The sequence below is a fragment of the Prionailurus bengalensis genome, chromosome D4, assembly GCF_016509475.1.
Source record: "Prionailurus bengalensis isolate Pbe53 chromosome D4, Fcat_Pben_1.1_paternal_pri, whole genome shotgun sequence".
Classification (NCBI taxonomy): Eukaryota; Metazoa; Chordata; class Mammalia; order Carnivora; family Felidae; genus Prionailurus; species Prionailurus bengalensis.
Window position 1 is genome coordinate 32,037,635 of NC_057359.1, and position 288,358 is coordinate 32,325,992.

At 39.2% G+C, this 288,358-nt stretch overlaps 2 protein-coding genes and 1 pseudogene across 3 annotated transcripts; 1 reads left to right on the top strand and 2 right to left on the bottom strand.

Annotated features, from left to right (window-relative positions):
- The first annotated feature begins 5,116 nt into the window (after nucleotides 1-5,116).
- Nucleotides 5,117-88,002, top strand: UHRF2 (ubiquitin like with PHD and ring finger domains 2). 2 transcript variants are annotated; one of them, XM_043565677.1, is made up of 16 exons: nucleotides 5,117-6,224; nucleotides 12,500-12,733; nucleotides 24,801-25,060; nucleotides 41,936-42,154; nucleotides 53,923-54,032; nucleotides 57,494-57,680; nucleotides 61,920-62,043; nucleotides 62,338-62,445; nucleotides 65,861-65,965; nucleotides 71,392-71,498; nucleotides 74,795-74,957; nucleotides 75,644-75,784; nucleotides 77,484-77,580; nucleotides 77,914-78,071; nucleotides 82,128-82,226; nucleotides 83,460-88,002. In XM_043565677.1, the coding sequence occupies exons 1-16, from the start codon at nucleotides 6,072-6,074 to the stop codon at nucleotides 83,604-83,606; spliced, it is 2,412 nt and encodes an 803-aa protein (XP_043421612.1). In that variant the 5' UTR covers nucleotides 5,117-6,071; the 3' UTR covers nucleotides 83,607-88,002. The 2 variants fall into 2 exon arrangements, with proteins under 2 accessions (XP_043421612.1, XP_043421613.1); XM_043565678.1 differs by lacking the exons at nucleotides 77,484-77,580; nucleotides 77,914-78,071; nucleotides 82,128-82,226; nucleotides 83,460-88,002 and adding an exon at nucleotides 76,240-76,646 and having other exon boundaries at nucleotides 5,681-6,224.
- A 12,559-nt stretch (nucleotides 88,003-100,561) lies between these two features.
- GLDC (glycine decarboxylase) lies at nucleotides 100,562-199,361 on the bottom strand. Its single transcript, XM_043565679.1, has 25 exons — nucleotides 198,859-199,361; nucleotides 198,239-198,317; nucleotides 178,210-178,345; nucleotides 167,795-167,959; nucleotides 162,455-162,532; nucleotides 160,622-160,769; nucleotides 160,102-160,298; nucleotides 158,188-158,284; nucleotides 149,303-149,408; nucleotides 147,967-148,106; nucleotides 147,289-147,369; nucleotides 145,563-145,660; nucleotides 144,977-145,061; nucleotides 144,773-144,814; nucleotides 143,519-143,661; nucleotides 128,759-128,834; nucleotides 122,612-122,737; nucleotides 121,043-121,192; nucleotides 119,701-119,813; nucleotides 118,277-118,418; nucleotides 115,752-115,863; nucleotides 108,640-108,735; nucleotides 103,974-104,146; nucleotides 102,402-102,482; nucleotides 100,562-101,254 (listed from the first exon to the last, which is right to left on the bottom strand). The coding sequence occupies exons 1-25, from the start codon at nucleotides 199,108-199,110 to the stop codon at nucleotides 101,111-101,113; spliced, it is 3,060 nt and encodes a 1,019-aa protein (XP_043421614.1). The 5' UTR covers nucleotides 199,111-199,361; the 3' UTR covers nucleotides 100,562-101,110.
- A 66,641-nt stretch (nucleotides 199,362-266,002) lies between these two features.
- Nucleotides 266,003-266,854, bottom strand: LOC122474668 (annotated as a pseudogene).
- Between the last annotated feature and the right edge of the window lie 21,504 nt (nucleotides 266,855-288,358).

Consider the following 288,358-nt stretch of genomic DNA (forward strand, 5'->3'; position numbering starts at 1 on the left):
ATGTATTTTTTTTACACTTGTTTATTTTTGATAGAGACAGAGCACAAATGGGGGAGGGGCAGAGAGACACAGAATCTGAAGCAGGCCCAGGGTCTGAGCCGTCATGTACATGTATTAAAAGCATAAAGACAGGCCTAATAATAATAAATGTCCAATTCAAGACAATGTTTATCTGTTTGAAAAAGGAAGAGAATGTAAGCAGAGAGGGTTTTAACTACTTGAAATATTTTATTTTCAAAGCAAGGTGGTGAATACAAGAGTGTTTATTATATTATTCTCTGTATCTTTTTTGTATTACTGATGTATTTCATAATTTATTTTTGTTAAAATTTTTTTCTAATGTTTATTTAATTTTTGAGACAGACAGACAGACAGTGTGAGCAGGGGAGGGGCACAGAGAAAAGGTGACACAGAATCTGAAGCAGGCTCCGGGCTCTGAGCCATCAGCACAGGCTCTGAGCCATCAGCACAGCTCCCGACACGGAGCTCGAACCCACGAACGGTGAGATCATGACGTGAGCCTAAATCGGATGCTTAATTGACTGAGTCATCCAGGTGCCCCTGTATGTCATAATTTAAAAACTCTTTGGTTATACAAAAAATTAGATGGAGAAGTTATGCTACCGTTCTATGTCCTCAAAATGGCTGCAACAATATCTTCCATCCCATATGTTCTTCTTACATGATTTTGATACCCCTCCCATCAAGAGGTGGGGTATCTATCCTGTCCCCCTGACATTGAGTGGGCTTTTGTGAATGTTTTAGTCAAAAGAGTATGGTAGAATGATGCTATATGTCTTTCAAACAAAGCCATAAAAAGTGATACAGCTTATACTTTGCTGAGTGCAATTCTCACCCTTGAAGTCTTCAACTACCATGTAAGAAGCCTACGTACTCCAAGGCAGCCATGCTGTGAGAAAGCCCAAACTAGCCCAAAGAGAGAGATCACATGGAGAAGTCTGAGGGAAAGTCTCCTAGGGAGAGATGCCTAGCTAATCCCTAACTGCTCTAGTCCTCATTGTTCCAGTTTGAGCTGCATCTGATTATAATAGCTTAATGAATTCTGAGCCAGAACTCAGGCTCTCCAACTGAGCCAATTCAGAACTCCTATGTCACAGAAGCTGTGTAGTCACTAGTGCTATTTTAAACCTCTAAAATTTGTTTCACAGAGCAAGTTGTAACTAGCACTGACCCCGTAATCAGAAAGTTGAGCCCTAACTGCCTTCAGTGGGGGAATCTCAGCTGAATTGATCCAAAGACCATCAGAAAGGTTCAACAATAGGAGGACCAATTTTATAGGGCAGGAAGGGTGCCTGGTTGGCTCAGTCTGTAGCCCATGCTATTCTTGATCTCAAGGTTGTGAATTTGAGCCCCACGTTGAGTGTAGAGATTACTTAAAAATAAAATCTTAAGAAAAAAATTTTTTGGAAGTCAAGAGAAAACATGTGACTGAAAACATGGATAAATTTTAAGTCTTTAGTGAGAATCCCAGGTCCCCACTTCTATGTGAGCCATCAAAGAACCAGAGACACTATAGGAAGGATAAGGATTATTCTCTGAACAAAGTGAATGGAGAAGCCTTGACAGAAACAAAAGAGGGATGGCTGAAGAGTAAAGAACTCTGGCAAAAGAGGAAGAACACAGTGGGTCACATGTCCGTGTCCAAATCACTTTCTCATTTGTGAAAGACAAGGTAGACCGGAATGATCTCTAAAGCAGATGTCCACAGTAAAAATCTGTGATTCTATCAAAAAGAAAGAGCATACCCTTTAAAATATAGCTAATTTAAGTAATAAGCCACAATATGAAGTGTTTTTTAGTCAATGGAAATTCTAGTTCACTTCTCATAACGTGTAGTTCTTTTAAAAATAGCACTAGAGATTATAACAAAATCTTCAATTAAAAGGGTATGGATGGGCCATGGTATAAATCTAGGGCTGTAGAGCTGTTACAGTCTGTAGACCCAAAGCAACAAGAGAAAGGAAAGATTATCAGAACATGCAAAAGTGAGTCATGTAGAGTAAGCCACTGTGAGAAGAATAGTGACTTCCCAGGAAGGCCACAGACAGCTAGAGGTGAACTTTCAGAGGGGGAAGCCAGAAGAATAAATATGCTGACCTTATTCTTCCAGTTTACTGTCTGTGCTTCCTCCCTACTGGCTAGATTCAATTGGAAACCTGAGAGCACTGATTCCATTGATGTATTCCTTGCCCTTAGACTCCAGGAGAGCAAGCAGATAGCTCTGGTGGAACAAAAGGAAGACCACCAACATAGAGATGCTGATGAAAAGATGATAATCCCACCTTCAAAGAGGAAATTGAAATTCATTTTTAATGTTTATGAAAGTTCTTGAGTTTGAACAGTAGGTGAGAAAACTGGAGATATTCTGTGGTATGAGGAGTCTAGAATAATTAGTTCAAAAACCAATCTTTTTCTGTTTTGCCTGTTTTGACTTGCAGAAATATTGAGTCATGACTGATGGCATAAATTTTAGTATTTACTCTTTATCCGTGAAAATAATTCCTCTTCTCTTTGATTATTCACATCCAAGTTGTGTCAGCTATACATGTGATAATAAGGTATGTTTATGTCAGAACTGTCTCATATTTTGTTTTTTGTCAGAGAACTTCTATCTTGCTTTTGCAACTTAAGAATTTTCCTAAGCAGGAAAAAGCACTGTAGGGAAAGAGGTAAAACCTTAGTTACGATATGTACTGTGCGATGAAATACAGAAACACATTTTGTTACATACAGAATGTATTTTGTTACATACAGAATGTATTTTGTTACATACAGAATCACTATTTGCAATTACTTATTTATATCCTAAGTAACTTACTACACACATAAGCTTGTTTCCAGAAGTAATTAATTTGTTCTCCACATGACAAATATATCTTTTCTGGGTCTCACACCTCTAAGTCCTGTCCTACCAATCCTTTAGGATCTATATTGACTAAATTAACATAAATCCCATACATTCCAAGTAGATACCACTCTTGACAGTTGTCTTTTCCCCCCAAGAGTTCTCCACTACGTTAACAAGGATAAATCCCCTCATGGGGGTGAGTACAGAGGTCTTGACTAGTTCCTCTGTCAGAACTTTTCTACTTCCCTTAAAAACTTTGGACTTATTTTTCCAATGGTCAGTTACATATCTCCATCTAGTTCAGTTTAAGAGCATCACCATTTACCCAAGCCAACTCATTTTTCTCCTAAACTAGAAACTCGGGAATTAGTCTCAGCATTTCACATTTCCACAACCCTCATATTCACACATTTTACAAGTGTGAATGAACAAGGGTTCATTTTCTAGAATATTCTGGAATCTACCCTTTCTTCTCTTAGCCACTGCCACAAAATTTCACTGAAAATGACACAATTGCTTCTTCACTAAACTTTCTGACTTCATTTCCCTTTCCTTTCCCTGTCCCTTAGTTTTTCCCTAAGACATCCTACAACAAACCTTCTACTGTCTTTCCAGATGCATATTTAATCACATTGGTGGGCTCCCTAAAATTTTAGTTTCTCCATGGGGCCCACAAAACCTACTGCTTTGAATGCTTATCTTCACACTCTGCCCTTCTCTATTTAGTCAACCTTTCTCTGATATGCGATCTCTTCTGACTTGTAAAAATTCATACCCTCAGTCTGTGCTTATGCACTCTCCCCTCTTTGGGCATTGTCTGCTTATCTAAATCCTCTCCATAATAATAGCATGAAAATAATTTATTGTGTACTACCAATGAATGGGTACTACATTAAACACTATATATTCATTAAATGTTGTAAGCACTATTTTACACTGAGGAAATTAAATAATTTGTCCAAGATCACATTTGAAATAAATGTCAACACTAGGATTATAATTCAGATCTATCTCAACCCATGAGTTGAACATTTAAATTCTGTCCCCATTACAATATAACATCTAACTCAGGTCAAGCTGTACCCCATCCTTACACTCTAGTGTAAGTGTAGTCCTCCTTCTCTCATTGCTAATTACTGCTTAAACTGACAGCAAACTATTTTATGCTAAATGATTCTTTAGTATTTTCATTTTTCTAAATCTTACCTAAACTAGGCTGTAAATTCTCTGTACACAGAGAATTAAAGAAACTCTTAACATGCCTCCACAAGGGTATAGCATATTCTTTTTAAAAAAAAAAAATTAATGTTTATTTTTGAGAGTCAGAGTGTGAGCAGGAGAAGGGCAGAGAGGGAGTAGGACACAGAATCTGAAGCAGGCTCCAGGCTCTAAGCTGTCAGCACAGAGCCTGACACCTGCCCAAATCCTACAAACCATGGGATCATGACTTGAGCCATGCAGGTGCCCCTAGCGTATTCTTTTCATAGCAAATAGCTATCCCTTATTGAGGCAGGTTAGAAGTGTGCTTTACATATCTCCATCATCTCATTTACACATAGAATGAATATTCAATATTTGCTTTACTTAAATCAGGAGCAGACAAGATGAATTATATTTAGAGGATATAAGTGAATGTAAAATTTTCAGCAAGAGCAGACACCCAAAATATGTGTATGTATTCCATTTTTTGTGTCTCTTCTATGTTGGGTCATCCTTTTTTAATGTTACTTCTGGACTTCTCTGTACTTGTAATTATTTGAATTGGTTATTACAAAAATGCTGCTCTGCCTTTATGGTAATAATTAGCATCAGACTGAATATTCAAGTTACGGATTTTGGCAAATATAAAGTCCAAATCTTGTTTTTATATATATATATATATATATATATATATATATATATATACACACACATACATATATTATTTTATACCTATATCTCTAAAGTATTTCTGCTTTCATATGCTCTTTTCCTTCTTATGAAAGCATTTTCGTTTTAAATAAACCCACTGTTAAGCAATGCTGCGATAGGCCTATTCCTGAGAATTTACTCCTGGTAGGATCTTGGGAGTTTTTTCCTCTGAGGGGTGTAGTTCCTCATCCTTTGTTAAGTGTTTTCCATGACCCCTCCATCCCTTAGGTCAAAAGCGCACCAATAAGGAAGGTTCACAAACAACGTCCTGGAGAGCGGCCCACCGGGCGGCGACACCAACACGTCTGTGGCCAGAGGTCCAGGTGTGAGCTCATTGGATGGGAGAGATAGCAGCTGGACCAGCGGCCTGCGGAACTGAAGCCGCCACCTCTGCCCAGCTGTGGAAAACCCAGGAAGCAGGTTTCCACGCGAAGGCAGCATTCGGGCCCGGCGGGAAGTTAGCGAAGCAGGATCCTGGGTCCTTTCCTGGGCAGCGGGCCCCGCCAGGCCCCATTGGGGGCAGTGTCCCGCCGAGCGCGGTGGGACAGGCTCACTTCCTTGTGTGCTTTCTCAGAAATCTAGGCCGTGCCCGCCCGCACCCCCATTTTCATGATCATACAAGTGGACGCCAGAGTTTATTTTGGACATGTTTTTGAGATCACAGAAGCCGTATCCACTAGACCTGAGGAATTGCTCAGTCCCAAAACCGGTACTAAGCCGGGAACCCCTGTGGTAGGCTTTGTAACGGCCCGAAACCTAAAGGCTAGAGGGCGTGTTCAGGGCCCAGGTGCAGGCTTAGAGACAAGTAACTGCTCTCGGTAGCCCCGCCCCTCAGCCCGCCCTCCCCGCACCCGCCCATCTTAGTTCTCTCTGGTCTGTAGCTTCTTCCCTCGCTGCTTCCTCTTTAAGGCGGAACCGGGCGTCGATCTCGCGAGATCCGGGTTGGCGCCGTGACCTCCATGTGGGAGCTAGAGCTCTCTATAAGTAAACACTCCGCGCGGCGCAGACAAGGCTTCTTCCTATTTGTGAGGCGGCGGTTGCGGTAGTGGCGTACCCTGCGACTGGTTCCGGTTTCCTTTCCTTCTCGGCTCCGCTGGGCGGGCGTGAGGTCTAGCAGTCACCGCCGCCAGTGGGGCCCAGCGTCTGGTCGGTTTCCTTCGTTTGTGCGCGCGCTCGCCCGCCACCCGCAGAGAGCCGGAGCCTCTGGGGAAGCCGCACGGGCCGGGCGGGGCGCGGCGTCCGAAGAGCAGGGGGAGACAAAGCCGAGCCAGCCCCCTTTCCCGGAGCCAAGATGTGGATCCAGGTTCGCACCATCGACGGCTCCCAGACGCGCACCATTGAGGACGTGTCTCGCAAAGCCACAATTGAGGAGCTGCGCGAACGGGTGTGGGCGCTCTTCGACGTGCGGCCCGAGTGCCAGCGCCTGTTCTACCGGGGCAAGCAGGTGAGGCGTGCCCACCGCACCCTCTCGGGAAGCCCGGGGTGAGGGCTGCAGGGCGCCTCCAAAACGCGTGGGCTCGGCGGGCCGGAGGGCTTGGTTCGCAGCGCGTGTAGAGAGCACCTGGCTCCTCCTGGGTTGGGCAACTCGTGAGGCTCATAGCGCATGCCCAGGGCCCGCCGAGGGGGTGCAGCGGGTCCCTACCAGCTCGTTGTGGAAGTGCGCCCGGAGGGGTGAGAGGAGGGGACGCCCAGAGCGCAGAGACCTCACCCCTCTTTCTCAGCTGGGCAAGAGCAGCTCGCAGCAGAGCCCGCTAGAGCGTCTGGGTTCCCTCGCTTCCCGCGCTCAGTGGGGTCCGGCGCCCCTGGAGGCGGGGAGGGCAGCTGGCTCTGGCGGCCATGCCACGGTGCGGGTGGGGAGGGCTGAGCCGGCTAACGGCTCGCAGTGCTTCCGCGGCTCGCAGATAGGAGACGGGAAACTTAAAAATCGCTTCCTCTTTGGCACAAGATCCCTAGTTCTGCCTCCTCGCTGTGAAGGGTTTTGAACACACTGAAGATTCGAAGGTTTTCCAAAACTTCTGGCTCCCTTCCTTCACCTTCTCTTCTAAAATTGAAATCTTGTCTTGAAGATTGGAGACTTGGCCTGAAGGAGCGAGCTCTTGATGTAATTCGGAATCGGTTTTAAGCTGCCAGGTATAGGCAAGGGGGATTATTTTCAGAGTGGAAAAGAGTACGAAAGGCTGTTTTATTCTTCCTGTTCTCACCTTCTAATGTCCCCCTCACCCAAGCTTTTAACACTGCAACTGGAGCATAACCAGCGGTACGTACAAGGCTGAAAGTGGTATTGGCAGTGAGTGAGGGTGTTTGTGGGTGTCTCTAGTAGTTACATGCATGGTATGGCCCTGCCCTGACCTATTGAATATTTTACCTATACCAGAGGTCTCTCATGGTCTATACCTAGAGGCAGGTCTCTATTTTGTCTTTGCCTTATTATTATTTTTTAATTCACTAAAAAAGGTGGCATTCTCCAGTTGGGTAGACCACAGTTTGGCTCCAGTTCTGTGGTTTGGAATAAATGTAGCTTGTTGATTTGGTGGAAGTAACGTTTTTTTTGTTTTGTTTTGTTTTGTTTTTATTTTTTTATTATTTTTTTTTATTTTTGAGAGAGACAGAATGCGAGTGGGTTGGGGCAGAGAGAGAGGGAGGCACAGACTCCGAAGCAGGCTCCAGATTCTGAGCTGTCAGCACAGACCCTGACACGGGGCTCGAACTCTGGAGCTGTGAGATCAGGACCTGAGGTGAAGTCGGCCACCCAACCTTCTGAGCCACCCAGGCACCCCAACGTTTTCCTATAGCCACAAAGGATTTGAAAGGAATATTTTTCTTCTCTTCATAGGTTTAGCTTCAAAAACTACCCAGAAATTTCAGAGTAACAAGATTATGCTCAGAGAAAGTGCCAAGGTTATTTTAATTTGTTTTTATTTTTAATTTATTTTAATTTTTTTTTAATGTCTACTTATTATTGAAAGAGCATGAGCAGGGGAGGGGCAGAGAAGGGGAAGCACAGAATCTGAAGCAGGCTCCAGGCCCTGAGTTGTCCGCACACAGCCGGATGAGGGCTCGAACTCACAAAACCGCGAGATGGTGACCTGTGCCACCCAGGCGCCCCTATTTTGTTTCCAAATAAGTGGTAGCATCTTTCATATGTGTTTGCAGCTCTTTTACGTCGATCATTTACTGTTTGACTTGTAAAACACATGTTCAATTTTTAGTTGTAAATCTTGCTTTTGAAATCGTGTATGTTAAACCCCATGTAGCTTTATATTTCTGTACCTCCAGTGATCCCTTTTTTATCTTTTGGTCAAAGATGAAAATTAGGTTATCAAGTCTTCTGAGTTTTATTTTCTAGGTAGGGATAATAGTACATGAATTCTGGGATACTTAGGTGACTTCAGCACAAGAGAGAAATGAAGCATGAGAATATATTCCTGGGCAACACACCTAAAGTCTAATTATCAAATATGCAAAAAGAGAACCTGCACATGGCTGCCTTGAGGAAAAAGTAGAAATAGAGTTACATTTAGGTCAACAAAGTAGACTTCCAGTAAACCAGGAAGTCAGTTCCAGGTTTAGGGAAAAACTGTTCAGGGTAATTATCCTTTTGTACTTCTTCCCCCAGGACTCTTAACTCACTACTTTGATTTCTTCAGCTCGGTGATAAAGCAGTAGGGATGAGGAATGGACCTTCGGTGCCCCATTGAGTTGAAGACAGAAGGATGACACTGCTCTGTTTTGTTTACTTCTCTGTGAGCTAAGTAGCCATGGCAGTGATTATTATCTCTTTGGAGTTCACAGTGCATGGAGAGAGTAGTATGTCTATAGCAGACAACTACTGGATTGGCATCACAGGGCTTTCTCTCACTTGTAAACTGCCTTTGTGCTTATCAGAAAAAGGCACCCCTTACTACATAGTGAGAAAAAAAGTCATAGATAAATTTATGGTGTCTGTGATGTAAGTGGTACCCTTTCTCCCTTATTCCCCACCCCTTTTTGTTAGGATTGTTACTTATAGTCTTTGGTATATATCACTTGTGGATATTTATTATAGATGCTCAGCTCACCCCAGAATTGCAAGTGGTTGAATATAACAAGACCGCATGGGAGATTCTCATGACCACCAGAGTTGAAAAATAGTCGGTCTCCTAATTTCTTACTCTTCAAAGTATGGTCCCTGAATCAGCAGGACCTGCAGCCTTAGCTTCACCTGGGAGCCTCACGCTACACCTATCGAAGTAGAATCCATATTTTTAACAAGGTCCCGGGTGATCTCTATGCAAATTAAATTTGAGAAGCAGAGTAATTGATTCCACTTTTGTGGGTCAAAATAGCAATTCTGGGCTGTGAGTTCTGGTTAGAGTAGGGTAACCTCACTTGGACATTATTCTGGGAGTTTGAGTGTGCATCCTGGGGATTGGGTCTTTAGGGAAGAGTTAGGTTGATGGATCTCTAAATATTTTGAAAATCCGGAGCTTTCCTACTTTTAAAGGAATTTGTTCCCTCCTCTTTTTTTCATTTGTATCACTGTAGATGGGACATGAACCAAAGCTGAAGAAAAACGGAGTAGTTGCTTTTGCCCCTAGATTCTGTTTTCACATGGATTACAAAGTAAAAGTTTTTGCCTATTTAAAGGGGAAAGAGAATGTGTATGTCATATTTATATTATATATGTGATGGGAAAGATACATAAAAGTTGTCAACCTCATGCCCTCTGCCTGCATTCTTTATCAGTAACCCCTTTGGAATGAATTCTCCTCCCCTGACTTCTCAGCAATTGTCAGTTGGTGTTTGCTTCCTAGTTTTCCCTTGCATCACTTTTCTAGTTCTTACTGTTACCTAGAATTTCTGACTTCAACCCAATACAAATTGAAGACTGCAGTCTGGCAAAAAAACACAAAAAACAATAATAAAAAAATTCTAGGGCCATTCCTGCCTTTCTAGTATTCTAAGACTGTGCCCCTGTCTTCTAGGATGGCAGTTGGAAACATTTTCAGCTATGAGACATTGATGGACTGTAGTTACATGCCTGAAACGCATAGGTGTTTATAATTTCTAAGTGACTCAATCTCTTTCTTACAGTATAATATAAATGACAGTGATTCCAGTCTGCACTTTCATTAATTTGGGGGCACTTCACTACTTTTCAAGTAACATTCATTCCAACATTATTCACAATAGCCTAGCTGTGTGGAAGTTACTATGCAATGGCTGGTAATCACTTTTTTTTGAAAACTGAATACCTGTGAATTAGGGAAGGAGTAGATAATGTGGGTAAAAGTGACTCTCCTAGCAAGCATGAATAATTGAAGGAAAAGTTACATGTTAATGTAAACCTAACTTCTCTTATAGGGCCTCATTCCTTGATATGCTTCGTGTTTTACTACACACATTGCTTTTCCTTTCAAACGAAATCCCATTTGAAGCAGCTTATGTTATTTGGACCAATCACTTGGTAGAAACTAGTCAGAGGTATTGAATATGAGAATGTCCCCACTATCGCTCTGACTCTTGTGCCTCAGATTTCAATGGAAAAATGTTTATGGAAGCACTTTGGATTTCCAGTTATTTTACTGCCTTCACAGCTCTCTTCATTTTAGGAAATGTCCTTCCAGTTAATTTGCATGTACTGTACTGTTTTGGTTTGGTTTGCATGCCCTATAAATGTTAACAGAGTTTTTATTTTCTGCTTTGAACACTGTCATAATGTGCAATAGTTGTATGTTTGATCACATTGTACTTACTTAACTATTCCAGAACTAGTATGTTCTCACCTTTTTTGGGGGAAAGGAGTATTGGAGAATGTCAAATGAAGGTGTGAATGTATAGTTCTTTTGCCCCTTGAGTTTGTTTTCTCCAGGAATTCAGGATTAGAGGAAGTTGTTGTTTGCTAATGTTGCTTACCTTATTTATTTTTTATTTTTTTATTTTTTCAATATATGAAGTTTATTGTCAAATTGGTTTCCATACAACACCCAGTGCTCATCCCAAAAGGTGCCCTCCTCAATACCCATCACCCACCCTCCCCTCCCTCCCACCCCCCATCAACCCTCAGTTCTCAGTTTTTAAGTCTCTTATGCTTTGGCTCTCTCCCACTCTAACCTCTTTTTTTTTTTTTTTTCCCCCTTCCCCTCCCCCATGGGTTTCTGTTAAGTTTCTCAGGGTCCACATAAGAGTGAAAACATATGGTATCTGTCTTTCTCTGTATGGCTTATTTCACTTAGCATCACACTGTCCAGTTCCATCCACGTTGCTACAAAGGGCCATATTTCATTCTTTCTCATTGCCACGTAGTACTCCATTGTGTATATAAACCACAATTTCTTTATCCATTCATCAGTTGATGGACATTTAGGCTCTTTCCATAATTTGGCTATTGTTGAGAGGGCTGCTATAAACATTGGGGTACAAGTGCCCCTATGCATCAGTACTCCTTTGCTTACCTTATTTAAAAGCAAAACAATCTCTAATCCCTATAAGGACTTATCTGCTTATTGACCTGAGAGACTCCTTAGGCTTATTTGGAATAAGCATGTTAACTAACCTGTGAGATGGTGTCTAATTCCCCCCTGGGAAATTTGTGAATTTTTTGATCCCATATTGTAGTTAAAACTGTGAACATCTGTAATGTGCAGGATTGTGCTAGATGTGTTTTGGGACCACTTGAATTAAAATTACTCATCTAGTACATTTAGTAAGTCTATCAATATTTATGGACAAACTTTCATTCTTTGGTGGATTTTGGAAATACGGCTTTATTGTGTTAGGGAGTTGAGGATTGGTGACAGGAATGATATACAAAGAGGGGGAAATGAATAGTGATTAAATTAGTAATGTTTCTGGGGAAATGTTATTACTGTATCATGGTGAAATAGCCGATTGATTTTATAAAGAAACAAAATGGAGACTTTTAGTTTTCGAGGGTTTCTGTAACAAAGTACTAAAACTTACGTGGCTTAAAACGATAGAAATTTATTGTCTTCTATTTCCAGAGGCTATGAGTCTGAAATCAAAATATCATCAGGGTCATGTTCCCTGGTTCTAATAGAGAATCCTTGTTTCCTTCAGCTTCTAGTGTTTGCCAGCAATCCATTGTTAAGTTCCTTGGCTTGTAGGTGCATTGCTCCATTCAGGTGGCTGCCTCCACATCTTCCTTCTGTGTTTGTTTCTGTGTTCCAAATTTAAACTTTTTATGAGGATGTCAATTACAGTGGTTTAGGGCCCACTCATGTGACCTAATTTTAATTGATTACTTCTGTAAAGATCCTGTTTCCAAATAAAGTCACATACTGAGATATTTGGGATTAGGACTTCCGCAACTTAATGTCTTTATGAACACAAGATCATAAAACCTCTTACTTTCAAAATTCACCTTCCTTTCTTACAGTGGATTCAGATACTGTAAATTAAAATAAATAAGACCTGGTGAGAAATCTAGAGTTTTTCTGCCTGGGTGTTGAAGTCACAGAAGCAATGGTACATTCTTGGTTTCAGTGGCTATCTGTCTTCCTGATAGGTAATACAGAATGATTCTTAAGAATTTATTGAGGTCCTGAGAAGATGCTGACATCAGAGGCCATAAAGTAGTAGGAATGGTTTTAAGTTCACTAAATTTCATTGCTATGAATTTTGTTTTAATAATTTGGCTAGGACATTTGAGAAACTAAAGATGTAGAAAGATCAAATTTTGAGAGAAGCATTTTAATCTTTTTTATTCTTTTTTTCTAGTTGGAAAATGGATATACTTTATTTGACTATGATGTTGGACTGAATGACATAATTCAGCTACTAGTTCGCCCAGACCCTGATCTTCCTAGCACATCTAAACAGACTGATGTACAGGCCAAACCCTGTTCTAATAGCCCACCTAAAGTAAAGAAAACCCCAAGGGTGGGACTTTCTGGTCAGCCGTCTACATCAACTTGTGATTTTCTTATTGATCCTGGCATTGGGCTATATAAGGTATGTTGTCTTCTTTAGACTTCATAGTTGTGAGAATACAGATGTCTGTTCTCTTTAGAATGTTTCAAATGGCAATCAATCTTCACTTATTTGCAAGTAAAGACTGAGCTGTTGATACTTTAACTTTTAAAAGTAGTCTTTAAAAATTGTGAAGTATATAGATAAATGTATATAAAATGTATAAGTACAGTTTAAAGAATATAAAACAAAAACCTGTGTAATTGCAGTGAGGTTAAGTAGAATAATGCCAGTTCCTTTTTAAAGCCTTCTGTGTGCCTCTCCCAGAACATATCTCCCTCTTATCTGAAGAGGTAAACTATCATGATCATTTTGTATTGTTTTTCTTTAGTGTTACTACTTATGTTATCTCTAAAAAAAATGATTTGCTTTGCCTATATTTGAAGTCTGTCTAATGGAATTCTACTTTTTCACAGCTTTGATTCTCATGCATATAGTTGTATTTTACTTTTCATGATTACATTATTCTATTAACATGCTACAGTATATTTAATCCATGATTAATAGATACATTTGGGCTTTTCCCAGTTTCAGCTATTTTGAACTTTTGTGTATCTAGGTGCACATGTTCTAGAATTTCATTAGGAATTTTTGTCTAGAAATAGTGCTCGTTCACTCACAGGATGCTGCATAACTGCTGTCTACTGTGTTCCATTGGTCTGCTTGTGTATTTCTGTGCTTATACTATTCTAAGTACTAGTAGCCTAGTAGACTGTTACCTCCCTACCCCCCATCTCCCAGATCTATTCCTATTCAAGGGTGTCTTGCTTAACACTTGCGTGTAAGAATTTTAAAATTAGTTTGCCAAAACTCTGCAGATAAATAATATGGGATTTTGATGGGAACTGAATCTTTAGAGTAACTTGGAGAATTGACCTTCATTCTTGAACACAATGTCTCCATCAACTTCGATCTTTACCTCATTATCAGTTTTCTCTATATATCTTATTCTAGTAGCAGCATTTTTAAATGCTATTATAAATGGTTATCTTTTAAAATTGTGATTTGTTTGCATACATATGGAAGTGCAATTGATAATATTTATTGACCCTTGTATCTACCAACTTTTTCAAATTCTAATAAATTTTGTAGAAATAATTGACAGTTTTGCTTCATCCTTTTCTATCCTTAAAACTATTTTTCTTCATTCATACTGGTTGGGACAAATTGGGACCTAGACTCAATTTTTTAGAGCATTTTTAAGGCGAAAATTTAAAAAATTGGTAGCTGAAATAAATTATTTAAGAAAATGCAAATAGAGATAATTTTTGATCTAAGGAGAAATGCAGAAAGTCCATATGTATATAGAATCAAGAAAACCCACCAAGACCTGTATCTCCAAAGTACCTGGTCTAGATGGCTACACTGATAAATTACCTTAAACCTCTATTGTATTATCTAAATTGACCCACATCTTAAAAAAAAGGAAAGCTGGGGCGCCTGGGTGGCACAGTCGGTTAAGCGTCCGACTTCAGCCAGGTCACGATCTCGCGGTCTGTGAGTTCGAGCCCCGCGTCAGGCTCTGGGCTGATGGCTCAGAGCCTGGAGCCTGTTTCCGATTCTGTGTCTCCCTCTCTCTCTGCCCCTGCCCCGTTCATGCTCTGTCTCTCTCTGTCCCAAAAATAAATAAACGTTGAAAAAAAAAAATTTAAAAAAAAAAAAAAAAAGGAAAGCTTCCAGTTGCTTTTTTAAATTTAATATAATACTGATTCTAAAACATGACAAAAAGGACACCAGTATCACTACATATTGATGTAAAACCTAAGTTATATTTAGCAAATAAAATTATGATTACATGTTAAAAGAACATAATACCTTGACCAAGTATGGTTTGTCAAGAAGTGGGATAGTTCGTTATTTGGATTTTTTTTTTTTAATAGAAGTTTCAAGTATATAGCTTTATAGTTTGCCACCTAAAATTCAAGTGTACAGCTTTATAATTTGATAACACTACAAGGTGATCACCACGAGTCTAGTTACCTTCTGTTACCACACAGTTGACCCCCTTCACCCATTTCACCCAACCCGCAATATAGTAATAAAATTCATCATATTAATAAATAAGTGATCTAATCTTAAAAGGGGGGGTCCATTTCTAAATTTTAAAAAGTCCTTGGTAAGTGAAACAAGGGGAGTGGATGAATATTTTAAACCATACTTCATATAATAGTGGGGAAAAGCCAAAAGCCTTCCCATTAAAGACAGGAGCCACAGAAGTCAGTTAATGCTGTTACTTAACGTCTTTCTAGATGATGCAGATAGGCAGGAGAACAACAAAGTGTAAATTTTGGAGAAGGCAAAGTTATTTGTGGATATATGGAAAGACTAAGATAAACCTATTAGAATGATGTGAACAGTCAGTAAGGTGGCTCTTTAAATACCAATAGCTTTCCTTGTTACCATCATTTAGTAAAAGAAAAAAAACTTACAATAAGAAAATGTAAAGTCTGGGAATATTAACATGATATGAGCAAGACATATCAATTAAAACTTTTATGGGGGTGCCTGGGTGGCTCAGTCGGTTAAGCATCCAACTTCAGCTCAGGTCATGATCTCACAGCTTGTGAGTTCAAGCCCCGCGTCAGGCTCTGTGCTGACAGCTCAGAGCCTGGAGCCTGCTTCGGATTCTGTGTCCCTCTCGTTCAGCCCCTCACCTGCTTATGCTCTGTCTCTCTCTTTCTAAAAATAAATAAAACATTAAAATAAATAAATTAAAAAAACTTTTATGTAGTACTCAAAATTTAGACAGAATTATTAATATTGAAAGTCCCCTTTTGGAGATTTCATCCCTCTGAGTAACCAGTATTTTCTATGTTTTTTTCTAAATAAATTTGTTATTTTAGGACAATTTTAGATTTGTAGCATAATTGGGAAGATACTAGAATTTTCCATATATTACACACCTGGTTTGCCCTGTTAACTTTAGCATTTTACATTAATGATACTATGGTACATTAGTTATAATTAATGAACCCTGTCTCCTTAGCTTTTATCTAATGTCCTTTTTCTATTCCAGAATCCCATCTAGGGTAGCATATTTACATTAGTGCAATAGAAAATGGTTGTTGAATTTCCTTAGGTTCCTCTTGGCTGTGACAGTTTTTCAGACTTTTCTTTTTGATGACCTTGACAGTTTTGAGGAGTACTGGTCAGATACTTTGTAAAATACCCTTCTATTAGTATTCATCTTGTTTTCCTCATCATTAGACTGGATTTACATATTTTTGGAGGAAGACCACAGAAGTATAGTGCTATTTTCATCACATCCTATGTAGGGCACAAGCTATCAGCATTCCATTTGCTAATTATAGCTTGGGTTTTTACATCAGTAGTTAAGTTATCCCTGTTGCTATGAACCTTAATTACCTGGCTGAGGTAACATTTGTCAAATTTCTTCACTGTGAAGTTATTCTTCCCCTACCCCTTTTTCCATGCTGTAGTCTTTGAGATGAAGTCCCTACCTGTAGCCCAAATTTAAGGAGGGAGTTATGAACTCTACTTCATGAAGGGTAGATTACCTACAAAATGTATTGGGAATTCTACATGAGAGACTGATCTCTTTTCCCCCATTTATTTTTTCTTAGTCATTTATTCACATCAGTAGGGATATTTTTTTCCACATATCCCTTCAGTATACCTCCATTTTTGTGGGGTTTTTTGTTTTTGTTAAAGCACCTTCTTTCTGGCCCTAGAAGTTGCTCCAGGCTCATCTTAGTTATTTCTGCCCCAGCCCTGGAATCAACCATTTCCTTAAGGAGCCTTGATTCTTTAATTGGGGAATGGTATTAGAAACCAAGATCTGGGGACTAGGTATGCTTCTTGCTACTGGAGTATCATTGCTCTTATTACCCTTAGATGCCAGACTAAGGAGGTTTGTGTATGTATGTATAATTCCTGTATATCCATATATCCGTAAATATGTATGTAGCCATCTGTATCTATGTTAAGTTTACATTTTGACTCTTTGGCTAAGGTAACAGTTGAGAAGCTGCTACATTTCACTTGATAGATTTTGGGCAGTGAAGGTATAGAATTTATTTTCATAGGAGGGCCAACTTATGTATTGTCCAGGTTAAGCTGTCTAGTCAACTTAAATTCTTTCTGTTTAGCATATTTCTCAGTACCCTTCCATGTCTCCAACCAAATTCAGAAGACCATTATGAGAAACTGCTTTTCTCAGCAGATCTGTGCATTTCATTTTCAGTATTACTACTTTGCCCACTATTTCTAGCACCTAACTTTTTTTAATACATTTTTTTTCTTTTTCTTCTTTTTTTTTCTTTTTAAAGAGGATTTTATGCACAGGACACAGGAGTATTTTTTGTCTGTTTTTTTTTTTTTTTTTTTTTTTTTTTTTAAAGCTTTACATCCAGTGTGGGGCTTGAGTAATGGCCCTGAGATCAAGAGTCATATGCTCTACTGACTTGAGCTGGTCAATCACCCCTCATGTACCTAACTTTTTAAACAACTCTTATATTTCATGTTAATATATAGCGTAGAGGTTAAGGTATTCAGTTTTGTCATCAGACTTGCTTTCAAATTCCAGTTCAGCTGCTTCCCAGTGGTACAAATGTGGCAAGTTTTACATGGTCTCCCTTTCCTCATTTAGGAAACACATGAAACACACATGCAAGCTGGAACTTAAACTCTCAAAAGGCTGTTATTTGTAATGTTTAGTCAAAGCTGCATTTAACTTACTAGTTGAAGAGAGTAACAGATTTATTTGCTTTTTTCATTAAGCTTAGTAATTGTCATAGGTATTTGAAATTTTCACTGATTTTTTTTTTTTTTTTGACGTAGAAGTGCTTATTTCTGGGTAATTCATTCATCGAATAAATGGTTATCTAGTATATATTTGTACTAGATACTAGAGATGCAAGGATAAACAAATGATATTGCCCCCTGTTTTCATGGAATGTTGTTAGCTATTAAAACTTATCTTTGGCTAACCTGAAAACTCTTAGAAGCTGCTACCTTTAAATTGGTTTGTTTTGAATATTTTCCTTTAAGCAAGTCTCATCAAAATTAAATTGTTCCTAGCTCAGTAAAATTGGGAGGGTTTTTTTGCCATTATCTTGAATTACTGCTTATGTCACTTTTGCTTTGCAAAGATTTTCCTTTCATAGACATAGGACTGTCTGTATTTAAAATTGCTTTATGGATGAGCAAACAGATTTGGGGCTTTCCTTCTTGCCTAAACTTTTCTTTGGACCTCAAGTAGATACAAAAAAATGCATTTTCAAGTTAGTATCTCAAAAGTGGCATATGTAAACATTTAAACTTAATACATGAAGATAAAATTTTAATCTGAAATTCTTACCCACCGTCATTCTTGTTTCGCCCTATTTGGTAACTGAGCAACATTTGGTCAGTTTCAGACATCTTTTCATAATGAAACTAGATATCATTATCACACTCAGCCTGTGGAAGATTGTGCAGAGGCTGGGTCCATCCGTTCCCATTGTTTCTGAGAGGTGATTTTCTCAAACAAAGTGGGCTTTTGATACCTAAATAGAGTTTAATTCTGGTTTTTGGATGCAGAAGCTTTGAATGACTCATAGTAGATCCTACTGTTGAAATGACTGTCATCTTGGCCTAAATAACTCTGGAATGATGATGATAATAAGCCCTTTAGAGTTTAGTTAAGTGTGTGGCACTGTTAAATTTTACATATATTCTAATGCTCATTATAGGAAATAAAAGAAAGAGGAAACTTCACAATAATTAGTAAAATTCCTGGATACTTTAGTATTTTCTTTTACATATAGTGCAGCTCTTCTTGATTTTTAACCTTTTGATTATGAAGCGTAATAGACAATACAAAAAAGTAGAGCTTAGTGAAATATTATGAAGTCAATGTCTGTAAATACCACCAAATTAGGAAATATAAAGCAGTCCCCCAGGAACTTCCCAGGGGCCCCCTCTTGATTCTTACTCCCTCCTCCCTAGTTGTAACTAATACCCAAACTTCTAAAAAATTTTTTTTAAATGTTTGTTTATTATTGAGGGACAGAGAGAGACAGAGCATGAACATGGGAGAGACAGAGAAAGGGGGGAGACACAGAATCTGAAGCAGGCTCCAGGCTCTGAGCTGTCAGCACAGAGCCTGACGTGGGGGTCGAACTCACAAACCACAAGGTCCTGACCTGAGCTGAAGTTGGACACTTAACTGACTGAGCCACCCAGGCGCCCCACTAATAACCCAAATTTCTATGGTAATTATTTCTTCACTTTTTATTAACTTTATCCTATTGTTACCCTTTAATAACCTCTTAATAACCTTTAACCTATATTTGCATCCCTTATTTTCTTTCTGAACTCTGTGTAAATGGAACCACATTGTACTCTGATTTGTAAATTTTAGAAAACAACATGATATAATGAGAGAGTCCCAGAGTCAGAGAAACCTGTGTCAGCTTTATCACAGTTCCCACTTCTAGCTGTGTATCTTCTGAGGACTAGTGTATTTACTTCTGTACCTCGTTGGAAAATAAGAATGACTTTGTATTATAGTTATTAAAGGAGTTAATGAGCATAATTATAAACTGCTAATATCTTTACTAAGAAGACTGTGGTATTAAGACTATACTGAGGTTTAATGAGTCTTATAATTGGACATACTGATACTTAGCAGAAGGAGGCAAAGTTGTTTCATTTGTGTCTATGCTAGCTAGGTTGGCACATCGTGTGGATTTTGTCACCCAATCTCTTAATACACAGCAAAGTATATAAAGATGCTGAAGTGAGGGAGGTTAAGTAATTTGTTCTAGGTTATATCTAGTATATGTTAGAGACAAACTTAAACCTAGGTTTATCTGCAGAGCTGGTGTGTTTTAAACAGAACATATAAAGTGCTTAGGAGTACACCTGGCATATAGTAAATTTTCTAGTATTTGTTGATATTTCATTTTTTAATGATTTCTCCTTGCCTCCCATACTTCCTTTTTTCTTTTTTTATATCACCTACTTGGATGTGGTAGATTCTTCTCTGAATGTGGCTATGGTTTTTATATTTACATAATTTGTATAATTGGGTTTGTTTTGTTTTTAACTTTATCTCATGACTTTAGCTCAAACACCTCTCCCCCATTAATTTGTTTTCCTGTATCTTTACAAGTTTTGATGTTTTGACCTCTTTGGGGGAGGTACTTGCTGGCTGAGGATAGATTACCTCTTTCTAGATAGACCATAAACAACTTGTCAGTGAGCCCACCTTCCCCTCCCACCCACACCATGGTGATAGGAAGATTTTTATGTAAGAATTCCGTTTATTTATTCAGGGTAGAGGTGTTTAGATTTTGTATTTCTTTTTATTTTATTGCAGGATAGTTAACACAGTTATATCAGCTTCACATGTGCAGTATAGTGATTCAACATTCTGTATATTAGTGCTCATCATGATGAGTGTACTCTTTAATCCCCATCACCTGTTTCCCTTTTTTTTTTAAAGTTTATTTATTTATTTTGAGAGTGCGTGCAGAGGGTGGGATGAGAGAAGGCACCATGCTTGATCTCATGAACCCACAAATGAGATCATGACCTGAGTTGAAATCAAGAGTCTGATGCTTAACCCAGGCACCCCAACCCATCACCTATTTCATCCATCCCCCGCTCACTTCCGGTTTGATAACCACCAGGCTGTTCTCTGTAGTTCAGTCTGTTTCATGGTTTGTCTCTCTTTTTTTTTTTTATTCTTTTGTTCATTTGTTTTCTTAAATTCCACATGAGTGAAATCATGGAATTTGCCTTTCTCTGACTGGCATTTAGCATTGTACTCTCTAGCTCCATCCATGTTATTGCAAATAAGTAATAATAAATAAAGGAATGCAAAGATTTCATTCCTTTTTAATGGCTGAATAATACTACATGTGTGTGTCTGTGTCTGTGTGTGTATACACCATGTCTTTATTCATTTATCTATGGATACTTGGGCTACTTCTATAATTTCGCTATTGTAAATAATGGTGGAACATGGGTGAATATAGCCTTTCAAATTAGTGTTTTTGTATCCTTTATAAACACCCAGTAGTGTGCTTTACTGAATAATAAGGTAGTTTTATTTTTAACTTTTTGAGGAACCTCTATACTGTTATCTACAATGGCTGCATCAGTTTGTACTCCCACCAACAGTGCAGGAGGGTTCCCCTTTCTCCACATCCTCACCCACATTGGGTGCTTTTTGTGTTTTTGATTTTAGCCATTTTGACAGGTGTAAGGTAATATCTCCTTGTAGTTTTGATTTGCATTTCCCTGATGATGAGTGACGTTGAGCATCTTTTCACATGTTTGTTGGCCATCTGTATGTCTTCTTTGGAGACATGTCTATTCATGTCATCTGCCCATCTTTTAATTGGATTGTTTGTTTTTTGAGTATTAAATTTGATCAGTTCTTTATATATTTTGGACACTAACCCTTTATTGGATATGTCATTTGCCAATATCTTTTCCCATTCATTAGGTTGCCTTTGAGTTTTGTTGATTGTTTCCTTCACTATGCAGAAGTTTTTTTATTTTAATGTAGTCGCAGTTGTTTATTTTTCCTTTTGTTTCCCTTCCCTGAGTATAGTGATTTATGACAAATCATATGGCCATACTGAGGAGATACTATGGCCAGTGTCGGAGACATTACTGCCTGTGCTCCCTTCTAGGATTTTGATGATTTTAGGTCTCACATTAGAATTTATTTTGTGTTTGGTGTAAGAAAGTTGTCCAGTGTCATTCTTTTGTATGTGGCTGTCCAGTTCTTCCAACACCATTTGTTGAAGAGACTTTTTCCCATTGGATCTTTATTCTTCCTTTGTCAACAATTAAATGACCATATAATTATGGGTTTATTTCTGGGTTTTCTGTTCTGTTCCATTGACCCATATGTCTGTTTTTGTGTCAGCACCATACTAGGTGTTTTTGGGTTTTTTGTTTTTATTTTTTGATTTGAGAGAGAGTGCAAGCAGGAGAAAGGAGTAGAGGGAGAGACAGCAGATCTTAAGCAGGCTCCATGCTCAGCACAGAGCCTGATGCAGGGCTTGATCCCACGACCCTGGGATCATGACCTAAACTGAAAGTAAGAGTTGAACGTGCAACTCACCGAGCTACCCAGGTGCCCCAGTATCATACTGCTTTAATTATTATCGCTTTTTGTAGTATAACTTGAAATCTGGAATTGTGATACTTCCAGCTTTGTTTTTCTTTTTTCAACATTGCTTTGGCTACTCGAGGTCTTTTTTTGGTTCCATAGACATTTTAAGATTTTTTTTTCTAGTTCTATGGAAAATGCTGTTGGTATTTTGATAGGGATTGTGTTGAATCTGTAGATTGCTTTGGATAGTCTAGACGTTTTAACAGTATTTGTTCTTCTAATTCATGAGCATGGAATGTCTTTCTGTCTTTGTGTCTTGAATTTTTTTCATCAGTGTTTTATAGTTTTCAGAGTACAGGTCTTTCACCTGTTTGGTTAAGTTTATTCCTGGATAATTTTATTGTTTGTGGTGCAACTGTAAATGAGATTATTTTCTTTTCTGCTATTTCCTTATTAGTGTATAGAAATGCAATAACAACAAAAAGAAATGCAACAGAGTTCTGTACATTGATTTTGTATCCTATGACTTTACTGAATTCATTTATCACTAACAGTTATTTGGTGGAGTCTTTCAAGTTTTCTGTGTATAGTATGTCATCTGCAAATAATGAGAGCTTGACTTCTTCCTTGCCATTTGGATGCCTTTTTTTTTTAAATTTTTTTTTTTTAACATTTATTTATTTTTGAGACAGAGAGAGACAGAGCATGAACAGGGGAGGGTCAGAGAGAGGGAGACACAGAATCTGAAACAGGCTCCAGGCTCTGAGCTGTCAGCACAGAGCCCAACGCGGGGCTCGAACCCACGGACCGTGAGATCATGACCTGAGCCGAAGTCGGTCGCTTAACCGACTGAGCCACCCAGGCGCCCCCATTTGGATGCTTTTTATTTATTTGTCTAATTGCTGTAGCTAGGGCTTCCAGTGCTAATTTGAATAAAAGTGTTGAGAGTGAACATCCTTGTCTCGTTCTTGACCTCGGGAACAACTCTGTTTTTCACCATTGAGTGTGTTAGCTGTGGGTTTTTCACATAAGGCCATTATTACTGAAATATGTTTCATCTAGACCTACTTTACAAAGGGTTTTTTATCATAACATACCTAACTTTTTATCAATCAGTTCTGAATTTGAACTGGATTACCATGAAATCCAAGAAATTACCATGGCAGTATCCTATTTTCATGTTAATCATATTAAGTACCGTCTTCTATACTATATTCAAAACCTGGGCTTTACCTTTAACTTCTTGCATGCATTTTGACACGTTCAAATTTGACCTAGTTTAGTATGTCCACATAATGTGCAAAAACCTTACTTTTTAATTAAAAGGCATTTTTTTCCCCACCCAGGTTATATACATTGTCATATGCTTAATGAAAATTTGTAGATCTTGTTTACAATTATAAGTCTCAGGTTGCTGTACTCAAAGGATGTCCTACCTCTTTGAGATAGTAAGTTCTCTTATGTGTGATGTATAAGCAATGGGAGTATTTTTAGATTTCCTTATGTTTCCTGTTACTATTTCAGTATCCATTGCATGCCACATTTTCTTCTATAATTATGTAGTGCTACATACAATCTTATATTTTGATTTGCTGTGAAAGAATAGTCTCAGTTTATTCTCCCAAGTATGATAGACCTTAACTTTAGTTTTTGTTTTACCTAATGTTGCCTGTAAGAAAGTAAATGTCTTTAAATTTGTCAGTGACTATTGAGGAAGAAAAGCATTTGTGTCCAAATGAATTAATTTATGTAAAATATATCGTGTTTCAGCTCTGATTCTTTCTTATGTCTAGACTGGTTTACCCTTACATCTTTTTCTGTCCTCCTAAACTCTTTGTTCTCATATTATGTCAGATGTTATTATGTCTTTGAAACTTTTCATTTGCTGTTGTATTCATTATTTACAGTACTTTTGGTCAGATACCTCTAATGGCAATGATTGTTAATATTTTTTGGTTTTGTCTATAGTCTACCTTGTATGTTAGCTTGGTAGTTTGAAACCTTTATATATATACGTATGTATTTTATTTATATGTACATATACATGTATATTTTATTTATTTATTTATTATTTACTTATTTTGAGAGAGAGAGCGACCATGAGCCAGGGAGGTACAGAGAGAGAGGGAGAGAATCCCCAGTAGGCTTCATGCTGTCAGCGTGGAGCCTGATACGGGCTGGAACTCAACGACTCGTGAGATTGTGACCGGAGCCAAAGTCGGACGCTTAACTGACTGAGCCACCCAGGCGCCCCTGATAGTCATATTTTCTAATGTACAGTTTTCCTTTTGTCAGATTGCATGGTTTAGTTCTGAATCATCCACTAGACTTGAGTTACATCTATTTTGCATCTTATACATCTGTTCTCTTTTTTATTTTCTTTGTTCTTTGAAATACTAAATAATGCATTTGTTAGTGAATTATTAACAGGTAGTGGAACTTACCCCATTTTATATATATAGGTTCACTAGATTCTTCTCTTTATTCATGTGTGTAATTTCCCCCATTTTCAAGTTTCTTCTGTTTAATACTTAACTGTTTTCTGTTGAACTGACTATATAAGTTATCGCTAGGATTCTGAAGAAATTAATGGAGCAAATCAATAACAGGCACAATACTATGAAGTCCCTGCTTTTCACTAAGTGACATACTTATTTAATGACTTGCTAGAACAACTCTTGGGAACACAAGAATGATATTTTTAAAAGTCTAATGTAGACCCAGGCAAGGAGTAAAAGAAAACATCTATTTCATTGAACGAAATTGGAAGGAAAGTTAATTTTCATATTAGTAAATAACAGATTTCACAGTATAGTCCAAAAAGAATAGTTCTGATCTAATCTTTGAAATTAAACATGAATAGCTGCAAATGTTATTAACCTTGATAATTCTCACAGTAACTTGAGTTATAGTATGGTTTTTGAAGCAATAGATGAAATTAAGCTTCATTAACTAATTTTAAACTTTTTTTAGGTAAATGAATTGGTGGATGCCAGAGATGTCGGCCTTGGTGCTTGGTTTGAAGCCCGTATACGTAGTGTTACTAGAGCTTCTGATGGACATTCACGTGGCAAAACTCCACTGAAGAATGGCAGTTCTTGTAAAAGGACTAATGGAAATGTAAATCATAATTCCAAAGAGAACACAAATAAATTGGACAGTGTACCCTCTACGTCTAATTCAGACTCTGTTGCTGCTGATGAAGACGTTATTTATCATATCGAGTATGATGAGTAAGTGCTCATGCTATTGAGGACTTCGTTCATATTTTTGTTTATAGAAGCAAAGCCTTCCATCCAAGATTGTTTTCAAATAATAGTCTCTCTGAAGAAATCTTTTAGGGGTCATGTTCAGTCTGTTATCCTTTGTTTAATGGTTGTAATAAGGGCTTCTTAATGCTTAGTCATCTCTGGCTTCTAAGTGGTTTGTTGTTTTTGGTGTCTTAATACCTGGCTTAATTTAGCATGTAATAGTTTCTCTTTGTCTCTTCCTCTGTGATATTAGTGGTTTTTTTTTTTTTTATATGTATTCAGTAATGTTTTAGAAAGCATGTAATAACATGTAGAGTAGTAGCTTTTAGGATGAGGTTAAGAATGTTGAGTAGCTTACTGAGAAAATTCACATACACAGTTTACCCATTTAAAGGGTACAGTTCAGTGTTTTTAGTGTATTCACAGGATTGTTCATGACCACAAACTAATTTTTGAAGATTTTTATTCCTTCCCCACAAAAACCCCCATACCCAGCAGTCACTCCCTTCTCCCCCTCTCCCAATGAAATGTTTTTAAATGTTTATTTGAAAACTGTTAAGAACTTGCCTTGAGGGTCAAGATTCTAAAACTGAATTTTTTTTTTTTTTTTTTAATTACGTATTTTCAGAATCCTGTAAAAGTTACCATTGGGGCAGATTTAGTATTTATTCAACACACTAAATGAACTTGAGTCATCATGATAACCTTAATGTGTGGAAATATTAGACTGCCAAATCTTTATCTAGTGTAAGAGTTCAATATCCAAAACTAGTTGTGATTTTTCTTGCCATAAAATGGTATAAAATACTTTGCTGTTAACCCAGAGTTCCAGGATACCTGGAAAGGGGTCAAAAGTAGATCACTTTAATCTACTTTTCTGATATTTCTTATGGTTTTGTCTAACTTGCCAACGTTGCTTATTTCAAATGAGACTTCCTACAACAAATAGGACATCATATAACCAACAACTAGAATGAATATTAAGATCTAGAATTGGCCAGAACTGGCATTATTGGTAAATCAAGGCTGAGATAGAAAGGGTTTGGAGTTGGTGTGTTGGTTGTAATCAGTTTATGAGTTTATGAATGATGTAACAAAGAGTCAAGATACTGTATAGGGAACTTAAGCTCTCTGTATATTTGCTATCAATAATTAGAGTTCCTGATTTGCTTTGAGTTTTATTTCTTAGAGAATAGAAGAAATAATCCAGTAAAGCATCTAGTATTGGCAAAATATATTGTACAGAATGGCATGGCAAAGAAATAGGGTATTAAGCTTTAAACACTAAGCAAACCAAGGCTTATTAAATTTTCAACAGTTTTAGGGGCTCTTGCTATTGGAGTAGGACTTTTCCAGGGATAGGCCTGAGTTTGGTGTAATTAGGGCACAAATCACTGTACCTCAGCATTGATTTGGCTGGGGTTTTTTTGTTGTTGTTGTTTTGTTTTGTTTTTTGTTTTTTTAAAGAAGGAGGTATTTGTCTTCATTAGAATAAATGTTAGTCTTCTCATGCTTATTGGGTTTAGACTCTCTTTTACTAAAATTAATTTGTCCTAAATACTTTTATGTGTTACAATTAAATGTGTCACTGTTGGCAACTTAAAAGATATAATAGTTGAACTATCTTTAAGAGATAAAAGATGACAGAAGCTTAGTGGTAGGTAAATGTCATTTACATCTTTAAAAAGAGAAAAAGACTATATAAAACAAAGTATAAAATAGATGAGCTTCTGGATAAGAATCTCAAATAACAGAAGGTTGGTATAGACATGACCCAATAAAGATGGATAACAAATCTTGTTAAAGTCTTGTTTCCCATGGTTACTGGAAAAGTAAGTTAAAAACTATAGTAAACTACATAATGATCTCACTAAGCTAATAAAAAAGTTCTTGATTCCTTGGATGGAGGATACATTGTGTAGTGCTTTTGGAGTGTATGGTTTAGCAGCAGTAATAGAATTTTATTGAGTAGTAAGTTCCAAGTGAATCAGTAGAATATGGCTATTAGATACTTAAACTGGGGGCACCTGGGTGGCTCAGTCAGTTAAGCGTTCAACCCTTGGTTTCTGCTCAGTTTGTGATTTACAGTTTCGTGAGTTCGAGCCCTGTATCGGCTGTCAGTGCAGAGCCTGCTTGGGGTTCTCTCTCCCTGTCTTCCCCCACTCCCACTGTCTCTCTCAAAATAAATAAACTTAATTTAAAAATGCACTGTAAGGATGTTTTATCATCCTTAGATACCTAGAAAATATCTAGAATAAGCCCAGTAATGTTACTGTTGTGCTGAACTGGTTATTCCCTCCTTGGAATATTATTTTCCATCTCTCATGCTTTAAGAATACCAACAGGACCAGGGCGCCAGGGTGGCTCAGTCAGTTAAGTGTCCGAGTTGGGCTCAGGACATGATCTCGCAGTCCCTGAGTTGGAGCCCCCTGTCTGGCTCTGTGCTAACAGCTCCGAGCCTGGAGCCTGCTTCAGGTTCTGTGTCTCCTTCCCTCCCTCCCTCCCACCCTCCCTCTCTCTCTCTCTCTGCCCTTCCCCTACTCACACTCTGTCTCTTAAAAATAAATAAACATTAAAAAATTTTTTTTAAAAATTCATACAGCTCATAAAATCTCTTATGGTTTGCTTCTCTCTGTTTTTATCTTATTTTTCCTTCCCTTCCCCTATGTTCATCTGTTTTGTTTCTTAAATTCCACATGAGTGGAATCATATGTATTTGTCTTTCTCTGACTGACTTATTTCGCTTCGTATAATACATTCTAGTTCCATCCACATTGTTGTAAATAGCAAGATTTCATTCTTTTTGATCACTGAGTAATATTCCGTTTGTTTGTGTGTGTGTGTGTGTGTGTGTGTGTGTGTGTACATATGTATGTATATACACACCACATCTTTATCCATTGTCAGTTTTTAGACATTTGGGCTCTTTCCATAATTTGGCTATTGGTAGTGCTGATATAAACATTGGGTGCACGTGCCCCTTCAAATCAGCATTTTGTATCCTTTGGGTAAATACCTAATAGCGCAATTGCTGCGTTGTAGGGTAGCTCTGTTTTTAGTTTTTTGAGGAAATTCCATACTCTTTTCCAGAGTGGCTGCTCCAGTTTGCATTCCCACCAATAGTGCAAGAGCGTTCCCCTTTTAGAGATCTTGATTTCTAAATTTTACCTGATTTCTATGAAGAGAAATCTAGAAAACACCTAGTAGTTTGAATAAGGAAGTATATATGTAAACATGGAAAATGTTTATGGAAGTTATTTTTTTAAAGATTTTATTTTTAAGTAATTTCTACACCCAATATGGGGCTCAAACTCGCAACCCCGAGATCAAGGGTTGCATGCTCCACTGACTGAGCAAGCCAGGAGCCCCTTCTATACCATACGTTAAGAAAGAGTAATTATTCAGCAAAGTTCAAATCCTTAAACATTGTTAAGAGTTTTCATAATCACATGAAAACTGTGTGGTCTTCCATGCTCTTACAGTGTACCCTCACTCACTCTCGCTCTCCCTCTCTCTCTTCCTCTCCCACTTAAAATAGCAATGTCAGTTTACCTCAGAAACCAAGGTTCTTTTTGTTTTGATTTTTTAGTAAATTATTTTGAAGTATTCTTTTTAAAGTATACTAGCTTAATTTAATAATTATCTTTTTTTAAAAAAAATTTTTTTTAACCTTTTATTTATTTTTGAGACAGGGAGAGACAGAGCATGAACAGGGGAGGGTCAGAGAGAGGGAGACACAGAATCCGAAACAGGCTTCAGGCTCTGAGCTGTCAGCACAGAGCCCGACCCGGGGTTTGAACTCAGACCGCGAGATCATGACCTGAGCCGAAGTCGGCCGCTCAACCGACTGAGCCACCCAGGCGCCCCATAATTATCTTGTACAGTGCCTGACACAGTATTATTCTAACAAGTACTCTACCTGGATTGTTTTATATAATCCTTATAAAAACTCAGTGATGTAGATACTTTTTTATGTGTTAAGTGGAAATAACTGAAATTTAAGAGTAACTTGCCTAATGTTGGACTGCTAGTAAGTGGTAGATCCCAATTCAGGAAAGCACATACTTGGCAACCACTCTACCATACTGTAATTTTGAGAGAAGCATTCTTATAAAATATCTATATATTGCATATAGGGTTGTTAACATAATTAAAATGTTTTCTGTCAATCTCTCCAATTATGATTGCTTTTTGCAGAACAGATACCTTGAACCAAAGTTCTTTACCTGTCCATGAATGCCTTTGTGCCCTTTTTCTCTGGGGATAATCCATAGCTCATTAGTGTTACACGACATTTAAATAGGTTAAACTGCTTTTAACAGTGTCAAGGCTCTACCGTGGGATTGAAATCAGATGGCAATTCCATAGCATCACTTGGGACTTGCAGGGTAACTTATGCTAGGCTGTAATTAAAAGCTCATCTGGGAAGTGTCCTAGGATAATGTCATTGCTTTCAGCATTCTTTAAGATTTTTCAAGCTATTCCTACCCTGTGGTGCATGCCTTTGAGTACCTTTGCGTAGCCTCCATTATTGCACAGAATCACTGAGCCAGTTCTAAATAAAATCAAGTGGTATTTTAGATAAAAGTAGTTTTTCTATAAGGGAGCAGCACTGATTTTCTTAACTGTATTGATATAGTGATCTATTTCTGAAGGAGTCCCAAAAATATTTTAAGCAGTTTCAAGATGTAATGGTTTCTGGGTTTTGATGAGAGAGAGTAGGAGATTTTTAATCAAGTCAGTGTCCTGTTGGTATTGAGTATAGGGAGCAGCAATGAGAGGTCCAAACTGTCCTATTGTTATGTGTATTTACCAAAGACTTAGACTATTTCCTTCCAGCTTTCTCTGACATGCCATTTTCTGAATGGATTATAATCAGAAGGAGGCAGAAGAAGTTAGGGCTGTAACTTTATCATTGCTCTTCTGCTTACTGCTTAGAAGAATGACTTTACATATTGATTTCACCTTTTCCTTTTTTTTTTTTTTTTTGTTGTTTTTTTAGAGTGTGTGTGGTAACAGGGGAGGAGCAGAGGGAGACAGAGAATCTCAAGCAGGCTCCGTGCTCAGCACAGAGCCCGATGCAGGGCTTGATCCCACAACCCTGGGATCATGACCTGAGCCAAAATCAAGAGGCTCAACCAACTGAGCCACCGAGGCACCCTCACCTTTTTAAGTTTATACATTGTCCCTTTACATTAGTGTTTCTCAAAAGGCTGGTCAGCAGCACTTCAGATTCATGGAGGAAAGTTGTTTAAAATGTAGATTCCAGAGAGACACTAAATTCACCCCCACTCCTGTATAGGGTGGACCTGGGGTAGGACCCAGGAATCTGCTTTTCAAATAGATACCCCAGAGACCTGTTAAGTTTTCAGAGTGGTAGTTCTTTCATAGTTCAGGCATTAGAATCAGAATTTGGTTTGAATTCTAGGTCTTTGGTTTATTGGTAAGTTTTTGTTTTGTTTGAACTCTTGCAGCTTTAATTTATCTTCAAGTAAATATCTACTTGACCTATGCTTTTTTCCCTAATAACGTTGAAAAGTACCCAGTAATAATAGAATCAAACTTTCTACATTTCATTTATTAAAGCCAGGTTGGTAGATACTCTTAAATAATAGAGTTTTATCTTTAACATAGGTATTTAGCATAATTATGTTGTTTATATTATTAAAATATAACGGTAGTTATCTACCATTGTTAATGTCTTATACAAATGATATTATTACCATGTAATATGTAAAGCCCTACTATAAGCAATTATAAGTTATTCTTAATTGTCTGAGTATGCTTTGCATTTAAGGTGTGTCATTTTATTAAGCTGTTACATTAAGGTGTAACATTTTAGTAATGTTATCAATTAGAATAAGAAATGCTTTTTGCATGCAGTATGACGTTAAAGACGTGCTAAACTAGAACATGCCTCCAGGTGAATGATGTTCTTATTTAAGCACGCTGTCTCCAGGAAGCCACGTTTTGAAGGAAAGTTTCAGTGATACCACTTTGTTAATACAGTTTGAGTCTAAAATTAGCATTAGCCTACAAGCCACATAAGGAAATGTAGTAATAAATCTATTTTTGAAGAATAATACTCAATTTCCCTTAAATTTAACTCCCCTGTCTTTACTCAGTGGTTGTTTTGTGAGTTGAAAACAGACTTGGCTTTGCTAAACAGAGTTTAGAATAATCAAAAGCATGTACTCTGAAGGATAGCTCTAAAAGATATCCAAATATTTGGAGCAGTGCGAATGTTACTGAAGAAACTTAAGCTTAGGGATTTTTAAAAATTTTAATTTAAGTATAGTTAACATACAATGTTATATTAGTTTCAGGTGTACAACATAGTGATTCAACAATAAACAGGGATTTTTTTTTATAATTTTTTTTCTCAATATTTATTTTTGAGAGAGAAGGGGGTGGGGCAGAGAGAAAGAGAAGGAGACTGAGGATCCGAAGGATCTGTGCTGACAACCCAGAACCTAATGAAGAGCGAACTGACAAACCGTGAGATCATGACCTGAGCTGAAGTTGGGCACTTAACCGACTGAGCCACCCAGGCACCCCTAAGCTTACAGATTTTTAAGCTTATCTAAGTAGTCTAAACTCTAAAGAATGCAAGTAGCTAACTAGAACGATTTATCTTACATTAGAGTAAAACCTTGACTTCAGGTTCTGAGAACAGGAAGTCATGTAATATAAGAGAAAGAAGGACCCTAGTTTCATACTTTGGTACGTTATAGAGTTGGCCCTCATCACCATGTAGGTAAAGTTGACCTTGATAGATTCCTATCTCTCTGTGTTTCAGTCTTTGAGGATGTCTTGAGCCCTGTTTTAGAAGTTGTTCAGGCATCCAACATTTTGTAAAATATTTCAGTTGCCTACAGTTTTTCCCTGTGCAAATGCTGAAAAAAGTCCGCAGCTTGGGCCGATTTGCAGAGGTTGTGTTCAACCATACACTGGACCTCAAGGGATGGGGAGAATGGTGTTTTGGGGACTGCCTATAGCTGTCTTGAGTACTGGCGTAATTAACAGTTGAACTGACTACAGGTTTTTTGTTTTTAATTTTTTTTTTTAACGTTTGTTTATTTTTGAGACAGAAAGAGACAGAGCATGAATGGGGGGAGGGTCAGAGAGAGGGAGACACAGAATCCGAAGGAGTGTCCAGGCTCCGAGCTGTCAGCACAGAGCCCGACGCGGGGCTCGAACTCGTGAACCACGAGATCATGACCTGAGCCCAAGTCGGACACTTAACCAACTGAGCCACCCAGGCGCCCCAGGGTTTTTGTTTTTAAGAACATCAAAAACAGTCTTTAAAAAGCCAGTATTAGCTCTTCATAGAATTCTGTGGTCCTGCTTAACTATCTAGCTCAAGGAAGGAGACTCAGAAGGATCTTTTCGAAATATAATGGTCATAGTTTATTACAGTTGATTAAGAGCCTTAGTTATATAAAAGTAGACTTTGTTATTTAATGCGTTACATCTTTCCAAACATTTGTAGACCTGGTATATCCCAAACACACTTAAGTTTGAACATGGTACCTGCTCCTCAATGAAAAGTCGTAAGTACTGTGATAGAAATATGCACCCCTAGCTTTTAGAGTACCTAGGGCTCTAAGAGTACAAGGTAGAGGAGATAACTTTTGTATTCCTGAAGGAGAATAGCAGGGTACCAAGGATAAGTAGGAAACATAACAGGGTTACCTGAGGGTAGATTACTGTAGCTGGAGTGTAGGAGGTATATGGTGAGTAGTAAGCAGTAAAACTAAAGGTGAGTAAAGACTTTTCATTTAAACATGGCAGATTAAGATGGCTGTTTGTCTCCACTTCTTAAACCCTCCTAGAAGACAGTAAAAGAATAGATGCAAAAACCCCAAGGATAACAAATGAAATAGGAATAAAGTACACAGAAAAGAAAGCAGCTAACTTTTGGAAGGTACGAAGCTAATAGGTAAATGATACCTAACTTAGCAGGCTGGAGAAAACTGGAACCTAAAGGATGAGAAGCCAACAACAAGCAACTAAATTGGCATTGAAGAACCTTTGGAAGGCTCAGGCCTTGGATTTACGAGCTACTTTGGAGGTAGGCATATGGAACAAAACTGAGAACAAGAGGACTGGTTAATTTATATGAAAGAGCATTTTAACTACTCCCACCCTGCTCAGAGTTTAAACCAAGGAAGAGGGAGACTGTGTTAGGAAAATAAGAAGTAATGAAAGGAGATCCCAGCATGAAGCTGTGGAACAGGTATAGGCTTACAGAGCACAGAGCACACTAGTCCAGGTTAGACTAGGGTGAGGTCTCTAAAAAAGATGTTTTAAAGCCTGAAAGATTGGTTGAGTGCCTGAAATGTCTGAATGTACAGGAGTTTTAACAACAGGGGCAGAATGGAGGTAAAGTAATGATAAATACAGAACAGTTAAGCATTCAACAGAAAACAAAGCTGTGGAAGAAAGGACAGGTATTAAAGCATACTTTATTTTCTTGTGATTACTATTTAATCAACATGTTTTAAAAATCATAAAAAACATAGTTTTACAAAGTTTGTATAATATTCTTAAGAGCAACAAAAAGTTTGGGGTGCCTAGGTGGCTCAGTTGGTGAAGCATCTGACTCGATTTCAGCTCAGGTCATGATCTCACAGTTGGGAAGTTCAAGCCCTACGTGAGGCTCTGCACTTACAGCTCCAAGCCTGCTTTGGATTCTCCCATCTTTCTTTCTCTCTGCCTCTCCGCTGCTCTCTCATTCTCTCTCTCTGTCTCTCAAAAACAAACAAACATTAAAAAAAAAAAAAACAAGAAAAAGTTTGTTGAAGGAGAATGGGATTTAGATCATCAGAGTTGGAATCATATCTCTGCTTCCTGCTCCTGTCCAGAAAACCTCTGTGCCTCATCTGTAAAATGGGGCTTAGAATAGCATACCTCTGTTCCAAGGATTGTAAATATATGTGCACACTTAAAGCAGCACTATGTGTTAGCAATTATAAAGAAGAGGAGAATGGGGACAAATGAACTATACATGCGGACTGGGTAGAATAATAGTTTAAAGTAAAAAATCAAAGTTCAAGCATGTTATTAAAAAATACAGATGTAAATAAAAGAAATAGCTAAGAATTGAAAATGGTTGCATCTGGGGAATATGAGCCAGGAATATGGTGGGCTAGGGCAGGCTGTTTATCCTCACAGTAAGCCATGAGTGTTAACTTTTTGGATTTTGTACATATATGGGAAAACTGAAAAAGCAGGATAAGCCTTTTGTTTGGATTTTAACCTGAACCACAAAGCATTGTATTATTTATTATAGAAATCTTTAAATTTATTCAGAGATTGAGAGAAAAGTATAACAAACCCATGCCCTAGCTTCAACCATTATGAACTCCTAGCCAGTGTTGTTTAATCTAAACCAGCATCCTCAGGCACCACTGGATTATTTTGAAGCAAGTCTCAAACCTTACCTCATCTCAACCAGTAAATGGTCTTATAGATGGCCTTAGTAGCTGTGGTGGGTGCACTGCTCCCTTCAGAAAAAAAACAAAAACAAAAAAATGACTAGCTGCAAGGAATGAATGCAGTTAGCTGATAACTTTTAGCAACAGCACTTAGATAGCTGCCGCAGTGTTTGAGCCAAGATCACGCTCTCCAGGCATCCTCCAATGAGTTAGTGTGTGTGACCTGGCAGTTTCTGCTCACTATGGGACCATGTAGTCAGTTTCTGTACAGGGCTCACTGTTGGACTGGTCAGCTTTGTCAGAGTTGTACCACATTCTGATGCTTTTCTTGCCCAACTCTCCTTTCAAAGTGATGGATCAACATGGTCTAAGGGCTTTTGCTATCTAGTCCAACTCTTTCTCCATAGCTTTTAAAGGTTCACCTTCATCTTAACATCTCGGGGCATTCAGCTGGCAGAATAGCTGACAGGATTCTTTTTAAAGTGCATAAGAGAAGAACTAGCATATCAGATCTCAGGCTGATATTCTTTAAAAGGTCTGTTTGTACGGTGGACCTTTGGCTGGTGTTTGAGAAATTCACTTTCAGGAGGATTCTTACCATTCCCTGACTTAAAAAAACAAACCCACTGTGTCTAAACTGCAGACAGTATGGTTTATACTGAACACCTGCTTCTGGGAGTCTGGAATTTTGGTACATGCTAGGAATTGAGTGCTTATGTGACCGGCCCCTAATAAAAATCTTGAGTATTCTTTACTACACATCCCTGGTACATAATACTTCACACGTGTTGTCATAATTTGTTGCTGGAGGAATTAAGCATATTTTGTGTGATTCCACTGGGAGAGGATTCTGAGCTTGTACCTGATTTCTTCTGATTTCACCGCGTGTGCCTTTTTTCCTTTGCTGATTTTGCTTTGTATCCTTTCACTGCAGTAAATCATAGCCATGGAAACAACCTTGTGAAAAAGAGTCCTGTGAGTTTCCGTAGTAAATCACTGAATCTTGGGGACCCTAGCAAGCCAACAAATCCCACATGAAATTTGTAATGATTCATGAATAGCAAATGACCAGTCAATAGGCTGGTCTTTTCAAAAAGTATATTTAGGTTGTCCAAATAGGGATCAAAAGCAAAATAAATCTACCCATTGCATTTAATTGATAGGTTAAGTTTCAACCTACAGATTTCACCCATTTTTCTCCCTTGCTAATTTATTTGCACAAGGCAAGTGACAGTTTATTCAGTTTTCAAAGTCTGGGCTTTCCTGATTACAACCCTGTAGTGGTATTTAACTTTTTTTTTCTGTTAATGTTAGTTTCCTGAAAGCTTATTAAAATTCCTTATTTGATAAGACTAGTTGAGAGATGATGTTTACTTGCCTTTTGTAAGATACGGGGAGGCACATAATACCTGCTTCTTTCTCTTTTTTTATCTTAAGATTTCGGTGTTGTCATCCTGATCCATTTATTGTGAAATTTGCTATTAGCTTTTTTTTTTTAATTTTTTAAATGTTTTCGCTTATTTTTGGAGGAGAGCGAGACAGCATGAGCGGGGGAAGCGGAGAGAGAGAGGGAGACGCAGAATTTGAAGCAGGCTCCAGGCTCTGAGCTGTCAGCACAGAGCCCCATGTGGGGCTCAAACTCACGAACTGTGAGATCATGACCTGAGCCAAAGTCAGATGCTTAACCGACTAAGCCACCTAGGCACCCTACTATTAGCTTTTAATGGTTCCACAGCTATTTATCTTTACCTGTATCTACTATTTTGTTGTCTTGCAAAAAGGATGATACCTCATTCTATCTTTCCCTCATTTACTAGCTATAATTCTTTCATAAAGAACTTTAACAAGCAATTGGTTCATATATAAAAGGATAAACTATTGATTCCTGAACTTTTTGAGTGTTAAGAGTAAGTTCTTTATCATCCTCCAAAGGTTGGTCAACAAGATTAAAAATCTTAAGTGTCATTATGAATAGATTTTAACACCTGATTTAAAGCTCTTGGTGCCCAAATTGTCCCCTCTCTGGCCTGGGGAGGCTCCTTTGGGTTGATTTTCACACAACAGTTCTTGAGGGCTTTTTGCAAATAGGTACAGCAGGAGTCCCCAGCTCTTCTATTTCCTTCACAGGCCTGGATTCAGCCATTTCTTCGTGGAGTTCTAGTTCTTTTTAGAGATGGTATTTAGAGTACATAGTCTGGGCTGCTCCATACTTGTTTAATCATATTTTTAGGTTTTCTGACTGGACACAGCTGGGAAATACTAAATATACCATAGTTTTATATTGATATTATTTCTAGTTAAATTTAAAGGGTTATACTTTAATCTCTTTAATCTTCCATTTATTATTTTTTCTCTTGAAAAGCATGGTTCCTAATAACACCATTGATTTGCTTTATCCTATTCATTGTAGTTTCAGAATAGGCAGTAGTAATATTGCAAACAATATGATTATTGGAAAGTTGGTGCTTTTGTTTTTTATTTTATGTCCTTGGGAAACAACCCTGTATGGGATGTGTACTGTTAATTTAGTGTTTTTAAAGTGATTCCTGTCTATGTATTTAAGCCACCATGCTTTTGATTTTAAGGAATTTCTTACATTTTTTTTATATTTTGCTTTTATAAAACATTACATGATCTATAGGTAAATCTCCAAAACAAGATATATGAATAGAAGTGTCCATCCCAGTTTCTTCTATTTCTTACCTCTTTTTATAGTAACTATGTTTATTAGTTTTGGTTTATCCTTCTGTTTCAAAATAAACATATATGCATATATATACACATACATACACTCACATCTATTTTTATATGTATACAAGTGTATTTTTATGTTTGTATTTCCACACACTTATTAGGTATAAAGTAGCACACTATAAACTTGTTTGCATCTTGCTTTTTTTTTTTTTTTTTTAAGTTACTATAGAGCTCTCCATATATATTATTTCACTGTAGACAATTCTGTTCCTTTTTATAGGAACATAATATTCCGTTATGTAATTGTATCATGTTATTTCAAGTGGTTTTCTACTATGGACATTTGATTGTTTCTAGTCTTGCTATTATAGATAGTACATATACAAATAGGCTTGTGTATGTGTCCTTTTTTCTTTTTAATGTTTATTTCTGAAAGAGTGGGAATGGTGGAGGGGCAGAGATAGAGGGGACAGAGGATCCAAAGCAGGCTCTGCACTGACTGCAGAGAGCCTGATGTAGGGCTCAGACTCACAAACCATGAATGAGATCATGACCTGAGCCAAAGTCAGATGCTCAACTGACTGAGCCACCAGGGCGTCCACCAATGGGTCCTTTCACAAGGATCTATGTTTGGGATGGATTCCTAGAAGTAGAATTCTGGATCAAAAGGTAAACATAGGCAATTTTGCTGGTTATTGCTAAATTTCTCTTTACAAGGGGACAATACTACTTTGTATTCCCATCAGCAATGTTTGAGAATACTTGTTTTCCCTCAACCTGTGAACAGACCATTATCAAACTTCACAAAATATTTTGAGGTATGATCATAAAGACAGGGAGCTATGTTGGGCTTTGACAATAGTCTTAGAGAAATGCAGGTCTTCACTAAGGAGGTACAATTACATTAAAGTAGTGTCAAAGGTATAGCATAAGGAGGACTTATTAACTGGATGAAGGCATTATAAGAGGAATCAGGGGTAATTCCTGAGTTTCTGGGAATATGAATAGTTTGCTCAGAGAATACCAAACATCAGATTATAGGATGGGAAATTCCATCTTGGTTGCCTTGAATTTGAAGTGCTTCTGAGATATCTGTTAGAAATGTAGTTGGATATGTGAGTCTGAAGAAAATTGGGATTATAGTAGAGTTTATGTGTTCCCATTCGGTTTACGCTGTCTGTAGATGAAGATGCTCAGGTAAATAGTAAGTGTTGAGTTGAGTGTTTGGCATGCTCTTGATTTTGGTAAGGGTAGTTTTATGTGCCCGTTCTATGTTTGTGTTTATACACAGCATTGACTTAGCATCTTTTTGTGGCTGGAATTAGAAGAAGTATACTTAGTTTTCATGATTTACCTTCTATAGACTAGTAGTATATACATATAGAGTATATGCATGTATAATTCTGTTATGAAATTGTACAAATTTATTCCCTGGCAAATATAGCTTATATTCCCTTGCTGTGGTGTATGGGATGATTTATTTTGCCTTGTCTCTGATAAACATGATTTTATATACAAATTTGAAACTTTGGTCAAGTTTTCTACTTTAAAATATTTCCTTAGTATCTACTTTTGACAAACTTAGGCAAATGGAGAATTGTTTTGCCATTGAAATATGCTTTCTTCCTGTATTAAACATACAGAGATACATGATAATGTCATGATGTCAAAGTATAATTTTCACATTACAGCTGAAAAAGGAATCTCATCTAAAAGAATAGTTTTCTATTCTTATATGGTCTTAAGAATATTGAAGCAGGAAACAAGTTCACAAACTTCAAAATTAGAGAAGTCCTTAAAAAAATCTAGTTTAACTTCATTTTACAGGTTAGGAGAAATGTTGGTTATTTTTGTGACCAAACCATTGTGAAACAACATGAGTGTATAAGCCCCAAGTGTTAGAGACTTCTAAATTTACATTTGACCATTAAAACTTTTTTAAATGTTTGTTTATTTTTGAGAGAGAGAGACAGAGCACAAGCAGGGGAGGGCAGAGAGAGAGACACACAGAATCCAAAGCAGGCTCCAGGCTCTGGGCTGTTTGCACAGAGCCCAACACGGGGCTTGAACTCATGAACCATGAGATCATGACCTGAGCCAGAGTCTGACGCTTAACTGACTGAGCCACTCAGATGCCCCAAGATTTGACCATTAAAAAATGGGATTGAAATAGAAGAGCAGAACCATAAACCTGATGTTGTAATTGTCAGTTTCTTTCTTTATGATTATTTCTGTGGGATAATAACAATATCTTAACTAACATTTACTTAGCCTATTATGTACTATTTTAAGCACTTTACAAGTCTTCTCATTTTAGTTCTCAAAACAACCACATGACGTACAGTTAGTTATCATTAAGCTACATTTTACACATGACAGAGTATTAGTAAGGGTACAGAATTTTCCCAGGGAGTCCCAATAGCAGGAAGCTAAAATGGGAATTTAAACTCAGCCAGTGAAGACACCGGGATGATAAAGGACTCAAAACCTTTTTCTGTAAGTTGAAGATATTTTTACTTAGAAGAGAAGTTTGAGGGTGGTGGGGACATTGAGACCATCAAATATTAAGTCTTCTGTGGATAGAGTATATGGATTCCTTCATGGAATTTGGGCATAGAATGAGTTCCAAAGCTTATGTTGGATCCAGTATCAAGTATGTTCTCCTTTTTATGTCAGAGCTATGTGAAGATAGAATGGCTTTTCTTAGGGTTAAAATTTACCCCCTTGGGGCACCTGGGTGGCTTGGTCAGTGAAGCAGTGGTCTCTTGGTTTCAGCTCAGGCCGTGACCTCACTATTCACAGGTTAGAGCCCTGCATCAGGCTTCACACTGAAGGTGCAGGGCCTGCTTGGGATTCTCTTTCTGTGCCTCCCCTGCTTGCACTCTCTCCAATAAATTTGAAAAAACAACAACAAAAAAAACTGCCCTCTCATCACAGTCCAAGCAGAGGTTACGTGATTTTTTGGAAGACTTGTGGTAGAAGGGAATTAAGGCAATAAGAAGGTAAATAGACGAGATCCACTTTGAGGCCCTTTGCTAATCCTGAGATTTTTGGATGATTAACTAAAGATCCCACCTAGAATTAATACCCATTTACTCTAAATGAGTTAAATATACTGTGAGAGTCATAGGCTTTCATAGTACTTGGTTTCTTCAGAAGAACCAAGGCTTTTTGCTAGAGATGCTTCCAATTTCAGACCCACTTACATTTTGAGCAGGCCACTCAGTTGGTTAAGGGTTCATGGTCTTTACTCTTAGTTTCTACCTTCTTAATATTGTCACAGTAGGCTATGCTACTTATTCTTGTATTCTTAGAGCACACTAGGTTATCAGACTCGAGCATGCTTTTCAGTTACTAAGAGGATTTGTGAAATCAATTGCTAGGCCTTATTCCCAGATTATCTGACTCATTAGATCCAAAGTAGAGCCCAAGAATTTGCATTTGTAGCATATTCCCAGATGATGTTGATTCTGTTGATCATACTTTGAGAAACACCATTATATTACAGTAGTTTGGCCTACCCAAAAGACTGAGCTTTACAGGAGTAGGAACCAGACATTACTCATTTCTTTGCCCCCTACTCCCCAGCAATACATAGGGGCAACCGGTCTTAATTTTATAGAAACCACTACATACTGTTACATTGCTGTCTTTGGCCTTGTTGATACCAGAAGTTAGGACTGAAAATTTAGAAAACTTCTAAAGCTTTAGGTTCAGATCAGTTTTGTTTTTTATGTTAAGCTTACCATTAGAAGCACAAAATCAAGATTCTGCTAGAATTATTTCGCACAGTTCCACTCTCTGATATATACAAGTTTCTTTTTCTTTTTTTATTGCCATTACTAGACTACATGGCTACATGTAAGAACTAGAATTTTACCTCTCTCTTCCTGGAAAAATGGAGGCTATTGAAATGTGCTAAGTTGTGTAAAGCAAACAGCAGATCTCAAACTGATTTCAAGTTCAGGAAGAGGTCCACATCTAGTCCCGTTAAAATAATTTTTTTTTAACATTTATTTATTTTTGAGAGAGACACACAGAGCATGAGTGGAGGAGGGACAGAGAGAGAGAGACAGAGACAGAATCTGAAACAGGCTCCAGGCTCTGAGTTCTCAGCACAGAGCCTAAGGCAGGGCTCAAACTCACAAACCGTGAGATCATGACCTGAGCCAAAGTCAGACACTTAACTGACTGAGCCACCCAGGCACCCACTATTAAAGTAATTCTTAAGTTTAGGTTAAAAAAATGGAATAAGAAGAACTTGTGTTTTTTACCTACCCCTACCCACACCCCTCAAGCTAGCAAAGAATGTCTTACTAAAATTTTAGCAAGAACTTTATTCTGGCAATTAAAATCATGAAAAGATGTCATTTAAGTTAAATTAAGAATGATTTGATTCTTTATATGTTGCATATAGTTTTCGTCTTTGGTAGTAATCATAAGCATCATTCTTTTTTTTTTTGTTTAATGTTTTTAATGTTTTTTTATTTATTTTTGAGAGCAAGGGAGAGACAGAGTGTGAGTGGGGAGGGGCAGAGAGAGGGAGACAGAATCTGTAGCAGGCCCCAGGCTCTGAGCTCTCAGCACAGAGCCTGACGTGGAGCTTGAACCCACGAACTGTGAGATCATGACCTGAGCCCAAGTCTGAAGCTTAACTGACGAACCACCCAGGCCCCCCCATAAGCAACATTCTTATGTGATTCTTCTCTTTTTCTCTCCTCAGATATCCAGAAAGTGGTACTGTAGAAATAAATGTCAAGGATCTTCGGCCACGAGCTAGAACGAATTTGAAATGGAATGAACTAAATATTGGTGATGTGGTAATGGTTAATTACTCTGTAGAAAATCCTAGTAACAGAGGATTTTGGTTTGATGCAGAAATTACTGCACTGAAGACCATCTCAAGAACCAAAAAAGAACTTCGTGTGAATATTATCTTAGGGTAAGATGCTCTACACTGATACCCTATAATTACTGAAGTAATCAAGGAATGTAATTCTTAGGTATTACTCACATGTTCCTCAGTAAAAAAGATGTAATCTATGAAAGATAAAAATTTACATACTAAAAGAGAACTATTTTATACAAATTCTTGAGATTTTTTTCTTTCCTTTTTTTTTTTTTTTTTTTTTATAAGAATGGCCCTTAAATGTCTATCACTGCTTTAAGACTGGAGATACTATTTGAAAGCATCTTGGAAATAACTGAGTATTAGAGAAATCCTTGCTTACCTCACAGAGGATGTATGTTGATGTAGTAGCAGTGACTATCAGCCTAATCAGCTATCTGCAGTACTTGTAAGACTAGCTGAAATTTTCCTTCATAGTAATTTTCTTAAGTTTACAGAATTTAACAAGCTTAACGAAGAGAATTCAAAATGTAAAACGTCACCCAAAATGCCAAATTACTTAACCGCTATTTCCATCATTAATTCACTAATTTACTTTTTGAAAAGTCTCTTAAACTGTTTCTAGTTCTTATAATGTTTAAGTAAACAATCTTGGATTATGTATTTTGTGCTCTGCTTTTTTTGTAGAATGAGTTCTTAGAAGAACATTTTTGTTGAGCAGTGGGGATTCTAGAATGACCCTGGCAGTTGTGCGTGTGTGTGTGTGTGTATATAAATATGTATGTATTTATATATGAAGCAGCCACACTAATGCTTGTCAAATTCTGATTAACAGAATTATTATATATAATATATATTGGATAGATAATAATTTATATGTTAAATATAATGGCTGTGTTCTATCTTGTAACAAATCTGAGGTTAAGCATCTGCTTATGATTAGTAATACAAAGTAGGAGTCTATAAACTATAGCCTACTGGCTTCCTGATTTTAGGAAAATAGTTCTTGGAATGCCTATCCATTTGCACATGATCTATGGCTGTTTTTGTATTGAAAAACATTGTTCAATGATTGCAATGCATACCATTACAGTAATGTGTACTGAAAATATAAGACTCCCTGGCTTGCAAAATTTAAAGTACTTACTTTCTGACTCTTGATGAAAAAGTTTGCTGACTCTTACCATAAAGAAAAATAATGTGAGGTGCTGATAATAACTTACACTTTAGAAAATGGTTTCTGAACTTTCTACAAACAGAATCACACTTCCAGGTAAAGATGTAACTCACAGACTTCCAAGCAGCTTGAAATTCTGATAAGGATATAAATCATGAAGAACAAGAAAAGGCATCTATATAAATTGGTTATATAGGGAGCCTTATAATGTACTTGAGTACAGGAAGTACAAAAACAGCATGTATACGTAATAGGAAGAGGTAACAGTACTCATAGTATAGAGTAAGAAAAAAAAAAAAAAAAAAAACCAGCTCACTATTTAAAAAGTTTTCCCTTAGTGATTCTGAAGTACAGTTAGAGTGGAGCACCCTGGCTTTAGGGACTAGAACTACAATTGAGTGGAAATTATAGATAGGCAAACAATTAGAACAATTATGTGATGCCTCTCCCAGTAGTGCAACATGCTGTCCTGTAACACGTTATGTTCTGTCATTTAAGGTTTTTTTAAAAAAAATTTTTATTTAAAATTTATTTTATTACATTTACTTATTTTTGAGAGACAGTGAGAGCATGAGCAGGGGAGGGGCAGAGAGAGTGGGAGACACAGAATCTGAAGCAGGCTCCAAGCTCTGAGGAAGCATTCAGCACAGAACCCGACGCAGGGCTCAAACCCACGAACCATGAGATCATGACCTGAGCCAAAGTCAGACACTTAACTGACTGAGCCACCCAGGCGCCCCTGTCATTTAAGTATTTACTAGATGTGTTAGGAACATGAGGGCCAAAAAGGAGCCAGTGTGGTATGTGGCTTGTGGATAGAATTTTTTTTTCCCCATGTTTAAAAGTCTTTTCTCATTACTAGAAAGAGTGGATAAAAAATCAGAATGAAGGTATAAATGTATTCTGACGTTGATAGTTTGGAGCTGTTCCAAACTTTGCTGTTGTGACATTATCCCCGTGTTCTGGTGCTTATGTGCATTAATTTCTGTGGGACGCATCTTGTCTAGAAGTAGAATTGCTGGATTGTAAAACCTGTACATCTTTAATAGGTAGGACCAAATATTTAAGGGGCTGTATCACATTACACTTCTACAGCAGTATTAGAGGTCTCATTGGTCTGCATTCTCATCCACACTTAATTTTGTTAGACTTGAATTTTTGCTAATCAGGTGGGTGTAGAATAAAACAGTATATCATTATGGTTTTGATTTGTATTTCCTTGACTACTAAGGAGATTGATAACCTTATGTTTATTGTCAATTTAGATATCTTTTGTGAGGACTCTGTTCCAAACATAAATGTTTTGTTGATACTAGGCAGTCTGTTATTAGGTAGTCTGTATTACCGATTTTTTTTATATTACTAATTTTTTAGGAGTTCTAATTGGGGGGCTTGGCCATTTCAGTTATGTGTAGAGAAAATATCTTTTATAGCTTTTTTCATGTTATGAATAATATTCTTAACCTTAAAACTATCTGAGGTGATGGAAGTTAACTTTTTGTGGTAATCATTTGTCAGTATATGTATCTATCAAATCATTATGGTGTATAGTTACACAGTATATGTCAATTACATCTCAATAAAACATGGCATTGGCAGGGGAAAAACTTTTTCTGCCCAGAATGCATTATTATTTTAAGCAGCTTTGTGGTTTTATCTTTCTTTAGTAGGCCTTTAATCCATTTGAAGTAGGTTTTTGTGTACAGTGTGAGGGTTTGACTTACCTTGATATATATGGATAATCATTTTTCCTCGCATCATTTATTAAAAAACCCATTTTGGGGGGCACCTGGGCGGCTCAGTTGTTGGGTGTCTGACTTCAGCTCAGGACATGATCTTACAGTTCGTGGGTTTGAGCCCTGCATGGGGTTCTGTGCTGACAGCTCAGAGCCTGTAACCTGCTTTGGATTCTGTCTCCCTCTCTCTGCCCCTCCCCCACTTGCATTCTGTCTCTGTCTCTCAAAAAATGAATAAACATTAAAAAAAAAATGAAGGGGTGTCTGGGTGGCTCAGTCAGTTGGGCATCTGACTTCAGCTTAGGTCATGATCTCACCGTTTGTGAGTTTGAGCTCTGCTGACAGCTCAGAGCCTGCTTCAGATCCTGTGTCTCCCTCTCTCTCTGCCCCTCCTCTGCTTGTTCTCTCTATCAGTAATGGAAAAAAAATTTTTTTGACAATTAAAAAAAAATTAAAAGCCCATTTTTGAGGGAGAGAGGCTAAAATAAAACCCACTTTTCCCTCACTGATTTCAGTATCCCCTCATATCAAGTGACTATATTTGATGCATCCATCTGATGTCTGTTCTATACCATGGGTCTATGTTGTGTGTCCTGATAGCAGTTCCACACTTTAATGATATGATACAACAGAGCTTCCTACCTTGCTCTTCAGTAGTTCTCTATTTTCTTAGGTCTGTGTGCTTTTATTTGAATTTTCCAAGTCATCTTGGGAATTTAAACATAAAAACCATTGGGAATTTAATACGTATTGTGTTGACTCTAATCCATGAATGTGCCTGTTCTCCATTTATTTAGGTCTTTAATGTGTTTTTCTCATGTTTTTATTAGGTTGAACCACATAAAATGTCTTTGTAGGTTCAAAATAATTGAATGTTGGCAATTATATGGTAGATCCTGATTTAATGCCGTCCAGAGATCTGATCTTATGTGGGTGTCTGTTATCCTTATTTAACTTCAGGTACTACTTGTTATTCCTGTAAATGGTATTTTTATTTCCTTTTCCTTTATTAGTGGTATACAAGTAACCTTTGATCTTGGATCTAGTAGCCTTACTAGATTTATTAGTTTTAATTTACATGTCGATTTTTTGGGGAATCTTTATTATTATCATCATGTGTGAATTATGACATTTTTGTCTTTTGATTTCTTTTATTCACCAACTGCATTTTAGTATGTTGTTGAAAGGAAGTGATGACAGCAGGCATCTTTTTTCTCCTTTATCTCTATAAAAAAAACTTTCAAAATCTCACCAATATCTATAGTGTTTGACATAAGTATTTTGTGGATACTTTGTGTGGGATTTTTGCATTGTGTTAATGACTAAAATTTGCATGTTAGTTTTCCTATTTAGCTGTCCTTCACAAATTATTCAGATTTTATAAAATAATGAGAATATTCTTTATCTTATGGTGGAGTTTTGTTTCCTTTTCTTGAATGGCATAACTTCTCACTAAAGCCTTCTTTGTGGGAAGGATTTTTATAATTGGTTAATTTCTATAATGATCATAGGGCAATCCAGATTTTCTACTTCTTGAAATAGAATTTTTTTTTTTTTTAAGGAACTTGATTTTATCTAAGTTTTATTTAAACTTCAGCTTTGATACTCTCTATTGTATTGAAGGTGCAAAGGAAGTAGTAAATATAGGACATGATTTTTAATCTGCCTTGGATATTTGATAAGGGAACTCGGAGTTAAAGTTCATGCTTGTTTCTATTTTTAATCTGTGACTACTAAAAAGTGAATATGCTTAAACTGTCTAGCGATCAAATTCTATTTTTAGCTTATCATTTTCTGTTTATATTTTAGCTTTGAAAAAAATTCAGAACAAAAGTTTAGGAGTTTTAAGTCCATTTTTCAAAATACTTTGTTCAGTTTCTATTGTGATGCATATTCATTTAATACCACATGAAGTTATATTAGTTTAGATATTTATAAGTAGAATTTGAGGGGCACCTGGGTGGCTCAGACTGTTAAGTGTCCAACACTTGGTTTTGGCTCAGATCCTGATCTCAGAGTTTGTAAGATTGAGCCCAGAGATAGGCTTGTGCCCTGACAGCACCGAGCCTGCTTGGGATTCTCTCTCTCTCCCTACCCCTATACCCCTCCCCTGCCCCTCCTCCACTCATGTGTGCATGTGTGCTCTCTCTCAAATTTTTTTAACAAAAACTTAGCCTTTAAAGACAAAAAAGTAGAATTTGAATCCTATAGGAAGAAAATCCTTTATCTAAAGCTAAAGTAAGCTATGGATGTACTTTATTTTCAGTGTCCTTTTTCTAGGGCTTTTTACTTACTAAATTTTATCCAACTCGTTTATCATCACATCTCTTTAGTGATATTCTTATTATTGTACCATTCTTATACACTACAATTTTGGTGTCCATATCAAGTTATAAATCAAAGTTTACTGTATTTTAACCATATTGGCCTCTTTGTGGTGCTTAATCATATAAACATGCTTCTGCTTCAGAGCCCTTGCCATTTGCTGTTCCTCTGCCTGGTCTGCTCCACGCATATCCTTATTTGGCTTGTTCTGTGTCTTGTCTTGGTTGTTTGTTCAGACATCACTTCAAAAGAAGTCTTTAATGTTGTATAACATTACATATGTACATGCAGGGCATTGAATTGTTTCCTTACGCTTTCTTTGTGGTATTATCACCTGAGATTTCTCTCTCTTGCCCTACTTGTAGTAGTTTCCTGTTGTTGCTGCAACAAATTCATAAAATTAATGGCTTAAATAGTAAAACTTACCATTTTATAGTTCTGTAAGTCAGAAGTCTTATATGGATTTCACTGGACTAAAAGTGTCAGCAGAGATGTGTCACTTTTTGGAGAATCTAAGGGAGAATCTGTTTCCTTGCCTTTTCCAGATTTTACAGGCCTCCCAATGCCTTGGCCCATGGCCTACTTCTCCCATTTTAACGTTGCATATCTCTGACTCACTTCCCTCTTCTACTTTTAAGTTCCCCTGTAATTACCTTGGGCCTACCTGGTTAATCCTATTTCAAGGTAATTAACTTCATCATGTCTACAAAATTCTCTTTTGCCATGTAGTATAATATTTACGTGTTCCCGTACTTAGGGCATAGATATCTTTGGCACCCATTATTCTGCCTGTCATACCACTGAAATGTTAGTGCCTTGACTTTTGTTGGCTACTGTGTGCCAGGCCCTGTTCTAGGCATTAGTTATAATGAATATTAAGTAAATAGAGTATTTCATAGAATTGGAGATTAACGGTTTTCTTTATTTTACCATCTCAAATTAAAATATCTTGCTATTGGACCAAAGTTGGGTTCTTTAAGAGATTGAGTTTGAGTTTGCATCTACAAACCTGCATGAATCCTACCTTGTGGTTCAGTTCCTGGGATACTTTTTCTCCTTATACCCACTGATAACATTGAAATAGTCATGTTTATTTTTTTTTTTAATTTTTTTTTTCAACGTTTATTTATTTTTGGGACAGAGAGAGACCGGGCATGAACGGGGGAGGGGCAGAGACAGAGGGAGACACAGAATCGGAAACAGGCTCCAGGCTCCAAGCCATCAGCCCAGAGCCTGACGCGGGGCTCAAACTCACGGACCGCGAGATCGTGACCTGGCTGAAGTCGGACGCTTAACCGACTGCGCCACCCAGGCGCCCCGTCATGTTTATTTTTTATCTCTACCTGCTAGGTGGTTTATTTACCATTTTATCTTAAACTGTGAGAAGAGCCGTTTGGTGTCCTAGCTTTATTTGAGGGTGTTTCTCAGACATCTCATCTCAAATTTTTTTCTTTTTTATGATGTCATAAAATAGTGTGCCTTATAGTTGTCTTCCATTTAGAGTCCTAACTTTGGGAGTTCTTCTTAGACTACCCCATTGCAGGCCAGTTCTTTTTTGGTAGTACATAAAATAATGTATTTTATAATTGGTGGTTTATTAGATTCAGTTTTGGCTTCATCAGTTTTGTTCAGAGGAAATCGGTATGGTAAGCCTTCAACTGAAATGATAGATAAATGAAAAGGTGATTCTAGTTTTGAATCTGTTTTTGTGATATTTATTGTACCACCTAATGAAGTACATGGAAGGTTTCTGTTTCCAGGTAGGATGGAATAGCTGGCAGTAGATTAGCATTTTTACCTAAAACTAGAAGAGCCAGCTCAAATAACATTATCATCTGTTATGTTAATGACAGCAGAGAGGTAAGGAGAACTACCAGAGCCTATGACTCTGGAATGGGAAGAACCTTAGAAAGCAGTTGGTTTTTGTAGTTGCTTTTTGCCCTGGGAGCCCTTGCTAATAATTATGGATGTAGAGCAGATCTAGTTGAAAGCAGCTGGGGGCAGGGTGGAGACTGAGCTTTTGGCAGATGTTGGGGATGTTTCACGCATATGGCCTGTTTTCCTCACATGACTTTTGCTAAATACTGGGGTTTTGCTGGGCAGGAGGCTAAAAATGTAAGTAAAAAGCACAGTGGAGTTTTCAGTAGTCTTCGAAGGCAAACAGATTTTGTGATCACTGGGTGAAATGGTCCCACAGAGTATACAAAAGGCTCTTAGTTGAAAACTGGATGGCTAAGACAAATATGTAGACTACATTTTGTAAACAGGCCTTGCCTCAGCATAGTTGCTGAATAAAATGTTAAATCACCAGAGTATCTTCCCAGCACGAGGAAGATTGGTCTGAAGCCTCCTCTAATGTTTTATACTTATATTGTTGAATATTTTTGTTTGGTTTGATAACATCTTTATCTCGGCTTCATTTTTTATAATATGTTTTCATTAGAACTGTATTTCTAAGTTGAGAAATTTTTTGTCTGTGTTTTCGGATGCTGTTCCATTATGTTCTAGCTTACATTGTTTCTGATGAAACTTGGCTCATATTCCTTTTGTTTTTATCTTTAGTTTTCAGCAGCATTATTGCAATATGCGATTGTATTTTCTTTATATTTATCTTGCCATAGAACCAAAAGTATGCTACCAAAAGATAGGGCCACATAATCAAAAACCAGAAGAAAAATCAATAATAAAAATGGACTCATAGGTGATACTGATAATTCAGGTTATCAAATAGGATTTTAGAATAATTATGATTAATATGCTCAAGAAAATGAAGATGGAGAATTTCAACTGAGAATTGGAATCTATAAAAAAATCAGTGGGAATCTATAAGATAATTACTCTAGAACTGAAAAATACAGTATCTGAAACTAAGACTTCATTAGATTGGCTTAATAGCAGAAGATAGGAGTAGTGATAGGCAAGTCAGTGAAAAATATCAAAACTGAAACATGGAAAAAAATTATGAGAAACAACACAGAAAAGACTGTCGGACACATGGGACCTGGCAAAATGTATGCATTACATCTATTTGTTGTTCCCAAAGAAGAGAAGGGTGAAAACAATATTTGAAATAATAACTAGAATTTCCAGAAATGGGAGAAGATAGTCCAAATTGAAGCCCTGTGAACCCTAACCCGGATAAATACAAAGAACACACTGTGGCATATTGCAATAATGCTGCTGAAAACTAAAGATAAAAACGAATATGAGCTGAGTTTTCATCAGAAACCGATGTAAGCTAGAACACAATGGAACAACATATGAGAACACTGATAAAAAATGTTAGAAATACATTTCTAATGAAAATAGATTACAAAAATGAAGCAAGATAAAGATGTTATCAAACCAAACCTAAGAATCCAAACCCTTTTGCACTGCTGGTGGGAATGCAAAATGGTGCAGCCGTTCTGGAAAACAGATGGAGGTTCCTCAAAAAATTAAAAATAGAACTACTCTACGACCCAGCAATCGCACTACTATGTATTTATCCAAAGGATACAGGTGTGCTGTTTCAGAGGAGCACATGCCACCCCAAGGTTTATAGCAGCGCTGTCAACAATAGCCAAAATATGAAAAGAGTACAAATGTCCATTGACAGATGAATGGATAAAGAAGATGTGGTACATATTACTCAGCAATCAAAAAGAATGAAATCTTGCCATTTGCAACAACATGGATGGAACTAGAGTATATTATCCTAAGTGAAATTAGTCAGAGAAAGACAAATATCATACGACTTTATGCATATGAGGACTTCAAGATACAAAACAGATGAACATAGGGGAAGGGAAGCAAAAATAATATAAAAACAGGGAGGGGGACAAAACATAAAAGATTCTTAAATACAGAGAACAAACTGAGGGTTGCTGGAGGGGTTGTGGGTGGGGGGATGGGCTAAATGACAAGGGGCATTAAGGAGACACTTGTTGGGATGAGCACTGGGTGTTATATATAGTGGATGAATCATTGGATTCTACTCCTGAAATCATTATTGCACTATATGCTAACTAACTTGAATGTAAATTTTAAAATAAATTTAAAAAAAAATCCTAGGAAAAAAAAAAGACATTAAAAAAAAAACAAAACCGGGACGCCTGGGTGGCGCAGTCGGTTAAGTGTCCGACTTCAGCCAGGTCACGATCTTGCGGTCCGTGAGTTCGAGCCCCGCGTCAGGCTCTGGGCTGATGGCTCAGAGCCTGGAGCCTGTTTCCGATTCTGTGTCTCCCTCTGTCTCTGCCCCTCCCCCGTTCATGCTCTGTCTCTCTCTGTCCCAAAAATAAATAAAACGTTGAAAAAAAAAATTAAAAAAAAAAAAACCCTAAGAATCCAATACCAACATACTACACTAAAAGAAATACTAAAGAGACATGAAATACAGGAAAGAAAAAACATAGGAAGGTTAACTGTATGAGTAAGTTCAAATAAACTATTCACAACACACAATAATAGTGAAGTTTAAAATATGTGTAAAATAAAATGCATGACAACCACAAAAGATGGAAGTTGGTAAATGAAGCTATGAAATTCTTATATGATCAGAGAAGTAGTGAGAACTTAAAAGTAGATTGATTTTTACCTGGTATGTTCTCTAAGAGCCACCACATTAAAGAAATATTTTAATACATAATTAAATATTAAAATATTAACAAATAGGGTAAAATGGAATAATTATTAGAATAATTCAAAAGAAAGCAATCAAGAAGAGTAAAAGAAACAAAAAGGTAGAGAAAATAGAGAACATATAGTAAAATGGTAGAAACAAACCCAGGTATGTCAGCCATTATATTAACTATATGTGAGCTAAATATTAAAGTTCAACAGGAGATAAAAACAAAACCCATATGCTGCTTATAAGAAAGACTCCTTAAATATGAAGTCACACAAGTTGAAATTACAAGGATAGATGAAATTCTAGAAAGATGACAACAGCATAGATTTTTAATCTCCCTAGATATTCTTATACAAACATAGAACAACTAAAATATCTAACCCGAAAGTCATGGGCAACATTTATAACCATTCAGGGAATTGTGGTATCCCCTACAAACACCAAAATAGCTGGTAGGATAAATAACTGATAGCTATGAGACCTGTGTGGTATCAGCAGCCGTACAAGAGGTAGGAGAAGGTAACTATAGCATATGTGATGAACCCAAGCACACTGAAATAATAAACTAGTTCAGCAAGCTGTTTTGAGAATAACAGTTATGGTGTTCATCTTTCAAAATAACCTGCAGTGATTCCTGCTTCCTGGTATACCACTTCCAAGAACTATTAACAGTTTTACCAAAAAATGAACTGGATTTGATTAAGCATTTCTAAATGCAAGGGTTGGCCATTGTTTTGTGCAAAGGGCCAGATGGTAGCTTTAACCTTTGGCGGCCAAGTGGTCTCCACCATCACAACTATTCTGCCACTATAGTATGAAATGAACTATAGAGAATGCATAAATGAGTAGTTTTTCCAGTAGAACTTTATTTATAAAAATAGGCAGCAGACTAGGGTTTTTTGACCTCTACTCTGGATCCAACTATTAACTTACTAGAGATACAAATGATGGGGAAAAAACCTATTTAAACTACACTTTGGGAATGCACATATCAAAATCAAGTCTGCGGGGAAACTCTATAGGACAAATGATAGCAGTTCTTCAACAAATTGTAAACAAGAAAAAGATTGCATGGAAATTGATAGGTTAGAATCTTTAAAGCACAGGTAGAACTATATATATCATATGCTTAGGCAGATAGGTGATAAGACTAAGAAAATTAAGGTAAATAAAACTCTTGAAAGGGAATAATGAGATTGGGAGGGAGCATGTCAAGTGCTTCTGAGGTAAACAGTTCTATTTCCTGTCATGATTGATGACTGCAAGAATGTATACCTTATAATTGGCTATACTACACATTTGTCTATGCAGTTTTCTGCATTTGTGAATATTTGACATTAACAGTTTTAAAAGGTGAACGAATAGAAAAAGTTACCAAGCAAATTGTAACCAAAAAAAGTACACTTTTGATATAGAATGCGTTACAGAGATACAGAGCCATTTTATGACAGTTTAAGAATCCTAAATCTCTGTGTACCCAATAACAAAACTTCAAAAATATAAACCAAAGTTGACATGTTAAAAGGAGAAATCCACATATAAATCCATAGTCACAGCCAGAAAGTTTGAAGAAGCTTATGCAAACAGGTATAAACTGTGTCTATGAGGAGTATGGCTTGGTATCTGAAGGACTTTTCTTTTTAATAAGAGGTCAACTTTTTACCCAGAAACTTACTGTATTTACTGGAAATATATTTAAATCTTTTATTTTGATTGATAGAGTATCATTTTATCTAGTATTTAATTTATAAGAAAACTGTCTTGTTCCTAGATAATCTAGGTGAAGTCTATAAATTTTTTTCCTAATATTACACTAAAGTTACACTTAATTTTGAATAGTAACTAGTCACTATTTGACTTTTCCTGCCATTGGAAAGCTCAAAGTGATTGGAATAGCTATAGTCCCAATTTGTAAATAGACAAAGTTCAGTGGGTTTCCTAAATGACTCTTAATTATTTGTATATGATTTAGATTTTGCTGGCAGAAGTTAACTTTTCTTCTTTTTTTAAACAGGGGTTCTGAAGGAAAATTAAATGACTGCCAGATAAGATTCGTAAATGAAATCTTTAAGATCGAGAAACCTGGAGCACATCCCCTCTCACTGGCAGATGGAAAGTTTTTAAGTATGAATTTTTCTTATGGATTTAGATTACATATACTGTACTTGATTGGTATTTTAACCACCCAGGGAATAACTTTCGAGAAAGTATAAAGCTGCTGCAGATCATACAAATTTATTTTCATGACCATAGTTTTGATCTAAGATCCTTTCTGGTTTAGTGAATTTTTCTCAAATGATAAGATTTGTTTTTAAAAAAACAAAATTTTTTTCTCACCTTGGCATTTTATTGCCATTTTCTTGTTTCGTTTATTATAAATCTGTCCAAATAACATTTCAGTAATTTTGTGGCTACCTAGATTGATTTTTAATAATGAGACTTATTTTCATATGAGTAGAGCCTGACAGTAATGATGGTTAAACTTTGAATTTCTGGGAGGTAATAAATGAGGTTTAAATAATCATGAGAATATTAGGACGTAGCCCTACCTTTTCACTGTGCATATTGTATTTGCTTAATATCATACAGCTGGTTGGTAACAAAGGTAGGGCAAGATTTTAGGTCTTTTAATTCATGATTGAATTGCTATCTTTCCAAATAGATTACTGTTTCATACTTTCTTAATTCTGAATTTTTTTGTGGGAAGCAATTTATTGGCTTTATGCCACATGTCAATGTCTAGTATTTTTTGTTTGTTTTTTAAGATTTAAGTAATCTCTACACCTAACGTGGGGCTCAAACTTACAACCCTGAGATCAAGAGTTGAATGCTGTATCTACTGAGCCAGGTGCCCCCAATTTCTAGTATATTTTAGAAAAATAAAGTTTTTAGGCAGACTAAAACGTTCTGCCTAACCTCTTCTTACCACAATTGTGCAAGATTACAGCAAGACAAGACCTTTAACAGATCAGTAAATAGACTTTCATGTTACCAGTCTAAGCCATTCTCATTTTTTGAGACTGCAATGTTGATGTATCTAGATTTGAATTAAGAACCTTTAGCAGTACTCTGTCAGGCTCTGTGCTGACAGCTGGAGCTGCTTCAGATTCTGTCTCTCCCTCTCTGGCCCCTCCCTTGCTCATGGTCTGTCTGTCTGTCTGTCTGTCTCTCAAAAATAAATACACATAAATTTTTTTTTTTTTTTAAAGAACCTTTAGGTGTACTCTGTAAGAGTACTTGTGTGGTTATATCCTAGGATTACAGGTAACTTGAGTAATTTGAGTAAACCTCTTTAATATAACTTAGTCATTCTCAATAAAACAGTGCAAAACCAAGATAGATAAGGTTTTTGTCATCTTTCTATTCTCAGTACCTCTGCATGTATTCTGTTCCCTCTCATTCTCCATATATCTCTTCTCTGCCTAATACTACTCACATTATAGCTACAACTTGTATGTGAAGAAATCATTTCAGAGCCACAGCCAGACTGCCACTGATCATATCACTCTTCATACCAAAAATCTAAGCATGCCAAAGGCATGTTTTTAGGTCTGTCATGCATCCATTATTTGTATGTTGTCATAGTTCCCTTAGTGAAAGTAAAACAAAATTGTAATCTGCCATTCATTAGCAACAATAGAGTCGAAATCGACTCTTGATTTCAGCTCAGATCATGATTCACGGGGTCGTGAGATTGAGCCCCATATTGTGAAGCCTGTTTAAGATTCATTCTCTCTCCCTCCCTCCCTCTTTCTCTTTCCCTCTCTCTCTCCCCTTCCCTCCCTCCCTCCCTCCCTTCCTCCACTTCCTTCACTTGTACTCTCTCTCTCTCAAAAATAAAATAAAATAAAATAAAATAAAATAAAATAAGGCAGTCACCAGTTAGAAAGATAGTGCTGAAATCAGTGCCTTTTCTCTTCCCCCTCTCTTATTTTTCAGATATGGCTTCCCATTTCCCTTATATTGCTAGATCAGTTCTGATATGGTAAATTTCCTCACAAATATGTTGTGTACATTTGTCAGAAATTCAAAATATAAAACTATTAATTTAAAAATAGAACTCCCAAGAAGTAATCAGTCAAACTATGTATATCATCCTAGACCTCTTCCTCTATCTACATAATTCATCTGCAAAATTCTGCAGTGGGTGCCTGGGTGGCTCAGGTCGTGATCTCACAGGTTCGTGAATTTAAGCCCTGCATCAAGCTGGCTGCTCTCAGCATGGAACTTGCTTTCAGATCCTCTGTCCTCTCTCTTCTGCCCTCACTTGTGTTTTCTCTCTCTCTCTCTCTCTCTCTCTCTCTCTCTCTCTCTCTCTCTCAAAGATTAATAAACATTAAAAAAAAATTCTGTAGTCCTTTTTGAATTTTATATAAATTTACCTTAGTTTTCATAAAATCTTCCCAACCATTTCTCTTGACATTTTAATTTTTGGTATTGTGAACATAAAGATTTTTTAGTATATATACTGTATATTTTAAAATTTCAAGGGAACAGTTGGGTAGAAGGTGTTTGGATTTTAGTAGGTTGCCAGAGTTCTGAACCAATTGACAAATAAGATAAAAAATCAACTGGGTTAGAAATGCTATTTCTAGGGGTGCCTGGGTGTTTTAGTCGGTTAAACGTCCAACTCTTGATTTTGACTCAGGTTATGATCTCAACATTTGTAACATCAGCTCTACGCTGACTATGGAGCCTGCTTGGGATTCTCTCTCCCTCTCCCTCTGCCCTTCCCTGGCTCATGCGTGCATGTGCTCTCTTTCTCAAATAAATTTTAAAGACAAATAAAGAAATGCTATTTCTATTATGTTAAAAAGTATGTTGGGGGCATAACTTGAACGAGAACCAGAATGGGCTTGCTAACTCTTAACAGCCCTCCCCTTCCTACTTTAGCATATTCAAGGAAAGGTTTGGGTCTGCAGAGTACATGGTATTTAATAGTTCCACTTATTAAGTAGTTAGATCCAAATGACTTTAACAGAATATAGTATTCCCTTGACATTTATTTTTTTATTATGAATATCATTGTCAAATTGGCTTACATACAACATCCAGTGCACATCCCAACAAGTGTCCTTCTCCATGCCCATCACCCATTTTCCCCTCTCCCCTACTCCCCCACCCCATCCACCCTCAGTTTGTTCTCTGTATTTAAGAGTCTCTTGTGGTTTGCCTCCCTCCCTCTCTGTTTGTAACTATTTTTTCCCCTCCCCTTCCCTCATGGTCTTTCCTTGAAAGTTAAAGATACCTTATGATGCCCTGGTGAGTTCACTGTATTGCCCCTGGACATTTGGGGAACTTCCAGCTAGCCAGTACAAATTTTTAAGGCAAAAGTATACATTATCCCCATGGTTGCAGGTAGTGATGCCTGCTGTGCCTGTGCTTTATCCCTGTAATTTTGGTAAGTATAGAATGAAGCTCAGGCATTTATTCTTAAAGTCCCACACTTGATTATTCTTTGTGATTTTTTTCTGTTCATTAAGAAAAGCTGTATGCTATCTATTTTCATGCATTTTTCTTTATAAGATTCATAGATAATAAAAATTATTTTAAGACTGAGCTTGTTATAATTTTGTTCTTACTAGGGAAAAATGATCCTGAGTGTGATATTTGTGGTGGAGATCCAAGTAAGAAGTGCCGTTCTTGCTCCTGTCATATATGTGGTGGGAAACAGGAACCCAACATGCAGCTTCTGTGTGATGAATGTAACATGGCCTATCATATTTACTGCCTGAATCCACCTTTGGATAAGGTCCCTGAAGAGGAATACTGGTATGATTATCAGGGTTTTTTTGTTTTTACTGTGTTAAGAATTGAATGTGAAATATGTATTTAAACCACAAAAAGATTTCTTAAGATATGTAATGTGTATTAAAGCACTTAAAATTTTATAGCCAGTGGTTTATTGGCATTGATAACTTTGATTATTATCACAGTTTGTGAACCAGTCTCTAGCTGTTTTTAATCCTTGCAGTCCTTCCTCTAATATGGAGTCTGTGTTCTTTCAAAAATGCAAATCTGATTGTGTTAATTCCTTTGCTTCTCAGGTTTTATGTTGCCGTGCAAGGCCTTGCACAATATTTTTTTAGTTGATTTCTCCAGGTGCATTTCTTACCATTTTCCTCTTCGTTTTCCCAAATACTCTACAGTCTAGCCAGATTAAATATCTTTCAGCTCCTTAAGTAAGTCCAGTTCTTTCTCTCCTCTGGGTTTTTATACTTGACACATTTTCTCTTTGAAACCTATTCGTGTTTGCTTAACTTTAGGATATTTATCCTTCAGGTTTTCACTTAACTGTGATTCCATCTGGGAAGCCTTTTTGGGTGGCCTCTCTATCCCTCAGCTATTTTAGATGTGCCTGTTATAGTACTTAATAGTTATTTAAGTGCTTAATATATGCTAGATGCTAACAAAGTGTTTTACATGGATTATTGTATTTAATCCTATGAGGTTAATAAGTGGAACCAGGCACTAAGGTTAAATATACCAGCCAAAATCTCTGCTAAGTAGTCTTAGCTACAAAACAAAATCATTAGAAAAGAGACTGGGAAGAACATGCTCAAAGTAATAATGAACTTTTTCATGTCATAATAAGTTTTTTCTTCCTAAGCTTTGGACTGTTGCTGGCGTGGAGGGTTAAGTTAAGGAATGACATACTCAGAAGTACGGGCATTCCTCAGCGATAGTACAGGTTCCAGAACAGTCTGGTAAAGTAAATATCACAATAAGGCAAGTCAGATGAGCTTTTTTGTTTCTCAGTGCATATAAAATTTATGTTTACACATGATGCTGTAGCCTATTAAGTGTGCAAAATACTTTATTGCTAAAAATGCTAGCCATCATCTGAGTTTTCAGCAGGTCTTAATCACTGATCACAGATCACCCTGACAACATAATAATATTGAAAAAGTTTGAAATATTGTGAGAATTACCCAAATGTGACACAGACAGAAAGTGAGCAAATGCTATTGGAAAAATCACACCAATAGACTTGCTCGATGCGGTGTTGCCACAAAGCTTCAGTTTGTAAAAAATAAACAAAAAACCACACAGTATCTGCAAAGTGCAATAAAATGAAGTGTGCTTGTACTAACATTACAATTGGGTAGCTGGTGTTACTGTAAAGAATAGATTGTTTTCTTCCCTTTGGCCTATCCCCATCTGTTGGGAAGGTTGTTACTGTATTACCACAGAGGCTGTAAGGGTGGGTGGAGGGAAGGGATGTAACTTCTTCCTTTCACCCCCTTCCTCTGCCTTGCGTGGTCACAGCCTGAATTTTACCATCTGTAAACATATTTCCTCTAAAATCTCATATATTTTTCTTCCCTTTTGTTTCTGTGGACAGTATGTTCCTGCTTCTCTAAAATGTGAACCCTTCTGTCTGCTCTCACAGTTCCGTATCCCTTTGCCTTTTCAGGAACTTCATTCCTACGGTGAATTCCTCTCCCAGATTGCCATTGCTGGGTTATTCTCAGTATCCTATAATCTGTTCAATCACACACACCCTTCCCTTGATCCCATTTCTTTGCTTCCTTTATGGCAAAGCTTCTCAAGAACTGTCTGCATTGGTAATTTCCATTTCCTCTCCACCTGTTCATACTTCAGCTCTCCAATTGGACTTGCCTTCTCACAACTCCACTATATTTGTTTAAGTTAGGCTCACAGACACATTCTGTGTTGCCAAATCCATTGGTCCTGTCTAAGCCCTCTCTTACTTATACTTATCAGCTCTCTGTCTTTATAGATTTTATGATACCATATGACCTAATTTTCATCCTACTCCACTGGCCTTTCCTTCTTAATCTCTTGTTGGTTTTCTCATATCTACCAGATTTTGGAGTTTTCCAGAGCATTATTCACTTGCTTTTTGTTCTTCATGCTTGCTCCCTAGATGACCTCATCCTATCATGAGACTTTAAATATGAAGCTAATGGTTCTAAATTTTTGATAGCTTCATAGCTAATCTTCCCTGGGCCCTGTATTCCTGTATTCATTCAATTGCTTACTTGACAAGTATCACAAAAGTATTCCAGCTGGAGATCTTGATTTCCATAAACATACCCCCTAAAACCTTCCTCCTCCCTTAGTCCTCAGTAAATACTACAGTCATCCTGTCTACTTGCTCAGGCTTAAAAGCTAAACTTCATCTTTGATTCTCTCTTTGCCCTCCTTACATAGTCCACATCCAATTATACATGAGCAGATCTTGTCAGTCCTGCATAATCTTTCTCCACTCTCACCCTTCAGTCCAAACCAACAACTCTTCCCTGAACTGTATAATAAACACCCAACTTGTGTCCTTGCTTTCACAATGCTTACCAGGTGTCCTTTCTCCCATAGCAGTAGAATGATCTTACTAAGTCCGAATCTGTTCAAAGCCCCCTAGTGTCTTCCTTTTGCACTTAGAATAAAACTAAGCCCAATGCCATCAATGACCTGACCCCTGCCTGTTCTATAACCTCATTGCTTATCTCTGTGCAGTTCAGAGTTGACCTAAACTTCAGCTTCCCAACCTTCATGTTTTTCAAGGCATACCACTCCTTCTTATGCCTCGGGACTTTTATACTTAATGTCTTTTTGCCTGGAATGCCTTCCCTGGCTTCTTCTCATAGGAGACCAACTGACTCCTTTGGTCTCAGCTGGAATATCACTTCAGAAACTACTCTATCTAAAGATACGTGCCATGTTTAATCATTCTTAACATCCACATAACCCTGATGTATTTCCTTTATAGAACTTGTCACTTCCTGAAATTGTTTCATTATATGTACTAGTTTTCCTTAACTACTCTGTACAAACATTTTGATCACATTTATCCCCAGTATCAAAATAGTGCCTGACATAGGAGGTTCTGAGCAAACCTGATGAAGGAATGAAGGTTTGACCATCTTTTCTATGTCTCCAAATCATTTCACCTCTGAACTCATTTTCTCATCAGAAATAGTACCTGCTTTGCCCCTAAGATCTCTGATAAAATTAGTTTTAAAAGTTAGCACATCAGGTAAAATTAATTTTGGGAAACCTCCTGATTTCTCAGTTAGAAGGGATTCTACTTGGTATTATCTGTTGACTTCTACATTTTAATTTTTGCCTTGATTTTGCATCTGTATATCACAACTTAACTGATTTTCTCAGAATCAGTGACTGACTTACATTTTTCTTTCCTGTAGTACTAAACAAGATATCTCATAATTAGGTAATTAGAATTAACTGGTGGGTATCGGTGTCTTTTTTTCACTATAGACCATATGGATAATTATGAAATGGAAAGTATAGGCACATTTAAGATTAATTAATGCAGGGAGAGGCCAGTTGATCTTTGTTAGGGTATTCCTCAAGTTTCCATTTCTTGCTGACATAGGAATAGCCCCATCTGATTCTATAGACATATTTATTTATACTTTGCTTTTTAGAAATGATTTAAGGTAGCTTATAATGATATATAAGTTATAGTAGGGTAACCAACTACAAATAGGCTAAAGAAAAAACAAGTATAGGGAATTAAAAAGAGCTAGGGATAAGGCTAATTAACATAAACAAGCATCCTTGAATCCTCTGTATTTGCTGTGATAGACTATACGTTTTGACTTGGAGAGTTCTAATAACTAATTTAGATGGGAAGAGGTATCAGTTGTATAGTTGAACTGTCTAGGATCATCTATTCTTGCTACTTTTGTTTTAATAATAGGAACTTCAAATGAGTAAATTCCATTCTCCAGGTTAGTGATAAGATCAGAGCGCATGCTGCCATTTGAATTGGACAGCTCTGGCTTTTGAACTGAATTTGAGATTCTGTGATATTATAATCTTTCACATTCTTTAAAGGAATGATAAGGGTTTTTTTTCTGCTACCTTAACCATATAAATATTTTGAAAAGTTTAATACTAAAATGCCAGCTGAACATCTATATTATACACCAAGTATTACATCTTAAAACATTTTCTGACCTAGAAAGGCCATTCTGTTACTGGCTTTAATATGGTATATTAAAATTCCTTTCTCTTTTAAAGGTATTGCCCTTCCTGTAAAACTGATTCCAGTGAAGTTGTAAAGGCTGGTGAAAGACTCAAGATGAGTAAAAAGAAAGCAAAGATGCCATCAGCTAGTACTGAAAGCCGGAGAGACTGGGGCAGGGTAAGGAAGAAAGTCATCTTTCCTTCTTAGCTATAATGTTTTAACTGTAATGCAAGTTATAACTGTTTGATACCAACAGTAGTAGTGACATAAATTACATTTGCCGTATCAGAAATATTAAATAATTTTATTGTTTATTTGCTATAACTTAATTATGTGTTAATTAAATCATATAAATTATGTATTAATTATGCAATTAGGTTTCTGTTTTGTTCTCATTTTATTTGACTTTAAGATTTGGCTTTAAGGGTTGACATAACCAATTTGTCAAACAATTTGTTCTATAACTTGTAGGGGATGGCCTGTGTTGGTCGCACTAGAGAATGTACTATTGTTCCTTCTAATCATTATGGACCTATTCCTGGGATTCCTGTTGGGTCAACATGGAGATTTAGAGTTCAGGTATGTTTTAAATTGACTTTGTTGAAAGGGTAAAGTTGTAAAAAATTGTAGCAGTGTCAGTATCTATTGATTATAAGTGGGCTAATCTAGGTTGTATCGCATGGCATTCAGTTGTTACAATGAAAGATTCTCTATAGGATGGGTAGACTCTTCCACATAGTTTAACAGGTCCATACATCATGGAATTAGGCATCAGCTGTGCTTTTTTAAATCATTTTTACTGTTTTCTAGATATGATAGTTAACATTATTAAACTTTCTAGAGAATTTTTCTTGCTGAGAATTTAATATTTGAAATATTAGGGGTTTCTTTCTTTAAAATTTGTGGTAAGTTCTCATTTAATGTTATTGAAGTCCAAGAAAGCTCATTCCGGGTGTTTTGTTTGTTAGCTTATCCTCCGGAATGAATGTTAAGTTGTTGGTCAAAGGAAGTGCCAGGTGATCCAATGATAAAATCACTTGTCACATCTTTTCCTGTTGTATTCATTTCTAATTTCTTTATTATAAAGGTAATTTTATCATTATAGAGATTTTAAAAGTTTTTTGTCCTCATTTTCTGTTTCTCAGGCACCACCACTTTGAAGTTTTAGCTGTTTCTTCTAGATTTACCTCCTTATTTCTAAGTAGCATGTTTATACTGCTTTTGTCTTTGTATTTTAGTTTTATTAACTTCTTTCTATGGTTGATGAGCATTAAGTTTAACACACTGTGTGTCTTCCCATGTTTGCAATGGTTATATTACAATTTTGGCTAAATACATATGCATGTTGTATAGTATGACTCAAATCTTTAAATACACTAAAAAATACTACAAATAAATACAATATAATATAAACACAATAAAAAGTACACTTAGCATATTTTTAATTGCCTTGGGTTTTTGTTTGCTTCATTCTTTTTTTATATACCTGTTACTAATTCATTCGCAAACTTTAAAAGCCCCCATTAATACTGTCTCAGATGCGTTTGCAGTTGTTAGCCTGAGCAGTTAGAAGAATGGATTTGCCATTTAGGAAGTGGGGAAGAATCAGAAGAGATTTATTGTCATCAGGATTGATGAGGTTGAGAATCAGGTGGTCCCATCTTCTGAAGTACCTGGTGTTTTCAAGGCTTACACTCAGGTTCTGAGGCTTTTATTAGCTTCTCACTGGCTTCTAATGTGTGTCTTTCCCTGCCCCACTCTGCACCGTCCAGGGAATTTGAGGAACGCAAAGTAACGCTGTTTTAGTGAGCCAAAATTGAAGATCTATGGGGAGAAGCAGTAGGCCATTGAAGTAGTAGAATAGCATGATTAAACTGACGAATTGGGTAGCATGTTTGGGTAACATTGAGTAGTTTTGGTTCAAACATTTGCTCTATGAAGGAGAAGCTGGAGAAGATAAGAGTTAAGGCTGGGAACATGCAGAAGAATGAAACTGGACCACTTTCTTACACCACACACAAACATAAATTAAAAATGGATGAAAGATCTAAATGTGAGACAGGAAACCATCAAAATCCTAGAAGAGAAAACAGGCAGCAACCTCTTTGACCTCAGCCATAGCAACTTCTTACTTGACATGTCTCCGGAGGCAAGGGAAATAAAAGCAAAAAATGAACTGTTGAGACCTCATCAAGATAAAAAGCTTCTACACAGCAAGGGACACAGTCAACAAAAGTAAAAGGCAAGCAACAGAATGGGAGAAGATAGTTTTAAATGACACATCAGTTAAAGGGTTAGTATCCAAAATCTATAAAGAACTTACCAAACTCAGGACCCAAAAAAGAAATTATCCAGTGAAGAAATGGGCAGAAGACATGAATAGACCCTTTTCCAAAGAAGACATCCAGGTGGCCAACAGACACATGAAAGATGCTCAACATCACTCATCATGAGGGAAATACAAACCAAAACCACATTGAGATACCACCTCATACCAGTTAGAGTGGCTAAATTTAACAACTCAGACAGCAACAGATGTTGGCAAGGATATAGAGAAAGGGGAACTTTCTTGCTCTGTTGGTCGGAATGCAAACTGGTACAGTCACTCTGGAAAACAGTGTGGAGGTTCCTCAAAAAATTAAAAATAGAAGTACCCTGCGACTCAGCAGTAGCTCTACTAGCAATTTATCCTGAGGGTACAAGAGTGCTGATTCATAAGGGCACACGTACCCCAATGTTTATAACAGTGCTATCAACAATAGCCAAATTATGGAAAGAGCCCAAATCAACTGATGAATGGATTAAGAAGATGTGTATGTATGTGTGTGTGTATATATATACACACACACACACACACACACACACACACAATAGAATACTACTCAGCAATTTAAAAGAATGAAATCTTGCCATTTGCAACAATATGGATGGAACTGGAGGGTATTATGCTAAGTGAAATAAGTCAGTCAGAAATAGATATCATATGATTTTCACTCATGTGGAATTTGAGAAACAGAAGAACATAGAGGAAGGGAAGAAAAATAAGTTACAGAGATAGAGGCAAACCATAAAAGACTCTTCAATACAGAGAACAAACTGAGGGTTGATGGGGTGGGGGGTTGAGGGGGCAGGAAAAATGGGAGATGGGCATTGAGGAGGGCACTTGTTGGGATGAGCACTGGGTGTTGTATGTAAGTGATCAATCACGGGAATCTAATCCTGAAGCCAAGACTACACTGTATACAGTGTTAGCTAACGTTGTGATAAATTACTTTAAAAAAAAAAAAGTTAAGGCTGGGAAAGCAGATAGGAGCCAGATAGAGAGTAATGTGTAATACTTAATTTGGGCTTGGTATACAATAAGACCATTTAATATATTTTAAGCAGTTGAATATTAAAAGCAGAATTGTTCTTAAAAGTATTTTCTGTTTGTGATCGGTAGAATGGGGTTTGAAGGGAAAAAACTGGAGGCAGTGAAAAAGGGGGGTTAATGACATTCATGACTCAAACTAAGATTATAGCAGAAGTAGAAAAGTAAAGACTTGAGAGATTTAGGAGATTGAATCAGCAGTATTTGTGACCAAATGTGTTTTAAGAATAGAGAAGAATGATGCAAAAATGACTCTTGCCTTTCTCATGTGGCTAGGGAGCAGTGCCATAATTAAAGACAAGAAATAAGGTGGGGAGGGATCTGGGCCACTGATAGCAAATTCTGTTTGACCCAAGTTGAGCTGGAATGACCAGTAGACATAAAATGATGATTATTTAATAATTATTTTGAAACTTGGAATTCTAGATCTGAGCAGTTTTAAGAGTCATCAGCTTAGTACCTAAGGGATATGTAGTTAGAAAGAAGTAAAGTCGGAGAGGAAAGATAGAACTCTGGGTGACATTCAGTTCTTAGTTGGAGGGTTTTAGGATCCAATAATATATACGAAAGCATTTTGTAAACATAACTGTTCAAAGGTATTTTGAGACTCTCTTTATTTCATAGGTGAGCGAAGCGGGTGTCCATAGGCCCCATGTTGGTGGAATTCATGGTCGAAGTAATGATGGGGCTTATTCTCTTGTCCTTGCTGGTGGATTTGCGGATGAAGTAGTAAGTCATAATACAACCTTGTTCTTTAGAACCATTCTTAATCGTTCAGTAAAATACAGAAGTTTTGTGTAGGGTGTATAAAACCCCATCTTTTTTTAGCATAGTTTTTATGTTGAAGTGGTCACTTCTATATAAGTTATAAGAAAAGTCAATTGACAGTCTTCAATCTTTACAAGTGTTGATTTATGTCTACATGTGGTTGCTGATTATTGCAATGAAAACATACTTTACAGAGCTCATTTTTTTAATTAAACTTTTTATTTTGGGATATTGCAGATTGACATGTAGCATTAGAAATACTACAGAGATCTCTGTGCTCTTTACGCATTTTCCTCCCAATGGTAACATCTTGCAAAACTGTAGTACAGTATCACAACCAGGATATTGACATATTGATACATTCAGGTCACTGAACATTTCCCTTAACCACAAGTATCCCTCATTGTGCCCTTTGATAACCACACATACTGTATCTGCTCTCCCTCAACCCATCCCTAACCCCTGACAACCACTAATCTGTTCTCCATTCCTGTAATTTTGTTGCTTCAAAGATTTTTATAATTGGGGTCATCTGGGCGTCTCAGTCCATTATGTGTTTGACTCTTGATTTTGGCTCAGGTTATGATCTCACAGTTGTGAGGCTGGGCTCCACACTGATCATGGAGCCTGCTTAAGATTCTCTCTTACTCTCCCTCTGCCCCTCCGCCATTTACATACTCTCACTCTCTCTCAAAAAAATAAATAAATAAATAATTTTTATGAGTGGAATCATACAGTATGTGACCTTTGGGAATGGTACTTTTTGCCCAGCATAATTCTCAAATTGTGGCATGTATTAATATTTTATTCCTTTTTTATTGCTGAGTAGTATTCCATGATATAGGTATAACACAGTTTGTTTAACCATTCACTCATTGAAGAACATTCAAGTTGTTATAGTTTTTGACTTTACAGATGACTGTGATAAATGTTTGAGTACAGGCTTTTGTTGTTTTTTGTTTTTTATAAACGTAACTCTTCATTTCTCTGTGATGAATGCCCAGAAGTGTACTGTTGGGTTATATGGTAGTTGAACATTTAGTTTTTTAGGAAGCTGCCAAATTGTTTTCCCGAGGGATTATACTACTTTACATTCCTATTATCAGTGTGTAAGTGATTCAGTTTCTCTGCATTCTTACCAGCATTCAGTGTTGTTGCTTTATTTTACTTTAGCCATTCTGATACATATGTAGTGAGATCTCATTGTGGTTTTAGTTGACAGTTCCCAAATGACTGATGATGTTAGGCATGATTTATTTGCTTTTTTGCTGTGTGTATAGCCTCCTTGGTGGTATATCTTCAGGTCGTTTGCCCATTTTTCTAATTGGGTCACGTTTGGTTTGCTGTTCATTAAATGTGTACTTTACATGTATTTTCTCCCATTCTGTTTCATTGGTTTGTTTTCATGGTATATTATAATGATGAATTAGAGTAGCTATGGAGAAGCCAAGATGTAGTATGCTTTCAGACAAAGGTAGAAAAGTTTGCCATTTTTCTGACTGGCAGATTTGGCAGTACATTTGCATTAGCATGGCAAAGGAAACTGAAAATGGAAATATTCAAGTTAAGTCTTTGAGTACTCCTTTAACATGTATATTTTGAAGTTGTATTTTTCAGAAATACAAAGGGTGTTGTATAGTTTATCACAGTAGGCACTTATTTTTTTTTAAGACTCTGTAAGAAAACAAGCCAAGAGTAGAAACTCTTTAACATGTTTTTAGCATCAATCAACCCAGTTGTGTTTGATCTGGAGTCTCACATTTGTGTGTGAGACTTGCCTAATTATTTTACCCCAGTGAACCTCAGTTTCCCCATGTGCAAAATAGAGAAAATAGTATCACCATTTTATATCAAAATAATTGATGTTAAATGAGGTAATTTATGTAATCTTGGAACATAACAAGAATTCAAATAATTGTATTGTCTATAGCAGATTATCTTAAATATATGAAACATAAACATGTAAAGTTGAAAATGAGTGCTAATTGAATTCAGGTGGGTATTATTACTTCCCTTTTTCCCCATCTTTTGAATATAGTTACTAATCAAACATTAAACATTTGCAGTACTGATGAGCTCTCAATGATGTGTATTAAGCAGTTAAAGAATGTTAAATAATGTAAGAATATTTTAAGGCTAAAACACATAGGCTTAGTTCACCAACTAAGATGTATCTGGAGATGTTAATATATTTTATAAGCATTTTCAATCTTTTCCTCTTTTATCATAGGCAGATCATATGTACAGAAATAGGTGGAGGAAACCTGAATAAGCTCTTTTTTTTTTTTTTTTTGGTTAGAAAATGATTTGTTTTGAAACCTTTAATTTAGTATAACATCCATGGAACCAGTGATCTTTGTTCTGTCCAGATGAATGGACATGAAACTACTGAATACCTGTTGATAAACTGGTTAATATTTTAGTCCAGTAACTTGACAATCAAATGCTAGTTTTAGTGCCCTTTGTGACCTCGCTTAAGGAATGAGGATCCACAAAGCTGGTCTGCCTTTTAGTTGTCTTGAGAAGTAGTTTGCTTAGTGATAGGAACAGATTCTGGAACTAAACAGTTAGGGTTTGTGTCCTGGTGCCATCTCTTACTAGCTAAGTGACTTTAGGGAAGTTAATGAACCTCTTCCTCATCTATAAAATAAGGCTTTATGATACTTTACATCACAGGGTTGATGTGAGGGTAAAAAGAATCCATGTAAAATCTTAGCCTAACCACACACACGCGCGCGCGCGCGCACACACACACACACACACACACAGTAAGTGGAAGTGTTACCAGCAGTAGTGGTAGTATCCAGTTTTGCAAACATGTAAGGAGTATTAGAAGAGAGAAACTCACAGAAATTGCAACTGTATTCTATCTAAATAGCCTTGAATTAAGGAATCATCAAAGGTGTCTGAGAAAAGTTTAATGACGTTAACTATGCTTTAGGATATTTATCTGATAGTCTTTGGCGGGGGGTGTTGAGAAGATTTGAGATGAACTCCTTTTGCTTGAAAAAGGTGATGGCAGGAATGGGAACATCCAACTTATTGTGTTAGACAGCTGCTTTACAACTTGAAAAAAGAGTAGAGACTGGGAAATTGAGTCACTGTGGGGCAGTGGTATGTCCCCTCTATAAATGATGACTTCTTATGTGAGGGGTTCTCAGACAGCAGTCTTTAGGCTACTGGCTCACAGGGGTACATGGACTTAAAGATGTAATAAATTTGGGCTGATCATTTTTCCTTAGGAAAATTAGTCTGAACTAATACCGACTGAGCTCTGACAGTCTGACAATTCTTTTTTCCCCAGTGACAATTAAAGTTTCTATTGGTGTGACGATTAAAGTAAGGATGAGTTAATGACATAGAATACAATATGAGGTAGAATAACTATTTTTACTTATTTGCTGCTTGAAAAATAATCAGAAATGTTTTTGTTCTTTAGTTTTAAACAGTACTGAGCTTAGATTGTCCCTATTATTCTCTCCTAGTCCCCACTCCCTTTTCCTTTATAGCACTGCCACAATTCTAACTTCAAAAGTTGACAGAGTTGGGGTGCCTGGGTGGCTCAGTCAGTTCAGTGTCCAACTCCTGATTTTGGTTCAGGTCATGAGCCTTAGTCTTTAAGATATAGTCCTCAGTATTGGATCAACAAAAACTGAAGTCAAGGTTTTTAGACAGATAAGAACACTTACTAGACCATGAGATTTTGGGGGCACCTGGGTGGCTCAGTCAGTTAAGCATCCGACTTTAGCTCAGGTCATGATCTCACAGTTCATGAGTTAGAGCCCCGGGTCATGACTTAGAGCCCCGTGCAGGGCTCTGTGCTGACAGCTCAGAGCCTGGAGCCTGTTTCAAATTCTGTGTCTCCCTCTCTCTCTGCCCCTCCCCAGCTCACACTCTGTCTCTCTCCATCTCTCAAAAGTGAATAAACATTTAAAAAAAATTTTTTTAAAACATGAAATTTTAGTTTTGACTTTATCCAAAGGAAAAACAAGATGCAAAATAATTGACCTTTATTACAGACAAGGATTTAATAGAGAACACTTCATTATCTTGAGTTCAGTCTAAACTAATTAAAATCTTGCAATAAAGAAGTAACACTAATGGGTGGGGGAATGGGCAAGATGAGTGAAAAGGAGTAAGAGATAGAAGTCTTCTAGTTATGGAATTACTAAGTCATGGGAATATAAAAGACAGCATAAATAATATAGTCAATGGTTATATTAGCATTGTATGGTGATAGATGGTAGCTACGCTTGTGGTTAGCATAGAGTGATGTGTAATTTTGTTGAATCACTATGTTGGATGCCTGAGACTTATGTTATATTGTGTGTCAACTATAACAATAATAAAAAAAAAAGAACCACTATTTTGATAGTGCTAATAGAATTAATTTGTATACTGATACTCTTCTCAATTGATTTTGAGTACTGATTCAGATAGAAACTTAGTAATATCAATATAGATTTATAGCTGTTACAGAGATATTTGTGGAGCTAGTTTATGTAATACCTACTTCCTTTGGCATGTTTTTTTCACATTTACTAGATACTTTATACAGATTTTAGTTTTCAAATTCTTTTCCAATGTTCTTTTTAATGCTAGGTGATTTTTTTTTTATCTCAGTGTGATTTGAGTGAACCTGTACAGCGTGAAATGTGGAGAACTTAGTATTCTGTAAGGATTTTAATTTTGAAATTTAACAGCAAACTTGGGTATGACATCGATTGCTGATGGGAAATCACATACAGAGTATTTACTGAAATGATACTCTGTAAAAACCTACAAGCTAATATTGATGTTTATTTTAATACCGTTGAATTAAATGAAATAATATTCCCAGTCCATAAGACCTTATTTTCTAGCATTATTTTTTTTAATTTTTTTAAATGTTTGTTTGTTTATAATGTTTATTTGTTTTTGAGAGAGACAGACAGAACAAAAGCAGGGAAGGGGCAGAGAGAGAGGGAGACACAGAATCCGAAGCAGGCTCCAGGCTCTGAGTTGTCAGCACAGAGCCTGACCTGGGGCTCAAACTCACGAACCGCAGGATCACAACCTGAGCCAAAGCTGGCCGCTTACCCGACTGAGCCACCCAGGAGCCCCTGTTTTCTAACATTCTGTAAATTATTGGCTTATATGTATAGCATGAGAATAGCCACATTTAGAAGTATTGGAAGCTATAACTTTAAAATGATCAACTCGATAACTTGATATAACTTGAAGGTATACTACATACACTGCATTTAAATTTTGTCTGATTTTGGTATATACCTTGAGAGAACGTGTAAATTCATAACATCCTAACCAAGTGCTCTGACTGTAAAACAAGAATTAGTGAAATTATATTTGGGCTTAGGTATCTTAATGTTGAAATTTTTCTCCTGTAGGACCGAGGTGATGAATTCACATACACTGGGAGTGGTGGTAAAAATCTTGCTGGTAATAAAAGAATTGGTGCACCATCAGCTGATCAAACATTAACAAACATGAACAGGTATTCTTTACTGTTAGAGTTTGTAAAGTCTATTTATTTGGGCTTTGTATAAAAGTTTGATTATATTAATATAATTTGTAAGTTATTCTGTAGGGCAGAATCTTAAATTGAGAGTTAAAAATCTAAATTTAAAATCCCATTATCTGATTATATAATTGTTTATAAGTATTGTAACTTATTTCTTTATATTTTGTAAATAACATAATTCCCAGTCTTAATACATGTGCTTTACATTTTAAAACATGTTGAAACCTTTGAAGGAAGGGAATCTAATATAAGTGATATTGAGAACAAGGTGGCTTATCTACTACCTCATGGATCAAAGTTATGTTTTACCCAACACAGATTTGTCTTTTAAAGTAACAAACTTCTTTTTAGAGGAAACTCACCAATATGAAGTAGGTTTAAGATTGGGAGCCCACATTTGTGGGCATAAGTGAAATATCAGATAAACTTAAAGCTATACTCAAGGTGCTTTTAGGATTTATAATGTCTTTTAAGTGTTAGAATGTTTAGTTATAAAAGTGACCTTTTCTAACTAAATGCTTATAAAGCATTACAAAAGAGCCACCTTGTGCTGACCTTTGTTCTATAGAGGTATTAATGATATGCCAGCTTCCATGGGAGCAGAAAACTTGACGACTTCAAAATGTTTTAGTTCATAAATGCATGCTAATAGCAATAATAATAAAGTGACCCAGATCATCAGATAGCAACAACCACATTATAACTTGTCATAATTTTTAGATCAATTTCATAAAGTCAAAATTTTTATATCCTATTGTTACGAGTGTTTTATGGATTATTGAGTAAAAATGAGTATTTTTCTTTGAATCTGAATCACTCGGTTTTAAGTAGTGTGCCCTTAATATCTGATTACCGTGTGAAGTAAAGAATATACCAGTATGATTTCAAGAATTTGTTGCATACCAAATTACATAGTCTGTTTTTATGTCTTCCTTCTCTATTATTTCTGACAGTAGGATTATTTAACTGAACCAGCAGAGGAGACAGGTCAGATTTGCTGGTGAAAACATTCCTGAAGTAGGAGTCCAGTCCCTAGTTAGTCTTTTTCTAGCGAGAAAGCAGCTCTTTAGGAGGAATGATCTTAAAAGGAGTTAGAAATATTTTGATGTGTTTTTGTCAGTGAAAGTATATCTTGAATTTTTAAAAGTGCTTTTTTAAGTTGTCTCATCTGAAGATTATATTTACCCTTTAATAATAATGAGTTATTTTGCTTGAATGAGATTTGTTTCCTAACTACCTGCACTTGTAATGTAAATGGTAAATATTTTTCAAGCTTTTAAAGAATCTAAGTATAACCCTGTTTACCATTATGTTACAATCTCAGAAAATAATTGACAAGTTGTAAAAATGTTTGTATTTAAGAGAAGGTAGTGAAAATAAAATTCTGACTGAAAACAATTTAGGATTGACTTACCATAGGGACTCTGACATCCATTCAGTTAATTTATACATTAAGTTTTGAGTACACATTGTGATTATAAAGACCTCTTGAGCAAAGATACATATATGTTTCATAAACATGAAAACCAAGGTCAAAGACCCTTAGCTCTGACCCATATTACACTTTTTCCTGACTAGTGTATGGTCCAGTTTATTTTTCCTTCTCCACTAAGAGGGAGTTTGACCCTTGCTTCTTGCTTTGAGAAGGTTGTTCCTATTTCTTCTCAGCTCTTTCACTTTATGAAACTGAAGTGGGCAGCAAGGTATCCTGGCCTTCCTTTATCAGGGCAGTTAGAAACAACCAATTGAGCTGCAGACTAATGGTAAAGCCTTGTTTTGCATAGTTTGATCTTCTTGGAATCTCTTCACATACTCGAACAACCTACATACTTAATGTGAAAATAGAAGTGAGTTATTAATGCCAGTTAGTGGTGGCAGTTCTGACTAAAGGTCCTTGTAAGTACCAAACCATTCTGTTCATTAATGTGAAAATAGTACTTATTCTTTTCCTTGCTCTTTAAGAAGATGAAGTATGTATATCTCAATAGGCATTCCATAAATAAGATACAATACTAACACTAGAAGATTGGATACATTTTCTTCTACCTCCCAGAGATTTAATGCATCTCCCTTTGAGATTAAAAAAAAAATAACTTGGTAAACTCCAACTATTTGACCACATTTATGAAAGTGTTTTTTGTTTTTTTTTTTGTTGTTTTTTTTTTTAACAAAACACTGTATTTACTTTAACAATATAACTGTGATGAAGAGATTTGGGTAGATTAGACATTTCATCTTACGGTGAATTTCATTTGAAGCTGCATAAAAAGAATTATGCCCTGAAAAAGTATTTTGTATCATATCTGAATTTACCAAATTGGGTGTGTGTGTTTTTAACCTTACATGTTGTGGTGTCTTGTCACTTAAGTTAGGAAGTAGGTACCTCAGAGGAAGAATACTAATTTTAAATAGTTTCTGATTTGGTGGGAACTTTGGGGTTTTTTGGTTTGGTTTGGTTTTTTTTGTTGTTTTTGTTTTTTTGGCAGGACTAAGTTCTCCCAAGAAAGGTCTTCTAACATAACCTTACTGATTAATTACTACTAAGTGAGTACACATACTAAGGAAGCTTCAAGTAAATCAGGTGCTTCTTCTCACTCACTGTTCCTCCTTGTTCATGTGTCATCATAAAAATAGTGATCTGGAGGAGCCAAAAATCTTTATTATCATGATTTAGTGCAGGCATTTGATTGCTTCAGTTTTATTTAAACTTACCTTTTTACTAGAAATCTTTAAACGATAATTTCATATTAAAATTGTTCTTTAATAACTTTTAAACGGTAAGGAATCTCTATCATCTGGAATGTGGAAAGTAGACCTAGAAAGGTCATTTGTACCTTGCTGACAAATTTATTTTTCTGGATTTCTTTCTACATTATTCCAGCAATATACTTCACTCCCTCCCTTATCAAAAATAACTACTACAACAATCACTTGCTTTAGTGTCCAACTTTCTCCCTTCCCTCGTTATTTAAAAAAAAATTCCATGTATTTCTAGTTGTTTTCTATTATACGTGGCACAGATGTTATTACTTTCAGAAGAACCCTACAGGCTATCTGAGAACCAATCCCCTGGCTTGGGGGTGACATCAGAAAACTGATTTGTCTTCTCTGCTGGTGGGGGAAAGCATAATCCTATTATCTGGAATAATATGGAAAGAATCATAGAATCTTAACTATCAGGTAAGGCATAATTCACCTTTTAATTGAGCTAATAATGCGATTATATACTTAAAGATTACTTGGTATAAAGACTTTGTTTTATTTTTTAGGGCATTGGCCCTAAACTGTGATGCTCCATTGGATGATAAAATTGGAGCAGAGTCTCGGAATTGGAGAGCTGGTAAGCCAGTCAGAGTGATACGCAGTTTTAAAGGGAGGAAGATCAGCAAATATGCTCCTGAAGAAGGCAACAGATATGATGGCATTTATAAGGTGCTCTATCTGGCATGACATCTTGTTAGTCATTTTTCCTGGGCTTTCAAGACAGGGTTGCCACAGGGAACTACCCTACAGTGGGTGGGCTAAAGGAAGTAGTAGACCACCTTAGTTGGTATCTCTACTTTTTCTGGAAATGTAACAGATATACAAAGTGAGCTCCTAACTTTGATATTTTTTCTCTTAATGCTTATTTGAAGTCCATAAGGGCAGAGTTCTGTTTTAGGTTAAGTTTTTTATAAGTATATATTCTCTGTGATAAAACTATTTAAATAACATGGGCATCATAGATACTGATTGTTATATCTTTCAGAATTATTTTAATTATAATAGATTTTCAGAGCCAAGCACATTATAATTGTTCAGATAGGTTGTATTGTTTTAAAAAATGGAGGCATTTACTGCCACCATTTTTATATCCTATTATGCGAGATTCTATTATTGAGCATAATCTTGTTAATATTTCAAACTTATAGCAATGGGTACTTATGTGGGAACTACCTTAATTAAAAATCAAGGTAAAAACAGTATTCTAGTGATTTTTTATTTACTATTCTTAAAGCAAGTATCTTTTGAAGTTGCATTCAGTTAAGTCAAGTGTACTTAGTTAAACTAGTAATGTGGCATTATGAATAAGTCTAAATATTAAATCTCAAACTAGTACCGAAATAATTATGATTTAGGTGGTGAAATACTGGCCAGAGATTTCATCAAGCCATGGATTCTTGGTTTGGCGCTACCTTTTAAGAAGAGATGATGTTGAACCTGCTCCTTGGACCTCAGAAGGAATAGAACGGTCAAGGAGACTATGTCTACGTTTACAGGTTAGATTACATTTGTCTAGGCTACCTGTATGCTCATAAAAACACACACCTCTGTAGTATCTTTGTGCCTTAACACTGGATACAGCTCACAGCAATTGATCAGTGGACTGTAAGGGGTGAGGAATGAAATCATTCAAGTATACAGAAGGAAAACAAATAAAAAGGTAGTAGCATTCTAGGTGTCAAACTGCTCTAAGACCAAGAATTGTGCTTGGGAAAAACCAAGCCTTCAGTGAAAAGTAAAATAGTTGTAATTCAATTTGGAAATGACTTGAACAATGAAGGAGAGGGATACATAAAATTAATATAGAGAAGACCTTAAGAAGGGAAGTTTATCATAGAGGGCACAGGGGGTGTGTCTCTGGTAGGGGAAGGGGGAGGTGGCTTATAAGAGTGGTCTGCTTCTCCTACCCTTCTCACTTTTCCTCACCCCTTTTTTCTCTTCCCCCTCAAAGCTGCTTCCCTGTCCTGTCACCACCTTTAGTGCTTTGCCTTTTTTTTTCCCCTTTGCCCATGTTCAGCTGTTAACCCATATAAGACTTTGTTGGTTTTGTATGCATAATGGATGGTATGGCTACATTCCCCCGTCCACTGCCTATGCACCCTAGACTTTGTCCCTGACACTGACTTCAGAGCATGGTTTGAGTTCATCTTCCATCATTCCCCATTGTTGTGCTTCCTGTAAAGACTACCAGCTTTTCATTTCCCCTGGCTCTGCCCACACTGCATGTGTAGGGGCTGAACTATGGGCAAGTGTCTGACCACCCAGGCAGGTGAGTGTGTGTTTTCTAGTGCAAGTCTGTGTCTGTTTTTGTTTTCTTTTTAAACTTGTAGAATTGATTGTTTAAATGAGACCCATCAGCTGAGAAAATAACTGCCAATATTCTTTTTATAACAATATAAAAAAATAACTTGTTAAATCCATTTTCAAAAGAATTTTTCAGATTCATTGTTCAGCAGAGCAATGCTCTAGATAGGTTAGATTTGAAACTAAGCAGAAGCATGTAAGCTCATCTACTATGATTAAGTTAAAAACATCATTGATGGGGCCTGAAACATGTTGAGCTTTAAATATCAGTGTTATCAACAAAGCATGTTCTCCCCATAAGGGTAGCCAGTAAAACACAAATAGGTAGAATTTTATTCCTTAAAGTCTAACCTTTAGCTGATAAAGAATTCAGTAATTTAGTGTCTTTAGGTCCCCTAAAAGCCCCTGTGCCCCACCTTATTTTGGGAGATAAGAAATTTGACCCTTAATGTTGCGGGTGGGTTTGTTTTGTTTTGTTTTTTAAAGATTGGCTCCACAATTGAGTGTACTACCATCTCTATGAGTACCATATTGTGCTGTGTGGTTGATCTCACTTACCTTCATATCTAGATTCTTTAATTTCTTCCTCACACTTTTCAAGCCACCTAGTCAAACCTCCTGAAAACTTGTCTTTCCTCTTTTAGATCTGAAACTAAGATTATTATTTTATAAAATGGAATGTTTAACAGTCAAAACTACATGGTTTTACACTGAATTGGGGATTTTAATAGTCTTCTGTCCTTTAAATGTTTGTTTCCTTTATATAAAGTCTTTCAGTTTAGGGAAAATACAGACTCTTACCCCATCTCCCCTTTTTTAATTTCTCAGCAGCATCTAGAACCCCTTTTCTCTGTGAAACTTAAATCTATATTGTACTTTTCCCCCCAACAGTATCCAGTAGGTTACCCTTCAGATAAGGAAGGGAAGAAGACTAAAGGACAGTCAAAGAAGCAGGCTAGTGGAGCCTCAAAAAGGCCAACTACAGATGGTAGGTAATGATTGCAAACATAAGTCCTAAAATCATAGTTTCTAATAAAGAAAAATATTAAGAGAAAAATTTGAGAAACTCATAAGAAATTAAAAGCAAAGTGAAGGATTTTTTGGGGGTGGAGGGGTGGTGGGGGGCTTTCTGTGTATTTTAATAGTGTCAGAGCCAAAATAGCAGCAAACGTAGTATTCTAAACTCCCATCGGAAGTTAGATGCTGCTGTGTGTAGGTTATCTTCATGCTAAACATTAACTGGTACCAGTTAACTCTTAGGTCTCATAGTTGTGCTTAGAACCGCCAGTAAACCTGCTTATGTATTTTTAAATAAATCTAGATGATTGTCCAAGTGCCTCCAAAGTGTTAAAAACATCAGATTCAGCAGAAGCAGTTGAGGCTTTCCAACTAACCCCTCAACAACAACATCTAATCAGAGAAGATCACCAAAACCAGAAGCTATGGGATGAAGTGCTTGCATCTCTTGTGGAAGGTCCAGTATGTAAAGATTTTTAAAATAATAATGTTTTATTATTGACATGATGAAAAATAATTTTCCTTTGCAAGTCAGTCAAAACTTGACGTTTTTATGTAATCATCTCATCCAGTGTCACTTTCAGAAATAATCTAAGGTAATACTTAAATGCTCTTAGGTGGATTTTAGGCCTCTTAGTTGTTGGTTTTGACCTCTTTGTGCCTGAACTTAATCATTTATGTTGAAGGCACTACTCATGGGAAGAATTTTCAGTTGTGTAAACACACTTAATTTAAAACTCATCAGGAAATTTTTTGCTATAGTTCAAAGTTATCTGATGATGGCATAAGTCTTAAGCAATGCAGCACATGTTTAACCTGTTTGTAAAATAAACCAGTATTGATTTATTTAAATACTTTATATGTTTTGGGTTTTTTTCCCATTTTTGGTAATCATGAAATTTTAAAGTGAAAAGAAATTACAACTGATGTGTGTGGATTTTGTGTTAAGCTGTGTTTTGCAAATGAGGCTTCCTTATCAAATCCTAAAAGCTGGAGTTTTCAAATGTGAATTGGCTATTCCTTCTTTGTTCACTTGCTTTTATTTATGTCTTAATTTATTTTGCTTAAAATTAGAATATTCTGTTTATTAGATATTAACCCCTTGTCAGGTGTAACATAATTACTTCTCTGCATTTTTTCCTCTGTGCAGCTATTGTGAGTGAACCTTAGTATCTTCTCTTGAAGTTTTATCCTGTCATCTTCTATTAGTTTTCTTCTTTCCAATGCTCCTTTTATTTTTCTCAGTGTATTAGCCAGAATTTCTCATATGTCTGAAATCGGGTTAGTTAAGATCTATCTTTCTATCTAAATTTAGAACTCTGAATTTTTGTGTTGCTTTTTGTTTGAGAAATAGTCATCAATATTAAGGAAGAATGTTCCCTGATATAATTTTTAAACATTTATTTATTTATTTCTGTGTGTGTGTGTGTGTGTGTGTGTGTGTGTATACATATTTTTTTTAAGATTTCATTTTTAAGTAATCTCTGTACCCAGCACGAGGATTGAACTCAGAACCCTGAGATCTACCCTGGCTCTACTGATTGAGCCAGCCAGACGCCTTACTTATTTTTTAACTTATTTTTGAGTAACACCCAAAAATGGGGCTCAAACTCATGACACCAAGATCAAGACGCTCATGCTCTACAGACTGAGGCAGCCATATGCCCCTAATTTTTAAAGTTTTAGAAATGGGTGAAATTTATCAAATACCCTTTAGGAGTCATCATTTCCTTTGCTTATGTATGTGATAATGGGTTATTCTTGGTAAAATGAAGCTTACGTGTTTGGAGGACAGAAGGAAAGTGATTGAGCTCTGTGTGAAGTGTTACTTGCTTTTTAGCCAAGAGACCCAGACATAGTGAGAGTCTGACCCTGGTAGGTCATTTTCACTTAGAGAAAGTAAGGTGCAGCAAACAGTTATTGATTACAGTCTAAATATTCTCTAGTTGGAGGGCTACAGCTGGTGGTTAGGTGGATAACGTGGGTGAGTTCCAGCTGTGGGTGGGCAGGAGACAAAGTAGCAGATACAGGTGGAGGAAAAAGCTACCTGAGTGTACATGGAAGTTCTCTTGCACATCTATTGACTGGTTTGGATGTGTGTATTGGGCTTCAGTGTAAGACTGCTAATATGTGTATACTGTTTATCAATTAAAAAAAATTATTGAAGTGATTGAGTCCTGTGAGACTTGGCAATTGTGTGCAAACCAAGTATACTTGTGAGTTCTTTCAATGTAACTTTAATATGAAATAAAGTCAATAATTGACAGTTCTCAAGCCACAATTTTAAAAACGGTGGGAGCACCTGGGTGGCTCAGTTGGTTAAGCATCTGACTCTTGGTTTCACTCAGGTCAAGATCTTGCATTTTTGTGGGTTCTAGCCCCTCATAAGGCTTCACACTGACAGTATGGAGCCTGCTTGGTATTCTGTCTCCTCTCTCTGCCCCTCCCCCCCCCCAAAATAAATAAACTTTTTTTTTTAATTTTTTTTTTTCAACGTTTATTTATTTTTTGGGACAGAGAGAGACAGAGCATGAACGGGGGAGGAGCAGAGAGAGAGGGAGACACAGAATCGGAAACAGGCTCCAGGCTCTGAGCCATCAGCCCAGAGCCTGACGCGGGGCTCGAACTCACGAACCGCGAGATCGTGACCTGGCTGAAGTCGGACGCTTAACCGACTGCGCCACCCAGGCGCCCCAAAATAAATAAACTTAAAAAAAAAGACAAAATTGTATCCAGTAGGTTATCCTCTGTTGGCAGGATCTTGCATGCCTGGGTGAGATGATTATGAGCTTGCTGCTATTGATTACTCTGGATGTGTATGTACTATTGTTGTGAACAGCTTTTATGCCCATTCTCTTCAGATAAGCCAGGAACACGTTTATTAAGCCAGAAAAACCAAGTGTTGGCCATTGGTGGCTTTAAAATAAGTGCATATGTTATGTATATGTGAGTATATTTTTATCCCAATACCTTTCCAAGGCCCTACATGATCTGGCATGGGCCCTCTCAGGCCCAAACGCTTCAGCCATATTTAAACACGCTCTGTGCTATTTAAACATGCTCAGCCTGTTCCTTATCCTAGGCCCTTAGACCCATACTATCTCTCTGACTAGAAAATTCTTTACACCTTCGTGTCGCTCACTCCTTCTTTCCTGTAAGTCTCTGCAAAGTACAGGTCTTCACAAAGGTCTTCCCTGGCTACGCTTTCTAAAACAGCCACTCTTTTACTCTGTTGCTTTAGTTTGCTTAGTTATTACTATCTGAAATTGATTTTATAAAGTTCCATGAAAGGAGAGACTTTGCATTTTTGTCACCACGATGCAGATGAGTACCTAGCCCATTGTAGGAATTTGAAATATCTTAGTACATATTACAAGTATCATGGAGATGCCAGGGAAATTAGCAGTCATTAACAAAGTAGTTTGTTGTGTGTTGGGGGGTGTACTTGGTATTAAAGTTTGAGTTTTTTCCGTATCTCCTCCCATTTTATTCTTCCAGTATATTGTATAATATTTTGTTACTAATTCACTTGACTTTTATAATGTCCATAAATAAGTTAGTTTCAAGATATAACTTTGAAATGGGATCTTTGGTTTAATTTTAACTTGAAACTCTTGTAAATTCTACTTTTTTATTGACAGAAAAAAACATAAAATATTTTCCCATATTACCAGAAATAACAGAAGATTAGCCTTGTGACCATTCAAAACTCTACTTACCTTTCTAGTTTAAAAGAAATAGTTGGGTAAAATGGAACCAGTAATCGCTTTTGATGAGTATAAGAGTACCCATTTGATCATATTTGCTTTAGATGGCTCTACCGTTTATAATTTAGTCCCAATTTGAGTAAACATTGGCATCAGGAAAATAAGGGATTTTTGGATTGAGGCAAAATATCACAGAAGATAATCCTAGGAGAATAAATATGTTGATTCTTTGGAGTATTAGATACTACAGAGTATTATTGCCTAGTGCTATTATTTATTTATTTATTTACTTATTTATTTAGCTAAAAAATAAATATTGAAGTTTCTTAACAGCAAAAGATTAAATAAATAATGTGTTCATATTACTGGAATAACACCCACCCAGCTTTTTTGAAAAGAGACATCTATATGTAATGACCTTGAGACAAGCTATCCATGATTGATATTTTTCCCCCTTTTAAGTTTTTATTTAAATTCTAGTTTAACACATGTCCATGACTGTGTTAAAGGCAAAAATAGTAATCTCTGGAATGTGAGGTTTAAGGGGAGACATTCACTTTTTAATGCCATATATTTTCACTTTGCAGCTTTTCCAAACCAATTATAAGATTTAAAACTAATGTGTATATATTATGGAATGAAGTTTCTTCGGTTTTATATTTTCATATTTGCTTATGGTTACCGTTACTTTTTTTAATACAAAATGTTTTAAATGTGACAAAGACATTTTTTCCCTAATTACTTATAATCTTACTAATTTTTTACAAAGCTAACCTTTTTTTTTTTTTCTTCCCCCTGGGTGCCATTCTAGAATTTTCTGAAAAAATTGGAACAATCTTTTATGTGTGTCTGCTGCCAGGAGCTAGTTTACCAGCCTGTGACAACAGATTGCCTCCATAATGTCTGTAAAGTAAGTAGGTTTCTTTCTCATTTTCCCTTGTTAGGACAGAGGGCAACTAACCTCCAAACATAGTTTTAGCACGTGAAGCTTTTTCCATGCAGCAGAATAGTTGTGGAACCTTGCCAGTTAAGAAACATTTCATTACATTTTGGCAGTAATGCATGTTTTAATTTATTTTAATTTTATTACTATAGACAGTAATAGTCAAATATGTATTCTATAGTCAAAGGTATTGTATCATGTTTGGAATTGTTGAGGAGAATTTGAAATGGAGAAGAAAGTAAGGTGTCATTGCTATTTTTGTTATAGCTTATGTATGTTTTATATATTATAGTGCGGACTGAAATAATTCCATCCACTTAATGAAACCTAAAACAGATTCTGTCTGGTAGCATTTCCAGAGGAGTTGAATATTGCATTATTAGTGTGGTGTAAAGGGGAAGATTGAGTTTTAGTGAAACCAAGGTTGGAATCCTGTTCTACTGCTCAGTGGTTGTGTGTCCTGACCTAGCTTCTGAATTTTAATTTCTTTTGTAACATGGAAACAAATCTTCCACATATGTGTTTGTGCCTGACCCATATATTTCTGGAAGACACATTCTATGTTAAGTGATTTGATAAGATATATAACTTAGTTCTAAGCAGGGAAATCCTAAATTTCTTTTAGGTGTTCTGTTATAAAGAACAGGATTAAAATCCAATGTAGGTGAGGCTAGTGAAAATCATACATAAATTCTAACACTCTCATTTTTTTTAATTTTTTTTTTTTATATATTTTTTTTCAACATTTATTTATTTTTGGGACAGAGAGAGACAGAGCATGAACGGGGGAGGGGCAGAGAGAGAGGGAGACACAGAATCGGAAACGGGCTCTAGGCTCTGAGCCATCAGCCCAGAGCCTGACGCGGGGCTCGAACTCACGGACCGCGAGATCGTGACCTGGCTGAAGTCGGACGCTTAACCGACTGCGCCACCCAGGCGCCCCTCTAACACTCTCATTTTCTTGGATGAGGAAATTAAAGCACTCAAAATTAAGGTCATTTACCTGAAGTCTCACAATATATGCTGGAAGTGGAACTTAAAGCCATGTCTATAGACTAGTTTTCAGAGTGCAGATTCAGGCCTTTACAGTTCATCTTAAGTTTCTAGTTCCTATTTAAAAGCATAAGCCATTGACTTTTCTACATGCTATACTCTGATGAAATTGGGTATGTTTTTGTTTCTGTTTTGATTTTGCCTTAGGATTGCTTACAGCGCTCCTTTAAGGCTCAAGTTTTCTCCTGCCCTGCTTGCCGGCATGATCTTGGCCAGAATTATCTCATGATTCCCAATGAGATTCTGCAGACTCTACTTGACCTTTTCTTCCCTGGCTACAGCAAAGGACGATGATTTGTCTACTACTGTGTTGCTCTTGGTGGCTTTTTGGACAATAAAGAATCTAAAATGGTTGGGGGGAGGGGGCGGGGAGGGTGGAAGCGCTATGGTGGACCATATCTCTCACGTTCTGAAGCAGCTAATCCTCTTTCCTACATAGCCATTATCTTGTGTGTGTAGTGAGAGGCCCATTTCTCAACTGTCTTTTAAATATCAAAAGGTAGTTCCTGTCAGTAACAACTAGTTTTAAATGAGTAAAAAGTCAAAGCCTCAGCTCTAGTTGATATCCAAGTTATGATTTATTTTGCAACTACCTCAGGACAGAAAAGACGTATGGGGATTTTTTAAATCATTGAGTAATTAGTTAAATGAAGTTTTAGCTACGCACTGCCTCCCAAATATTAGTTGTGCCTGGTTCATGTAATTTGATTTTACAGAAAAGGAAATGACACTCGAGATCTTTGGAACGCAGCTTCTGTATTGTGCATAATACATTTTTAATGTCTTCTTCCATTACAATGTGTTTTGCAAGGACAAGTTCATTTTTTAGCCCATTTTGTGAGCTCCATTGTGCTTTTTTTCTGGTGTTTTATGCAAGTTGACTACTAATGACTAATGAGAACAATATGAATGCATTGTTGCTGCATTAGTGTAATGTGGTGTGGTTTTGCACTTAAAAGAGGTATTCAGATGCTCTAGTTGTAAATGTTCATGAAAAGCCTCTTCTGTACTAGTCAAACTGCTTTTAGTGAGTCTCACCAGTGGTTTTACATCTGCAGAGCATTGAGGGCTGGGCTTGACTTTTGAGAGGACTGAAATTGCTTCATATTGTGATCCTAAATTTTATATTCACTATATTCCCTAAAGTATACATTAATAAATATTTTATGACCAGAAAAATAGCTCATCTTACTTCACTTTTCTACATTTGTCTGGCTTGTAAGTATGTATTTTTAAGAAGTAATCACTTCCAGAAGTAATCACTTCCAGAGTATTTCATTGTGCATTTTAAAATAGACATTTTGTACAATTCTCTATTCTTGGTTTTTGGTTATAAGAACTAGTATGAACTAAGGACAAGTTTCACCTTATGTTTGATTTTTCTTTTTTAATTTTACTAAATTAGAAAAATTTTCTATAATAACTTGTCTTACGTTCAATTTTAGCATCAGTGCTACTTCTTATTTCACAGACATGAGAATATGCTAAAACATTGTTCTAGTCTCTGAAAGTATATTGTTTTCATCAGAGTAAAGTTTTAATATGATTGAATCAGTTTTTCTGTTCCTGAATTCAGAGCCATATATAATGCCAATATTTATTGAGTATATGTGTGTTTATTTAATCCTTCTGATAACCCTTAGAGGCAGTCCTGTTATCCCCATCTTATGGATGAACCTCAGAGGTACAGAAAGGTTAAGAAACTTGCCAAAGTTCAGGGGCTTCTGGGTGGCTCAGTCAGTTAAACGTCTGACTTCAGCTCAGGTCATGATCTCACAGTTGGTGGGTTCAAGCCCCACGTTGGGCTCTGTGCTGACAGCTCGGAGCCCAAAGCCTACTTCTGATCCTGTGTCTCCCTTTCTATCTGCCATTCTCCTGTTCTCTCTCTCTCTCTCTCTCTCTCTCTCTGTCTCTCTCTCTCTCTCTCTCTCTCTCTCTCTCTCTAAAAAATAAATAAACATTAAAAAAAAAAAAGGAACTTGCCAAAGTTCATACTTCAGAGAAGTGGCACAGCTGTGCTAGAAACAGGCAATGTGAGCCCAGGTGCTGGCAGTCTTTACTGTTGGGCTATAAAGGATCTCACATCAAAATCAAGTTCTGGGGAACACTTACAGCATAGTGATTGGAATGGTTGTCACTTTGGGCTTGTTTTTAACAGACACTGGAATCATTTTTATTTTGAAGGATCTAATTTAAATAGAACCTTTTTAGATTGAAATGAATCATTAAATTGCATCATCTAGTGTATTCCCTTTGGCACTGGCCATCTCTCTGCATGAAGGGTGGGGAACATCTCCCAGTTTCAGCTACTTGAACTGGATTGTTCTGCTTTTATTAGCAAAATAAGTGATTTCCATAGTTAGGCTATGTTTTGTCTTTTTTTTAATTTTTATTATTTTTTTTAACGTTTATTCACTTCTGAGAGGCAGAGCATGAGTGGGGAAGGGGCAGAGAGAGAGAGAGACAGACACACAGAATCTGAAGCAGGCCCCAGGCTCTGAGCTGTCAGCACAGAGCCTGACGTGGGGCTTGAACTCACGAACTGCGAGATCATGACCTGAGCCTAAGTCAGACACTCAACTGACTGAGCCACCCAGGCACCCCTATGCTATGTTTTGTCTTAACTTTGGTATAACATTATAGACTAGGAAAGAAAGCTGATTCCAGCTTAACATGTTCAGGAGTCCAGGACGGCCCCAAACTAAGCAATTTTATTTTGCTTTTAAACTTTTTTAAAAGACTTCGTTTGTTTTTACATAAATATTTCAGTTTACTCTAAAAGATACAGGAAATAACCACAATACCATTGTCATACATGTAAAGAAAAAAAATGTTATTACCAAATATCTAGTAAATATTCAAAATTCCATTGTCTCAAATGTCATATATAGATATTTTAGGTTAGTTTGTTTGCATCAGGATCCAAATGAGGACCTTACATTGTTGTTAATTGCTATCACTTAAGTATCTTTTAGTCTGTATATATCCCCTCTATCAATTTTCCTTTACTTTTTGTGATTTGTATGTTTAAATTACTCTAGAGTCTGACAGAGTAAGATTTTGCTGACAATAACCATGTGGTATGGTTTAACCTGTTTCTCTTTTATGTAAATTGGTAGTTAGAATTCAAGCATGACCAGATTTAGGTGTGAGGGGTTTTTTTGGCAAGATTTCTTCATAGGTGATGTGGTTATCCCTTCAGATACTACATAGTATCTGGTTTCTCAGGCTTAAATTTGAAAGAGGAGCTTTTCACTGGATTCTGGTACATGTAGTAGGTTACAGTGATTACTATTAAGTACTCAGCCACTTTCATATGGGTAGTTTTTTTTCTTAAATTTTCTTAGATTAAGAAGGGCTTCTAGTTATAGACTCATTTCTAAATAATATGGCTCACTCAACAAATATGTGCATCCAGGTATGTTTAAGAATGTTAGGTAAGGGCATCTGGGTGGCTTAGTTAAGTGCTGATCAGACTCTTAATTGCAGCTCAGGTCATGATCTCAGTTTGTGAGATTGAGCGCCATGTTGGGCTCTGTGCAGACAACTCAGAGCCATCATGGGATTCTCTCTCTCTCTCCCTCTCTTTCTCTGCCCTTCCCCTTCGCAAGCCCTCTCTCAAAATAAACAAACATTTAAAAAAAAAAAAAAAAGGAGGGCACCTGGGTGGCTCAGTTAAGCATCCGACTCTTGACTTTGGCTCAGGTCACGATCTTGGTTTGCAAGTTGGAGCCCCACTTCAGGTTCTGTGCCAACAGCACAGATCCCGCTTGGGATTCTTTCTGTCCCTCCCCCAGTCACATGCTCTCTTTCTCTCAAATTAAATAAACATTGAAAAACAAAATGAAACAAAATAATATTAAGTAAGCTTTGGGGAGGTAGCAATCTAAAACACACCGTAAGCTTTCTCACAAACTTGTTACGACAGTTTGGCTAACAGAAAAGGGCCCTGCCTGTAACTTAAAAGCTTTGGATTTTAGTGTAGAGTCTACATACAAATTGGATAGAGATCTGTTCTGACTTGTCCACTGTGTGGCATTTCTATTTTTGCTTATTAGGGATCAAACCTTTCCCTATTCTCCAGAGCACCCTGAAAAGATAGAGCTCATGACTACCTGATTTGAGGGAACTGAGCTTGATGGTCTACTCATCACCAGCTTACGCTGGGAAGAGTGTTTTGTGCTTAACTGTTGTATGCTGGCTGATCCCCATATCAGACCTTTAAATCCCTGAAGGAACTAATTATTTAGTAACCTGGATTAATCAGACGCTACACACACACACACAAAAAAAACCAAACACTAGACACAGATACCAAGAACTAGCTAGAGGGACCAGACAGGCAGACCAAATGACTACTATTGAAAGAATGAATGAAAGAATGTCACACTATATTCTCAAGTATAAAATTGCATTGCATTGATAGAATAACAACAAGCTGCTGTGTGAAGAGTAGTTTGAGATTAAAATTCTTGTAAATAAATGAAAACAAAATAGACAAAACAGAATAGACAAAATATGAACATATTACTGGGTATTCCATTATATATGGATATTCCAAAATTTGTTAATGCATCTGCTAATGGATATTTGAGTTTCCAGGATATTGCTGTATAAAGCTGCTTCATGTGTAAGTATTTGGAAAATAGTTGAAAGTTTCCTATAAATTAAATATGTTCTTACTATGCAACCCACCAATTTCATTAGTATTTACTCAAGATAAATTAAGAGATATTCGAAAGTGGTTTATACCATTTTACATTCCTGCCAGTCATGTATGGGAATCTAGTTGCCCCACATTCTCACTAACACTTCATTTTTGCCCTTTCATTATAATCATTCTAAGGGACGTGTAATTTCTGTAGGACACAAGAGTGGGTTGAATATTTACTGACCAGAATGAGGGTAGTCATTGGTACTGTACTCCTGGTATTTCTGACTCTCAAGGGCATGTTAGGATTGTACATCTTAGCCTCCTTGTGGCTGGCTATAGTCATGTGACCAGTTAATCATTGAACTGTAACAAATGCTGTGTGTCACTTCTAGGCAGAGCATTTCATTGCCCTCCAGAGTTTTCTTTGCCCTTTCATGGGGATCAGTAGCACCAAGACAGCTTTTCTCATAACCTGGGTCCCAGAATGAGAATAATACAGAGGCCCACCCCACCCCCAGCCAAGCCATGATGAACATGTAACCATAAGTGAAAAGTAAATCTTCAGACCCTAAGATTTTTGAGTTAACACAATATGACCAAGACAACATGACCTGTTAGAAGCCAGAGGTGCCAGCTAAGCTACTTCTGGATTCCAGACCCACAGAAACTATGATAAGGAATGTTGTTTTAATTACTAAACTTTGGGGTAATTTGTTATGCAGCAAAAGATGACTGATACAGATAGGGTAACCCTAAGTGTCAGTTCGTCAGGACAAACCAAGTTTTATTGTTTGTTCCAGAGTGATTATGAATACCATTCACTTTTCCTCTTTTAAAGTGGTCAAGTTTAGGAAAGATTACCTTATTCATAGACTCAATTAAGATCTCTAATGACCTAACCCTGACACTTTGTTTCTGAAAATATTCTTTCCCTACCATACCCAAGAATTTAACTCAATACCATTTTTTTTCCTTGAGAAAATACAGGGGTTTTTTTTGTTTTGTTCTGTTTTGTTTTTTAACTCTGGTGAATTGCCATAGATGAGAAACGATACCGGTAGAAAGCATAGCATTCTCATGAGCATTTTGCCTGGAAATGGTCTCCAAAAAACTTCTAACTAGAACTCTACTAGACACTAGGAAAAATTTTTGAGGTGCCCTTCCCTTCTCACATATATCTGTTCTTCATTCTGTTTGTGTGAAGATCGTGAACTATATTGCTCAAATGCTTTAGTTAGAATTTGCCTGATTGGTTATCTATTAAGAAATCACAGTAAAAGTTGCATGAGTTTTTGAGCTTGTTTGCAACCACCACTAAACTATATAGACTACACATTTTAATTTTGGTCCCAGATATTTATTTACCAAAAATTCACACAAACACATCTTAACAAATCTGTAAGTCCTTATAAAATACTTATAAAATATAATACTTATAAAAATACTTCAGTTTTATAGAGAATACCCCCGACTCACTTTTTTTCACTTTGTATTTTAAATTTATTGTACACTGACAAGTTCTAGAGTTCTTGTGTACTCTTCACTTACCTTTACCTTAAAGATACATCTTCTATAGCCACAATAAGTTATCAAAACCAGGAAATTGATACTTGTGCAATAATAGAAATTTATAGATCTTACTCAGATCTCATCAGTTTTTACATGAAGTCATTTTAGACAAATCTAGTTCTGAAATTTTATACATGTATAGATGGGTGAAACTGTATATTTAAAGGTTCCATCACAGGGCACCTGGGTGGTTCGGTTGAGCATCCAACTTCCACTTAGGTCATGATCTTGCAGTTGGTGGGTTTGAGCCCCACAACGTGCTCGGTGCTGACAGCTCAGAGCCTAGAGCCTGCTTCAGATTCTGTGTCTCCCTCTCTCTCTGCCCCTCCCCCACTCACTCTCTCTCTCTCTCTCTCAAAAATAAACATTAAAAAAAGATATTTCAATGTTCTATCACAAAAAAATTGCTTCATGCTATCCACTTCATAGTCACACCCTTTCACTAACCCTAACTCCTGACAATCGCTAATAAGTTCCCCATAATTTTGTCATTTCAAGAAAGTTATATCAGTGGAAACATACAGTATGTAACTTTTTGAGATTGATGTGTTTTTTTTCCCCATAGCATGATAACCTTGAGATCCACCTAAGTCATTGCATATATTGATAGTTTCATTCTTTCTATTACTGAGGAGTAGTCAGTTTTATCTTCTATTAACCCATCAATGGGCTTTGAGGTTGTCTCTAGTTTTTGCCTATAAGGCAAAAAAAAAAAAAAAAAAAAAAATCATACAGATTATTGTGTGAACACAAGTCTTCATTTCTCTAGGATACATACACAGCACAATTCTGTGTTATATTGTGTGTGTGTGTTTTACTTTATAAGAAACTGCTACACAGGTTTCCAGAGTGGCTGTACCATTTTGCATTCCTGAGAGACCCAGTTGTTCAGTGTTCTTGCCAGTACTTGTTATCATCAATATTTTTTTCTTTTAGTAATTCTAATAGATGTGTAGGAGTATCATCATGGCTTTCTTTTGCATTTCCCTAATAGCTGATGATTTAATCTTTCATGTGCTTATTTACCATCCGGTATATTCATGAAGTGTCTGTTTAAATTTTTTGTCTGTTTTCTAGTTGGATTGTTTCTAATGTTGAGTTTAGAATTTTTATTTTTTTAATGTTTATTTTTGAGAGAAAAAGATCGAGCATGAGCGGGGAGGGGCAAAGAGAGAGGGAAACAGAATCCAAAGCAGGCCCCAGGCTCCGAGCTGTCAACACAGAGCCTGAGGCAGGGCTTGAACCTACGAACTGTGAGATCATGACCTGAGCCAAAGTCGGATGCTTAACCGACTGAGCCACCCAGGCACCCCTAGAATTCTTTCTTTTTTTTTTTTTTAATTTTTTTTCAACGTTTTTTATTTATTTTTGGGACGGAGAGAGACAGAGCATGAACGGGGGAGGGGCAGAGAGAGAGAGGGAGACACAGAATCGGAAACGGGCTCCAGGCTCTGAGCCATCAGCCCAGAGCCCGACGCGGGGCTCAAACTCCCGGACCGCGAGATCGTGACCTGGCTGAAGTCGGACGCTTAACCGACTACGCCACCCAGGCGCCCCTACCCCTAGAATTCTTAATATGAGCACTAGTCCTTTGTCAGATATGTGAATTTCAGAATATTTTTATCCCAGTCTGTGACTCATATTTTCGTTAAGAGAGTGTTTCTCGGAGAAAAAGGCTTTAATTTTGATGAAGTCTATCTGATTTATCAGTTTTTTATTTTATGGGTCATGTTTCTAGGGTTAAACAACTCTAGAGGAACATAATTTATTACTTTTACTCAGATACTTTCCATTATTCTTTTCAAGGCTGATTTTCCGCTTTTCTCTCTGTTATTTCCTTTCTGTATGAAGAATTTACTATAAGAATTCTTAAAGATCAGATCTTCTGGTGACAACTTCTCTTTGTTTTCCTTCATCCAAGAAAGTCTATTTCACTTTTACTCTGGGAGATCTTTTGACAGGATATCGAATTCTGGTTGGCTTTTCTTCTAGCACTTGAAAATATCTTGCCACTTCGTTCTGGCCTCTATGGTTTCTGATAACAAGTCTGCTGTAGAGGCATGGAAGCCCCAATCATAAAACACATATCTTGTCCAGCCTCCTTCATGTCCACATGGTTTCAGGCCCTGTGGGTTCCCTTTTCATTTCTGCCATCTGGAGGTCTCTTTTTCTTCCTTAATAACCAGTTTTTGTTTTCCTGTTTGTTTTTAATGGGGGGGATAAAGAGCATTTTACCAGCCTTTCCATTTGGAACAGGGATGGCAACAGTTCCCACATCTCTTGAGTCTGTGTCCAAAAAGAAAAGTGCTGTTGGCATTTTTCATACATTATTATTTCACTTCTCATACACACTTTGTGAGGTAAATGGTATTATCTACATTTTATAGATAAGTTACTGATTTCAAGAGAGTTACCGTAAGTTAGATAGCAGCCTTAAACTCAAGGCTCTGTGTTACTTTCTACTACTTTTTCTGCTTCACTATGTTGTTTATTTACTGCAGTATTTACTTTGAATTTATACTATATCCTTTTGCTCTTTGAAAACCAAGTTTGGACACTATTATAAAGAGAACAAATGTGCAACCTAACTGAATTTCATCTAAAAATTCTGAATGATTATTGTTGCGTGGTGCATATTTCTTTTAGAGCTTCTTTTCATTTTCATAAGAACTGTATGTTAACTAAAATTTAAATTAAGCAAAATTAAACTTGGGGACCCCATGGGGGTTCAGTCAGTTAAGTGTCTGACTTCGGCTCAGGTCATGATCTCACCGCTTGTGGGTTCCAGCCCTGTGTGGGGCTCTGTGCTGGCAGCTCAGAGCCTGGAACAGCCTGCTTTGAGTTCTGTGTTTCCTTCTCTCTCTGCCCCTACCCCACTTGCACTCTGTCTGTCTCTGTCTCTCATACACAAAAATAAACATTAAAAAAAATTTTTTTTTCAAAACATGGATATCATTCTTTTAATTTTTTTTTTTTTTTAATTTACTTTTGAGACACAGAGAGACAGAGGATGAGCAGGGGAGGGGCAGAGAGAGAGGGAGATGCACAATCCTAACCCGGCTCCAGGCTCTGAGCTGTCAGCACAGAGCCCGACGAGGAGTTCAAACTCACGGACTGTGAGATCATGACCTGAGCTGAAGTCAGACACTTAAAGACTGAGCCACCCGGGTGCCCCAACATGGATTTCATTCTTAAAGGCAACTAGGAGCACCTGGGCGGCTCAGTTGGAAGCATCCGACTTGGGCTCAGGTTTTGATCTCATCGTTCATGAGTTAAGCCCCACATAGGACTCCATGCTGATGGTGTAGAGCCTGCTTGGGATTCTCTTTCTCCCTCTTTCTATCCCTCACTGCTCATACTTTCTGTCTCTCCAAAATAAATACGGTTTAAAAAAAAAAAATTAAAGGCAACTAATTTCTGGGAAATAATTATGTACTGAGCCTGTTTAACTGTAGCACCTTTCAGACTCTCCTCCCAGAACTCCTCATGCTTAGGAGCATTAGACTTCAAATTAACAACAATTTTCTGAATGGCAGATACCATTCCAGGCTAAAGGCTGTCTTTTTGACAAAATACAGAAATAGTGCTAATCCTCCACAGTCCATCCGCTCCCTCCCAACATGGCTGGCACCACATACTATACTCACTCCTTTGCTATTTGCAAGTTTATTTAACAGCCTACCCAACTGTCGCCTTCTCTGGAAAGTATTTTCCTCATTGTGGAATGCATTTGAAGCAACCTCTTTTAACCAATAAAACCATTTAGCTCTATTTTGGGGAACTTTAATATTCCTCTGTAGTTCATGTAAGATAGAATGTCTTGAACATAAGCAAGTTATTTTTTTCTTTCTGTTCTTTATGCCAGACTTTAAAGAAAGGATCTGTTAGCATCTAATTCTTCTTTGGCTGCTCCTACTGCAGTGAGTAGCAGTTTGAGATCAAATTCCCAGTGACAGCACTGTTGGGAAAGTCTGCATATTTTTAGGATGACTGACATCACTCCTGGTGCTGTTGGATGACACCCTGTTTTCTGGAAATTTATGACTTTGGCTGTTACTTAAAACACTTAAATCTTCACAGTCTCACCAAGGTTTGTGTTTTGTTTTTTCAAATGAACTTCAGAATTGTTATTGTACAAAATCAAAAATGCCACATCCTGAACTCTACAAACACTGGTAAGGTTAAAGTACAATGCAACAAACAGATCAAAAGCACACAAAAATTTATCTTGCATTGGTTCTGAAAACCCTAAGCTTCTGTAAGAGGTCCAAATACCCAGAGAATCATACAGATTAATTTAAAAAATAGTTTGTAGTTGATTTTTTCAACCCCCCCCATCAATTTTTTTGACTTTTGAAGAAATTACAGATTTTATCTAACTTAATTTTAGAAGTTAATTTTTAAGATGATGACAATGATTTCTGACTTCATGTAGGTTGAAAATGCAATTATGTCATTTGTATGAATTTGTACAAACATTTTGTATAGGAGCAGTGATACAGAGAAAAGGTGTAGGTTCCCAGGTTAGCATACAAAAGACTATTAAACCATAATTTAGTAACACTGCTTTTATGGAAAAGATATCCAACAACCCTTTCCAGTTCCAGGCAGCAGAGACAGGCACTATTACAAATTTACTACATTTTTTCCAACTTTGGGGTGGGTGATCTGAGGGTACAGATTGTTATCTTCTTTAATATCAAAGGCTCATCTCTATTCCTAGTGAGTTGCATGTATGAAAGGTAGCAGGGAGACATGGGAAAAGCTCCAGATGAAAGTAACAATGTATGCAAAACTGGGTGGTTAAAGCACCACTGGGAGGCACCCCTGAACTGGGAGGAATGGGGGGCATCAAAAGGGAGGAGTGGGTGGGACCCAGTACTCAGTGAAGTAAGCAGTGAGAAGGACTTGCTAATAGGAGAAGGAAGAAAAGGGCAGCAGTACGAGAACATCATACACATTACATGAATCCTGCGTATCAGGGGACTTGTCTGTGTACATAGTTATAGTTGGTAATCAACAAGTGGGTCCTCCAGCATCTGGGTTACTGCAGTGATTCTGGGAAGTGTCCACCAGTCCTATCCTCAGGGTTTTGCTGCACACTGGGCTGTTTTCAACTTTGCAGACACTCTAACCAGGGCATTCATTTCCCTGCCTCAGGCCTCAGGTTTAGGTTCCTGTATAGTCCCATTAGCTCAACAGTCTTCCTGCCTAGTTGGTTTCCAAAAAAACTTCCCTTGTTCTTCCTCTTCTGAGGGTCCTCCCTTCTCACACACCTTTCCCTTCTAACCATGGACCCTCTAACCCTCTACCCCTTTACTGAGAGGCCACCCTAAAATTCGCCCACACCCTGCCCAGACTTTTGCACTCTGTGTACTTTTTAAGCCTGCCTCTTCTCCATTTTCTTCTTGCTCCTTGTCCTCTTCCTAATTTGAGGGAGTCTTCTTGCACCTCCTGACCCTGTGCCTTATTACTTATAACTCTTGACTCCCTTCTCTTCCCACCCTGGACAGCCTTCTCCCATGTCTCCTACCCCACCATTTCCTGACTTTCATCTGTCTGGTCAGTGAGCTGATAATGTTCTTTCTCCTTCCACTTCTTAATCCTTTCCTTCTCCCCATCCCCACTGGAAGCCTCTATCTACCTCCTCCCCCCATTTCCTTCCTATCTGTAACCTGCATCTTTCTCCCACTTTCAATCCTACTCTCTGCTTTACAGTCCCCATTACAGATCCTTCCCTCTTCCTGACCCAAAGACCTCCACCCACCCCATTCCTTTTCTTTTTTCTCAAAGCCCTTCACCTGAGACAGAGTCCCCTTCTTCTCCTCTGTACCCTATTTTCATTTTCTGTGATCTTGACTCTAGGCTAAAACTCCTCCTCACCATTCTTAACTCTTAGGAGTCCCACACCTCTTCCCAACCCTGACTTTCATTCCTCATCTTCTTTCTCCCATCCATATTTCCCAGGGACTCTCTTTTTTTTTTTTTTTTTTTTTTTAATATTTATTCAGTTTTTAAAGAGGTGGGGGTGGGGGGCAGGATCCAAAGTGGTCTCCATGCTGTAGCACAGAGCCCCACACGGGACTCGAACTCATGAAAACAAGATCATGACCTAAGCCAAAGTCAGACATTCAACCAACTGAGCCACCCAGGCCCCTTCCTAGGGATTCTTAAAACCCTTTACATATGAAAATAACCAAATGCTGCGATAGAGATCCTAAGGCCTTCAAGCATGCTTCTCTCTATTCCTGAACACTCCTCCTGCCCTTTCCCCACATCTAGTCATGCCTGGCTTCTTTCTGTTCAGATTTTAGGCTAAACGTCACCTCAGAGAATACCTCCCTGCCCACCCAATGTAAAAGTTTCCCAAATCCCTCCCCCCCCCCCAACCTACCATTTTTGTTTTCTAAATAATATTTAACACTGAAGTCTTGATTGATGTGTTTTCTGTTCATCTAGCATTGGTGCTGCATGAAAGAGGTTGTCATTTAGAATGGTGTCTAATACAAAAGAGCTCAGTCAAAATTTGCAGAATAAGTCTGATTTCTTATGCTAAGAAATCAGTGATTTCTTATGCTAAGAAATTGACTTATGCTAAGTGATCACTTTGTGTTATTTCATTTAATCCTTACAATAGGCCTGATTTAGGTAAGTACTTTATTATTGCTATTTGACCTTAACTGAAGTGCAGAAAGGGTAAGTGAATTTGCCTAATGTCTCAAAACAGTTGGCATATCTAGGAATTTAACCTACATCTTATCAAGTCACAGCCCGTGTTCCTCGTATATTCTCTGGGAGCCATTTATAGGAAAGGGGCACTTAGGAATGTAGAGAAAAGGAAAGGATATGGATCCGAATGCAAGGTGGGTCGAATTGGGGTTGGGGCTCCACTCCTAGAGCAGGGAGTGCAGGGATGTGCAGTACAGGACACAAGACCCTAAGTGAAGCTCTGAAAATAAGAGCTAACACTTACAAGTACTTCCTTGGTGTCAGGCAATGTTTTAATATATTGAAACCTCACCCAAGAGTGATAGATAATGTTTTCTACGTAAGGAGACTAGAGCTGAGAATGCCAGTTATCTTTTCCAGAGTCATACAGTCATACAGGAGAGCTGGGATATGACTCCAAGGCCATATGACTCCAGAGCAAGTACTCTAATTGCCAGCAAGAAATTCATCAGATTTACAAGAGTAGTGTACTCTGTGTTGGGCACTAACTCCTGCTTCCTGGACTTTGTTTTCTTCATGGAATGACCTCAGGCAATGTAACACTTCTCCCTCCTGGCCTACTCCTCACTACTCTCCATAGAGAAGGTGATGGATGACATTCATTCATCCATGTCACTGCACTACCACTGGGGAAACCGCCCTTTTTATCTTTTCTTCCCCTGTGATCCTCATGGGGCAGCAATTCTGCACTGGTGCATCTGCTCTACAGACTCAAACTTCTTCCTTGAGTGGATGTCCCAGGCTTAGATTGGTGAAGCATGAGAGGGGCAGAAATGGAGAGGAAGCCCTCCTAATCGCAAGTAAAACACTATTTTTTCCAATCAGCTTTATTAGCAATAAAACTGACATTTTGATCTAAAAAAAAATTTCCTTCATGCACTGCTGGTAGGAGGAAGCCTACCAGATCAGAAAGCATGGCCAAAGTGCTGATTGCTTCCACTCCTGGACAGCCTTCTCCAGCCATAGGATTCTCAGTGAAAGCAAGGCAAAGAGGGATTTTTTTCAAAATGCTAAGATTTGCATAAAAAATACAAAGCTAAGTCCAACCTCTCACCCACCTTCAGCCTCCCAAAACCCATCCTTTAAAGGCTGAAATGTGAACAAAGGAAGCTAGAAGTAATACCTGAAACTCATTAGAAATGCAAATTCTCGGGGCGCCTGGGTGGCTCAGTGGGTTAAGCGGCCGACTTCAGCTCAGGTCATGATCTCGCAGTCCGTGAGTTCGAGCCCCGTGTCGGGCTCTGTGCTGACAGCTCAGAGCCTGGAGCCTGTTTCGGATTCTGTGTCTCCCTCTCTCTCCCTGACCCTCCCCCGTTCATACTCTGTCTCTCTCTGTCTCAAAAATAAATAAACGTTAAGAAAAAAAAATTTTTTTTAAAGAAATGCAAATTCTCTGGCCCTGCCTAACACCTGTATCAAACTCTGAGGCCAGGGCCCAACCCCTCCTAGAGATCTATACACACAGTTTGAAAACCACTGCCCTAGCACACATCCCTGACCTTGGCCAATTAAGGACCCAAAACATTATGTCCCATAGCCTTGTAAACCTCTAAAAGCACTAACATCTCAGCTTCCAAACTACTTGTCTCAGATGGCTTCTTGCACCCAAAAGTGGTGCCTACGTCCTTTATTTGGATGATAGGCACCAGTTTGGTCATTGAAAAATTTGGCCCTGTATTTATCTAAAGATTTCATAGGGTTTCCAGACTAGGCCAGGGCCCTTGCTCTTTATCATACACAGCTTCAAGGCCACAGACTAAGGGCTGGGAGAAGGCAGAGGGAGTACCCCATTTATATGAAGTATGTGCATGTCTACCTCAGATCCTGTCTTCAAAACTGCTCAGAAGGCACATTTTGCACATTTACTACGTACTTAATGCTACTGAATTGAATACATTTTATGTATACCATAGAAAAAAAGAGGCAGACATCCTATATATACAAAGCCTGTCCAAAGGCCTTGTCTTTAAGGCCTGGCATTTTGTACTTTACCATCTCCTAACAGCAGGCATTGGAAATACTGGTTTCCGTGACAGTGTCTCTCTTTAAGATAAAGGATCATTCCTTTCATCAGTTCATATTTCTTTCTGTTGAACATATACTATGTGGAAGACCCTGGGTCAGCACTGGAAATCCAATGATGAATGAGATATGGTCCCTGTTCTCAGGGAACTTAGTCTGGTGAGGCAGAAGAAAACCAAGTAAACAGAATAATTACTAATTGTGCTAAGGCTAAAGGAAAACAAACTAGGTGCAGATACAAAATAGCACAGGGGCACCTGAGTGGCTCAGTCGGTTAAGCAACAGACTTGATTGCATCTCAGGTCTTAATCTCCTGGTTCATGAGTTCAAGCCCTGCGTCCAGCTCAGTATGGAGCCTGCTTGGGATTCTCTTTCCCTCTGTCTTTCTGCCCTACCCACCAGTCACGTTCTCTTCCTCCCTCAAAAGAAAAATTTTTTTTTCAGAAAAAATACCAATAGCACATTTCACAGACATGAGTGGAAGACCTTCTTGAGGAGATGCTAAAACAAAATCCAGTAAAGCAAAGTTAGTAGGGAAGAGTGCTCCAGGTGGATACCACCTGGGCAAAGACCCAGAGGTGGGAAAGATGGGCACAAGCATCAGGTAAACATGAGTGACTTAATAGTGAAGGACAATTTCAACTTTTTTTTTAGTTTGATTTATTTCCTTAGCACGGGCAGAGGAGGGGCAGAGCCAGAGGGAGAGAATCCTAAGCAGGCTCCAAGATCCCTAGCTGGCTTCATGCTGAGCCTGATGCAGGGCTCTCAGAGCAGTGAGATCATGACCCGGGTTGGGTGTTTGACTGAGCCACCCAGGCACCCCAGAGCAGTTTCAACTTTTAATCACGTGTATTTGCTTCTGATAACTTTACAGTCTGATGAAGAGCTGCTGTTCACCTGTATGATTTGTTTTTATGTGCTTGTCTTTTCTTCAAAGAGGCTACTCCATAACCTGATGGATAGTCTGTGTTGAGACCCTGGTTTCCAACTCAGGAAGGGCAAAATCTCCAGGTATAAAGTGACCGTGGTGGTGTGGTAGCCTGTTTTGACCAGCTGCCACTGGAGTTGTGCAGTCTGGGTTCAAATTCTGACTTATTCCTCTCATTAACTATATGACTTTGGGCATCTCTCCATACCCACCCACTCACGCCCCCCCCCCCCCCCCGTGTGTAAAAGCGGACTGTTTTGAGGTTCCAATGAGATACATCTTAAAGACTTAGAATAGTACCTGACTCCAGAGAAGAACTCAGTATTAACCATTTAATTATAATGTAAAAAAGAAACAATGGATCCCATCACTTCTCTATTGCTTAGTTAGGCTAAAATAAATTGTTCTATAAACGTTTTAAGTGTGAGAATAAGTGGACCACCTACAGAGCATTCAAAAGAGCACTAAGACCTTTCTACAGATGACTATCATAATAGTTTGAATAATAGTTGTGTGATCAAGCTGCCATGCAAAGAACCAAGTGGTCAGGAATTGAACAGTGCTCACTAATAGGGAAGAACATCTGAAGCATTTGCTATTTCTAGGGAAAAGTTATTTTGTGCCAAGCATGCTACTTGCCTATCTGAAACCCACTTGCCCCCTTTTATTTAGCTAATAAACTGATTTTCTTTGGGGCACTAACATACCCAGGGAAAAGACCTCCCATACTCCTTTGCAGAAGTAGCAATATGAACCATTTCTGGCCAGTTAAAAGCAAGCAAAAATTACTGGGTGAAATCTGCCTTTTGTTTTTGGTTTTTCTCCCCTTTTCCTATCAAAATGGGTATGTGATGTCAATATGCAGCAGCCATCTTAAGACCATGAGGATGAAGACTGCCTACAAAGGAAGGCTGAACAAAAGACTGAAGGGACACTACACCTGGACTTACTCTGTCTGGACTTATTGTTAAATGAGAAAAGTTGCTAGACAAAACTGCTAATGTAAAAAAAAGGCTATTGGGTTGGATCTTCTTGCCATTCAAATCCCTCTGAACTTAGTATAAACGGGAATAACATTGAAAAATGGACCAAGAAGGGGCACCTGGGTGGCTCAGTCGGTTGAGCGTCCGACTTTGGCTCAGGTCACGATCTCACGGCTCGTGAGTTCGAGCCCCGCGTCGGGATCTGTGCTGACAGTTCAGAGCCTGGAGCCTGTTTCAGATTCTGTGTCTCCCTCTCTCTGACCCTCCCCCATTCATGCTCTGTCTCTCTCTGTCTCAAAAATAAATAAACGTTAAAAAAAAAAAACTAAAAAAAAGAAAAGAAAAATGGACCAAGAAGACATTCTTCAAATTGAAATGCTTTTATTAGAATACTAATAATGGAAGATAGAAGAAAACCATACACATGGAAAAAGGAAAATACTCAGAAATGCTATTACAGATTAGGCAAATTAGAGAAAATTTCTTCAGTGTATGCAAAATGTAAACATTTGCCCTGGGATTCCTCACAGATGGCACAGTCCACAGAGACTTATTTGGAACAAGATTCTATCAAGTAGTCTACAGTATAGCCTCTACAGTTTCCAACATTAAACTTAAAGCTCCTAGCACACCCAAAATTTTCTATGCAAAAAACTAAATGGCTCCCAATCAAAGCAACTTGAACTATCAACTGCTACATGTGAAAGCAGGCACTGAAGCAAACCAGTCTTTCAACACTGAGCTTCCATACACTACTATGCTAATTGTATTTACATTTACCTTGACAGAGATTACAAAAATATACAGTGTATAACCCCATGGTGAGTCCAGTGTGGAAAATTCTAGAGTTCTTGTTCATCAAATGCTTCAGAGAAAGACATCAAGTCAGTCACATGAACTTAGGGAAATAGGACTAAGAAGAGGCCCTTTTCTCCTCAGAAAATGGGGACTCATAAACTTCCATGGGTGGACAGGTACAAACCAGGTGCTGATCTCCATAGATGTCATCAATCCGGGCAATGGTTGGCCAGAATTTGCTCTCTGGTTTCACAAAGGGCTGCAAGGGACAAAAGATGGAAATGTCCTGGGTATTCTGAAACATTTCTCTTGCAGAAAGAGATTGCAATGATGTCCCTACAGGCTAAGATGCCACTAAACCACAAATGTTTAAAAGCATAAGAAGGTAAAACCCACACTCCTATTTTTACTGCATCATTAGTTACAGTAGCCAAAATATGGAAGCAATCCAAGTGTCCATCGGTAGATGAAAGAAGATAGGTATGTATGTGCGTGTGTGTGTGTATACACACATGTGTTCACATAGATACTCACATAGGAATATTGCCCAGCTATGAAAAAGAGTGAGGTCTTGCCATTTACAACATAGATGGATCTAGCGGGTATTGTGCTAAGTAGGAAGACAAATGCCATATGATTTCACTTACGTGTGGTATCAGAAAACAAAACAAAAGCAGAAACAGACCCATAAATACAGAAAACTGATGGTTGCCAGAGGGGGACAGGCAGAATGGGCAAAATGGGTGAAGAGGAGTGGGGGGGAACAGGCTTCCAGATATGGAATGAGTAATTCAAGGTTATAAAAGGTACAGCATAGGGAATATAGTCAATACTATCGTAATAGCATTTTTCCAGTGACAGATGGTGGCTATGCTTGTGGTGAGCATAGCATAATGTATAGACTTTTCAGATCACTATGTGGTACACCTGAAACTAATACTACATTGTGTGTCAACTATACACCAGTCCAACAAAAAAGCTAAGTCACCCCTTCATTACTGTCCCCCCAAATCCAACTTTTGACCCTTGTCCCCACACTGCCAGAGAGACTGCAGAGCACCTTTTCGTGTAAGAATCAGAAAGGAAGAAAAATTGCATTTGGGGATATCTCCCTTTGGATGATAGTAGAAAATACCTTAACCCATTTGACAGCGACTCCTATTTGGTCTTTCTCCACTGTATTCCCTGTGGATCCTCAGACCTGTGGCTGACACTCTAACCTCAGAGCTCTGAAAGCCAATTCCTGTGCTCTGCGTCACTTGTCATGACCCATTTAAGAAAGTGTCCCACATATGGTAACTGTAATGACACTGCAAGGATAGGAGTCCCATCAGATAGGTGATGGCCCCTCATACACACGTGGACGGTATACCAGCTGGCACACTCGGCTTCAGAAGACAACTTACAAGTGGGAATGCTGCCACCTCTCTGGAATATGGCCGATCCCAGTGGGAGGATGTGACGCAGGTCAGGGAATGTGGAGACATCTGAGACACACAGATGGGAAAGGGATCAGAGCAGAACACTGCCTTCTGCTGTGCTTTGCTTCAACCAGTGAGCTGACAGAAGCCCAGGTATGGGGCTGCTGGTTGGTTTTATTTCAATTTGAGGGGGAAAAAATTGATGGGAAATTTATTCTGAAATATTTCAAGTGTCAGAAAGTCATAGTAATATATTAAGCACATCTACCACCCAATATAAGTCAACATTTTATCATATTTGCTTAACCCTTTAAAGTAAACATTGGGGGCACCTGTGTGGCACATTCACACAGGGGACACAAAAGTGTCCAACTCTTGATTTCGGCTCCGATCTCACAGTTCATGAGATTGAGCTCTGTGCTGATGGCACGGAACCTGCTTGGAATTCTCTCTGCCTCTCCCCCACTTGCATGTGTATGCACGCCCTCTCAAACATTTTTTTTTAAATAAACATTGAAGAGACAATTGAAACTGCCTTTATAACTCCTCCAGCTCATCTCTTACCCTATTCCCAGTGATAACCACTGTCCTGAATTTTGTATTCACCATGCTCATTGTGATTTTATACTATTACGGCATATATGTATAAACAGCATATGGCATAGTTGGGCACATTTTAAAATCTTTTGTCATTTTACGAGTATTATTCTCCACTTGCTTTTATAGCTCTGTATTATGTCCTTTAAATGTCTATTGCCATTTTTAAAATTAGCCTAAATCCTTATAATCTCTTTTCAGTATCCACAGAAAAGAGAAATAACAATGAGCAAGATAACTTCTCCTGCCAGCCATTGGCCCCTGTGGTGCACCTTCAGGTGCGCACTTTTGGAACTTGCCTGAGCTTCCCCAGGCATCTCAGACTTGTTATCTGGCTCAAGGCCATAGTAGCACAGCCACAGCCTTCACAATATTCCCAATTCATGATCTCCCTCTGGCCCCCAACCCAGATTAATGTCTGGAGCTAACAAAAGACTTACAGCTCAGAAGCAAATATACAATAAACATGTTTCAGATTTTCTCCAAAATAGGCCATAAGCATTAGAAAACATTAAGGCCAAGTACCAATCAGTTGTTCTAAGCAATAATTGCTCTAGTAGAAGAACTTGTCTTTATCCAGAGTTTGTGAGGTAAATAATCTCACTAGAGTGCATTAAATAGAGACACAAGAATAAAACTACCCCAACTAGATAAGAGCTCTTCAGCCCCTGCTCCCTCCCTTGGTAACCAGTTGGATGCATGTGGGAGGTATACCTCTCACAGTGACAAAACAACTACACAAACAAAACATATCTCAAAACATCCACATTATACTTAACTGCTACTGTGTTCAAGATTCAAACCTGCAAGTGATGAATTTATCATCCTTTCAGAGGAATGGTCTTATTCTAGGCAAGAATAAATATCTTCTGATGGGAGTTCAGGGGTTGCTGGTACACTGTACATATGCACTCTTATACTCTATGGAACATTTTGGATCAAGTACCAATGCCTACGCACCTTCAGTGGATTGACCCTGGGGTCAATGCGGCCCTCCTCAATGTCAGCAATCTCCTGCCGAATGCTGATCATGGCATCACAGAATCTATCCAGCTCTTTCTTGTCTTCTGACTCAGTGGGCTCAACCATGAGAGTTCCTGCCACCGGCCAGGACATGGTAGGGGCGTGAAATCCTGCAAAGGAGATAGGGGAACTTGTGTCACTAACTTTGACCTCCCTGATTTGTAATTTTTTTAAATGTCTATTTATTATTGAGAGAGAGACACAGGGTGCGAGCGGGGAAGGGGCAGCGGAAGAGGGAGATACAGAATCTGAAGCAGCTTCGAGGCTCCAAGCTGTCAGCACAGAGCCCAATGCAGGGCTTGAACTCACAGACCATGAGATCATGACCTGAGCCAAAGTCAGACGTTTAACCAACTGAGCAACCCAGGCACCCCTGACCTCCCTGATTTGGAAGAAATTTCATATATATATATATATTCATCTCAGCAAGAAGAACTTAGGAAATAAACTAACACCCAAGAAGAAACAATCAGTTAAGCAAGTTTTAGAGAGTATCCATAATAAATATGCAACCATACAAATGTATGTAAATTTTTATTTGTTAAATTGGGTAAGCAATAAAAAATATAAAAGGGCAAGTTACATAATGACATCCCATTTTTATGAAAATGATAGTGTTTATATATTTAATATTTTACTTTTTTATTTAATGTTTATTTTTGAGATATAAAGCATGAGCAGGGGAGGGGGAGGGGACAGAAGATCCAAAGCAGGTTCCGCACTGATACTCCTGACACTAGTGAGCTCGATTCGGGGCTCAAACTCACAAACCATGAAATCATAACCTGAGCTGAAGTCAGACACTTAACCAACTCAGCCACCCAGGCACCGAAAGTGTTTATATTTTGAGGGAAGACACCTTGAAAAATAAGTACTAAAATATTAACAGGGCTTATTGCTAATATGAAGCTGAGATTCTTTGATTTTTTATTAGAATCATACTATAATGCTTATTTATTACTTACAATAAGAGAAATTAAAATATTATAGCCTATCAAAAGTTAAATAAAGTGATAGCAACCATAAAGAAGCCTACTAACCCCATTTTACAGATGAGGGAACTGAGGTTTGGCAGTACATGGAAACCCTTTGCCTATATTATTCAGAACATAGGCTGAAGGTATTTCTGTTTACAAAAACTTTCATATGTAAGATGAATCACCAAGACATACTCAAGAGAGATTTTCTGGACAAAAGCCAAAAACCTTGTCCCATTTCTGGCTCTTTTTCTGTGAAACTGTAAAAGATGAAGACATTTAAATGGTTCCCCAATTCTGATTTGCATAATTACATGGAGTGCTTTAGGGTCATGCCTGCATGCTTTAAGGGATTATCTCCTCAACATGTTACAAACATTTTCAAATGGTAAGTTGAAAGGACTGTAAAGTGAACACCCCTATATCTTTCACCTACATTCAACAATGATGCTCTCTTTGCTTAATCACATCTGTTCATTCATTCATCCATCTTATTTTTGATGGAATTCTAAGAATGCTTCAGTCATCAGTATACTTCTCCCTTAAATACTTCAGGATGCATATCATTAACTAGAATTCAATATCTGTTTACATGTATTTGTGATAAAATTTACATGCAGTAAAATGCACAAATCTTAAGTTTATCACTTACTAAGTTTTGACAAATACATAGAATAGTGTCACTCAAATCAGAAAGGGATTTTAAAAGCTAATCTCTACCTATGAAGTCCAACCTCAATTTCATGGGTGAGCAAATTCAGCCCAACATACACTGTTGTAGTGGTTCCCATAACCAGAACCATCAGTTATCTTGGGAACACAGATTCTTTGGTCCTGACCCTGATTCAGGAAGCCCAAGGTAAGTCTCAAAAACATGAGTCTTAAAACTCCCCCAGGTGACTCATTACTCGCTAAGTCTGGATGCCTCTGCCCAAAGGCATTAATGCCCCACATTTGGCTGTTTAAAGATACTGATTACTAGGCCCCTCCCCTGGAGATTTTAATTAAGTACATGTGATTAAGACCCAGAATCTGTTATTCTCGATTGCTGTTTTTTTGCTTAGCCATTCATTCATTCATCCATTCATTCTCTCACTTATTAGACACATATGTTTTGAGGTACTAAGTGCTAGCCACCTGTACAATTCTAGGCTTAGGGCAAGTGTGGCATTCACTCTATCAAACATCAAAATAACCTCCTAGCCAGTGCTCTCCCTCCCTGCAAATGCTGCTACTGCAGTCAGATATGTGATACAGACAACACATCCCAGAAGTGAAGGTATAACCTGCCTGAATCTGCCATCAGCCAGGAGGCCTAGTCAGGTTACAGGAGCAACCAAGAGATTTTGGAGAGGTGATTGCTAATTTCATTAATGAAAACTTTCTCTGGCTTTCCCATTTATAATCAGTATAACTCTACATAATAATATCATGCATTCAAGAGAGGAATGAATCACACATGTGGGATTCCCAATATGATGCAGTAGTAAAACTATTAAATTACTGAAGCTTTCACTTTCCTTACTAAAAGAAGTTATTCCAGTTATTAAAATTCAGATAGGACTCCACATCCATTGAAAGGCAAACTTCTCACCATCTCTGCCTTTCTAAAAATTGAGGGGTCGTTGATATTATTAATAATGTCACTAAAAATAGGTATTTCAATAAGGTCTGTGCTTAATGAACATCCACTAATTCATTAAAGGCCTGTCTTTCAAGTCTTCCAAGAAAATACAGTCTTTATGGAACTAGCATGTGCCTATTCCTTCATCTATGGAAGCAGCTATAGAAGCTGTAGAAGCTGAAACAGCTATAAAGCTCAAATGCCATTCATCTCTAACACTTCAGCAGTTTACCTGAACCTTCATCATTACACCAACTCACCTCTTCATGGACTCCTTTCTTTACCAGAAATGGGATAGGAATAAGAATTTAATAGAAACATAGGCAATACAACTCAACACCAAAAATCCCCAAATCCAATTAAAAATGAGCCGAAGACATGAAGAGACATTTCTCCAAAGAAGACACGCAAATGGCCAACAGACACATGAAAGGATGCTTTAACATAACTCATCAGAGAAATGCAAATCAAAACTACAAGAGGGGTGCCTGGGTGGCTCAGTTGTTTAAGTGTCCAGACTCTTGGTTTCAGCTCAGGTCATGATCCCACAGGTTCATGGAATCGATCCCCACTTCAGGCTGTGCACTGACAGCACAGAACTTGCTTGAGATTCTCTCCCTCTCTCTCTCTGCCCCTCTCCAGCTAATACTCATGCACACTCTCTCTCTCTCAAAATAGATATACTTAAAAAAAAAAAACTGCACAATATTAACAAACACCTGTCAGAATGACATAAATCAAAGGCACAAGAAACAAGTGTTCGAGAGGATGTGGATAAAAAGGAATCCTCTTGCACTGATGGTAGCTCATGGTGGTAATGCAAAATAGGGCAGTCACTCTGATAACAGTATGGAGGTTCTTCAAAAAGTTAAAAATAGAGGGGCGCCTGGGTGGCTCAGTCAGTTAAGCGTCCGACTTCAGCTCAGGTCATGATCTCACGGTCCGTGAGTTCGAGCCCCGTGTCGAGCTCTGTGCTGACAGCTCAGAGCCTGGAGCCTGTTTCGGATTCTGTGTCTCCCTGTCTCTCTGACCCTCCCCCATTCATTCTCTCTGTCTCAAAAATAAATAAACGTTAAAAAAAATGTAAAAAAAAGTTAAAAATAGAACTACTCTATCCCTATGATCCAGCAACTGCACTACTAGGTATTTACCCAAAGAATACAAAAATACTGATGCAAAGAGATACATGCACCCCGATGTTTATAGCAGTAATATCAACAATGGCCAAATTATGGCAAGAGCCCAAAGGTCTACCAACTGATAAATGGATGAAGAAGATGGCATATATATTATATACACATATACATGCACAGTGGAATATCAGCCATAAAAATAGTGAAATCTTGCCATTTGCAATAACATGGATGAAACTAGAGAGTATAATGCTAAGCAAAATAGAGAAAGACAAATACCATATGATTTCACTCATGTGGAACTTGAGAAATGAACACAAATGAACAAAGGGGGTAAAAAAGAGAAAGGCAAAGAAACAGACTCTTAACTAGAGAGAACAAAGTAATGGATACCAGAAGGGAGATGGGTGGGGGGGATGAGTGAAATGGGTCATGGGGATTAACGAGTACACTTGTCATGATGGACATTGAGTATGTATGTAAGTGTTGAATCACTATATTGTACACCTGAAACAAATATAAATTAAAATTTAAAAATTAAAATGAAAAAAAAAGAAACTAGGGAACAAAAACCATTTTCTTTGGGATTTTAAATTCTTTTAACTATAAAGACTTTTCTTGAATGCCAATGGATTCAAGATGCTGATTTAATATCTTTTGAAGGGTAGTACCAATGCAGTCATAGGGCACGTTTTTTCTCTATCACTTTGAAGTTTACCCAGAATCCTGTGCTCACCATTTATCCTACGGACCAGTTTATTGTGGTGCCAGCATGTTTGTTTTGTGCCTTGAGGAAGTCGCCCATAGCTAGCATGAATGTCAAAAACCTTAGATGCCCTATGAGGGTTTTTTCCCAGAGGATCACTCACCATAATCCTGAAGCCTCTTGGCCACATCCACAGCCTCAATATTTGCAGACTTTTTGAAAGGTCTTGTGTCCAAAATAAATTCATGAGCCACATAACCTGTGGGAAATTGTGTCAGTTCAAGATTACCATCAGCTTGTTTTGCCCAAGCAAATGTACAAATCAGCTTTGTAATGCATATCAACAAGGCCCAAGATGCCATGGTAACTTGGAAGTTTATAGGTGGCAACAAAGACCTCATTTACTTTTATTAATAACTATAATTATAGGGGCACCAGGGTGGCTTAGTGTATTCAGCGTCCAACTTCAGCTCAGGTCATGATCTCACCATTTGTGAGTTTGAGCCCCACATTGGGCACTGTGCTGCCTACTTGGGATTCTGTCTCCCTTTCTCTGCCCCTCCCCTGCACACACACTCTCTCTCTCTCAACCTCTCTCTCAAAATAAATAAACTTAAAAAATTATTTAAAAAATAATTATAAAATATAAAAGTGATTATAAAAATAAAATTTTAACATGTCAAGCCAATGTGTTCAGTCCTTAGTGCACAACACACACAAGGCAAGAGGCTGATGGGAGGTGGAACTTTGGTGCCAGTGCATTGCTGGAACATTTGACTGAGATTCCTGGGGATGAGATTCTTTCAACTCTGATGATATAAAATCTATTTGCAATAGTTAAACATGTCATCACACAGGCCTGACCCTTTTATACAAATATCTCTAGAGCCAAAGGTCCATTGATACCATTCTCCATAACTCTGCCCCAGCATCAAATAACTGTTTCATCTGTGTGAATGTAATTATATACGGAACATGTATCTCTAAGGCACATACATAATTGTATGAGACTCTTCAGAGGGGCTTTTGAGGGTTTGGTTTCAGGCTTCAGGCTGATTATTAGAAATCGGGGCTGTCAAACAGCACACCACAGGTGGCAAGAAGATGAAACCAAGGTCTGTGGGAGTCAGTTCACTTTGCTCTAGTTTGTAAGCTGGTTTCCTCTCTAGGCCCAGGTCACAATCTCCCCAGCACAACCTGTTTGACCCATCAGCAGGAATAAACCATCAATGAAGTCAGCATTTTCATTAATATAGAACAACAGTTCTGGGGGCTTCCCAAATTCTGTGGCCCCAAATCTGATGAATTTCCTTCTAGGAAAGTATCTGTAGATGAGACAATAATGTATTACTTCCTAACCTACTTTCCTCTCAGCAAACAGTAATCTACTTACAGATACATGGAGCAGATAATTCCTCAAGCCTGAGAAGAGTTGCTCCAGCACTAAACAGCTTCTGAAATCATCCATAACTGCTCTGCTTCTTATGTAATGAATAAATAAGAAAAGACTGATTTTGTGAGAAAATAAAGTATGAGAGCCTCAAGCTTTAAATATACTGTCACTGAATATTATAAAATATTCTAACAATGATGGAAATTAAATTTGTGAGGAGTGTGATTCAAAAGTGGGAAGTTATATTCATAGCTAGGTAAAGTCAGGGGCAAAAAGTGCTTAAAAGGAATGCCCAGTTGGAATGTTCAGGGGTGAGGGTGGAGTGGGGGTGGGGAGGCGGTGGAGATCATTTAAGTGCAGGAATCCTAAATACCCAATTATCCCCACCCCATTTTGGGAGCCCAGCCTCAACCTTTGACCTTTCTTCTCTGAGCCTCTGGCAGCCACCCGGCGCTGTGACACAAGAAAGAAGGGTAATGAAGTTCACTGCTTTAAAGGGCACTCAGTGGGCAGGAGATGAAGAGGGGAGGGACACATCATGGAGGAAAAGGAAAGTCACTGTTGCTGGCAGGCAGAGGGCTGTCTTCCAAGAAGTTCAGTAACAGCTGAAAGGCCCCATCACGCGGAGCCCAGCCCAGCACTAACACAAAGACTACATCTGCGGTGTCCCCACCACAACCAGGCGGTTTGGGAAGAGCTCCATTTCTGAAATGAGGTTCAGATGTTATTTTCTAAATCCATATTCTAATGTGTTCAAATGGAAACGGTAGAATTTTAGCATATCTCTCTGAGCTCTGAAAGGGATGAAATTGAAACTTGGTGGCTGTTGGAGGCTAAATCCCAAGATGTTCATCTGTGTTTGTAGTTTTTAAGGAGAAGAGGTACACAAACCTTCTGTGGTATGTGGTAAGTCAGGGCAATCTGAAGTAGAAATTGTATACACTGATCAGCACAAGGTTTAATTTTCACTGAGTAGGTATTTCTCCTGGGCCTAACCATGGCTATAGCTGAGAGTCTGAAAAGATACCAAGTCAAAGGAACAGGGAGAAGAAGGAGGGGGTGACAAAAAAACAAAATAAAAGTGGCGTGGCTCTAAATTTGGAACACCTTTCCTCCAACTCCTATCCTCAGAATGACTACCTAGAGATATGTGGAACTCACTAGCTAATTACTCTTTAAGGCTTAGGTGAGCAATCAATGCTTAGTCAAGCTTTTCAGTTGCAATCCAGAGACCATAACTAATAGAATCAAAACTGAATGTTTCCATGGGAATGATGTCGGGTAGGCAGAGCCTCTGGCCTCAGGAGGGTCACTTCCTTGCCTGGGACATGAAAGACCATTCCATGAAGTCCATGTCTGCCGGTAAAGGCCACTGGGAAACCAACTCATAACAGAAATTTCCAGGCAGCATTAGGTTTGTCTGAGGTCATAAGGGGATAGGTACTGAAAAAATTATAACATAAATGAAACATTGGGATAGTAACAAAGTTGCCGCCTCCACTAAAAGGAACTCCATTTTCATCAGTGAGTTTAGCCTCCCACATGAATAGACAGCTGTGAATTTTTTAAATTCCTCCTTTAAAAATGTACTATCTTGGGGCGCCTGTGTGGCTCAGTCGTTTAAGCGTCAGACTTCGGCTCAGGTCATGATCTCACAGTCTGTGAGTTCAAGCCCCACGTCAGGCTCTGTGCTAACAGCTCAGAGCCTGGAGGCTGCTTCGGGTTTTGTGTCTCCTCCTCTCTCTCTGTCCCTCCTATGCTCATCCTCTTGTCTCTCAATAATAAATAAACATTAAAAAATGTTTTAAAAATAAACAAATAAAAAAATAAATGAATAAAAATATACTATCTTACCTGAGGTTAATTCCTTTCTTTCCTCATCCTAAATACTACTGCTTTTCCCTTCCCAATTCTTGCCTGTCACTCCCTTGCTTCACAAAACCCTAAACCTCAACAGTTCAGCTGGGGTTTTCAAATCTCTCAAAGAAATGGTTCATAAAGGGAAGACTGGAGTTCATTAAAATTATTGCCTCATATTCATCTGTAATTACAATGTCTTATATAGAGCTAGTAAATATGATTAAGATGAATAATAGTCTTCTAATATTGCCATTAGACATTTTGGAATACAATGTGCTTATTAAGAACATTTCTATTTTGGGCCCTCAGGAGGTACAATGATAATTCTTTTTTAGGTCCAAGAATAAATGTGTTTACCAGACCAAATATGAGACAATTTTTGATTTCATGAACTTTTGGATTAGGTGACAAGGTCTGTAATTACCAATACATCTCTGTGTGGGATGAGAAATACAATTCATTATTTGATTCTGGGATAAAATGTCAAAACAAACGGAAACTGGATCTATCATTTTGTGCTGCAAATCCCCTAGGACTGAGACAGTCGCTGTTTTTAAAGCAGTCACTCAAACACTAAGCACGTGGTTAGGCACCTGAGAAACACTTGCTTTGTTCACTTTCCTCTCTCCTGGATTGCCACCAATCCCCATGTAGTCCAGATCACATGGACTCTTTAAAAATGAAAGTTTGCATTTACACAAGTCTGTGAACGTACTAAAAATCAGTGAGTTGTACATTTAAAGTGGGTGATTTGTGTGATATGTGAATTGTCTCAATGAAATTATCAAATTAAGTTAATCACAAGGAAGTTTCGACTACATTTAAAAAATAATAAACATGGGGCCCCTGGTGGCTCAGTCATTTAAGTGTCTGACTTCAGCTCAGGTCATGATCTCACAGTTCATGAGTCCAAGCCCCACATTGGGCTCTGTGCTGACAGCTCAGAGCCTGGAGCTGCTTCAGATTCTGTGTCTCCCTCTCTCTTTCTCTCTGTGTCCCTCCTCCCCCCGTCAAAAATAAACATTAAAAATTTTTTCTTTAAAAAATAATAAACAAGGGGGGGGGGACCTATAAACCTTGTCAATTAAAACAAAAATACCGTTTTCCAGCCACCGGATTGGGAAAGATATTTTGGTTTCGGTTTGTGGGTTTTTTTCCAGCCTGGCACTTGGTGTTCACTGGTCCCCAGCATGATGGTCACTTCATATGCTATGAGAGTGAAATAAATTGGCACCTGTGGGGATAACCAGGGCACATGTACCAAGAGCTTAAATGCATTCACACTCTGAGATAATAACTTCTCTTCTGCAGCTCTAAGGAAATAATCAGAGATGTTTTTTTTAAAAATCTAAGTAAAAGATTTCCATTGCAGCATGTTACAGATGCAAATGACTAAGGGGAAAATATGACAGAATTCGTGGAATCCTGGTATATCCAAACAAATGAATCAATGTAGCCTCTTTCAAAGAACACTTAACGACATGGGGAAATGATCACAATATAAGATAAAATTAAAAAACAGGACACAAACTGTAATACTGGCTCAATGGTCTAAAAGTAAGATGAGAAGGAATACAGTGAAATATTAATAGTGGTTATGTCTGCTTACCAAAACCATGGATCACTTACATTTTCTTCCTCAGATTTTTAATTTTCCAAATTTTCCATGTTGAGCATATACATATTACTTATATAATCAGACAAAACAAATACTTAAACTTATCCTGAAGGCCAATACATAACAGGATGCATTTCACAGAGCAGGAGCTATATTTGAATTAATTAGTAGCTCTTGTAGGTTAATACCCACTTCAGAAGCATTTTATTGTGTTGCTTAGAGACATATTGCCCACAATTTTTTTTTCCTAATCTCTAGGGAGCATTCTGGTTATTTAGAGCTTCTGGCTATTTAGTTCTTTCCTGTTTTCAAACTATAGAACCACGTCTTTGGATACATATTTTTAAGGCAAGACCAGCCTTTAAATTAAAGATGACAGATGTAGACGTATACTCTGCCTGAGCTGGAGAAATCAAGAGCCAAAGCGAGGTCTCATCCTGTGGCCCAGGTCTAGGCATGCTGCTGTCTGTCTGCTCCAAGCTCCAAGTCCCCATCTGTCCCTGATCTCCAATTCTGTGCTCACAGCCAATGTGCTGTGTGTCTTAGGGCCATCTCCTCCTATTACCTCCAGTATAACTTTGTTCCCCCATCTATTGTAGCTTTGTTCCCCCCTCTATTGTAGCTTCACTCTTCCCTCTTCAAAGCCATTTCTCTGGCAGTTTTAAATCCTCTACTGATTTCAAAACAAAACTGCATCTTACTGAAATAGCTTCCACATGTACCCCTGCTTTACCACCAAACTCCCCCAAACCATGACTGCTTCTCCTTTGTCCTCCCCACCCTCAATCCATTCTCAACTCATTGTGGTTTGGCATCTGCCTTACCATTTTTGTTCCAATTCTTTCAAAGGTGACCAAAGGATTGCTAATTGTTACAGGCAAATATTCTTTTAAGACTCCTATCAGAACACCATTCTGTCTCTCCCTGTTGTGCAATACATTTGTACTGGGGCAGGCATGATGCCAGGGATTGGTGCTCGAGAATGGAAGCAGGCACAGTCTTTACCCTGAAGGAGTTCAAGGTCTGATGGACAGAGCCAGACAATAAACTGAGTGGGAGAAATCCTCAGTAGCAGAGGGAGCCAAGAGGAGGGAGAAGTTCTCTCCACCAGGAAAAAGAGGCTTCAGGGAGGAGGTGTGAGGCCAGAACAGAGGCAGGCAGGACAAGCAGGGGCTTCTCTAGGGAGAGGCATTGTGACAAATGCTGCAGGGTCCTACAGCTGCCTCAAGCAGGGAGTCCTCTCTCACTGGAGTCCCCTATGCTCATCCTGCCTTTTTTTTTTTTTTTAATTTATTTTGAGAGAGAGAGAGAGAGAGAGAGGCTGCAGAAGGGGCAGAGAGAGAGGGAGAGAGAGAATCTCCAGCAGGCTCCACACTGTCAGCATGGAAGCTGACACAGGGCTCAAACTCATGAACTGTGAGATCATGACATGAGCTGACATCAACAGTTGGCCGCTTAACCAATTGAGCCATCCAGGTGCCACATCCCTCTTAAGGTAGCCATCTGCTTGCAGGGCTTTGCTCTGGTTTCTCAAAACTCTTTCCTTGAGTTTCACCATTTCCAAGAGTCTGCTCTTAGATTCTGTGCCTAAGCCAAATTTCTGCAAAGCTATCTGGCTCCATCCTCTCCTATCACTTCCAGGATGACTTGGTTCCCCTACTATTATTCTCTCTGCTGTTCCTCTATTATAAGCATAAAAAGCTTACATAGAATTTCACTTCACATTTAATTAATCAGTAACTAAGCCCTATTGATCCTACTTCTAATAGGATCTTCTTCCCTTGCCATTTTTGAAATGAGTTTAACCTTCTCTTAATCCTGTCACTCTGCTACTCAAAAAACCTTTCATGGCTGTCATCAAGGGTAAAGTCAAGAGCCTTCCAAGACTTAAGTTGGCCTCTCCAACTTCACCTTCATCTGCTCTCCTTCCTCCTATTCCATTCAACAACCCCCCAACAAGCTTCTCACCACCCACACAATTCTTTCTTGCTCCAGTATTTCTGTTTACTGGGGTCTGATACTCTCCTTTCCAGGCTCATCTCAAGTGTCTCCTCCCAGAAGGCTCTCCCAACTATTCTGCACTTCCTCTGCCCAGTCTGAATTACTCCACTCTTCTGGAGCCATTCCCATAGCACTTTGTGAGGTTAAGAGTGCATGGTATTTATATATACATCTCCCCATGCTGTGGGCTCCTTGTTGACCTGGGCTGTGTAGGCTACTGCATCACACAGCCTTGCAAATAGTGATACTCCGAACCTGTTCACTCAATTGAAGTTATTTCCAATAACTATGATTTATATATGCAAAGAAACGAAAATTTCTTACCCACCACAGAAAACATTTACTAGGTCAAACCTGGTCAAGAAAAAAACCAAGGTGATAGTAGACTGTGGTTGATACTTGCCTCTTGCACCCCGGAAAAGGACTCTATAGTGTTTTTCTAATCTCTTGGCCATGTAGTTGGCATTTAATATAGCAATTTCTGTGGCCTGTTTAAGGCCTTTGCCTCCCATCATCTGCAACAGAGAGAAAGAGTCATCAGCCATGGAACAGGTTAAACCCAAGGGGCACTAATGAAAGACACACCCAAGTAAATCCCATCCTCAAAGGGAGTCAGCCCAGTGTCAATCCCAACAAAGATGTCTTCCAGTCTTCTCTGATGCTGAAATGATTTTTGGTTTTCTCCTTTGAATGTAACTTTGTATTTCTTATAAAAATAACAAAGTAATAACAAAGTAACAACACGGAACAAAGTAACAGAGGCAAAATTGATTGCTGACTATTATGTTACCTAAAGAGGAAAAAGAAACTTAGACTACACTCATTTGGGAATGTTTTTGTTTGTTTATGCATTTGAGATTATCTTGATAATTGCCAGGAATCTAATGGGATATTGACCAAAATCCTCACTGAATCAATTTGGTATGGTTTGTCTTCCAATTGACCATAGTCAGAGTTATTTATACATTTAACAACTGCCAGGCTTGATCTTACCCTGTTCTGGTGGTTCCTAGGTCCCTGTGATTATACCAGGTGAACATCATCACCAGCAAAGAGCTTAAAATCAAGACTGCATCAATTTTTATTGCCTACATTCTTCCCAGAATACCTCATGTATGATGGGGATTAATATGTATTAAATACATAACTAATATAAAGCAAATGAGAAAGCATCAAATAAAAAATAGAGACACCAAAGTCCAAAGGAAGGAAAGGACACATCTTGCCTGGCTGGAAAAGAAGGGTTCCCAGAGTAAGAGTTAGTACTTGAGTGGAAATCTACAAATGGGTAGAATTTGGTGAAGCAAAAAGAATGGGGAAGACACTCCAGCTGAGAAGAATGGCCAAAACCAAGGTGTAGAGGTAAAGGCACATGGTTGCAGTCTGGAGGTTACTATAGAGGTTGGTGGGTTGTGACAACTTCTTGCAAGCCTGGAACCTTTGCCACAAAGAACTTGGATTTGGTTCAGCCAGCCATGTCTCTCCACTCATGCACCAGAATCACCTGGAAGCTTGATGGCCAAAGCCCTACCCAGTCATATGCTGAATTTGATTTTCTCTGGGATTGGGCCTAAGAATGTGTGTTTTGGGATAAATCCCCTAAGAATTCTGTGTAGGCTAGTAAGACTGAGAAGTAGAGGCAAAAGGAAACCATAAGATAATTCTGGCTCTTCGGTAGAATCTTGCAGTCCTATAGGGAGTGTCCACAATGGGCTGCAGTAGGGAAAGAAGGTAGTTCTAATGCCCAGGTGGCAAGTAACAACAGCATGAAACAAAGAGAGGGGTCAAAGTCAGAGGGGTATTTTTAAATTTACTTTATTTACGTCATTGTTATCTGAGGTTCTGTCTGGTACTCCTGGCATATGGCCAAACCAGCCTGGGGGCATTTACTTTTTAAATGTGGGAAATCATCTCCAACCCAAACACATCCATAATAACCCACGTTTACATGATCTAGGGACCAAAAGGAACCTGGGAATAAGATTCTGTTTGCAAAGAAGCAGACCTTTACTATGATTGTTTTTGTTGTTACTGCCTGTAAAATAACTCAAGTATCATTTTTAAAAGCAGGTTTTAGTCTCCGGGGTACAGAATTGTTGTTTCTGCTTCCCAGAAAGTTTTCATTAAGAATCATAAACGCCACACTATTAAAGAGTAACAGCCAGCCCCAGAGAGTCATCCAACATGATTTGCATAGCTGAGTGTGAGAGTCTTGTTTCACCCTCCTTTAAGGAGGAAAGGCTGTTCTAATTAGCCACTGAACAAGTGTTCCTGTCCAATGTACAGTCTTAGCCCAGGAGGTAGGCAGGCCAGTTTGAACAAGAGCTGTATAAAATAAACTATGGCCCTAGTGTTTTTTTGGAGAAACACAAAGGAAGGAAAGCTGTTCTCTAACAAAGTTTAATTACCCCAGAGAATTACAGTTCCACAGACTCTAAAGGGCAAAGATCTTAGGGAAACCACCAGATAAGCAAATTTCTGCTACTTTTTCATCTTACCCTCCAGGCTCATAAGAAATCTAAGCCAAAATGAGATTTCTAAAATTTATCCTAGGATTTCAACCTTCTGTAATAATTAGTATGTGCACTGTTTTTCACTTGCAAGGGGCTATACAAATCCTACAGGAAATCAAATGATGTAACCAGAATATCCATATGACTCATGGAACTTTGTCTGGAAAACATATCTGGCATGTCAGTTTCTCTGATGGTAAACTCACTATAAGAGCTCCAAGGAAGCATAATGAAGAGATGAAATAAATTTTAGCTGATCTTTTTAAGAAGGTTTCTTCCACCCAAGTCAGCAATGTTCACTGAACTCCATCTCAGATCACGGACTTCATTTTTAAGTCAAGAAGGAAGTCTATAGACTTAGTTTCCCACCCACATATCACATCCCCCACCGGCCTAACACAGTCACAGGCCTCACCTTAATGTAAGCCCATGAAATGGGCAGGATGGAACTGGAGCCCCATGGGGCTGCGCTGACAGTACCCACAGGCCGGTTATCCTCACATGGCTTTACTGAAATGATCGGATGATTGGGCAGAAAAGGAGCAAGATGCTTCTTCCTGTATTTTTTCAAGCACAAATTCAGAAGATATCAAAAAAATCCAGACCAACCAAACACACAAGTAAGTGCTGGGCCCTCTTGGGAAGCTCTATTCCTAGTAGAGAAACTCAGAGCAGAAGGGATCTGACGCCTGCTAAGAGACAGATGTTCAGGAAGTGTTCCATTCTTCTTCCTCCTCACCAGCCATCAGTGTCCCAGCAGCTCACTGGAGAACTGTGGCAGAGGATTTGGCAGATTTCATGTAGGCAGCCATGAAATAGCTTGTGGATTCATGGACTCACCAGGATGTGGAGACCTCCCTGCCCCACACTCTTTCCCAAGGCATCTAAGGGACAGAGGGTACTTCTGAGGAGTCACAGGGCCTACACATCAGAGGCCAGCCTATGAATGCTACTCAGCCGCCTCCCGCATATCTAAGGCACTGAAGTGCCCCCACTTACTATAAATAATAATAATAATGATAATAATAACAATAACAATAATAATAAAAAGCAAGAGGGCCAGACTCCCAGCAATCTGAAGACTGGGACCTTTGGTCCATGTTTAGAAAACTTAAGAAACTCAGGAAACGGCTGATCAGCATCATCTTCACAAGATGATTCAATTTCAGTGTAAAAAGTTATCAACAGCTGCAAGATACTCCTTTAGTGCTATTATGATCTCATCCAATTATTCCAGTAACAAGGTTTGTTTCCTGCTTATTTCAGATGTAATCAGAGTTCAGGCTGCAAAGGGTTCAACACCTTATATCCAATTCACTGCTTCCTTTCCCTTCCTTTTTCCCTCTCTCCTTCCCTCTCTTTTCTTTCTTTCTTTCTTTCTTTCTTTCTTTCTTTCTTTCTTTCCTGAGAACACTTAAGTTCTACTCTCCTACAAATTTCAATTATACAATATAGTGTTATCAACTAAACCACCGGGTCAAACATCTACGGCTGAAAGTTTGTACCCTTTACCAACCTCTCCCTACCCATCCCCTGCTCCCCAGCCCCAGGCAAGCACTTTTCTACTATAAGTTCCTTTGGTTGTTGATAATTCACTTTCAATGTAACCAACAGCTGATTTCTTTTTTTAAAAGACAGAAAAAAAAAAAAAAAAGAGAAAACATCTTGGAAGTCTAAGTTATCACCCCTCTCACTGCTTCTCTCCAGCCCCTAAAGGAGGACTAGATATGATGGTGTCCATGACACTTGAAGACCTCGATGAGAAGAACAGCAAACTTGGGGCCATTCTTTCATTCTCAGTCTCCAAAACCATCCTGAAATGAGCAGCCCGGAACTCACACGCCAATGGGCCCCATGCCAGGGCCACCTCCTCCGTGGGGAATGCAGAAGGTCTTGTGAAGATTTAGGTGTGAGACATCAGACCCAAAATCTCCAGGACGACAGATTCCCACCTACCACAAAGGGAAAAGAGCCAAAAGCAAAAGTCAAGAGCTTGCAAGGATATTCTGGAAAGGCAGCCATGCTATTTGCTGCAGCTTCTCCTCTCAGAGGAAAGGCAGGCAGCACTGTTCACAGAAATGTTCTTAATACCGGAAGAGTTCCACATTCAAAATCTGACATCCCATAAGCAGCCTGGCTTATGGTTTCTGTGGAAACAGCAATTGACCATTTAGCCTAATTTAGATTTCAAAATACGGATTTGAGGAGAGGAAACACCATGAGCAAAAGGGAAATACCTCCTTGCTGCAGAAACAGATGACATTCAGACCAGCAATGCTACTTCCCCCGCATGGTTGGCTTTGAGCATCATGCATTTTGGGTACCCCAATGAAAGAGACTGGAAGGCTACCTGATAGGATGCTGAACCAAGGCGAAGAAAGGAAGGAAGTTTTCCTGAGACCACCCTAATACCAGTCACAACAGGCCTTCCTGCCACTTAGGCATTAGGGCTAATTTTGAACATAAATTAAGTGCCAAACATAAAGAGTGCATTCCTGAACTCTTAGCAATAGACAATTTGTCAACTACACTTACAAAGGGAATCAGAAAGAAGCAAAGAAAAGCAGAAAGAGTTTGAAACGGTAAAGCAAAACAAAACAACAAACAGCAAACAAACAACAAACAAACAACAAACAACCCACAATCACAAAATAATGACAAAGAAGTTAAGAAAACTCTGAAACTGAAACTTCTGCTCCAATGAACCCCTACAGCATTTGCAGAGAGGTGCACATTACACCCCACCCCCAACAAACACAGTTAGGATTGGCCCTTCAGGGACAGAACCATTCAGCTATTTTACACTGATGAAATTGAAGCCAGATTAAGGACTTGTCCATTGCCATGGGAGATCAATATCCACCAGTGGCTAGAACATGGGTGTGAATTTCCGTAGGGAGTCAGGAGACCTTCATAGCTGTAGCACCCAAGAGAGATCAAATGCTCTGACATTCAGTTTATTCCATGCTTCCTGTCAACCTTTTTATCTCCCCCAACCTTCCCTATTGCCCCCTTCAAATCTGATCTCAGTGAAATTGTGGTACTTTCCTTGAAGTTGGCAATACAGAAAGTCAACCTCATTTCTGAATTCAGTATCATGTTTTAAGACAATTGTCAAGAAATCAGAGGAAAATAATATTTTTCTGTCACTTTCTTAGGGAGTCCCTCTTCTGTTGCTCACCTGTGCATTCATATTTGCCCCATCTAGATAGACCTGTCCTCCATGTTGGTGGATCAGGTCACACACATCACCAATGTTCTCTTCAAACACCCCATTGGTGGATGGGTATGTAATCATGATTGCTGCCAGGTTCTCCTTGTGTTTATCCACCTATGGGATAGAAAAGGGCAGAGGGAGACAGAAGAGGAACTGTTTATTTGTTGCCCAAACCATTGCTTTTACCTTACAGGATTAGGAAAGGTGATTTTTTTGGTCTTTTCATTCCTAGAATTGTCTCAAACTATGATGACAATAAAATCCATTACTCCTTTCCTAAGTCATTCCAAAGAAACAACAAAATCCCTTCAAACTAAGTCTCCATGATCAAGACCAAAAAACTGTTTGGAAGTTGGGTATTTTGGGCTCAACTCTCCTAGGTTTTCCTTTGGTTTTAGTCATCTCAATAATTACTTCAGATCTTTTTCGTTATGGACATGTCTATTCTCACAGTTAATCTCTCTCTGCTCATCTTGCCATATCCACCCTTATTCCCTTTCCCTCTCATTCTGTTGAAATTAGAATTCCCACAAGGAGTGTTCTGCTCTGATTTAAAAAAAAAAAACTCCCTCATGTTTCCTTTTCACAGAACGCAAACATATAAAAGGCATATTCCTGGGGTTTTTTTCGGCCAGTGACTCAGAGCAAGCTCATATGGAAATAAAAAAAAAAAAAATTAAAGGTCATATCCTATATTGGGGAAACTTAGTAATTACAAGCACTGCCCCAGAATATCTGTGGGTAAAAACTTTGTGGGGTGCTGAATAGGTGGGGATGGTTGGGAGAGACTAACAGTGCTATTTTCAGCTTCCTTTGAAGGCAGTTACATGAAGTTCTCTGTCTCCATGCCTAATAACCTTGACAAAATCACATTGCTATTCAACTGATTTCCTTCCCTCTTAAGATGCAGCCTCCAGTCCACCAGTGGAAAGCAGATACAGTTGCTAGGCAACCTCTTCCTGGAGGTTGGGAGGTTGGGAGTGAGGGGTTGGTGTTGCAGAAAGGAGTGGAATGCCGCCCCAAATTCAGCAGGTAATGGCTGGGACAGTCACACACATTTATAAAATCTACATGTATGTTTTAATTCCCAACACAAAGATTGAGAACAACTGTGACTGCCTGTTTGGTTATTAATAGGGGAAGAAGGGGGAAGGTGGGCAGGAGACAGGCAGGCCCTACAAGGAGTAGCCTTACTATGACCATGAATAATTCATTCAGTTTCTTACATATGCACGAATTAAGAGAAGAGGATTTCAGTTTAAAGGACCTTGTCCCTGACTGGTGAAGGAAGAGGTAAAGTAGACTATGTTCGGTTTAATTCTGGACCAAAAATGTGACTGTTGCTTTTTATTTTTCTTACAGAGACAGGTTTTCTGATTTTATGCCATTTTCCCGAGACCCATTCAGGAAAAACTGCAGTCTTTTAATTAGAATGCAAAGAAAGACAATGTTGCTATAAACTATCCAGTCCCTTCTTCCCACCACCTCTTCTCAACCCAGACCTCTTCCATCTGTTTAGCGGAAGACTAGTACCATGGCCTTGAGGTGAGCTGTGTCGATATTCCCATATTTATCCACCTCCACAGGCTGAATCTTCATGCCTGCCATGTGGGCACTAGCAGGATTGGTCCCATGTGCTGATTTTGGAATGAGGCAAACCTTAGGAATGGAATGAAAGGAAGGAAGCAGAAAAAATCATCACCAGGCTATTCATGAGAGAAAAGTCCTACAACATGCTTGGAGCACAGATTAAATAGGTGCCACATGCTTTATTTAAACTGACCATAACATCTGAAATCTGCTATAATTTCATTATTACTGTATTGTAAAACAATGCCCAAAAGGGCAGGTTCCGTTTGAATCCACAAATACCACTCTTTAAATATTCCTGTAGGGACACGTGGGTGGCTAAGTCAGTTAAGCATCTTACTTCGGCTCAGGTCATGATCTCACAGTTTGCAGGCTCAAGCCCCACATCAGGCTCTGTGCTGATAGCTCAGAGCCTGAAGCCTGCTTCAGATTGTGTTCCCCTCTCTCTCTGCCTCTCCACCATTTGCACTCTGTCTCTCAAAAATGAATAAACGATGAATAAACAATTTTTAAAGATTCCTATAATATTAATCAGTATTGTCCTCCCTTATCTCAGCACACCAAAACACAGGTCAGTGCTTATTCTGACCTTGTCTCAGTTATATGTAGAAAGTATCTTATAAGAACATGAGATTAGAAGTTATACTCTAGGACCCAACTGCCCACATCACAGCTTCAGTTCTCTGCTTCACTTTGCTGAGATCCAGGAGAGATGATAACAGTAGACATAATTCCAAGGTCTTCCTATGCCGACACACCAATTATGGCACCATTTACTGGATGCTTAATTCTGTGCAATGAATTGCCATGAGAATCATACAGCAAGCATGAAAACCAATCAATACATGTCCTGGGCACATTGACAATGCTGGTAAATGTATAAACAGGTGCCATAGAAACTCAGAATAAGGGGGGTATTGTTTCAAGTGGAAGAGTTCAAGGGAGGGTGATTCAAGAGCTAGAGCCTAAGCTAACATTTAAAGATAAGTTGAATTCTTACAGAAGGTGGAGGGTGGGTACAATTTTAGAATTCCCAGATTTAAATCATTTTCATTTCCTCCTACAAATCATGTGAACACAAGTGAACACACGTGCTCTGATAGATCTGATGATGCTGCACTGCAGGAAACTGCATCACAAGAGGTTTTACCAAAAGAAAGCAATAAGGAGAAACAATGATCACCCTGAAAATAATCCTCCTTTTTTTTTTTTTTTTTAAGTCCCAGAACTAATATTGCAACCCCTTGAAGAGAAATGGATGGGCATTACAGAAATGGCCTTATGGAGAGAAAACTCTGCTCTGCAGGTATTTCCTCAAAAACAGCAAAGGTGTCTACTTCAGAAAAGCACAGTACACAAAGACAACTGTTTGCCAGAGGCAAAGTGTTACTCTTCTGTTGACAGAAGGTTTGTGCCTCTTTTGAACAGTTATTTGTCTCATGCTGGTTATACAGTGTTGTATTCAAATCCTTTTTCTTGTTTGAATGCTCCCCTATTTTATTGAGTTTAATTTCTCAGAACCAAAGCTAGAGACACTTGTCCTTTCCCATAAGGTATTTTTATTTTACCAAAGGATTTTTGGATAAAAGGATCCCTTATGGGGAGAACATTGATCACAAAAGAAAAGGCAAACATTAAAAGTGAATACAGTCAACCATACTTAAGCGTAAAAGAAAGTTTTAAATTTTTTAAATGTTTATTTATTTTTGAGAGAGACAAAGTGCAAGCAGGGAAGAGCAGAAATAGAAGGAAACACAGAATCTGAAACAGGCTCCAGGCTCTGAGCTAGCTGTCAGCACAGAGCCCGATGTGGGGCTTGAATCCACAGACCACAAGCTGAAGTTGGACGCTTAACCGACTGAGCCACCAGGCACCCCTCAAATAAAAAAAAAAAATAAATAAAAATAAAAAAATAATGAATATAAAACATTGGCTAAAGGCCTAAATTAAGAATTCATACCAGGGAAGTTCTGCTGAAATAAATATATTCAAGGTAAAAATGTCAAACCATCCTATGGTACGCTGAGTACCCCTTCAAATGCCCATGTTCTAATTCTCAGAATCAATGGATGTATCCTTATGGCAAAAGGGACTTTGAAAATGCGATTAACTTCAGGCTCATGAGATGAAAAATTAAGGATTTTGAAATCTGTCTGGATTATCAGTGGACCCTAAACACATTCCCCAGTACTCTCAGCAGAGGGAGGCAGGTGGAGGTTTGACAACAAAGTAAGTAGAAAATATGATGAATGGGGGCGCCTGGGTGGCCAGTCAGTTAAGCATCAGACTTTAGCTCAGGTCATAATCTCGTGGTTCATGGATTCGAGCCCCACATCAGGCTTTCTGCTGGATCCTCTGTCTCCACCCTGCCTGCCCCTTCCCAACTTGCATGCACGTGCACACACACTCTCTTTCTCTCTCTCTCTCAAAAATAAACATTTAAAAAATACTTTTAAAAACGACAGGAAATTTGAAGGATGAACAAGAGGATGGAGTGATGGCAAGAAGGGGCCCCAAGCTAAGGAATGCAGGAGGCATCCAGAGAGGCAAAGAAACATTTTCTCTCATGGATCCTCCCAAAGGAGACTGCCTTACCAATACCTTGACTTTAGCCAAGGGAAACCAATTTCAGACTTCTGGACTCCATAACTGAGAAGATAAATTTTTGTTTTTTCAAGCCATTAAGTTTGTAAGAATTTGTTACAGCAGCCACAGAAAACTAATACATATCCTGATATAAGGAGCAGCAGAAAAAGTCTCAGCGGTTTTGTCAGTGACTCATTTATATGTTGCTATTATACAGTTCTGTTTTTCTATGTAAAATTAGGAAACTTTAGTATTTTTTTTCTGTAATTTTATTTAATGTTGGTTTTGCCTCACTTTAATATTGTGCGGTCACAAGGGAATTGATGTGATGCTTTAGTTTATATAAAACAAATCCTCTTTGGAGCATTGATGCCCATTTAGATGGATGCTGTTTTTCTAACTCCCCAATGTACCTGGTATAAACCCAACCCATAACTCATTCTCCAACACTTGCTGAATGAGTGAAGGATTAAGAAGGAGTACTCATTTGTGAGGGAAAATCAAATTTTTATCACTAAGAAAATCTAAAAACCAAATGCCACTACTTTGTCTCAGGCAGTTAGGAAGAAAAAAATACTCCCATATACATTTTGGGGGATGTTTTTTGGTATTTTCTGTGGGGTCAATGTTTTCTGTTGTATAAAAACCACATCTCTGCTCAGCAAATCTAAGTTAATATTGGACTAACAAATTGAGTTGTTAATTACAAAGGGTTTAAGACAATCCCTGGTGTTTGTTAAACAAATTTATAGTCCCCCAAATTAAACTGGTAAATCAAGAACTTGGTTGTTGCATTTTAGGAACCTCTGAAATTTAACCCAAGAGCAAATGTGAAAAATAATTGCCAAAAAACAGCTTGAAATAAGAGAACCATCAGGGACTTGGGTGGTTCTGTAGCATACAATTTCCCCACACTCCTTTTCAAAAAAGAAGGATGTATTTTACTGGATTCCATTAGGGTCTATTGTGCAGGAACAGCTGTCTGAGACTCTCCTGATATGGAAAAATCCTCCCTGATTATTTGAGTAATAAGTCATTTTCTTCTCTAACTGAAAATGTCAGCTTTAATTAAAATCTTTAATCTAGAAAGGATGCCAACATTTCCAAACTTAAGAGTTCTGTATTTCTACAAGCTCAGGGACTGGGTGGCCTTCCCTGTCTCTCCCACCCTCGGCCCTTCCCCAGCTTCAGTGGCTAGCTTCCTGCAGTCCTTCAGAATGAAAAAATGACACTGTGGTTATAGCAGTGTGGACAATGGTCAGACAAGAAACTCACACGCAGGGGGACAGACAGAGAAGAGAGGACTGGAAAACACAAAGAGAATGAAAAGGAACCATAAAGGATCTGTCAGTCACAGAAGAACTCTGTCCAGGCCCAATCAAAAGTTCTTTCATCCTTTCTGCTTGACCTTTCTGGTTTGGTCCCCCACTCCTGGACATTCACAGATACTTCCTGATGTCAGAGTGGAGACCTGGAAACAATAAGGGGTGGGGAGCATCACAGATTTGATGGAACCTGGATTTTAGCATGACCACTACAACGCAGATCTCAAAAATCTCTTTATAAAGTAGGGGCAGGAGGAGGATGAGGAAAAGGAGGCAACATGGAGATGGTCACACAGAACGAATGGATCCCTTCCCAGGATCCCCAGACACCCAGTGGTTACAAAGTATAACAAGGAGTTCCAGTGGCTACCTTAATACATGGAAGCCACAGAGGAAGAACAGAAGGGGGAACTTTTTTTTTTTAATTTTTTTTTCAACGTTTATTTATTTTTGGGACAGAGAGAGACAGAGCATGAACGGGGGAGGGGCAGAGAGAGAGAGAGACACAGAATCGGAAACAGGCTCCAGGCTCTGAGCCATCAGCCCAGAGCCTGACGCGGGGCTCAAACTCACGGACCGTGAGATCGTGACCTGGCTGAAGTCGGACGCTTAACCGACTGTGCCACCCAGGCGCCCCCAGAAGGGGGAACTTTTAATGTCAGTCACCTGCCATTCTTTCCCTGGACAACATGAGCTTCAATGTTTCCTTTCTGATGCTATGACAGTGCTGAGACTCTGAGGTCCAAAGAATGATTCTAGTTCTAAACTAACATTTCCTTAGAAACTTAAAGAATTCAAAACCACTAGGAAACCCAACTTGGAGTGTCAGGGACTGTGTCTATCTGATTTATCACTTAATCTAACTCAGGACTGGCACACACCGTGCCTTGTATGTAACCAGGATTGAATAATTATTCAATTAATGATGTCCTCTTTTTCAAAGATTTTTGAAAACTAGTTCTACTCCCCAACTAGGACAAAGGCCTGAGAAAACATACCTGTGAAATCAGGATGGATAAACAGGAGGAGAAAGAAAATTCTTTTTTCCCTCTGTTTTTGAAAGTGAAGTATAACAGCTTTCAGATTCTCCATTGCAAAATACTGGCAACTAGCCACAAATAATCTTCTAGTTTTAATATACCCAGAAATGGACTGAGATAGGGCCACCAGCTTCTGCACTCCCACTAACTTGGGCAACCAGAACTAGCCTGGCACCCTTATCTAAGTCTCCTGGGATGGGCAGTCACTTTTATCCTGCTCCCGACCCCTACCCACTGCTCCCTCTAAGAACTCCACCTCCACAACTCAGTGGAAGTTCTCGCTCAGTGTTGGTCAACACCAAAATGAAGACCTCAGAAACAGGCTCATTCGCCACACTCTGAAGCCTATGTCAGATCAACTACTAGAGGCACTGTTACCTGGAGATTAGTGGAGTCCAGTCAAGCCCATTAGCACCTGTGGGTCCCTAAACAGGCTCCACAAGCAGTTTGGACCCTGGAGACTAGACTCCCATACTGAAAGCAAAAACTGAAGCAGAACCATGAACTCTGCTCCACCATCTTCTTTTGCTGCTTAGAGATGACAATCCTCAATAGGGAATTTACTTATTCAATAAATATTTTATAAAAAAAAATTTTTTTTTAGTAATCTCTATAGCCAACGTGGGGCTCAAACTCATGATCCTGAGATAAAGAGTTGCGTGCTCTACTGACTGAGCCAGCCAGGTGCCCCTCAATAAACATTTTTTGAGCATACATATGATCAGAACTGTGTCTAGTCACAGTAGGGGTTACAAAAGAATTAAAGGCAAGTCCCTACCCTTTGTCCAGGTGTAGGGCCAGGACTACACAAGGGAGAAGAGACCTGGAAGGGTAACATTCCTGCCCCTTCCATCCTTTGCAACCTGTGGAAAGCAGTTCCATGGCCAACTGGCTGACTTTTACAGATTGGGCTTGAACAAAAACCTTTATTTTCAAATGTTTTCCCTCAAAATGGTCTGTGGAAGTGTCTCCGGGGCAAGGATCGTAATGGCCAGTTCAGGGAAATCTGTTTCTTGATTATATGTTCCCTAGCTGCTTCCAAGAAGGCTTAGAAGGAGTGCACCACAAAAGAAAAGGGACTCTGAGAGCTGGACCCACTGCCCCCTGATGGTGGGCAAGCACCACCTGCTCATACTTACTGTCCTGTGTCCCTCTCCTTTCCCCTCGAGGTAAGCTCGGATAGTGGCCAACCCAGCATATTCCCCCTGGGCTCCGCTGCAAAGACAAGAAGAGAAGGGTCAGGGCTTTGGGCCTCTTTGCTTTCATTGACTCATTCACTAGTCACTGGGCAGGGACTGCATGTTCTCCATTTGACAAAAAGGCACTACCAGACACCATGGAAAGCTCACCTAGGATCTCTGCACAACCTAAAAGCTCTTGAATGACCACAGAATGGCACTCAGTCCGTGTACTAAAGCTCATCTACTCCTACTCAGAAATGGGCCTTTCAAACCTCGCTCAGTACCATGTATCTACGAATTCTATTACAGAAAATTTCAAAAATCACACAAAAATAGTAGAATATAAGGAGCTGCCATATACGTATTATCCAGGTTTAACAATTCTTGGGTATGGTCAATCTTTTTCCAACCATATCCCACACTAACCCCCTCACTCTGAACTAGATTATTTTTATTAGGTGGGCTCCACACCCAACAGGGGGCTTGAACTCACAGCCCAGAGATCAAGAGTTGCATGCTCTACCTACTGAGCCAACTAGACACCTCCTGAACTAGATTGTTTTGAAGCAAAACTCAAGTATCACATCATTTTATCAATTCAAATGTCAGTGTGTATCTTTCAAGGAGAACAATTTTTTTTAATTTTTTTTTCAACGTTTATTTATTTTTGGGACAGAGAGAGACAGAGCATGAATGGGGGAGGGGCAGAGAGAGAGGGAGAAACAGAATCGGAAACAGTCTCCAGGCTCTGAGCCATCAGCCCAGAGCCTGACGCGGGGCTGGAACTCACGGACCGCGAGATCGTGACCTGGCTGAAGTCGGACGCTTAACCCAGGCGCCCCAAGGAGAACAATTTTTAATAACATTAATTACAATTATTACACCTAAAACCAAAATTTGTCCATACCACATATATAATCAGTGATGATATTACCCCAAAGGAACTATGCCCTTTGAGTGTGGCAATAGTCCTTTATTCTTAGGTGAGCTTTGCCACGCCCCCATGCATGTGGCAGCTAGAAGCTGTCCATACCCAACTAGGCAGTCCTTGAAGGCAACAATTTAAGAGCACACTTAATAACAGTCCAGTGAGCAATACTGAGTCAATCATAAACTGTTACTTAATGTTCTCAGTAGTCTTTGCAGAAGGAAAGGTAAGTGAGTTTTTAAATCCCATTCAAAGTGGTTATTTCCTCTATTTTGCAAAATTACACCATCCCTTAATCCTGTAGAAGACCCAGTGGTTTGGGTGTTCATCCATTCTAATCATCCCATAATACTGAGATAACACTCTACAAGTTGTAAGAATAAGGTAAATTTCTAAATTTAAAAAACTTCTAAAAGCTAGGGGTGATGGGTGGCTCATTGGGTTAAGCGTCCAACTTTGACTCAGGTCATGATCTTGCAGTTTGTCAGTTCAAGCCCCACGATGTGCTCTGTGCTGACAGGTCAGAGCCTGGAGCCTGCTTCATATTCTGTATCTCCCTCTCTCTCTGCCACTACCCCACTCATGCTCTGTCTCTCAAAAATGAATGAACATTAAAAAAAATTTTTTTAAACCAAAAGATAAAATTTGGAGCACTATTTTTATTTTGTTTTTTTTTTGTTTGTTTGTTTGTTTCCTTGTTTGTTTTATTTTGAGAGAACACCAGGACAAAACCAGTTGGATTTGACATGTTTTCAAACTACTGTGGGGACACTGATGGTCTGGTGTTAGGAAACAGCAGAATTGAGGACTTAGGTCAGGAGAGATAACAGGGAAGTATCTGGGGCTTATAGCCTGGCTGGAGAAAGAGAAAGTGGTGACTTGCAAAGCAATAGGATAGGGTAGATTAGCTAAGTAATAGTAATAGTAAGTATAAATTGCTCCATTAATTAAACACTTCCTACTTAACAGGCACTCTGCACAGAGTACAGAGAAATGGTAGCCCTTGTTGTGGGGGTTGCCACTAAAGCATTTTACATCATCTTATTTAGTCCTTATTTAATCCTCCCAATACCCCCATATGATAGGTCCATCACCCCCGTTATGTACATGAAGAAACTGAGGTTAAAGTGTTACATGCCCACATGGCCAACAGTGACAGAATTAGACTTCAGTACAAGTTGGCCTCTCAAGGAGCCTCATGTTTCCCCTGAGAGCAGTACTGTTTCTCCGAGCACATTGTGCTTCCCAAAGGATTCAGAGCTGTGATTTTCTTTCACATAACCCTTGTCGAACTAGGGAGGGTTGGCTAACACATATAATAAGTTTCTTGTCACTTACACTGAGGTCTGCCTCTTCCCTCTTCCAGGGAGGTAGGCAGACATGAGTCTTCCATTTTCCTGTCTTTGGAAAAACAAGTTGTTGCTCACTTGTTTTTATTTTGGAAACAGAAAAATGAATATGCTTCAGCAAACCACCAATACCAAGTTACCTAGCCTCTGTTTCCTCATCTCTAAAATAGGGATAATAATTGTACCCATATGCACTCAGTATTTTGTTACTGTTATAACACAATCCTATAAGTGCACTGTACATTGAAAATTATTTTAGAACTCCAATGTACTTTGTGTGCCTGTCTTATCTCAATTAGAGTGTAAGCCCTGAGGGTAGGATATAGTTCTCAGCATATATAACAGTACTCTGCATGGACTTTGTTCAAAACTTAGTTCCCATGGCCAAATCATGGAAAGAGCCTAAATGTCCATCAACTGACAAATGGATTAAGAAGATGTGGTTTAAATATACAATGGGATACTACGTGGCAATGAGAAAAAATGAAATCTGGCCATTTGTAGTAACATGGATGGAACTGGAGAGTGTTATGCTAGGTGAAATAAGTCAGGCAGAGAAAGACAGATACCATATGTTTTCCCTCATATGTGGATCCTGAGAAACTCAACAGAAGACCAGAAGAGGAGAAGGAGGGGAAAAAAGTTACGGAGAAGGAGGGAGGCAAACTATAAGAGACTCTTAAATACTGAGAACAAACTGAGGGTTGGTGTGGGGGTAGGGGGGAGGGGAAAGTGGGTGATAGGCATTGAGGAGGGCACCTGTTGTGATGAGCACTGGGTGTTGTATGGAAACCAATTTGACAATAAATTTCATATTAAAAAAATTAGAAAATAAAATAAAATAGCCAAAAAAGTTGGTAGAAAAAAACAAAACAAACAAAAACAAAAAAAACCCCAAAATTTAGTTCCCATCTCCAGCCGAAGCAGTCAACATTGATATCCTTTCTTCCATGGAAAGGGGACTCAACAAATGGATTCTATACTTACCTCTATTTTTTTCTCATGACTTCTACTCATCTTATCTTGTTGGAAACCAATCAAGGTATTCAGAACAGGAATGAAAGAGAATGGAACTGTGAGCCAGTAATCCAAGAAAGAGGCATTATCCTACGGATGATCATAAATGCTAGATGTGGCAACTTAAAACTAAATGCCACATGAGGAGCGCCTGAGTGGCTCACTCGGTTAAGTGTCAACTCTTGATTTTGCCTCAGGTCATGATCGCACCGTTCATGAGATAGAGCCCCTAGATGGGCTGGCATTGACAGCACGGAACTTGCTTGGGATTCTTTCTCCGTCTCTCTGCCCTTATCCCACTTATGCTCTCTGTCAAAATTAATATTTTTTTTAAAAAAAACCTTAATAAATAAATAAATAAATGCCACAAAGGCTTATTATTGGGGTTCTATTAAAATAAGAGGAATTAGTGCCACATGTTGATGGAAAAGTATTATGAAAAATAACTGCTTATCTCCATAAACCAGATTGAGAGTCCATCAGAAAACCACTACATGTGGAGAAAAAACACAGCAAAAACAGTGGTTTTCTTACATCCATTTAAATTGAAGTGGTTGGTGGCTTGGATCTGCAGAGTTGGCCACAGAAAGGAGGACACTAGTGGGTGGGGAGCCTCAGACCCACAAAAGTGTCAAGTAAGCATAAGCTTAAATTGTCTTAGAAAAACAACATCCTCCAGTCATGGCATATATTCAGGCTGGTGAAAGAACTGCTACATATTGTACTGCTAAACACAAAATGAGCGAAGTCTAGCAGACAACATCCTCCAAAACACAGACTCATTGCACAAAAAATCTATAAGTCATAGACTATAAGAAGCTAGAACAAGTACAATGTTCCACAAGGTGAAAATAAAATGCAGTTGATGGGATTCAACAGTTTTGTAATGATTAAACTAGACTATTAGTATCAGTGTAGAATTCTAAGTGCAATCCTAGTCAGTGTGAACTTAGCAAAAGGTTTGGGGGGGGAGAGGAAGAGGGTAGAATTTGAAGATGGCATGACAGAAACAGGATGACACTACAGCTCTTTTGCTAGAAAGAGACTAGCTAGAATTCAAGGACACAAATGTCAATGATTTTTATCACTTTACCTTCATCTTTGCTAAGAACCCTGGGATTTAGAAATATTGCAACTTAGTTCTACCTGGAAAGGTTTAGTTTTTAGACCTGTGGAAAAAATTTTTATTGGACCTTCACACAAGATGAATCCCAAGGGAGACTTAAAGACTTCTGCTAGATGTTAGAAATATGACTGCAGATGATCTAACAATCAATGATGAAGAAGGAATAAGGCCTACTCATACAGATGATTGTGGAGAACATTCACGGCGAGTAGTCACAGGTAGAAAGCTTAGCACTCCTTAAGCATAAAACTAAAGATGGGTTAAGATAATGAATGGATTTTGGGGGCACCTGGGGGGCTCAGTTGGTTACTAGTCCAACTTCAGCTCAGGTCATGATCTCACTGTGAGTTCAAGCCCTGCATCAGACTCTGACTGAGCCTGGAGCCTGCTATGGATTCTGGATCTCCCACTCTCTCCTATCCTTCCCTGCTCACGTTCTCTCTCTCTCAAAAATAAATGTAAAAAAATTTTTTTAAAGAAGGTTTTTATCTTAAAAATTGGGGGGGTGGGCAGGGGCACCTGGGTGGCTCAGTCAGTTAAGCGTTTGACTTCAGTTCAGGTCATGATCTCACAATTTGTGAGTTCGGACCTCACGTCAGGCTTTGTGCTGACAGCTCAGAGCCTGGAGTCTGCTTCGGATTCTGTGTTTCCCCCTCTCCCAACCCCTCCCCCATTCATGCTGTCTCTCTCAAAAAATAAATTAAAAAAAAAAAAAAAAAAAGAAGAAGAAGTAGGAAGGGAGCAAACATTCCCAATCACTGTCCATTAACAAGTTATTGAACATGTGACCCAATCACAGCATAGAGGAAACTCCCACAGCCTGGAACTTCATAATCTGGAGGAAATGACCCAAGAAGTGGGACAGTCACAGATTTTCCAGTGATAGTGGTGACCCTTCACCTGGAGTAACCCTGATTTGTTCTCTGCTGCAAGCCTCCCTTGGGTATTGTCACCTAATTCATAGGTGGATTTGAAAGTTTTTTATTATAAAATAAAACATTCATGTGTTTAAAAAATTTGCATCTATAAAAAAAAAGCAACCTTCTCCCATTCTTCCCCATCTAATTCTCCAAAAGGAAACACTATTAATGATATGTTTTTTTTAATTTTATAATTTTTTTTTAATTAACGTTTATTTATTTGTTTTCAGAGAGAGAAAAGCACAAGCTGGGTAGAGTCAGAGAGGAGAGACAGAATCCCAACAGGCTCGGCACCATCAGTGCAAGAGCCCGATGCAGGGCTTGACCCCAGGAACCGTGAGATCATGACCTGAGATGAGATCAAGAGTCAGATGTTTAAACAATTGTGTCATCCAGGTGCCCCTGTGATATATGTTTTGATGTCAAACTCCCCTCAACCAAACACTTTAATAATACCACCAAGTGCTTGGGAAGTGACCAAGTGAAACATTAGCTAAGAAACTGACATGATGGGATGCCTGGTGGGAAGAATCTGACTTTGGCTCAGGTCATGATCTCATGGTTCATGGGCTGGAGCCCCATTTTGGGCTAGCTCAATTTCTTTCTCTCTCTCTCTCTCTCTCTCTCTCTGTCCCCTTGCTCACTTGCGATCTCAAAAGAAAAGAGAAGAAAAAAAGAAACTGACATGGTAAAACTGATCCCAGTAAGATGATCAAAACAGCCACTGCTTCAAAATGACCCACTTTAGTCCATGGCAACATCCTAAGACACCTCCAAGAAAATAAAGTAAAAAATGGCACTGATTCCTATCTTATGAATGGAATAAATAGGGTGACTGACAATTTTTCCAATAAACATACCTTGGAAGCAATAGGATATTAATCAGTCTAATTCTGTTGCTTACCTCAAGTACCCAAACACTGCCTGGATCTCCATTCCAATGAGCTTATAATAAAAATCTCAATGTATCATTCTGGAATGTTCTTACCAATCTGTATCTGACTTAAAAATTTTTTTAATGTTTATTATTTGAGGGAGAGAGAGAGAGAGAGAGACAGGGAGCAAGCAGGGGAGGGGCAGAGAGAGAGGGAGACGCAGAATCGGAAGCAGGCTTCAGGCTGTGGACTGCCAGCAAAGAGCCCTACGTGGGGCTGGAACCCACAGACCATGAGATCATGACCTGAGATGAAGTCGGCCGCTTAACCAACTGAGCCACCCAGGCACCCCAGTCTATATCTGATTTGACTTAAGCTGAATTCTATACTTAACCTTCAGATTCTGTCAAGAAACATCTGCATAGATCCAGCTGTTCTAACCATTCTGATATCCGAAGAGTATGTTAAAGCAATGGTTCTCAAACTTAAATCTCCAAAGCATCAGCATCACCTGGGAACTTGATAGAAATTCAAGTTCTGAAGTACTGAGTCAGAAATTCTGAGGGTGTGACCAAGTGCAAAAACCACTGCTCCAAGCCTTACAAACTGCAAAAATCAAAATATGCTTTTGAGAGTTAAGGAAATTGGGGGAGGGGAGGTCCTTCTCCTCACTATTTTCTGTGTCCCCAAAGATGGTTCTCTTCATCCTTCACCCTTCTTTCTCTTCCTCCTGGTGTTCTGAGTACTTCTTTAGGAAATCAGTCTCTGACCAGAGGTCTCTGATATCTGGCTTCCTGGAGCTCTCTGATAGGAGGGTTCTGAAGCTGCACCAGGCTCAGTAGGAAAGCATTATCAGAGATTATCAATGGTATCAGTCATGTTAGAGCTAATTAATCAATTATGAGCTCAAGAATGGGGGTGTGGGAGGTAACAACCATCAAGTGTTTTGATTCTCCTTACTGTAAACTGTCCTGATACACACATGGTGGTCATGACTTAGTCTTCAAAGGGCAGTTTCAAAGTTCAGTCCACTGGAAGATATTAATCATCTAACTAAACCTTCCTCTTTGGTGTTCTTTCAGGGCAACACACTTTCCACCTCAGTGATGCACATTAGAATCACCCAGGAAGAGTTTTAAAAACCTTGATTCCTGGGGCGCCTGGGTGGCGCAGTCGGTTAAGCGTCCGACTTCAGCCAGGTCACGATCTCGCGGTCCGTGAGTTCGAGCCCCGCGTCAGGCTCTGGGCTGATGGCTCGGAGCCTGGAGCCTGTTTCTGATTCTGTGTCTCGCTCTCTCTCTGCCCCTCCCCCGTTCATGCTCTGTCTCTCTCTGTCCCAAAAATAAATAAACGTTAAAAAAAAAAATTAAAAAAATAAATAAAAACCTTGATTCCTGAACTCCACCCTAAGGGGAAATTCTGATGCAACTAGTTTGTGGAGTGAGAAGAGCATCAGTATTCTTCAGAGTCTCCCCAAGTAATTCTAACATACAGCCAGGACTATGAATCTCTGTAACCCCAGTGGTTTTCCCAGGATGGTAGTTAAAACAGCACATTAGCATCATCCAGATACTTGTTAGAAATGCAAAATTCTCAGGCTCCAAACTAGACTTACTGAATCAAACTCTGGCTGTGAAGCTAGCAAGTTAATGAGCTCCCCCAGGTGATTCTCATGCACAATAAAGTTTGAGATTCATAGATTATGCCCTGTTTACACCTTTATTTAAGAACCTCCAGGGAAGGGGAGCCTGGGTGGCTCAGTTGGTTAAGTATTTCTGACACTTGGTTTCAGCTAAGGTCATAATCTCAAGGCTCTTGAATTCAAGCCCCGAGTCAGGATCCATACTAACAGTGTGAAGCCTGCTTGGGATTCTCTCTCTCCCTCTCTCTGCCCTCCACTACTTGTGCTTGCTCTCTCTCAAAATAAATGAATAAACTTAAAAAAAGAAGAAGAACCTTCCTGGAGATTCTGGAAAAGCAACTGCCAGCCTCAATCTACATTCAAGATCATAGTTTGCTGCTTTTAAAGACAAAAGCAACTTATTCACTCTTATAAGCCAAAGGAGCTAATAGTAATTCCAGATTGTATTTCACATTAGATATCTGTGGAAGGTGTTAATTATTGTTGCTGTGTGCCTCAAACATTACATTACCCAGCATTACATTAACCAGCAATTCCTGGAGTGTATTTGTGAGCTGCTGAATGATTTTAAGAGTGTCACAGTGTAATGGGGAACAAGTCAAAGCAAGCCACACTGGGCACAATGGAAAATGGAAAGGTAATTAAATATTTTATGGCGATTTTCTTCACCAAACTGGAAATGCTCTCCAGGTTTGTAGATTGAGCAAATAAATAGGAGAAAGGGGGACAAGTTTCTTGACATTTTTGTTTCAAGTCTTTTAAACACCTTTGGGATCTTAGGAATCCCAGAAAATAGACCTAATAAAGGTTTAGTCACATGAACAAAAGATTTTATGCCACAATTTATCATAATAAGATCCTTTATCAACTATAATCACTGGCCATTCCTCAATTAAACCTCACTCAGATCAATAACATAACATTTGCTTTCTTGCTGTATAGGACAGATGCCTACATCATCACTAAGGAGGAAGCCATATAACAGAGGTTTGGAGGCCTCCACACATTGTGGGTGCTATCCTTACAACTTTGAGCTGCTGAATTTCCTTTCAGAGAAAAATCCTCTGACAAGAAAGCAAGTCTATATCCAGGCATAAACTATTAGAGAAGGAACAAAAGCCTCCTGTAAGCATAATGTAGATAGAAGTGTACTGGATCTGGACACTATTGAAGGGCCTAGCAGCAAAGATGAGGTATAGAAGTCAGGGCCATATATGCAGAAACACTCAGGTTTGTCCCTGAAAATATAGTTCTCTTATACAGGCCTATTAGAACCAGAGTTGTATTTCAAGTTCAATATTATTCTCTTCTGCAGAGCTTGGTTCCTTTCCCTTTGTTATGAGCCTTTCACACTTTGAGTACTGAGTTGCTCCTAAAACTGAGGTAGTATATGGTTTGCCTCCAACCTGAGGGCAAGCTTCGAAGCTGGCTTCATCATGCCATCAGCTGATGGAGAAATCCTCTGAGATCAGGTCACCCAGGCTAGAAATGAATCTGCAAGGGTCTTACATTGCATTTAATTATTTCATAATACACATGTCCCCCAAATAAAATTAACTTCTTTTCATTTTTTTGAATTAACTTCTTTTTAGATTATATATTAAACATATATCATGGTTTAAAAAGGTTTTTCGTAATCTAAAAAAGGATAAGGACAAAAAGTATTGAACTTGAGATACCTATTCTTTTCTTTACCTCTTTTGAACTATAACTCTGCATACATATATAAAACAGTATGGCCATTCCTCAAAAAATTAAACTGAGTCACCATATATCCAATGTCACACTTGAGCATATACCCCAAGAATTAAAACCGGGGACTCAGGGATGTATGTACCAATTTTCATAGTAACAATATTCACAATAGCCAAAGGGTGGGAACAACACAAATGTCCATCAATAAATGAAAAGATAAACAAAATGTAATATATACATACAGTGAAATATTGATCAGCTTTAAAAAGGATATGTTGAGGGGTGCCTGAGTGGCTCAGTTGGTTGAGCATCCAGCTTGGGTTCAGGTCAAGATCTCGCAGTTAGTGAGGTCAAGGCCCATGTTGGGCTCTATGCTGACAGCTCAGAGCCTGGAGCCTGCTTCAGATTCTGCGTCTCCCTCTCTCTCTGCCCCTCACCCATTCATGCTCTGTCTCTCTCTCTCTCTCTCTCAAAAATAAACATTTAAAAATATTTTTAAAAAAAGGATATGTTGACACATGCTACAAGATAAAGACATGGATATAAAGACATTATGCTAAGTAAAATAAGCCAGATATAGAAGGAAAAACATGATGTGTTTCCTCCTACATGACATACTTAGAGTAGTAAAGTTAAAAGCAGCAGAAAATAATAGCACAAGCCAGTGGTAACAAGCCAGTAACAGAGAAATGGGGAGTTGTTGTTTAATGGGTAAAGAACTTTAAGAAGACAAAGTCCTGGAGTTGGATGGTGTTGATGGTTGCAAAACAATATAAATGTACTTCATGACATGGAATTGTACTCTTAAAAATGTAATTTTTAATTGGTAAATTTTCATGTTATGTTTATTTTACCACAAAAAAAATTTTTAGAGTTGCAAAACATTACTAATGCTACTTCCTAATTCTTGCCATATTTAACTTTTAAGTATACAATAGCGGCGCCTGGGTGGTTCAGTTGGATAAGTGTCCAAATGTGGCTCAGGTCATGATCTCATGGTTTGTGAGTTCAAGCCATGCATTAGGATCCCTGCTGTCAGCACAGAGCCTGCTTTGAATCCTCTGCCCCCCTCTCTCAGCCCCTCCCCTGCTTGCACTCTCACAAAATAAATAAACTTGAAATAAATAAATAAATATTATACGGTAACAAAAAAGGAAAGGAACCATTTACTCTTTATTTATTTATTTGTTTATTTTTTGTCTTTATTTTTGAGAGAGACAGAGACAGAGTGTGAGCAGGGAAGGGGCAGAGAGAGGGGGAGACACAGAAAGTAGGCTCCAGGCTCTGAGCTGTCAGCAGAGAGCCCAATGGGGGAATCAAACTTCCCAACTGTGAGATCATGACCTGAGCGGAAGCCAGACGCTTAACCTTGACCGACTGAACCACACAGGTGCCAGGGAAAGGAAACATTTAGATATATTTTGGTGACCAGACTCTAGTCTACAGACATACTGACCAACTCCAATTAGGTATAAGTGAAAACACCAAGAAATGGTCTTGAGAAGAAAAACAAGATAAAACGGGTCAGCCAGATAACCCCAGATGAGGCTGGATACTCCCCTTGCATACTTTTGGCTTCTGTAATCTTGTTTGCCTCCTGCCTCCACCAACTACCTGTGTAGCACCACTGATAAAGGACCCCTCCCCTTTTTCTTTTGTCTCTCAACCCCCTACCATCCCCAGCCATAAAAGGAGACTGATGCCAAAGTTGGGGCTCAGCCTTTGGAGGTGACTCTGCTAGGCCAGCACTGGTGTGATTCCCTGAGTGCATGTGGCTTGTCTCTTCCTAGGCGCCGAGGAGTTGCTGTAACAGTCTCTTGATAATCGCTACCGCACCCTTTATTTTATGAGCATAATTTCAGTGGCTGACACGATACATCAAATTCTTCCTCTGTACAGAATACTCAAGAAAACTTCTTACAGTAAATATGAAGCCTACATCAGTACCCTGGATTGGTCACTAGCCAGCAATAAATCATGATAAATAACAGTTAACCCTGTGGTAGACTAATTATAATACTTCAAACATAGGTTATAAGACTTGAAAATATAATTCACTTGTGGAGAGAAGCTTAGTACAAGTAAACCAAGATAGTGTCACAGCAAGATAAAAATAAAATCTCTTGCATATAGAATATATGGTGCATCCCTTCCTCTTTTCCTCAAATTAAGACATCAAATCACTTTCATCTCTGGAAGCATGCCCCTTGATAGAAGGGCCAACAAAAGAGCAGGGCATCTCCTTACCTGTCAGAGCAGCCTCTGCTAAGAACCAGAAATATCCCTCATCTTAAGCCTCAACTTTGGGTACAGCTACTGTCACTTTCAAATCGGCTCCTAGAAATAAGTGTTACACCTGGGAATCTCTGTAGTGTAAGAAGGCATCACTGACAGGAAAGGCATCTTGATAATGATCTCTTTATTTTCTGCACAACTTAAATGGGGCAATGAAACTCACTGCCAATCATATGAGGAGAGCAGGACAGAGAAACTTCTAAGAGAGTAGTTCTTAACCTTGCCTTGTCTTTCTTTCTCAAAATAAATAACTTAAAAAAAAAAACTACTCATGCCTGTGTCCCTTCCCTTACCCCTCTTTTGCTATTAAGATTATGATTCAATTTGGGATTGTGATTTGATCATCAGGATCTTTTTATAAACACACCACATGAGTAATTTCTATGCAGGGTTGGGAACCATTCTATTAAGGGAAGGCAAACTTCCTCATTTGTAGGTCGGACTTCTGGGAATCCTGTTTTGGCCCTCAATTAGCTTCAAAAGCTAATGATTTAAGAGTTAAAATAATCCTGAAAAATTACTAATCCACAGAAGATGTAATCATATTCCATCACTAGAGGGCAAAATTTCTTCACTTTCAATATTTATTTAACGTATTATTTCTTCAGGCTTATCATTCAGTTTCCTTTCCTCCTGTGAAAAGGAAGAGGGGCCGGATGATGATGTTTTAAAGAAGGCATGAAGCCTGACTTTCATGAATATCATTCCTTCCTATTTATAAAATCAGGGTTCCAGAGGCTATTATTAAAAGATCTTTGTGTCCTTTCATTTGTATATGCCCCCTTCCTAAAAGGTTTGTATTTTATAGGATGTACTGTTTTTACAGAGTGCATGGCTTTGCTGTATACCCTATCTTACCAAACAGGAGGTGGGGCTTGGCTGTATCTAAGATCTGATTATTTTCTGTTGCATAGAGTCAGAAAATAAATGTCTCAGTTTTAAAATCATTTGATTTTTGTATCTTGAAATACAAAGTCTGCATTTCTAACAAGCTCCTAGGTGTTGCCAGTGTTGAGGCTGCTGGTGGAAAATTAACACTTGAGTAGTGGAAGGTGGAAAAGCCAGCGGCAGAAACACAACTCTTCTGAAGATACTTGAAATGTGGACTCCTGCTGGTAGTGTTTGTCTGCCTATCCATCTATGATGTATCTATTCCCATGAAGACAGCTCACAAACCTAGTGGATTCCAGATTGGAAATCAGAAGGGATCAGAATCACTTGTTTGCTTCTTAAAAATAAAGATTCTTAGTCCCAACTGCTGGAGATTATGATTAGTAGGTCTGGAGAGGGACACAGACATTTGTATCTTTAACAAGTACCCAGGAGATTTTGCTAGAGCCCTCTGCTTTTAAAAATCACTGTTATTCTTTATCCACGGGATACAAGTATGCTGTTTCAAAGGGACACATGCACCCCCATGTTTATAGCAGCATTATCAACAATAGCCAATGTATGGAAAGAGCCCAACGTCCATCGATGGATGAATGGATAAAGAAAATATGGTGTATATATACATACACACACAATGGAGGATTACTAGGCAATCAAAAAAGAACAAAATCTTTCCATTTACAACTACATCGATGGAACTGGAGGGTATTAAGCTAAGTGAAACTAGAGAAAGACTCCTCATATGACTTCACTCATATGAGGACTTTAAGAGACAAAACAGACGAACATAAGGGAAGGGAAACAAAAATAATATAAAAACAGGGAGGGGGACAAAACAGAAGAGACTCATAAATATGGAGAACAAACTGAGGGTTACGGGAGGGGTTGTGAGAGGGGGGATGGGCTAAATGGGTAAGGGGCACTAAGGAATCTACTCTTGAAATCATTGTTGCACTATATGCTAACTAGTTTGGATGTAAATTTAAAAAAATAATAAAAAATAAAATTAGAGTGCTAAAAATAAATAAATAAATAAATAAATAAATATCACTCTTCAAAAACATATCCTTTACATATAAGGAGACAGAGGCCAGAGGCGGGCAGGGAACTTTCTTTTTTTTTTTAATGTTTTATTTATTTTTGAGACAGAGAGAGACAGAGCATGAACAGCGGAGGGGCAGAAAAAGAGAGGGAGACACAGAATCTGAAACAGGCTCCAGGCTCTGAGCTGTCAGCACAAAGCCTGATGCGGGGCTTGAACTCACAGACCACAAGATCATGACCTGAGCCGAAGTCAGACGCTCAACTGACTGAGCCACCCAGGCGCCCCTGGCAGGGAACTTTCAAAGTTAGTGACAGAAGGAACCAGGATCTAGGGTCTCCTGACCCTACTGGATTGAGACATGGCTTCCAATTAGGAGTTAATGTATACTTGATTCTAATTATTATGCTATGTCATTGATAGATGTAGTAACTAGTTTCCAAAGACGGCCCACAATGAACCTCAATTCTGGACATTCACACCCATGTATCATCCACTCTTGCATTCAAACTGAGCTGACTCTTTCACTTGCTGAATAAATAGCACAGCATCTGGAAATGACATTGTGAAACTTCAGAGGCTAAGCCTTAAGGAGTTTGCAGCTTCCACATTCTTCCATTATGGAACACTCCATTTTGAACCCAGACAACATTCCAGGAGGAATGACACTCGAGCAACCACATGGAGAAGTCTACATGGGCAAGAACCAAGACCCAGGTCAGCATACTCAGCTGCGCTCCCAGCCAGCTGCCTATTACTAATTTTCTGGCTATGTGAATGTGACTACAATGGACCTTCTAGCCATCCGCCCCAGTGGATTTCAACTGTCTACTCAACTCTCAGAGTAATAAATAATAAATTGTTTTTTCAAGCCTCCAAGTTTTGGAGTGGGTGTTATACCACATGAGATAGATGAAATGACAGAAGAAATCTCTTACCTGTTAGGCTGGAAAGAGATTCGATCATAGCCCGTGAGTTCACACAAGTCCTTCTCAAGCTCTCGGAAAAGTTGCTGATATCCTTGAGCTTGGTCCAGAGGCACAAACGGGTGGATATTTGCAAACTCCTTCCATGTAATAGGCTGAAGAGCAATGGGGGAGAAGACACATGCATATGTACATATTGTAATAGTAATTATCAATACTAACTTTAATGATGATGATGAGTATAGTAATAGCTAGCACAAAGAGTGCTTACTATGTGCCAGGCACTGTTTTAAGCACTTTAAATATATTCATTTAAACCTCACCACAATCTTAACAGATAAACACTGTTACTGCCATCATTTTACAAGTGGGTCACAAAAGCCCAGAAAGGGAACTTACACAAAAATATAAACTTTTTCTATCTTTTCAGGAACAAAATATATTTATATCCATGAAATCCAATGAGTTGTTGCAGGTAAGGTTTACTCAAACTCTTATACAGCACCTATATTATTCTGTCTTCATTGAGCAGAACAAGACATAAACCAAAGTAAATGGGGAAAACCTTTCTAATAACAATATAACATGATTTCCTTTGCCTGATGTCATTTGTTGTATGGAAAAAAAGGAAGATAGTTTTGCTAAAATGGATCCTAGCCTAGTAGAGATACTTACCAACTACATGATCAGGTTACAACAAATCTTCTGTTGATATAAGAAATAAATGAAAACCTCCAGTCTATACCCTTCTGGTATTTCTAGAAAGAAGGCTTAAGGTTCTGAATTCTACTGAGCATAATAAACTCCAAGTTGATAAAAGCTTTTTACAATGCAGATTTAAAAGGGGAAATAGGAGGGGCACCTGGCTGGCTCACTCAGTAGACATATGACTCTTAGTCTCAGAGCTGTGATTTGATCTCCACATTGGATGGGGAGATAACTTAAAATAAAATCTTAAAAAGTACACAAATAAATAACGGGGATAGGAAAGCATAAATACTTTAATATTAGTTAATTACATATATTAATTTAATTAATGTTTATTTTAATTAAAAAAATAATTTTACTCATAAATTTAAATGACCAAGTCGCAATAAAACTAGGGTTTGTCCTGAGATTGTTGAATACCAGGTAAAGAATTATTTAGACAGTTACTAAATCACAGTCCCAGTAGCTTTCTCTAGTTATCCACTTATGTACAAGCTAGAACACTGCTCCTATTAAATTCCTTCCTAAGAAAAGTTTTTAAGAAAACCTCCTACTTACTGCGAGTTCAGATGAGCTGTTGAGCTTCATGGTGCAGGACCCCTTTAAGAAACACATCCAAAATGGATCACATTAATAATTTCCTCTTATCCCTCTGATCTCCCAACATGGCCACCCCTTCATTCCTCTTGCAGCATATCAGCTGCAACCCAAAGAGGTGGAACCAGGCGTGAGATAGAAGCAGGAATAAAAGGCAACAATTACCAGTGGAATCATGCTGTGAACAAGGGAAATATCTTTGTTTTCCAATTTCTTCATATATCGGACAATGTTTGTTTCTGAGTGATAGCTATGAACACAAAACACATGATTTGGGCCATTATAATGAGCTAAGAGTCCATGCACATCCTCCTGAAAGATAAGACACACTGAGATCTACCTTCAAACTACAGATCAAATTGAGCCATAGCCAACATGCTAACAAAGTGTCAGAAGCAAGGACATAGAACCCCCACAAACCTCAGGGATGCACCAGGACAAGAAGGTTCCAGTGGTCAGGTTAGGAAGAAGAGGATGTTGAGTTCCTGGGTATGAACATCAGCCTGGCAACTATGCATCCAAACTCCCCTCTTCCTGACAAGTGGGTTAGGGGTTACAGTTCCAATGAAGCAGAGCCAGCAACAGGTGGCTTTGCCACAATCAGGAATGGAATCCTTATGGCAATGGTTTCTTAGTGAGCCATGGCTGAGCTACAAAAACCAGATCCATCTCACAGGTGGATTCAGAAGCCACTCTCTATTGTACTCCTGAGCCACAGTACACAATGCAGAAGTCTCACACCCAAGCAAACCTGTTAAACACTTGATGTGTGAGGAATGAGCTAGTTCTCTTGAAGGCAGTCCCTGGAATACCTCTCCGCTCCTCACCCATGCTTTCAGCAACCAGCTCCTGCATGGAGAGACCACAGAGTAAAGGAAGGGAAGCAAGCCTTGAATTGCTCAGCATGCATTCTGACAAAGCACTGCAGATCTACTACCACTGCCCACCTCCCTGGCATCTGTCATGGTTAGGTAAAAGGTATCAGGAGTCATGAATTGTGGCAATTGTCCAGAGCACTATTTTCAAAGTGTGTTGACCTCTGCCTCAGATAAAAAAGGAAATATGACAATTTTTATGCCCCCCACTGCACCAAAAAACTTCTCCTGCGTGTTCCTTGAGTAATGAAGCAAGTTCCAGGAAGTTATTTTAAAGTGCTATCCAAAAAAGTTATGATGATGCCACTCAAGTAAGGATTCTCACTTGACACTGCTTTTATCTTTGACTACAAGTTTAATAAAATACACGCACTAAAATGGGCGAAAGGGCAATCTCTTCAAATGAGGCTGAGAAAACTGGTATCCACATGCAAAAGAATCAAGTTGGATCCTTATCTTACAACATATAGGAAAACTCAAACTGAACTAAGAACCTAAATTTAAAAGCTAAAATTATAAAACTTTAAGAGAAAAACATAGGCACAAATCTGCATTATCTTGGATTTAGATTTTGGTTTCTTAAATACGACACCAAAAGCATGAGTAACATGCTTTTGAGTAACAAAAGAAAAAATAGAGTGGACTTTAATTAAAATAAACTTCTGCATATCAAAGGCACTATCAAGAGAGTTAAGAACTCACAGAATGGGAGGAAATGTTTCCATATCATATCTGATAAGGGTTAATATCCAGAATATATAAATACATGTCTTGTTCTTCATTCTGCCTCAGGCTGATAGTATAGCCATCTAGAGCCCTCAGTGGATACTTCATAAATATTCCTTAAATGCATGGAACAAATACCTGTGGTTAAATTTAATGCAGAATTCTAGACAGAATATGGCTTATTCAGTCCTATTTATTACTTAAGGCTTAAAAAAGAACAGTGTGATATCTCTTTGATGATTTATATTTGTTATCTAGTACTCTAGATAAGTCCCTTGTTAAAGAGTCCATAGGCAACCAGGACAGAACCTATTACTACTGACCACTTTCTTTTTCATCCGTGCAAGCGTAACCTTTCTCCTCACATGGCCCTGCAATTTCATTGTTTCAGAAATCAACTCAGTCACACTGTACTGTGTCTAGTTCTCACTATAATCCTTGGCCTCTAAGCCTTTATAGTTGCTTTTCCAAGTGTCTGGAACCTCTCCAGCCCCAGCCTCCTGGTCATTAACTGTGCCATCTTAGATTCACAGAGTCCTCAGAGCCTAACATACTACCTGCCATATATTAGGTGTTCAATAAATATGTTACATGAATGAATATTTTCCCAGAATTGACATAACCAGGACACCAATGTCATGATTCCCCATTTGGGACAGTTTGAATTAAACACCATTAACCATCCTTCAAATTAGCTTGACTTCCAGTTCCTAGCTAGGGCCCACAGCAGTGACCACTAGCTATAGGGGATGGTCAGTGGCATAATTTTTAACAGCAGTCCACCCAGTTTCACACTTGGAATCACAAGAGGCACAGCTATCTTGGACAACACCTCAAATACTAATTGAGAGAAATGTATCTTCTTATTTTACTTACAGCAGATGACTCACAGCCAAAGATCCACAATAAGTCATCCAGATCTTTTTCACTCACTGTTTCATCAAGAGAAATACCAAGCTGCAGAAATGAAAATTAAAGGGAAAACATCAGCCCTAAACTCCAAGACGAGTGGAGAAACCCCAAGAGAGGTCAAAGGGAAGAAGGTGCTAGATAAAACTCTGAGTTGTTTCAAACTATCAGGGTGCCATTATACCCAAGTTGGCCCGTAGGTGAAGTTAACTAGATGAGTTTAGTTTAGTTTAGTCTAGTTTAGGTTTTATGAACCATTTCTGGACCCCAGCAGTCTCATGCCTGCAGGTCACCCCTACTAATGCTAGATAGACTTATCCTTTTCTTCCTTTAACTTACTTCATTATGGTGCTTATCACACCATACTGGGTATGATACTATACTTCAACAGTAATCCTGGGAAGAGTATTATGAGCAAAATATGTGCCTAGGAGTATCATACATGAAAACATAAAGTCTTAAGGAAAGCTAAGAATGAATTATCCTTTGAAGGTCACAATGTTCAAAGTTGGAAAACAAAATTGTTTGTAAGACGTAGATTGTGCCTAAAATTTAAATATTGCGTTTTTAAATAAAGAAAATTTTTAGTGAGTAAAGTTATGAAATCTTAGGGAATATATAAAGAAATGGAAAAGTTTTACTTACCATGCCATCCTCAAAGAGCCGAAAATTGATTTGCCGCTGAGTGGCCCTGTCCAAAACCTCCTTCACTGAGCAGCCACACTGAATCTTCAAAGTGTCAAAGAACAATTCATGCTGGAGTTGATGTCCAGCTCGCTTGAGACCTAGATAAGATAGGAGAGCCACCAGTCCCCAACAAAGAAATCTGCTCCTCTGCTCTTGGCATTCCACAGAGAAATAAAGAGGTAAATTCTAACCATTGTCTATTTCTGGTCTTAGCCAGTGTTTTGGTAACTGCTTTTTTTTTGTAAAGAAATTAAATGTTTATTACTATAGTAGAGACTATTATGAAATAAATACATATAAAAAGAAAAATCACCATAATCACCATCTAGGAATAACTGTGGGTTACATTTTGGTGTGTATTCCTCTATAACTGTAATGTATGTGTTTATGTGTGCATGTGTGATATATCACACATCTCTTTACACTTTAAAAAAATTTAATATATCATGAATATTTTTACTTTCTACAGATCAATAACTATATCATTATTTTTAATGGCTGTGTAATATTCAAATGTATGCATGTGCCAGAGTTAATCAATTATTTTTGGACATTTAGGCTGTTTTCAGGATTGTGGTATTATAAATAATGTTTCAATGGACACCTGATTATTTCCTTTAGATACATTTCTAAGAGTAGAATTTTTGGTCCCAAATGTAGGCATATTTTAAAAGGCCTCATAAAAGTTATACCAACATCAGCATTCTTCTTAACCTTTGCCAAAGTAATGGGAGAAACACTATTGTTTCAATTTACATTTCCTTAATAGTGAGGCTGAAATGTCATATGTTTATTGGCCATTGATTTGTACATGTATTTCTTCTAAAATTTGGGGCATCTGTGTGGCTCAGATGGCTCAGGTCATGATCTCACAGTTAACAAATTCGAGCCCTGTGTCAGGCTCTGTGCTGACAGCTCGAAGCCTGGAGCCTGCTTCGGACTCTTTGTCTCCCTCTCTCTCTCTCTCTGCCCCTCCTCTGACAGTCACACACTGTGTATCTCTCTCTCAAAAAATAAAAATATTAAAATAAATAAATAAATAAAATAATTTATGCTTCATGATCTTTGGTCATTTTTCTCTAAGTGATCATCCCTCTCGTTTATGGGGTTGAGGGATAAGAAAAATCCATATTAAAATTTTTAACACTCAGTATATCATAGATGTTGAAGTAATTTCTTATTTGACTTTTAATTTTGAATACAGTATTGGACATACAGTGAGTTTTCTATTTTACTTACTCAGGTTTATCAGTCTTGTTATGTTTGAAAGTTTTTAAACAGATAAATGACTCACCTTCAGACAGAATCAAAGTGGCATTATGTACCCTCCTAGCAATATGCTTCAGCCCATGAGAACCATGGTAGATTGCAAACATGGCAGCCATATTCGCCAAGAGAGCCTAAAACAACAAACAGCATTTAAGGAACCGTGTTCAATAACATGATGGAAGACAATTAGTGGGAAGGAGTATTCTCTTGACTTGAAATGCCAAAATTAAAAACAGGGACAAAACAAAATGATCTGCATTAACTATGAGAGGGGGAGACCATTCTCAACCTACCTGACTATCTGAGGGGCAAACACAACATCCAGTATACCCAGATCAAATTTGACGACTATAAAGGAGAAGGTTCATTGATGCAATATAAACATGTCACTCATAAGGGGAAGATCAGGCTGTCATTAAATATTGATGGGCAATATTTAATGTTGCAAGATGTGGAGCATTAAAGTCATCAGGGAAAAAAAGTGATATCCAAGGATTTTATACTCAATCAGTTATTCAAGGATAAAACCAACAAGGAATTTTCAAATATATAAGAACTCAGGGGGGGCCCTGGGGAGTGTCCGACTTCAACCCAGGTCATGATCCCGTGCTTTGTGGGTTCAAACCCCATGTTGGGCTCTGTGCTGACAGCTTGGAGCCTGGAGCCTGCTTCAGATTCTGTGTCTCCCTCTCTCTCTGCCTCTCCCCTGCTTGCACTCTGCCTGTGTCCCCAAAATAAATAAATATTAAATAAAAAAAAAAACTCAGGGAACATATCTTCTGAGAACTTAAAGCACTAGACGCTGAATTTCAGCAAACCAAGAGATGAATAAGGATTATATGGCAAGGTTCTACCAAATATGAAAATGAAGGATGCAGTGGAATAAAACCAAAATAAATTTGCAGGACATGTATTAGGAAGAGAAAATCAGAATCTACTGGCTATTTCCTCTCTGCTCATAGCAAGGTCACTTTCTAAAGTAAAGATATCTCCCCTTGACCATTGGCCTGAAGTTTCACAAAAATATTTACAGGGAAGTATATGTTTTTGTGTGACAGAAAATAGAAACGAATGGCATTGAAATTTCTCAGAAATAAGGGACACAGACAACTCCAATGACGCTTCAGTGAGGAAGTCCTGCATGGGGAGCAAGGAAAGGCCCCACTGTGATGGCATGTAGGTCAGGAAGGAGGATAAAAAGAGAATGGTTAGGATGAGAGACCAAAATAAGTGACAACGAGGGGGAAAATGATGGAGGCCCACCTCCTGCTTCTCTTCCTCTTGTTCTTATCTTTATTGGCTTTATCATCCTAGATCCTGCCAATAAGCAATCTTCTAACCATGCAATATCATCCTTGCCCCCCAGGTAATTGGTCCAAAACCAAGTCTCAGACTCCTTCCCTACCCAGTCCACTCCATTCTCCCACAGCCCCTCCTATTTTACTGGTCTAGCACCTAGACTCTGATATTTCCAGTCCCACTAGTGACTTTTCTACTAATGTACAAGGTTAGCAGTTCAAGGTCAACTTCACAGTCAATCATCCTAGAGTGGGAAGAACACCTGAAAAACACAGTGCTTTAAAGTTGGAACGTGTTCATTATTGGATCTAGTGTCAGGTGCATATTTTCTTTGCTAGGCTACTAGAAGGAACCCATGGGACCACTGGAAAACAAGAAACCGTTCACAAAAAATACTAGAAACTGAAACCAACAGTCAATAAAGAAAATGGAAAGGAAAAGAAAACATCTGAAAACGGAGAAATGGACTTCATTGGGCCAAAATTCCCCAAGAGAGTTTAGACTATCGTGTGGGACTCTATACAACAACTAGTTGTTGGGGCACCAGGGTAGCTCAGTCGGTTTAGTGTCTGACTTTGGCTCAGGTCATGATCTCATGATCTCACAGTGAGTTCGAGCCCCACTTTGGGCTCTGTGCTGACAACTCAGAGCCTGGAGCCTGCTTCAGATTCTGTGTCTCTCTGTTTCTGTCCATCCTCTGCTTGCACTCTGTCTCTGTCTCTCTCTCTCAAAAATAAACATTAAAAAAAAATTAAAATAAAAAAAAGAAAGAGAAATGTAGAAGCACTACAATACATTCCAGCTATGAAGAGGGCAAGTCAAACAATCCATGACACTGTATCTAAATGCTTATGACTACTACAGGAGAATTAAAACTCAGGCCTCATAATCACAAAATCCTCTGGAAGCCTTTCATTGTAACAGCTTTGTAGATGGTGGTTCATGTCCCTTTTTAATCCAGAGGTGATTCTTGAGTAGCCAACAAATTGATGACTAGTAAAATCATTTTTAGGGGCTCCTGGTTGGCTCAGCTAGTTGGGTCACTGACTCTTGATTTTAGCTCAGATCATGTCTCATGTTTTATGAGCTAGAGCCCCACATCAGGCTCTGCACTGACAGTACAAAGCCTGCTTGAGATTCGTCCTCTCTCTCTGCTCTTCCCCCACTTGCACTCTAGTGGTCTCTCTAAAAATAAACTTAAAAATTTTAAATCATTTTTAGAAATCTTAGAAAGGCATTAGAACTCCAAAGGAAGTTCAGACAAATAAAGACCAAGAAAATTTGAATTTTCTGGATAATCTGGATAAAGTTAATTAGTATACTTAAAGTAATTTTTTAAAAAAGGAGTAAAAAAAAGCTCGTGATTAAAATTTGCTCAAGACTTTGGGAGGGAGGGGCCAAGATGGCAGGGCAGCGGGCTTCTCTCATCTCTGAAATGCAGCTAACCCTTTTGCACACCTAGAAAATTGATCTGAGGAATAAAACAACAATCTGCATAACTTAAGCTACAGGTAAGTGGCAGGGAGAGATGAACTGGGGGAGAGAGAAGCCATGGAGGGTAGGGAGCTGTTTATGAGAAGAGAGAAGAGACAAAGGGGGGAGAGTACAGGAAAAGCACTACCCCCAGAAGTAACTGGAGAGAAAAGAGAGAGTGGAAGAACCCTCAAGTGACTGAACAAGAAGAGGAGAAAGGAGAGGGTTGATACCATAAGGACTCTATAAACAGAGGAGAGCAGACTGGGAAACTCCTCAGCTCAATACCTGGTGGTGCTCAGCAGGAGGGGCGAATCCCCAGGAGCAGGCAGTGAGGTCCAAAGAGACAAAAGGCCACACAGGGAGAAGTGGTTCCCCTGCTAGGAGAGCATTTGGTAGAGGCCTTATGGTCTCCCCACAGGCAAAGATCCCAATGGACCCCAAAGAATAGTCACATTTGCTGGCATTGGAGGAAAGATGCCAGGGGGTGGTGAAAGCTGGTGCTGGCTAGATGTTCCGGTTTACCATAATCCTTGAACCTTTACTGCCATGAAATTGCATGGACTTTTTCTGGGGCAAGACAGCACCCAGCCAGAATTTTTCAACCTCTGCAATACTGCAATTGTACAAACATTCCCGGGAGCAAACTGGCACCCAGGCATTGCTTGTTGAGACCCTCCCCCAAAGGGTTGGAGTGGGCTCAAGCCGCAGGGCCCTCAGAAATGAGGGGTATGGAAAGACAGTCTCAGCTGAGAAAAAATTTGGGAGGGAGGTGCCACCTGGCAGGCTGATGGCTTGGACATCAATATGTATTACAAATCTGTAATCATTAAGACCATATGGTACTGGCACTTGAACAGACACACAGATAAATGGAACAGAATAGAGAACTCAGAAATGGCCCCACACATGCATAGCCACCTAATCTTTGACAAAGCAGGAAAGAATATCCAATGGAATAATGACAGTCTCTTCAGCAAATGGTTTGGGAAAAACTTGACAGCAACATGCAGAAGAATGAACCTAGACCACAATCTTACACCATACACAAAAATAAACTCAAAATGTGGCACCTGAGTGGCTCAGTCAGTTACACATCCGTCATGGTCTCAGGTCATTATCTCACAATTCATAGGTTGGAACCCCGCATCGGGCTCTGTGCTAACAACTAAGAGCCTGGAGCCTGCTTCAGATTCTGTGTTGCCCTCTCTCTCTGCCCCTCCCCCACTCAAGCTGTCTCTTTCTTACTGTCTCTCTCTCTCTCTCTCCAAGAAAATAAATATTTAAAAAATTTTGTTAAATAAATAAATAAAATAAACTCAAAATGGATGAAAGACCTAAATGTAAGACAGGAAGCCATAAAAATCCTAGAGGAGAAAACGGGCAAAACCTCTTTGACCTTGGCCGCAGCAACTTCTTACTTGATATGTCTCCAGAGGCAAGGGAAATAAAAGCAAAAATGAACCATTGAGACATCATCAAGATAAAAACCTTTTGCAAGGCGAAGGAAACAATCCTCAAAACTAAAAGGCAAATGACAGAATGGAAGAATATATTTGCAAATGACATATCAGATAAAGGGTTAGTATCCAAAATCCATAAAGAACTTATCAAACTCAACACCCAAAAAACAAATAACGCAGTGAAGAAATGGGCAAAAGACATGAATAGACACTTATCCAAAGAAGACATCCAGATGGCAAACAGACACATGAAAAAATATTCAATATCACTCAGCATCAGGGAAATACAAATCAAAACCACAGTGAGATACCACCTGATACCAGTCAGAGTGGCTAAAATGAACAACTCAGGCAACAACAGATGTCGGTGAGGGTGCAGAGAAAGAAGAACCCTTTTTCACTGCTGATGGAAATGTAAACTGGTGCAGCCACTCTGGAAAACAGATGGAGGTTCCTCAAAAAATTAAAAATAGAACTACCCTATGACCCAGAAATTACACTACTAGGTATTCATCCAAAGGATACTGTTATGAAGGGGCACATGCACACCAATGTTTATAACAGTACTATTGACAAAAGCCAAAGTGTGGAAAGAGCCCAAATGTCCATCAAAGATGTGGTGTGTGTGTGTGTGTGTGTGTGTGTGTGTGTGTATTATTACTTGGCAATCAGAAAGAATGAAATCTTGCCATTTGGAACTACATGGATGGAACTAGAGTGTATTATGCTAAGTGAAATTAGTCGGTCAGAGAAAGACAAATATCATATGCTTTCACTCATATGTGTAATTTAAGATACAAAACAGTTGAACATAAGAGAAGGGAAGCAAAACTAGTAAAATAAACAGCGGGGCAAAACGTAAGAGACTCTTAAATATAGAAAACAGAGGGTTGCTGGAGGGGTTATAGGTGGGGGAATTGGCTAAATGGGCAAGGGTCATAAAGATGACACTTGTTGGGATGAGCACTGGGTATTATACATAGGGGATTAATCACTGGAAACTATTCCTGAAATCATTATTGCACTATATGCTAACTTACTTGGATGCAAATTTAATAAATAAATAAATAAATAAATAAATAAATAAATAATAGAGATGCTCAAAATCATTAGTTATAAGGGAAATTCATATGAAATCCACATGAGATATCACTTCACAGTCACTAAGATGGCTATAACCAGAAAGGCAGTAACAAGCATTGGTGAAAACATGAAGAATTTAGAACCCATATACACTAGTGAAAGTGATGTAAAATGATGCAGCCACTTTGGAAAAGTTCAGTGTAGATTTATAATATGGCCCAGTAATTCTACTCCTCAGTATGTGCCTAAGAGAACTGAAAACATGACCCCACAAAATTTTGTACATCAATGTGCATAACCACTTTAGTCAAAATAGAATAAAGTGAAAACAACCCAAATATCCATCAGTTGATGAATGGATAAACAAAATGTGGTATGTCCATACAATGAGATATTATTCAGCCATAAAAAAATGAAGTACTGATTCATACTAGAATATATATGAAACTTGAAATCATTATGCTAAGTGAAAGAAGCTAGGCACAAATGGCCACTTATTGTATAATCCCACTTATATGAAATGTCCAGAATGCAAAGACAGAAAGTAGATTAGTGGTTCTCAAGGGCTGCAGGGAAGATAAAAGGATGGAGAACAACAATCACTTCATGGGAACGTTTCATTTTGGGATGATGAAATGTTTAGAAATGAATGCCAGTGATGGTTGCACAACTTTATAAAAATTCTAAAAATCATTGAACTGTATACTTTATTTTTTGAAAAAATTTTAATGTTTATTTCAAGAGAGAGAAAGACAGAGCATGAGCAAGGGAGGGGCAGAGAGAAAGGGAGACACAGAATCTGAAGGAGGCTCCAGGCTCTGAGCTGTCAGACCAGAGCCTGACACGGGGCTCAAACCCATGGACTGTGTGATTATGACTCGAGCTGAAGTCAGACGCTTAACCCATTGAGTCACCCAGGTGCCCCAGAACTGTATACTTTAAAAGAGCAAATTTTGGGGCACCTGGGTGGCTCAGTCGATTGAGTATCTGACTTCGGCTCAGGTCATGATCTCATGGTCTGTACTGGCAGCTCAGAGCCTGGAGCCTGCTTCTGATTCTATGTAGCCCTTTCACTCTGTTCCTCCCTGCTTGCACTCTGTCTCTCTCTCAGAAATAAATAAACATTAAAAAAAAAATTTTTTAAGGGCAAATTTTATGGAAAGGTATACCTCAGTGAAAGAGCTGATGAAATGTAAATTATATCTGAACACACCTGAGTTTAGATAAAAGTTAATGAAAAAATGGCTTGTGGTGGTAAAACCTAAGACGTAAGAAAACACAAAGAACATGATGCAAATTCAGAGATCTGTGAAATATCACAAGTATACAGAAGAATTTTTAAAAACAATTTAGTAACACACTTTCAGAGATTAAAGGAAAAAAAAAAATCTCTGTACCACCAACATTGCAAAGCAAGGACAAGTACAGTGTGGAGCCTGTCATACTCAAGAGGAAAAGGGGCAGCCTGAGAACACGATGCAGTTGCTTTAAGAAGCAGAGGCTGGGGCACCTAGATGACTCAGTCAAGTGTCTGTCTCGTGATTTCGGCTCAGGTCATGACATGATCTCATGGTTTGTGGAATCAAATCCCGCATGGGGTTCCATACTGTCAGTTTGGAACTTGCTTGGGATTCTCTCTCTCCCTTTTTCTCTGCCCCTCCCCTCCTCTCCCCTGCTCTCTCTCTCTCTCTGTCTCTCAAAATAAATAAGTAAACATTAAAAAAAATCAGAAGGCTGTAGAAAATCAGAAGACAGAGAGCTCAAGGAGCATTTCCAAAGATACATCATCTCCTAACAAAAAAGAATAATTGCATCTTTATAGAGAATGACACTGGAGTTATGGGCAACTGCTTCATACAACCAATTATGAAAAGAAACTCATGAAATGGAATAGACAATGCATAGCTGGAAGTTCTCCAGAATAAGAAAATTAAAATCAGAGAAGACAGAGTTGGGCTATCTCCAGGGAAAATATGACTTTAATAATTGCTGAAAAAGATAGAGACCTTTGTTCAGCCCAAGTTCACCTGTAAAATTAATTCCAAACATTGAAGCAGAAAACCCCTTGGGGTGCCTGGGTGGCTCAGTCGGTTGACTATCCGACTTTGGCTCAGGTCATGATCTCACAGTATGTGGGTTCGAGCCCCTCATAAGGCTCTGTGATGACAGCTTGTTCAGAGCATACAGCCTGCTTCAGATTCTGTGTCTCCTTCTCTCTGTGTCTCCTTCTCTCTGTCTCCCCCTCCCCTGCTCATGCTCTGTCTCTCTCTGTCCCTCAAAAATAAATAAATGTAAAAAAAAATTTTTTTTCTAAAGAAAACCCCTTAATTCACTTATAATCAGACCGGCATTTTTTTGGAAGAACATGGGCAGAAAGGGCAAGACAGGAGCAGTCAGCTGCAGAGGACAGAGAAATATTTAAGCAGATAATTCAACAAATGAAGGGTAAGCTACAGAAAGTAACAGCATCGTATAAAGTTCAACTTGCTATCAACAGAGGAAAAGTTTGTGACAGCTAGCTCCATCCTAAGGTAATAGAAGAGCTCTTACCTGAAAAGAAATAGCCACCTTTTTTTTTTAATGTATTTATTTAGAAAGACAGAGAGAGAAAGAGACAGAGAGCAAGCAAGGGAGGGGAAGGAGGCGCATGGAGAATCCTAAGCTGGCTCTATATTGTCAATGCAGAGCCTGATGCAGAGCTCAAATTCATGAACAGTGAGATCATGACCTAAGTTGAAATCAAGAGTCAGATGCTTAACCAACTGAACCACTCAGGTGCCCTGAAGCAGCCACCTTCTTGAGGCAACAAATACAGGAAAACCTACTGAGGAAAGTATTCCAAAGACCAATAGCTATAGAACCAACTTTAATAATACCTTATCATCTACTGACCCTGGAAAGGGTTTCTAAAACCTGGTGGTGGTGCTTTGAGCCAATGCCTTGAGAGAAACAACTACTGTACTATCCAATGAGGTATGGGTGAGATCTCTTTCTCTGACCCTGAATGGAGAAGATGGACCTAGAATGGATTGGATGCTCAGGAACCATCTTCTACCTAAGCCTAGAAATTGGCTGGGTCTCAAACACTGCTCCCTCTGACCTGAGTCCTGGGCAACTTCCAGGCTCATCAGGAACTTGCGAAGCTCCTCCTCTTTTATTCCATCCATTTCAAGAATGATTTTCATGAGCCCACAGTAAGAATACCCCAAGACCACCACCAACTGGTCAGTCTGTACCATCCCCTCAAGCACAGTCACCTCAAACACTCTCACTTTGCTTCCTCACCACATTCCTGGAGGGCTTCCATTTTAGCCCTAAGACAAGGTGCCCAATAGCCACCCATAATGGACCTGCCTATGGCCAAGATTACTAGAGACACTGAAGTATAAAGTTTGTACATGGACAGAGCTCTAGGTAAATACATCGTATTTTGGTTCTGACAAGATCACAAGGCTTCTCTACCAATAAGATCTCTCCATTTCTGGTGTGCACACTGGTCAGCAGGTGGTGAAGGAAAATTAAGTGAATGAATGAGCAGCTCATGTCTACAGATTATAAGGCATTCAGTGGGAAGGACAGTCATGTGATCTACCTGAGCTGTACAAATGTTGCTAGTAGCTTTGTCTCTCCGGATGTGTTGTTCCCTGGTTTGAAGAGCAAGACGATACACTTCTTTCCCAGTGGCATCTCTGGGCAGAGAATAAAACATCTAGTTAGCAAAGATAATCACTACACCAAGGGTAGTCACAAATAGACCTGCTTCTTTCCTTCCCAGCTTGAAGGGAACCCAGCGAATTTATTCGGCTGCAAGGCCATAAGGAAATAATTACCAAGCCGTCCACTTCTAAATAGGACTACTAATTTTTAGTATGTACTTTGAGGGAGGGACCAAGGTATACACAATAAAGCTAGGAACCTTGAATGGAAACTTCCCAGGAATTACCCAGGCTAATATAATGATGGTGAATGTGGACTGAATTTAAAATTAAATTTAATGAAAAAAAATTAAATTTAATGAGAATTAAAGTTGACTATGAGCTTCTTGGCACACACAGGAAAAGGGGAAATATCTCACAAAGGAATTAATTTCTTCACTGGAAATCTAAAGTAACTATACAGCTATTAAGAAAAAGAATGTGCTGAATCACTAAATTGTACACCTGAAATTAATATTACACTGTATGTTAACTAAATGGAATTTAAATAAAAACTTAAAAAAAAAGAATGTTAATAATCTTACCACCTATAAGAAAAATTTTCCTTCTTTCTGAATACAGTTAATAATTTGGATAACATGGAGCACCTGGGTGGCTTAGTCGGGTAAGGGACCTACTCATGATTTTGGCTTGGGTTGTGACCTCTTTTTCGGGAGATGAAGCCCCACAAGTAGGATTCCATGCTGAGTGAAGAGTCTGCTTGGGATTGTCTGTCCCTCCCCTGCTCGCTCGCGCGCGCTCTCTCTCTCTCTCTCAAAATAAATACACATTAAAAGAAAAGTATTTGGATAAACACAAAGATTCAGCAGTCTTATCCTGTATTTCATCAAGCTCTGGGGTCCATTTTTCAGAAAGTAAGTTCAATATAAAAATCAGCAGACAATAATTAATATATTAAACTTTTATTAATTAGAATAGTCTTTACCTCATCTCATCTGGTCAAGACACATCATTGAAAGAAACTAATGTAAGAATATTTGAAGACATTTATTTTTACACTGAAAAGCAAGGTGCCTCTTGCTATTATGTGATAATCCATGAGTATTTCAAAAATTCACATCATTCACTAATATAGACTATTCACTTAGGTTAGTAAGTCCAACCTCTATGAAAGGTCTAGTCTAAAAGATCATGCTAAATTTCCCCAGTAATGATCATGTCATTCATCTAAATTCTTAATCTGAGGAGTTTTATCAATGAATAGCACTTGGGAAGATACATTTGGAAATTACTAGCGGGGTGCCTGGGTGGCTCACTCAGTTGAGCGTCCAACTTCAGCTCAGGTCATGCATGATCTCACAGTTTGTGGGTTTAAGCCCCCAAGTCAGGCTCTGTGCTGACAGCTTGGAGCCTGAAGCCTGCTTCAGGATTCTGTGTCTCCCCCTCTCTCTCTGTCCCCCCCACCCCACCCCTGCTGGTGCTCTCTCTCTCTCAAAAATGAACAAATAAACATTTTTTAAAAATTACTAGAATAAACAAGTGGCAGGCCTCTAGGATCACATTATGTTCATGATAATCTCTCACTATACTTGTATTTTACATAACTGTGTAGCATGATAATGCTTTTGAGAATGAAACTGGTCAGATAAAAAACACACCTAGAATATCAAGTCTTTCAATGCTTTCAACAACCTAATTTAATTCACTTATATGCCTTCAATACAAATATGTTATAAATTATTATATACATGGCCCAGGTAAATTTAGAGAGAAATCAACAACTTTTATGATAAGAAGGAACAAAGAAACTAATAGTAACAATAAAAGGGTAGAAACATGAGCTGCTTTACCTTGTTACCCCCACCATTCTCCCAGGCATCATCCTCACCAAACTTTCTCTGACAGCAAAAAAGGCTGCATGTGGTCCGCCATAGCCCAGTGGCACTCCAAATCTCTGTGAGCTACCTAGGGCAATGTCTACACCAAATTCTCCAGGTGGCCTCAAGATACACAGAGCTAAAAGGTCAGTAGCACAGCAGGCCAGGCTCTATAGAGGAAACAAGAGAAAATGGACATGGTTGTTCCCTTCCCCTGAAAGAAGTGGGAGAGAAGCAAATTATCCCCAATATAAGCAGACAGACAGAGGGTTGTTTCATGCCATTTACTCATTGATTCACTAAAAAATATTTACGGAGTTTTTACTATGTACCAGGAATTAATTGGTGAACAACACAAATTTGAAGGCAGGCAGGAAGGAGACAGTTTTACCATTCCAAGTGATAAAAATATGGAAATTAAGACACATCCAAAAATCATAATACAAAGTTGGGACAGACCTACGTGGACCCCCACAAGGAGACAGCTGCCTACCCCCGTCTGATGGGCCCTCTCCACGAGCTCTGTGAAATCTTCCACCTTCCCCTCAGTGTCTGGGTACTGGAACAGCACTCCACTAACATCTTTTCCACTGAAGTCCATTTCATGGGGTAATTTCAGCTCAATGAGAACTCCATTGTATCTGGAAAGACAGAAGACAAAGAACAATCATGCTTTTGGTTTTCAAAAGGAAATGAAACTCCGTAAAATTTGTTTTCAGTGATAGAGAATTCATATTCTGTGTCCTTCCTCGTTGCCACCACCCCCCCCCCCCAACTTCATCCAATACACACACACCCCCATCTCACACCTGACTGGTAACAATGCTTCACACCATCCCACATGCTGCCAACAGTCTGACTTCTGTTTCTCTCTTGTACCTTCCCTTACCATTCCCATTACCCCTTTCCTGCCAGAACCTTCTGAGAGGATCAGGAACATGGCTTCCTAGGACTAAAGAATCAATTCCTGCAATTACAGAGCTGTCTCACCAGGTCACCACCTTCACCCAGGATCAGTTTTAGATGAATGGAAAGCCATCAATTAAACAAAGAGAAAGACCTTCCTTAACCATCCAGTTCCAATCATATGTGAGAATACACCTTCTAAAGGGATGGTGGTATGGGGTTGGGGGAGATTGCCCAGCTCTTACAAGAAGAAAACAGGCGGCTCAGTGGTTTAAGTGTTCAGTTTCGGCTCAGGTCATGATCTCACAGTTTGTGAGTTCAATCCCCCCATCAGGCTCTTGCTGACAGCTCAGATTCTAAAGCCTGCTTTGGATTCTGTGTCTCCCTCTCTGTCTGCCCCACCCCACTCACACTGTCTCTCTCTCTCTCAAAAATAAACAAGCATTTAAAAAACACAAAAGGGGCACCTGGGTGGCTCAGTCGGTTAAGCGTCCGACTTCGGCTCAGATCATGACCTCACGGTTTATGAGTTTGAGCCCCGCATTGGGGTCTGTGCTGACAGCTCAGAGCCTGGAGCCTGCTTCAGATTCTGTGTCTCCTTCTCTCTCTGCCCCTCCCATGTTAATGCTCTGTCTCTCTCTCTCAATAATAAATGTTAAAAAAAAATTTTTTTAGACACAAAAAAACAAGAAGAAAGCAAATAAACACACTGGCAAGTGATAGTTGTGCTGTTTATCTGATTGCAGCACTAAACAAGTACAGTACACTTGCTTTAATCTATATCATACCACATCTAGGTTTAAGTGGACTCTGTATAAACTATGTTTGCAAGAATACACACAAAACCCTAATTGTGGGAGAGTTCCATTTTCTCCCTCTGCTTTGCAAACTCTGAAACATTGCTGAAATTATTTTAATCTTTTAATTTTATTTTTACAAAAAGGAAACAAATAGCATGGTTACTCAATATAGAGCAGAGGTGGGGCACCTGGGTGGCTCAGTTGGTAAGCGTCCAACTTCAGCTCAGGTCATGATCTCACAGTTCATGAGTTCGAGCCCCTCTCAGGCTTTGTGCTGACAGCTCAGAGCCTGGAGCCTTCTTTGGATTCTGTGTCTCCCTCTATCTCTCTGCCCCTCCCTTACTTGTACTCTGCCTCTCTCTCAAAAATAAATAAAACATTAAAAATTTTTAAAAATAAATAAATAAAGCAGAGCCAACTAAAGTCACTCATGTGTTCTCTCAGTTCTGACACATTTTTCTTACCAGCAAGATCTCAGGAAGAAAGTGGGAAAGAAAGTAAAATTCAACAACCGCAATTTAAACCAGGTTCGCTTCCAATCAGTTTGGAAGTAAGAAAAGAAACAACAGAGATGAGCATGATGCTATCCCTGAGTTCAAAAAATGAGTGAAATTAATTACTTAGCTCGAGTCTGGACCACAGCTATTGTCTGTGGGTGGCAACGGGGGTCAACCAAAAATTTCTTCCTCTTATTATGTCTGTTGGAAAGAAAAATCACATTAAAAAATGCACATTAAAGAAATCAAAGTATCTTCTAAGAATGCAAAGCAAAGTTGGTACTTAGGGAATCTCTGAGCATGGTATAAAATATGAGGCATTAATTACAGTGGTTAGAATTCTACTGAAATCCAATTTGTGTTGTTAAAAAAAAAAAAAAAAACAGTTACCAAATGGGAGTCACTTGTGCTAGGCCCATGTCACCAAACTGAGGCTTAATACATACCTGATTACAACCTTCCCTAGTTAATATAATCTTAACTAGTCAGTCTAGAATTTCCTGATAAGCACCAAAGAGGTAATTCACCTAATAAAACACTTTTTGTCTCCCAAAGGAAAGTGACCTTGCTCTAAATAATCCCTGTTTTGTTTCTTTAGGACTTCCTTCACCTACCTTTAAAAACCTTTCCCTTTCAAACTGGACAGAAACATGTAAAAGGATGAAACTGGACCATTTTCTTATACCATACATAAAAATCTATTCGAAATGGAGGAAAGGCCTAAATGTGAGACAGGAAACCATCAAAATCCTAGACGAGAGTATGGGCAGTAACCTCTTTGACATCAGCCATAGCAACTTCTTACTAGATGGATTTCCTGAGGTAAGGAAAACAAAAGCAAAAATGAACTATTGGGCCCTCATCAAGATAGAAAGCTCTACACAGCAAAGGACAAAATCAACAAAACTAAAAGGCAACCAATGGAATGGGAGAAGATATTTGCAAATGACATATCTGATAAAGTGTTAGTACTCAAAATCTATAAAGAACTTACCAAACTCAAAACCCACAAGACAAATAATCCAGTGAAGAAATGGGCAGAAGACATGAATAGACACTTTTCGAAAGAAGACATCCAGATGGCTAACAGACACATGAAAAGATGCTCAACATCACTCATCGTCAGACAAATACAAAATAAAACCACAATGAGATACCACCTCCCACCTATCAGAATGGCTAGAATTAACAACACAGGAAAGAACAGATGTTGGTGTGGACACAGAGAAAGGGGGACCCTCTTACACCATTGGTGGGAATGCAAATTGATGCAGCCACTCCGGAAAACAGTATGAGTTTCCTCAAAATGTTAAATATAGAACTACCCTATGATCCAGCAACTGCACTACTAGATATTTACCCAAAGGATACAAAAATACAGATTCAAGAGGATACATGCACCCCAATGTTTATAGCAGCATTATCAACAATAGCCAAATTGTGGAAGAGACCAAATGTCCATTGACTGATGAATGGATAGTGATACACACATGCACACACGGGCAGGCACACACACACACACACATACACACACACACACGAGCATGCACAATGGAATATTACTTGGCCATCAAAAAGAATGAAATGTTGTCATTTACAACAATGTGGATAGAGCTAGAGAGTATTATGCTAAGTGAAATAAGTCACTAGGAGAAAGATAAATACCATATAATATTACTCATATGTGGAATTTAAGAAACAAAACAGATGAACATAGAGGGGGGAAAAGGAGGAAAATCAGGAAACAGACTCCTAACTATAGAAAACAAACTGAGGGCTGCTGGAAGGGAGGTGGGCAGGGGGATGGGTTAAATAGGTGATTGATACTTAAGAGGGCACTTGTTGTGATGGGCCCTGGGTGTTGTATAACTGTTGAATCACTAAATCCTACACCTTAAACAAATATTACACTGTACATAAACTAACTGGAATTAAAAACCTGAAAAAAGAAAATTAAATTATTGAGGTGGGGGGTGGGCCTTTCCCTTTCTGTAGCCCTTTGGTGCTCTGTTCTACTTTATTTATCTTTATTGAATAAACATCTTTAAATTTACTCAGTTGAATTGGGTTTTTTTTAACACCAATCTGATCCATTTAGCAAAATCAATCTTAAGTTGGTTTAAATTTTGAAAAATATGCTAGGAGTTAAGAGAAATAAAAACAGGGTAGCAATTGGGTGCAAGTTGAAATAAAAAACTGTTTTCTTTTTTCTTTTTTTTCTTAAAATTTTTTTTTTTTAATTTTCACTTATGTTTGAGAGAGAGACGCACACAAAGCATGAGAAGGGAGGAGTAAAGAGAGGGAGACACAGAATCTGAAGCAAGCTCCAGGCTCTATGATATGGGGCTCGAACCCATGAGGCATTAAGTCATGACCTGAGCCAAAGTTGGGACGTTTAACCGACTCAGCCACCCAGGTGCCCCAAAACTAACTCTTGAAATAAAAACATCTGAGAATTTTACTGCCAAAGAAGCATTTAGAGATTATCTAAACCAAATGTCCTCATTTAGCAGAGATGAAAAGGACTGAGTTAAGTTGTGACATGTACAGCACCACACAGCTCCTAAAGGACCCAAATCCTGGGAGTTTTCTAACAATTCATGATTTCAGGAAATCAGACTGATAGGGATTGTTAAAGAAAACCATAGGCCCAAAATGGTATTTCTCAGGCCAAGCCCAGTCACCAAACCAAGGCTTAATTACTAACCTAATTGCAGTTTCAACCTCCTCTAGAAATTTAGTCTTAACCTGTGAATGAGGAATTTTCAGATAAGTGCAAAGGTGATCTGTCACAGGGGTGTTCTCCATCCACCAGAGGCTAGATGAGGTCATCTGCAAATAATAAGACCCCCTTACCTCCTCCCTAAAGGGAAGGTGATCTTGCCTGGATTCTTTACTTTTACTTATCATTTTCTTGCCCTACCCTGCTTTCCATAAAAAACAAAAACCTTCTTGTACAACTCCTCAGGGAGCCTTTCTACCCTTTAGATGGAACATTGCCCCATTTATGAATTGTTTAATAAAGGCAATTAGATCTTCAAATATGCCCAGTTGAATTTGGTTTTTAAAACAGGATACATAACAGTTCATGTATCATGAGCACATCTGGGTGAAAAAGGTGGGAAGCGCATATATATTGTGCTTTTCATTTAATTTCCCAGAAAGGTACACAATGACCAGTTAACAACAGTTTTCTCAATGGAACAGGACTGCGAAACAGCAGGTTTCACTTCATTATATGTTCTACTGTTTGCATATTATTTCCACTCTTAACAGGTATTTTTATAATAAGCATAAGTTAATAGAAGAATAAGTAGAGTTGGGGAAATACAAAAGTGATTAATTACCCAAAGCACAATGCTCTTCACAGTGTGAATCTAAGTAAATCGAGAGAAGAGCCATCTGAGCCTAAATGACCTAAGATGGAAACAAAAAAAACTGCTATTTTAAAGAACATTTTCCTGAAGACAAAAAGCACAAGGCTGCTTCTCAAGGGTATAATTAAATGCAGGCCCGAAGGTATGAGACTGAAGAGAGAGGAAGCAAATCAAGCATTTACAGAGTAGTAGGTCATTAACTCAAATCAGTTCAGGACAGAACCCCTGAACCATCAACCAGAAAGACCTCAGCTTCTCCAAGTGTGAAATGGAAGCCCTTACCTAGAAATAGAGTCAGGGAGGAAAATGAAAAGGCAGCACAAAGGTGGATGAGGAAGACAAAAATATGAGAAGCTGAGAATAGAGAGGTATTCCTTTTTGGCTGTCCTCCCAGGGTAAGGAGGAAGAGCCTGAGCCCACCCCTAGGGCTGCTTGGGAAGCAGAACAGCCTGCGGCGGAATATTTAGACATTTCCATACCTGGTAAGCGAGTTTGGAGTTCACTACTGCAATGTTATGATGTATAAGAAATACATATTTGGTCATTCAGAATTGAGTTGAATTCTTGGACACCTGCCTCTGTCCAAGAATCGTTTGTTGGTGTGGGGGAAACTTCCATGCACACAGAACCAATTTAACCATCCCTTAAGTCTGTGGAAGCCAAGAAAGAGACTTACATGAGCATTCAGGGCCAGAGGCACAAAACCTCACAGACACACCAGTGAATGTGGGCAGATTTCCCCACCAGATGACATCTACATGAGAATTCTACCAGTAAGGTAAGCTCAAATGTACTCACAAGGCAAGAAGCAAAGGAAGGTGGAAACTGGAGAGCAATTGTTAAGTATATACCATGACCCGGCAATTCTACTTCTAGAAATGTGTCCTCAGGAAATAATCGGAATCTTTGACAAAATTGATTCTAAAGATGTAAAAAATAACAAGAACATTAGTAACTGTAAAAGATAGGGTTAAAATACGTGTGAAACAATAGAGGTGAGGTTACATAAATGATGGTATTTCCATACAAGTGAGTACTATCATGTAGTCAATAAAAGCCATATCCTAAAAAGCTGACTAAAGAAATGGGGGGAACGTTCACCATATATTGTTAAATAGAAAAAGAAAGCAGGCTATAAAAATTATATACAGCCTAAAACAATATGCTTCATGAAAGAAGGTAATATTTATGTATTACAATACAGACTGCCAGTTCCTTTGTAATATCCATTCTCTCCTGAACCAATAATAGTAACAGAATCCCAATATGTAAGGGGGCAGCAATGTGCCCATCTAGTGAAAACCACATTTCTCCAGGCCACTTGTAGATAGATGTGCTCAATGAAGAGTAAAGTTGCTGAGTTGGGGCTTCCAAAAGTTGGGGCTTCTTTAAAGTGCAGCATTGGTGGTATAGTGGTGAGCAGAGCTGCCTTCCAAGACTCTTTAAAGAGGGCTTATTTAGCTAGCAGCACCCTTTACACTGCCCCTTTTCTTCTTTCTGGGTACAGAGGTCATGGTGAAAGCCCCAGCAGTCATTTTGTGACCATGAGGACCAAGACCTCACACTGAAGATGGTACAGAGCAAGGAGCTTGATACTATCTCAGAATTGCTGTAACATCCCTGAACTTAACACTGTGTAAGAGGACAAATGTTTTTCTTCTGTAATGTAAAACAGTGAACAATAGTGGCTTTAAAAAGTAGCTTTTTTAGGGACACCTGGGTGGCTCAGTTGTTTAAGCATCCAACTCTTGGTTTCGGCTCAAGTCATGATCGCACAAGTCATGAGTTTGAGCCCCACATTAGGCTCTGAACTGAGAACACGGAGCCTTCTTGGGATTCTCTCTCCCACTCTCTGCCCTTTTCCTGCTCATGCTCTTCCTCAAAATACAAACTTTAATAAGGTAACAAGTGGCTTAAAAAGCTTTAAAAAGCCACAGTTTTATTTCAGATTTTGTTATGTCAGGTGACTAGTATAATGCTATGTGTGTCTGTGTGAGAGGGATGAGTCACTGGACACTGACAGGGCCAGCTTCACCAGCACAGCAGGTGAGACTGGAGGATGTCCCTTACCCTGTGGGTCTCTCACCTGTGGCACAGCTGCATCGCCTCAGCAGCTGCTGTAGCCTCATCCAGCAGGGATGCGTTGGCCATGTCCATGCCTGTGATGTCGCACACCATGGTCTGGTAGTTTAGTAAACTCTCCAGTCTCCCCTGAGACACCTCTGGCTGGTATGGAGTATATTGGCTGATCCTGTGAGAGACATAAGAGGCCATGTCCAAACTCTGACTCCACTATTGGGAAAAGCTCACAGAATGTCTTCATTTTGGAATTTAGTAACTGAAAATTAATTTTGCCCCTCTTGAGAATTGTGTATCAGTAAGCTTCCCTTTGACCTTTGTTGGTTTTTTTTTTCTTTTTTCAATTTTTTTTATTTTTTAAAATTTACATCCAAATTAGTTAGCATATAGTGAAACGATTTCAGGAGTAGATTCCTTAATGCCCCTTACCCATTTAGCCCATCCCGCCTCCCACAACCCCTGCAGTCACCTTCAGTTTGCTCTCCATATTTATGAGTCTCTTCTGTTTTGTCCCACTCCCTGTTTTTATATTACTTTTGTTTCCCTTCCCTTATGTTCCTCTGTTTTGTCTCTTTAAAGTTGTCATGAGTGAAGTCATGATTTTTGTCTTTCTCTGACTAATTTCACTTAGCATAATACCCTCCAGTTCCATCCACATAGTTGCAAATGACAAGACTTCATTCTTTTTGATTGCTGAGTAATACTCCATTGTATACCACAAGATGTATACCACATCTTCTTTATCCATTCATCCATTGATGGACATTTGGGCTCTTTCCATACTTTGGCTATTGTTGATAGTGCTGCTATAAACATGGGGGTGCATGTGTCCCTTCGAAACAGCACACCTGTATCCCATGGATAAATGCCTAGTAGTGCAAGTGCTGGGTCGTAGGGTAGTTCTATTTTTAGTTTTTTGAGGAACCTCCCTACGGTTTTCCAGAGTGGCTGCACCAGCTTTCATTCCCATTCCCTTTGACCTTTGTAAGGAAGCTCAGAGATAAGTCATATTAACAATATTATCTTTTGCTTGGGTACATTCAGTATTTACATTTCTATCTCTTTAAGTTATTTTTTAATCTTACATTTCTTTTTTTATTAATCTTACCTTTCTATTTTAATAACCTTTTCATATCTATGTCCAGTAAAACCTTGAATTGAGAGTAACTTGAGCAAACATTTCTAATAAATTTTAACTTGACAAATGAGCTATGTCATGATCACAACTGAGACAATGGTTCTTGAAATTCACTGATATGCAAGTGCTTTGGATTTTACAAGGTTTTACTGTATTTTATTATAAGCTGGCTCTTAAAATCCACTTGAAGCTACCTATAGTAACATAAACAGAAGTTTTACTCCCTGTTATCTTTCTTCTAGCTAAAAGACTACCTCAATCACAGTTCACAATAGGAAAGCATCCAAGAATCTACTATTTAATACTCAAAACTTTTTGTTTAGGGGCACTTGCGTGGCTCAGTTGGTTAAGCACCTGGCTCTTGGTTTTGGCTTAGTTCTTGATCTCACAGTTTGTGAGTTTTAGCCCAGTGTCAGGCGGGCTTCTCATGGGGATTTTCTCTCCTCACTGTCTGCCTTTACCCCCCACCTTAAAGTGCACGTGCACACACATGCATGGACTTTCTAAAATAAATGCTAAAAAAAAAAAAAAAAAAATTTCAAGGATATAAATGGTTAGAAAGCAGCATAGATGTAAGTTCCACCCTTATATCCTCCAGTTACTAGCCAAAAATGGTTTATTAGGTATTTGAGTTAACCCACTTAGTGCCTTCATCCTTTTTTTTTTTTTTCATTCCTTCATTCACTCATTCATCCATGTTATTACATGCCTACTAAGTGTCAAGAACCATATAATAAGTTCTGGTAAGCAAATAGATCCCTGATATCAAGGAAAACATATTGTAATGGGGACAAAGTGATAATAAATGAAATTATTTCACCATGATAATATTTTAAAGAAACTAAAATAAGCTGATAAGATAGAGGGTAACCGAGAACGTGTGGTAGAGCTATCTTTTCACCAAGAATCTGTTCACTCTGACAACCACCAAAGTGGGATAGATTGGGGCCCACGCTCCCACATATGGTTGACATAACTCTATTTTTGTTCTTCCCAGCCAGGAAAGCATTAGGAAAAAAATTTAGGCTTTTTGTTTTGTTTTCACTTTTTCAAGCCTTATGCCTTTCTCTCCTTTTCTGGTAATCATGTACAGGATATTTCCATCCTTTTTCTTTTTTGAAGGCTTTGAAAACAATACTTCTTATGTTGAGCAGAAGTGGGTGGGGGAACTTGCTTTACCAAGCAGTACAATGTAAAGACTTTGAAATAATTTTCCCAAAACTTTTATTGGTATAGCTGTGTATGTGTGTGTGTGTGTGTGTGTGTGTGTGTGTATACACGCACATGTGTGCGTGCGTGTGCGCACAGCAGAGTACATTTTTGTTTCAGTTAACTCCTTGAACAGCCTGCCTTAGCAACTCGGTTTGCCAAATTCTAACTGGGTGGTGAACTGGAATGAATGAGGCACACAATACATGTTGTAGACAAGTAGAAAAGGAATTTGAGTAGAAATGGGGTCACACAAAAGGCATAGACAAGGAGCAATTGTGACCTCACATCAGATAAGACTTTCACACACAGCATTGCCTGCCACCACAAAGACACGCTTAGTATGCCTGGCTAACATGAAACTTTATTCAGAGTCATTATTTTACATATAGACAGACACACAAACTTGCATACACGCACACACGAGCGTAAACACAGATTAGCTAGTCCATCTAATGAATGGGAGAGACCCAGTATATCCAATGACATATAATATACAATAGGAATACAGAGAGCAATGCTCCAAAGCACTGAAAGTTGAAAAATGAGGAACAAAATGAAGTGTCCACCGAAAAAGAATGATTGGACACTATACACACATAATACTATGCATTTACTAAAAATGATGGATAAAAGAACATTTCCTGACATGGAGATGTTCCCAATATATTAATTTTAAAAGTACAATGTAAAATTCCTTGATCCCATTTTTATAAATTCATAAAAACAAGTAAACCAAAGTGTAAACTATAGTTTTCTCTGGGTGGTTTTTACTTCCTTTTTATTTTGTATTCTGAATATTAAAGACCTCTGCTACCATTTATTAATCACTTTATATATCAAGAATTTACAACCTTACACCTTTTCATTGTACAAAGTGAAAAACTCAGTCAACTGTCAAAAAAATAAAATCACTCATTATCCCAAAACTCCATTGTTATAATAGTTAACATTTACATACATTTCTTTTCTGTGTTCTTTCTTTTTCTCTTTTGTGACAGGCACACTCAACTATTATGCTGTCCATTTTTCTGTTGTGTTGTCTGTCTCTTGTTGATTTGTGACTTTTCTTTATAATTCTTTTTTCTCCAGCTTTATTGAGGTAATCAAAGCTGTATATATTTAAAGTATGCAATGTAATCATTTGATATATGTATACATTGTGAGATTACCAGTCGGTTAATTTACTCTCTTTTCTACATCATATATATGAGAGTAAATTAACTCATATATATACATATATGAGATATATATATATGAGATACATATATTATATATATATATGTTTTATATATATATATATATATATATATATATATATATATGTTTATTTTCAGGGGCACCTGGGTGGCTCAGTTGGTTACGTGACCAACTTTGGCTCAGGTCATGATCTCACAGTTTGTGAGTTTGAGCCCCGCATCATCACACTCTGTGCTGACAGCCCAGACCCTAGAGCCTGCCTTGGACTCTATGTCTCCCTCTCTCTCTCTCTGCTCCTCCACTCACGCTGCCTCTCTCTCTCTCTCTCTCTCTCTCTCAGAAATGAATAAACATTTAAAAAAATAATAGCAATTTTTTATTTTCAAAGAGAGAGAGTACAAGCGACCAGGGAGGGGCAGAGTCTCAAGCAGACTCTACACTGTCAGGGCAGAGCCTGACATGGGGCTCAAGCCCACAAAACCGTGAGATCATGACCTGAGCTAAAATAAAGAGTTGGATGTTTAACCTATTGAGCCACGCCAAGTGCCCCCATATTTATATTTAAAGTAAGACTATGCCCTATGTACATTTTTCTTTTTATTTTTTTAATTTTACTTTTTTGTTTTTATTATGCACTACATTGATACACTGCATAACCTTCTAGAAAGGGCAGATGAGCATAACTGAATTATTCTTCATCAGTCAGGAAAAGGCTTCTTCAATCAATATTCTCCAAACACTTTGACACATAGTAACGATTAACTCCAGAGATGTGCCTATCTCTTTGCATCAGAGTCCACCGATACGGATAATAGGCAACCCTTTTTTCCTTGCCCTCGTTACAGAACCTTTGGATGTACGCAGTGGCTCATACCAGGGATGACCAAGCACACTACCATGATGCCAATCCCGGGCAGAATCTTGAACCACCTCGTGCCGCGGCTGCCAGGACCAAGCCCTTCCTTCCTGACCCCTAAAGGTGACCCTATCTCGGACCCTTCCCGGTAGGCTCCTGTAAATTTTTCTATACTGATTTTAGAAAATACTGATTTTCTATACTGATTTTTTCTATACTGATTTTCATTAACATTATTCCATGGACAATTTGTAATAACTTCATTATTCTACAACATAATTTTAATTGTTATGTGGTATTAAATCATTTTATTTACCATAAATTCCCTTCATATTAAATATTGCTTTGTGTTTTAAATATTAGAAATAGCATAACAGTGAACAGCCTTCTCTTTGTCTTATTTCCTTTGGATAATTTCTTAAAAGTGGAATTTTGAATTGTATATGAAAATTAGTTTTAAGGTTCTCAGTATATATTGCCATGTCCCTCTCCAGAAAGAACATATCTGTATGTACTCTTAAGTAGTATAATGATTCACAGATTTCTCTGCATTATCATGACACTAAATATTAATATGCCCTGGGTTTCAACCTTAATTAACTTACTACCTGTGAACTGGGACAAGTAACTAAATCTCTCTGCCAATTTCTCTTGGTGATAACATCACCTATATCATGTTTTCTTTGCACTCAAAGGAGATTAATGTATATAAAGTATTTGGAAACGGTAAAATCCTACCTAAATGTTAGTTGTTTTGAAAAGTTGTGTTTTTCCCCTATTTTGATCTTTAAGAGGATTTACATATAGTTCTACTAAGATATTATTAGATATTTCTACTTGGAAAGTTTTTTTTCTCCCCCTGGAAATTTATCACATCTTGTGTCAGCCTCACATTGCCTATTCTTCCTCCAACTAGATCCCCCAAACAAACTAGTTTCTCTTCTGGAATATTCTTATTCCTTCAGAGGTACTCTGCCAATTCTCAAGGTAGAAAATACAGTTTTTTTGAGCTCAAATAATGATTAATTCCCATAGTCTTCCTTCCAATGCCTTATATCCACCGCTTGTTCTTTATCGCCTTACTGCCCTGATGCTGTCCTTAGAACAGGAAACTATTGAATATCTGTGGTGCAGATGTGTGCTGTATTTGGCTTCCTTGCTTAAATGGGGATGTCTCCCCATTACCTGCAGGAAAAAACCCCATACCTCCCAAGCACAGTCCTTCATACCAGAGACTGTGCTGTTCCTTTCATAAGAGACTTTGAGATTTAATATTCTCTTCCCTTGCTCATCTTTTCTCACTGTGCTCATCACTTCATAAGCCCAAACTTGGGCTGATGCTAACTAGCACTGCTAAAGGTAGAGAGATATAATTTTTTCTTGCAAAAAAATAACATATGATCCCACTTCTTTTACTTGTGAACTTCCTTTATAGTCTACACATTTTCTACAGTACTGAAATAACTGGCATTAAAGGTCTTAACAAGCATCTATTTAAAAAATTCAGTTCCGTGAGTCTGAGGCCCAAGGATATTAGAAAACCCTCATTTCAGGGGAAAAATGTTAACACGGGGCCTGCTGTAATACATGCTTCAATTAGACAAAATACACTGATTAAGAAAATGTGTCTGTAATCTACATTTTTCTTTATTTCTTTTCTTTTTTAAAGGTTTTATTTTTAAGTAATCTTTACACCCAATGTGGGGCTCAAACTCACAACTTCAAGATCAAGAGTTGTGTGCTCCACCAACTGAGCCAACCAGGTGCTTCTACATTTTCTATATTTCAACTGACTATTTAACTGAATTCATTTCTGTTTCTTGTTGTATTTTAATTTTTTTTTTTTTTAAAGCATCTGAACATCCAAGAAGGCATTTTGTCTGGCTCAAACAGGATGTTCGATATATTCAACTTGGCATTAACATTTATTCAAAATAATCAGTATTTTCATGATTTGGGGCTGTGACTTCCTCGTAGAATTGAGAAAGAAGATGATGGTGGGTTTTGAGGTAGGACAAACATTCATTAGATTCTGTCATTTTAATCCCAGTGCCAAAGTTACACAAAACAGAAACAGGTACAAAAAAAATAAGTTTTTTTTTATATTAGTTACTGATGTTATCAGCAGTAAAAGATTTGTAGCAGTGGACCCCAGAAAATAAAATTCTGGACCTGATGTAAATTTTCTTGTAAGAGCCCCAATGTTTGTATTCTTTTGAAGCTATGTTGTCCATTTATTTTCACCTCACGTTACCGGAATTTGTTGGCTCCGTCTCTATGGAAACCATTCAGAAGGATGATAATGTGAAATCTCATGTGCACAGCCCTCTCTATCAGTGCTGGTGAGGTACAATATTACCCTGTGATTCAAATCCGCTTTCAGTAAATGGAAAAGAATACTCTGTAAAATGTGCCCAAAAACCAGGACTGAAAAGCACAAACAACATTGGCTCCCTCTCAAAATCCTGGCTGCTCCTAAAGTAAATTAACACATCCACTCACAGGCAGGAAGCAATATGGTGAATATTCTCTACGGCCACCAAGAGTGAAGGACCCTGGCCACTATTCAGAAATGCTGAGGCTCATTCATGTACTTTTGAGGCTTATTTTGTAAGGGGAAAGAGAGACAGGCCATTTGCATTTGGAGTTTATCATTCAAACTTTTATCAAAACCATAGTGAAAACATGCCTCAGCAATGCAAATACATTCTCTCACACATACCAAAAGCAAAGCAACAACAACAAAACACAACAACTCTACCTCTTTGATAGTTCTTTCCTGTTCTCTTACTAATGAAGGAATGGAGCATGTTCAAACTAAAAGCTGTGGCCAGGGATCTGGCGCCTATAATGATGGGACACAAGTAACTGCATCTAGGACAAAGCACTCTGAGCAACCAGGTCTGCTTTGCATTCATGCAAAAGCAGAAAATGATGCAAAGGTGCTGTGCTCCCATACATGCAGGATAACTTCTGTGCTGACCCGCACAAATGCCTTTTTCCTCAGAACTACAGGTCTGGACTTGAGGCAGCAGATAACTGTCATCTGTACTGATAGCGAAACACACCTCCAGCCCCTCACAGACTCAAACACACAGAAACCAGTTATGCTTGTGGGTGGTAGGCAGGCAAGTATAAGTTCCCATGTCATAAACAGTAGCCACAGCAGGTTTATTCCTGGTGCTAAGGACACTTTGTGCAAAGTTTAAGTAGGACATTTTCAAAATGCCAAAATTGTCAAAAAATTTGTATTCTTAGATGGGTCTGCATCTTTGTATGTGTGTGTGCATATGTGCATGTATGTGGTGTGGTATGTGTACAAGAGGTAGCTCGATGTTTTAAGGAGAGAATGAGGGGGTAGGGAAGGAGTGAGCAGGATCTCAGTGGAATCAGGGAAATGAAAAATTACAAAAATCAGAAAGGAGTGTGAACTCATCTGGTTTTGCTAACTGGTGCTCAGAAGTTAGCTCTTTCCCTCCCACAGAGGGCCCTATCTTCATGTGCTGACTACAACAAAACAGTACATTTTTTGGCAGCTCCTGAGTGTTTGGGGGGGGTATGAGGGTTACATATTTGTTTTTAAGGTAAAAAAAAATGGATTAATCAATGTCTCAATAGTCTGTCCTAGGGTGGCGGGTAAAGAGCCACTTATATAAAGCCATTATATACAAATGAGAATTCTGATCACTGAGAATTCAAATTAAATTTAAAATTTATTGCTGTGGAGCATGTCCTTTGGTATTTCAAAAGCTCACATTGGGGCAACTTATGATTTCCCATAGAGAAGCCTACCTTCCCTTTACTAAAGTTGATTTTTTTACATATGCTAACCTAAAAGACAATCTTTACATCTTGCTATAATTACCTTTGAATTGCAGAGGCAATTGCTTACTCTATCCTCACATGATAATTGGTAGTACTAGAAATTAAAGTTACTTCTTATATCATCAGGTGCCAAGCATTGAAACTTGTTTTTAAAATTTTTTTTACTGTTTTTTTTTTTTATTTTTGAGAGAGAGAGAGAGAGAGAGAGAGAGAGTGAGCTAGGGAGGGGCAGAGAGAGAGGGAGACACAGAATCTGAAGCAGGCTCCAGGCTCTGAGCTGTCAGCACAGAGCCTGACATGGGACTTGAACTCAGAACTGTGAAATCATGACCTGAGCTGAAGTCAGAGGCTTAAAGGACTGAGCCACCTAGGTGCCCTAGGAAATTCAATTTTATCTGCCATTTCCTCTTTTCTTTGTTCTCCATATCACTATGGAGGGGAGAGTGAAATTGGGGCTCCAGGAAACTGAGTAAATAGGTTTCTAGAGATTAGGCTTTGATAAGATTGCCTTTTTCTTATAATTTACTAAGATATTGAGCAGTGTAGTAGCAGAAAGAGGGAGACAGAGGATCCAAAACAGTCTTCATGCTGTGAGTGCAAAGCCCAATACAGAGCTTGAACTCACAACCCTGAGATCGTGCCTGAGCTGAAATCAAGAGTCGACCCTTAACCAACTGAGCCACCCAGGTGCCCCTTGAAACTTATTTTTAAATATTAACTGGCACTATATATATTAATGTAAAACCATGTTAATTTACTCAATTTTTCAGCTTGTACTTCCTGGTATGTCTGTGTAAGAAGCCAATTGTGTATTATTACAGTTTCAGGTTATTTATATTTGATGTTTTATAAAACTCAAGTACAGCTATACTTATGGACCAAAGAAATGGCATCTGCATACTTGTTATACGTGCCTACATAATTAAAAAAAAAAAAGTTATTTCTGACAGCAACTAACTCAAAAAAAAGTCATCTGGGAATTATCATTGCCTCCACACTTCTGTTTCTACACCAGAAATAAGTGCATACATTCCTTTTGAGACATCAATTGAAATACAATTTCATATTCAAACATTCACACTTCAAATAAAGTGTATGCGATGATAGTGATCCAAAACCAAGAGAAAGAAAGACCCAGGCATCCCCATCTTTCCTCCTCTATAGTCAGATAATATTTCCCACTGGGCAGAAGCAGCAGATGGCCTGGTCTGCTCTCAGGCTCCTTTGGAGCCATGACCTCTGCCTATCAAGAAATATCCAAGGTGTTTTCTTATTTAGTATTGAGATGTGAACCTCTGTTTTGTTCTTCCTATTATAACAGCCAACTGCAACGGAAAATAGCAAAATAGCATGGATGTGGACTTGGGTGTTTTCCTTAAGTGTTGGGGAAACACTTTCAGAGTTGTGCAAACAGTAGCAGCAAGAGTGGGCAGAACAGGGGAACACACACACACACACACACACACACACACACTAGCATCCCTAGAATAGGAATGAGTTTCCTAATTGGTGAGATAAGAACAGAGCAAGCAACTGAATATGTGCAGCTCCATCCCTTCTTTTACTGTTTCTAGAAGAGCCTGTTCACAGAATACATGTGTTCTCTTTTGCTACAAAGTGTTAAATAATGAAGCTGATATTTTAATCTCCATTTACCTAATACTATGTCTGCTTTTGCCATTGATTATGAACACAGAATATTGGGGGAAGGAGGTAAAGGACACTCCTAAAATCCTGAGAAGGCAATGGACTAAGATTCAGACTCACAGAGTAAGCTCAGACATAGGCTTAAAAAAAAAACAAAAAAAAAAGACATAACCTTAAAATCCCAGTGTCTCCGAAGAATAAAGCCCTGAATCTGTCCACCTACAAGTTGACATCTTGCTCAATGTGCTTACAAAGACAGAATGAACATTATATTGGAACAGATTAACACCATCGACATTTTAGAGCTCTAGAATGTTTTAAGGGAATAAAAGTGGGAAGAACCTCAACATTTTCTTTACATTTAAGTAAGGAAATTTCCCAAACCAGAGAAAGCCAGGTAGGTTCCTGGAGGTTAGAGACAACACAAGAGTGTAGGTGTTAGTGTATAAGTTCTGATGCTCCAAGGGGGAGGAGGGCATGGGAAAATGGAGGGGAATAATGCAAATCAAAACACAGTACTCCTGTATTCAATCAACTAATACATTACCATCCTGCATTCTCCAGTAAGTTCCGCAAAATCGTCTGTGGCACAGAGCAGTTATAATAGCCCATGCCCATATACGATCTCCAGATCTGGTTTTTGCTGGAAATGGCATGCAGAGTTGTAAGGATTTCATTTTCACCTGATTGTAAGAAAGAGAGAAATATTATAGGCAAAAAATATCGCAAAAGAGAGCTTTAATTATAGTTGAAGACCTTTATTTCATTTGAATATACCCTATATATGAAAACAGCTATCTGGAAAATATAAGAATCAATCCCTTAACAACACTAAGGACTAAATGTAGAAATCTCAAAAATCTACAAAATAGTACTCAATTACTCCTCAAAGTTGGTTCCTCACAATTTTTTTTTTTTGGCTCCCCTTTTTTGGCTTTGTTAGAATTACCCAATTTTAATACTTGCCTCATTCCAACTTTCCTCTGGTTCCTTTACATTTCTGTGGTATTTACACCAAATAAAAATTCAGTTTTCTCTTAGTAAAGTACTGTTTTCCCTTTTAAATTGCCTTATACCAATATTGGCATAAGTCTTAAAAATACATGACCTATATTTTTCTCTAAAACTCCTCTACTAACTCTGATGCTTTTCCCTTTGTATCACTGACAGGGCTACTTATTTATTTTTTTAAGGTTATTTATTTATTTTGAGAGAGATAGAGACAGCATGTGCGAGCAGGGTAGAGGCAGAGGGTGGGGGGGAGGGAGAATCCCAAGCAGGCTCTGAGCTGTCAGCGCAGAGTCTGACATGGGGAAAGAACTCACGAACCATGAGATCATGACCTGAGCCAAAACCAAGAGTCAGACACTTAACCGACTGAGCCATCCAGGCACCCTTGAAAGGGCTACTTATAAAAAGCTCTTCACCCAACAGTGTAAAATATTAGTTGTCATAAAAGATGTAGTTAAAAAAAAATGTTTTTAGTGTTTATGCATTTTTGAGAGACAGAGTGCGAGCAGGGGAGGGTACAGAGAGAGAGAGAGAGAGACCGAGTCCGAAGTAGGCTCCAGGCTCCCAGCTGTCAGCACAGAGCCCCATATGGGGCTTGAACTCAGGAACTGTGAGATCATGAACTGAGTGATAGTAGAATGCTTAACCAACTGAGCTGCCCAGGCACCCCATAAAAGATGCAGTCTTAACCAGAATTCCCATTAGAGCATTTAGATAATTGAAAAGGAAGTACAAAGTTTTTGGTACAGGTGCGACCCTATTTGGGGTCATTCGTATAATAATAACAAAATAATAATCGCATCTGACATTTGAGCATTACTCTTTGCCAAGAATTGCACCAAATGCTTTTCATGCAGCTAAGGAATCTAAGGCATGAACAGGATCACTGGCCCAAGGCTACATCGCTTTTAAATTGAATGGTTACAACCCAGTTTATCTAACTACAGATTCTACACTTTCCCTCCAGGTACAGACCTGCTACAGGTACAGCACTTATACTAACAGTTTCCAGATACAAATGACCTTACATGGTTCTTTCTCTGCCTTTCTGCATATAGATGCATCATGCTGCTAAAAATTTAACTACTTGGGCAAACGTCTGGCTCTTTTAAGATCTTCTCAGGGACTCAGTCACTTACATCTTAGAATTATCTGATTTTATTGTTACTATATCAGAGAAAAATATACAGCCGTCTCTAAAATGGCCAACTGGCTAGAAGGATGCTTCACTTTCTTTTAACCTTTCTGAACTCTATGTGAATATTACTCTCATTACTCCTTTATCCTCAAAGAAAGCACTTTTACCCTCCAATCTACCTTCCCACTCCACATGCTTTCACAAGAAATATATTTACAAGAAATGTATCATTTTGCCAGACTAAGTTAAAGAAAGAGAAGACAGGGTTTTTTTCTTAATTTGTTTATTTTTGAGAGAGAGAGAGAGACAGAGCATGAGCAGGGGAGTGGCAGAGAAAAAGGAAGACACAAAATCTGAAACAGGCTCCAAGCTGTCAGCAGAGTCTGACGCGGGGTTTGAACCCACAAACCATGAGATCATGACCTGAGCCGAAGTCGGGTGCTTAACTGACTGAGCCACCCAGGTGCACCAAGAGAAGACAGTTTTGTTACCTGAGTAAATATCATTCAACTGACTTATGATAGACAACCTTGCCTTATTCCATTGAAAGTCTAGGAATATGTGAAGTTCAATAAACCAATATCTGAGGAGATATAGCATCCTTAGCAATTATGCAAGAAATCCAATCACTTACCAAAGTCTTAGGATAGAGTGATTGAGAAGTCCATTAGGAGCTGGGATAGACTAGCAGTGCCTGGCGGGCCCACTATTCAGCAAGGCCAGCTTCAATTAAGATCCTATAAAAGAGGGACGGGTCCCTTTTCCATATGATGTCATGAGGACAAAAGGTCTAGCATCCAAATGAGAACAGTCTGTGAAGGACTTTATCTGTCAAATCAAGACTTTAATGTTTAGGAGTAACAGAGTACTAAATAATATGATCTTTTCTACATTGTAGAAAGAAAATTGTAATGATACTGTGCCTAGGTCAGAGAGGAGACCCTGGAAACAGGGAGGTATGGTAAGAAGCCAGTACATTAGTCCAGGAGGGAGATGGGCAAAGAAGTCCTGTGAACTGTGTCCTAAGATGTTGAAGTCCTAACCCCCGATTCCTATAAATGTGATCTCATTTGGAAATAGGGTTTCAGTAATGTAATCAAGTTAAGATGAACTCAGGCTATATTAGGGTCAGCCCTAATTCAATGACTGGTGTCCTTGTAAGAAAAGGGAAATGTGGATATAGAGCAACACATCACCATGTAATGACAGAAGCACTATAGGATCAACAAGCCTTGCTTCTCAAGCTTGACTTTTTTTCTTATTTTAGTGATTAAAGTTTTCCCCCCCCCTTAAAAAATTGGACTGAGGATCAAGTGAATTAATGGGAATTGCAGGAAGAGGAACCCCAGAGACATAATAACATGGCTGCAGTCAACTGAGTACTACCCCTCTCTGCTCCCGTAATTTTTCATCTGGAGCTCTCTTGGCTAGTAACCTCTATGCTTCTGGGTCTTCTCTATAATTAATTATTTTGCTCTTCACTTATGCCAGTGGGCCTTTAAATTTCTTCAAGTGTTTCATTCAAGTGTGTAAGGCATAATGGCAGCTATAAGGGATATAGATATCTGAAGACCTTGAAGTGATGTGGAATGTGCCAGTGGGTACCTGGCTAGTCTGGGTTCATGTCTTCTTTTCCTAACTGTTTAAGGCATATGGCCAGGACAGGAGCAGGGCTTGGGTGGCAGAGGCTACTGGAAAGAGGGGAGCTGGGCTCTAGTTGAGGCACCCACTGGGCTCTACCCTGGACAGCTCTGCTAAGAGGTATGAGAGAATGGGTTTTCCTGCAGAAGGAAAAATCAGATCCCTCCACCATTCTAGCTGAGATTTTGGGGTCTCCAGATACATTATCAGCATCCTTCATAACTGCCACTATCTCTTACACACTACACACACACACACACACACACACACACACATACACACACACAATACCCAGAGCATGAAAATGATCAAACTTGAGACAATGAAGTTTCTAATCCTATAACAGATTTATTCTAGTCCTCACTGGACCAAACTGCCAAAGCACTCATGTGCTCTACCACTATTCAGCTTGGGGCTAACACAAATGTTCCCCATTTGGCTCTCATCATAGCTGGTCTTTACAACCAATTTTACCTTCTCTTGGGAAGAAAGTGAGTTAATAGAATGTACACCAAGCTAATTGACACTGCTGAGACATCAAGAGTAGGGTAGTTACTTGGCCACATTTCTCATTCTCTCATCCATTGTTCATCCTGAAGACACTTCCCACCTGTAGACCAAGGCAGTTTGTGACTTGAAGAACAAAGCTGCTCCTTTATTGTGATAAAATCAAGACCTCAGGCTGCATCAGTCACATATCATAAAAAACATTCCCAGACACACAGCTTAGTGGGTAAGTGCCTGAATTGTTTCAAATGTCTGTTCACTGCTCACCATTTCTCATACCCACTAATGAAATCTCACTTTGGCCCAATTAGCAAAAGAGCCAACCCCATGTATTTAGGAGTCCAGAGTTTGAATTACTATGTTAAATGATGCCAACCAAGATCCAATGGACATTGAGAAAAAGAGGAAAGAGGAAAGGTCCACAATTAGAGATCTACCTACTGAACCTATCTCAAATGGAACCTAGCAGAATCAGTCTCTAAGGGCAAGTTTTGGGGCATGATTGGTCTAAATAAAAGCCAAAATCCTAAGCATGCAAATCTACCACTGCACTTCACACTAGATTTAGATTCCTTTCTCTCTTGGAACAGAATTCCTTTCTAGGGAAAATAGTGTAGGATCTATAACTGTAAAGTGGCAGTCTTTTCCCCCTACCTGGTAAGAGAAGCATTATAAAGAGGCAGTTGTGCCATCCAAACCTTGGGCAGCATGGCCCAAGGAGAACTCTGTGGACAAGACAGAGAGGAAAAAGATTCCATCTCCCCCAGAGCAAACCCCACAACAGTGCACATTCCTCACTCTTCCTTCCAATGTGACAAAAACAGCTTCCTTCTGTAACCAGACCCAATTCCAGTAACTGTTTTCCTTAATGAGAATGGCAGTGAAACTAGGGGGGAAATGAGACAGAAAGAGAAAGGGGGTGTCCATTAAGAAACACTTGGAGACAAGTGTCATTCTTCAAATGCTTTCCTATAGCCTCCCAGGGGAGCAGCTAGTCTCACTATTGTGCCCCTCCCCACCCCCAGCCATGAAAGTCCCCAGGCAATCCTTCAGGAATTCAAGCAGTAAGTTCTTTTCTTATGGAACAAACCCTGCTTCTGACCTTGTTTACTAGTCTGCCTCTGAGCATTGCATAATGCCCTGGTTCTAATGTACCAAGAACAGAGTTCAGTGGCCTGAGCCCTGAGTCCCTAAGAATCTACAGGTGGGTCTCACACTGCTCCTCTTGCTGTTCCTCTTTGCAAAATTCAGAATGAACACTTTCTTGTTACATAATTCCATGTGAGACTTTCCAATAGTGACTCCCTTCTGTCACCAGCACATAAAACATCAAGGAGGGCTTTGTACTAACCACTACACTAAATAAATACTTTCTAACAGGAATAAACTAATTTAGCTATTAAATACTCAGTGCACTCTAGGCCCAGATTATAATTTTTCATGTGTGTGAATTTTGACAAAAATTGGAAAAATATCATTAGAATAGACAGGCAGGCTGTATGGGTTAATATTCTTGTGGCTTCAAAACACATGCATACACACAGTTCCCTCTTATGCTTTAACCTATCACCCCTAACACATAACCCCATGATTACTTTTTGTGTCAGTTATATGAAAAAAATGTATCCATGCTTTGCTTCTGGTTTTTGACAATCTAAAAATATTAGGCATAAGTTTCCATTGAGAGTATATATGATTCTGCCATTTATATTAAAAAGAGAATACATATGTATATGCAATCTATTAACAACATCTCTTGAATGATTCTCAAAAAACTAATAAGAGGAGACTGAAGGGGTCTTGCTTTTTCCTATTTATCTTTGTTTTAAAATTTTGGACAATATTTCTATAATACTCAAAAACTAAAAATTAAGTTAAAATGTTATGTGCAGAACAAAATCCTTCTTGGTGAAATCTATGAACGTAGACACCTATCAGTTGCCACAGTGGCCAAAAGTCCACAGAGCATTTTCCGAGAAATTCAGCAGCACCCAACGCAGAACAGTCACTCAACCAGTGTCAGAGCCTCCCTCCCACTCCCTGCCCTTCGTGTACTTGGCAAGATACTCAGAAAAGGTCGCCAAGGAAATCATCAGGACTGAAAACCAACACAGTCATATTTGAATTTGCCCAGAAAGACCTTTTTCTGCCAGAGACTGAAGGGGAAAGCTGGGGCCAGCATGTTAAGACACAGAATGCCTTAGCATATTTTTCTTGCCAACCTGCAGATCCTTGGCTTCAAAGCTGCTCAGAAAACAACTGGGTAGCTTCGAAGGTCTCAATCAAGATAAACAGACCATGAATATTCAGATAGCATTTGTCAGGACATTTTTGGATTTTCTGAATGGAAGCTGGAGTTTGTATACAAATTCCATGCTAATCTGTAGCCTTTCGGTAGCATCACCTAATCATTTGCAGCACCCCTCTCCCTCCCCCATAATACCTTGGCTTCAACCCACTTACCCAGACCATAAACCCTACTCCCTCTTGTCAAGTTTCCTCCCCACCAATGAAAGATAGTTTCACAACCAAAGTCTGTGAATTACAGAATCTCTTTATTCCAGGAAGGTAAACCAATTCATAAGCTCTGTGTAGTGTAGAAAAATGCATGGAAACTCTTTGAATTGGAAACTCTTTGAGACTGGCAGAGGGACACCCACCCTACATGACAAGATGTGGTTGGGACAGCACCATGCAGGCCTGACTTGGGGCTCTGATCCACTTGGCCCTAATCCTGCCAGGTTCTTCCCCATCTTCTTTCTAAGTTAATTAACACACAATCACACCCAGACCCTCATTACCCTCAGGGGTTAGAGCCATCCAGCAGGTACCTCCAAAGTCAAAAGGAGCTGAGGCAAGTTCAATCTTTGTTTGCAATGGCTCCTTGGTCCCTTGTCTCCACAGGAGACAGCTCTTCCCCTACAGCTCTTCTTATTCACTCAAAACATATATAAGATTCAAGATCTTACTACTAGCTGTAAGAAAACCAGAACAACATCCCACAGTGGGGAGGTGAAGAGAAGGGGCACCATGTCTCTTAATTTCTCCTCAGCCTTGGGTCACACTACTTTCTGTGAGAGGCCTCCTCCACCACATCTTTTCGTTTAATCTATGAACATTTTTTAAAGAAATATACAGAGAAACATTACAATTCATATTTATCTGGAATACCAGTTTACCTATGTAATCAGGCCAAATGGTAAATTTGAAATCAGAATCAGAGTGCAAGTCCTGGATTATTTGTTTTTCCTCATTGCTGCCTTGCGGGGACATTGTTATAGCCAGCAGAACAAAACCAAGGGAAGAATATGTTCTAGGAGTCCAATTCAAACAATTTAACATGCTTGCAGGAAAGAGATCATTTTTTATAGATCAAAGGAATAGGCATAGGGAGAAATTTATAGTCCAACCCAGAACCTTACCCACTAAATTATAATCTCTTTATGAGCAGGGGCATAGCGGGTTGCTAGGCACATAGTAAGTGCTCAGAAAATATGGGTGGATCAAGGTGTTGCAATGAAAACTCACCTAAACTCCCACATATAGCTAGCTCAATATCCACAATAAATAATCACCCATCACAGAATCTCATGATGACAAATCAATGCACAAACTGTTCTCACATTTAGTTCAACTGCATCCTTAAAAGTTTGGGCTTCAGAGAAACGTTTATAAATGGAAATTCAGCTATTAAGCAAGTTCTGTGAAATAATGCACTACATTAACTCATTAATGCAATAATTTCAGAATCTCAGAAATTGTATTTCTTCATTGCTTAATCAGTATGTTGATGCTCTAGATATTGAGAATCCTTACTAAAATTGTTTACATTTTTGTAAAACTACTGTTTATGTATGTGTAAAATTATGAGGTTTCTTCCTACACAGATGTTCACAATAGCTATTCTGGACCTTCCCACTTTTCTTTAATGTTCAATCTCCCACTTCCTGTCTCTTACTCAGATCATCAGACAGGCAACCTCTCAACACTTATTTCAGAATGTCCTTACACCCTCAGGTGGACTTTATTCCCTTTTATGCCTAAGAAAGGTCCAGAATATGACAATAGGGCACAGAACACCCTACCTCCAGCCTTTGGAATTATTTCTCCTCAGACTGTTCTGCCTCCCTTTTACATGCTCTATTTCCCAACATCCTGGCTTCCACATTTCTTCCCATATTCCATCTCTAGGAAATCTCACTCCCATGAATTCATTTAGAAGACTCACGAAATCTGGAACTCCATCTCTCGACTCATGTTTCTGACTATTGCTTCAACATTTCCAAATGCATGTTCCATGAACACCTCAAACACAATTCTGCTCAAACAAGAGCATAATCTCTACTTCCTCCAGTACCCTCTTTTTGTCCTGTTCCTTCTCTTAATAAGATTACATCACCTCAAGACATTCAGCCTAGAAATTGACTGACAGTCCGTCAGCTGCGTCTCTGGATCAACCACCATGTTTATACTGAAACCATAATCCCCATAGGCTACTCCCAGTCAGTTACTAACAACAGCAAGAGAACTAATGCAGGCCCATTCTTGTAAGCTGTGGGACCCCCTCCCATGGGCAACTTTGACTCAAGGACTCTCATTTGGACTGACCAAAAGTTTCTTAGATCTGTGATGCAGTCTAAGAGTTTCCTAGCCATTTCTCCTTCCATCCCTCTCCCTTTCCACCAGGATCAGATCTGCATCACAGTCTAAAGGTTCCCCTGCCTTCTCTTGTTCCCACTCCCAGTGAATTTCTTGCATATCTAATATTGTCCTGGTGAGTATTTCTTGGTGGACCTGAATGAATGCACATTTAAAATCTCACCTCTAAACTCTCCAACAATCTCCCAGCTGGTCTCCTTGCCTCTGATATCAGAGGCACTCTGCAAAACACAGTCATGTCACTTCCCTCTGTAATAACTGTTATTATCTTCTCATTAGAGAGAAAAAATAAATCCTTTATCATGGCTCTGAGCCCCCCCATACCTTGTTTTCTATGCCTTTTGGCAGCCTGATATTCTACATACATGGTCATTCACCATATCAAAATAACCATGTTATCTCTATACCTCCATGTCTCTGCTCATGTCTTAACTTCAGCCAAAGCATTCTTCCTAATTTACAGATCTCACTGCTACTCAATATCTATCTCCCTATTATTTATAACCTAGAGTCAGGGTCATATCTTTATCATCCTTTACCCCTTGATTCTTACCCTCAGTGCCTAAAATGGTAACTTATCTTCAATAAGCTTCCCAATAAATGAGAAAGGGAAGCAGATGGAGGAAGCTGTAAAATTAGCTTTGATGATAGCTTATAACCCATTGGTGACAAAGGTGAGTAGATGGGGACATTTAGTGTATGGGCAAATGGACCTGTGTACCATAATAGTCCTTAGGAGTAACACTATATTTACAATATAGTGATACAATATGACTGATTTCATTTTGATAACATTGAATAATTGTAACAGATAAAATTATTTATAATTTATGATAACAATATGTGCTAATTTGGATGAATGTGGTAGTTTAAAAATGTCTGCAGGGAGGGGCGCCTGGGTGTCTCAGTCAGTTAAGCTTCTGACCTTGGCTCAGGTCATCAAGCCCCACGTCGGGCTCTGTTCTCTGACAGCTCAGAGCCTGGAGCCTGCTTCAGATTCTATGTCTCCCTCTCTCTCTGCCCCACCCCTGCTTGCATTCTGTCTCTCTGTCTCTCAAAATTGAATAAACATTAAAAAAAAATTTTTTTTTCAATGTCTGCAGGGGAAAAAAATGTCTTCAGGATATTTTTAGGGCAGTGAAACTATTCTGTATGATACTATAGAGGTAGACACATCATTATACATTTCTCCAAATCCATAGAATGTACAACACCAAGAGTGAACTTTAATGTAAACTATGAACCTTGGGTGTTGATGTGTCAATGGAGGTTCATCAGTTGTGACAACTGTATCACTTTGGGGGGCGGGGTATATTGATAATGGGGGAGGCTATCTCGAGGCAGGAGGTATGTGGGAACTCTGTGCCTTACACTTAATTTTGCTCTGAACCTAAAAGTGATCTAAAAATTAAGTCTAGGGGCGCCTGGGTGGCTCAGTCAGTTGGGCGGCCAAGTACGGCTCAGGTCATGATCTCGCGGTCTGTGAGTTCAAGCCCCACATCGGGCTCTGTGCTGACAGCTCAGAGCCTGGAACCTGCTTCCTATTCTGTGCCTCCCTCTCTCTCTGCCCCTTCCCTGCTTGGTCTCTGTCTCTGTCTCTCTCTCAAAAATAACATTAAAAAATTTTTTTAAGATAAATAATTAAGTCTAGTAAAAAAATACATCTGTACATTCTTTTTAAGTCCTGTTTTCAAAGGGTGGAGACATAGCATATCCCCTAGGTCCTCCATTGTTGTAAATAGCACGATCCCATCCATTTTGTGTGTATGTGTGTGTATACACATATATACCATGTCTTCCCTGTTCATTTTTTTTATTCCACTGTGTGTATGTGTATGTATACACATGTATACCACATCTTCCCTATTCATTTTATCAGTGGACACAGGTTACTTCCATATCTTAGCTATTGTAAATAATGCTGTGCTAAACATAGGGGTGGGTGTCTTTTCAAATTAGTGTTTTCATTTCCTTTGAGTAAATACCCACTAGTGGAATTATTGAATCATATGACATTTCTATTTTGAAGTTTCTTTGCAAAGTTCATACTGTTTTCCAGAGTAGCTGCACCAATTTACATTCCCGCCAACAGTGTAAAAGTGTTCCTTTTTCTTTATCCACATCTTTGCCAACTCTTGTCATTTGTTGTCTTTTTTATTTTAGCCATTCTGACAGGTATAAGGTGATACCTCATTGTGGTTTTGATTTGCAGTTCCCTGATTATTAGTGATGTTGAACATCTTTTCATATGCCTGTTGGATATTTGTATTTCTTCTTTGGAAAAATGTCTACTCAGGTCCTCTTCCCCAGATTAATTTAATCTGATTGTTTTTTAGTATTGAGTTGTATAACTTCTTTATGTTTTGGATATATTATGCTAAGTAAAATAAATCAGACTGAGAAAGACAAATACCATATGATTCCACTCTTTAGCAGAATCTAAAAAAAGAAAATGAATAAGTAAACAAAAAATAGAATCAGACCTATAAATACAGAGAACAAATTTGACTGATGGTTGTCAGAGGGGATGGAGGGGAAGGGAGTGGGCAAAATGGGTGAAGGGGAGCAGAAGATACAGGCTCTCAGTTATGGAATGAGTATGGCATGAGAATAAAAGTCACAGCATAAAGAATATAGTCAATGATATAACGAATAGCACTGTATGGTGACAGATGGTAACTGCACTTGTGGCGAGCACAGCAGAATGTATAGAGTTGTCCAATCACTATGATGTACACCTGAAACTAATGTAACATTATGTGCCAACTATATTCAAATTAAAAAAAAAAAAAGCACACGCTTTTAATGAACATTAATTCCCCTTCCCTTGAATTCAGGCCAGACTTAATAACTCATTCTAATCAATAGAAAGTGGTGTTAAGTGATGCTATAGGAATTCCAAGATTATGTCATCAAAAGGATAGCTTCTGCCTGGCTTTCTTTCTCTCTTGAATCACTGGCTCCGGGGGAATTCACCTGTCATGTGAAGACACTTAAGCAGCCCTTGGGAGAGACTCATGTGGGGATGAACTAAGATCTCCCACACAGACAGCACCAACTTGCCAGCAGTTGTGAGTGAGCCACCTTGCAAGTGGCTCCTCCAGGCCTAGATGAGCATCCACCAATATGTGGTAGCAATATCATAAAAGACTCTGAGCCAGGACCATCCAGCTTGGCTGCTCCTGGATTCTTGACCCACAGAAACAGTGAGGATAATAAATGTCCAATAAATATTTAAGCCATGGAGTTTTACAGTAACTTCTTATACAGCAAGAGATAAAGGATATAGTAGCTTCCTCCCCCGCGCCCCCCCCCCAGCCCCCACCACCAAAAAGTCAGTTTTTAAAATATTTTAAAGAAGTAATTTCAGGGGCACCTGGGTGGCTCAGTCAGTTAAATATCCCATGCAGCAGCGGTTGTGAGATCAAGTCCCTGAGATAGAGCCCCAAGGCCAGCTCTGCACTGGGCATGGAGCCTCCTTAAGATTCTCTCCCTCCCTTTGCCCTTCTGGGGTGATGGTGGGGTTCGTGGGGTTTGGAGCTGAAGGCCAAGAATTCTTGAAGACATCTGGTGCAAAAAGGTGATTTTATTGAAGCACAGGGACAGGACCCGTGGGCAGGAAGAACTGCACTGGGGTTGTGGAGTGTAACTGGTTACAAACCATGGATTTGGGGAAGGTAAAGTCCACAGGCAAGTTTCCGCTGAGACTTCCACATGCTAAAGACTCACAGATTACTGGAGGCCTAGCTATTGTCAAGCTAAATTTGTTTCTCCCCCTAGCAAAGCATTAACATGAACACAGTAGGGAGTTCCTGGAGAAATGTTATACTCTTATATTTGCCACAAGTATTTGTCAATGGGCTGCAGGTTATAAGGAAATTTAGTTTTATCTGCCATTTCCTTCTCCTTTGTTCCCCATATCACGATGGGAGGGTGATGTCAGGGCTCCAGGAAACTCAGTCTACAGGTTACTGGAGATTAGGCTATTGATGGGATTGCCTTTTTCTGGTAAACTGGTGTACTCTTTATCAGTTTAACCATTTGTTTTGTCCTTTCCTTTGTCCTTGTGATGAGGGAGGATGGGGCAAGCTGCGGGCAAAAGTGCAGGCTAACAGCACCCTCCCCACCCCAGGTGGGTTGTGTATGATAATCCTTGGATACTCTAGGCTCCCAAAACAGGAAAGGACAAAAAAACCCAAATGGTAAACTGATAAGAATCTCCACCAGTTTACCAGAAAGAGGCAATTCCATCATTTCCTAAAATCCAGGAATCCCTACTGTCTTAATGTTAACGCTTTGCTAGAGGGAAAAACAACCTTAGCCAGACAAAGCTAGGCCTCCAGAAAGTCTTTTTAGCATGTTAAAGTCTCTTTGGAAACTGCCCCTGACTCTATAAAATGGTCACCCTCCACCCCCGCACTTATAGTGCAGCTCTTCCTCTTCAAGAATTCTTTCTTGGCCTTCAGCTCCAGAGCTCATGAACCCCCCATTACCCCAAAACTTTATCACTTGGGCAGCCAAAAGTGCCTGAGGAGTATCACCCATAATCCCACTTGGGGGAGGGGGGGTGCTAGCTTGTATTTTGCCCTCAACCTGCCTCACACTCCATCAATATCATTTAAACTTTACTGTTTTTAAGTTTATTTTTATTATTTATTTTGAGAGAGAGAGAGTAGGGGAGAGACAGAAAGGGAGAGAGAGATAATGCCAAGCAGGCTCCTCACTGTCAGTGCTGAGTTGGAGGCGGGGCTTGATCCCACAAACCATGACCTGAGCCTAAATCAAGAGACACTCAACCAACTGAGCCACCAGGCGCCCCAATAAGCAATTTCATTTATATAAAATGTTTGATGATGCTGGACGAATTCCATTACCCATTAGCAAGATGAAAAGGAAAAGTTGTTTTTATATGTTATGTTCTTTGTCCCAGTCACAGGACCTATTTTATTTGGGCTCTCATCAGCATGTTTACATGTTTGTATCCTTTATATGTCAATAAATAAGCCCCAAACATTTTAATGCTAAAAATGGTCAATTTATAAAGACTGAGATTTCAACTTTGTATTCTAATTTTAAAAAGGGAAAAAAATGGGGTGGCTGGGTGGCTCAGTCAGTTAAGTAAGTGTATGACTTCAGCCTTAATTCCTGATCTCACAGTTCTTGAGTTTGAGCCCCACATTGGGTTATCTGCTGTCAGCACAGAGCCAGTTTTGGATCCTCTGTCCCCTTCTCTCTGCCCCTTCCTCACTGGTTCTATCTCAAAATAAATAAAAACTTTAAAAAATAAATATAAAAAGTGAAAAAACTGATTATAATTTATTTCAGGACACATCCCTTTTAAAATATTTTCATTTCTCAACTTCTATTGGGATACACCTCCACATATTTAACTGAAATATCCCTGTGGTAATAATAAAAACTATATATGGTCTTTGTCTTTGGAATTTCTTGAGTAATGGGATTCCTTTGTTATTCATAAGAAGCCCTTGTAAAAAGTCACATTTATGCTAATGAAGTGTTTTAGGGTGGTGTCCCTAAAAAGCCTCAGGATGGGGCTGGTTAGAAAGACGTAAAAAGACCAAGTGATAAGAGGGTGGGAATTTTCTTGGCCTCACCCACAGACCTCTGAGGAGAGGAAGGGGTGGGGGTGGGAGGCTACAGATTAATCTCGGACAAAATTTGATGAGCTTCTAGGATGGCTAATGCATCCACATGCTGAGAGGGTGGTGAACCCCAAGTTCCACAAGGGAAGAAGCTCCTGTGCTCAAAACCCTTATGGACCTCACCCTATGTACCTCTTCATCTGGTGACTCATCTGTATCTTTTATAATATCCTTTAAAATAAACCGGTAAACATATGAAATGTTTGAGTTCTGTGAGCTGCTCTAGCAAATTAATCAAACCCATGAAGGGGATTGTGGGAACCTCCAATTTATAGCTTTGTTGGTCAGAAGCACAGGTGGACTTGGGATTGGCATCTGAAGAAGAGGCAGTTTTGTTATTAAGTCCTTAATCTGTAGCATATTATGCTACCTCCAGGTGGATAGTGTCAGAATTGAGTTAAATTTGTAGAACACCTAAAGAATTCCTTTTATCATGTTGGAACATACACTAGAATCCCTGAGTGATTAACATAATTATTCTGATTAAGATTCCATGAACAGAACTACAACAACCTTAAAATACTTCCCTAATTATGCTTTTCATGCTGCATTTGCCATTTTCTGTTCTCAGTGAAGATACTGCCTTTATTCCTTTGCATTTTTCCCTTCTTATATGAAGTATATTTACACACCAAAAGAACATAGTCAATGTAAAGGTATTGTCTTTGCTTCTAACTGGAGAAGATATATTTCAACTCTGTATGTTGTTCCAGAAATCCCATTTCTCCATCCAACTGCTGAATACTCACAGCATTTTATCCAAACTTCTCAGGGCACCTGGGACTTTTTAACTGTGTTTAACTTTTTAACTGACATATTTATATTAAGAAGGTAAGATATAAGCTTGAGGAGAGTGATTATGTTTACTCATATATTTTTCCTCACAGTGCTTTGCACATACTAGATGGCCGATGAACATTTAGCAATTTAGGCAATAGACTGACTTTCCAAGGTATCAGATCCACAGCCATCTGCCTAATAAGAATTCATGACAAAAATAAAAGGACAAGATAGATTCTATTGTAAGAGACTGAATACACAAATAGACAATGGCAGACCATATATTACCACAGAACTTTCACCCACAACCTGCAGCAACCTGCTCAAGAAACCAACACCTTTTCTATAACAAACTCCAGAAGCCAGCCTGCTGTAAGTTAGACTTGCAGAAAGTCAACTTGTTATCTTCAGTGACTATGCAGCAAACTGCACAATAACTTACATAATAATTGACCAAAAATTATTGGCCAGGACTTGATTAATAACTGACAGCTACCTTAATTTTGGTGTTGGCTTCTGATGTAGGACCAACCATAAAAGCCAAATACACACCCTTAACCAATCACACAGGATCCCCTGCTTCTACTTGCCTCCCCTACATCTTCCGCATGCCAATAGCCCCCAACACTGGCATACCTGAAGCCTTTCCTTTATTTCACTATAAGGTTTTCCCATTCCTCTGCCAAAACAAAAGGCTGACTCCCCCTATAACAAGTACAGAATAAATAGTCTTTGCTTTTCTCATTTGACTGGTCTTCATTTATTTCCACAGCTGCATAGTGAAAGTCCACTAGTATTAAAAAGACAAATTAATTCATATAAACTGGGAACTTGGCCAGGTAAAGGCCAAAGGTGAGCCTTGTCACAAACTGAGGAGTCTACAGACAGAACCCAATGATGGATATCATCCAGCTGAAAGACACCTGACATCTATCACCTGGGGAAGTGTTATCCTGTTTAGGTGTCCTTGAGATCAGTGCAGGAAAATGCCCAACCCCACTTGGGTGACATAGTCACCACCTGCAGCTGCATTACACAACACTCCTTCCATTAACCATTTATTAAATAACACTCTAAAGGATGTGGCTTAGTACATTAAGTTCCCACAAGTCTGTCAAAAGTCTCATTGTGACAGCTCAGCTGCTTAGTTCTGCTTGAACACTTTGAACATTAGAGGGGTTAATGTCTTTCTTCCTCAGCATGCTCACAATAAGCAATGTGCAATTTTGTGTAAACTTTAAACCCTGCAGCTTCTGTGCAGTTCTGGACTAGTTCAGTCTGGTCAGCTTGAGATTATTTTACTGAGAATACTACACAGAGAGGCATACCATAGCTAAAAGTGATTAGTTGGTTCATACACAAAGTACTTTGAAATTTGGTATTATAAAATAGTTACTGTAGAAAATCTAGAAAAAACAAGGTAATAAAAAGAAAGCTAAAATCATCCCTCATGGCCCATCCAGGGAAATGAATGCTGCCATTGATATATATCCTTCCTATTTTTTTCTCTTTATGTGTATGTGGGTGAGGGAGAGTGGATTCACTTGAACAGGATAATAGGATTTTGAATTGAGTAGCTTTGCTTCTTTGAAGCATGATTTACTGAGAATTCAACTGATAATCAAGGTATTCTTTCAAAGCACTTAAGTGTCCAAGGGGAGGGGAGCATCCCTCAGGACAGATGGATCATCTGATTCTGTCAGGCCACTCTATCCAGTACATGATGGTCCCTCTGTGGCAGCCTCCCCCAGCCTTGTCCAGCAAAGCCATCACGACTCATCCCTCAATACTCAACCCTAGTGCTGCACCCATCACCCCTTCCCTCTCCCTGGTAGTGGGCTGAGTGTTTCCACATCTGTGCTCTCAGTATGCCACTGCATTTCCACCAGAGCAGTTGGCAAATGGCAGAGGGATTCTGGCATGATTGGATTTGTGCATATCAATAAACTGGATACTTCAGAGTCAGGAGTTTTCTACTTTGCAGAAGGCACAGTGAAAACAGTGGTGTCGACTTTGGAGGGTGGACAGTGGATCTGGGCTGCCTGGGTCAACTTCTGCCTCCACTGTAAGTTACGACATATCCCCTGTAAAACAGATGATACTGGTACTTACCTCATAGGATTGTGCTAAGGACTAAATTAACACATGAAAAGCACTTTTAAAAGTACCTACTATATGGTAAGCACTAAACAAATGTTCGAGATTATTAAATTATGTGTAAGAACTAACTCAAGGATCTCCATGGTGCCTACAGCTCTGTCTTTTTACTCAGCAATGAGGGCATTTAAGACTCATGTAACCAACTAGCTCTTGTTAGTTTCCTGTGTATACAGTGAACAAATATTGGGTCCAGAATTCCTCTCTGAATACAACAGAAAACAAGCATTCAACATGAAACTGTTTGGGTAATGCTGCTCTACTATTAAATGGAAATGCTACTACTGGAGGTTACCCGGACCAGTTTGTTCTCCTCATGTGAAGGACATTCATTAACCATGACATGTGCACACCTCAGAATAAAACATTGATGCCTTTCTGACACATTCTCTGGCTGCCCCAACCAGAGGTCATTCTTCCAAGAAGCAAGCTTTGTTGGAAAGTCAATTCACTTCAAGGCGAGGGAGAAGGGGGTGGAATCCTGACTATGCAATATTTTCTCTGAGTCATCTCAGAATAACCAGATGGAACCAGCCCCAAATCTCACAGAAGCCACTGGGTTTAAAGTTTACAGTTAAGTTGCAAATTACTTATCAGGAGTTCACTTTCAATGAAAGAGGAGAAATGGAATCCCCCAATGTTCACATTATTCAGCTGGGAAGAAACAGCTGAACGTTTTTTAGAGAGGCGGCTTTGACATGTTCCCTAGGCTCTAATGCTCTTAAAGAACATCTTGTTTTAGAGTATATTGTAAGAATGGGTGACCCAAACATTTTCTGACTTTGAAAATCTCAGAAATGCATTACCTAAGGCTTGCTTTAAAAATATACAGCTCTTAGGGGCACCTGGGTGGCTTAGTCAGTTAAGCCTCTGACTTCGGCTCAGGTCATGATCTCACTACCGGTGAGTTCGAGCCCCATGTCAGGCTCTGTGCTGACAGCTCAGAGCCTGGAGCCTGTTTCAGGCTCTAGATTCTCTATCTCCCTCTCTCTGCCCCTCCCCTGCTCATGCTTTATCTCTCTCTCTCAAAAATAAGTAAAGATTTTTAATTTTTAAAAAAATATACAACTCTTAAAAATATATACAACTCTTGGGGTGCCTGGGTGGCTCAACTGGTTAAGCATCCAACTCTTGATTTCAGCTCTGGTTATGATCTCACAGTTTGTGAGTTCGAGCCCTGATGTGGAGCTCTGCACTGACTGCACAAAGTCTGCTTAGGATTCTGTTTCCCTCTCTCTCTCTGTCCCTCACCTGCTCGCTCTCTCAAAAATGAATAAATAAATTTTAGGGGCGCCTGGGTGGCGTAGTCGGTTAAGCGTCCGACTTCAGCCAGGTCACGATCTCGCGGTCTGTGAGTTCGAGCCCCGCGTCGGGCTCTGGGCTGATGGCTCAGAGCCTGGAGCCTGTTTCCGATTCTGTGTCTCCCTCTCTCTCTGCCCCTCCCCCGTTCATGCTCTGTCTCTCTCTGCCCCAAAAATAAAATAAACGTTGAAAAAAAAAATTTAAAAAAAAAAATGAATAAATAAATTTTAAAAATATATATATACAACTCTTCACTCTTTAAACATCCAATAAATCAGGATTCTGGTTTCCTAAAACTGAAATAGATAAGACTATCCCAGGACTGAATCAGTTCAATTGAACAAAATGTGCAGATTTTCTTCTAAGGGCAAGGTCTTTGCCATCAGGAGAAATGGTTCAGATCTGAAACCAACAAGGGGAGCAATTCTTATCATAACCTGAGTTACATTAGCCACCTGGAGCTGGACTGGCTTCATACTTCAAGTTGTCTACTTTAAAACAAAATAAATTTTATCACTTCTTGGCCTTTTGGCTAAGATCAAGTATAAAACAAAATAAAGTTTGCCATCCACATATCTTTTGTGTCCTAAAAAAAACAAAAACAAAAACAAAGTTCTTTTTCTTCACCTGACTCCAAAAGTCTAAGAGACAGCATCTCTGTGATTCAAAAACCAGATAACCCAAGAAAATTCTTTCCTGTTTAAAAGAGAAAGAGATGGGCGCCTGGGTGGCTCAGTCAATTAATTAAGCGTTAAGCATCCCACTTCAGCTCAGGTCAATGATCTCATGGTTTGAGTTCAAGCCCCATGTCATGCTCTGTGCTGACAGCTCAGAGCCTGGATCCTGCTTAGGATTCTGTGTCTCCTGCTCTCTCTGCCTCTCTCCCACTGGTGCTCTGTCTCTCTCTCAAAAATAAATAAACATTAAAATTAAAAAAAAATTTTTTTAAAAGAGAAAGAGAGAGCGAGAGCTCTTCAGCTCTGCCTGACCCTTTGACATGCGGATTCTTGTCTCACTCCATGAAGTCAAGTACTCATAAAAATACCTCTGAAAGTCAGTCTTCAGGACTATTAAAAATATTTAAGTATGAAACAAAATTCTAAGTAATCCTATGAGTAAACTAAACTTTTTTAACCAGGCACAAATCTTTTTTGCACATTTCTTCATAAAAATTATTTGAACTTGAAGAGTACTGCTGCCTTACAGTAGATGTAAGTAAATGAAATTGGACATAAGAGAACAATTTGAAGCTGTTGTGATATAAAGAAGCTTGGGCTAGGAGGCCTTATGTCTGCATCTCCTCCCATTTTTGTCACTTCCTTAGTTGTATATGATTATAAGCATGTCCTTTCTCCTTTCAATATCCTGACCTGCAGAGGTGATGACATCTCATCCCAAAGGATGTGAGAACCATGGCCTGGGACATGGGGAGTCTTCCACAGCCTTGTGCACTGCCTTCCTTCCACCGGCAATTTGCTGGCGCCTAGATAAAGAGCTAGAAAGGCGAGGCATGGACTCCAACCCAGGGTACAGAACTGATTGCTCCAGGAACTAAATATTCCACCCTCTCCTGCCCTTTGAGGTACTCGCACTGTTTTGTTTTAATAAAGATATTCCCAGTCCTGGGCAATCCTAACCCAGAGCTGGATTTTCAGAAACTGTAGAAGACAAATAGGCCAAAGCAAGCAGAGTCGAAGGGAGCTCTCCCGGCAACTTACAAACAGGGTCTTCCATTTTCAAGGGTCTTTTCAAGCGGATGCTGGCAGGCACCGTCTTCTCAATCAGTTCATCAATACTCTAAAATGAAAAAACATAAATCCGTGAACACTAAAGGGAGAGGAAAGTGCTTCTGAGTTAAAGGAGTCACCTCTGTTTTGCATCTACAAAGGCTTGTGGGAACCTCATTTAAATCTCCTAATTAGTGTTTCTTTAAAAAAAAAAAAAACAACTTTGAGCAAATCAGAAATCACTTGGAGGAAAGCAAATGAACTGGGGTAGCGATTCTACCACTCTAGGCTGGATTTCAGTCAGCAACCAGAGATAATTGGATAAACCAGGAGGTCCTCCTTTTGCAAAGTTAGGGTTCATCAGGAGGGCGAGTTGAGTTGAAAAACATAAGGTTCTGAGGCGCGAAAAGCGGGTGGAGAAAGTAAACGGGTGAGAGAAGCCTGGGGCACAGGAACGGAACTCGCGGGCTCGCTTCCACGCCAGGGCCCAAGATCCGGGGTGCGGGTCCCACGCGGAGCCAAGCAGAGCTTCAGGCGGGGGCCGGGAGGCCGAGCCGGCAGAACCTGGGTAAGGCAGGGTGAGGCCCTGGAGGGCCGGGTGGGGTCCTTACCGCTAGCCCCAGGGCCTGTAGCATCTCCCTCTGGTCTTTGTCCCCCGGGCCGATGTGCCTCCGAGCGAAGTCGTCGTGTCTGGGCAGGAGGCGCTCGAGGAGGCGCGAGTCCCCAGCTCTGCTGCTGTCCCCGCCGCTGCTGCTGTCACGGCCCCGCGGAACCCAAAGCGGTCCCTTGCCCCCAGCCAGGCGGCGGCTGCCCCCGATTCCGCAGCCCAGACGCAGCCCCCAGGCCCTGGCGCACGTCTGCATGGTCGCGACCACAGTCCCCTGCCCTGGCCCACGAGGGTCAGCCGCACTCTCGGCCCCTTTGGGTCACAGTTCTCCAGGTGGCGGTTGCCTTCGGCCTGGAGCCTCTTCTCGCTGGACGACCGGTAGGACAGACGGATGGGTGCTCGTGGGCAATGAATGGGCGCCGCGCTCAGTCTAAACACGCGCGCAAAGTTGTTGCTCCACGCGAGGCACCTGCTCTGCACACTTTAAGTGTAGCCCGGCGGGCGGGCGGTGGGATGGGGCCTGGAAACCCTCAGCCAATGGGAGTAGACGGAGGGTGGGGGCGGGGCGTCTCCCACCCCGCCCCCTCTCCCTACTCTCTTCTCGGCCCTCAACCGAGTCCTGCGCCTGGCCCAGAACGTGCTGTCCTCAGTCACTCGTACCCCATCTCTGGCTGATGGGGAGATCTGGGCGCTCCATGCGGTCGGGGCCAAGGTCTGGGACCGCACTGGCGCGGGATCCGGCTGCACAACGGCGGGCGAAGTGCCTGGGGAACTAAGCTGAAGTGACAGATGATTCTGACAGGGAAGCCAGACTAATAATTAGGCTTCATTCATTAATTTTAGGCTCATATTTCATGGAAACCACTATGGACAGATGAACTTTTTTTTTTTTTTTTTTTTTTTTTTTTTTAGCAGTTGTCGTCTTTGGGGGCGCCTGGGTGGCTCAGTCGGTTACGCATCCGACGCTTGGTTTTTGCTCAGGTCATGATCTCAGGGTTGGTGGGTTCCAGCTCCGTCTGTACTGACTTCCAGAACCTGCTTGGGATTCTGTCTCCCACTCTCTGTCCCTCCCCTGCTCTCGTGCGCTCTTTCTCTGAAAAATAAGTAAATAAACATTAAAAAAAGTTTTTTAAATAAAAAAATAGTTGTGGTCTTTTATAGTTGTATTGTGGGCAAATTACGCAACCTCTCAGCTTCATTCAGTGTCCTCATCTCACATAGCTTGGTGGGATTTAAAAAGAGATTATACTGTTGAAAGAATTGCCCTAATAGTAGACTTGAACTACTTCTCTCTCCCTCCCCCACACCTTTTCTCCATATGTGTGTGGGGAGGGGGTAAATACAAAAGATATTGAGGTATATATTATGCACTCTCATCTTACTTGGAAAATTTTGTAACTCTAAGCTCTCCAGCTGTCTCTTAAGATTTTTATCAAAAATAAACTTTTGGGGCACCTGGCTGGATAGAACATGTGACGCTTGATCTCGGGGTTCTGAGTTCGAGCCCCACATTGGGTAAAAAGATGACTTAAAAATAAAAACTTTGGGGCACTTGGGTGGCTCAGTTGGTTGAGCCTCCGACTTTGGCTCAGGTCATGATCTCACGGTTTGTGAGTTCAGCCCTGCAACAGGCTCTGTGCTGACAGCTCAGAGCTTGGAGCCTGCTTGGAGTTCTGTGTCTCCCTCTCTCTGCCCCTCCCGCCCCTGTTCACACTCTGCTTTCTCTGTCTCTCAAAAATAAATAATTAAAAAATTTTTTTCTAATAAAAAAAATAAAATAAAACCTTTGGGGCGCCTGGGTGGCTGAGTCAGTTGAGCATCTGACACTTGGTTTCAGCTCAGGTCATGATCTTGCCATTGGTGAGACTGACTTGTGCTGACAGCATGGGTCCTGCTTGGGATTCTCTCTCTCCCTCTCTCTTCCCCTCCCCTGCTCACACTCTCTCTAAAAATAATAAATTTAAAAAAAATTAAAAAATAAAATCTTTTAAAAAATTAACTTTCAAAATTATTATTGTCCTAATATGAGGAAGAGAGGACAGATGCCATCAGAACATTACTTAGACTACAGGTAAGTAAAACCTGTTTTTTTTTTTCCTCCTCTTAACTTCCTCCTTCAACTATCCTATGTGCGCGCATTCTGGTTTCTGTAGCTGATAGGCACATAGACTAGGCAGAGAGGCAGGAAAGTATAAGACAAAAACAGTAAGCAAACAGTAAGCAAAATGTGTGTGTATGGCAGGCAGGGGCAGCTCGTGAGCTAGGAGGGCTGGTTGAGTGTCTTTAAATAGTCTTTCATCCATTTGGAATTGAAATTATAGCCTGCATAAAAGTTGAGAGATACCCTCAGTGTAAGATGTGATGAGGCAGAGAGGCATTTATCCCTATTCCTGTTTATGCACTCTGTATCACAGGGAGTGGAAGCCAGAGAGCTGTATCTCCCAGATTCCTTCAGCTCTAGGGTTCTGGATGTTATTAATCTTCTGTCAACAAGATACATTTGTGTGAGAATTGGAAAATAGAATAAAAGACACCATTTTCTTATTTTTCTGACAGCAGCAGAAAAATGCATGAGTGGCAGCAAACACAAGTGCTTCCCTACCAGCCACCCACAGCACAGCTGTGTCCCTCTATAAAAATGTCCTTTGGTTTTCCAACATCGGAGGCTGCAGGAATTTCTCACTGTCCTGGACTAGAGTTTCAGTGGTTTACGGGAAGATAGGGATGGTCTACTCTATTTTTTGCTCTTCCAGTCCTTCCAATGGTTTTATATGCACCTATTCCTGGCATTTTTATCCTCCTCTGCTTGAGTACTCCAGGTTTTCTAAATAAACCTTAACAGAGGCCAAAAGTAGCTTTAGGAAACTGACCCCCCAAAATAGGAATCTGGGATTAGCTATCCAACCTGGTTCTATTTGAAGTAAACACTAGTGGAAGTTCGACATTATTACTAGTGGAAAATGAGATCATTATAGTCTTAGGCATGAAATAGAAACAGTTGCTTAAGTTATCAATGCGGGATTAAGTGCCTGTTGAAGGCAAGTCTTTGCAAGATCAACTAGTTGCTGGGTTGGACCGCTGTGGTGGGAATGATGCCTACAAGGACTATTGGGAAGGCTGGTGGCTTCCGGATGCACTGGAGAATTTACAAGATAAAATGACAGTTCAGAGAACTAGAGGGCTTCACCACTCTAAAAGAATCTCTTAACTTCTTTAGCTGCAAGGTATTTATAAATCAGACCCAATGTTTGATCCTGTGAATTACCCAATGATCATACAAGTTGAATTCACACCTTATTAGGTCTCACATGTGAAAGTTTTGGTTTAATTAAACATTAAGTGTTAACTTTGAGCAGGGAGATTTTGGTAGTTTGGATTGAATTTGACTATCTTGAACACCCCAACTTTCACTGAGTCCCCCTGCCAGCTGAAGCTATTCCTCATACCCTGACATGCTGATCATCCCTTGCTTGAACATTCTGTAATGGTTTCACAAAAGCATTAACCTTGCAAAGGTATGTCAATAATTCTTTACCTCTAGATCCACAACAAGACTCTGATCTCAGCATACCCTGGGAAGATGAATAAGACATCTGACACCAGGGGAGAAGCTTACACAGGGGAAAAATTACAAGATATTGCTAATGTATATCAGTACTGGAAGACTTCTATGTAGGAGTGGGTTCTAGACCAAGGAAAAAGGAAAATAATACTGAAATTATTGATATGCTAGTAGCACCAAAGATTCCAAATTCAGTGGCTCTAAGAGTTTGCTGAGCTGGTTGACCGAAACCAGACTCAACAATGGCCTTCATTAAATTAGGTTAAGATACTAGAACTTTCTTGGTATAACAGAGAAAAAGTGATCTCTCTCTTTGTCTCTCTCTCTCTGTCTCTCTCTGTCTCTGTCTCTCTCTCTTTCTATATATATATATATATATATATATATATATATATATATCACTATATATATATATATATATATATATATATATATATATATCTACCTATCTATCTGTCTATATCACTTCTGTCCTTAGAACAAGGAAAGTCTGAATAAACTAAAAATCAACTTTGGACACATCTGAAAAGTAAAATTGCAGGACAAAATGCCACTCTGAAATCTAATGAGACAGGCTCATCCAAAGAGACACAGCCAAGATCTGTTTGCCAGGAACAGAAGCTGCTAGAGCTATAAACTGGTAGGAACGTGTAATGGCAATTATGATGGATTGTTGGATGCTGACTGTGGACTAACTTCAAAGGGAGAAGCTCCTGGGGACTACAGTCTTAGGAGGGCTCCTACACTTGCATGATTTCATGGGCTTTACCTCTAGAAGCCCCACCACAGTTAGGCTGAAAACCCAAGAAATGTCCCTGCACAGCACTGGTAGGAAAAGGAAAAGAGTAATCACTGTGAAATATACCCAGAGCCTTCTTCATAACAGAGACCTACTCTCCAAAGGAAAGGACTTTCAGAGTTTATCCAAGCTAGGGAAGGGAATTTCTCCCACTGAAGCCCTCTGCAGCCTTCTTGTCTCATATAATGTGGAAAAAGGTCAACAGGGTTTAGTGCTTCCAGGAAATAGATTGGGAATCCTGCAGCCAAGGAAAGGAGTATGGGGTGGGGTGGGAGTGAACAGTTATATCACTGGAGAAACATTTGGAAGTTCACAGTCTGAGACATAGAATATACTTAACTAGAACATTAGAAAACACTTTTCCTCTTCCATAACACATCACCACATTAATAGGGCTCCAGAAAAACAACCAAAATTGCTGTATGACACAGGTTTTCTCTAAGGAAGAATACTAGGGAATCCTACAAGCAACAAGGGAAAGAAAAACAAGGACACTAGAGGAATTCAAAGTCTCTGGCACTTTTAGCTACAGCAAACATTAAACACAATACAACCCTAGTCAAATTACCATAAATCCTCACACTAAAGCCCTATTTATTACCCAGCATATCATGTTCAGCTTTCAACAAAAAAATGCAAGGCATGCAAAAAGTCAAGAAAGACAGTCTAAAGAGACAAATAAATCATCAGAACCAAATTCATACATGATACAGACGTTGGAATCATCAGACAAGGAATTTAAAATAATTATGATTAAAATGTTAAAAGCTCTAGGGGTGCCTGTGTGGCTCTGTCGGTTGAGCGTCTGACTTGGGCTCGGGTCATGATCTCACGGCTCATGAGTTCAAGCCCCACATCGGGCTCTGTGCTGACAACTCAGAGCCAGGAGCCTGCTTCAGATTCTATGTCCCTCTCTTGCTCTGCCCCTCCTCTTCTCATGCTCTCTCTCCTCTCTGTCAAGAATAAACATTAGAAAATTAAAAAAAATAATAATAAAGTGTTAAAACTCTAATAGAAAAGGCAGACAATTTGTAAGAATAGATGGCCAATGTAAGCAGAGAGATGGAAACTCTAAGAAATTATCAAAAGGAAATGATAGAAATCAAAACCCTATAGAGACATGAAGAATGCCTTCTGAGTGATCATGAGTAGACTTGACATAGCTGAGGAAAGAATTAGTGACTTTGAACATAAGTCAGTAGAACTTTCCCAAATTGAAATGCAAAAGAAGAAAATAGAATGAAAAAGAAAACAGATCAGAACATCCAAGAACTGTTGGACAATTTCAAAAGGTACATAATTGGAATATCAGGAGAAGGAAAAAGTGAGAAAGCAGAGGAAACTTTTGAGGTAATAGTAACTGAAAACTTTCAAAATTAAAATAAGCATCAAACCACAGATGCAGGAAGATCAGAGAACACTAAGCAAGAGAAATACAGGAACACTTAGGCATATCATATTCAGACTACAGAAAACCAAGGAAAAGATAAAATTTTTCTTTTTTAAAGATTTTATTTTTAAGTAATCTTCACACCCAACATGGGGCTCGAACTTATAACTCCAAAATTAAGAGTCACATGCTTCACTGACTGAACCAGCGAGGTGCCTCAAAAGATAAAATCTTTTTTTTTTTTTTTTGAGCAGCAGGCAAAAATGTATTAGAGTTGAAGATCAGAAAGTAATAATAGTAGAAAAGCTCTCTTTACAGAGAGGGGACATTTGAAAGTGAATGCCCCAAAAGATAAAATATTTTTAAAAGCCAGAGGAAAAAACACCTTACCTATCATAGAGGAACAAGAATAAGAATTACAGCAGATTTCTTTCTTTCTTTCTTTCTTTCTTTCTTTCTTTCTTTCTTTCTTTCTTCTTTCTTTCTATAGCAGATTTCTTGAAAACATGCAAAAAATAAGCGGAGTGAGATATTTAACTATTAAGAAACCACCACCCTGAAATCCAATGCAGTGAAATTATCCTTCAAAAGTGAACAAGATCGGGGTGTCTGGGTGGCTTAGTCTGTTAAGTGTCTGATTCTTGATTTTGGCTCATGTTCTCACAGTTCGTGAAACTGAGCCCTGAGTTAGACTCTGTGTTGACAGTGTAGAGCCTGTCTGGGATTCTCTGCAACCACCCGCCACCACCACCACCCCCTTACCCCCGCCCCTTCCCTACTTCATGCTCTCTCTCCCTCTCTCGAAATGCATAAATAAACACTAAAAAAAAAAAAAGTGAACATGATAGAGCTAGAGTGGATTATGCTAAGCAAAATAAGTCAGTCAGAGAAAAATATACCATATGATTGCATTCATCCATGGAATTCAAGAAACAATAAATGAACATAGCCGGGAAGAAAGGGGAAGAGAGGGGCAAACCATAAAACAGGCTCTTAACTATAGAGAATAAACTGAAGGTTGCTGGAGGGGAAATGGGAGAAGGGACAGACTAAACAGGTGATGGGTATTAAAAGGGCTTGTTGGGATGAGCACTGGGTGTTATATATAAGTGATGAATCACTAAATTCTACTCCTGAAACCAATATTACACTATATGTTAACTAACTGGAATTAAATAAAAACTTGAAACTACAAACAAAAAAACAACAAAACTGAACAAGAAATGAAAACTTCCTCAGACAAAAATTAATAGAATTCATAACTAGCAGACATTACCTATATTTTTGCTCTTTCCTTGCTCCTTCTTTTTCTTGACATTCCAAGAATATGTGTGGTTTTTGTTTGTTTTTTAATCATTTTCTTTTGTTCACAGAACTTTCTTCAGGTATTTTTTAATTCTAGCTCTTAGTTTTGCTTTATTGGGAATGACTTGATTTCCCTTTCATTCATGAAAGATCTTTCATAAGACAAAAGATTATGGGTCAACACTTACTTTCTTTCAACACTTGAAAAACATGTGCCATGTCTTTCTGTCCTCCATGGTTTCTAAAGTTTTTCTTTTCCTTTTTTTTTTCACCTCTATTTATTCATTTTGAGAGAGACAGAGATAGCTTGAGTGGGGAAGGGGCAGAAAGAGAGAGAGAGAGAGAGAGAGAGAAAGAATCCCAAGCTGGCTCCATGCTGTCACCACAGAGCCAGACGTGGGGCTCAGTCTCATGAATGGTGAGATCATAACCTGAGCAGAAACCAAGAGTCAGTTGCTTACCTGACTGAGCCACCTGGCACCCCTGTCTTCCATGGTTTCTGTAAGAAAATTATCATTCAAGTAGTTTTTTTCCTATATATTAGATGTCCTTCCTCTTTTGGTTTTTCCAGCATTTATCTTGGTCTTTAATATTTAGCAATCTGACTATGATATGTCTTGGCATGAACTTCTTTGGGTTTATCTTTTTTGGGGGGTGGAGAGGGGGGAGGTATCTTATTTGAGATTTTCTTAGTGTCTCAGTCAACTTGTGTTATCATAATGAAATACCACAGAGTGGGTAGAAACAACAGAAATTTATGTCTCACTGTTCTGGAGGCTAGAAGGTCCAAGATCAAGGTGCCAGCCAATTCAGTTCCTAGTGAGTACTCTTCCTGCCTTGCAGATGGATGCCTTCCTGCTAGGTCCTCATATGACCTTTCCTTGGTGTGCACACAAGAAAAGAGAGGTGGTGGGCAGGGGAGAGGTGGGTAGAAAGGAAGAAATCTTCCTCTTCCTATAAGGCCACCAATCCTATTGGATTAGTTCCTCCACCCTTATAACCTCATTTAATTAATTAAATTGCCTCCTAAAGGCCCTATCCCCAAATACAATCACATTCAATACATGAATTTGGGGTGAGGAGTACAATTCAGTCCATAGCACTCAGCTTCATAAAAATGTAGGTTTGTATTTTTTACCAAACTTGAGAAATTTTCAGACATTTTTTTCTTGAGCTCTTCTCTCTTTTTCTCCTCTCCTACTGGGACTTCAATAACATGAATGTTAGATCTTTTTTATTTTATATATACATAAATTCATATGTTTCTGAAGCTCTGTTCATTTTTTTCCTCCTATTTGCTCTCTGTTGTTCAGATTGGGGAACTGTTACTGCTGTACCTTCTGTCCTCTGTCCTTTCCATCCTGTGTAAAGCCCAGACACTGATATAACTTTAATAGTATTTACTCATTGTATTTTTCAGCTCTAAAATTTCTATGTAATTCCTTTTTGTATCTCTCATCAAGTTGAGGACTTTCCTCATTCTTCATATGATGAGTAATTTTGCATTTTATCCAGGACATTTCAAATATTATGAGACTATGGGTCCTATTTAAACCCTCCATTTTATAAGGCAGTCAAACTGTTTAGGTTTAGAATGCATGTCCTGGCCCAGTTTGTGGGCCATATTTCAAATGTCAATTAGTTTTCAAAGCCTTTGCTGTGCTATTCTGGTCTGCCCCACTTGGGTGCTTCCCACAACAATCTAAAACCTGGGCAGTAGTCCACACATAGTTCAGTTTGCTGTGTTGATTATGATCAGTTTCATGCATGGCCCACTCCAAGGTCTGTCCAGGACTTCATACACAGATTTAAAGAATCCCACTTTCTTTTTTTTTAATTTAATTTTATTTTTACTTTATTTTTTTAATTTACGTCCAAATTAGTTAGCATATCGGGGCGCCTGGGTGGCTCAGTCGGTTGAGCGTCCGACTTCAGCTCAGGTCATGATCTCGCGGTCTGTGAGTTCGAGCCCCACATTGGGCTCTGTGCTGACAGCTCAGAGCCTGGATTCTGTGCTCCCGCTCTCTCTAACCCCTGTTTCAGATTCTGTGTCTCCCTCTCTCTCTAACCCCTCCCCCACTCATGCTCTGTCTCTCTCTCTCTGTCAAAAATAAATAAACAAAAAAATGAAAAAAACAAAAAACAAATTAGTTAGCATATAGTGCAACAATGATTTCAGGAGTAGATTCTTTAATTCCCCTTACCCATTTAGCCCATCGCCCCTCCCACAACCCCTCCAGTAACCCTCTTTTTGTTCTCCATATTTAAGAGTCTCTTATATTTTATCCCCCTCCCTGTTTTTATATTATTTTTGCTTCCCTTCCCTTATGTTCATCTGTTTTGTATCTTAAAGTCCTCATATGAGTGAAGTTATGATATTTGTCTTTCTCTGATTAATTTTGCTTAGCATAATACCCTGTAGTTCCATCTAAGAATCTCACTTTCTACTTCCCTTTTCTAAATCTCACTCACTCTCTACTTGAGATGAAATGGCATTTTTTTTTGAAAGATGTTTTTAAATTTTTAATGTTTTTATTTATTTTTGACGGAGAGAGAGACAGAGCATGAGTGGGGGAGAAGCAGAGAGAGAGACACACACAGAATCCGAAGCAGGCTCCAGGCTCTGAGCTGTCAGCACAGAGCCCGACGTGGGGCTCAAACTCACAGAGAGTTTGACCTGAGATCAAAGTAGGATCATGACCTGAGCCGAAGTAGGATGCTCAACCCACTGAGCCACCCAGATGCCCCTGTTTTGTTTTTTTTTTTAATTTAATTTAATATTTTTAATTTACATCCAAGTTAGTTAGCATATAGTGAAACAATGATTTCAGGAGTAGATTCCTTAATGCCCCCTACCTATTTAGCCCATCCCCCCTCCCACAACCTCTCCAGTAACCCTCTGTTTGTTCCCCATTTTTAAGAGTCTCTTATGTTTTGTCCCCCTCCCTGTTTTTGTATTATTTTTGCTTCCCTTCCCTTGTGTTCATCTGTTCTGCATCTTAAAGTCCTCATATGAGTGAAGTCATATGATATTTGTCTTTCTCTGACTGACTACTTTCACTTAGCATAGTACCCTCTAGTTCCATCCACGTAGTTGCAAAAGGCAAGGTTTCATTCTTTTTGATTGCCGAGTAATACTCCATTGTATATATGTACCACATCTTCTTTATCCATTTATCCATCGATGGACATTTGGGCTCTTTCCATACTTTGGCTATTGTTGATAGCGCTACTATAAACATAGGGGTGCATGTGCCCCTTTAAAACAGCACACCTGTATCCCTTGGATAAATACCTAGCAGTGCTATTGCTGGGTCATAGGGTAGTTTTATTTTTAATTTTTCTGAGGAACCTCCATACTGTTTTCCTGAGTGGCTGCATCAGTTTGCATTCCCACCAGCCGTGCAAAAGAGAGCCTCTTTATCTGCATCCTCATCAACATCTGTTGTTGCCTGAATTGTTAATGTTAACCATTCTGACAGGTGTGAGGTGGTATCTCATTGTGGTTTTAAAGCATTATTTTTTTATGTTTATTTATTAGTTTTTCTGAACTTTTATTTATTTTATTTATTTATTTATTTATTTTTATTTATTTTGAGAGAGAAAGAGGGAGAGAGAGAGTGTGCACGAGTGGGGGGGGGGTAGAGAAAGAGGGGGACAGAGGATCCCAAGCGGGCTCTGTGCTGACAGCAGCCAGCCCAATGTGGGGCTCGAACTCACGAACCGGGAGATCATGATCTGAGCCAAAGTTGGACGCTCAACTGACTGAGCCACCCAGGCGCCCTTCAAATGGCATTCTTAATGCAATGATGGTCAAAAGTGTACCACCTCATAGTTTCTGCAGCGCTTGGTTAGAGGAGTGCTGCCTCTGTTACTGCAGGGCAGGCATGACCCACTGGGCTTGGTCCCACAGTCTTGTCCAGACCCAGCAATCAGGGGGATGGGTGTGGCTTTTTTCATGGTGTCTACCTGGAGTAGGACAGGAATAGTCAGACAGGTTTTGTCCTGCAGGGTCTCCCTTTTCTCATTCCTTTGGCTACTGAAAGCAGGTTTCTCTTGCACTGAAGCCTGGATACACAAGAGGCACAATAAAAACCTCAGGAAATGGGTGCCTGGGTGGCTCAGTCCACTCAGTGAGAGTCTGACTCTGGATTTTGGCTCAGGTCACGATCCCAGGGTTGTAGGATGGAGCCCTGTGCTCTGCACTGAGTATGGAGCCTGCTTGGGATTCTCAGTCTCTTTCTTCCTCTGCCCCTCTCCCCTACGTCCGTACTCTTTGTCTCTAAAATAAAAACAATTTAAAAAAAAACATTAAAAAAAAAAAACCCAAACAAACACAAAGACCTCAGGAAACTCACGGCTAGGTCATTTTTCAGTCCTAAAGTGCCTAGGCCACTTTCTTTTCTCCACCTTTCAGAGTCTTCTGATAGGTGCCTTACGTATTTCAACCAGGAATTTTAGTTCTAAATAGTGGGAGGAATAGGGTAAAGTACATTTACTCCAGAAGCAGAAGTTTGGTTCATATCTCTTTTAACCTTCCTGTTTAATCTGTGCAGAAGACATAATTTTAGAAATTGATAATGGATTATGAAAATTTATGCAGTTAGTAATTCCAATTGGAGCTGCTCCTACTGATTACTAGAACAAATTAACATAGCTCCTTGCAACTGATATGTGGCTGTTAATCTGTATTTTTCCTCTATACAATTGGTACAGACCACCAGAAAGACTTAATTTCACCTGTCAACAGAAGCAGTACACCTGCCTATCTTACCACAGGGCTGTGTCGGCTTTTCAACTCTCTGCCATGCTCTAATCTGCCAGGACCTTGGACTGTCTTGCCTTCCCATAGGAAAAGACATTTGAAGAACCTGGTGAACTGAATGCAGCAAATTTGCTTGATGCTTGGTAAGACACATATCAGAGTGGGAGATAAACCTCACGAAGATTCAGGAATCCACTACCTCAGTTAAGTTCCTAATGTTCTAGTGGTCTTAGTCATGTTGAGCTATACACTTTGAAGTAAAGGACAATTTGTACCCCTTAAACTTCATACCATTCAAAAAGATGTACAATGTTTGGTGGTCCTATTTTTATTTTGGAGGTTATATATGTCCCATTTACGTATACTACTCCAACTTATTTACCTATAAAGTTGCCAGTTTTCAGTAGAGCCAAAGAAAGAGGAAATACAAGCTGGTTTCAACCCTTGGGATTCAAAACCTAGTAAATCCAATACTGGTCTGTCTTTGGCACATAGGGATACTATATGGAGCCTCTGGTAAGCACTAATGGGAGAATCACAGAGTTGAGACATAGGCTTTAAAGCAAAGCCATGCCCTTTCCTGCAATGATATGATCTTTTTGAGAAACAGCTTTTGGACTGATATTGGGTCATGAAACTGAACATCTTACAATGAGTTACTTAAGAGATCTTGTGATTTATAATGCCCATTAAGAACTGGATGTTAACTAACCTACTAGTCTTTAAAGTGGAGCATGCCCAGTAGCATTCTGTCAAGTAGAAGTGGTATCCATTCCATCATCCAGTGGAAGACAGGTTCAAGCAGTTTCTGAAGGTTCCAGTAATTTCATGAACAAGTACTCAGACTCCTTGGTGCTTACTTGTGCTGCATTGACTCCTCCCCTTCAACCCACATGTATGGTCTCATGAAAGAAAGAATTTAGGCTTGACGTATAGTTGGTTCTTCATGATATTTGGCAAAAACTAGAAGAAACTACTATAAAACTATAGCCCACTCCAGAATTGCCTTGAAGGACAGCAGGAAAGAGAAATCCTCCAAATGGGCAGAACTTGAAATAGTTCATTTTCAAAGACAGATGTCCAGAGATATAAATCTCACTGACTCTGTGATAGTGGTTAATGGTTTGTGGATAATACATTGTTCCAAAACAAGACTGCAAGATCAGTGATAAGGAGAGAGATTGCTTGGACCTCTTAGAATGGCACAAAATGAAAAAATATGAGTTTTCCATGTGAACATTCGCCAAAGAGCACCGACTGCAGATGAAGGACCCAATAATCAAGTGGACAAGACTACAACCAGAATCAGTCCCCAAACACCTCAGTACTTACTCAGTGAGCTCATGTTTAAAATGGACAAGGAGTTAAATACAGGCTTAACAGTGTGAGACTATCCTCATTCTAGTTTTTGGCTCTGTTGATTCAGAGAATTTAATTCCAAAGAAAGGAACGCTTCTTTCAGGAAATAAAATGATCCCAGCTAGGGCTGTCACCTGGACATATGGGGCTCTTCATGCCATTAAACCAACAAGCAAAAAAGAGGGTTACTTTACCAGCTGAGGCCATTGATGCTAATTATAAACAGAAAATAGGTTTACAGCTTCACATTGTCCATATTACTTCCATGTCCAGTGGCTAAAATGTAATGGAAAACTATAGTAATCCTATACAGACAGGGCCAGTAAGAGCTCAGACCCTTCAGAACTGGAGGTTTGGGTCATCCCACTACTGGTAGAGAATCATGACCAGCTAAGGTTCTGGCTGAGGAAAAAGAGAACAAGATATAGGTAGTAGATTAGGGAGATTATAAATACAAGTTATAGGGCAATGACGAGTTGCAGAAACATACATGAGGTTCCTATGTATGCTTTTCCATGTTTTGTCGTGTGTATACTTTATCAACCTATTTTCCCTTTCCCCTTTCTGTATTATTTTAAGGTATGTTGGGGATAGTTACCATTATAAATTAATGCACTGTGTACAGAATATCAAAGGGGGATTATAACTGAACTAGAAGTGTCATTCATAAATATAAGAATTGATGAGAATTTGATTGTCCCATTCCAGGGGAAATGGTGGGTTATGCCTCTTTTGTATATGCAATTTTTACATTACATTAGAAGGAAGCAGGCTATTTTTATTGCTGTTATTTGTAAACTTGAATATAGATAGAATGCTCTATATGGTTGCTGAGAAGCCAGAGAAATAGACTGCTTTTTTTTCTTTATCGAAAATGCATTTCCACCCCCTTCTTTCTCTTCTCTATATGACAAATGCTGGCGAGTCTTGGAACTGTATTTCTCAGACCCCATTTCCTCCAGGAACCTGAATGCAATTTACAGCCAGCCACATATACATTCATACAATATTTGTTAGGCAGAAGAGAGGCAAAAGCCATTTCTTTCTTCCCCTGACAGCAGTGGGCAGATGTGTGGGATGAGGCAGATGGGAAGCATTGTAACAACAGGTGTTCCACTGTTAGTCACTCGCGTCCATGCCACAAAACAGCAATGACAATTGGTAGCTAGTTCCTGTAATTTCCTGACCTGTGTGATAATCACAACTTACTTCTTTTCAGAACCATAGCAACAACACAAATCTGGCAGCCAGTGGCAGCTTCCTTTGACTTCTTCACAAAGAATCTACTGAATCTTTGCTCACAAAGAATTAAATGAAAGTAATTTGAACTAATAAGAGTTTCAATAGCTTATTCCTTTGCAATAAGCAATGATCACTTAGAATGAGAAAAATTTTATTCATAATAGCAACATAACACTTGAGAATAATATTAACACTAAATATTCAAAATTTATAGTATAAAAAACAAGGCTTATTAAAAAACCTAAATATAGTAAAAAATGATCACTTCTGCACAATATAATGTATAGGTTTAATTAGAACTTTAAAAAATATGTCTGTTTTATTTACTTATTTATTTATTGAGAAAGCAAGCCCAAACGAGGGAGAGGGGCTGAAAGAGAGGGAGAGAGAATCTTAAGCAGGAGCCTGATGCAGGGCTCTATCCCATGACCCTGGGATCACGAGGTTAAAGTATGTCTAAGTTTTAGTTGGAAATAATAAACAAGAATCGTTAGGACTGTTTTAAACATAAAGAGTGATGACAGTAGAACTTTAAAACTTACAATGCTGGGGAGCCTGAGTGGCTCCGTCAGTTAAGCACTCGATTTGGCTCAGGTCATGATCTCACGGTTCATGAGTTCAAGCCCCACATCATACTCTGCGCTGGCACTGTGGAGCCTGCTTGGGATTCTCTCTCGCGTGTCTCTCTCTCTCTGTCTCTACTCCGCTTGCTTGCTCTTTCGAAATAAATAACCTTAAAAAAATTTGTTTTAAATAAAATATTACAACAATGCAAGGGGTGCCTGGGTGGCTCAGTTGTTTGAGTGTCCAACTTTTGATTTCTGGTCAGGTGTTGTTCCAAGATCATGGGATCGTGCCCTGCATCAGTCTCTGTGCTGAGTATGGAGCCTGCTTCAGATACTATCTTTCCCTCTGCCCATTTCCCTTACTCACTTTCTCTCTCTCTCTCTCAAAACAAAAACAAAAACAAAAACAAAAAACAACGTGAGGCACCTGGCTGACTCAGTCAGTAGATCATGTGCTTTCAATCTTGGGGTCTTGAGATCAAGACCTTGGGCATAAGGCCTACTTGAAAAATAAAGAAATAAAAATTACAACAATGTGATACACACAAGAATCCTGATTCAGTTCTGGCTCAAAACACTAGCTATACAAGATAAAACTGAGTATTACATGGCATGAAGGAATTTTTGTTAACTATCTTAGACATGATAATGATTGTGTAGGACAATGTTCTTATACTTAGGAGATATATATAAAGTATTCAGGGAGGGGGTTATGATGTCTGGGTCTTATTTTGAAGTGGTACAGAAATTTAAAAGACAGTCATTTTGTTAGAAGATGGAGGAGGGACAATGAAGTATCCTCCATTTTATGCAGTTTATTCACAATAACTTACAGATAGGATGGGGGAGGAGGAAGGTGGGAAAGAAGAGGAGATTTGGCAGGCAATGGTCCAGGCACTAAAAAGCTATTCTCCACCCAGTTTGGACTTTAACCTACAGCTTTTATAGAGCAAGGGGCATGTGGTGGGGTGAAAGGGTAGTTATCTAAAGTGGATACTTTCTGGACACCACCCACCTACAAGTTATCTAAAGTGGAGCCTTCTGTGTGCCACTTTAGGGAATATCAGAACAAGCCTTCCTATATTCTGATCAGGGCATACATTAAGCTCCATAGGGCCTGGAACATACAGCCCTGAGGAAGATCATTGCACAGGCATGAAAAACATGGAGGGCCGAAGATGGAGTCAGTGTTGTCAGCACTCCTAGACTTCACTCTCAACATCTCTATGGCTGGTACAATCTTTATACGCCATTCTTCCATGATGACCCTATAGCCAGATATCGGGAGGTGACTTATGTCCCTATGCCACAGCAGCAATATTATTATACCTATCACACCAAAGAAAATACTTAGAATTATGATTCCTCAGAGGGTAAAGAAGCCCATTCCATAGACCCAACAGTTGGGAGTGATCGTGAACTTCAGTGTAAGTGGAGGCCCATGACAGAAAGATGTTTCCTGATGTGACAGAAAGAAACATCAGTAATAGGAGGCCAGGGGCAAGAAGACAAATGTTTTATAGGCAATGGATATGGTAAATCTTCATTTAGGAACAACACAGTTGTTTGGTCCCCAAGAGTCAATACTGACTCTGGCTTCGGTATTTTCCCTAGAGGATGATACTGTATATTTTGTCCCTTAGTATCATCACAGGGTGTGTCTATATTGTGCATAGGCATCTCAGTTGGTCCCCATACCAACAACTCTACCTCAGTACCAAGCGTCAGAGATTCAGAAGCAGTTATTTGCATGTGTGTCGGGCCTTGACCAATGTAGAACCAGAGGTTAAGAATAATACTGGGGGCACCTGGGTGGCTCAGTAGGTTAAGCATCTGACTTCAGCTCAGGTCATGATCTTGCAGTTTGTGGGTTCGAACCCCATCCTGGGCTCTCTGCTGACAGCTTGGAGCCTGGAGACAGCTTCGGATTCTGTTTCTCTCTCTCTCTCTCTCTCTCTCTCTCTCTGTCCCTTCCCCACTCATGCTCTCTCTCTCTCTCAATAATAAATAAAACATTAAAAATTAAAAAAAAAAAAGACTAATACTGGATGTGAACCTTTGGCCCCAAGAAATTAGGACACCAAGCCATCTATGGGCACACCAAGCCCATCTGTGGGCACTCCAAGCCAATTCCCAATGAGCTAAAGTCTTACCAGGTGGGAAGTCTTGTGGCAGTCACAAAATGAGTCCCTCTTCCCAGATAGGCCTCAGACCTCCTGACAGTACCTGCACCCAGAGGTCCAAGAAAGTTGTGGTTAGGCTTTGATATGCTGATATCTATCCTGCTGTAGTCTTGGCATTGAGTTGAATTGCCTCTATTAGTATCAGAGACTATCCTTTGTAGGAAGCTTCTTTAGCGCATTTTTTTATTAGCCCAGTCACCCTTTCAATTAGGCCATACAGCAGTGCATGGCAGGTGGAATGTTCATAATATATCCTAGGCCTCTGCCCATTCTTGGACCTCATGACTGGTAAAATATGCCCCTTGATCACTACCTATCTGAGTCAGAGCTCATACATGCCCTCTAGTTTTATTAATCCCTTTATAGTTGCAGCTTGATTAGCTCTTTTGTGGGCAAAAGCTCATACAAGCCCTGAATATGTGTCCACACAGGTTAGTGCATGTTTTCTTCTGATACTGGCAAAGGGCTTATATTGTCTATGTCCCAGTGAGAAACTGGGCAGCAGTCCACTCAATATGTCCCAGGATGTGGCACAACAGTGGTCACCTGAGGTTGCACTGGGGGCAGTCCTTGTCAGCAGCTTGTCAATTGGAATGTTTTTAAAAATGCTTATTTATTTATTTTGTGGGCAAGAATGGATGAGCAGGGGAGGGGCAGACAGAGGGAGAGAGAGAATCCCAGGCAGGCTCTGCACTGTCAGCACAGAGCCCATCATAGGGCTTGAACTTATGAACCCTGCAATCATGACCTGAACTGGAACCAAGAGTTGGGTGCTTAACTGACAGAGCCACCCAGGCACTCCTCAACTGGAATATTTTAAAGATAAATGTAATCTTTTTACTATTTCCTGAGTAGTTTGGAACTTCAGTGTCCTGACTTATAGTTGACCCATTCTGCTACAACAGACAGGGTCAAGATTTCTTCTGGCAGAACGGCTCATGCCCAGGCTAGAGTGTCTGCCTCATGATTGCCTGGATGGGGAATGAGCAGACATGAGCCATACTTGGCTGAGTGCATCAGGCTTAGTGCATATTTCACAAATAACTTTCCTTAGTTCTGCTCCCCACAGGGGTGTATTTGATAAATCCCAGCCTTCTTTTTCCACTGCAACTTCTATGTTGTTAATACTTACCACACTGCCTAGCTGTCAGTGGCCAAATGGATGGGTAAGGGCTCATGCATCAACACAATCCATACTGCTTTCAATTCTGCCCACTCACTACTTTGTTTAGTTCTTTCTTTGAACAAAAGTACATCAGAATGCAGTCAAATGCCAGAGGAATGCCAAATAGGCTAGTTTCTCTGGCAACTGCCACCAGTGTACTATGTGTCCACTGGAGGCAAGCCTACCCTTTCCTTTACTTGGGGAATGGGAGGCATAATGTCCTCAAATTCTGGAAATTGGGCAGGTGGATGTGAGTGACTGGCAGTAGTAACCAGTGTAGTTCATGAGATAGCATGCCATTTCTGTAAGGTGCTTACCTGGGCACAAGCACTCTTAGGTTTGTTTAACATATCCTTAATCCATCCTCCTGCTGGCAGAGAAGTTCGTATCAACATGTGAAGGTTGGCAGTCAGGCCCATCTGCTGCAGTTGAGATATACAGCTGATAGTTATTTCTCAATGGGACTACATACCTGGTTCCTGCTGTCTTCCATAATTGAGACCAGAATGTGTCTCCCATTTTGTCATTGTCGCAGCCCCAGCCAAACCCTTGTGGATGTGAATTTGCTGCTAATCCACAACTCATATCTGGCATTAATACTTCCAGAGCCTGTACTTGTTTTACTACCATTTTTGCTTTTAAGAAAGCCTCTTGTTGGTTAGCATCCCATTCCCATTGGCTCCTCCTCTTAATCCAGGTATCTGTACTAGATGGAGCATAAAAGGTCTCCAGCAAACCAATAAACCAACAAAAGCCTGTAATCCCATTACTGTTTTAGGAATCAGGAAGCCTTCTATTTTATCAGTGCCTGCCTATGGCATCACTTTTGTCTTACCCAACCAGATGACTATGGTCAAGGACTATGCTGATTGATCTGGCCCTGGGATCTTCTTGGTATTTACCTCCTATCCTCAAAGTGAACTTGAGTACTCCTCTAATGATGAACCTACTTGAGACAAGGAGGCTGAATCACCACAAATTAACATAACATCATCTAGGTAATGAGAAGGTACCATCTCCTCTGGCAATATCCATATTTCCAAATCTCTGGCTACCATCCTGTGGCAAATTGTGGGACTATGGAGATACTCTTGGGCAATGCCTGGAAGGTCCACTGTCACCCCCTTCATGTGAAGGTGTATTGGTCTTGGGTTTCAAGTCCTAATGGAATGCTAAGAAAAGCATTAGACAAATCCAGTACATAATGATGTCTTAAAGTGTGCAGTAATTTTTTTCTAACAACAGGCCTTATTAGGATGGGCAGAGTAATTTTATTGAGTTCCATATAATCTCATCATTCCCCAGGTCCCAATTAGATTTCTTTATAAGCCAACCCAGACTATTGTATGGGCTTTGAGCAGGCCTGATTATCCCCACCTTTTCTAATTCTCTAATTGTGGCCATAATCTTGCTGTGCCCCCTTAAGTGGCTTACGGTGTTTAATGTTTATTACTCTCCGGGAATGGTAGCTGTATAGATAAATTCCCATTTTGCTTGACCCATAACTGTGGGTTTCACTACTCAAATATGCTGCTATAAACATTGGGGTGCAAGTACCCCTTCAAATCAGCATTTTTGTATCTTTTGGATAAATACCTAGTAGTGCAATTGCTGGGTTGCAGGGTAGTCAGAGTGGCTGTACCAATTTGCATTCCCACCAGCAGTGCAAAAGGGTTCCCCTTTCTCTGCATCCTTGCCAACATCTGTTGTTTCCTGAGTTATTACTTTTAGCCTTTCTGACAGGTGGGAGGTGGTATCTCATTGTGGTTTGGGTTTGTATTTCCCTGGTTAGGAGTTATGTTGAGCATCTTTTCTTGTGTCTGTTAGCTATCTGGATGTCTTCTTTGTAAAAGTGTCTATTCATGTCTTCTACCCATTTCTTCACTGGATTATTTGTTTAGGGGGTGTTGAGTTTGGAGAATAACCTTATTTTTATAGATTTTGGATAATAACCCTATTTTTGTGTATGGTGTAAGAAAATGGTCCAGTTTCATTCTTTTGCATATAGCTGTCCAGTTTTCCCAACACCATTTGTTGAGAAGACTGTCTTTTTCTCATTGAATATTCTTTTTTTTTTATTTTTTAACATTTATTTATTTATTATTTTTTTTTATTAAAAAAATTTTTTTTAACATTTACTTATTTTTGAGACAGAGAGAGACAGAGCATGAACAGGGGAGGGGCAGAGAGAGAGGGAGACACAGAATCTGAAACAGGCTCCAGGCTCTGAGCTGTCAGCACAGAGTCCGTCGCGGGGCTTGAACTCATGGACCGTGAGATCATGACCTGAGCCGAAGTCGGACGCTTAACCGACCGAGCCACCCAGGTGCCTACATTTATTTATTTTTGAGAGACAGAGAGAGACAGAGTATGAGCAGGGGAGGGGCAGAGAGAGAGAGAGAGAGAGAGAGGGAGACACAGAATTCGAAGCAGGCTCCAGGCTCTGAGCTGTCAACATAGAGCCAGAAGTGGGGCTCGAACCCACAAACCGCGAGATCATGACCCGAGCTGAAGTTGGATGCTTAACCAATGGAGCCACCCAGGCACCCAAATATTCTTTTTAAAAAAATATTTATTTATTTTTGAGAGTGACAGAGCGAGGGAGAGGCAAAGAGAGAGGGGGAGACAGATTATCCGAAGCAGGCTCTGTGCTGACAGCAGCAAGCCCGATGTAGGGATCAAACTCACATACTGTGAAATCATGACCTGAGCTGAAATCAGGAGTCAGATGATTAAGCAACTGAGCCACCCAGGGGGCTCTGCATTGAATATTTCCTGTTTTGTCAAAAATTAATTGACCATATAATTGTGGATTTATTTTTCAGTTTTCTATTATATTCTATTGATCTATGTGTCTATTTTTGTACTAGTACCATATTGTTTTGATTACTACAACTTTGTAATATAACTAAGTATAGAGTTGTGATCATGCAGTTTTCTTTTCTTTTTTAAAGAAAAAGCTATTTGGGGTCTTTTGTGGTTGCATATAAGTTTTAGGATTTTTTTGTTGTACTTCTATGAAAAATGCTGGTGGTATTTTGATAGGGATTGCATTAAATGTGTAGATTGCTTTGGATAATACAGACGTTTTAACAATATTTGTTCTTGCAATCCATGAGCATGGAATGTCTTTCCATTTCTTTGTGTCATCTTCAATTTCTTTCCTCAGTGTTTTATTAAATATTTTTTAGTGTTTATTATTTTTGAGAGAGAGAGAGACAAAGAGAGAGTGTGAGTGTGGGAGGGACAGAGAGAGAAGGAGAAGGACAGAGGACCAGAAGCAGTATCCAGGCTCTGAGCTGTCATAACAGCACCTGATGCGGGACCTGAGCCAAAGTCAGATGCTTAACCAACTGAGCCACCCAGGTACTCCAGTCTTTCATTGGTGTTTTATAGTTTATAGAGTACAAGTCTTTCACTTCTTTGGTTAGGTTTATTCCTAGATATCTTATTATTTTTGGTGCAATTATGAATAGGATTGTTTTCTTAGTTCTCTTTCTGCTACTTCATTATTAGCATATAGAAATACAACAGATTTCTGTACATTTTTTATCCTATGACCTTACTAAATTCATTTATCAGTTCTACTAGATTTTTGGTGGAGTCTTTAGGGTTTTCTGTATATACTATCATGTCATCTGCAAATAGTGAAAGTGTTACTTCTTTCTTAACAATTTGGATACCTTTTATTTATTCTTGTTGTCTAATTGCTGTGGCTATGACTTCTAGTACTATGTTGAATAAAAGTGGTAAGAGTGGACATCCTTGTCTTGTTCCTGACCTTAGGGGGAAAGCTCTCAGTTTTCCCCTATTGACTCTGATATTCACTATGGGTTTTTCATACATGGCCTTTATTATGTTGAGGTATGTTTCCTCTAAGCCTACCATCTTTAGGTCATTTATCATGAATGGATTTTGTACTTTGTCAAATGCTTTTTCTGCATCTACTGAAATGATCATATGGTTTTTATCTTTTCTCTTATGGCTGTGATGAATCATGTTGATTGATTTATGAACATTGAACCACCTTTGCATCTCAGGAATAAGTCCCACTTGATCGTGCTGAATGATTTTTTAACTTATTGTTGGATTCTGTTTACTTAGTATTTTCTTAAGGATTTTTGCATCATTTTCTTAAGGATTATATCTGCATCAGATATATTGGCCTGTGGTTCTCTTTATTTGTGGTGTCTTTATGGGTGATACTGGCTTCATAAAATAAATTTGGAAGCTTTCCTTTTTCTTCTATTTTTTGGAATAGTTTGAATAGAATAATTATTCACTCTTCTTTGTATGCTTGTAGAATTTGCCTGTGAAGCCATCTGGTCCTGGACTTTTGTTTGTTAGGAGTTTTTTTTATTCTGATTCCGTCTCCTTGCTGGTAATCAGTCTGTTCAAATTTTCTATTTCTTCCTGCTTCAGTTTTTGTCGGTTATATATTTCTAGGAATTTACCCATTTCTTCTAGTTTGTCTAATTTGTTGGCATATTGTGTTTCATAATATTCTTTTATGATTGTTTGTATTTCTGTGGTGTTGGTTGTTATTTCTCTTCTTTCATTGGTGATTTTATTTATTTGAGTTCTTTCTCTTCTATTTTTTTTTGTCTTTCTCTTCTTTTTTTGATGACTCTGGGTAGAGCTTTGTCAATTTTGTTGATCTTTTCAGAGTCAGCTCCATGTTTTTGTTCATCTGTTCTATTGTTTTGTTTTGTTTTGTTTTAGTTTCTATATCACTTGTTTCTGCTCTGATCTTTATTATTTCCTTCCTTCTGCTAGTTTTGTGTTTTATTTTATAGGTCCTTTACATGTAAGGTTAGGTTGTTTGAGATTTTTCTTTTTTTAATTTTTTTAATAATTTTTTTAAGTTTATTTATATTGAGAGAGAGTATGCACAGGAACGGCAGAGATTGGATGAGAGAGGCAGACAGGAAGGGAGAGAGAGAGAATCCCAAGCAGGTTCTGGACTGTCAGTGCAAGGAGCCTGAAACTGGTGAGTTCATGACCTGAGCAGAAATCAAGAGTCAGATACCCAAATGACTGAGCTACCCAGGTGCCCCTGTTTGAGATTTTTCTTGCTTCTTGAGTAGGTCTATATTGCTATAAACATCTCTCCTAAAACTCCTTTTGCTGCATCCCAGAGGTTTTGGACTTTTGTGTTTTCATTTTCATTTGTTTCCATGTACTTTCCAGTTTCTTCTTTGATTTCTTGGTTGACCCACTCACTGTTTAGTAGCATGTTATTTAAAATTTTTTAAATATTTATTTGTTTAAAAAATGTTTTTAATGTTTATTTATTTTTGAGAGAGAGAGAGAAAGACAGAGCATGAGAGGGGGAGAGACAGAGAGAGAGGGAGACACAGAATCTGAAGCAGGCTCCAGGCTCCAAACTGTCAGCACCAAGCCTGACACAGGGCTCAAACTCATGAACTGTGAGATCATGACCTGAGTCGATGTCGGATGCTCAACCAACTGAACCACTCAGGAGCCCCAGTAGCACGTTATTTAATCTCCATGTATTTGTGGTCTTTCCAGATTTTTATTGTGGTTGATTTCTGGTTTCATAGTGTTGTGGTCAGAAAAGATCCATGGTACGATTTCACTCTTTTTGTGTTTTTGAGGCCTGTTCTGTGGACTAATATGTGATCTATTCTGGAGAATGTTCCGTGTGCACTTGAAAAGAATGTGTATTCTGCTGCTCTGGCATGGAATGTTCTGAATATATTGTTAAATCCATTTGGTCCAGTGTGTCATTCATAGCTACTGTTTCCTTATTGATTTTCTGTTTTGGTGATCTGTCCATTAATGTAAGTGGGGTGTTAAAGTCCCCTACTATTATTGTGTTAGTATCACTTAGTTCCTTTATGTTTCTTATTAATTGTTTGATATATCTGGATACTTCCATGTTGGGTGCATAAATATTTATAATTGTTATATCTTCTTGTTGATATATACGAGTATTATATATGTGTGTGTGTGTATATATATATATATATATATAGCGAGAGACACACAAGTATATATATACACACATATATATACACACACACACAAGTGTATGTATATATATACAAGTATTATATATAAGTATATGTGTGTATATATATACAAGTATATACATGTATATATATATATATACAAGTATATATATATATATATACACACACATACAAGTATTATATGTAAGTATTGCCACTTGAGGTTTCTTTTGACATCCATTTGCATGACAAATATTTCTTCACCCCCTCACTTTCAATCTGGAGGTGTCCTTATGTTTGAAATGAGTCTCTTGTAGGCAGCATATAGATGGGTGTTGTTTTTTTTTATATACTTTGTCACCCTACATCTTTTGATTGGAACATTTAATCCATTTACATTCAGAGTAATTATTATATGCATTTATTGCCATGTTTTGTGGTTGCTTTTGTAGTTATTCTCTTTCTCTCTTTTGTGGTTTACTGGTTTTCTTTAGTAATATACTTTGGTTTCTTACTCTTTAGTTTTTGCATATATATTACTGTTTTTTGATTTGTGATTACCATTCAATTCATATATTAACATCTTCTGCATATAGCATTGTATATTAAGCTGATGGCTGCTGAATTTTGAACTCATTCTTACTTCTCTCCACTCTACATTTTAGATATTTAGTATCATATTTTGTGTTCTTTTATTTTGTATTTCTCTTGAATGATTTTTACAGATATAGTTAATTTTTGTTTACTTTTGTGCTTCCTATTTTTCTTACATTTACCTATGGTTTTTGTTTTCCACTCACAGAGTCCTCCTTAATATTTCTTGTAGGGCTGGTTTTGTGGCCATGAATTTCTTTTATCTTTTGCTGGTCTGGGTAACTATTTATCTCTTCTTCTAGTCTGAATGATAGCCTTGCCAGATAGAGTATTCTTGGCTGCAGATTTTTCCCTTTCAGCACTTTGAATACATCTGCCACTCCCTTCTGTCCTATAAAGTTTCGGCTGAAAAATCATCTGATAGCCTTATGGGGTTTCCTGTATGTACCTGTCTACTTTTCTCTTGCAATCTTTAACATTATTTATCACTATTTTGTGCCATTTTAATTACAATGTGCCTCACTGTGGACCTCCTTCAGTTGAATTTTTTGAGAAACCTCTGTGCCTCCTGAATCTGGATTTCTGTTTCCCTCCCCAGATTTGGGAATGTTTCAGCTATTGTTTCTTCAAATACATTTTCTGCCTTCCTTTCTCTCTCTTCTCCTTCTGGAATCCATATAATGTGAATTTTATTATGCTTCATGGTGTCACTGAGTTCTGTAAGATTCTCATTATGAAGTATTTGTTTTTCTCTCACCTGTTCAGCTTGATTGCTTTCTATTACTCTATCCTCCAGGTCACTGATATGTTTCCTCTGCTTCCTGTAGCCTACTATTTATTCTACCTATTGTATTTTTTGTTTCACTTATTGAGTTCTCTGTCTCTGATGAGTTACTTTTTATCTTTTTATGAAGGGTTTCACTGATGTCCTACCCTTTATGAAGCCCATTGAGTATTTTTATGATCATTGCTTTTTAAATGTTTTTGTGTATTTAAGAAAGACAGTTCATGAGGAGCTGACTGAGCCACCCAGGTGTCCCATATGATCATTACTTTAAATTCTCTATAAGGCATATTACATATTTCTATTTTGCTTAGATCTGCTGTGATTTTCTCCTCTTCTTTCATTTGAGACATATTTCTCTGTTGCCTCATTTTGACTACATCTCTGTGTCTGTTTCTGTGTGTTAGGAAAGTCAGCCTTATCTTTTACTTTTTTTTTTTTTTTTTTTTTTACTTTTGAAAGTAGTGAGTGGCTTTATGAAGAAGAGGTTCTGGGGATGCCTGGGTGGCTTGGTCATTTAAGCAGCTGACTTCAGCTCAGGTCATGATCTCGCGGTTCATGGGTTCAAGCCCCACATCGGGCTATGTGTTGACAGCTCAGAACCTGGAGCCTGCTTCAGGTTCTGTGTCTCCCTCTTTCTCTGCCCCTCCCCCCCTCAAAAATAAATAAATATATTTTTTTTAATTTTAAGAGGTTCTGTAGTGCCATACAGTGTTGTGTCCCCTGTTCACCAGAACATGGTGCTTCAGGGGAGTCTCCTATGTGTGTTGCTTGAATCCTCTATTGTGTCTGAGTCGCTTTTTCTTTCAGTCCAGATGTCTGCACTGCCTTACTGTGCTTACTGGCTGTGCTTACTGTCTGTGATTGTTAGTGAGACCCAGGCAGGCCAGCTTTGAGGGGACATGACACAGAAGGGCTTGGGGACAGGGCAGCAGTGTTAGCAAAATTTGCACTGAGCTGCTACTCCTACACTTGCCTGGTGACTGCTGGGGCATGGCTCCTACACTTGCCTGGTGGCTGCTGGGGCATGGCTCACAGGAATGGCAGTGGTCAGGGTCTCATGGCTTCTGTGCATGCTGTAGCTGGGCAGGGTACTCACGTGGTGTTAGCAAAATTTGCACTGAACTACTAGTTGTAGCTTGGATCTCCTGAAGTCCAGTGGTGGCTTAAAATTTGCCTTTAGCTCAGGGTGGAGGCCAGCAGACTTGGAGTGGGTGAATTCTCAGGAGAACATGTTCCCCAGGGAGAACTGCTAACAGGTTAGGCAGTGCTACCTCCTGCTATGGGGCTGGGGAGAAAAATGGAGAGTGCCAGCTCCTTTGTTCTTAGAGAAGTCCCCTAACACACTCCAAAATCAGTATAAACATATCTCCCTTCTATTGCGCAAACTGTCAGTTCTACGTTGCCTCTCCTGGGGCTGTTGTCTCTTTAAGGGCGGGGTCCCAGCCATCACCAGCCCTCCTTGGCTCACTCAGTGCTGAGTCAGCTGACTTTAAAGCTCCAAGCTCCAAGTCTTGCTGGTTGTACAAATTCATGGAATTCAGCCCCTCAGGTCTGCAAGGCCAGACCCTATGGGAATTCATTTTCCCTGTGTGGGCTCTCTGGTGCTTTCCTCTCTCGGCCCCTTCTTCCTGCAGGCAGCTCTGACCGTGGTTTCTTCCCTTCCTAACCTCTCTGATGCAGCTTTTTCTCTACATTTAGTTGTGAAGTTTGTTCTGCCAGTCTTTGGATCACTCTCCAGTTTATTTACTTGGATATGAATGATATCTAGTTGTAAACATGCAATGAGGTGAGCTTAGGGTCCTCTTCTACCATCTTCCCAAACCTCCTTATTTTTCCCCATTTTTCAACCCATCTATTTCCCTATGACAGATTTTTTTTTAAGTAGGCTCCATGCCCAACATGGGGATTGAACTCATGACTCTGAGATCAAGAGCTGCACATTGCACTGACTGGGCCAGCCAAGACACCCCAACAGATTTTTTTTTTTACTTTCACTTAAGTCAGCCACCATAGCAGCTACTGTAGCAAGGGGCTGATTAACCATAGCGGCAAGGACAGATGCTAAAGTCTTGTAACATATCCCTGGGGCTGACCCTAAGATACAGCCTTTCATACCAGAGGAAAATAATTCATTATCTGGGCCTCTAAAATGCTGAGCGTCAGGGCGCCTGGGTGGTGTAGTCGATTAAGCAAGTATCTAACTCTTCATCTCCGCTCAAGTCATGATCTCACAGTTTGTGAATTTGAGCCCAGTATTGGGCTCTGTGCTGATAGTGCAGAGCTTGCTTGGGATCTTTTCTCTCCTTCTCTGTCCTTCCCCCGCTTATGCTCTCTCCCTCAAAATAAATAAACTAAAAAAATAAATTAATTAAAAAATAAAATAAAATGCTGGGTGTAAATGCCATGTTTCATTGCCAGTTCCTGTATAATTTCCTGTAGTTCTTCATTAGAGGTCCGGTGTAATGCAGGTCCAGTGTACTTTGTTAGGCCAGGCTATGTTTTTTTGTTTTTTGTTTTGGTTTTTTAATGTTTACTTATTTTTGAGAGAGAGAGAGTGAGCAGGGGAGGGGCCTAGGGAGAGAGGGACAGAGAATCCGAAGCAAGCTCTGTGCTGACAGCAGCAAGCCTGATGCAGGGCTCGAACTCATGAACTATGAGAGCATGATCTGAGCCAAAATTAGATGCTCAACTGACTTTGGCACCCAGGCGCCCCAGGCCAGACTATTTTAATGCCAGCATTTATCCAGTTAGTCATGGCAATTTTCACCCAATGTCTGTGGCATATAATCTTTGTCACAAGGCAGGTTGGGTAAGTGACTGAGGCCATTTTTGACTCATGACTGGCCTGAGTCTTTGTTTGAATCAAACAGCATGCCTATAAATCATTTTTGTCCCCTATAATAATGTCCTCCTCATCAGAAGAGTCATTATCCCAGGGATCCCATGCTTAAGGGTCCCAATTCTCTTGAGTTATAATAATTCTCCTTTTAGGGCATTATAGTCCGCATGCATGCATCTTTGTCATCTTACATGCTTTTTTTTTTAAGTTTACTTACTTTTTTAGTAGTCTCTGTACCCAATTTGGGGCTCAAACTCATGATGTTGAGCTCAAGAGTTGTATGTTCTTCCTACTGAGCCAACCAGGCACCCCACATGCCATAATTTCTAAGGATTCCTCCTGCTGTTGGATTCTTTTGGACAAAATGTCCATATTAGAGAAACATGCACCTCGTACATCTTTTTCCAAAGTCAACACTTCTCTAGTCCATTCCAATACTCTCCTTACCTATAATTCCCTTTCGATAGCATCTCTTAAGGAACAGATCAATGGCCAAGCTACTGTTGCAAAAGCTTGTTCACTTTCCCTTCTCCGTTTCCTTTTCCCCACCATTTCAGATAAGATATCTAACAATCCCTGGGGCATTTTGGGATATCCCTGTACCCATGCACCGGTCCAAAATACTCAAAAACATGACCAAATCTTCCCAGATGGAGATGGCTGGCCAACCTGGGTTTTCCCCCTCAGACAACAGGCTTTCTCTTGGCATGGCCCCATTACCCATGGTTGTTTTATTTTTAGCATCCTGGTTTGCTTGCCAATAGTTAGAAGGTGGTAGAAGAACAGTAAAGTATCCTCCGGACTGAGAAAACACTTTGAGACTGAAAAATGAAGGAAGCCACTCCATACTGTTTATACAGAGTTTTATTCAAGAAAATTTGCTGATGTGGGGGATCAGGTAGGCAACAGTCCAGGTGCTGGGCAGCTATTTTCTGCCCAGTTCAGACTTTATCCACAGCCTTTATATAGCAAAGGGCATTGTGATGAGGTCAAATGGTGGTTATCTAAAGTGGCCTTCTGTGCACCAGAACAAGCCTTCCCATATTCTAATCAAGGCATACTTTAACTTCCATGGGGCCTTGAACATGTAGCCCTGAGGAAGGTCATTGTACGGGCATGAAGAAGACAGAGGGTCAAAAATGGAGTCAATGTTTTCAGCATTCCTACACCATCTAAAGCAAATATGGCAAATGGTATATAATTGTTGAATCAAGGCAATGTAGAGGTGTTCATGATATATATGTTATTCTTTTATTTTTCCTTTGTTTGGAAACTTATAATAATAATAATAAAGCAGTGGGACATTGGCCTAAGACACAGCAGTCAGGTGAATAGAACCAAGATCCCAAAGCATATCTTAGTACACATAAAAACTTAATATATAAAAAAAGAGAAAGAATTTGTAAAAACATTCAATGTAGTTTCACATAAGACTAAATTCCAGGGCACCTGGCGGCTCATTCAGTAAAGTATGCAACTCTTGATCTCAGGGTTGTGAATTCAAGTCCATGTTGGGTGTAGAGATTAGTTACAAATAAAATCTTAAAACAAAACAAAAAAAAACCCCAAATTCCAGATAAATAAATATAAAAATATAGCTACACATATGAAAGGAATACAGAGATGAATACCTAATCTCTGGTAGGGGAAAGGTTCTGTATATTTTAAAATAATGAACAAAAGTAAATAGTTATGTTATATTAATAACAGATATATAATTTTTTAACATATAACATAATCAATGTAGCCATTTCCCTAACTGTAGATATGCATCTCTACCCCAGATCCTTTGCCTCCAGCTTTCTTGCTTTGCACATGCAGTTCCTTCTGCCTGAATTGCTCTTCCCCTGATATTGCTGTGGCTTGCTCCCTCAGTTCATTCAGCTTAGATGTCACATCACTGAAGAGACCTGTTCTTGTCACTCATGTAAAATGATATTAAATCAAGTCACACTATATCCCCTTCTTTGCTTTATTGTTCATAACACTTACATATTTGTCATGATCTTATGTTTGTTTTCCAACTGTCTTCCTTACTAGATTGTAAGCTCCATGAGGTAAACAAACAAACAAAAACCCTGCCTTCTCACTGTTATATCCCAGAGTCTAGAACATTGCCTGGTGCCTAGTATGTGCTCAAAATAATACATTAAATTGGATTGTGTTGCATTACATTACATCAATCAATACAAATTTTGATAATGAATCTAAAAAGAAACAGGTGCTATGAGAGATAATAACAAAGTCAATCTAATTTGGAGAATGCAAGGAAGGTTTTGCTGAGGAAGTGATATAAGCTGAAATCTGAATGTCAAATCAGATGTCAAGTAGGGAAAGAGGCATTTTCCAGGTAAAGGGAACAATGTAGACAAAGGTTCAAAAAATAGAACAGCCATATATGAGCAGGTAAAACTGCTATGCCTGGAGCATAGTGAGGGAGGAAGGGGAGAGAAAGAGTAGGGAGAGTTGCTTAAAATGGTATAGAACTTAGGGGCACCTGGGTGACTCAGTCAGTTAAGCATTCAACTTCAGCTCAGGTCATGATCTCACAGTTTATGGGTTCAAGCCCTGCATTGGGCTCTGTGCTGACAACTCAGAGCCTGGAGCCTACTTCAGATACTGTGTTTCCCTCTTTGCCCCTCCACTGTTCATGCTCTGTCTCTCTCAAAAATAAACATAAAAAAAAATTAAAATGGTATGGAGCTTAAAAAGTTGAGTGGGACTGGGGTGCCTGGATGGCTCAGTTGGTTAAGCACCTGACTTTGGCTCAGGTCATGATCTCAGAGTTTGTGAGTTCAAGCCCCTGTACTGCCCCTGTACAGTGTCAGACTCTGTACTGACAGCTTAGAGCCTGAAGCCTGCTTTGGAATCTGTGACTCCCCCTCCTCTCTGCCCCTCACCTGCTCACTCTCTGTCTCTCAATAAATAAATGTTAAAAAAAATTTTTTTTGAAAGTTGAGTGGGACCCTTAGAAATGATTTATTCAATCAAGTCCTTTGGTTTATAGAAGGAGTTACTGAGGGCAAAGAGTTGACTGTTTTATTTGTATTGTCAGAAGAAATGTTAGAACACAGGCCTTCTGATCTTAACTCCAAGATCCTCTCTATTGGAAAGGTTACTTGATCATTAAACTAGCATTTCAAGTCCTATAAATAAAGATGATCCTTTAATTATTGCTGTGAATATATCAAGTTCCTGCCTATTCTGAAGCATTCTCCCTGCTTCTGTTAAGAGGACAATCATTTCTGGGCACCTGGGTGGCTCAGTCAGTTAAGCATCTGACTTTGGCTCAGGTCATGATCTCGTGGTTTGTGAGTTAGAGCCCCACATCAGGCTCTGGGCTGACAGCTCAGAGCCTGGAGCCTGCTTTGGATTCAGTGTCTCCCTCTCTCTCTGCCCCTCCCCAGCTTATGCTCTGTGTCTCTCTCTCCTTCAAAAAAAAATAAACATTAAAAAAAAATTAAGAGCACAATCATTTCCTTTGGGAAAGCATCTCTCCCACATTATCAGGCCATGTATCTGAATGAGGTGATGCCACACCAGGCCACAGGCCTGCCCAAGACTTTCACTGTAAGTCCTGAGAGTTGGGGTTGCATATCAGATTGAATTAGATTCAATACATGTAACAACCCCTGCCCAAGTGGCTTAATCACACAGAAATGGATAAAGAGGGGCTCGTGCATGCTCTCTCTCTCTCTCTCAAAAAAAAAAAAAAAAAAAAAAAAGGAGAGAGAGAGAAATATGGACAAAGAAATATCCCATTCCTATGACATTAGATGAGAACCTGGACCTAGCACCCCTTAAAAGCAAGATACCTTTAAACTGTGAGCTAAAAATTTCTCTTTCTTGATCTCTCACCAAAAATGTTTTGTACCCCAAATCTCATGTATTTCATGAGTGTCTAGAATCTTCCAAACTAAATTATATGGTAATGCTTAGACATGAGGGTATATTAACAGGAATTCAGCATTAGGAAGATAATATAGCTTAGTCAAACACACAAACTTTGGAGTCATGTCGCCTGAATTCAAATCCTGCCTCCACTACTCATTAACGTGGTGACTTCAGATGAATTTAAATTCCAGACTCTTTAACTATAAAGCAGAAATGAAAATAATACCTAGCTCATATAGTTACTGTGAGAAGTAAATGATATATTGTAGGTAGATCAGCTGATGAAAATAAATTCTTTAATGAGTGAGACATTCTGAGAAATGCAGAACTGATTTTATTTAGCAGTGCTTTCTATGACTGAGCTAGGAAGGGCTAGAAAGCCAAGAGCAAAGAGCAACTTTTCTCTTTTGAGCATTTCTGTGCCCACAGCCCCTTTGTGATTGGGAGAAGAAACCTTGAAAGAAGTGTGATCCCTACAAAATAAAGGCCCTTGTCAGTCTGAGCAGGAAGAAGCAGGAGCAGGAGCCCAGATCATGGTCTCCTGGTAGCATCTGTGTAGAAAAAGAAAAGGAGTACACTGCTTGGGTTTGAGCGACTTAGAGGGAAGCACCTGGGAAAATGTTTTGACATATTTCTACCCCACCGGAGTCCCCATCCTCCACTGCATTATGCTTTTGCTCTCAAGGCCACAGAAATCACAAAGTAGAGTAAATGCAAAATAGTATCTTTGATATGCCCAGCACAGAGTCTGGCATGCAATCAATATTCAGTAAACATCCTTCAAGTCCCAAAGGTACTTAGACCTATAAACATTATATGCTTGGATCCATGTTGAGTATTTGTTCTGCAACCAGAACTAAATAACACCCCAAGTTAGCATTTGATATCTTGTTTCAAAGGAAACTGGCAGTGATTAGTTTTATTACTTTAAAGAACTGCCACCCCAAAATCCCTGCCCTTTGGAATATACAGGCCTTATTATTTAGATTAGGTTAGCTAGGTCACCAGTGAAAAGAAACCTGAAATAATAGTGGCTTATTCCTTCTCATCTAAATGAGATCTAGAGATTTGACAGTCTAGGGGTGGTATGATGGGGCCACAGTCAATTTTCTAGGTTTTTCTCTCTCCCATCCTCATTACGTGCCTTCCACCTCATGGTTCAAGCTAGCTATACAAGTTTCAGCTATCACATCCACACTCAATCCAGCAGGAAGTAGGGATGGGAGAAATAGGGCATGCCTCTTCATTTAGGGACATTTCTGGGTTATTGTATACACAACTTTCATTGCATCTTGATGGCCAGAAATAAGTCATGTGGCTATACTCAGTTGCAAGGGGCAAAAGCTAGAAAATGTAAATGATATTGGGATAGCTATATGCTCAGGCAAAAATTAGCATTCCATTATAAATGGAGAGGTAGGTAATAGATATTAAAATTGATCTCTCCCATACAGAAACATTCTGGTCAGTAAACATTTGCATCAACAATGGAAAGATGGGGATAGGGGCGTGAGGGGAATGGTAGAACATGGAACACTTAACAGGGAAAGATTCATCAAATCTTCCTTCCCTGAATTGAGCATGAATTTCCTGGAAGACCTCAATTAAGTCAGAAAGTAACATTTATAGAGGGCCTACTATGTGCCCAGTACTTTAAAAGCAATTACTGCCATGCCCAGTCTCATGTGAATTCCTCATCTAACAACTCTGTGAATTCCTTTAAACAGACAATCCACTCAGCTCTTAGCTGAGGCCTTGTAAATGTCCAGCTAGAGTCCCTGGATTTACCAAACAGCAAATTTATAAAGTAAATACATGTATCTCTCTATTAAAGTTAAAGGAGAGAGAAGCAGATTCAGAAAGATGACTGTGGCAATGGGTGATACAGAAAATGTACTGGAAGAGGATCATGTTTCTTTCATTGACCAGCATGTGCAGTGTGGAAAGACAAGAAAGCAAAAGCCTGATTCAAAGCCCAGAAGACCACTAATTCACTGTTAAGGGCAGGCAATGTGCTGAAGAATTTGCTTCCAGACCTGGGCTGTTACCACATGCATAAACAGGATTCTGATGCAAAACTGACCACTGGCTCAACACAACTGCTAAACTCTGACGGCCTTGCTCAGATTGTAAATTTCATTGCAAAAATAATAAGTACTGTTCTTTCTAAGGATCCAATAGAAATAGACATATTTTTATTTTATCTCTTCTTTTTGAAGTGATTTTTTTTTTTGAGAGAGACACAGAGAGAACAGACAGAGAGTGAGGAAGAGAGAGAGTCCCAAGCAGGCTCCAGGCTGTCAGTGCAGAGCCCAACATACACAGGGCTAGAACCCACAAACCATGAGTCATGACCTGAGCAGGTCTTGAATCCACAAACCATGAGATCATGACCTGAGCCGAAACTAAGAGTCGGACACTTAACCAACTGAGCCACCCAGGCGCTCAAGTTAATTTAAAAAAAAACAAAACTTATTTTTTAAAAAATACTATGTGTTTTGTAACGGAAAAAATATCACACAGAAGACAGTGCTCTAGGTAAGCAAGGGAGCTACCTCAAGCAAAGGAGCATTTGCTGTGAGAGGAGGAGTAGAAACTCAGCTCTCTGACTGCAAGGATTCCAGCTAAGTCCTGGCTCTGCCACTTATTGAAGTGTGTGTTTTAGCAGATCTTAACCTTGCTCCACCACTATTTTTCATTAGTAAAATCCAGTTATTGTGGGTTATAAATAAATGAAATGTTCCTTTCCCTTCCTTTCCTTTTCTTATACTTCCAAAGTATTCATGTTCACAGCCCCAAATATTTATAGAGATTGCTATTTTTTATTTGCTTGCATTACAGTTTCCTAACGTCAGTAAGTCAACATGATGCAAGAGGATCAAGACCTTTTTAGTCATTTACTGGGCTGAAATCTTGTCATACATACCTACAGGATCCAAATTGGCAAAAGCCATATCGTTCAAAAGACCTGAGGATATGAGAAGTTCAGAGTAATGTCAGGTACAGGATAACAAATGTCAGGGAGACATTGGTAGGATTACTTGGGTAGTTTAGTCACCACTCCAAGCCCTAATGCATATCTTCATTATTAAATATCACAGACAGACAACCTCAGGGCTAATCTGATGCCACGTCACTTAAGCACTGAACAAGATGTAAAGCCTTCCCAAACTTCTTATGCAAGATCCAGATCAGGGCAATCCACTCCAACCCTACCCTGAGCACCAGTCTTAGAGGAATAAACTATCAGGAATGAGCCAGCACCAGAGCACCCTTTCACACAGCTTTCCATAAGAAGCCACTTACATGCCTGCCCAAACCCAGTGATTCCAACCCCTTGACAGAAAATTAAAAGAACAACAAACATGGCATAAAAGCACCAGTGTAGCTCCCATGAAATAAATGTTGAAAATATATCAAAAGGAACTCCAAATTATTAGCTTAAGTGGGGTGTCACCACATCTCAGGCAAGCCCTGCCACCTGCCCAAAGTTTGAAATTGTCCTAGAGCCTGATAACCCAGGCTGAGCCTACAGGTATAGCGTGGCTGATCCAGGCTGTAGGGAGAAGAGGCCCAAAAGTTTTAGGTCAGTCAGGACTTTATTGAAGCATGGAGAGACATTTTACAGTCTCTTGGTTAAAGGAAATTATCTGGGGGGCTGGGGAAACAGTTGAGAGTCTTTACAGTGATTCAAGGTGAGGGCTTCAGAGAGTGGTCTCAATGGTGTGAATACAAAGAAGGCAATCACAGCGGTGATTTTTCTGGGTGAATCGCTGAATCCCTGTTTCTCAGAATTATACAAGCCAGAACATTAGTTGGGAAATTTATTTTTAATAATAATTTTAAAGCTAGAATAATTCACAGGGATAAGTGTCCAGCATAGGAAACATAGTCAATCATGTTGTAATAGTGTTGTATACTGACAGATGGTGGCTACACTTGTGGTGAGCATAGCAGAATATATACACTTGCTGAATCACTATGTTGTACACCTGAAACTAATGTAATATCTTATGTCAACTATACTTCAATAATTTTTTAAAAAAACCTATATACCAATGAATTTTTATGTTTATATCTAATAACTATTTTATTTATTTATTTATTTATTTATTTATTTATTTATGAGAGCAATTGAACATAAGCAGCAGAGGGAGAGAAAAAGAATCTTACGCAGGCTCCATGCCCAGCATGAAGCCCTATGTGGGGCTTGATTTCAAGACCTTGAGATCATGACCTGAGCAGAAATCTAGAGTCAGATACTTAACTGACAGAGTCACCCAGATGCCCTACTAACTCTCTATTCATATGTATTTTGTCTGATTTCATAATAATAAAAACATTTTTTTGACACACTTTTCTTAAGTTACTACAGATTTCTTTCCTTTTCTCTAGGGTCTGACATGAGGACAGTCCATTCCACAATCAATACTGCTATGTAAAACATGGGAGAGCAGAAGAAAAGAGGGTGGAGAATTCTTGGTCTTCATCAGTTTGTGATTCTTGCATATACATGCCCTTGCTACCATACCATTCTCTATCCCTCTTCTTCCTGGAAAGAACAAGTAGGGCAGTATGATGTTTCTGCTGGTGGGACTTTTTTTTAAATTGAGGTGATGTTAAAAATAAATAAATAAATAAATAAACAAATTGAGGTGATGTTCAGATAACATAAAATTAACCATTTAAAAGTGAACAATTCAGTGGCATTTAGTAAATTCACAATGTGTGCAAACCTTACCACCATCCTGTTTCAAAACCTTTTCATCACTCCAAAAGGAAAATCCATAGCCATTAAGCAGGTATTTCTTCTTAATCCTACACCTTAGTAACCCCTAATCTGCTTTCTGTGTTTCTGAGACCATGCTTGGTCACTTCTTTCCTAACAAATCCATGGAGACATGCAGGCTGTAATGTCTCTGTGACCTCAGAGAGACCAGAATGTAGATCACTCTGAGAACATGGTCAAACTGTGGACCTCCCTGGGGGAAATTATTCTGTTCCTTTAATAAAAATATATAGGAATTGGATTAAGAAATCAAGTCATCATATATTCAAAATCCCCTAATAGATGAATTGATAGACTTCTTATAACTCACTGGTAAGATCTAGTCTCATAGCCACTACTACATGCTGGGAAACAGCTTCTGTACTTATAGACAAGCCAAGGAGAAGAGAGTTGGGACACTTTTACAGTCAGAATAAGAAGTATATATGTATATATTTAAATGCCAATAATTTAATCACTTGAAAAGGAGACATTGGCCTAATAATAAATTAAATGTATATAATTAAGCCCAATATTAGTGAAGGGTAATCACGATGGGGAAATACACTCCTAAAAATATTTTTAAACTTTTAAAATAATATATGTATATTACAAATATATAAATAATATTATATATACATTTTTTTCATTTGAGAGACAGAGAGTGGGAAAGGGACAGAAGGAGGGAAAGAGAGAGAGAGAGGGAATCTTAAGCAGGCTTTATGCTGTAAACCTGATGCAGGGCTCAATTCCATGACCCTGGGATTATGACGTGAGCCAAAATCAAGAGTCGGGTGCTTAACTGACTGAGCCACCCAGGCGCCCCAAACTTTTTAAAAAACAAAGTAGTACTTTGGGAGCCTGGGTGGCTCAGTCGGTTAAGTGACCGACTCTTGGTTTCAATTCAGGTCATGATACAATTCATGGGTTTGAACCCCGCAACAGGCTTAGCACTAAAAGTGCAGAGCCTGCTTGGGATTCTTTCTTTCTCCTTCTCTCTGCACCTCCCCTGCTCATTCACTGTCTCTCAAAATAAATAAACATTTAAAAAAATAGTAGTACTTGATATTACAAGATATAATGAACACCCTTCCTGTAATATAAGTAAAAGACAAGAGAAAAGGAATAATCAAAGGTCGCTCCCAAATTCTGAGTCTAGAAAATGGGAGAGTTTTAGCATACATAACAGAATAGGTCTATCCAGGAGGAGAGTGAGTTTAGGGTATAGGAAGTTGACTTTGCTTCCCAAACCGTGAGTTTGAGATAGGGAGGAAGGCTACTCAAGGGAAGGCAGAGAACACGCCAGTGATAATGTAGGGTTAAAGTCAGAGGTCAAGTCTAGGAATCTGGGCCTAAGAGCCATTTACTTTCAGTGTGTGTGTGTGGGGAGTACGTAGGGGGGGATGGGGTAAAGAAAAGGTGGGAAGTTAGTATATCATATCCAAGCAAGGTCTCTGGGAAGGGGTGTGACCAAACAGATCAGATCAAAACCTAGGGATCACCCATATTTAAGAATAGAGAGCAAAGCCCCTGAAGGAAGCAAGGAAAAGTCTTGAGAAACAAAGAGGAGACACAGTATGGCTTAGAATCCTGGAGACCAGAAAGGAGAAATGTCAGGATTGGGTGGGTAGGGGCATTGTGTCCATATGCCTCAGAAAGGTCAGGGGAAAGGGAAACAGGAAAAGAGTCAATGAAGTTTACACAGAGGAGACCCCTGTGGCCTCTGAGAGAGCAACTGCCCGAGGTTCAGAGCCTGTCCATGCAGGGCTTGAGTTGAGAGAGTGACAAGGGAAGGGATGCAACAGATTTCAGTCTTCAGATGTCTGGTGATGAAAGAATGGAGGAAAATCCCATGGTGGTTTGAAGGAAAACGACAGAGCAAGTTTTCAAAGCAGCAGACCCTGACCTTCGTGGCAATGGGTGACACATTCACGTGGGGTTTCCTGGCTGGTGCTGGCCAAAGTGGTGTAATCCAGCACTCTCTGGTCAGAGTTTTACACCAACAGGTATCATAGAGTAAATTCCAAAGTTCACTCAGTGGCCAGCTTGTGAAAAGAGCAAATAAACCATGAGTGGTTTTTCTTCAAATCTATACAAAAATGACCTCTGGAATTGCAGATAGAACCTCTACCTATTTTGGAAAGGAGTTCCATCATATATAGACACTGCATCAGAAGATGAACAGCTCATTCACATATTTGGAGAAGCTGGAGCCTAGCCAAACACAGTTCTCATTAAAAAATGGGGATGAAGAAGGCTGAGTACGGTGGAGATGAAAACAAACAAGATGAAAAACCTCTAACTTTGTCAGGCTGAGACTGGCTGCTGCTGCTGGTGGTGGTGGTGCCCTCCCTAGGAGGGACTTGGAGAGTCTGCAAGATAGAAGAAGGGTCATAGGACTAGTGCATAGTCCAGGGGGTGGCATAAGAGTGGGAGTAGGCATATTTTAGGAGCTTGGAATCTGGGGGGGGAGGGGTCAGCTTTTAGCAATAGCCACTGCTGTGGTAGAGTGGGGAGGGGATCTTTCACCACAAGCAGCCAGAGCTTGGCCTCAGGCAACTGCTTTTTTTTGTTTGTTTGTTTGTTTGTTGTTTATTTTTAAAGCTGTAGGAGGCAGAGGTTCTAGCAAGCAGTAACTCCAAAGCAAGGTCTGGTCACTTGAAGTTCATGAGGTAAATACTCCAATAATACAGTAAGGAATCCATGAGATCCTAGAGACACTGGGGTAATAGAAAATCCACTTGGAACTTAAGATAATTTTGGTGGCAGGGTCAATGAATCATGCAGAGTGCCCATTACTAAAAATCCAGGCAGAATCCCAGTTATTGGAATCAGGGAATAAGGTCCAAGTAGATCACCACCCACCCCCACCCTAGGCTAAATAGGAAACCTAATCTCCTAAGTATTTCCCTGTTTAGAGACCAGATTAATGGATTACTCTTAGAGTCTGGAGTAGGTGAAGGCCTGCAGCAGGGGATGATGTGGGAGGGATTTGGAGCCAGAATGAGGTCAGTCATTGCCAAAGCTATGTGTCCAGCTCAGCATTAGGCATCAACTCCTGTACTGTTTTCCACACCACCAAACAATTCCCCAGTTCTCAGGGGACACCAACTTGGTGTCCTACAAATTTAACAATTCTGACATTATCTACTTGGAGATAGCATCAGATCCCACAGGTTAAGAGCTCAGTCCCACAAGACTGCCCCCATTTCAGATGCCAATTACAAGTCCAGATTGTCACCTGTACTGGCTGACCACCTATACATTAGAGGTTCCCACAACCCTCTCCTGGGTTTGATTACTTAGCTAGAGCAGCTCACAGGACTCAGAGAAACATTCTTTTTTTTTTTTTTTTTTTTGAGGCTTATTCATTTTGAGAAAGAGACAGAGAGAGTGCTTAAGTGCATGGGCAGGGGAGGGGTAGAGAGAGAGGGAGAGAATCCAAAGCAGGCTCCCCACTGTCAGCACAGAGCCCTGTCAGCCCAGAGCCTGACTTGGGGCTCAAATTTACAAACTGAGATTATGACCTGCTGAAATCAAGAGTCGGCCACTAAACTCACCAAGCCACCCAGGTACCCTTCAGAGAAACATTTTCATACCTTTACCACCTTATTATAAAGGACATTATAAAAGATACAGGTGAACACCCAGATGAGAGGGTACACTGGAGCTTCTGTCCCTGTGGAATTAAGGTATGCCAGCCTCACTGCACTTGGATGTCTTCACCAACCCAGAAGCTTATGAAATCTTGCCATTCAAGAGTTTAACCTGTAACATCCCCTCTAGCTTCCCCTCCCTGGAGGTCAGTAGGTGGGGCTGAAAGTTCCAACCCTCTAATTGCTTGGTCTCTCTGGTGACCAGCCCCATCCTGAGGCTATCCAGGGGCTCCACCCTAAGTTACCCCATCAGCATAAACTCAGGTATGCTAAAAAGGGATTTTTTATGAATAACTTTTTTTTTTTATGAATAACTTTCAAAAGAGTTTTAAAAAACTACTCTCATTCAGGAAAACAACAACAAAACCACTCTCACTTAAGAAATTCCAAGGGTTTTAGGAGTTTTGTGCCAATAACTAGAGAGGGACTAAGACTAAATATATTTCTTATTAACCACACATCCCCACATGGAATTAGAATGATCCATGACGCTGTGGCATTCTAGTTCCTTAGCACCCAGTTGGGAATCCTTGGGGCTCCACCATCTCTGACTCTGACCTTATGCCAGGGTTAGTATTCTCTTCCAGTTCTAGGCAATGGGTGAGAAAGGGAGATGCAGGGTTGGAAGAGTACTGGGCCTGGCCTGGGTTCTGTCCTCCTCAGCTCTGAGGAACAACAAACAGGTCCTAAGAGGAACTCACTCATGGGGGCACCTGGCTGGCTCAATCTGAAGTGCATGCAACTCTTGATCTCAGGGTCTTGAGTTCAAGTCCCATGTTGGGTGTAGAGATCACTTAATCAAATACATAAACTAAAAAAAGAAAAAAAAAGGAGAAATTCACTCATGATCCCCAAAGGCAGTTCTCCTCCCCTAAGTCTTCCCTCTATAGAAATGGCATATGAATGTTAGCCTCTGACCTGAGGACAAAGACAACCAGAAGCCTTCACACTCTTAAAAATGTTTTGTTTTGTTTTTTTAAAAGAGGCACCTGGGTGGCTCAGTCGGTTAAGCGTCAGTCGGTTAAGCTCAGGGTGAGTTTGAGCACCACATCAGGCTCTGTGCTGACAGCTCAGAGCCTGGAACCTGCTTCAGATTCTGTGTCTCCCTCTCTCTCTGCTCCTTCCCTGCTCACACTCTCTTTCTGTCTCTCAACAATAAATAAATGTTAAAAAAAATTAAGAAGACTTCACACTCTGCACACTGTAGATCATATCTTCCCTTTTTAATTAAAATTTCCACTTCAGTGCAGCCTGATTTCATTCACTCCCTGTGGGGTTCTGCTCCTGTAACATTTTCATTGCCAATTACTTTATGACTCCCTTATTTGAGGCATACAGTCTTCCTTTTAACCATCAACTCTCCTCTCGATCTCCTCTAGGTTAATCAACCCAGTATGAAACTGACTGAGGGTCAGAGAAACTCAAGGTTAGGAGGGGTCAGGCAGCAGTCATAGGCTGAAGACATTTCAGACACAGGAGTAGAGACCATATGCTTTTAGGGGCTTCAGCAGCTAAAGCCTGGCCTCACATATTTACAGAACCACATGCAGAAGCATACAGAGACTGAGAACGCCATCAGCAGAGTGTTGCTGTCAACCTGAGCACTAGCTTCTTTAGAAGCTGGGCTCTACTTCCGGGATTTTCACTTTTCTCTTACCCCACTTCATCAAATGTGGACCTGACTCTAAAGTCTATGCTTTAACCACTCTGTATGTGCAAGAAAACATAAAGGACTGGCCCGTGTGTCCCCTACTATCCTCTAGTAATGGCCAATTTAACAGAGACTTGAAGGGAAGGACCAAGGCAGAAGGTAATATTATTGGCATATGGACATTCACTTTACAGCCCAGGGTTTAGCATGTAATGACTTCGGAGTCAAAAAGTGTGTGTTGAAGTGAAAGCCAAAACTATTCATACGTGGGAGATCAGAATTCGATGTCCTTCACCTGCCTGAATTCTGTGGATAAGATCAGAATGTGGAAGGCAACAGACAAAACAAACAGGAACTGAACTACACAGGGTAGTGCTGGGTCAAGGTGGAGAACCCTCTCCAGTGATCTACTTCATTGGTACCTTATACCTCTCAGCAGATTTTTAAGCTCTCTTCTTTTCCCCTTTAAAAAGGGCATCTTTTACACACATTCCTATCAGACTATACACATTCTTTTGGCCTCTGTGTCTCTGTCTATGGGGTGCCCAGACCACTCTTCCACCTCCACCTGTCCTATCAAAACTCTACCATTCTGTAATGCACATCTATTACTGTATATCCTGAAAATATATCTGTATTCTCTTTTTTTTTTATTATTTTTTAATGTTTATTTAGTTTTTGACAGAGAGAGAGACAGAGCATGAGCAGGAGAGGGGCAGAGAGGGAGGGAGATACAGAATCCAAAGAAGGCTCCAGGCTCTGACCTGTTAGCACAGAGCCTGATGCGGGGCTCGAACTCACAGACTGTGAGATCATGACCTGAGCCAAAGTTGGACGCTCAACCGACTGAGCCACCCAGGCGCCCCTATCTGTATTCTCTTTTTAAGTTGAAACAAAGAACAGCAAAACAAAAAATAAAACAAACAAAAAACCCCTCGCATACCTCAAACCAAAGAGCAGCAATTGTCACTCATACTTGATGTCTTATTCTACCCCTCTTATCTGTGTACCTGTGGGCATTACTTACCCTCCATAAGACTCAATTTCCTCACCTAAAAATGGGAATATTAACAACCACTTAACATGAATTAGAAATACATAAAGTGAGGGGCGCCTGGCTGGCTCAATCCCACGTCGGCTCTGTGCTGACAGCTCAGAGCCTGGAGCCTGCTTCAGATTCTGCATCTCTCTCTCTCTCTGCATCTCCTCTGCTCACACTCTGTCTGTCTCTATCTCTCTCAAAAATAAATAAACATTACAAAAAATTTTAAAAAAGAAAGAAAGAAAGAAAGAAAGAAAGAAAGAAAGAAAGAAAGAAAGAAATGAAGTGGTGCCTGGGTGGGGCTCAGTCCAATTCTTGATTTCAGCTCAGGTTGTGATCCCAGGGTCCTGGGATGGAGTCCGAGTCGGGCTCTACGCTGAGCATGGAGCCTGCTTGGGATTCTCTCTCTCTCTCTCTCTCTCTCTCTCTCTCTTCCTCTGCCCATCTCCCCTGCTTGCGTGCACTCTCTCTCAAACAATAAACAAACAAATTAATTAGTTAATTTAAAAAATGAAAATAAATTTTCAAAAATGAAAATATATGAAATGGTCTATGTAAAGTGCCTAACAGGGTCCTGACATATAGTAAACTCTCAATACATATTAATTCCCTTTCTCTATCTTACTGCTTACACCATTATAAAATAATTCATACCTCCTTTGCCACAATAAAACTTCTTTTGTGAGAACAAAATCCACACATTACACACTCCACTTTTTCCTATATTATTAACTTACATGTCCTCTTTTCTCTTCAGTTTGCAATGCTTTTAAGTGTTAGAGACTTAACCTTATATGATTTATTTTACCTTCCCATCCGTGGGCCCAAAATGACACACTTAGTATTTCAAACACTCTACATGCTTTTAAAAATACTTGTTGAAAGCATGAATAATAAAGGAGGAAAGGAAGGTAATGAAGGAAAAAATTGAAAAAAAAAATCTACCAGGATAAAAATGAAATTACCTTGTGTGTGGGTTTTTTATTTATTTTTGTGAAAGAGAACATGACTGAGGGAGGGTCAGAGAGAGGGCGACAGAGAATCTGAAAGGGCTCTGTGAGCCCGATGCTGGTTTGAACTCATGAACCAGTGAGATCACGACCTGAGCAGAAGTCAGATGCTCAACTGAGTGAGCCATGCAGGCACCCCATTTTGTGTGTGTGTGTGTGTTTAATTTATTATTATTTTTTTAAGGTAAACTCTACCCCCAACATGGGGCTCAAACTCTCAAATTCAGGACTCCAAGATCAAGACTCACATGCTTCACCGACTGTGCCAGCCAGGCATCTCTATTTTTTCTAAGAAACTTAATATATAGAAGGAGAGGGCTTGTGGGCTAGGATTTTGTTTCTAAGTTTACCCACTCTTTGTTTTACCATATGTAAACGTGATCAGAATAGTGCCTGGCACAAGTAAATACTATATAAACTTTTATTATTATTCCCCTCTCCTCCCAAGTGTATTTCTTTTAGTTTAGTTCCTGGCAAATACTGTCAAATACTGTCCCTCAGTTACTGTTCAAGCTAAGCAGGAAGATGGCTGGGCTTTTGTTTTGTCTGGGGGTTGGAAGGTATGGGTGTGTGTGTGGTGGAGAGAAGCCCCTTGGTCTGATACAGAAAACCCTGCCTAACTGCTGCCATCTAGTGTTCACTTAAAAAAGCTAGAAGTGTCTTAACAGACTAATCCTGTTCCTTCCTCTAAAGACCCTAATACTGTTTTGTTATTGGATCTCAGATTTGGGGAAATTCTGATTACCAAAAGTACAACTTTTTTAAAAAAAATTTTTTTTTCAACGTTTTTATTTATTTTTGGGACAGAGAGAGACAGAGCATGAACGGGGGAGGGGCAGAGAGAGGAGGAGACACAGAATCGGAAACAGGCTCCAGGCTCTGAGCCATCCGCCCAGAGCCCGACGCGGGGCTGGAACCCACGGACCCCGAGATCGTGACCTGGCTGAAGTCGGACGCCCAACCGACTGCGCCACCCAGGCGCCCCCAAAAGTACAACTTTTGACAGCAATGAGGTGGCAATTGAGAAACTGGAAATTTTTCTAGAATCCTAACATAAATGATCCCATAGTGTACTAATATAACTGTAGCCAAAGTCAAAGAAATGAAATTTGCATTATCCTGTGAATCCTTCTTTAAAAAAATTTTTTTAAGCTTATTTATTCATTTTGAGAAAAAGAGAGACCGTGAGCAGGGGAGGGGCAGAAAGAGAGCACGAGAGAGAATCCCAAGCAGGCTCTACACTATCAGCACAGAGCCCAATGCAGGACTTGAACCCACTGAACTGTGAAATCATGACCTGAGATGAAACCAAGAGTTGGATGCTTAACTGACTGAGCCACTCAGGTGCTTCTTGCAGGTACACGTGGCTTCTGTTGGGAAGGGGAGTGAGAACACAGCTGTTTATTTGAGCACTTTCATGTAACAGTTTCTTTATACACACATACTCTAATTTCACATCTCCCCAGATCCCTCTGAGTTAGTATCACTATCCCCATTTTATTGTTTTTAGTTTTCCCATTTTAAAGATAAGAAAATAGAGGCCTAGACAGTTTAACTTGACTGCTTTGTTTAATCATGGCTGAGAAAAGAATTAGGACTTGTACCCATGTCTATCAATGTCAAGCTCTATGTTTTCTCATCTATATTTCAATGCTTGTTAAACATTTGGAAATCCCAAAAACAGCCCACAAACTGTGGTTAAATATCCTTATATCTTTCCATTAGTGATGACCTTCTTTAAGAACAACTGAAGAAACACAAAACCCTCAGCATATTAATGTCCTTGAAATTAACTGTACCACTGAGATCTGAACCAACACTTTCAAATACCTAAGTTAGAAACAATTGATGCTAAGTACAAACTGACTTAATTCAATTTTGTAAGAATTGAACTAGATGATAGTAATTTAAAGGGAAAATAATCAATAAATAGTAAAATAGCAACCTTACCAAAAGTATCCTATATTTTGTCTTAAAAAAAATTTTTTTTTTAAGTAATCTCTACACCCAACGTAGGGCTCAAACTCATGACCCTGAGATCAAGAGTCAGATGCTTGGGGCGCCTGGGTGGCTCAGTCGGTTAAGTGTCTGACTTCAGCTCAGGTCATGATCTCACTGCTCCTGAGTTCAAGCCCCACATCAAGCTCTGTGCTGACAGCTCAGAGCCTGGAGCCTGGTTCAGATTCTGTCTCTGTCTCTCTGCCCCTCCCCTGCTCATGCTCTCTCTCTCTCTCTCAAATATAAAATAAAACATTAAAAAAAAAAGAATCATGGGAATACAAGCCGGTGCAGCCATTCTGGAAAACAGTATGGAGGTTCCTCAAAAAACTAAAAATAGAACTACCTTACGACCCAGCAATTGCACTACTAGGTATTTATCCAAGGTATGCAAGTATGCTGTTTCGAAGGGACACATGCGCCCCAATATTATAGCAGCACTATCAACAATAGCCAAAGTATTCAAAGAGCCCAAATGTCCATCAATGGATGAGTGGATAAAGAAGATGTGGTATATATACACACAATGGAGTATTACTCAGCAATCAAAAAGAATGAAATCTTGCCATTGCAACTACGTGGATGGAACTGGAGGGTATTATGCTAAGTGAAATTAGTCGGAGAAAGACAAAAATCATATGACTTCACTTATATGAGGACTTTAAGAGACAAAACAGATGAACATAAGGGAAGGGAAACAAAAATAATATAAAAACAGGGAGGGGGACAAAACAGAAGAGACTCATAAGTATGGAGAACAGAGGGTTACTGGAAGGGGTGTAGAGGGGGGATGGGCTAAATGGGTAAGGGGCACTAAGGAATCTACTCCTGAAATCATTGTTGCACTATATGCTAACTAATTTGGATGTAAATTTAAAAAAAGAAAAAGAAAATTAAAAATTAAAAAAAAAAAAGAACAACAACAACAAAAGAATCAGATGCTGTACCAAGTGAGCCAGCCAGGTACCCTTCTATATTCTTATCATTATGAGAACTGAAACTAAACTGGAGAAATCATGGAGATGTTGGGGCACCTGGGTGGCTCAGTTGATTGAGCGTCTAATTTTAGCTCAGGTTATGATCTTCCGGTTCATGGGTTTGAGTCTGGCATCAGGCTCCACACTGAAGGTGCGGAGCATACTTGGGATACTCTGTCTCTCTCTCTGCCCCTCCCCTGCTCTCTATCTCTTTCTCTCCTAAAATAAATAAATGGACATTAAAAAATTAAAGAAATCATGGAGATGTCATTTTTAATTACTTCTTATTAAAAATAAACTTGTGCTCAATGCTGAAAAAAAATTTTTTTAAGTAGAAGAGGAAACAAAATTAAAAAGCAACACCAGGAGGAGCGCCTGGGTGGCTCAATCGGTTAAGTGTCCGACTTCGGCTCAGGTCATGATCTCATGGTTCGTGAGTTCGAGCCCCACATTGGACTCTGTGTTGACAGCTTGGCTCCTGGATCCTGGAGCCTGCTTCAGATTCTGTGTCTCGCTCTCTCTCTGGCCCTCCCCTCTCGAGCTCTGTCTCTTTCTCTCTCTCAAAAATAAATAAACATTTTTTAAAAAAAGAAAAAAAGCAACATCAGGAGCGCCTAGGCTGGCTCAGTCAGTTAAGAGTCCAACTCTTAATTTCAGCTCAGGTCATAAGGTTAGGTTGGTTAGTGAGTTCCAGCCCCAAGATGAGAAGTGCATTCAGTGCAGAACCTGCTTGGGATTCTCCCTCTCTCTCTGCCCCTCCTCCATTTGAGCATTCATGTGCTCTCAAAAAAAAAAAAAAAAAATTAAAAACAAAAAAACACACCAATCTCTAGAATTGTATCACTTAACCTCTCTTAATAAAGTTTTAAATCTATATGTGAATATGTGTGCATGCGTGTATATGTATTATATTTAAAGATTTTTTTAAAAGTAATTTCCACACTCAACAGGGGGCTAGAACTCACAACCTAGAGGATCAAGAGTCACACTTTCTATTGACTGAGCCAGCCAGGCACCTCTGTATAATTTTAAAGTAACAATATGTTAAATATGCAGTTTGGTTGCCTTTTTATTTTTATTTTATTTTTAATTAAAAATTTAAAAAAATTTTAAAGTTTTTTAAATGTTTATTTATTTTTGAGAGACAGAGAAAGACAGAGCACGAGCAGGGGAGGGACAGAGAGAGAGAGTGAGACACAGAATCCGAAGCAGGCTCCAGGCTCTGAGCTGTTAGCACAGAGCCTGATGCAGGGCTTGAACCCACGGACTGCGAGATCATGACCTGAACCGAAGTCAGACGCTCAACTGACTGAGCTACCCAGGCACCCCAGTTGCCTTTTTATGTTTATTTATTTTTAGTAATCTCTACACCCAACATGGGCCTGCAACCACACCCTGAGACCTAGAGTCGCATGCTCTTCTGACTGACAGGTATCCTGGTTGCCTGTTTTTTTTTTTTAAGCTTACTTATTTATTTTGAGAGAGAGAGAGAGAGAGAGAGAGAGAGAGAGAGAGAGAGAGAGAGAATGAGCGGGGGTGGGGGAGAGGGAGGGCAGAGAGAGAGAGAGGGGGAGAGAGAGAGAGAGAGAGAGACAGAGACAGAGACAGAGAGAGAGAGAGAATTACAAGAAGGCTCCACACTGCCATTGCAGAGCCCAACACGGGGCTCCAACTCATGAACTGTGAGATCATGACCTGAGCCAAAATCAAGAGCCCAACGCTCAAACGACTGAGCCACCCAGGTGCCCTGTCTTTTTAATTTTTTTAAACTGAGATACATTGGTAACAATTTTCCATTACAGAAACATTATTCTTTAATTTTTTAGTGCCTGTATTGAGTTCCATTTTATGGGTAATATTTTATTTAACCAGACTCAATATGAATATTTAGTTTAGTTCAGATTTTTACTATTGCAAGATGATGCAGGGATAAAAAACTACATACCTAAACCTAACATTGTTAGGTTACTGTGTTAACATTCAGAGAGAGATAAGCAGTAAAAATAGAAAGGAGCTTTTTTTTTTATGCTTTTTTAATGTTTTATTACCATCACATGAGGTAAAAAAAAAAAAATCTATTTCCTTCTTTTCTCTCTCCCTTCCTGCTTTACTTCCTTCCTTTCTTCTTTCTTTTTTTTTTTAATTTTTTCAATATATGAAGTTTATTGTCAAATTGGTTTCCATACAACACCCAGTGCTCATCCCAAAAGGTGCCCTCCTCAATACCCATCACCCACCCTCCCCTCCCTCCCACCCCCCATCAACCCTCCGTTTGTTCTCAGTTTTTAAGAGTCTCTTATGAAGGAGCTTTAATCAACAGTCGAAAAAAGCACAGGGTACAAAGATTTAATAGGAAAATAATAAATGATCAATTAGACTAAGCACCAAAGTTGCCCAAGAAAAGCCCTCTTGTCTTTACAGTTCCAAATGAAGTTAAATTGATACAAACTGCCTTCTCAGAGGCAGGGCTCTGGCCTTTCCTGTGTGCCATTATGACAAAATTAGAAGAAATCAGGGTGCAGTCTCCAGTTAAGAATAACAAACTAGGGGTGCCCGGGTGGCTCAGTTGGTTAAGCATCTGACTTCAGCTCAGGTCATGATCTCACAGCTTGTGAGTTCGAGCACCACATCAGGCTCTGTGATGCCAGCTCGGAGACTGGAGTCTGCTTCAGATTCTGTGTCCCCTTCTCTCTCTGCCCCTCCCCCACTTGTGCTCTGTCTCTCTCTCTCTCAAAAAAAAAAAAATGTAAGAATAACAAACTAAATGCTTACACAAAGGAAAGTGTTAGAAAATAGAGTAATATTTTTAGACTGGACTCACAAACACAGGCAGAGGTTAAGAATATGAAGGAGAGATTAACCAGAGACCATGTGAAGTCAGGGTTCTGGAGGGTGGTAGACTAGGGTTGGAAACCCAGATCTGCTAAGTACTGGAATTGTGCACCTGGGCTAGGTACTTATGGTCCTTGACCTTGTTTCCACATTTCCCTCATCCTGAAAATGGAAAAAGTAATAATACTTCTCTCTCAAAGTTGTTAAGATTGAATGAAATAATGTGGGGCGTCTGGGTGGCTCAGTTGGTTAAGTGTCACTATTGATCTTAGCTCAGGTCATGATCTCACGGGTTTGTGAATTTGAGCCCTGCATCAGACTGCACGCCATCAGTGCGGAGCCTGCTTGGGATTCTCTCTCCCTCTCTCTCTCTCAGTCCGCCTCTCTCTCTCTGTCTCTCTCAGAATAAATAAATAAACTTAAAAAAAGGTTTTTAAGTTTAAATGAAATAATGTAGCTTCCATGCAGAGTAAAGTGGATGGCATGGGGTAGATGCTTAATAACCAGTAGGTATTAACCAGGAAACAGTCTTATCTGATTAGGGTAGAAGGTATGGTGCTTTAGAATTAGAGGCTGGAATTAGATACAACTCAATCAAAAGGGAGGAGAATGTCTAGGTCACAGAAGGGATGATGGTGACAGTGGTGAGGGACTGATCATGTGATACTAGATCCCAGAAAGCAGTATGACACTTGGGATCCATGAAAGGGAAGGGAAGCATGTGTTAACAGCCACATGCTAAGTCCAGAGAGTATGTCCCCAGTTGGAACTCTCTTAACTTCTCTGATTTCCCTATGAGCCCCCAAAGCTGTGTGCTTTTTTAAGCTACTTTTACAGGGATTTCCCTCCTCCCTCTTTCTCTGTTTGCCCCTGTTAAGTTTCATACTGACCAAACTTTCAATATTTACCACTTTCTAAAGAGTAAAGCCTTATTCCAGAAAGATCATACAGAGCTTTGTTTTCTTGGTGGAAGTGAGAGGAATTTCTGAATTCTTCAGAAAAGCTTGGAAACTCTCTCAATCAGTTGATCAGATCTTACCTGTCTCATTACCCCAAGGGTCTTTTCTGAATGTTTTCTGAATATATACACTTTCCTATATCTTTACTATTACCACTATGGTTTAAAATGACTTCATGTTTTGTCAGACACCTACAATTATCTCCTAACTGTAGTCTTCATTTCTACTTATGCCCATACCAATCCTCCATTTGCAGCTAGAATGATATTGTATTATAAAAACAAAAGTATGATCAAATCTCTCTCTAACTTAAAAAACTTCTAGTAATGTTCCCTACTACCAGGATGAAGTCACAATTATTTTTTTTAATTTTACTTTTCTTTTTTTAAATTTACATCAAAATTAGTTAGCATATAGTGCAACAATGATTTCAGGAGTAGATTCCTTAGTGCCCCTTACCCATTTAGCCCATCCCCCCTCTCACAACCCCTCCCGTAACCCTCAGTTTGTTCTCCGTATTTATGAGTCTCTTCTGTTTTGTCCCCCTCCCTGTTTTTATATTATTTTTGTTTCCCTTCCCTTATGTTCATCTGTTTTGTCTCTTAAAGCCTTCATATGAGTGAAGTCATATGATTTTTGTCTTTCTCTGACTAATTTCACTTAGCATAATACCCTCCAGTTCCATCCACATAGATGCAAATGGCAAGATTTCATTCTTTTTGATTGCTGAGTAATACTCCATTGTATATATATACCACATCTTCTTTATCCATTCACCCATCAATGGACATTTGGGCTCTTTCCATACTTTGGCTATTGTTGATAGTGCTGCTGTAATATTGGGATGCATGTGTCCCTTAAAAACAGCACACCTGTATCCTATGGATAAATGCCTAGTAGTGCAATTGCTCAGTCATAGGTTAGTTCTATTTTTAATTTTTGAGGAACCTCCATACTGTTTTCCAGAGTGGCTGCACCAGCTTGCGTTCCCAGGAGTCACAATTCTTTAATATTGCTCACAAAGCCTGTATAACCTGGGCCTTATTTCTCTCTCCAGATTCATCTTGGCAACTCTTTGTTCATAATGCTGCAGTAGCACTGACTTTTTTTGCTCATGGAAGTCATTGAGCTTTGCACAGCCTCAGGACCTTTGCACATAATGTTCCCTCTGTCCAGAAGGCTCACTCCACAACTTTCCACCTGACCAATTCCTCCTTTTACTTCAGCTCTCTAATTAATTTGTGACTTATTCACTGACACCTACCCAAACACTGCAAACTAGGTTAGGTCTTTCTGTTTTATACTTTCATAATACCCTGTACTTTGTCATGGCTGTACTTATCACGAACCTAATTAAATAATAGTTGTTTAGTTATTGAATATCTAGCTCTTTGGGTTGTGAGCTCCATGAGATCAAGAACTTATATCTTATGTTCAAAGCTATAAATCAATTATATAGTACAGTTAAAAGCACATAGCAGGCACTCAGTAAATAATGAATGTCCATAATTATCCATATTTGCATCTTTGGTCATAGATCTGTGCATATGAATGCTATATATATATATATATATATATATGTATGTATATCTATCTATCTATCTAGAACAAAAGAAATGTAGCTGATTTACTGCATTCTCTTTGGTAGCTGGAGGTTTTTCGTTTTGTTTTGTTGTGTTTTTTTTTTTTTTTGCCTTATTTTCTGAGGGAGGCTCACCATGATAAATTTTCTTCAAGTTTGGCTTGAAAAAACCTTTTTTTCAAGGTTTATCCATACAAAAAGAGCATGTCAACTATAAAGGATAGGGTAAATCAGGCTGTTAGCAATCTCCATATCAAAATTTATTAAAAGAAAATGACGCAATAGCCTATAAAGCACACAGGCAAGAAAAAAAGTGTGATGCAAGATTGTAACATTCAGTACGGTGTCTTGAGACATAAAAGTTAAGAGAATGAAGAAAATGAATTAAATCTTAAATTTCTATTTCCATTTATGATGGGCTAGGTTATTCAGACCAATATGTCCATAGATAATGAATAAAGATGCTGAATGAACTATATACATATATAAAAATTCCTCCAAGGCACAAAATTGCTGACAAGATAGTAAAAACTATTAGGCCAAAAGCTAAGAAAAGGTGGAAGCCCAGAAAAGGTGGAGTACAAGAGCACAAAAGCTACTCTTGCCTTGAGGACATTTTCTAGACAGGGACATCTAGCATTGTTTTTAGTAGGTTCACTGGGCATGGAAAGAGCAGCCAAGGTCCAGGGCTACCCAAGGTGAAAATGCTATTAGGTGGACTCTTCCTATATTAGTTTGGGACTCCATAGGCTATACCATAAGGATAAGGGTGAACCAGTACCCAAGAACTTTAGAAAATGTTGTTTTTTACATGGACTATAATAGGAGAAAAAAAATAAAAGCATCTCTCCCTATCCCATTTTTGAGCAGATATGGCCACCACACAGCTCCTGCTTAGATTTGTACCCTGGGTTAGCAATGACTCAAGGAACCTCAGTCCATGAAAACAGGTCTTACTGAGAAAGCCCTGGGACACCTGGGTGGCTCAATTGGTTAAGCATCCAACTTTGACTCAGGTCATGATCTCACGTTTTGTGAGTTTGAGCCCCATTTGGGGCTCTGTGCTGACAGCTCAGAGCATGGAACCTGCTTCAGATTCTGTGTCTCCGTCTATCTCTGCCCTTTCCCCCACTCACACTCTGTCTCTCTCTCTCTCAAAAATAAACGTTAAGAAAGCCTCAAGGCACTTAGCAGGAGCAAACAAAAATCATTTTTTTCCCCCCAAGAAGCCACAAATACTTTCCTTCACAAATAGTTTTTCAAGGATAAGAAGTAAACATACAAGGAAACTAGACACCACAAACAACACACAGCAAAAATACCAGGCAGCAGAAATAAACCAGAAAATAATTGAGACATTAGAATTATGATACAGATTACAAAAGAACTATGATTACTATGTTTAAAGAAATAAAACAACACAACTACCAATGCAGGAAATAGGAGAGAGGAACATGTTGAAATGCTCCATATACATGCAATTGGCAAAATCCAGACTGGAGGAAACTCTGTATTGTCAAAGAACCCAGGTTAGTTAACAAAAAATTGTAAGGAAGAGAAAGCTTTAAAATTTGAAGATTATCATGTTAATTTCCCCGTTATTCCTGGTTTTTCATGAACATTTCTCATAAATGTTTCATTTCTTCTACATTTTTTTAGAGGACATTCTCCACATTAACCATTAGTACCTTGAATTTTGATGTTAAAACAACCTAACTTGCTTGTAATGTATTGTTCTTTCTATACAATCCTGGATTTAGTTAATATTTTAAGGATTTTTGAATCTACATTCATGAGCAAAACTGGAATATAATTTTCCTTTAACTTGGTGCCTGTCAGGTTTCCCCATCAGGGTTATTCTGTGCCTCATAAAAAGTTGAAGTGTTCCCTGTGACTGTCTCCCTTTCCCCAGTTTGTAAATATCTCATTAAGACAGGAAAGTTATCCTGGTAATATGTTTGGTTTAACTTTCCAAGGAAATCAGGGTAGTCTGGAGTCTTCTTTGTGGGTAGCCTTTGCACTACTTTTTCAATTTGTTTTTAAACGATTTCGGTTTTCTATTTCCCTGTACGCAAAGAAGTACCGGCCCAGGACTTCTCAATTCCGGTAAGCCGACTGCAGAAAACTGAAGCCACAACACAGGAAAATGCGCACAAAAGAAGTCACTTCCGTCTAGGAAGTGACGGTGTAACCGCGTCGGGCGCAGCGGGGCCTCAAAACCCCTTCTGCGGAAGCCGCGTTCTCACGTCACCACGCAGCCGAATACCCATAAGACCGCAACGAGCCGTATTGCATTGTGGGACACTTGTCCATACCCTGGGGGCTTAGTGCGTCAGTAAGGGGTTCTCCACAGTGACGTATGCACCTGTTCATTCCGCCTGCTCAAAATCTCTCCCCTCTATTAAGAACGGGGGCCGTCCCATCTTAGAGGAACAAGAAAATGCTAGAGGATGGCGCCGGTTTTCGGTGACGCTGAAGGTAACAGAACCTGGCCCAGGGCCTGAAACCTATCAGAGACTCACGTGACTCACTGCTACTCTCCCACTGGTCCCTTTACTGAGGCGTGTGTGTGCGTGTGTGTCATATGACAGACTTCTGGCTCAGCTGTCACGTGACTGCCACATCGCTTGCGACTTTGGAGACTACTAGCCTCTGGGGGGCGAATGTCTTTACCGCCTCTTTTCCCACTTTGGTTTCCCCGTAAGTAGCGCATGCGCAGCATACGACTGCCGGCAGCTTTGTCTCCTGAACACCTCGTTCACCATTTCTTCCTCCGGAGTCGGAAAGGCGCGCTTCTTTGGGCTCTTGAGAAGGTGGTCCGGAAGCTGGCGACCAAGGGTAGTTGTTCACCCTCATCTGCTGAGACTATAGAGGTCGCCCCCACCCCCACCCCAGGGTTGAAGTAAGGGTGCAGTGGGCAGGGCGGCGCAGCTGGGGAATCGGTCCTGCGTTGGGTGTTCTCTCAGAGCCAGAACTCGAGTGGGGAGCGCGCGTGCTAGTGATCCGTGATGCGGCTATGTCGCTGTCATCTTCCCTTTCCATTGGGTTATCCTGGGTGTGAGCCTGCGCCACACGAATGTATTCTCTCACTCAGGAGAACCACAATCCACCCTCTCTTCCACTAATGTAAATCTAAGTTGGCCTGTTTTTGTTTGTTTGTTTGTTTGTTTTAGATTTTTAGCTACCCAGTTCAGGAAATACCTTCTATCTTGTCCGTGATTTCCATCCTAATCTCATGGTGCTAGGACTAATCCACCGTTGCCATCTTTAGGTGTTTACCATTGTATTTGGCACCCCCCATCTTTTCGTGGTATTTGACTTGATTTGACATGATAACATTTTAAAAATTTTATTTAATTCCAAGTTAGTTAAAAAATAGTGTAATAATGGTTTCAGGAGTAGAATTTAGTGATTCATTACGCATAACACCTACTGCTCATCTCAACAATACCCTCCTTAATGCCCATCATGCCCCCACCCCCCTCCCAGCAACCCTCAGATTTTGTATTTAAGAGTCTTATGTTTTGCCTCCCTCTCTGTTTTTATCTTATTTTTCTTGCCTGTATGTTCATCTGTTTTGCTTCTTAAATTCCCATATGAGTGAAATCATATATTTGTCTTTAACTTATTTCACTTAGCATAGTATGTTCTAGTTCCAACCAGGTTGTAGCAAATGGCAAGATTTCATTCATTTTGATCGTAATATTCCATTGTGTACACACACCACACTTTCTACATGCACTCATTCAGTCGTTGGACATTTGGGCTCTTTCCATAATTTGGCTATTGTTGATAGTGCTGCTATAAACATTGGGATGTATGTGCCCCTCCGAAACAGCATACCTGTATCCTTTGGATAAATACCTAGTATTACAATTGCTGGGTTGCAGGGTAGCTCTATTTTTAATTATTTGAGGGATTTCCATAGTATTTTCCAGAGCAGCTGCACCAGTTTGCATTCCCACCAACAGTGCAGAAGTGTCCCCCTTTCTCTTCCTCCTCTCTAGCTTTGGTTGTTTCCTAAGTTGTTAATTTTAGCCATTCTCACAGGTGTGAGATGGTATCTCATATTTTTGGTTTGTATTACCCTGATGATGAGTGATGTTAAGCATCTTCATGTGTCTGTTAGCCATCTAGATGTATCTTCGGAAAAGTGCCTATTCATATCTTCTAACCATTTCTTCACTGGATTATTTGTTTTGTGGGTGTTGAGTTTGATACATTTCTTTACAGATTTTGGATACTAACCCTTTGTCTGTCATTTGCAAATATCTTCTACCATTCAGTTGGTTGCCTTTTAGTTTTATTGTTTCCTTTGCTGTGCAAAAGCTTTTTATCTGGATGAGGTCCCAATAGCTCATTTTTACTTTTGTTTCCTTTGCCTCCAGAGACATGTCTAGTAAGAAGTTGCTGTGGCCAAGGGCAGAGAGGTTGTTGCCTGTTTTCTCCTCTAGGATTTTGGTGGTTTCCTTACATTTAGGTCTTTCATCCATTTTGAGTTTATTTTTGTGTATGGTGTTAGAAATTGTTCCAGGTTCTTTCTTCTGTAGATTACTGTTTGCTGAAGAGACTGTCATTTATCCGTTGGCTATTCTTTCCTGCTTTTTGGAAGAGTAGTTGGCCATACATTTCTGTATCCATTTCCGGGTTCTCTATTCTCTATTTTGTTCCATTGATCTATGTCTCTTTTTGTGCCAGTACCATACTGTCTTGATTACAGCTTTGTAATACAGCTTGAAGTCCAGAATTGTGATGCCTCCAGTTTCGGTTTTGTTTTTCAACATTACTTTGGCTCTTCGGGGTCTTTTCTGGTTCCATTCAAGTTTTAGAATTGTTTTTTCTAGCTCTGTGAAGAATGATGGTGTTATTTTGATAGGGATTAGCTGAATGTGTAGATTGCTTTGGATAGCATTGACATTTTAACAATATTTGTTCTTCTAATCCAGAGGCATGGAATGTTTTTCCATTTGTGTCTTCTTCAATTTCTTTAATAAACTTTCTATAGTTTCCAGATACAGATATTTTACCTCTTTGGTTAAGTTTATTCCTAGGTATTTTATGGTTCTTGGTACAGTTGTAAATGGGATTAATTCCTTGATTTCTCCTTCTGCTGCTTCATTATTGGTGTATAGAAATGGCCACAGATTTCTGTACATTGATTTTATATCCTGCAACTTTGCTAAAATCATGGATCAGTTCTAGCAGTCTTTTGGTGGAGTCTTTCAGGTTTTCCACGTAGAGAGTGAAAGTTTGACTTCTTTCATACTGATTTGGATGCCGTTTATTTCTTTTTGTTGTCTGATTGCTGACTCTAGGACTTTCAGTACTATGTTGAGCAACAGTGGTGAGAGTGGACATATCTGTCATATTCCTTTTTTAAAAAAATATATATTTTTAATGTTTATTTTAGAGAGGGAGAGAGAGAGAGAGAGAGAGAGAGAGAGAGAGAGAGAGAGAGAGAATGCAAACGGGGGCTGGGCAGAGAGAGAAGGAGACACAGAATCCAAAGTGGGCTCCAGACTCTGAGCTGGGCCCACTAGGCCCCAATGCAGGGCTCAGACTCATGAACCATGAGATTATGACCTGAGCCGAAGCTGGACACTTGACCAACTGAGCCACCCAGGTGACCCTCCTGTCGTATTCCTGACCTTAGGAGGAAAGCTCTGTTTTTCCCCATTGAGGATGATATTAGCTGTGGGTCTTTCGTATATGGCCTTTATGATGTTGAGGTTTGTTCCTTCTATCCCTACTTTGTTGACTTTGTTGAGGGTTTTTATCCAGAAAGGATGCTGTATTTTGTCAAATGCTTTTTCTGCATCTATTGAGAGGATCATGTGGTTATTATCCTTTTATTAATGTTATTTATCACATTGATTGATTTGTGGATATTGAACCATTCCTGCAGTCCAGGAATAAACCCCACTTGATCATGGTGAATAATTATTTTAATGTATTAATTGGATTCTATTTACTAGTACCATGTTGAGAATTTTTGCATCTGTCTTTATCAGGGAAATGGTCCATAATTCTCCTTTTTAGTGGGGTCTTTGTCGGGTTTTGGGATCAAGGTAATGCTGGTAATACACAGAATCTGAAGCAGGCTCTGAGCTGTCAGCGCAGAGCCTGACATGGGGCTCGAACCCACAAACTGTGAGATCATGACCTGAGCTGAAGTCAGATGCTCAACTGACTGAGCCACCCAGGTGCCCCTAAAAATCCAGTCTATCTTTAAGATAAGTTTGGTAAAAGTCTTTTAGTCATATCATTAAAAAATTAAAATGTAGAAAAGTATATAGTGAAAAATCTGTTTCACATCCTTACAGCCTATTTGCTCAATTTCCAATGCACCCCATCCCAAAGACAACTAGTTGGGAGGTTATGGTAGTTTATGCTAGTTGGCTAGACAACTAGTTGGGAGCCAAGGAAATACAAATACACTTATTTTCCTACTTTCTTTTTTTCACACACAAAGAGTAGCCTAATATACATAATGTTCTGCATCCTACTTTTTTTTCATTTAAAAACATTTTTTGAGGGGCGCCTGGGTGGCTCAGTCAATTGAGTGTCCAGCTTCGGCTCAGGTAATGATCTCGCAGTCTGAGTTTCGAGCCCCGTGTCGGGCTCTGTGCTGACAGCCCAGAGCCCGGAGCCTGCTTCAGATTCTGTGTCCCCCTCTCTCTCTGCCCCTCCCCCACTCATGCTCTGTCTCTCTCTGTCTCAGAAATAAATAAACATTAAAAAAAGTTAAAAAAAATAAATAAAAAATAAAAACATTTTTGAGATTCATATGCATATACAATGTTATCACTGTACAGCTGTACAGATTCCATGGTATGGCTATACTATGTGGTTTTTTATTTTTTTTATTTTTTATAACCAGTCCCCTATTGATAGCCATTTGGGATTGTCTATTATGAACAATGCTGTAATGAAAAAAATTGTTGTTGTGCAAATTTATGATGATACAAATTCCTGAAAGACCATTTCTGTGTTAAAAGCTTTATGTATTTGAAATTTTGATAGATAAATGCCAACTGCCTTCTGTAAGCATCATACTAATTGAATTTCCACTACCAATGTGTATATATTTTCCGATAGTCTTATCAACAAAATGTTAGCATACTTATTTCATTTGATGACTTGATAGATTGTCATGATATCACATAATATTTTAATTTTCATTTCTCTTGGGAAATGAGCATCTTATATTTAAGAGCCATGTATATTTTTTCTTTTCTGGGAACTCAGTGTAAACCGTTGTCAATTTTTCTATTGATTTGTTTTATTCATTAATTTTTAATGTATTTTTAGTTCTTTTTTTTTTTAATTTTTAATGTTTATTTTTGAGAGAAAGAGCACATGCATGGGAGGGGCAGAGAGAGAGGGAGACACAGAATCAGAAGCAGGCTCCAGATTCTGAGCTGTCAGCACTCATGGGGCCTGAACTCATGAATTGGGAGATCATGACCTGAACCAAAGTCAGAGGCTTAAATGACTGAGTGAGTCAGGTACCCAAATATACATGCTGCTTCTTAATAAAAGGACCTGCAGCAGAGATAATGTATTCAATATGATTGGGAAAATTGAAAGGAAAATTTTCTGCCAAGCTTAATTCATTTGCTGTGATGGAGCATATTTCAGTCTGAGCTTCTATCAGCTATGGCAAAAAGGGAAAGGTATTTGGCAAAAGGAAACAAATAGAAAACCTTTAGTGGGTTCTAAAAATTCTAAACGAACTCTAAAGCTATAAGAGGAATCCATTACCCTGACTCTGTTTTGTTTTTTCCCCCTAGAACAAGACAAATTCATAGGAAAAATGGAAAAGCAAAAGTTCTGATGTTTTGCTTTTGATTTCACCAACTCCAGGTGTTTTCTATTTAGAAAGGTAAGAAATTTATCTCAGAAACTAACAAATATGCTGTGCTTGAAAGATTCATTCTCACTTAGATTGCTGAAAAGCATCTCTAACAATTCAGCTAAAATAAGAATGCTTACCTGTCTAGTATTTTTTATTTATTTATTAAATTTATTTATTTATTTATTTAAGTAATCTCTACAGCCAAAGTAGAGCTTGAACTCATGACTCTGAGATCGAGAGTTGCATGCTCCTCTGACTGAGCCAGCCAGGCGCCCCCACGTGTCCAGTATTTGATTCAACTGAAAATGGACACCAGAAAATCCCTTTCTTTTTAATAAATTAAATAAAAATAATTTAAAATGAGTACTTTTGAAAGCACTGATACTATAAAAGGTAATACTAAAAGTAAAGGTCCAGAAGAAAACAAAATACTTGGAAACTTACAAGATGGTATAGGGACCATTTGGAACCCCAAGGTCAGTATGAAGATTATTTTAAGCTGAAGACATTTGAGAATCAATACATGCAGAAAGAAGCCTTCTCAGAGCTTCCCTTATCTAACTAAAAGCAGAAACTTCTGGGAAGTGAGGCTGCAAGAATTTCCCTGTCAGGGTCAGCCTACCCCAAGGAGAGAAATCAAGAGTAAACCTACTATAAATCCTTTTCCCATAAGAGTTTTATGGCCATGAAAAGTAAGGAAAACCACTCACAGCAGCATAAACAAACTATCACAAAGGTTCTTTCCAGATTGTTTTTTAAAAACCCATTTGTTTTTCTTAAGTAAATCTCTTTATTCTTCCCACAAAGTCTGTTTTTCTCTACTAAATTAGGTTAGCCTCTGACTAACTGTTCAATGAGCTAGATTCCTCCTTTATTAACACCATATGCCTATGAATAAACCTTAATTATCAGATCCCCAGTTGCTGAACTTAAAAGGGTGGAGGAAGTTTTTCCTCTCTAACAGTGGTCAAAGGGACAGCAGTTTTTTCAATGAGGAAAAGAAAATGGGGTGGTGGTGCAGGGAACTTCAAATATTTTCCAAAAAGAGGAAATCTAAATGGATCATAAACAAAGCCTTTTAATTTCATAAATATCCAGAAAAGGCAAATTTAAATCACCCTTCTGATTGACAAACATTAAGAATCTGACAGTACCCAGTGTTTGGCAAGAATGGTGAACAACAGGAACACTCAAACACTGCTGGACAGAGTGTAAATAGACGCAACAGTTTTACAAACAGCTTGACATTTTCTAAAAAATTGAATATACAGATATTCTAGGACCCAGCACTTTCACTCCCAGCTATACACTCACCCTTGCTACTCAACTGCGGACTATATACCAGAAACCTCAGCATTTCCCAGCAACTTGTTAGAAATGTAAATTTCTGGGCCTTACTATAGATCATATGAATTAAACTCTGCATCTTAACAAGATCTTGAGTGATACATAAGCACCTGTGCCCCAGGATCCATGGACAAGAATGTTCTTGATAGCTACAAACAAATAATCCCTTTATCTATGAACAGGAGAAAGTATGCTATATTCATAAAATATATGAAAACTATATGTTAATGAAAAGGAACAAATTACAGTTAAATGCAACATGGATAAGTATCACAATGTTGAGAGAAATAAGTAAGACAAAAAAATACATAGACTATAATTCATATATGTAATCTTCAGTAACAGTTATAACCAAACTGTGCTGTTTATGTATGATAAGGTGCATTAAGGTAATGATACTAAAAAGGGAAGAAAGTAAAGCAAGAAATTGATTCAGGGTGAAATCAGGGTGGAATTTCTCCAGAGGAGAGGGGTGAGTTGTGATCTTGGAGGGAGGGAGGCAGTTGTAGGGTGCTTACAGAACAGGCATATGTGTTGGATAGTGTCTAAAGTGTTTCTATTTTATAAGTATTTAAATGGTATATAAGTTCTGTGTAGTTTTCAGTATGTGTGTTATACTTCACATTAGATAAATAAATGCTATAGACTTATTTCCAACGATATCTGGATGGCTGACAATGAGAAAAACAATAAACAGGAAGTAACAGCAAAGTAAATTGGCACTGGATAGACTAGAAAAAGAAAAACCAAGGCCTCCCAGTGTTTGTTCTATTGAAAATAAGGCCTTTTTTTTTTTTTTTTCCTGGGTAAGGCAATCTTTATTTTCCATGAGGGAAGTTTGGGCATACAGACTCAAAGAGTGGATGTGTTCTAGGGGGAGGGGTAGAAGGAAGCAGGAGAATGGGAGGAGGCTACAGACCATGCCAGGGTGGAGGAGGAGATGGGGATGACAGAGGGTGGGGAGGGGTTGGGGTTGGGTGGCTGGGGTGGTAGTGGTAGATGGACACAGGATACAGCACTTAGAGATCAAAGAGGAGGCCATACCCCAAGCTCTCAACTTACATGTTTTCCTCCTTCCCCTAGTCCTGCCCCCTACCTGTTTGCATTTGACCACAGACCCTCACAGGAGTAGCAGTTCAAGAACCCTTTTCTGAGTCAAACATAGAGGGAAATGGTGTCCCATGTTGGAACTATCAGAGGAACATCCCAAAAATTGAGTTAAGGAAGATTTGGCCACTAGGGCACCTAAATAGGAAGTTAGGTAAGGTGAAGAATGCCCAAAAAGAAAACAATCAACCTCGGCTATGCTTTCTGTAGCTTTTATACCTAGATCTGATGTTCATGGAGTGGCCTTGAAGCCTCTCATTATCATGGCCTTGATGGAGATTGGTGAATATATTATTTTAATCTGGAGAAAGTTCCTTTCTGTGTAAAATAGACTAAGATAACTAAACTTCAAATTGTTGAAAATAAACCTCACTTGAAAGAAAAAAAAAAAAAAAACAGAAATTCCTAAGAATGTGTCCAAACATTAAAAGATGATAACAGGAACAAAGAAATCCTTGGGTTCATGACCACTTCAGAATATACTTCAGAATACAACTCACTTTTTTTTTTTTTTTTTTTTACAACTCATTAAGAAGGCTGGGCTTAAAATTGTACTCGGGACTCTAAGAAAGTAGGCATAAGACAGAGGAAGATAAATTTAGGATGGACTTTGAGAAAGAAGTGGCAAAGAAATCTGAAAAATGTTACAAATTTCTGGAAAGATAAAACATAAGAAATCACTAAAATTTATAAAAATAAAAATGGTCATTAATTGTCTTAGTCCATTCCGGATGCCATAAGAAAATACCACAGACTGGCTAGTTTATAAACAACAGTAATTTATTTCTCACAGTTCTGGAAGTTGGGAAGTCCAAGATCAAGGTGCCAATATGGTCACTTGGTTTACAACTGTGCTTTAGTGCTGTGTCCTCTCTTAGTGGAAGGGGCAAACAAGCTCTCTGGGGTCTCTCTTATAAGATCATTAGTTCTACTCATGAGGGCTCCACCTCATGGATAAGCCCCTCCCAAAGGACCTACCTCCTAATACCACTACACCAGGCATTAGGATTTCAACATAAGAACTTTTGGGGGAGGGGCGCCTGGGTGGCGCAGTCGGTTAAGCGTCCGACTTCAGCCAGGTCACGATCTCGCGGTCCGTGAGTTCGAGCCCCGCATCGGGCTCTGGGCTGATGGCTCAGAGCCTGGAGCCTGTTTCCGATTCTGTGTCTCCCTCTCTCTCTGCCCCTCCCCCATTCATGCTCTGTCTCTCTCTGTCCCAAAAATAAATAAACGTTGAAAAAAAAAATTAAAAAAAAAAAGAACTTTTGGGGGAAACATGTTAAGACCACAACATCAATGAAGCAAAAGTTGTTAAAGAAACCATCAAATGTGAGCTATTTCAAAAGTAGGGGGCAAGAAATTCAGGTTTTGGAAAATAGAGCAGTTGCCACAGAAAGTAGAGAATTGGGATGAACCAGCCACATTGAGCTGAGTAAAACCTTGAAGATCATAAGAGGTCTCCAAATGTGGGGCGCCTAGGTGGCTCAGTCGGTTAAGCATCCAACTCCTGATTTTTGACTTAGGTCATGATCTCATGGTTGGTGAGTTTGAGCCCCACGTTGGGCTCTGCGATGACAGCACAGAGCCTGCTTGGGACTCTCTGTCTCCCTCTCTCTTTGCCTCTCCCCTTCTCTCTCTGTCTCTCTCTCTCTCAAAATAAATAAATAAGCAAACAAACATTAAAAAAAGATGTCTGCAAAAGGAAAGAACAGATTTGTTGATTACAAAATTGCAAAGAGGATTGGAACAGTTATTTTGAGATGAATTCTGAAACTGAGGACAAAAGTAATGAAAAAACTTTATGTATATACTGAAATAAGCAATAGAGAATCAGGGCCCAAGCTCTATTAGAACATGAAGACAGAAATGCGTCACTAGGCAAGATAAAGTGATACCAGCCACTCACAAATCATAGATTGTAGATGGAAGTTGGAAGATCACAGAAGGAAGTTGAAAGAGTAGTCCTGTTCATTGTGATTATTCCAGGTTTAACTAGAAACAGACCCTAAAGCAGAGTATGAAGAAACTAAAAACAAATGTTATGTACTAGGTTGAATAGTATATCTCCCAAATCCATGTCCACCTGGAACTTGTAAGTGTGACTTTATTTGGAAATAGGGTCTTTACAGATGTAGTCAAGTTAAAATGAGATTATGCTGGATTAGAGCAACTGGTGTCCTAAGAGGGGAATTTGGACACAGATCTACACAGAGGGAAGACGGACAGAGATAGGAGTGATGCTGTCATCTGGCAAGAATGCCAAAATTTGCTAGCAACCACCAGAAGCTGGAAGAGTCAAGGAAGGATTCTTCCCTAGAGACTTTAGAGTTGGTGTGACCTTGCTGATGCCTCAATGTTTGACTTATGGCCTCCAGAACTGTGAGAGAATAAATTTCTGTTGTTTTAAGCCACCCAGTCTGTAGTATTTACTCTATAGCCCTAGGAAACTAACGTACCCTATGATCAGATGGCAGAATGAGAAAGGTCAGGAACAATTAGTTGAAATAAAACAGTAAAAGCAGAGAATTCAATATCTGGAAAATTAATACAAAACAAGAAGATAACATTGCCATTCTGTAACAAAGTCCACTAAAATTTTTTTTTTTTTTTTTTACACAAGGACAATTTTAATCCTCCATTATCCTGCAGTAACATCCACTGCTGGCTTTATATGTATTAAAACTGCATTTGCCAAGAACTGTGAACATTGAGAATCTTTACATGAAGTCACATGGTTGGTACAGGTACATAGATACCTTCTAGCACTAACAGAATACATACACAATACATATCAAATGGTCTTGATGGATAAATTTGCTTCATTAGATACTCATATTTAGTAAAATTCACAGTTAATACAGAATTTCATTTTCTTAATTTATCTTTATTACACATTTTTTTCTAAGATTTTAAGTATTTAAGAAAAACACCACTTATTCATTCAAGGTTGTAATTTGTAGGGCAATAAACAATGGGTTCTAAATTTCTTAAAGGTGTCTATAGCAATTTAAAATACCAGGAGTCTTCTTTTCAATTTGTAGCACCTGACTTGAGACCTTTATTAAGTGCAAAGTTTAAGTTCATTTAGTGCATTCATTAAAATTCATTGTCACTGTTTCTCTTGTGAGAAAGACTTATTTCAATTGTTATTTCTCAGACTACCTATATATATAGAGAGAGAGCATGGATGTATATTCTTTCCAATTGGGTAGTATTTTATTTTCAGAATTTATAGCTAGAACAAGAACTCACAGCATCTCTGAATGGCCTTTCACTCAAAACAATGGTGATAGTAATGTATAAAATGGATTTGGGGTCTTCCCCCCTATTTAACATTACCAAACATGTTTCCAAAGTATTCTTGGAAAATATTTAAAAATATATGAATAATCTACCATATGGTACACCATCATTCTCTAACCATTTCTCAATTGTTCATTTACATCAGTTGCAATTTTTTTATGAGTAACATTGTGGTGAACATCCTCACCCACAGTTTTAAGCAAGAATGATTCTATCTTTAGGATAATGTCAACTAAGTAGCTTACTGGGTCAGACTGCAGATGGTTTTAAGGCTTTAGTATACTTTACCAAATAATCTCCAGAACGTGAACAACTCCTACCAACATTAATTTACTGTGATCACGAAGTGAACTTGGTATCAGTGAAGGAAATTCAACCACAAATCTATTAGATGCTCAAGCATCTCAAAACTATCACACCAAAGAAGCAAGGAGACAATATTAATGATGATTAAGCCAAAATTCAAATTCTTTAAAACATTACTCAGCTTCAAATCATGATTTAATTAAATCATGATTATTTTAAGAAAATTAACTCATTAAATCATGATTATTTTAAGATAATAAACAGAAAAGCTTTGCACAAAAAAATCTGTTTTTCCAAAAATAAAAAGTTAAAAAGAGAAAAAGTCAGTACTAAATGACCAAAAATTTTTATTTGACTAAATTCTATTTCATGCGCAAGCATGACAGTCTCCCCTGTTTTTTAGACTTTGGCAATTAAAAGAACACGCAGCCTTATACAGAACAGTGAAAATGCCAAGGGTGAGAGTAGTCTACAGTTTTACTGTAGGATAAATATATATATTTTTAAAAGGCCTCTCTCCCTTTGGCCATATCTACTCTCAGTTCAAATCATTAAATAGGGACAAATTTTCAAAATCACTTCTTTACTTCTCCAAGATTTTCGATACTACCATCATTCACCACCTCCGGCCATATTCCTGAATGACATCAATGATGTCATCTGTAAAGTCTTCCTGAATGATGATTTCATCCTCTCCTGTTACTGAGATACCACAGGAGAATTTTTGAGCAAAAAATCTTTGTACTTCTTTTAGATGAATTTCAAAAGTTGCAGGGCCACATACTCTTGTTACATATTTCTTCTTTGCTCTGGGAATTTTGGCTATCATAACCTTTTGTGGTACATTCTTCTTTTTTTGCTTTATTTGACCCCTTCCACCTGTCTTCTGCTTTTTCTTCTCTTCTTCTTCCCCTGGTGTGCCTTGACCCTCACTAGTTCCAGCCTCTTGTTTGGGTGAATTTTCTATAGTTAAGTTTTGCAAACTCATTTGGAAAATTCTTCTCTAACCACTGTTCACATTTAGCGACATCAGGCATATATTCACAGTACTCTGTTGGTAATGAACAGACTCCACAGTAGAGGACTTAAAGTGGGTAGTCTGCATCTAACTTGCTATTTGCCCAGCTCTCCTTTGCAATCATGCCTACCAGATTCAGAAATATCAGCAGGCATCTCAAAAACCCAGGTGGTCACGCAACCCCTACTGCCTCCACTCCACCACTACTGCCAGCTCCACTGTAATTTGACCCTTGTCTAGGATACAGAAGGAACTGTTGCTAAAGAGAAAAAAAATCTTCCTAAGGCAGAAATGAATTCAAGTTATCAGAATTAACATCTCACTCATAGTGCCTTCTTTAAGAAGCGGTCTGGGGCGCCTGGTGGCTCAGTCAGTTGAGCCACTGACTTAGGCTTAGGTCATGATCTCACAGCTTGTTGGTTGGAGCCCTGCATAGAGATCTGCGCTGATAGCTGGGAGCCTGGAACCTGCTTCGGATTCTGTGTCTCCCTCTCTCTCTGCCCCTCCCTCACTTGCACTCTGTCTCTGTCTCTCTCTCTCAAAATAAACATAATAAAAAAAAAGGCAGACCTAATTTCAGTTCCTGATGTTACCATCCTGTGTGTTACTTTGGGCCTTTTAGTTAATCTTCCTAAAAAACATTCCTCATCTCAAAATATGAGTAAAAGGTATTAATTACCTAATATGGTTCAGGCTTTGTAAAGCACCCATTATGTAGTAGGGACTCACAGTAGTGCACTTCCTTTTTCCTTACCCTAATATAAGATGATAAAATGCTACTTAATAAGACTTCGGTGCTGTGCTTATAAAATGTACATGCCAGAAAGGGTACCTTACTCTGAAATTTATGCTGCTGTCTTATTTCCCTCATGAGCCTGTGGTGGTGAACTTAACCAAATATATTTTCTAATCTCCTACCCTTAGTGACAGACTGATACATATACCAAATCTTACACTGTAAACACTTGACTTGTTGAAAGAAAAGTAGAGTAGAAAGATTTTTTAAAAAGAACAAGTACAAGGTGAAAAACTTGCTGTTATAATGAGCAGAGGTCTTTAGAATTGATTGAGGAAGATTCCTTTCTCCCCCTGCTCTACCCTCTTCATCACCACAAAGATGAAATCACCTTGTATTGATTCTTTAAAAAGGAAAGTAAAGTATAATGGAGGGACTTTATAAAGTATAAAACAAGGACAGGCTTAGCGGTTAGTTTGTTATTGTTTATTTGTTTTTTATTTAATCTTTTCTCTACATAATCCTCTACAGATGCTTCATTTTTAAGGTTAGTAACTGCTGTCTTGATGGAGGCAAGTGGGAAGGCCCCTGGAAGCAGGATCCCTTGGGTAAGAAAGATTCCATGCTCAAAGAAGACTTGGTTTAGGTTTTGTCAGGAGTGGAGAAAAATGGGTCATTTTACCCAGACGATCTTGTCTAAAAGCTGCCATCTAGTGTTCATTTCTGAGAATACATGCTGACATACTAATCCTGTGGTTCTCTATCCCAAGGACCATTTTTATTGATGTTTTTTATGGTTATGCATAGATTCTAAGACAATTTGGTTACCAAAAGGAACACAATGTTAGAAGGAAATTGTTTTTCATATATTTTCATCATATACATACAGTACTGCCAAAATAGGACTTTAGAATAATAACAGTATAATAATATTTCTGAAGGAAATTATCTCATATTGAACTGCTGTAATAGCAATTTAAAAAAAGTAACTCAGGTTATCTTATCCATCCCTCTAGTTAGTAAATGTTGCCTATAGTCTTTATTGGAGAGAGGGAGAGAAAAACCATTTATTGTATATTTTCAATATGCCAGACTCTAAAAACATTATCTTATATAAGTCTTACCGCAATCCTTTGAGTTAAGCATTCTTTTCTTTTAAAAAATATTTTTATTTATTTTTGAGAGAGAGAGAAGAGAGAATGAGAGAGGCCAAGAGAAAGGGAGACAGAGAATCTGAAGCAGGCTCTGTGCTGACATCAGAGAGCCCAATGCAGGGCTTGAACTCATGAACCATGAGATCATGACCTGAGAATAAGTCAGACGCTTAATGGCCTGAGCCACCCAGCACCCTTGAGTTAAGTATTCTTTACTTTTTGCCCCTTATCTTTACTGAAGTGGAATTGACAAAGGAAATTTGAATTAGTATTCCTAACACTATTTTACATATGAGAAATTGTAGTGAAATAATTGACTTAAAAAATTTTTTTTTAATGTTTATTTACTTTAGAGACAGAGACAGACAGAGTGTGAGTGGGGGAGGGGTAGAGAGAGAGGGAGACACAGAATCAGAAGCAGGCTCTGGGCTCTGAATGGTCAGCACAGAGCCCTACATGGGGCTTGAACTCAAAAACTGTGAGATCATGATGAGAGCCGAAGTAAGACCCTTAACCAGCTGAGCCACCCAGGTGCCCCTAATTGACTTTTTATCAAAGAGCAAGTTGACTAAAGAACTCACATCTGTCATACTCACGGTCAGTGCGCGTTCATTTATACCACAATACCTAGTAAACTTTTTGAAATTCAGGGGAAGTCTTACAAACCCCTTTTACTGCTTTCATAAATTGTTCAAAGGCCTAAACAACTCTAGAAATCATGGCATTAAAAGGAACCTCTAAAGGGGCACCTGGGTTGCTCAGTTGGTTAAATGTCTGACTTCGGTTCAGGTCATGATATCATGGCTCATGAGTTCCAGCCCCGTGTAAGGCTCTATGCTGACAGCTCAGAGCCTGGAGCTTGCTTAAGATTCTGTCTCTCTCTCTCTCTCTCTCTGCCCCTCCTCTGCTCGTGTTCTGTTTCCCTTTCTCTCTTTCTCTCTCTCTCCCTCTCTCAAAATAAACATTAAAAAAATTTAATAAAAAAAAATAAAAAGGAACCTCTAAACTCCCACATTGCTCCGTAGGATTATTTCCTTAAAACAGATTGTAGTTTTGAGACCTGAATCAAAATGTACACAATTCTTTTTTTTTCCAATAAAGTTTATTTATTTATTTATTTTGAGAGAGAGAGTGTGAATGAGGGAGAGGCAGAGAGATGGGGAGAGAGAGAAACCCAAGCAGGCTCTGCATTGGTAGCACAGAGCCCGATGTGTGGCTTCAACTCATGAACCATGAAATCATAACCTGAGTCGAAACCAAGAGTTGGACTAAACCACCCAGGAGCCCTGAAAAGTTACAAAATTCTAAGTTAAAAACACTTGGGTGGTTTTATTCTTGAGTTTTGCTAAAGCAAATTCATGAAATGTATGGGTTTTTTTAAAGATATACTTTAATTATAATACATTTGACTGAAATCCCATATTTTATATTATATTTACTTAAACCTTTAGCTATTCTGTATTACTTCAGGAATGCAGGTTCTTGCATGGATCAACCAAATGTGCCATGCCCCCAAATTTCAATTTTTCATTGTGTACAGACTGTACTAATCACAACAGAGAAAACACGCAGTTAATTTTTAAAAATTAAAATATTAAATTTCCTAGATTCATTATGTAATGTATTTGATCACCTTTTGAAATTTGATGAGTATTTAACGCTAAATTCCCTAATTTGGAACAATTATTTTAGGGAGCCAGTATGATTTATTAATGAATCATTTAGCATAGAAAAGAGGACTCATTGATTGCCAGAGTCCAGCTCCAGCAGGTCCAGGGGTTCCCAAAGGAAGAACGGCATCGGTGAAAATAAAACAAAACTAAAATAAAAAACTAGAAAATAAAAAACTAAAACTAAAATAAAAAACTAAAAATAAATAACTAAAATAAAAAACTAAAATAAAAACAAAAAATAAAAATGGACACAGACAACAGCAGTGTGTTGAACTGGCCGATTTATTGTAGTAAACATGCATTATATATGCTAGTGATTTCCTTGTAACATACGTCATCTATGTTTTTCTAACATTACCTAATTTTAAAAATGTTCCTATGTGTAAACAACCTTTAAGAAATAACATGGTGATTTTCCCCTAACTTTCCCGCATACCCTTTGATTATAGATTAATTTCTTACATTATTCCATTATGCATCTGCATTTATCTATAATCTACAAAGCATTCGCTTTGCTGTTCTCGTGAAAGGCCCTCCATTTCTCAACACCTCAAGTGGAACAGTTACAGGCACATGACCTCCTAACCACATGAGGCCAGAAGAACAATGTGTTCGCCTCGGTCCGAGGTGCCAGAAAGGGGCTGAAAAAGCCTTAGAAACCCATGCCCCATACATTCTCAGAGAGACAATGCACCTAGGAACCAGTGAACCATTCTATACCTTAACCGACTAGGTTCAGTCATCATCTGGAATGCTCCGGGGGGCCAGGTGGGCCTAGGGGTTGAAGTCACTTGTGCCCAGAGATACACTCCTTAGTTGCCGGAGTGGGGCTTTCAAATCCATATGTCTCTCCTTAGTTGGCTGCCTTTGCTGGCAAAGGTATGAGGCTATCCTTCCTGTAAGTAGAGGAGTCTCCATGGGGGATGGCAAGGGCTAAATGTAAGGCCGCACAATTTCTTGCGGAACCTTATTTTTCTTTCCTAATGGTTCTTTTCCCAGGGGGCCTGCTGAGGGCAATTCCCCAACAGACAATACCCCAGGTAGTTTTAAGGCCAAATTACCTAAAAGTGGGAGTACAAGAAGCTTCACTGTCTGTGGGCCGCCCTGCAGTCACCAATCCGTCCACAGCCCAGGCCCTGCCACGCAAGCTGGGATAGCTTGGCTTCCAGCAATTGATTTGACATTCATCTTTCTAAAACCTGAGCTGCTTTTCTTAGGCAAGATTATTTTCCTTCAATCCTGACAACAGTTTTGTTAGGTTTGTAATAATTGTGTGAATTTTTAGGCAAACTACTGCAAATACCCCTCATTTTAGGGTGCTCAACACAATAAAATTTTATTGTTCACATCACAGTCTTAACATGGATTGGTGGAGGTTCTGTTCCATGCATTCATTTAAGGAACTAGGCTCCTTCTCTCTAGTACTCTACCACCTTCAAGGCAGGTAGGATTGTCTAAATCCCAGTTTTCCCCCTTTAGGAGTCTGGCTTCAGGGCCATGATTTTTTATCCATTCCTTCCCTATGGCTTGTTCTTACCAACCCAGAGTTAGATTTCTCTTTTTGAGCCTAAGATGTGCTTTTATTTATTTATAAATTTTTTTAATGTTCATTTTTTTTTGAGAGAGAAAGACAGAGCATGAGTGGGGAAGGGGCAGAGAGAGAGGGAGGCACAGAATCTGAAACCTGCTCCAGGCTCTGAGCTGTCAGCAGAGCCTGTCGAGCCCAATGCTGGGCTCGAACTCGGAAACGGCGAGATCGTGACTGGGCTACAGTCGGTAACTTAACCAGCTGAGCCACCCAGGTACCCCTAAGATGTGCTTTTATAAAGTTGACTATAAAATAATTTAATTCATAGAATATTAAGCATCAGACACAGTCCTTCACACTGGCAAGTTATCTTTTTGGCTAAATAAATCCACAAATACATTCAGGCAAAATATTCAGAAACAAATTCTTCACATTTCATACATATTTATGAATTGAAACTTCATGATGTTACTTTTGAAAATATATGTATAGACCTATCTGTATATATGTATTTTAATTGACTGGCAAATGGGCAGTTGTTCTTCAGACCTTAAATATAGATGCACACATACATATATTTATTTTTAACTTAAGAAACTGTAACACATTTGTAGCATTATAAACTGTTTTTAGAGGGTAAAATTATTTTATCTGCAAAACAGATTACATGTTAAAACGGAGCTTTCACTTACACATATTTAGATTTTAATATTTACTCCTGCAACATTAAGATTCTTTTTTTTCCCCCCAAAAGCCGACAAGTTCTGTACTCCCTGGCCTTTAATAATTTCTTTGAATAGTGTGAAATTACCTTATTTTTATATATTTCCAGTTACTGAAAAATTAGGTTTGGGGCAATTAAGGTGTTAAATTCATCAAAACACATCTAGGGGGCCCATTTAACATGAAGAGATGGCTTCCATTGGAGCACAGATCTTTTAGGGAGTAGCTGGGTACTCTGGATGCATCCTTTCTATGGTATGACTTCCTAAGGACTATAGGCTATAGGCTTTTGGTGATAATTCAGGCAATTAGTCCTATATGGAGGCAGTTTGGTAGAAGATTCCTGCATCAACTAGTTCCGGGCATCCCAGAAGGAAACCTGGAAGGTTTAGTCAGTATAGGGTGACTTTTAAGTTAATAGCAACATCAGGGAGTTGCTGAGGTTTATTGGGGCATTCATTTTTCCAATGGCCATGCTTTTACCATGGTTACATTTGGACTACATAGTCCATTGGGGGGAAATGGCCTGTATTTGGTGCTTATCATAGGAACCCAATAAGGAAGTATTTACTTTTAGACCTAAGCAAGAGGGCCCTGTACTTAGTGGCCCACACATACCACAAACACTAAACTTGTAAGGCCTGTAGGAGGCAGGAGAAAGTTCTTTTCCTTCTCTTTCTCCTCCTCTTCCTCCTCCTCCTCCTTCTTTTCATGGTTTTCCTCTTTTTTTTATTTTTTATTTTTTATTTTTTATTTAATTTATTTTTTAAATTTATATCCAAGTTAGTGTGTAGTGCAACAATGATTTCAGGAGTAGATTCCTTAATGCCCCTTACCCATTTAGCCTATCCCCCCTCCCACAACCCCTCCAGCAACCCTCTATTTGTTTTCCATATTTAAGAGTTTCTTATGTTTTGTCCCCATCACTGTTTTTGTGTTATTTTTGCTTCCCTTCCTTTATGTTCACCTGTTTTGTATCTTAAAGTCCTCATATGAGTGAAGTCATCTGATATTCGCCTTTCTCTGACTGACTAATTTCAGTTAGCATAATACCCTCTAGTTCCATCCATGTGGTTGCAAATGGCAAGATTTCATTCTTTTTGATTGCCGAGTAATACTCCATTGTGTATATATACCACATCTTTTTTATCCATTCATCCATCGATGGACATTTGGGCTCTTTCTATAGTTTGGATATTGTTGATAGTGAAAGTTCTTTTCCTTCTACCATCATAGGTTCTCTGGCTGAGGCCCTGCAAATTAGACTGATGAAAGACAGACTAATAAGAGAAAAACAAGTTTGTTAATATGCGAATCGTGTATATATGTGGGAGTACTCAGAGATAAGTAACTCAGAGGGATGATTAGAACTTGGGCTTATATAGCATTAAAAAAGTTTCTTTTTAGTAATCTCTACACCCAACTTGGGGCTTAAACTCATGACCCTGAGATCAAGAGTCACACACTCTTACCATTGAGTCAGCCAGGTGCTCCATGGCTTATATAGCATCTTAACAAAAGAACAATAAATGTTTAGAGAAGTGATAAAACAAAGGAATTGAGTTTCTAGGGCAGCAAATTGTGGGAAGGCAAATATATGGGGAACTAATGGAACATAAAATTAGTAAAATTTGTCATGGAGATTCCACTGGTGTAGTCTCCGAGCTGGTAAGGGTATAGAATTGTCTCTGGTCATTAACTTCTGTTCTTTCTGGTTGAGAGAAGATGGGGAATACCTTTATGAGTTTATGTTTTGCTTTTAGGCAAATAGGGGGAGGAAAGAAAGCTTTTTTTTATACTTGATTCTTCTCAGTTGCCTTCAGCTCAAAATAATCCTGATGCCAAAATGATATGTTTTGAAGTGGTGTGTTCTGCTACCCTTCAGATCCCAGGGAGATTAACACTTCAAGACATCTCTTATCTTGGACATATTCTGATGTCCTCAAACGAAAATGTGACTGCATCCAAATGCTATGATGGCTCCCCAGTTGTGCATTGTGACATTGTGCCAACATCAGAGATGGATACTACTGCAGAGTGGAGAGGTTCTGAGAAGCAGAAGCATGTAAGTATGACATCATAGCAAATTACATTTTTTGCCAGATCCTTTCAGATAGATGAATGCAAGGGATTCTTACATAACAATGACCATTTGCCAGTAGTGTGGCGCATCCATTTCTTGCTTCTCTTCATATTTCAGTGAGTGGTTCCAGAATCACTCATGAATTAGTTTAGCACAGTGTTTGCAAAGCTTTGGAAACATTTATGAATATTAATTTATATTGTATTTAGAGTCCTCTACATGTATGCCAAGACCTGATATACATGAAATATGCTGTTAACATTGTCAACTAGATGAAAAAAATTGGCAACTAGCTGGACATTGAATGTTAAAATCATGTTAGTTTTATTAAAAAAATTTTTTTAATGTTTATTTTAGAGAGAGAGAGTGAGAGAGTGGGGAAGGGGCAAGGAGGGTGTGGGGGACAGAGGATCTGAAGCAGGCTCTATGCTGACAGTAGCAAGCCCAATGCAGGCTTGGACTCACAAACTGGAAGATCATGACCTAAGCTGAAGTTGGAAGGCAGCTATGCTCACCACTATACCACCAACGCTGCACGACCTGAGCTGAAGTCAGAAGCTTAAGCCATTGAACCACCCAGTTGCCCCTTAGTTTTCTTTCCTTCCTCCCTCCCTCCCTCACTTCCTTCCTTCCATCCTTTCTTTTTAAATTTTCATAACAGTGTTTAATAAGGGAGTACCTGGCTGGATCAGTCAGTAAAGTGTGTAGCTCTTGATTTTGGGGTTGTGAGTTGAAGCCTCATGTTGGGTATAGAGATTACTTAAAAACCTTAAATATAGGGGCGCCTGGGTGGCGCAGTCGGTTAAGCGTCCGACTTCAGCCAGGTCACGATCTCGCGGTCCGTGAGTTCGAGCCCCGCGTCAGGCTCTGGACTGATGGCTCAGAGCCTGGAGCCAGTTTCCGATTCTGTGTCTCCCTCTCTCTCTGCCCCTCCCCCGTTCATGCTCTCTCTCTCTCTGTCCCAAAAATAAATAAACGTTGAAAAAAAAAAATTAAAAAAAAAAAAAAACCTTAAATATATATATATGTGTGTGTGTGTGTGTGTGTGTGTATATGTGTGTGTATATATATATATACACATGTATGTATGTGTATATATATATGTATATATTTACTAAGATTTAATTACATTTTATTACTCATTGCTGTTATTACAATCACTCATGTCACCCAACCTCCCAAGTAGTGTTAGAAGTCTGATATTGAAAAAAATAAAATGAAAGAAAGAAAAAGAATGAACGAACCCTGGTAATGTGCTCCTTATTAGGAATATACCCAATTATGTGCTAGTATAGGGAAAATTCAAAGTTTTGTGAGTGTGTAACCATGAGTATCATGCTCCCTTTATCTTCACTGTTCCCTTCAAAACCAAGAAAACATATGGGTGTAGAGACCACATAAGTTTTCAAATAAGCTGAAATTAGAGTTTTGTAGCATTGAAATGGAGTCTTTTCACCAAAGTACAATATAACTTGAAATAGGAAACAGCAATTGGACTCTGCCCAAATCTGTTGACTAGCATTAAGATTGGGCTAATCTTTCTTAGGTGGGAACACTACAGAAGAAAGTCCCACAGGGACTGGCAGTTGAGACACTGTCAGGCAGTTATGAAAATTCATTTTACCTTTGCTGAACATTTGTATGTTGAGCCAGCTGCCTCTGACAGCACAAAAGTTCTAAATTTGACACCTTGAAAGGCTGGTGTCGAAGTGCAAAACCAAAGGCTGCAACAACCTGACTTTGATACAGTGAATGGAACCAGAGTGCACCTGCACTTAAATTCTTTCAGTTTCAGCCCACAGTGGGCTCCAAACATTCCTGATAATGTTCCTGTTCAGGTTCCCTTTTTGAAGGCTCCATTTGTGGGGATAGAACATGCTCCATACAGGTGCTTCCAGCAGATGGCTCTTGCCCTCCCCTAAACTTACAGCACAGCCATTGCTTAAGTGCCCCCTTGAAAAAGGTCCAAAGAAAGATATGTAAGCCCATCTATGACATTACCACTTCACAGAGGCTGCAGAGACCCCAGGCCTGAGGGAGACTCACCACATGACATGATCTCTCCATTCCAGAGCTCCAAGGCTGATGAGACCTGCAGGTGGTGGGTGGGAACTCACACCTCTAAGGTCACTGCTCTGGAAGGCCCTATGCTATGGTGTGGGAATTTATTACTAAGTGGGGTGCATTGACTCCAGCTGGTTCCCACCCTACAGGAATCCCACAGGGGACTAGGTATCATTTCCAACTTGTATTTTCCAGCTGTGTGATGACCGGTCAGTCTAACAAGGAAGTAGGATGCTTCAGTGTCTGTGGCTTTAGTTCAGGTGCTGTGTGGAAGAAGCCTAGAGAACTTAGGTCAGACAAACAGTTGACCAAAGTGATGTAGGGCCTGGCCTAATGGTGCTCACTTTCACCAGTAGATGCAAGCTCATGTGAAGCACCTCAAACCTAGCAGGTCACATGAGGTCCTAAGAAGCAGGACCATTGGCATCCAGGTCTTTCTGTCTACATGTAGGCAATCTACTGCCACCTTGGTGGAAAAATTTCTCAAGTGGTACCCTTAGTACTGTACTGTGCCACCTTTCTTCTGCTACTTTCTCTTCCAAGGTCCTGGAGGAGTAACTGTCCTTCCCAGCACACAGTGTTGGTGGAGGGTCTGGAACCAGGCAGCTAAGAGGTATGGAGACCACTGGAACACAGACAGTTCCTCTTAGGTTTGCTGTGATATGCCCATTGTCACCTTGAGTGAGCTGCAGACACTGACATCTTACCCAGCCCTGTTGGACTTTTGCTATCTCAGCTTGCAGCTCTCTGGAGGACCAGAGTTGGTAGTCCTGACCAGTTGAATATTGGTGCATGCAGATGTCACTAGATGCCAGACCCAGCCCTGTCCTTCGTCCCATGGGCCCCTCTTTTTCTGAAACCACCATCCCCAGAGAGTTAGTTCTCCTGGGATATTCCCCAGACCCTTTGGGCAGCTTTTCCACCTTTCCCTTCTGGGTGTCTACAACCAAAATATCTCCCCACCAGGAGAACTTTCACCATCCACTGGTCATTTAGAACCCTTCTTCATTTGTGGACATCCATGGGCCTTATTCCACTTCACCTTTCTGGTAGGCTATCTTGATCTTAAGACAGTACATGTCTCCCTCCTGTATAAATGGATCATCCCTTTGGCCCTGAAGACTATTAAACTGACCCCCATTTGTGTTTTTAGACCTAGAGCCCTTCAGCTCAGATTGTCCTTTCCTCAAGGTCCTTGATTACCAACCCATCATAGGACTGGAGTAACTAACCGACCTTTCCCTTTTCAAGGTAGAAGTTTCTTTACATTCTTTCCTCGGGCTACTTTGTTAAAGCACATTTCAAAATAAGGTATACATTTTCCTTTGATGTTTAGTTTTAGCAGTTTTATCAAACAGTATTTTTCTCTTGGAGCTGCCCTGGTATTATGCATTTCTGAACCAGACAACTCATATCTGATTGTTCTATCAAAAAAATAGGTTTGACATTAGCTGCAATGGAACACCACCTCAAAGCCTGTCCTTTTTGAACTCTCCTGCTTGGGTCTCAGCTGCTGCAGCAAGGAAGCCTAGATAAGGCCATATGGAGGAGAACTGAAACCTTTGGGCAACAGCCCCAGCTGAACTTCCAGTTGGCATCTGCCATCAGCTGTCAGCTTTGGGAGGTCGTTTGGACCTTTCTTCTGCATATCACAGAATGGGAGTCCTTTTCCAGATGTACTCCATGTGTGAGGTTTGGAAAAAAACACATATTAATTGATAATATTGCAGTGTGATGGAAAAAGAATGGCAAATAAGATCTAGCAGAGAAGAATGCCAATAGGATCCCTGTGAGGTGGGCATTCCAGACAGCAAGAGGGATGGATGTTCCAAGAGTGGGCAAGCTTGAGGCGAGCAAAAAAGACACCTATTATGATGAAGTCATAGGTATTGAGCTGGAAATAAATAAGGACAGGTGGCTAGGTCCGAAGACTAAATAGAGATTTCTTGTGGCAGAAAGATGAATACCCAATACTTGTTAGAGGTGATTGGTTTAGAAAGGGTTTTACCTTATCCAGATACTTGAAGAACCATTATACAGGGGGCAAAGAAAAGAATACCTAACAACACTATTACTAAATTATACTTGAATTTAAAAATAAAGCCTCTTTCATTCTTAAAAGTACCCATTTCAAAAGCTTACATTGCCCACCAAACAGTCTTTATTTTTTTATTAAAGTTTATTTTATTTATTTATTTTGAGAGAGAGAGCAGGGGAGAGGCAGAGAGAGATGGAGAGTGGGAATCCCAAGCAGGCTCCACACTGTCAGTGCAGAACCTGATGCAGGGCTCAAACTTACAAACCGAGATCATGACCTGAACCAAAATCAAAAGCCAGACACTTAACTGACTGAGGTACCCCTCAGTAGCAGCAGTTTTTAAAGGATAATTTGGATCATGCTCAAATAGAGCTCTGCAAATTTCTTATTGCACTTTTCTTCACTTGAGAGAGAAACTGTTTACAAGAACATGAAACAAACCTAAAACCTGGACCTTCACAGAGCTTTCACTCACCCAAATAAATGCATTTATTTGTTATTCTTAGCACTTAACCTAATAATACCCCCTGGGTTATATATAACATTCTTCTGAATATCTACAATGTAGCAGTTATTTCTGAACATTTACTCCTGGAAATTCACAGGATGAACAAGTTTGCATGCCGTAGGATTTCTGAAAACCATCTTGGCAAAAATAAAATAAAAATAAGTGAGGTAGGGCACCCAGGTGGCTCAGTCAGTTAAGCATCGGACTCTTGGTTTTGGCTCAGGTTATATTCTTATGGTTTGTGAGTTTAAGCCCCACGTTAGGCTCTGCACTGATAGTCCAGAGCCTGCTTGGGATCCTCTCTCTCCCTTTCTCTCTACCCCTTCCCTGCTTGTTCTCTCCCTCTCTCTTTCTCAAAAAAAAAAAACAAAAAACTTAAAAAGTGAGGTAATCATTTCACAGTATATACATATGTCAAATCATTATGTTGTACATCTTAAAGGAATACAGTGTTCTATGTTGATTATATCTCAGTAAAACTGGGGGAAAATGAATGAGGGCTTTGGAATAAAATTGGAATGTAATTTTACTAGCTAAGTATTTAGTCTGTCTTGGCTTAACTACAGTGAAAGTATTCTAATATTAACCTCAATGAATCCTATTCCAAGAATATGGTAGTTAATGGTAAATAGGGCTGGAAGGAAGTTCCTCATAGGTGGAGATTTTTACGAAACCAATTAGAGTCTCAAAGTTCTATTTTTCTAGAAACATCAAAAACTATCAGGATGTGTTGAATTTTGACAGTGACTCTTGAAAATGTTTAGAAATTAAATGCACTGGTTCTTTAGTTGTATGTATATTATGGTGGATTTAATGAAAAGAATCTTCTCAGATCAAAAGCATATTTTCCTCAAATCTATCTTAGTTCCTTAACTACCTTGACATCCCAATTAAGAGCAGGGAGAAAATCAAGGAGAAGACACAGGGAAAATAAAAACTAATACAAAAGGAAGACAGTGATGTTTTACATTTGTATCCCAGCATTCTTCATTTGCCCTCATTTTTTGCTGACAATAATAAAATGTGAAGCATGCAGTCTCACATAGTGAGTAGCTCAGTCACTGTAACCTATTATGGTAATACCTGCTCATAATTCATCAGGGGACGACAAGAAATACAGAACTACATGCTCACAAAAACAGCAGCTAGCCTTTAAAAAAGAAGCAAAAAAAAAAAAAAAATCGAAAACAAAAAAAGGAAAGGAAACAAAATGTATGGGGTCATTTCTTCTCCAGAGAATAAAAAAAGACTAAAATATATCAACTGATGGCAGAATATGAGAATTCATTACTATTCTGTAAAATTTACAAAAATATTTGCATGCTAAAACCTATCAGAGTTTATTAACAAGCTGTCATTTATTGAGCACCTACTAGATACAGAGCACTTTTACATGTCAGTTGGGGTTACCATTCACAGTTCTAAGCCAGAGTGGCAGGGACTGTGGTCATAGGCATACTTGTATGTATGTAACATAACTGTTACAACAACTCCTTTGGAAATAATACAAAACCCAGTGCAAACTGGCTTAAGAAAAAGAATTTATTGGGTTACACAATGCAAAATTATTTTCAATAAAAAATAGTTTTGATTTTTTTTCCTTTTTTCTTAATGTTTGTTTGTTTATTTGTTTAGAGTGTGCACAAGGAGCAAAGGGGCAGAGAGAAGGAGAGACAATCCTGCACAAGTGGGGAAGGGGCAGAGAGGAGAGACAGAATCCCAAGCAGGATCTGTGCCATAAGTGCAGAGCCCGATGTGGAGCTCGAACTAATGAACTAGGAGATCATGACCTGCGCTAAGATCAAGAGCCAGATGCTTAACTGATTGCACCACCCAGGTGCCCCAAAAATAGTTTTTGAAAATAAATTATTATTATTGTTTCAATGTCTATATTTTCTAGAGTCCAGTGGACTTCAGAACATCAAAAACTGATTATGTAATTTGCTATTAGTATTATGAGCAATTGAAAAGCTCATTTATTTACTTATTTATTTTTAAATGTTTATTTTTGAGAGAGAGCAAGCGTGTGTGTGCATGAGTGGGGGAGGGGCAGAGAGAGAGGGAGACAGAGAATCCAAAGGAGGCTCCAGGCTCTGAGCTGTCAGCACAGAGCCGGACGTCAGGCTCAACCCCACAAACACTGAGATCATGACCTGAGCTGAAGTCGGATGCCCAACTGACTGAGCCACCCAGGTGTCCCGAAGAACTCATTTTTTAAAAGTTTATTTATTTTGAGAGAGAGTGGATGAGAACACAGGCAGGGGAGGTTCAAAGAGAAGGAGAGACAGAATCCCAAGCAGGCTCCACACCATCAGCACAGAGCCCATGAGATCACTACCTGAGCTGAGATCAAGAGTCAGACACTTAGGGACCCCCTGGGGTGGCTCAGTGGGTTAAGCGTCTTTGACTTTGGCTTTGGCTCAAGTCATGACCTCATGGTGGGTCCAAGCCCCATGTTGGGCTATTTATGCCTGGAGCCTGCTTCAGGATCTGTGTCTTCCTCTCGTTCTGCCCCTCCCCCACTCACATTCAGGCTCTCTAAAAAAAAAACCAAACACACACACACACACACACAAAACATTAAAAACAAATCACTCAATCAGCAACTGACCAAGCCACCCAAGGCACGCTGAAAAACTCATTTAAAAAAATTAAAATAAAATTTAATGTTTATTTTTGAGAGGGAGATAGAGCATGAGAAGGGGAGGGGGAGAGAGAGACACACAGAATCCAAAGCAGGCTCCAGGCTCTGAGCTGTCAGCACATAGTCCGATGTGGGACTTGAACCCACTAACTGAGAGATCATGATCTGAGACTAAGTTGGATGCTTAACTGACCACCCAGGCACCTCAAAACTTTTTTTTTTTTTTAATGGCCAATGTGGGGCTTGAACTTAAAACCTCCAGATCAAGAGTCACCTGTTCTATCAACTATGTCAGTGATGCCCCCAAAAGCTTTGGTTTTGTTTTTTTTTTTTGAGAAACTCATTTTTTACAAGTAGTGTCTCTGAGGTAATTTCAAAGGTAATTCATTCACATAAAGGTTTCAAAAGGATCACAGCTACCTTGCAACTGTAGTTCATTATCAGAACTAAATGAATTATTCTGACAATAATATTAATTACAATCCAAATTTAATGGTAATTCTACTTCAGGGATATATTGCAGTTGTTTGGACTATAATTTAGTCAGTTTTCCTAAGTGGCCCACTTCAATAGTCAAGACTGTGAAACAAGTACAATGTAACATATTTTATATAGCGTTTTATAGCTTTAAAAATGCTCCCATTTAAAAAAAAACATTGTGTTTGGAGTGCATAACAACTCAGGGAGGTCAACACAACTGATTTAGCACCTTCAGTCTTAAGGAGAAAAAACTGAGACTCAGTTATACTTAGTTGAGCAGTTGTAACTTATAAACATTACACAACTGGTAAATAGTGGGGATGGGTCTGGAATAGGCCCCCAGACTTCCAGTCATTTCCCATTACACCAAGCGTAAAGAATACTACTTAAAAGGGCAGACGCTGGCTCCATGTGACTGTGAGCAAATTAATCTCACCAGGCAACAATCTGTCTGTAAATTGGGAATAATAGCATGTACTTCACTGGATAATACTACACTGAAGATATAAGGTGCTAATACCTGCAGAGCACCTAGAACAGTATCTGGCAAATCACAAGCCCTATATAAGTTCTACCATGTCACCTTAACCCCTAATGAGATGGGGGTCTTCTACACCTTACTAAATAATACACCCAATTAAGCACAGAAGGAGGGCACATCTCAGAAATTTTCTAAGTGTGAGAAGAGTAGAGAGCAAACCATATTTTTTACTTCTAATATTCCCACTATTTTTGATTTAGTTATATTTCCACAATGTCTTTACAACCAAGTAAATCTGGCAAACCTGTGTTAGGAGCACTTGCCTAGGATTGAGACCACCAAGACCCTTAATTACTCAAGAAGCTGACATCAAGAGGACATGCCAGTCAACGTGTAACATAATTTTCAATAAAAACGAAGCAATTGGTCTCAGCCCAAACCCACTGATAAGTACATGGAGTGACCTAATGAAAGATGGCTGGGTCAAAGCCCCAGCGAGACCCAGCTGCAACAATGAAAATTCTTTAAAGAAGTGTTTCAGTCCGCTAAAGGTCTGCGCGGGTCTTTTGGATACCTTGGATTGGGCAGAGCTTAATGCTCAGCTACAACAGGTGGCTGTAAATCGTCCGTGACCAGGAGGCCCCCACAGTTCTAGTTCTGCCAATGCAGGCCAAAGTTGGTTCAGCCGCCATGCTCCTGACAAACCTGGAGTCCCCATTTCCCATTCGTGCCTCGCCCTCTAAAATCTCCACCGGTGGGGGCGGGACGTTCTCCGAGGTCTCGCGTTACTGGCGCAAATTCAGAGCAATTTCGCGAACGGAGGCCTTTGCTACAAAGTCGGGGGTAAGGGGATGGCAGAACCCAGGTCTTCCCTGGCAAGAAGACCGTTAAGTGGAAGGTGACAAGGAGACGTCATAAGAGACGCCGAGCTCCACGCTCTGTCGCCGCGGCTCCGCCCACGACGGTGGCTCTGACGTCGCAGCCTCTGGCGCCCCCACTCTCCCCATCTGCTTGCGATAGGCCGATAGGCCAGGTAGACGCAGGGACTCTAGTCTGGCTGTGCCCAACGGCGGGGAGTCAGGGGGGTGGGCTGCGTCCGGCCGCCCCCTTCGCGGCGGTTCCTGTCCTCCGCTCTCTCCTCAGCCTCCCAGAGCCAAGACTTCCTAGGCCTCAGGGGGCCGGAAGTTACGAGAAGGTGGCGCTTGCCCAAGTGAAGTGCGCAGCTTGGAGTTGGAGGGAGGAACGTGACAGGGACCCTCTAGGCCATGGAGGTTCACGCGGCTCCAAGTGGGGCTGGTGCTCACTGCTGCGGTTGACGGTCCAGCAGTACATCCTTTGGTACCTTTACTGGCCCTGCGAGTACACTGGCTTCTTGGGGAATGTCTCTGTAACTGACAGCCTTTTTACTGCCTCTGTAACTCACTCGCCTTTTTACTTTTATTTGTTTTTAAACAATACACATTTACTACCTCCTAGTTCTGTAGGTCAGAAGTACAGGTTGGCTCAGCTGAATGTTCCATTTCAAGGGGCACCTGGGTGGCTCAGTCAGTTAAGCATCCGACTTCAGCTCAGGTCATGATCTTGCAGTTTGTGGGTTTGAGTCCAGCATCGGGGTCTGTGCTGACAGCTCAGAGCCTGGAGCCTGCTTCGGATTCTGTGTCTCCCTCTCCCTGCCCTTCCCCTGTCCACACTCTGTCTGTCTCCCTCTCTCTCTCTCTCAAAAATAAATAAACATTAAAATAATTTTTAAAAAAGGCCCATTCGCCTTTTTAGCTACAGTCTTGACCTGCCCTTCCAGAAAATTGCTGTCCGGCTGTGATGGGTGGGATGGAGGTGTAAGAAAAGACCTCAGAACAGTTTCTGAATACCAGATTCTGGAAGTGTCAGAGCTAGGGAAGGCAGAGACCATAGGGCAGTTTCCACTGTGTCCTCTATTCCTGTTGTGTGGTGGAGTGAGCCTCTGGCTGACCATTACCCCTTCTACTATTGAAGACTTTTTTGCAGTGCTTTTTGGCATTGGCACATGGTCTCATGGCATTGGCACCACCACAAGCATGAGAGCTTCCTGGGCCTAATCCCTTCTTCCACCTCCTTTTCTACTAGGCAAATTTTAGGATGATTAAACACCAAGGTTCTTAAAGTCTGGTGGAGAATCTGAGTTCAAAATTAAATTTGGAATATTTCAGGTGGATTAAAAAATATTTCAGCAATGCAGACAATTGTGTTGTGAGGGATGGTGCTATTGGTAAGATAAGTCTTGATATCCTATCCAACAGTTTAATGTCTGAATATGTTCAATGGTTTTTGACAACTATGCAGTCACAGTTGTGATTGATGGGAGCCATACATGTTTGGACTTTTTGATCCCAGAGGCAAGAAAAATTTGACAGAATAACCCCTCCGCTATTCACAAACAGACATATTTCTAGTTTCTTTTTTAGTTAGTACCCTCGTCTGAAAATATGAGAGAAAAGTGGGTACCTAAGATAATTCTCCATTGTCTGAAGACTTCTAGTTTGTTGAAACCAAAATTGATCTCAGAAATGTGATTCTCGATTATTGAAAAGCTTGCCAAAGATACATAGACACCTCTCATGACACAGACTGCTGAAATGTTGGTCTGTGACCTGAACGCCGTGAAATATGTGGAGTATTCTGTATTCACACAGAAAAACCTAAAGGATGTGTTTGACAAAGCACTGTTAGCTGCCTTGGAGCCTCTAGAACTACAGAATAGCTGCAGGTGAGTACTGGTCTGAACATACCTCCAGACCACTTTCTGCACCATTATCATTAGACTAAAAGCAACATTTAAATAAAATTAAAAATTAAAATATATTTTTGCAGTTGTAGGAGGAACCACTCTATGCTAGTTCTCTAATGACCTTACCTCCTGTCAGCCTTACTTGACACATTTGGCATCCAACCTGGGGCTTCTAAGGTTAGGAAGTCTTTTTGGAAGAAAGAGCCTCTTGGGCCATATCATAAGACTCCCTGTGATCTGGTAGTGTATGCTTTCGTGTAAGTGGTGGACAAGAGTGAGGAAAGAGCCTCCTCCCACTGCCATACCTGTTAATAGACTGTGTGTTGGATTAAGTGACATGAGTGAGGGCTCTGAGCCAATTCAGTGTATCATTGTGAAAATGTATAATTTGAATGATATGCTACTTTATTGTAGTATGAATGCTTATAAAGTGTTAGAGAAAAAAATTTCTGATATTCAAAGTTTCCACTGTGTAAATAATGCCTGTTGACAAATCAAAAGTTTTTTCTCTGTGATATTAGCAGATGCTTGCCCACACATGTGACTAATAAACCCTTACAAAACTCAAGACCTTCTTAACAAGTAACGTTTGGGGACTGTGTGAGTGAATTTTCCACACTGCCTTCTTGCAGTCGAAGAAAAAATGATGCCTCTCACAAAGTAAAGGACTGTATGGTTCTTATGAAGCTACCATGTCATGCCAGACTTGTAAGACCTGCCAGGAGTTGACCTGCTTATCTGCGGTGAAAGAGTTCATACCATTATGGCCATTGAAACTTATCTATGTTAGGTTTTATTCAGAAAACAATTCACACACCCAAGTAGTTGTAACTGATACCTCTGAATATACTGTGGGAACAGGTGTGTATGTATAATACTTCTCTCCATTGTAAGGAATGTTCCCATTGGGGAAATGCCACAAATAAAACAGCACTCGTGGGACGAGTATATAAGTAGGTGCATGCTGGATCTTTCAGCCTAGTTATATGACACTAGTAGAGCAGTACAGAATGCTGAGTGAAGGGAAGAGAGTGAATGAGGAGATCACTGTAGTGAAACTACCCAGCAGAATGTACAGACTGCCCTTCAGCTTGGACTGCTTTGTTCTAATTTGCCTTTTGAGCTATATGTGTCAGTGATTAACAATTATGTAGCCTGGAGCCTGTGACACTAGGCAGTAGTGTCCACTTGGGTTTTTGACACAGTATTTGCTTGAAACTGCTGCCTGGTATACTCCATTTGAGGGGCAGTTATTGGCTTGTTACTGAGTATGGGTGGACACTGAGAAGCTAACTAAGCCATAGCAGGTGTTGTTATATTCTGACATGCCCATTCTGGAATGAAGTAAAAATGAAAACACCAACAAATTGAGTATTGCCTAGTAATCATGCATTATAAAATGGAAATGATATATCTGGGAAAGAAGTAAACTCAGTGTATTCGTTTCCTGTTGTTGCTATAAGAAATTACCACAAACTTAGTAATTTGTTTAAGCCAAACTGAGTTGTGGCTTAAAATAACCCAAATTTATTGCCTTACAGTTCTGAGAGCCATAAGTTGAAAATGGATTTCAGTAGGCTGAAATCAAGATGTTGGAAGGGCCGTACACCCTCCAGAGGCTCTAAGGGAGTATCTGTTTCCTTGTCTTTTACAGTTTTTGCAGAGTCTCCTCATTCTTGGGCTCATGACCCCTTCCTCACAATCATTCCAACCTCTTGCTTCCTTCATCATATCTTCTACTTCCTTTTCTAGTCAAATCTCCCTCCTCTCTTTTTCTAAGGATACTTGTAATTACATGTAGGGCTAACATGGATAATCCAGGATAATCCTTCCACTTAGATCCAGCAAGCTGGATCTCCTGAGTGTTTTTTGCTGTGCTAACTAAAGCGAGGGGGGGGGGAAAGGTGCAATTTGATGACACCTTTTTGTTTTTTGTTCTCTCCTCTAGGTGGGAGTGGAAAATTACCAAAGGTGAGCCTAGGTAGGCCAAAAATATTAAAAGTTTGGTGTTTCTCCAAGTGGGACGAAAAAATGTTAGATCAATTCCTAGGGCTGGAGTAAAGCAAACCAGAGGGGAGTGGGGAGGGAAAAAAACACTTCAGCCGTTTCTTCAGCTTAGTTGCTATCACTATTATATTAGTCATACCTTCCATCTCCATTCTAGCTGATTCTTCCTTGGTACCTGTAATGTTAACCCTAAATTTTAAGTTCACTGGTAGAAGGTTGGAAAAAATTTCATTTAAAAGGGTGGGGGGCATATTAAAAAAAAAAAAAAGCTTTGTGTTATCCTGGACTTCAGCCTCTACTACAAAACTATAATCATCAAGACAGTATGGTATCAGCACAAAAACAGACACATAGAACAGGGGAATAGAACAGAGAACCCAGAATTGGACCCACAAATGTATGGCCAACTAATCTTTTACAAAGCAGGAAAGAGTATCCAATGGAAAAAGGACAGTCTCTTTAGCAAATGGTGCTGGGAGAACATGCAGAACATGCAGAAAATTCAGCAACATGCAGAAGAGTGAAACCAGACCACTTTCTTACACCATGCACAAAAATAAACTAAAAATGAATGAAAGACCTAAACGTGAGACAGGAAACCATAAAAACCCTAGAGAACAACCTCTTTGACCTCAGCCACAGCAACTTCTTACTTGACATGTCTCCAAAGCCAAGGGAAATAAAAGCCAAAATGAACTATTGGGACCTTATCAAGATAAAAGGTTTTGTACTGCAAAAGAAACAATCAACAAAACTAAAAGGCAACCAACGGATTGGGAGAA

Excerpts from the sequence above, each read along its gene's own strand:
- UHRF2 (XM_043565677.1), top strand. The coding sequence starts at position 6,072 with ATGTGGATCCAGGTTCGCACCATCGACGGCTCCCAGACGCGCACCATT. Across the intron at positions 62,446-65,860 it reads CATGGAGATTTAGAGTTCAG|GTGAGCGAAGCGGGTGTCCA; the intron begins GTATGTTTTAAA and ends TTTATTTCATAG. Across the intron at positions 82,227-83,459 it reads GCCTCCATAATGTCTGTAAA|GATTGCTTACAGCGCTCCTT; the intron begins GTAAGTAGGTTT and ends ATTTTGCCTTAG.
- GLDC (XM_043565679.1), bottom strand. The coding sequence starts at position 199,110 with ATGCAGACGTGCGCCAGGGCCTGGGGGCTGCGTCTGGGCTGCGGAATC. Across the intron at positions 198,318-198,858 it reads TACAGGCCCTGGGGCTAGCG|AGTATTGATGAACTGATTGA; the intron begins GTAAGGACCCCA and ends TTTTCATTTTAG. Across the intron at positions 158,285-160,101 it reads AGAATGGTGGGGGTAACAAG|AGATGCCACTGGGAAAGAAG; the intron begins GTAAAGCAGCTC and ends TTCTCTGCCCAG.